This window comes from Argopecten irradians, chromosome 6, assembly GCF_041381155.1.
Source record: "Argopecten irradians isolate NY chromosome 6, Ai_NY, whole genome shotgun sequence".
Taxonomy (NCBI): Eukaryota; Metazoa; Mollusca; class Bivalvia; order Pectinida; family Pectinidae; genus Argopecten; species Argopecten irradians.
In genome coordinates this window covers 34021122-34255711 of record NC_091139.1, presented here as the reverse complement: position 1 = coordinate 34255711, position 234590 = coordinate 34021122, and the positions used below count along the sequence as shown (strand labels likewise).

The 234590-nt window shown below is 34.9% G+C and overlaps 10 protein-coding genes and 1 long non-coding RNA gene across 14 annotated transcripts; 7 read left to right on the top strand and 4 right to left on the bottom strand.

Moving 5' to 3' along the window:
• Positions 1-2471: 2471 nt before the first annotated feature.
• LOC138325703 (integrin beta-1-binding protein 1-like) lies at positions 2472-10090 on the top strand. The gene is made up of 5 exons (XM_069271534.1): positions 2472-2685; positions 7389-7535; positions 8237-8332; positions 8582-8734; positions 9303-10090. The coding sequence occupies exons 1-5, from the start codon at positions 2617-2619 to the stop codon at positions 9363-9365; spliced, it is 528 nt and encodes a 175-aa protein (XP_069127635.1). The 5' UTR covers positions 2472-2616; the 3' UTR covers positions 9366-10090.
• A 2365-nt stretch (positions 10091-12455) lies between these two features.
• LOC138325702 (cerebral cavernous malformations protein 2 homolog) lies at positions 12456-26341 on the bottom strand. Of its 2 annotated transcripts, XM_069271532.1 has the most exons (13): positions 26200-26341; positions 24911-25077; positions 24423-24506; positions 23665-23763; positions 22321-22405; positions 21115-21161; positions 20594-20714; positions 20300-20339; positions 19849-19872; positions 17936-18065; positions 17386-17533; positions 16749-16872; positions 12456-16126 (listed from the first exon to the last, which is right to left on the bottom strand). In XM_069271532.1, the coding sequence occupies exons 2-13, from the start codon at positions 25073-25075 to the stop codon at positions 16003-16005; spliced, it is 1191 nt and encodes a 396-aa protein (XP_069127633.1). In that variant the 5' UTR covers positions 25076-25077; positions 26200-26341; the 3' UTR covers positions 12456-16002. The 2 variants fall into 2 exon arrangements, with proteins under 2 accessions (XP_069127633.1, XP_069127634.1); XM_069271533.1 differs by lacking the exon at positions 19849-19872.
• Positions 26342-33864: 7523 nt separating this feature from the next.
• On the bottom strand, positions 33865-40689 carry LOC138325701 (SPRY domain-containing SOCS box protein 3-like). The gene has a single exon (XM_069271531.1). It carries the CDS (start codon positions 40256-40258, stop codon positions 39563-39565), a length of 696 nt encoding a protein of 231 aa, XP_069127632.1. The 5' UTR covers positions 40259-40689; the 3' UTR covers positions 33865-39562.
• A 12323-nt stretch (positions 40690-53012) lies between these two features.
• On the bottom strand, positions 53013-64603 carry LOC138325700 (U2 small nuclear ribonucleoprotein A'-like). Its single transcript, XM_069271530.1, has 9 exons — positions 64345-64603; positions 62192-62232; positions 61329-61435; positions 60752-60877; positions 60153-60255; positions 55635-55790; positions 55177-55276; positions 54446-54520; positions 53013-53565 (listed from the first exon to the last, which is right to left on the bottom strand). Exons 1-8 carry the CDS (start codon positions 64424-64426, stop codon positions 54468-54470), a joined length of 768 nt encoding a protein of 255 aa, XP_069127631.1. The 5' UTR covers positions 64427-64603; the 3' UTR covers positions 53013-53565; positions 54446-54467.
• Positions 57305-59243, top strand: LOC138326118 (E3 SUMO-protein ligase ZBED1-like). The gene is made up of 2 exons (XM_069272251.1): positions 57305-58350; positions 58460-59243. The coding sequence occupies exons 1-2, from the start codon at positions 57305-57307 to the stop codon at positions 59241-59243; spliced, it is 1830 nt and encodes a 609-aa protein (XP_069128352.1).
• A 1970-nt stretch (positions 64604-66573) lies between the features above and the next one.
• LOC138325699 (AP-3 complex subunit delta-1-like) lies at positions 66574-122090 on the top strand. The gene is made up of 34 exons (XM_069271529.1): positions 66574-66776; positions 74844-74939; positions 78157-78237; positions 80943-81023; positions 82808-82915; positions 83610-83739; positions 84397-84539; positions 86225-86282; positions 91837-91905; positions 94045-94094; positions 97362-97410; positions 98047-98192; positions 99189-99337; positions 100011-100137; positions 100605-100708; positions 101044-101275; positions 101720-101865; positions 102200-102298; positions 102971-103034; positions 103423-103494; positions 103805-103886; positions 104936-105102; positions 105297-105373; positions 105721-105889; positions 108266-108427; positions 108908-109027; positions 109381-109545; positions 110434-110481; positions 110969-111106; positions 111506-111646; positions 116532-116617; positions 116992-117116; positions 117342-117421; positions 117896-122090. Exons 1-34 carry the CDS (start codon positions 66681-66683, stop codon positions 117983-117985), a joined length of 3750 nt encoding a protein of 1249 aa, XP_069127630.1. The 5' UTR covers positions 66574-66680; the 3' UTR covers positions 117986-122090.
• An 898-nt stretch (positions 122091-122988) lies between these two features.
• On the top strand, positions 122989-128502 carry LOC138325698 (acyl-coenzyme A thioesterase 13-like). Its single transcript, XM_069271527.1, has 4 exons — positions 122989-123244; positions 123721-125016; positions 127006-127190; positions 128204-128502. The coding sequence occupies exons 2-4, from the start codon at positions 124933-124935 to the stop codon at positions 128358-128360; spliced, it is 426 nt and encodes a 141-aa protein (XP_069127628.1). The 5' UTR covers positions 122989-123244; positions 123721-124932; the 3' UTR covers positions 128361-128502.
• On the bottom strand, positions 126207-145973 carry LOC138325696 (uncharacterized). The gene is made up of 9 exons (XM_069271525.1): positions 145745-145973; positions 144427-144655; positions 143942-144234; positions 141799-141939; positions 139898-139996; positions 138710-138942; positions 136923-138104; positions 132773-132998; positions 126207-132462 (listed from the first exon to the last, which is right to left on the bottom strand). The coding sequence occupies exons 1-9, from the start codon at positions 145922-145924 to the stop codon at positions 131983-131985; spliced, it is 3063 nt and encodes a 1020-aa protein (XP_069127626.1). The 5' UTR covers positions 145925-145973; the 3' UTR covers positions 126207-131982.
• Positions 145974-145995: 22 nt separating this feature from the next.
• Positions 145996-152217, top strand: LOC138325697 (general transcription factor IIE subunit 2-like). Its single transcript, XM_069271526.1, has 2 exons — positions 145996-146065; positions 151148-152217. The coding sequence occupies exon 2, from the start codon at positions 151154-151156 to the stop codon at positions 152036-152038; it is 885 nt and encodes a 294-aa protein (XP_069127627.1). The 5' UTR covers positions 145996-146065; positions 151148-151153; the 3' UTR covers positions 152039-152217.
• Positions 152218-154081: 1864 nt separating this feature from the next.
• On the top strand, positions 154082-220946 carry LOC138325694 (serine-rich adhesin for platelets-like). Of its 3 annotated transcripts, none has more exons than XM_069271522.1 (18): positions 154082-154329; positions 168553-168697; positions 169282-169557; positions 171455-171572; positions 172036-172208; positions 173009-173166; positions 173844-173991; positions 176207-176298; positions 177428-177650; positions 182366-182505; positions 182695-182845; positions 183331-183489; positions 184153-184311; positions 186605-186692; positions 186957-187026; positions 194702-194782; positions 195843-195923; positions 218734-220946. In XM_069271522.1, exons 2-18 carry the CDS (start codon positions 168598-168600, stop codon positions 220699-220701), a joined length of 4185 nt encoding a protein of 1394 aa, XP_069127623.1. In that variant the 5' UTR covers positions 154082-154329; positions 168553-168597; the 3' UTR covers positions 220702-220946. The 3 variants fall into 3 exon arrangements, with proteins under 3 accessions (XP_069127623.1, XP_069127625.1, XP_069127624.1); XM_069271523.1 differs by lacking the exon at positions 154082-154329 and adding an exon at positions 157036-157126; XM_069271524.1 differs by lacking the exon at positions 195843-195923.
• Positions 220947-222338: 1392 nt separating this feature from the next.
• On the top strand, positions 222339-226245 carry LOC138325695 (uncharacterized). The gene is made up of 2 exons (XR_011208818.1): positions 222339-222617; positions 222926-226245. It is a non-coding gene; the product is annotated as an uncharacterized lncRNA (long non-coding RNA).
• The last annotated feature ends 8345 nt before the right edge of the window (positions 226246-234590 follow it).

The following is a 234590-nucleotide window of genomic DNA, read 5'->3' as shown; positions in this document are numbered from 1 at the left end:
GCGACTCCGCAATTTTAGACTGTGCCCCAGTACATTGTATGTGCATCTGTATTATTTGTGCAAGTACATGTAGTAAGCCAAAATATTCCTACACAAAATTTGAAAATGTCTATAAACCTGAAGCTTATCTGTAGTCAGTGCAGCTTACTTCAATAAATGATCAAGTTGCCTATTCATGCGTATCTATGTATGAACAAGGATCTCATATACGTCCTTGGTATGAAGGAAGAAAAAAAATGTTACCAGAAAAATGCTTTATAAATTAATGGATATTAGGCCTAGTTATCAACTTATAAACTAAGAACGCTAATTAATATCTACATTAATGCATACAAGGATTTATAAGTGATCTACGTCCTTGATGCATATAGTAAAGACGGCAAAAGTCTTCAGATCTACAATTAATGAGGAAAGGGGTAAAATTTTAAAAAGTAAGCTCTCAGAATGAGACTCGATAGTTTCTGAATGTGACCATTACAGGGCAAAAACGCGCCTTTCAAAACTTGTTTCAAAAGTTTCAAAACTATAAACATTCAAAATTATAACAACAACATAAACCATGGTTTCAAAAGTTTATTTTGAAGAGTTTTGAAGAGATTAATTCTAATTTAACTTGGCCATGTCTGATTTTGCTATAAAACAAAGTTCACGTATTTTAGTATATTCTGTAAACATTTTTAACGCTTCGATGTTTGTTTATAAACCTTAAATAAAAATGCAATAATATTTATAAACATATGGTATCTTTTCGACCCGCCATATCCGCCATGTTAAACATTGACAAATAATATTGAAATTATGATATTTTTTTTAATAAGCGTTAATACTTTGTAAAATACCTTAAGATTGTGATATCTGTAACCCCCAATTAACAGTACTGCCGAATCTCGAAAAAATGTATTAATTTTTCGTCAAATTATTTTAGCTCAAATAAATAACTTTTTATCGTATTTTTAAACAAAACTTTTAGATTTTAGGATTTTCGAAGCCGTGCGCGGGGGGGGTTCTAATGTGTCCTGGACTCGGCATTTACAGTATTACTTTGTCTGATATCATTGTTTGTTTGTATCTGTTTCATCGTGGATGGCATAAAATAGATTTATTGCGACAATATCTGTAGTCATGGGCCTGATATGAGGTCTTTATGCCCTGAGGTGACTTAATTTGGCTTTAGTCTGACGTAATTTGTGTGAACATGCAAATCGGGTTATTTGATGACCCGACGGGTCAAATTCATTTTAAAGTAATAAAAGAGTGCCTGATGACACTACATCATTATGACATGGGGCTGGGAACACAGTCGCTTCGATGTTTGTTTTTACATTTTTATTGTAATAAATAGTACGACTTGCTGCCCAAAAGGTGTGTAATAAAAGCGCCTGACTGCAAAAATAAACGTTCTGTGTGAATATCACAAATTAAAGTTTGCTTTCGGAGATCACCCACAAGCGCCACGGCAGCCATTACGTTACAGTTGCCGAGATGTCTCGAAACTGTTGATTATTCTCATAATTTATTCGTCCAGAAAATTTTGACCTAAAAATGAGTCAGTTTATTTAGTTAGAATCAAACTTTTTATTCAGTAATTTTAATTTTCATGTGCGCAATATTGTCCTTTTTATAAGTGAGGAAGTTCGTGACTGTCATTTACATACAAACACCACGCAGACCCTAGTGAACCGGGAAATCACAAGTGCTTATTGAGATATGTGTTGGTAGTTACGTATTTATATTATTAAATTCCCAGCTATGGGCTGTGGCCTGAGGTGATCTACCAGCGAAGGCTCAATGCACGAGCGGCCGTGGTCTGGCAATATGTGGTTCACATTTCCTTATATTTAATAGTATTGTGAACAAGTTTTTCATTTATAACAGAAACGTTACACAATAAAATCAATTATCTATTCATAACTTTTTCACAACAAGGATTTCTACCTGTGAAGAAAAAACGGGTACTGTGACGGCCCGACACCGCTTGGCAAGCTGGCTTCAACACTCTATCTACACAAATATATTCAGCAATAAACAATTGTAAATACAAAAATATAAATGTCTGTAACATCTGAAACAATAAGAAACAATTTTAAAATCGGAATTTGCAAGTATGAATGTGTATACTTTTGTCAAAGTATCGATTGCGGATGTAAACTTTCTGTGACGTCACGCCATCTTTTCTGAAATCTCCTATACTGCTAATTTTATAAGGGCAGTATTCTTATAAATTGCATGAATGCATTATTAATATTTAGTGAGTGCTGGAAAAGTTAGCTCTGAACGACGGACGAAAGATTTCTGACAGATTGTCGTCGTCAGAATGGAGAGGAGACATGGTATGGTTATTCGTTCCATGTAAAAGTATGTCCATTCCCCTTCCGGTCCTACCACTGTAGTTGTCGTTGTTAAAATTCGAATGGACCGAAATGTCCTAGCTTGTGTGAGTTTGGGTCGAAGTTTCCTGATATCCGACACGAAAATTAGACAGTTAACAAAGAGATCCGGTTTACTTTCCCTTTGTAAACAGGCTTGAACGTCACCTATTTAAACTCACCTATTTATCGAAGCGCACACAGAACAGTGTACGATCGGTATTGGAAAACAATGTAGAACTCATCCAATATGTTCAGGGGAAAAGGAAAGTCGAAAAGTTCACAGCACAATGAAGGTGGTCGTGAATCCGGGAAAATGGTAACAGTTAGGCTAAGTTGGCAGGTGATCTATCACAGGGGTTTGTAATAATAACTTAATGAAAACAAATTACTCCAGAGTCTGGATCAATATAAATTATGTATTTAATGTAATAATATAAATGATATTTATTTTTAATCAGGATTATTTTCATGTTCATTTAGGTTATCCTCCAAGGATTTACTGTGTAACGTTAAGTCTCACTTATAGATCCTTGGATTATCATTACAAACCCCTGTGGTAATTTATAAGAATACGCCTTCAGAGTAATTTAAAAGTAGGTTTCGCCCAATGATATATAAAGACTACGAAATTGACATAGATAATATGACTGAAGACAAGGCCTTAAAGGGCACAGTCAGATGTTTCAGTAACCATTAATTATGCACTGTTAAAAAGTTCAATTTATGGAAATAACGGTGAAAAATTTTCTGTTTATTTTTCCTATTCATATATATTCACACTCTATCCTTTTACCAAAACTCCCATTTAAGAAGGAAATCCACATTAAGAGAAGGAAGAAATTTTATTTCCGTAATAGATATTCCGCCCTTGGTCAGCTGATCATATTGGAAGATGGTCTATCACTTGAACGCTTGCAAATATAGAGCAATAGCACTGAGCTTCTGTCAGATGAAGATTACGTTCGTCGGATCATAAAAGCGTTTGAAACGCTTTATTATATAATGAGCTCACTTTAAAGCATTGCATTCACGCTGATGGGGATTTACAGTGGATAAAATCATGGCAGCTGCAAACTGAAGCTGTCAGTGTGTAGTATTAATTTTTGAAAATTGAGTTTTTGGCGAGGTAATCACCTCGCCTTTGTGATCGTGGTTGCAAAATTATCTTTCGGTCAGTTTCCTCAATATGATTGGCTAAAAACTTGCTCGCAGATACTAGCGCTCCTAACGGCAGTGTATTCAACAACTTTGATTTTACCGGGAATTTTAAATAGCAAATTTTGAATATGAAAGTTACTGAAATAAGCGTATCTGTAATGTTGAAATAGGAATAGTAGATTACTGCTTTCATATCCTTACATATACATTATCCAAATGATCTTAGGTTGGAAAATTTTCTCTTGAATTGTTTACTATGTATCTAGACTTTTCGTCCCGACAATGTTGTTTACAATGAATGAAGACGTTTCGTCCCGAAAATGCTTCGCTTCGCCCCACGCGTTTAATCCCTACTAGTGACAATTATTCCGCAACGGAAAAATGAAATCAATATTTCACCTCAAACATCAAAATTGTTACAATAATGATTTTTGTACTTTGAATCATATTAGTTCGGGAGCAAATAAGTTTCATGACGAAATAGAGATTTGTTTATCACGGCTGCGTTATGCCACATGTACGTGTAAATCCACAATGGAAGAAAGACAACTCTAACAAAATATAGGATAAACTTTGTCTACTGATCAAATAGCGCGTGACAGACGACGAACATTTTCTAAATGTACAATGTGGCGTAATCTTCCAACTTACGGCAGTTAATAAGGTATGAATATTTACTACATCCATAATTATCGATAATTTTATAAGCACATGTATACATTATCAGATTTTATATTATATGTACATGTTAAAGCACGTTTAGAGGTTGCCACTAAACCATACTTTTAAAAAACATTTTAGCCTCTTTCATCACATGTAGGCCTTCAGAAGCTTGACGTTCTGATAATATATATAGCGTATTCAGTAAACTACGTAATTAACAAAGTAAATTTTTGGTCCGAATGACAAAAATCATACATAAAATATTCGTATAACTCGAAGTAAGATTTTTTTGGACTACTACATTTGTAGATCGATGAAAATACTGATTTCTTTTTCATAACTCTACCATAGAACGGCACTGAAAAAGCTGTTTCAATCTACTACAAACATGGAGAAAACTGTTAAATGTTTAGAAATTATCCTGAGTTGTATTTTATCAACAATCGTCAGAGATTAGCAATTAAAACTTACATAAACATATACCCGACTCTCACTTGCGTTGTACATGTGTGATCACTCGAGCGGGACTATTCTCTACCACCTGGCACAGTCTTACAAACGCATTTACACAAAAGCCTACACAATCACTGTTTTTATTGCGATTACATCTTTGAGTATGAACAATATTAGTTCTTTGAATTTTTTACTCGGCAAAATAGACTTTACGCCTTTCATATTCAGCAACCGCCAGTTTTTTAATAATTTATCACCGTGCCCATGCACACATCGGCGTATACTTATACTTCTTTGTGCACATTATCAGATACATTATATGACAACTGCTATATTACAATCTATTTATGAAGGACAAAACTCTAAAGAACAGGAGTATTAAAGAACAACAGGACATAAATTTCAATAAAATTAACTCTAAACTGGTATTGCTATTTATAAAAAAAAATGTTTAATTATATGATATTAGCCTTTTCAGTAATTACTCTGTTAATACATTTATTGTTTCCTTATGTTATACAGAATGTCTACATGCAAGTATCATTTCAATTGGAACCATTCCAGGAGAAAAAATGTGTGAACAAAATGAAAGAAATAATTTTCAACTGTGGTAGCTTAATACTGTAATAGTTTTTGATCTGAAAATAATTACTATCATCATATTCAAATTCCATATATATAATACATTTAATGTTGTAAACATTTTTGATCCAAATAATTACCATTACTATTATAACACAATGTGACATTAGTTGTTAATATTTTTAGAAAACATATTTAGAATATCGTTAATAATACACTAATCATCATCTTCGGCACAATTTATTCAAAATAAATTAAATATTAATTTGCATAACACAGGTTGCCTTATGTTTTCCCTCCTTGACTATCAATCTTCTATGATCACTCTGAAAGTGGTGATTTTACCCTTTTTCAATTACATCCAATGCAATAAGACATACTAAATTTATTTTAACGCTGTAAGGCAATTCTGCAAGATCAGCTTACATTGTTTATTTACCTTGAACATATACATGCACAGCATGGTACCTTATTTATATCTCCTTTCCTATTTTCAATCTTCCTTGGTGACTTGGAATCTTATCTGGCGGAAAAAGAATGTTAATTGTCTGACAACTATTGACAAATTACTTATAGATAATATTGAAAAGTATCCTAAACTTTTTATCATTATATGCCGATAACACTGTTCTACAACAAATGTTTAAACGGATTTGAACAATATTGCATTACATAGAAATTATAATCTAAAGTCAGAAAGACAAAAGTTGTAGTATTCTCGAAACGTAAATTGGCCAAACAACACCAGTTCACGTTATGGGACATACAATTATTTTGATAAGAAGGGTATACATATCTAGGTATATTTTTTAACATCAATGGTAGCGTTTTTAAAGAAAAGGAAAAAACTGCTGAACAAACAATTAAATCCGTGTTTGCTATTTTTAAGAAACAAAGGAATGTATCTCTTCTTGTTGATTTTAATCTGAAAATATTTTAGTCACTTGTAGTGCCAGATTTGTTATACTCATCAGAAGTATGGGGATTTGAAAATATAAATATTGTAGAAAAATTCTTTTGTAATTTCCTCAAGTTAAGAAAATGTATAAAACAATTCATGGTCTATGGCGAGCTAACAAGATACCCAAATGATATTGAAATTAAATGTAGAATGATTACTTTTTGGCATAACTACATAACATCAAATAAATTATCAAGTAATATTTATAAATTAATGTATACTTAACATGAAAATGGACCAGACGGTTTTTTTTAAATAGCTGTTAGATATTTTATCCAGAGCTAGTTTAAATCATGTTGGGATATCAATCAACTTGCTGTTTTACAAAAGAATAATTACAAAAACTTGTTAAAAGTAGACCAATTGACCAATTTATTCAGAAATGGTATGACTGTATTGATAAGTCTTCTAGAGGATTGACATATTCTGTATTTAAGACATTTTGGCATAGAAAAATATGCCTCTTGTCTGTCTCTGCTGCAAAACAATACATGTTAACTGATACTGTGGTCCTAGGAACTTGATGAGAATAGCAATTCAGAATGGATATTTTAATTGACATCAAATTAACAAGGAAAAGGTTAAAGATGCTATAAAATCATTTGGCATATCTAACATCATAGGAAATATTAGATTGGGCTCCCAAGAGTTTAGTATGTGTTTCTTATTTAACACCTTGGTGTCCAAGGAATCCTCCAAAGTCCAAACTGGAAGGAACACTAGCAAAATTTATTTCTTATTGTCCAAAAAACAGTGTTGACTTTATAAATATATTCCTCCAATCATCGAGACCGAGCCATTTAGTACTTTCAGTACTTTGATCTCTTATATTTTCATGTATGTGTTACCTTAGAAGTGCTTCGCACTTTAATCTTCAGACCATTTCCAATGCATACAGCGAACAATACGGGTGGTCAGTTGCCTAGCTCGACCAGGAAAATACTAAGTCAAGCTTTACATAGAACATGACATATTTTTGACCGCATTAACAAATAGCAGTGATAGTTTGCCACTTCATGTTTAATTTAATCCACTAGCCGAATGCCCTATCTGGTCACCGATGATCAAGTCTGTTCAATACCAGTTACAAATTAAAATTCTACTACCCTGACACTAGTGACTAGAAATCAAAAATAGCAAAATATGTTTTTAGGTGAAAACAAAATAAATATGATATGTTATACAATTTCTATTTGTTTTAGCCAAATTCAGAAATTGTCATTGATGGATTGAATCAAGAGGCCCATTTTGAGGTATGCTTCCTTGGTGTTGTTCAAGACATCAATATGGGAACATCTCGAAAACGAGACAAAGAGGCCCAGTTGGTCGATCAGGTGGAAGAAGCTCAGGTATATTGTTATTATAATTTGTTAATCTCAATTTACAGCTCGTACATTGAACGACATATATAAACATAAAATCAAAAATAAAATTAATTTACATGTACATCTACTGTAGATACTCCAGGGGTTCCGATCACTTACAATCTCTACACTCCTGGACTATCTCATTGTAAAACTGAGGGCAATAGAACAAAACAGGTAATATTGTCATTTGATGGACAACAATTGAGCCATATAAAATACACTTTGGTTGACAGTGTGGCTTTGAAGCAGGGCATCACTCTCTCTCTCTGTAGTCTTCAAAGAAAATTTTTGCAGGCCTGTGATTGGTTCAGATTTGTTCCCCTGAGCTGCCTTCAGTTTTGCTATGGTATAGTCAAGGGGTGTAGAGATTGAAATCGATCGGAACCCCTGGAGTATCGATGATGCTGTACATTATGATTACAGTAATTTAATTATAAGCGTCTCATTCGTCTCATAAGCCAATATCGACAGAGCATCTTTTATCATTTCAGTATACTTTTATTATTATATCAGAGTCCCTTCAAATTTGTATTAACAAGTTTTTCAATAATTTTTTAAATTACAATTTTAAAATCATGAAGGTGAGTTTGTTTAAAATGATAAGAACCACACTATAAAGGAATCAAATGAATGGATCCCTAGCTGTCAAATTTTATTTTCACATTGAACCTCCTTTTTTTAAGATTGTCGGTAAACTGCCTTTATCACCAAGAGATGAAGATAAAGTTAGTATCAGCATATCCAGACATGGTCTTAAAGTTTTGGATTCTACAAAGAAGGTAAGGCAGTCCATGAATATTTATAACATTGAGTTATTCAATTTAGTTCAGCTATTAAGTTTTAATGCATTAAAATTTTTGTTTTTTGTTTAAAGTGAAAACTAGTAAATGTTCTACTGTCAAAAATAAACAATATTGTGATACCTGAAATAACAAGAATTAAATTATAATTAAGAGCTTGATAAGATTTTAAATTAACTTACATTTACTTCTCCTTTATATATTTCACACTATCTGTTGTATCGCCAGGTTCTCCAGCGACACCCTCTGCACATTATCGCCCAGGTAGTACATTATGAGGATGGCTTTGGTAAACCTAACGTGGCCTTTAAGATAGGCCAGCTACAGCACTCTAAGGATACCTGTGTGTACCAGTGTTATGTCTTCCAGTGTCCAAACGAGGTCAGTAGAAAGACACTCGCCATCAAAACTTTTCATATATAACTTGTATCAGCATTAACACTGGCTGAATTGAAAATGATAACGGTATACAGCAAACCAACTTAATTTTGTGTGTTTTTCTGTATGATCCACAAAAATGACAATTCCGTTCTTTGTGTTCTGAGTATTAATATTTGTATTTACATTCCATTTCCCTAAAATAAATTGACAACTTGCACATTGTAGGTTGGTGTCCTGTAAATATTAGTTACACGCATTTAACTTATTTTTAGTGAAATATCCTGCAATATCACTACATTGTAAAAATCTCTATGCAATTACTACGTACACCCATAACATGAGAGTCGACTGGTCAGCGGTTATTTTAATCGACACAACGTAACATTTCTCGTCGTGCTATACCTCTGACATTGCTGGAGTTTGCAATCACATGCTAGCCATTCACAGCTTGTCCTCGGTGTGGTGAACAGCTGCAATTTTAATGCCAACAGCAGACAAATTATGCATCTTGTCCCAGATTAAACAAAATATGGTAATACTAAATATTGATTTGTTTTGTCTTTTCTAGGATCAAGCGCAAGCAGTGTGTCAAAGTCTACAGAATATTTTTAATGCAATAACTGTCCATTGAGTCTATTGTCGGGATAGTGTATGATTGTAATGATCCAAGAATTCTCATAAAGAATGGTTTGATGGCATAAGTGATCTAAAATTGGTGCGACAGTTGGACAACACTTTCTTACAGAAACAAACTTATTACAATCAATGAATTATGTCCATAAAGATCATCAAAGAGGCAAAGAAAACATTTATTGTGGAGATATCCTTATACATGGGCGAAGTTGTGTTGAAACCCCTGAAAGTGATCTTATTATTAAGTAGTTGGTCATTATACAGATTTGATCGTTAAAACATGACTTTAAATGTAGTATGTTAATTTCTGTGTGATGTGATATAGGTTCTATCTACAAATGACTCTGTTGATGACTTACAGAAACTTCACTCATTATTTATAGATATATTCTACATATCAGTGAATCAACAGAATCAATAATAACTAAGGCAATCCTATGTGCCCTATACCTGCTGTGGATTGTTACTAGCCATTAATGGTTTTGTGTGCTGTCTTGAGGAAATCTTGAAGTGGGAGAAGTAAGTCTTTCATGAGACCTAGAAGACCTTGTCAAGAATCCTTTTTAAAAGATCTTAGGATCCTGTGTGTCATTGTAGAAAATTGTATGTAAAATATTATCATTATCTGAAAAAGATATTTTGTACACAAACTACTGCTGGACAGTAGATCATCATTGGTTGTGATATGATGTAAATATATAAAATAAAATCCTATTAACAGTTTTACAAGTATTTCTTTGATATATTGACAATACCAGGTTCTTATATACTTCAGAACTTCTTTCTCTATTTCTGTGTATCTGAATGTGACTTTCACAAATACAAAGACCAATTTCTTTCAAAGTATAAACATTCATGGCCATGGAATGTATACCTGTAGTCCATGGATGAAATTAAATTTGTGGAGTAGGTTTCTGATTGTGACAGAATCAAAGTTTCATCAATCTTGTTAGTAAAATCCAGTGCCATATTCTCAATCCGATTCATAGAGGATCTGACAACATCCCACCAGGGGTCATGTTTTAGTGACCTTTATACTCACTGTCACTTTTGATTATCAGTTTAGATGTCATTTCGTCACAGCATGCATATACATGTAGCTATGTTGTGGTGTACTCTTGGGCGAAATGAATACACAGAGTAAAAGGATTTTGACAGTACATGCTTACTATTCTGTCCCCATCAAGAATTTGGAAGAAACAATTTGATTGGTTAATTTGAAAGGTCATAACAATGTGACTTTTAGGGATATGTTGTCAGATCCTTTATAATAATTGAGTAAGAATAAGGATCTGAATTTTAATCTAGAGAAATGATAGTTGACCAGACACTGGAAACCACTCAAGATAGCTGACCAGACACTGGAAACCTCTAAAGATAGCTGACCAGACACTGGAAACCACTCAAGATAGCTGACCAGACACTGGAAACCACTCAAGATAGCTGACCAGACACTGGAAACCACTCAAGATAGCTGACCAGACATTGGAAACCATTCGAGATAGCTGACCAGACACTGAAAACCACTCAAGATAGCTGACCAGACACTGGAAACCACTAAAGATAGCTGACCAGACACTGGAAACCACTCAGGATAGCTGACCAGACACTGGAAACCACTCAAGATAGCTGACCAGACAATGGAAACCAATTAACAAGAGATCCCAGAGGGATCTTGGCGCCCACCAAAGAATGATCTATATCTGACAATGGAAAGATGGATTTTTTCTCTACTTTTTAAACTTTTCAAACATACTACATATAGAATTTGAGACAGATCGCTTCAGTACCTTTTGAGAAATAGCGGTAACAAACTTCAACTATCAAAATCCAAGATGACTCCTTGGCGGCCATCTTGTTGATCAATCGATCCCAAATCACAATATGCACAACTAGGGCTCTAGGGGAACCTACATGTGAAATCTGAGAAAGATCTATTCAATACTTTCTGAGAAATAGTGATAACAAACTTTGAATATCAAAATCCAAGATGACTCCTTGGCGGCCATCTTGTTGAACGATCGGTCTCAAATCACAATATGCACAACTAGGGCCCTAAGGGAACCTACATATGAATTTTGAGACAGATCCATTCAGTACTTTCTGAGAAATAGCGATAACAAACTCAAAGATGGCTGCCTGGTGGCCATCTTGTTGACCGATCGGTCCCAAAATGCAATATGCACAACAAAGTCCCTAGGGGAACCTACATATGAAATTTGAGAAAGATCCCTTCAGTACTATCTGAGAATTAGCGATAACAAACTTTAACTATCAAAATCCAAGATGGCGGCCTGGCGGACATCTTGTTCACCAATTGGTCCAAAAATGCAATATGCACAACTAGGGCCCTAGGGGAACCTACATATTATATTTGAGAAAGATCCCTTCAGCACTTTTTGAGAAATAGGGATATCAAACCTTAACTATCAAAAGCCAAGATGGCTGCCTGGCGCCATCTTGTTTTTCCTATCAGCCTCAAAATCTGTATGGCACACCAAGGGACCAAGGGTACCCCCCATGTGAAGATTGAACAAAATCCCTTCAGTAGTTCTCAAGAAATATCGATAACAAACTTCAACTGCCAAAATCAAAGATGGCTGCCTGGCGGCCATCTTGTTTTTCCGATCAGCCTCAAAATCTGTATGGCACAACTAGGGACCAAGGGTAACATCCATGTGAAGTTGGAACAAAATCCCTTCAGTAGTTCTCAAGAAATATCGATAACAAACTTCAACTGCCAATATCAAAGATGGCTGCCTGGCGGCCATCTTGTTTTTCCGATCAGCCACAAAATCTGTATGGCACAAATATGGATCAAGGGGACCCTCCATGTGAAGTTTGAACAAAATCCCTGCGGTAGTTTTTAAGAAATAGTGATAAAAAGCATTGTTTACGGACGGACCACGGACCACGGACCACAGACGCAGGGCGATTTGAATAGCCCACCATCTGATGATGGTGGGCTAAAAATAGCTAACCAGACAATGGAAACCACTCAAAATCTGGATACACAATGGATAATAATTTGGATATTTAACCCAAATTAAAAGTGACATTCATTTGAAGGAATAATACAAAAAGGAAAATGTGTGTATGAAGTGTTTATTTTGACACTATAGTGTAATACATGTACATATTTTACATTATATACTGTATCTATAATGCCATCGTGATTTCTGGTTTCTTTATCATTGAGGTTTGAGATCAGTTTTATGCTACATGAGAAAAGTATACCAGGGTACATCATAAACTATTATGTACAAATAATGAAGTGTAGAAAGATAAATATATATAATGGTACATGTACTGAGATGTTTGTCAAAACTACAACAGGTATACTCTCTTTAAGTTATACAATATTGCTATATGTTTACATCAGATAAATATTATTAAGATACAATTGTACATACACAAGTTGGATTCTGCCAAGGAATGCACTTTTTTTTAATTTAGTAAAATTTACACTCACCTGGTTTGAAATATTGAGCTAAAAGCTAATTAAAATTATTTACAACAAATGACGTTTGCCAAGTAAAAGTCTTGAGCACTAATTAAAAATTGCTTAATTGAAAATAAGAAGGCACCTAAGTTTTAGCTCATTGTATTCCAGGTAGTGAAAATATAACTATATATAGTACTACATTTACATGCATAAGCCTTAGAATAAGATTTGATTTCTTCAAGTATGCAAGACAATTGCATTGAATTATGGCCATGAATAACATCAACACTTGATTTGTACAAAGTAAATCATTGAATGTTGTATACCAAGCGTTCAAAGCAATGCTTATTTGTATAAAAATATGAAGGTTAATTTTACATCAACAAGCCACGCATCCTTGATATTCAGTAGAATCACAAATCTGATAATCCTTAAAGTATCAAGGACGCTTAAACAAGATCTATTTATAAATGTATACAATGTATAATAACACTTAACAAAAACATGACAAGCAAGTTAACATCAAGACAAGTTGGCCTAAGGAAGCCTGAAAACTTTCATTATTCAAAGTACATGTATGTAAATGATGGGCTGAATCTTCATGTAATTTCTTGTCAGATATATACGACAGTAAATGTATCCATAGTTATCAATTTTAAAAAATATTTGGAAGATGCCGCAATACATTCTGTTGCTATGCACATATTTGCTGATGTTGCTTCATCCTCGATACTCCAGGGGTTCTGACCACATACATCTCTACACCCCTGGAATACCTCAAAGTAAAATTGAAGGCAGCTCAGGGGAATAAATCTGAACCAATCACAGGCCTACAAAATCTTCTTTGAAGACTACAGAGAGAGCGACGCCCAACTTTAAAGCTCAGGGTACCATTTTACAACTCTTTTGATGTACATCAAAGTAATGAATTACCTGTTCTGTTGCCTCCAGTTTATCTATGAGATAGTCCAGTGGTGTAGAGAATGTAAGTGATCGGAACCCCTGGGGTATAGAGGATGGTGTTACAGTTGTTTGATGAATGAGAAAGTACTGTATGTCTTACATTATCAATTCATATATGAAGTATGTTCTATGTTCTGTAAAACCTATAAAATGCACCAGAGGTTTTTTATTGTCATTCATAGATAAGCAGCCATAAATCAAAATGCATTTTAGAAATATAACTTGATAACATACGATTATTTTACAATACTGTTACTATTACCACAAAAGTAGAGAACAAAATCATAATTGTATTTACAGCCGTTAATTTGTTAGCTTTACATTGTCACATATACACAACCATAAGCTAATTTTATCCTTAGCTATTGACTAAGTCAATAAGTTAATACAAAACAATTCACAGCTATCTGGGACACAACAAAATTCAGCTTTATCTTTATCAAAGCTACGATCATAATCCATTACAAATTTCATTTAATTTAAGAATGTTTAAACATTAGCAGTAAACGAAAAAGATAAATATACATGTATTACTACGGAATATGGTAAAGTTTCTCCACTTAGCATAACATGAAAGAAATCATGATCCAAAGAAAGTATCACACAGGTGTTTTAAAAAATTGTAGCATTTTAAATTACAATTTTTTCTCTCAAGGCTGCAACCATCTTGTTTTCATATTGAGTCACAACCAGGAACCATTTTGAATCTTCTTCAAAAATTAGATAATGAATTAAAAGAACTTCAGTCTTATCTTTAAAGGGACAATTCAGTCTAAGAGAACATTAAAATTTGTATATATATCAAATAAAACCAGTTCTAATGGAAGTTAGATCAGTCGGTTTTACTGTGATATGCCTGAAAAGCCCATGGTGGTGACATGCGTGTGAAATGTTCAAACTTGCTCGCTGTCCGCCATTACACACTGTGGTCGGGCTTCTTGTATGCCGAACCCTGTCCCTTGCTCGTAAAGTAATGCAACTTTTGGCTAGAACTGCTCAAATCGCTCTGACAGTAGTGTGTTTACCTTATTAGGTGAATTGTCTTGCCTAAAAATCATTTTTTATCACCTTCTCAGTGGTTATGTAGGTCATTTGTTTAACGTGTGTTACTTTGGCTCGGGTATGGATACAGCGTACATATTGTACCTGCTTAATCGTATTGATCAACGATTTGATATTTCAACGATATTAAGTAAAATACTTAACGATGTCACGGAATTTGTCAATGTTTTATGTTATATGTTTCATAAGAAATGTAGAGCAATACATTTATGCTATATTTTGCTTCTTGGTTATGTAAAAGAATTTGCCTGAGTGAATTGTCTCTTTGAAGATGTGCCAGAGCATACAGAGCTGACAGAGCATATAGGATACCAATCATTTAATCAATGACTGATGTTTGTGTATATATGTGTCTAATTAGCAAAAAAAAATCAAAAATATTTATTTTGCTTTTGGTACTTCAGAACTTCATTCCATATCGGGCAAAGTGATATTTGCTCCGAAATGGAATAGGTACATGTGTGTTTGCGAGTACGAGGCGTGGCTATATCACACCTGGCAATCGGTCAAACTTTTCATTGATGGTAATGGTGTAAAGTAGGTAACTTTTGTAACTGAGAAAAACACTAATTTGTCTGCTCCTGTTTTTAATAGAAAAAATAAGAAATGCACCAGGCATGTTAATATATTACAGTTCAGCCTAAAATGACACCAGTGTATGTGATTATTTACACACTTGGCAATGTGTAATAAAAAAAAATACATAAACCATTTTTAAACTGGGGAAAATGTTTAAAAAATGACTGATAATGAAAAGTAGACATTGTTAATAATTTTTTTTTCAAATTTGATTAGCCAACATAAGATACAAATACACAGTTCAATGTCCTAAGTCACATCACATCCATCCACCCATAATATTAACGAAACTTCCAACAAGTCACACAATTCCAGATCAGATGTCGCACAAAGATTAAATGAATATGAAGCAGGATCACAGATTTTTGTTCTTGATATGATAAAATTGTGTAGCAGCATTCCTCTTTGTATGCACCATATAGACCATCTGCTATTTTAGAGCCCCTCACAGGTCCATAACATCTCCCATTCCCATTGGTCAACAGTGACAAGTTGATCCACACTGTTCTGAAGACATTGAAATGATCTCCTGGACTTAGGAAAACAACAGCTCTCACAGCTACCTCCCTCTTGTATTTATAGTTCTCTAGTTCAGGTAACTATTGCTCACATTACCCATACTAGCATCTATTTGTTGGAATTGCGTCGAAATTTTGTCTAAAATGTCATCAATTTGACTTCCATCAGAGGACACATCACTCACTGATCTCCTGAAGAAAAGAAAAAAGCTTTTTTGATTAAACTAGAAAAAGAAGATAACAAACAAAGGTACAAAGTCCTAAGTTTAAAGTCAATTCTGTCAATAAAGGACACCAACGGGACATAGCCAACATGTCCTTTATACAAAGATATTTACATGTCACTTCTACTATATAAACTAACCAAGGCAAAGTGAAGTATATGACGGCAAAACTGACACCCAAAACGTGACCATTATTTCGTCACTAATGTTGACGTGGTGACGTCAACTGATCACTGTCAAAATGGCTGTTCCATCGCTGGCACGCATTATGAAGAATGTCTGCAAAACTCTGGCATTTATATAGACTATAGATGCCATAAAAAGATAGTTTAATGCTTAAGTGTTCATTATACAAAGGTAAATTACGTTGTATATTACACCAAATAGGGTTGATGTGTCTGTCCTGTATAGACAAGTGTTCTTTATATAGAGGTGTCCTTTATAGCAGGTTTGACTGCATCATTCCAAATGGTCCAGATAATGAGCTATATGCATATATTGCACACTACTCTACCAATAGATTCAAGATTTTTATTGAATTGGTAGTAAGTAAATGAAGCCATAAAATTTAGAAGATATCAGAAACAAACCTGTAGTTTCCAGGGAAACTGTTCCGACTGGACAAGGTGCCGTCTTCAGGTTCCTTAACATCATGTTTTTTAAGGAAGTCAGCAAAATAACGATAGTCCTTCTCAGGAATGAAAGGGCAGAGTCCTATGGAAAATTAAAGAGATTATTAAGTTAAGCATGAGTTGTAATTAAGCTGGTCATTAAGTCATGCCACCCGATTTTCCCTGTTACCAATCATTTACGTTACACTGGATTAAACAAACTTAGAACATGTAGAAGGAAATCAAAAGATGCACATATTAAATATTATTTAAATTTTGCATTACCAGGGAAAGATTTTGGGATTCATGTAATTTATTATTTTTAAAAGCTTCGGTTTGAAAGTCTAAGGTGAACATGCTGTCCTGGCATATTAATGCATAAAATTGTGCTCATTTATCATGGCCTGGTTAAAATAGCTATCAAATTTTCTATCAGATAGAAAAAAATTATAAATTTTGTATTATTCAATGATTCCTTTAATGTAACTTGCAATACCTCTTGAAATAGATATTAAAGTGGAGAAACAAATTTTAAAATTTCATCCAACACTTAGTCTAACACAATGGTACCTGGTACATGATGATTTTGATAACAAGAATTCCACAGAAAGGTTACCTCCGAGTAAATTTTTCCGTTGAGGACCATACAATTTGAAAACTCTGTCACAAAAATCTGGAAATGGCATTTGGGAATTGGGGTCGTGAAGTGTTTTGAGCAAGTCTGCAAATGTTGTCAATTCTGTATAGTTGAATTGATGTGGCAGCTACAAACAAATTTTTGTTTATTACAATCTCAAAACATTTTAAATCAACAGCTTAATATTCATCATAACACAATTTCAACACAATTTCAATTAAACTATCAATGACCAACAGTTGAATAATCAATTGCCATTTTGTACTGATTCTCAGCTCTGTAAACTAACTTACTTTTGCATCTGAATAAATTTCACTTAAAAGGTGCTGGTGGCTAGAATTCAAGAAAACTCATCTCAACAGTTTATCAACTACAAGTCAAATAACAGCTTTTAATGTAAATCATGAAAATAAATGGCAGTAAAAAACTTGTTAACAGGAAAACGCAAAATTAAGATGCCACAAAAAATAGTGGTAAGCTGGTTTACAGTACCATCTGAACTGCTTAACTATGTAAAGTAAACACTCACCTCCTCCAGGTAAACATTCACTAACTTAGTGCCACTGATGCTAGTATCACTCTTGCCAGATGTGCTAGGTGTCCGGATCTTAGGGTCGTTTATACTCGGAGGGTAAATGCGTTCTTGTGATCTTGAAAAACTGTAACCATATCAACAGATAACATAAACTCCATTTGATATTCAATGTAATTATTTATAAGGCTATTCAAAATATTCATTAAGATTTTTTTCAAGATAAGGGAGAGATTGTAAATTCTCATAACATGTAAAGTCTTATTTTCTTATGTGAGCTTCTATATAACCATTTATTTTCATGGGTCAAAACTTTCGCAATTTTGACTAAATGAGAAGAAACATGCAAAATTTTAATAAATCAAAAATACCTATACACTTACCAGGTAACTTAATATTTCACAGATAAATTTTTTGCAGCCATATGTATTATACATTTTTTTACAGACTGTTCAGTATTTATAAAGATACAACGTACAACAATCAGTTCGTCGCTAAGTTTGTTATTTACTGTCAGACAGAAATAGGATTCCAGCAAAAATTAAAACACAATTAATCTTTATCATTAATTTCAATCTGATGCATCGAATGCTTGCGATTCAAATTCACTGGATAGAATATGTACACGAACATGTAAAAAAAAAAAAAAAAAAAGAAGAAGAAAAAAGAGTTTAAGAATTAAATTCAATGTAAAAACTATTGCTGCATAATCAATTATTGTGCAAATAGTGCATATCAGTTTATATATTTTCTTCTATTTATGATAATGTTATAATCTGTTATTAGGCTTATATATAGCTACAAAACTGTTACATGTAAATTACATATATAATATGGGAGTGCAAATTGTATAGAAAACAATAAAATTGTTTCTATATACATATCTCACTTGTTTGCAAAAGTGTCATTATATATAAATTGTGATTAAAACAGCAAAATTTACCCATAAACCATTTGTTTAACAATCAAATACTACTCATAATAGATTAGCCTACATGATGAAAAGGGGAGATGTGCCTTATTTTTTGTATACTAAATACACAATGTAGTAGACTAGTACAAGATACAACTGTATCTAATATACGTATATATAGAATCTAATCAAAAGGTTTTTCATAGGGACTTGAAATTCTGTATAGCTGGTTATTTTCATGTGTCAAGACTTTCACAATTTGGTTTAAAGTGTTTATATGATTCATCCATATCTTGATAGCCATAATTCACGGATCAAATCTTCACTTCCATAGCGATGACCTGTGAAATTATGAAATTCTCCTCCCCACAAAAATAACCAGCTACCGGTACACTGTATTCCCAAATGGAATAGACAAAGATACTCCAAACAACTGGGCAATGAAAACCTGTCATGTCTCTGTGAGTTATTTCATCTATAATATGCAGAAATATTATCATAATGTTTTTTAGTAATGTTTAATTGACCCATTACCATGGTAATTTTCTTTGCCAAGTGCATTTGTGCATTAGACTAATTGTGCTATCAGACATATGAATCCACTTTTGAAGTTGATACTGAAGTTAAATCCCACCAATTATACGATTCAGCTCATACTGTACGCCTTTTGACTTTATTTGAATCAAAATCATTGTTTGTCCATAATATACAAACCTTTTACAATATTGTTCAATGATAGGGGTGGGATAAAATGATTCAGGATTGTAAGTCCGATAAAAGGACGTTATTGTAAAAATTTGTATCACCACCATATAAAGCAAATCAAACCCTACTTACAACATACATGAACAATATTCATTGCTTGCTTCAAAGAGGAAGACATTTACAGCAATGCAGCCAAATTGAATGAATTTTTTATGTAATGATGTTTACAATTGACAAAAGGCGACTACAATATGTCTCTATGGACCATGGTGACCTAACCAAACGTACAAACCTTTGTTCCCAGGGTAAGTTTGGGCTGTAAAGGCAAATTTGTATTGTTATCCTATCGGAAAAAAGTACATTTATATAAGAAACATGAAATACAGTAAGCACCTGACAGGTTGCATCACCTGGGTTTTGAACTTGATAATATGTTGGAACACCTTAATCACCCGACAATCGCAGCGCTGCTCTTTATCTACTTGCTACCTGTTATTACTCTACATGAGAGAAAGGTTTCAGGAAGTGTTATACCACATATAAGAATGAGACTAATATACCCTGTATACGTGTACAATGATATCCATATCATGTGGTACCTTGCCCTCCACTTTGAGACATTGTATTACACTGTATTTATACTCTAAAGACCGTAGAGAGGCTGAGCCCCTCGCTCCTGTCCATTATTGACCGGGAAAGAATTTCAAGCTTTTGACCTTTAGTAGATAATTGTGTATACTTACAATGAAGGTCCTTCTTGAGTTGAGGATGTAATTGTGGAACCTGCAAGTTGATAATTTAAAAGTTCAGTATCAAAAAAGGTTTCATCTGTCTTTGGATTGATTTCTTTTGATAAATGAATTTGCTAGTATATCTGATGAAATAGTCAAATTGTTTATTGTTTTGCTGTCACACCCGACGAATTGACAGTAATTCAAGTTTTGTTAGCACATGTATAGAGATCAATTTTTACAATACAATGTAAATTTGCTTGTATTACTGTGGCTTTGACATGTTTGCTTCTTTTGCTCACATACCTGAAGAGTGGACAGAATTTCCATCATTCGCAATAGCATCTTCTAACAAACGTATCGTAAAGTCTGTGTATACCACTTGGAAACATTTCTCAACCACCGCACAAATAACCTGGGCTTGACCCTGATAAAGACAAATACAAAACCATGGATGGGATAGGGCTAAATAATTATTATGATCGATGTTTAAGTTCCTACCAAATATAGAAGAGATACATGCTATAGACATTGTTTTCAGACTACTAATTCATTAATTATGCTTCAATTTTCTCCTTAATCATAATATCATATTCGACCCAATAAGCATCCCTGTCCCTATACTGATAAGTATCCTTCCCCTTTTTGATGGTTCAATTTCACTCATATAATTACCCATAACTCGAATTAAATGCAGACTGAAACGAAGAAAACTGTGTTGGTTTCTCTAATATCATTTTTTTTTTTTTGCATGTAACACTCCATCTATTTTTAAGTGTCCTGGATGCTTATTGGGTTGAATTTAACAGTGATTCCACCAGTCTCACCTGATTACTACAGTACATCACACCAAGATCACAATTCTCTGGATTTCCTAAAATATAAAGACAAATCACAATGATAAGTGAAAATAATAACAGTCATCAAGATTACTTTATTATCTTATTATATATCTTAAAATAAACTATAAGCTTAACACGACCAAACAATTTGTTTTAGTTTCTGCAATATTTTAATCAAAATCAAATGAACCCTATACTTGATTTACACTTTACATATATCTCACTTGTTATACAGTGCTGTGGTTTCAATATCAGGCGGTACCCGTTACTTTTTGCTGGTTAAACCTGGCTGTGGTACTGCCTGATAGTGATTTGGGCTAAATTACATAAGATAACATACACATACTTGCCAACCTTTCAAAATTCTCATGGGGGATAAAGTGTGTGACCGACATTTTCCAGCTGAAACACATGTCGCACGCTGTACAAATTTATCATTAAATCAAGGGGAGATCATCCTGACTTTTGAACACAACTGATTCACATCACAGAAAATGATGGAACAACTCAAGAGTAAAAACTGCAAAATACTGGTAATCATTTTGCTTTAATTCAAAATCAAATTTGTTTCTGTTAAACCATGCATTTACTATCTATAAGCAACCCATGGTCCCCATTAGGTAATCAGCAAGTCGGTATTGGAGAATTCAGTTGTAATCGCCATTGTTTATGAAAATTCCTCCATCTTAATCACTGTTTGTGCGGTTATCTTCAAAGTACTTGAATAGGAAGCCATAAACATAACCATGCCTGACCTTCCCCTCAACAGCTGACAACTTTGCCTTACTGATATCCAAGTCTTGTTGGATTAAAAGTAATGTGTTTATTAGCAGGGGTAGTGTCATACCTACAGTCAATGAAGGGTCAAGTATCGTTAGGGTCCAGTGAACAGGTCATTAGCAGACAACTAACTGTACAAGTGCTTAGCGGACAAGTATTATCTCCAACTCTGCCGGGATAAAATTTAAGGGTTTCCATACAGGGTTTTGATAATTGGTCTTTCAAAATCGGAAAATAACTGTCTTTTTTGAACAATACATGATTTATACTGAATCAGGAAAGTTGGCAAGTATATGCATACAGATAGTATAGAAAAGTACCCCTTTAAAATGTAATGGCACTGCCTCCCCTGAAAGATATGAAACCCCTGAACAGTGTATATTTGCTATGTACAGCAATGATTTTACTTACCATGTTTGATAGACAATATGTGAACACGATCATCCTGTATGTAACAGATTGCTGCTATTTCATGAATCGGAATCCGAAGAATCACCTACAAATTTTTGAAAATTTCAGTGTAATGTTTTATTCTCTAGAACAAAATGCAGTAATTTCAACTTATCTTACAATGTTTGTTTTCTTACAATTGCGTTTAAGGATGTACTCCTCTGAGAAGTCAAAATTTTCTTGTATTAAACTTTTTTTCTTATATAGATTTTTGGAAAGAGGAGTTCATACCATGAAAGAAAATGAAAGAAAAAACATATGTCCCTGTGCTTGTTTTTGAGCTACTGTCACTCAAAGATACCAAGTTGACAAAATATTGGATTTTATGGGAATTTTGCTGTTTTGACCATATACAAAAGATATTAAAGCCATAATTTCCTAATGAGGTGTTTGATATGTATTTATGTTTGTAGAATTTATTTTCCAGTAGTCTTCTTTAAAAATATACCAGTTTTGTTCAAAAAGACTAATATTTTTTCTCAGAATAACAAGATATGCTACCCCTACCCCTTAATTTTGAGCTACAAAATGCACCATTTTCAGCCATTTTTGCCAAATCTAACCCTTAATAGGAAAAGGTCTGGTATCAAACTTTTGTTAATATTTTGCATATCAATTGAAAAAAGGTTGTTCTTTCAGAATCAGGCAGAAAAATGGGGGGTCCGTGTGCTTACTTTTTTGCCCCACTTGAATATTTTTTATTTTTTTTAGTATTTTAGATTAAAAATTAAAAATGCTCAAAGTACCATTAAATGTAAAAATAAAGTGAAAAAAGTGAATCATTTCATACATTAATGCTCAAAATTTTAATTATCACGAACCAAGTAAAGATTTACAGCAAAAATTAGCTCAATACAGCTAAAAATGCTGGTGCAGTGATGATTTAAGTAAAAACATTTTCAGTAAAAAATGGTAAAACTGTGGCTCTACTTTATGCGAAAAAAGACACAATTTCAAAATGGCAGCCAAATGGGCCATTTCTTAAAATCTCCGTATAAAAAAATCTGCTAAAGTTAGAACTGTAATTTTTTGACAAAATTTGCAACTGCCAACTTGCTACAGATATTGATAAATTGCATTTGAAAATCTCGTAACTTCTTTGATCTTTGTCGAAACGAGACTTCAATGGGACTGAAACCTCAGAAGAATACATCCTTAAACATGCCTGAGCACATATTTAAAATGCCATAAAAAGCTAATGCATCTGTGGTCCTTGTCCTAATTTTGTGTTTGGGGGTGTTAACTTGCTTCACAAAACCATCTTGGAATTTCTTACAATAATATGCTTGGAAAAGAACAAAATACCTCCTCATCAGCTTTCTTCACCAGTTTGATGTTGCTTTTACTGAGACTGAGGATAACTTCAACCTCAAACTTGGGCTGCAGAGGGATCCTGCCTTGTTTCTACAACAGAATTGTCATGACATCAGGACAACTATTCTCAGTTATGATATTAGAATAATTACTGGGATAAATGTTTCAGAATTGTGAATCATTTTTAGATGAAGACCTACTTGTATTTCCAGAATATTTTATTTTCTTATTTTTTCATAACATTCTGATGATTTAGATTTCTTTTAAGAGTACAAAACACATTGTTGATCTAATGTTACCTTTTACATATCTATTTGTTCACTTTTTGACAACTTAAAATTTTTTGGGGAATGATCTTATTTTTTATCAACTGTTATGAAAAAAACAATTTGAAAAGTACAGAATTTTGCTTGCCAAACTTGTGTTAATATGATACTCTCTTTTACACCGAGAGAAAAGGGAAAGTACTGAAACTGTAGATTTTAGTAGGATGGAAAAAGAACTTCCAAAACAATAAATGTAAGATTTATGTAATGATATTGTTATAACACTACAACCAGTGAAAATTGTATGTTCAGCCTGAAGAAAATGTTTAGAAATAAATGTAAGCCAAGCACATTTTCTTCATGTGTCCTGACTAATTATATCTGTAATGGAATAATTGAGATTCTTGTTAAATATCTCATTATTCCCATATGGATAAAGAAACAAAGCTGTGATAACTGAATAAAGACTGTATATTGTGTCACCTTTCCGGCATCAATAATCCTCAACACTTCTGTCCTGTTTGTGATATCTACCTCCACCGGAACCCCTGGTATCACTCCAGCAAACTGTAACAAATGCCTCAATCATGTTAACACAGGTTTTAAATTGTTCCTAAACTAGAAAAACTGACGTCTATCAGTAAACTGAATGATACAACCCGTATGCAGCAGATGATGATCCCTTCAAAATTTGATCAGTGCGCTGTGTTTATGTCGTTTTTATTTGATTTGAAAAGGACCCCATTAAGGAGCACCCTACATAAATCCTGCATGATAACCAGATATTAAAAGTTCCAAATTTCAAAGAATCTTTGGGTATCAATTTTCATTGAAACATGAGGATTTTAAAATTTTGTCACCTTCATGGCGTCCACTGTAGTAATTTTTTTATTAATATATCAGGAAATTCAATTTCCTACAGTAAATGGCAGGTTTTGTGTATTTTAGATTGATACTCATCATCATCTTACCCGCACATTAAATTCCATATAGTCGTTCTGTGTGAAATCTGATAAAAATGATGATGGGTAGTCTGGTGGATTCATTGGCTGACTCACTCCTCGTCGTCCAGGATCCTGTCGAGGTAATCGATTGTCTCGAGGTCTGGCTCCAAACTTATCACTTCTCTGAAACATTACTAAAGTCATCAATTCCGTATTAATAACATGCTTGTTTTATTTGTTTATAACAAGGTTTTAAGTATACATTGTAGTGACTATATCACTCAACACTGTTAGATCATTTTTTCTCAAATATCCTTTCACAATTCTGTACATTCAATTAAATCATTTTGAGTGCATTTTGAATATTTGAATAACGTAAAGTTGTACAATTTACTATGAAATAATAAAAACCTAATCCTTGCCTTGTAAATAAATAATCACTTATTTTAACAGTATTAGTTATATGCAGGACAGTCCTGCATTGAGGGATTATTTTGTTATGCAAATACAGGATTCTGTGAAATGAAAATACATGTAGATAAAGTTGTTTTAAAAATTTGTATAAATAAATAGATAGCTATATAACTGGTTTAAAAAAAAGTGCATGAACTTTTGAATTCTAATGTCTCACTTTGTCATAAAATGACAAATGGTACACTGTAAAGCCTTCACATAAATTAGTGTAAAAGTCATGGTTAATTAAGTTTTACCCATGTTCTATTTTAGCCCCTTAATAAGCAAAAGAGGTGATTTTGTTTGTGACGTTTACAAACATTTAAATAATGAAACTTGTTTCCATTTCAGTAATTATGTGGAAAGTTGTATTAGTGAAGTTGCCATGTATTTCAGTAATTATGTGGAAAGTTGTATTAGGGAAGTTGCCATGTAAAAATTATGAAGCCCTTTTTTTATAAAAATGTTTAAAACAACTTATGTGTTTTCATTTCACAGAATCCTGCATTTGCGTAATAAAATTATCCCTCAAATACAGGACTGTTACTGAAATGCTGGACTATCCTGCATATACAGGTTTCCCTAACCTGTTAAAAAGCGCAAATCGAGTTGAGCTAAGGACTGTTACTCAAATTTATATACAGGAGCGTCCCAACTCTGTTTAAATTGAAAAGAAGACCACAAACCAACGATCCCAGCTTATTTCAAAAGATGATTAACGTAATAACTTGACAAGTGATATCTTTTGTTTACTATCTGCAGCGAAACTTGTCAAAACCTTCAAAAATAAAGTTAGACCAGAAACACAGTTGACAGGAATCGGACCCATTAATCATATAGTGAATTCTGCGTATAGATCTAACCTTTCTCTTTTTCGTTAATTCATCTAATGGAAACCAATCGTTGTTGTCCATCTGCATGTCGTTAAATGGTCCTAATCAAACCAATTGCTAACAACAGTTTCTACCGCATCCCGTTTGTCAACATTCCGCAGCCATTTTTCTTTTTCCTAAAACTGACTCCGTGTCACTTAGACGCTTTACTTTTTCCAGCAGTTACCTCCCCTTTAACGTGAAGTAATCACTTTGCCGTTTTCGATTAGGTTGGACCTAGTTCAGCTATACAATCAATAGTTGTTCGTTTATGGACCTGGTTATTTTATATTGGGTTCAGACGAGCCTTGACAAAGCCCTCACAGGCCTGTATCAAAAACTCCACCGCTGACAAATGGTATTTTTTCACTATAAAAAACAGGAGCAGACGATTTAGTATTTTTCTTCAGTTACAAAAGTTACTTTTTTACACCATTACCACCATTGAAAAGTTTGAGCTTCTAATTTTACTTCAAGTTAAAAATATGAAAAATAATTAATTGCATCCCGACAAAATTCCGTGACACTATATCCTATATCATCCTCGATACTCCAGGGGTTCCGATCACTTACGATCTCTACACCCCTGGACTATCTCATAGTGAAATTGAAGGCAGCTCAGCTGAAAATATTTGACCAATCACAGACCAGCAAAGATTTCCTTTGAAGACTACAGAGAGAGCGACGCCCAACTTCAAAGCCACATAGTCAACCACAGTGTACCGTTATACGGTTCTTTTGATGTACATCAAAGGACTAAATTACCTGTTCTGTTCTGTTGCCTCCAGTTTTACGATGAGATAGTCCAGGGGTGTAGAGATCGTAAGTGAGCGGAACCCCTGGAGTATCGAGGATGATCCTATATGGAATGAAGTACTGATTGCGCATGCACCAAAGGCGAAATGAATTATTTCATATTATTTTTTTGGTGTTAATTAGGCATATATATACACGATTAAACACCAATTATTGTTCAAATGATTAATATCATTTATGCTCTGTCGGCGGTGGAGCATCTTTAACAAAATATTGTTTAAATACAGAATAAAAAAAAAATTGTTTAAATTTGTTGATTATTTAAATATCTACATTTATTTACACTTTTCAATAACTGTCTAACCAGCAGATCGTAATTCAGTTTCGTTTCTTATACATATACTAGAAGTTGACTCCACGGATCCCATTTTAATTTTATCATACTTGAACTACATTGTAAAGCTACGATACGGAACCTTATTAAAAATGTCATGATTTATAGCAGCCAATTTGTTTGAGGGTCCAACAAATCATCTGTTGCCCGAAAACCGAGTCGGTAACTGTTTTGTTCTTTGAGCCGCTCGACGGAACAGTTCGTTTATTGGCATTTTTTGTCAATAAAGTTTATATGGAAACGATTGTATAGGGGTGTAACAATATAAAATAATCTACATTTAATTGAAATCTAATTTTGAAAAAAAAATCTTTGAGTTCAGGTTGAATGGTTTGATGAGGTTCCCATCAGAATCGAACTTGCGACCATGAAATGACCTGTGGTAACATTCCAGGACGTACATGTATATGTAGCGACCTTAAAAACAATACTTAAAGATGCTCCACCGCCAACAAAGCATAAACGATATTCATTAATTGAACAATAATTGTGTTTAATCTTGTATAAATATGTTTAATTAACACATTAAAAATAATATGAAAGAATTAATTTTGCTTTTGGTGCATGCACAATCAGTATTTTATCCCATATAGGACATATTGTCACAGAATTTTTTTCGGGATGCAAATAGTTATTTTCAATATTTTTATCTTGGAATAAAATCAGAAGCTCAAACTTTTCAATGGTGGTAATGAGGTAAAGTAAGTAACTTTTGTAACTGATGAAAATTACAAAGTCGTCTGTTACTGTTTTTGTTAGCGAAAAATTGACGTTTGTCAGCGGTGGAGCATCTTTAAAGGGACGATTCACTCAGGAAAATTCTTTTACATAACCAAGAAGCAAAATATGGCATAAATGTATTGTTCTACATTTCTTATGAAGCATATAGCATAAAATATTTAAAAATTCCACTTCATTGTATAGTATTTTAATTGATACTGTTGTAATTACAAATCATTGATCAATACGATTAGGCAGGCACAATATGTACGCTGTACCCATATCCGAGCCAAAGTCACGCCCGTTAAACAAATGAACTACATAACCACTGTGAAGGTGATAAAATGATTTTTTAGTCAAGACATTTCACCTAATAAGGTAAACACACTACTGTCAGGGCGATTTGAGCAGTTTTAAACAAAAGTAGCATTACTCTAAGAGCAAGGGACAGGGTTCGGCATACAAGATGTTCGACCACAATGTGTAATGGCGGCCAGCGAGCGAGTTTGAACATTTAATACGCATTTCACCACCATGGGCTTTTCTGGCATATCACAGTAAAATTGACTGATCTAATTTCCATTAGAAATGTGTATTTTCCGATATACATACAAATTTTAATGTTCTCTTAGACTGAATTGTCTCTTTAATGAAGCTGATACCCCAGAAGAATACATGATATCCTTTATGCAATATAACCTAAAGTTTTCTTTATTTCAGCAGAACATTCCATTGTATATTATGCTATTTAAGTCCCTGGTTTCAGGTACCAGTTTGTAAAATTTTTATTATGTTTAAAGTGAATATATGTAATCCGTTCAAATGTCTTTGAACAAAAAAAGTACATGTTTGAACGAACGTTCTCTTGCGTGTGTCATTGTTTGATATGATATTGATTTCACCCCTCCAGTCACCATTTTTGGAGAGTTGGCGAACGGCTGCCGTGTTTTGATAACAAAGAACCCCACCACGTGCCGGAAAGTGCTATCGTACCGGAACCACTTGAGTCACGTGTCTGGGTAGTTAAGAATAGCTTCTGTCCTTTTGTCTCCGGTGTTTTAAATAAGCTGGGAGTTTCGGTTGATATATTATCACGGTAAAAAGAATATGTTTTTAATTTGAAAACAGGGTCGGGGAACACTGCAACAGGCTGTCAATTGTATAGAGTTTAATTCATCAAATATTGTAACGAACAAAGATATTAATTCACCAGAATTTGCATAGATCAACTGAATGGACTTTTCACGGAAAATCAATACTGGCTTTCCCGATATAAAGAGACGTCCGGTAAACCAGAACCAAATTAAAATGGAAATGGAATCTTAAGTTTTAAGAAATATCACATACTTTGTGAAACACCAGATATGTATAATGAGTAAAGCATCTAATGCAACTTAATATTTATCAATTATGGGCCTATTCTTTGGTTGATATATATGATGTTGATCCGCCCTGGTTGAATCGGCAAATAAAAATCCGTGGGCGATGGGCGATATAACACCATGCAACTCGAATCACAGGTCTTCAATTTTACATTATAATTATGATGTCGATTTTCAAAATATCCATAGCATGATTTTATACACATTCTTATCTAAAGAAGAGCGAAGGCCTTATGACACCACCCTGAAGAACTCGACATTTGGGCGATGCGAAATTATAATGGAAACTTTAGATAGTGATTCAACAAAAATAGTAAACGATAGACTTTTGAATAATATATATCTATCTCTATCTGTGTTTGTGCAATACTGTGACAGTGTATCACATTTATAGAGAAATATATATACAATGTATAGTCAAAAGCTTTGTATATTTCTTTGGTTTTTTTCCCCACATTATCTTTAATAACTTTACATCGAGTTAATGTATTTCATATAGTCTCAACATTTTTATATTCTTTCACTCCTTTATCTAAATCATTTTAGAACAAACAAAAAGTGGGAAAGGAAGGCGCTTGACAGAAAACGTTTCTTGGTTAGGTATGAATCGAACCAGTCGTCCCACTCCCATAATGTTGAGCGCTAAGCAGAAATAGAAACAACAACTTTTAAAGACTGGTGTCTCGCCCAGGGGATCCATTTGATCTGAAAATAAGTCTATAATCATAATATAAGAGAAAGTTTTTAACTCTGTTATACTTGTATTATTTTCTTAAAATGAAAACTTTTCCAGCATAATTAGCATCTGTATGATAGATGCAGATAACAGTTAAAATGCTCCGACAATAATCTCCTTTTCTGTCTCTGTAAGGGGGACATTATAATTAAACAAGAATATTTTCAATTCCATTTGATTTTAAGATATGAATAGTCGAAATTGTCCTTAAGTGTCCGCGTGTCCTGAACTGACCGCTGGTCACCTGTTCCAAAAATCACATTTCATTTCTATTTGTATATGGATTTTGACTTCTATATTAAAATCAATACAATAATAATAACACGTGCCCATATCCATTGTGTCTCAGGTCCGACATTTGTCTTCCATTGTCTTTCTGGCCCATCATTTTCCGGCTGTATTCGTATATCTTTAACTGTTCCTATTGTTGTATAAATGTTTCTGTTGTGTCTATAACAATTCTATTGAATACCACACAATAGGCGACTGTCTTGTCATCTGTATCTGTTAGTGATTAATGTCCATTTGATCGACTTGGAGGAGGATCTACACCTGCCCAACGTCTTACAAATGTATACATTCTCTACCAGCCAACAATGCGTCAGATGTCCATTGTGGCCCTATTATTTTGTAATACATTTAACGGACTTTTTGAATGTCGTTTTTATGTCAAACAACGTTAAATCGATAAATATACACTTTAAATGTATATGTAAGCATTCATATAAATAAACACTATTTCAGCTACAATTGCATGCATACCTGCACGAGTATTGGATACAGTACATGTATACCTGCACGAGTATTGGATACAGTTAATAATATTATATAAAATCTCAATCTGTAAATCGTAGTTTTTTCCTTAATATATTTATTGTAACTCATTTTTTAATTGTGCATGTATACCATTAAAATTATACGATATAACTCTTTTAAAGGCCCTTTACATTTCCGAAACGGATTTTAATTTTTAAAATGGAAATGTAAAACGAGATCGATAATTTGTAGAGTCGCAAAAGTTATTAATTAACTTACCATTAATACTTCACGAATCATCACCATCTGAACAAATTGATTCAAATAAATAACATGTTAATTTTCATAACGCGGGTCCCCTTATGTTTCCCGTCGTCGTTCAAAATACCGCGCGGTATGTAATTGATTATCACTGCGCCAGACGGCAAAACAGCGAAATGACTCTCCACTGTTATATATTACGCAGGAAATCTTGCCTATTTTTCGTGTTGTAACCTCATCCTAGACCATCAATATATATTTTCTGGTGTTATCTATGTTTGTTTGAAACCTTTATGTTTTGCTCCGGAAAGGTAGTGAACCTTAAATGGTGAAGTGTTGAAATCACAGAATTCAAATATCTTGTCTTCTTTAAGTATATAGGGATTGGATTTCGTTTTTATCTAAGAATATATTCTATGGGGCGCGTTAACATATTGAATATATTCTTAGAGGAATTGCTCCATACAAGCATGGTTAACATAAAAACGAAATCCAATCCCTATATTTACACTCACTCGACTTTTTATTAATATTTTATGCAATAAAATTGTCATTTGAAAGTGACGTAATTATTCAATAAAAGTCGGTCAAAAGTGGGAGGAGCTTACTCAATTGAACAGCGAATGATGACGCTTCACGAAGGTAGAATTATTCATCCGCGACGACAAAAAAGTTCAATATTTTAGTGTAAAATAAACATGACAAACAAAGTAAATTTCAGAGATGATTTTATTTAATCAGGTCCGAACTTTAAATCGGTATTCAATTTTGCTTAAAGTTCATATATAGCGTAATAACATAAAGTATTTGTTCACGGCCACATGTGTGAACTCGGTGACCGTTATTGTGCAGCGAGGCGAGGCTGACGCACGCTTACACACTGGAGTTTTCCGAAGTTGTCAAAACACCAGTGTTCAAGTAGCTAAATTTGTTTGAGATTGTCGTCTGACTTGACGATATTACATCCTTCGGAGCCATGTGATTATATAATCTACGTTTAGATCCATCGCCATCTATGGAACAACTTCACTTGTATGTATTTGTGGTGACGCGTAACTGTCAACACGTGGATTACTAGCGGTGCATGTTTTATAATACACATGATTAAATTCTCAAAGAACAAAGACAAGAGGATATGTTTATAACTGACCTCAGCTCTATCAGAGGGTCTCACGCCCGTCCACCCCAAAGACTCGATCGTAGGACGAACATAGGCACATAGCACAGGGACCTGGCACGAAAATTTTTAACCAATAGTATACATATATATATTATAGTATCAAGGGTATGAACTTGGCGGTCGAGAAAAACGGACCTATTTTTTTAAAACCGTGATTATTTTAATAAATGGGTTCTATACAACTTGACGGATATCTTACCTTAAAGAGAAATAATTTATCTTTCCATTGAGTGCTTGATGAACAAAATTGGCCAAGTATTGACGAAGTTATGGTTTGATGAATCGGGAAATTTACGAAAAATATGTTAGGTAGACATTTCCCTGTCCGGTCAAAATGTCGTCTCGGCTCTAATGGGTACCTCAAAAACCAAGCCAAAATCACAAAATCTACGCTTGTGGTGGTAAACAGAACCCATAACTGTGTTCATCCACAATCTCCTTTGAAGGTGTCATGACCCGTACTTTGTAGAAACTCCATTTAAACATCATGTAGCTCACTTACTTTAACCGTCACCGCCATGTTCATTTTTCTCTCGGAACGCTTTTTATTAAAATAATCACGGTTTTAAAAAAATAGGTATGTTTTTCTCGACCGCCGAGTTCATACCCTTGATACTATAATATATATATATGTATACTGTTAGTTTAAAAAAATCGTGCCAGGTCCCTGTGGCACATAGGTAATGTTTACATTTGACACCCATCATTTTTAACAAAAATGAAAGCACGTCGGCCCGGTCGGGATATTTTTCCGTTTCTTTATACAATTGTTAATTTAAAAATTGTTTGAATCATATATAAATATAAAACATAGAATTTTGGAAAAATCTAAACAATATATACATGAAAAACAACAATATACACGTAATGTTGCGTCAAAATGTAAACAAAGCCATGTGTTTCTTTTTTTAAAATTAGTCCTTTTACGTTGCACAGAACATTTTCATATGCAAGTTCAAAGTTCATGTTACCATGCAGTTATGGTAAACAAAATCGGCTAGTATTAGAGTATAGTGACCAAGCCTAGCAAGTGTAAATATACGCATCTAGAACGTAATAACGTGATGTTACCTTCCTTTATTCTACCAACGTGTGTGCTACTTTAGAAAAGTTTAGAAGTATCCAAATAGACTTCTGTAACTAGTTTCCACGTCCCTGTGTTTGTAAACAGAATAGGAAGTGTTATCATTTGTTCGTACTTACAGGGATCTGAGAATTAATTACAGTGTATATACTATACTTGGACCCACCGAACCATTTTCTTTTAAATAGGAATCCACTTAAATATCGATAAAAAGCATAATTTACACAGTGTATAATTAAAAGCATCAAAATGTCTAAAAATGGTTTATGGACACTTTGGTGGGTCTATAATTATATACAATCTAACTAATTCTCAGATCCCTGTGTTACCGCGATAACTTTGAACATCGGTACTAACACTGTTACAACATAATAAAACACATTTGTTTATTTTAGATTTTATTCATCTTTTTAATTTATATATCGATTGCATTCATAACTACACATGCAAATACAGGTATGCACTATGCACAGCTCACGCCGTATTTAATATTTTATACCTTATATTTCCAATTTACCCAAACACGATTCTTTATTATTCTACCATATACACATATCAAAATGCTTCCACACATACGCTTTTCATAAATTACTACATAGTAATACACATTTCCCAAACGCCCAAATACGTACATTTAATTACATTTATAGAGTTCAAACACACAATTATGCACGTGCACAGAGCATACTATACACGTACTAAGTTTCATAAACACATTTTCTTCATTCTACCCTTCACTAAATATTCATTCAGTTCAAATCACATATATAGTCAATATATTATTAAAGAAAATTTTGCTATAAATAAATTAAACAAACTGAAATATTATTATCAACATTATATATATATTATGTCTTTGTTATTTTGTTCGTATTTGAATGAGATTGCCTCTATTAAAAATCAATAAGTGTGTTCATGAAAAAAATGTAAGACATATGATAATATAATGATTTTGAACTTATATCAATAACTTAGTTTAATGCTTTGATCAAAGAAGAAATATAATTCAGTCTACTTGTAATATTTACAATAAAATAAACAAACAAATAAATACATTATCTTTCACTAAAGAACAAAATATCCTGAAAACATAAATGAACGTCCCAAATAAACATCCTGCCACGCTATAACGATTTCTTACATTGGCAGACATTATTACATGTATCTACATATGTACGAACAGGAAAATATCTTTTGTGCAAACAAAAAATCTGACATCCTGTTGTCCATTTCCCGTATCACTTAAAGGTGTTACATCGACACTTATCTGAGATAAGTAGGAAGTTAAAACGTGTAGCGACACCAACTTTATCCTTAATATCTCTAAGTAAATGTTTACAAGTATAATGGTAAACATCAACCATAAATATACATTCTGATCTATGCAGAAATACCTCTCTTCATTTCACTCCATCAGTACAGACGGACAATCCCAAGTTCTCAAGAGAAAAATTCGGCGATCTTCCGAAATATATATTCGAGGATTGCCGGAAAAGTAAAACGAAGGGACGTAACTCTGGTAGATCAGAATGTCAGTTTTCGGTATACATGTACGTGAAAAATAAATATAGTGCACTAGCTATACAAACATGTGAGTGTTAACAACGTCATGGAAATCACTAATATTTAGAATTATATACAAAGGATTATGAGATCACTTTGAAAACTCGCCGACTGCGACCAAACTAACCACGTGATTGTCACGTTGGGCCAGCCACAGCCATTGGAGGATAGTAACTATTGCACATAGGACCCAGCCTAAAGTTTGTTCTATCCGTATACATTCTATTAGTCACACACGCACGCGCTCACAAAACATTCACTAATGCATAATCTAATCTTCAATATAATACCATCTTAGATATATATTAATTCAGACTTCAAACTTTGCATATTACAGACAAAACACATTACAAAATATTGAGATAATTGAACTGACCAATTTGCTTGTTTACTATAGTTCTCAGGATTGATGTATTTAGAACAATTATCGTTTATTTGTTATTGATGCATCATCAGATATCCTTTCCATACGAATTCAACACAGGGACACGGAACATGAACCTAGGCTAAAAAGCATGCACTATAATAAATATGTGTTAACTTTGCATGCATATAATTTGTCTTCATTCTTAAATTTGTTCTGTGTTCTCGCGTAGTGTTGTACAATATAATATATCTTTGACTACCACTAACGGCTACTGAGGATATAATTCTACACTAACCTATGTGCACTATCTACTAACTATATATCTTTACTAACTCTCTCTATATATATACGTACTATCTACTAATTCCATATATCTTTGCACCTATCTACTAATTCTAAACTACAACACACTGACCTCCACCAAACCATATCTACCGCCACCCAACAAAACCACACTTACCGCCACCCCACAAAACCACACTTATCATCACCTCACAACACCACACTTACCGCCACCTCACAACACCCCATTTACCACCACCCAACAACACCAAATTACCATCACTCCACAACACCACACTTACCGCCACCCCACAACACCACACTTACCACCACCTCACAACACCACACTTACCATCACCCAACAACACCACTCTAACTGCCACCTCACAACACCACACTTACCGCCACCTCACAACACCCCATTTAACACCACCCAACAACACCAAATTACCATCACTCCACAACACCACACTTACCGCCACCCCACAACACCACACTTACCACCACCCCACAACACCACACTTACCACCACCTCACAACACCACACTTAACACCACCTCACAATACCACACTTACCACAACCTCACAACACCACACTTACCACCACCTCACAACACCACACTTAACACCACCTCACAATACCACACTTACCGCCACCCCACAACACCACACTTACCACCACCCCACAACACCACACTTACCACCACCTCACAATACCACAATTACCACCACCTCACAACACCACACTTACCGCCACCTCACAACACCACACTTAACACCACCTCACAATACCACAATTACCGCCACCCCACAACACCACACTTAACACCACCTCACAATACCACACTTAACACCACCTCACAATACCACACTTACCGCCACCTCACAACACCACACTTACCACCACACAACAACACCACTCTAACAGCCACCTCACAACACCACACTTACCGCCACCTCACAACGGCACACCTACCGCCACCCCACAACACCACAATTACCGCCATCTTACAACACCACACTTACCACCACCTCACAACACCATACTTACCGTCACCCCACAACACCACACTGACCGCCATCTTACAACACCACACTTACCACCTCCTCACAACACCACACTTGCCGTCACCCCACAACACCATACTTACCGCCACCCGACAACACCACACTGATCGCCACCCCACAACACACCGCCATTCCACAACACCACACTTACCGCCACCCCACAACTCAACACTTACCGCAACTCCGCATCACCACACTTACCGCCACCCCACAACACTTGCTTTAATACCTCAACCCACAGCATGTGCACAGCACAGAACCTGATTACAACGATCAAATCAGATGGTCTTTAACCGCTTGTAATTTATCTAAAAGTAATTATCATGCCCCTGTGATGCTTTTGCTAAATCTACCACCACCCTTCAGCAAAATGATTATACACAGGGACTAGACACTGTATTTTGTGACTTGTTTTATACCACAATCAAGATGTTAGTGTTCCATTATTTCAGGACTCAAATACAGTGTCTAATTTCTGCAATCTGATTAAAACACAGATCCTTATAACCACTCCGTTCAATAGAGGATCTGACAATATCCCATAAGGGTTCACGTCCAGATGACCTTTATACCACGTGTACTTCAGAGCAAATGCAGTTTCTACACCTTGCAACATTAATTGAAATCGTCTTTTCGCCCCAGTATACATATGCAATTAGCTTTGTTGTGCACTTCGGGCGAGATGACTATTGTCACTACATACACGAAAATAATTTGGACAGCTTTTTCAAACTCTTTCGTCCCCAGTCAAGATTCTGGCAGTGCCAATTGATTGGCTATTTCAAAAGGTCATCTTGACGTGACCCCTAATGGGATGTTCTCAGATCCTCTTATCCAACGTAGTGATAAAAAGGATCTGTATTTTAATCAGATTGTAATTTCTATATCAAAATTCCAAACTCTGCATAAATATACCATCACCATTCTAATATACAGCATGCTAAAGGGGACAAGTCCCTGTGTCACAGATGTAGCAATTAGTATGAGGACAAGTTCCTGTGTAACAGCTTTTAAAGTGACCTTTAATATGTATGAGGTTAATCATACACCTGTTTCCATTCGATTAGATTGAGGAAGGACAATTTTTGATAAATATTCAAATACATTATATCAGGTAGCGAACAGATGGATGTCTCCACAGAAATTAAGCCATAAAATTTGACGGTCATGGTATAAAAAATATATGTGCTCTTTCCATATGGGATATATAAATAAGTATAATGTGTCGAAGTCGACAAAACGCAGTTTTGCTCGTACAGATACTATTATTGTTGTTAAATATGGTCATGAAAACGATCATTGTTCGTTTTCAATGTAAATCTACGAAATATATCAAAGCGGTGATTCCATTAATATTATCGCCCTATTACAGATAAGGGATATCTGATGACGCAGCTTAAAAATTACGAATTATGAAGAATAAAGTTTGTTTTTAAATCAAAATAAAGAAACAAATTGGTCAGTTCAGTGTAATAGATAAATATACTGTGCTATATTCTAATATACATGTTAGGATTTCAACAGATCCGTGCGAGCGAGGCATTCGATCCTTTTACATATAAGTGCTATATATACACGTGAGCTATTCTAAATATGGACATACACGTTCATTGTAAACATATTATATATATACATATATTTACACGTCTTGACTAGTAGACTCATCCATTAACCAGCCTATTGCAGACGGCGTGGTTTGAGATTTTTTTGTTCGTTTGACGACATATATAAAATGCTGCACATATATACTTAATTATAATTTTAGATATTATTATAATTAATAAATAAAATAAATAACATCAAAAACCTTTTGTAAATCGTACATGCGGCTGACATGTTATACTTACACTGATACATAATAGCCGAAACAATGTGTGTAAAATAGTGACATTTAACATAGTGAGTGTAATTATATTGACGTTATGACTAAATTTGTTTAACAAAGGCAGAGCGCACGCTAGTGATTGAGTGTGAAACAGATGTTCCATTGTATCGATAACGGGATCAGAAAATCAGTTCCCCTTCGGGCGCCTCAAATTATTGAATTTTTCGATAATAATGTCTGAATCACACAACGCAAACACCAACTAGGGCTTCGGCTAAAATTAGACCTATACTGTTATAGCAGAGAAATCAATACTACTGCTGCTTTGTACCGTATTATTCAGCGATAATTCCTACATTTACATATTAATGAATCGGGCAAAATACGCTATAAACTTCATAATGAAATATTCAAATTTTTAAAAATGTGTCAATTCATAACGCTAATTTCATTACAGAATTTTGATCAAATAAAAATAAACATTGAATTCAATATTGCATTATTGGTCAAATGAATATTGCTGTTAGGCTTGAATGCATTTTGGTATGCGACAGTTGATAAGATAGTAAATTATGGATGATGTGGACTAGCCTGGTGGCTAAATATGGTCACAGGACCAGTACTGTACAGATTTACATAATTAATATTTCATACACATGTATAGCGGAGACAGCAGCATGCTGACAGGATGAACTGAAGCGTCGCCATATTGGAACGGAAAATTATTCATATAGGATACAGATAACAAAATCGTTAGATAAAAATAATTTATACCTAAATCAGAAAAACACACATCTATTAAAACAATAAAAAAAATAATAATTAATAATACATTTTGACCATAGTGATTTCTTCTAAAAATGGCATTTACGGTACACATAGCACCAATCATGAACTCTCTCACGCATCTCAATTATTATACACATACATACCGTTTTCATACAATATAAAAAGTTTGTTTTCTTTCATCCCTGGCAGTGTTACTTCGCTACATCTTTGAGGAACGACTTGATGCGGCTCGGTAGAGGAAGATTGTCTATATCATTGTTCTGTTTTACTTTCGATAGAATGGCGGCGCGGCATCTATCCTGCAGGCTCACGTACCCCCGCCTCCGGACTCCCAGCGTCATTTCAGTCTTGGCTGCTGTAGAACACACAATCGGGAAAAGTTCTTCTTCAATCTCGTTCAAACCAGAGAAAGCCACTCCGAGATAAGATCCATCTTTAAAGAAACTTAGAGTGCCTTCGTGTCCGTCAAACAGCATTCCGATCACAGTGGCTTCATTCTCCTTGAATGGCGTTGTATATTGTCTCCAGCGTCCATTGTGCCAAAGCAAACCTTTGTGAGACAACCCCCAGCTTTGTCCATCCTCTCCTAGCATATTCACAAAAGCGTCCACATGTAACCTTGCACGTCTTGTCCCCACACCGAACATCATACTGGTTCCAAATATTCTCTGCGATACTTTGATTTCCCAGTAGTGTCTCCCGTAATTGAGGACCTGAGAACCCCGAACTCCTGCGGTTCCATTTGACCAGTTCGGATGGAAATGTGCTGTTTGGAATTTAGTGCCGTATAATCGAACTTCATGTGATTTATCCTTTTTATTCCATGTCCACTGCTCTTCAAATCCATGATGGAGAAGCTGTGTGGTACTGTGAGAGCTGCGAACCATCGTGGTATCGCTAACCACAGGTCGATAGCACCGTTTTGCTGCTTCAGTTTCCCTAGTCTGAGCTAAACAGATCGATAACGTTACGAACTCCTCAAAGGGAAAAATCTGGATGTATGTATGTCAACATAGACGTACGCACTTTTTCCAATATCTCATTTCAGATTTGTGCTTTCTTGTGTTATTCATAAAACCACGAACACATTATCCTAATATGGTCCTTGTTGAATGCGTGTGCACAGCTTGGCAGCTTAGTTATAACTAACTATGTGACCCGATATGGCCTCAAATTTATATCCACCCCGTTACAATAGAAATGGCCGTTATTCCGTTTGGTACTTCTCGTCCGTGAAAACAAAGCCCCGAACTTACACCTTCTTAATCGTTTGTTATCATGTACGGGTTCCATTCGCAAACATTGGTGTCGCGCGACAGCCACGTGCCACCGTTACTGTCAATCATCTCCGCCGATTGGTTTACGGGACAATGTGGGCGTGGCTTAGTTTGGATTTGTACCGTTGACAACAGCTGGTAGTATTCACAGAGGACACAGCTTGTCGTCGTTATCCACACTTACATTGTACGCTCTCACTATTGTGTGTGTAATGTTTATTACACTTCGTGAATATTGTACCACTAGGCCTAAGTGTCATTTAATACCCGTTTAAAATTCTTCAAATACAATTTTCACCGCGTTTTAAGGAACTTTAAAATGTTTAAACTTAATGACTAGTAAAATATTTACACTGTGTCGTAGGCTTTGTCTTTTTAACGAATAGCTTAAGCAGGAACATATATGATATGCCACAAAAACATGAACATATATGTATACTATCATATATTAAGATTATAATATCATGAGTTCTAAGTAAGCTTTGATTATACCATAAGGTTTAAAGCACGAATTCATAGGCTGTCTTATTTATAGGCATCTTGGGATAAAGCTAGGAAGAAGCAAAGATTTATAGATAAAAGTTTGTTTTATGTCAACATAGTAAAATTATTATAAAGGCCATTAACTTCACGTAACGTATCCTTTGTCACTCCCGAGAAATAGATCATGTATTTAGGATCACCACCCGGAAACGGATTAGTTGAGATTATGATCCGGAAATGGATCCAATCATTGTCTAAATCGGGACTGTGATCCGAAAACAAACAAACTGATTATGTTGTACGCACTTCAGGATAATCGCATATTACTAGTAAATAAATAATGACATGCAGAAAATCATGAACTCGTCTTTAATTTTATTATATCTTAAAGATGGACTTTGCAGAGAAATTGCACTACATTTTAATGATCTTGTTCACAGTGGTCTGAGACTTAGTTATAGTTTCTTTAAATTTGGACCCACCGAAGTATTTGTTAATTTTGTTGTATTACATACATGCAGAATATGATTTTTATCATTTTCGATCTTGATCCCTTAGAACTCTAAAAATGGTCTATGGACACTGTGGTGGCTCCAAAATATAACATGTTACTTATTTTCACACCCCCTGTGCTCAAGACCAGGTTACACATTCAGTGTACATAGATTTGAACTTATTATGTAGTACTTGCTGGGTTTTAAAGATGTTCTGCATTTTCGATTTGACTGAGATTCCCTTTGTTCCAGTGGCACAGATGTCAGCGTTACGTTCTCCGCTGTAAGCACCAGTTGACTGTCACAGGCCGGGTCGATATATCGAACAGGCCTATCTCCATCTGTCGCCCTCCCCTCGTATTATATATACCCTCCCGTGCTGCTGCCTCGACATATTTACAATAACCTTATCGGATGCATTATAATCTCATTTAATGGCTTCTACAGTGCACTTTTCACCTTAGAACTTCACCAACAATAGTCTTCAGACAGAGCCAAAGCTCTGTACATTTGATTACCGAACCCTTTACATGTACTTGTATGTATCTGTAGCTATACATAGCGATTTGTATAAGTTAAACATATATACATAAGTACATATTCCAGAGTAATTATATACATTACGTATATAAAGTATAGGACTTTGAATTAGTATTATTCCCAGAGATAGAAAAGAAAACCTGGCTCGTGTAATATTTTGATGTTGCTTCTTAAATATGTATAATATATAACGTATTTCAGTGTGATGAAAGGACCTAATATCGCGGACATATATGTTTATCTAGCAGCTTACTGGTTTCTTCTTCAAAAGCACTGTAAACGTCCTTCAAAACCAGACTTCTATATTATAGTCTTTCAGGAGGACCAAAAATCACTTCAAAATTGTCAGTCGCTATAAAGAGTATTATCGGAGACAAAGAAAAAAAACTTCTTTAGTCTTAGAACATCTATTTGTAATTAATAATTTCTGTAGCACGTGGCGAGGGTGCGTTTGATTAAGAAGCGATTAAGTAGACACATCTAAGGTGTTTCAAAACTTTCGACTGGTTCAATTGATGCGTTTGGCTTCCAAATTTTTGGGAACAAAACACCGATTCCTGATTAAGTTTGGAAAAATCTGCTTCATTGCACAAAGTTGCAGTTATGGCTCGATAACGGGACCACCGATATTAATAAACATCCCTCCATATGCTCGTTTTCTGATGAGATCAACTGTCAAAGTGAATGTCGTTGTGATTCGGCTAAAATCAAAGACAGGCGAACATGTGCTGGAAGACAAAGCGCCAGTAGTTTCCGTCGGCAATCAGCCGGCGTAATGTTTGCTAATTTGGTTGCGGTATCGATCTCATAATTTCGGGGTCTTCGGGCCTTATAATGTTGTCTCGCCTAAAATATCCGGAATGGTGCGATCGGTCGACCGACCTGACTATTAAAGTTGCAGCTGAACGTTTTCTCGGCGTCAGATTCTGTACTCTGGACGGTTCTAACTCGATCGCGATGTTAAACATGATTGTCCTTTGAAAAAAGAAATCATTGATGAAAATGAGATGCAGCTGATGTGATGGTAAATTGAAGAAATAAAATGATATTGAAGAGGTTAATATGATAAGTCTCTTTTCATTCTATGATTTATTCATACCATTATTATAACTAAGACCATACATCAACTGACATTAGAGATGTAGAAGCGAAACCTTTTCACTAATGCCGTGTGATGCCAACATATTTCCAAAGTTGATATTCCTTCAATGTGCAGAGCAGAGAACCGTAATTTAGTAAATTTGAACACCAATTGGTATATGCAGATATTTAGATAGTGAGGCTATGAGGTAACGCTTCTTGTCCCTATGATATCTGTGTCTCTGGTATATGGTACAATCAAGATGTTTGTAAGCAACATTAAAGTAACATTTTATTTTATTATTAATGCGTCTAAACTTTATCAATATATGAATACGCTGTTTATGAAATGAGGCGAGTGCACGCTTGCAAAAGAAAACGCTTGAAACAACAGCTTGCTTTATGACAAGGAAATCCGCCCATTTCTTAAAATTTGAAGGAAAATGACCAAAAATATCTTTAGCCCGAGCATATGAAAGACCCAAGGTTGCCTTTGACACTAATGACCTCTGCAAACAATCTAAAGCATTGGTCATTGTACAGAGTGACCAGCACGCCCCACTCTTTGTAGTGCAAAGAGTCCTCGCGTGGCGACCACGGACAAAAATTAAATTCATGTCCATTTTAGGTAAATTTCACTGGTCATTCTCCGGACAATTGTCAGGTGTCCGAGGTGACCAGTAAGTGTCAGGTGTCCGAGTTGGTCCTAGGTGACCACTAACTGACCACCACACTGCTGCACAGTCGTAGATTCAGACAGCTGTCCTGAGTCGACCGATAGGGTTCACTCCTGTTTACGCTCGAGCCAGGGCATAGATCAGCGTTTTGTTGCGGTGCTGATTCCCACAAAAACAACAATACCGATTTTGAAATCTTCGATTAAGTTTTTTCAACAATGCTATATTTAATGATTTATTGAACTATTTCTCGAGGATGCCAACTACGAATAAGATTTTTTTTCTTTAGCGATAAATCAAGAAAATCAAAATGTACTTGCCAACTCTCAAAATCGCATCATGTCATAAGTCTTCATTCTTTGATTTTCCTGATAGCGGAATTAAACATTACCTCAATTCATAAGAAACATCTACATAAATGGTACTTACGGACAAGTTTGAATCTGTCCGTTATACTTCAGCCGTTTTAGGCGGCGCAAATCGAATCAATTACAACGTAGACTTATTTAGCAAATTCTGCGGAGAAAGCTTTCTGAATATTTAATAATCATAACTGGTTTACCATTATAGTGAATCCCTGCAGATTACGACAGGTGCGCGATAAGAATTCTACTATACTGCTTTTTCTGATCGATCGCCAGAGAAAGTGTTGCATGTTTTATGAAATTTGAACAATAACACTCTATGGAAAGTGAATGGTTAGACTGTGATCTATAGTGACAATCAGAGGACATCCTGAATAATTAAGTAAGTCGACCTTTGTTCTGGGTACGTCGTCAGATGTCATTCTACACAAAAACCAGTCCGTATTGTTACGCCTACTTGGGTATTTTTGAAATCTTGACACCCGATTGGGTTTTAGTCGGTATAATTGAAAAGCCGTTCATACTGGTTGAATCTTAGAATCTTGAAAGTTGTCGATAATGAGTATCAATCGTTAAACATTTTAACGGTTTTATAGTGTCCTATATGAGGAATTTGGGAAATAAAAAAGCTACTTTTAATAATACACCATAATCCTATTTCCATTTCCTATAAGCCTCAAATTCTTGTTGAGAGATTTATATGTAAACCATATTAGCACATTTTAAAGTTATGTGTGCCGTAACTGCGTGAAAATTTTGACGTTATTTTTTGGTGAACAATGTTACCAAGCTAGTAGGTAATGATTTAAGAAAAAATGCTTGTGATATCAGATTGATAACGCTAATGTCCCTGTTCCGTTATAAACAAGCGTAGGGCACTTTATGAAATCTAAGGTCCATCTTCCATGATATAATATTATAGTAACCCATTGAGTATCGAAGTTGTGAAGGCCTTAGCAAACTTGCATTTCATATGTTTCTTATTATAATATATAGCTAAAATATATACGTCATGGAGCATTACATTTAAAATAATTTGTTCATAAATGTAAATATTTGTATAATTTAGCATATTTAGATTGTTTCCAAAGTGCGGATGTTATGTGACTCAATATCTTGAAGCTTACGATATGCAAATATCTACAATAAGTGTTGTAAAGACATTAACATACACTATCCAATATCCTGATGTCCAAGAGTTATATTTACTGTACACATCCTGTGGCGCGCCAGGGTGACCAACAAAACATCCGATATCCCAGTGAGTGTAATTAGTATATCCGTGTCACCAGCCAGAGACCCCCGGGGTTACTATTGTGGACCCCTCCCAGGGGCACCCAGAGACCTCCGGGGTTACTATTGTGGACCCCTCCAAGGGGCACCTGGTCTCTCCCAGTCCCCGTTTCCTGCCCTTGTACATCTGGTTACGTTACCCGGTCAGCATCTGGTCTTCTCTGTGAATGTTAATTATTAACAGATCTTCAGAGGAAATAGCAAGTAGTTCAAGGGTCATCTATATCAGATATCTACGATTTACAGTTCAGAGTTGCAATATAACAATCATTTTTCAAGAGTAGAATATATCACGATGTGAGACTCAAGAAGTGAAATATTTGCCTTCTACGACTTATGTTCGCCTAAAATCTGAACATCGTTGAATAATTTCTATACTAATGTATTGTTCTGACAACAATGTGATTGCTGTAGCATCGTTAATATGCGTCGATCGTTAGTTTTCCTTGAATGTATGTGTAATTATTTTTCAATATTATCAACAAGTTGAAAATGACAAGTGCAGTACATGCGAAACATCGTATACGTCGTTGTATATTAACCATGGTGGTCTTAAGATAGAAACTTGCCAGACATCAGGGCGCCTGAATGCTGCAATGACATTCTCAACAGGAAACGAGCAGATGACACGCGATACACTGCACGTGCTCAATCGTTGGCGACTGATGCGATGTCGTGTCCGCATTGTGTGTACTATGTAGAGATCTGGTTAAGTTTTTTGGATCAATATCGACAAATCAACGATATTATTCAAATCTCCAGACAGTAATGTACGCAATTAAATCTTGAATTAAAAATATTTTAAGCATTTATTTTCGTGTATTTTCATAGAATCTCTAATATAATTACTTTTAAAAATAATAAACGAAACAATTTATTAATTCACCACACCTCAGCGATATATTTAGATCTGTTTTACTCTGTCGTTGACGAGATATACACCTGTGTACCGTACCTGTTCACGGTTGTCGACATAGAGTAGCGCAGGTGTCAACGGAGTCGCGTGCCAAACACAATAGCTGAACAAAGGCCACGCGACCCGCACGCGAATCTGGGGCGGAGCCTAACGATGACAGATGCCGAGTGATCCTGTTATAATGACCGTTACCTGGACTGAACTGACCACATGTGGTATTTAACGGTTATTTCGGCTCCTGTATACACTGTCGGCGTAATGTGCACCTGTTGCGGTTATATATCGCGTACTTTCTTTGTGTGACACAGGTCTCGCTAACTGATCACACAACTGGACAATAACGTTAGCGGACTGATGACAATCCCGTCCCCAAACAGAAAGTAAGCATTCACTCCTAGTGAATACGTGAGAATTTAAAGTGTGTTTGCTATTGTCCCGGTGGTCCAGGTTCACAGCGGCGAATACTCGTAGTGTAGATGATATTGCCTGTGTGATATATAATGAAACGGCAGTTTCAGGAGTTATTCTACTGTTTTATTGTAGAATCCTGGTAAATTATATATTATACATGATCCTGTATTTTACCTAAATGGAATCCATTGTTAATTGTCCCTAAATATTTCAATGTGTTTTATTATGATGTTAATTTGACACTGCGTTATTTAATGTAATAACAGTCTAACTAGATCTCGGGTAGATGTCCGCTGAGTAAACGACAATTAAATAGGTGTCACCCGTAGAGACTGAATTTGGATCCGTAACTCGTGGTATAACCCAATTTTCAACGATCAAAGAAGTCATACTTGAATTAATTGCTTTTCCTAGAAAGCCGAGATATTAATTCTTGCCATGGCCTCGGGACGCGATGTTTCAATGATACTTGCTCTCAGGTATCACGCGAGCACGTGATTTAGCGTGCCACGTGCTTGATTAATGAATTTTACCTGAAACGGACATTTAGCCGTACACTAGACATCAATTACTGCTGTTCAGATATCATTGTGGGACACTTGGATCGTGCTGGATCGATAGTCGCCCGTTATCGATTTGTAAGGAGTTCGTTAATCACTGTACTCCGGGCCACACGCCTGTTCGGGTTAGATAACTGTATTCATTATCCCATATCCTCAAATCTCTAATCACTGCTAATGGGCGCGCGAGCGAGGATCAGCGAAGTGCGACAATTTAGTGACACGTTTTGTCCGTGTGACGTCAGGATGTAGGTATCTAACGGACACCTGTCATCTGATTCATTAGCAGGTATTATAACGGACCCTAGTTCATTATATACACTGGTATAGCGTGATCAGGTAACAGTTTCACCAATAAAGAAATCCATCAATCCCTAATTAGAACAGATGATGAAAACTTTCACGTCGTTAAATAGTAATTGCTGGAGGAAAAGATGATTGAACGACTTCAAAGACTAAATATGTTTCTCTCTACAAGTAAATTACTTTTGCTTTTTAATCTTCGAAGCTCCGGAAAAATCAATATTACCCGCGAGGTATAACAAGTTGTCTCGGCAGTCTCTAGTCTAATGATAGCAAGGATTTTTCACGAATATTGTCCACAAATAATGTCTTGTGTTATCCGCACCAAATTCACTGTCAACAAAGTTTGATGTTATGGTTGACAATAATACACAAACAAGTCGTCGTTAATACCCCAATACTCATTAGACAGAACAGACAGAACTAGACACACCCACACAAATTAAAGATGCATGTGCGTACAAACACAATTACAAAGTGGAATCATTATACTTATCAGTACATTTAACCCTCGAAGGCTCAAAAGGGACACCCTCTATTTCTGAACTAAAAACTCGCATTTTCCGACTCGCAACTTTCGCATATCCGAACTTGCATCTCGAAGAAAAGAAATCCTCCAATGTCTGAACCCTTTTGTCTTTTTTAAAACGGCACCTAAAATCAACGAAAAATCGTCGACCTCGACAGCATGACCAAAAGAACAAGAAGATAACGTATATAGCCTATATGCTTGATTACTGTTCAAAGTGTCGAACAAAGTTTCTCGTGTCTAAACAAAATATCCCAAACGGATTGTTGGCGATCCACAAAAAATGTATCTTGTCTGACAATGGAAAGATGGATCTTTTCAAGCTTTTCAAACATTAATAGATACTTCATATGAATTTGAGTCGATCCTTTCCTGACTTTCTGAGAATGTCGTAGTTACAAACTTCAACTATCAAAATCCAAAATGCTACCTGTCTATCCGTACAATAAAATAAAAGTCGTGACTATGAAGAATTTAGTCTATATCACGTACGTAGACCGAAACATACATTAGAAACATTCAGCAGCTCAACAGTCATACCATTTGATCAACAGACTATTTCACAGATACTTTCCTCGGTTGAAAATCAAATATGGCGGCTCGCTCCACTTCGGACCGCATCACTACCCTGACAACGATACCGGTAGTCGCTCCGATTGCGTTAAAGGTGGTATGAACGCAATGGGATACAGATATATTCAATGTAGCGCGTTATATATGTCTGTATCCCATTGCGTTCATACCACCTTTAACGCAATCAAAACACTATTCCATCTTTATATTTACATAAATAAGTCTACTTTTACGTCAAATTTAAAACGGTGATGGTTGCTAAGTTGGGTAACTACGGTAGTCAGGATGACCGAAGATATAGTTCCGATTGTTGAATGTTATAGCTGCAGTTTGATTTGAAATATAACTATGACACCTTTTATTATTTTTAAATTAAATAAATGGCGACTGGTCGGCCATCTTGTTGACAAATCAGTCCCAAAAATGCAATATGCATAATTAGGGTCATAGCGAAACCTACATTTGAATTTTGAGAAAGATCCCTTCAGGACTTTCTGAGAAATAGCGGTAATAAGCTTCAATTATCAAAATCTAAGATGAATGCCTGTTGGCTATCTTGTTGACTGATTGGTCCTAAAATTCAATAGGACCATAGGGAAACCTACACATGGGCTTTTAAACAGATCCATTGAAGGCTTTGAACAGTGCTTTCCGAGAAACAGCGGTACATGTATCAAACTTCAACTATCAAAATGTAACATGGCTGCCTGGCGGCCATCTTGTTGACCGATCGATCTCAAATTGCAATATGCACAACTGCAGATGTAGAGTCCGAGGCGAACATGCATATGAAAGGCAAAGGTCACTTCAGTTCTTCCTGAGTAATAGCGGTAATAAGAATTGTTAACGGACGGACAGACCACTAACGAAAAGCAATTAAACTACCATTATAGAAATAGTATCCTCAATCACTTTCCAAAACCCGATTGAGGGTATTTAAGCTGACACGGATGTGATAGTAATCCCTGGAATATCGAGGATATCATCCTCGATGCTCCAGGGATTACTATCCCTTGGAGGCAGCTCAGGTGATCGGGCGGTGTAGTGGTTAAGAATGAATGAAGAGTTTTACGTACCGTGACGCTAAATATAACGTTTCAGGGCAGTGGTTAAACCGCTCGCCTTTCACCTATAGCCGGCCGGGCTTCGACCCCCGGCATGGACATGAAAAGGTTAGGGATCACATGTCCGATTTCCTCCCACATTAAGACCCCTCACACGCTTACATCCGGGTTATCGAGAGTGATTTGCATGAGTTATGTAACTTGTTTCGTAATCGATGTAAAATACATAAAGTTTAATTTAATAATAAACGCAGCTCAGGAGAAAAACAAGAGGCCCATGGGCCTTAATGGTCATCTGAATATTGACACAAGTGACAAACAATGAAGGCAATAAAAAATTCTTTACCAGTAAATAGATGAAGTTCAGGTTCTGGTATATTTGATGAACTAGACCATGAATGAAAGTCCCTTCATCCCCACCATGCTACAAGTCCAATTTCAAGTCTCTAAGCCTCTTAGTTATTCACAAGAAGTCGTTTAAAAGATTTCGCCTATTTGACCCTGTGACCTTGAATGAAGGTCATTCGTTTGAACAAACTTGGTAGCCCTTCATCCCAGCATGTCACATGCCCAACATCCGGTCTCTAGGCATCTTTATTAGTTCTTTACAAAATGTTGTTTAAAGATTTTAGTCTACTTGACCTTGAATAAATGTCAAGGTCATTCATTTGAACAAACTCGATAGGCTTTATATTAGCCCTTTATCCGAGCATGTTACAGGCCAAATGTCAGTACCCTTGGCCTTTCGGTTATTGAGAAGTCGTTTGAATGGAAGTTTACGCATGGTGGACGACGGACGAAACACGATGACTAAATTCATCCTGAAGTCATCCTGACCCTTCGTTTCAGACAACCAAAAAACTGACCAATCATAGGCCTGCAGAGACTAAAGAGAGAGAGACCGATCCCAAATTCAATGTAACGCAATCAACCAGTGTATTGTAATTAGATTTTGTTACAAAGAACCTTATTCTGCTGAAATTACCTGTCTTTTTGCCTTCAGTTTTATTATGACATCCAGAGAGGTGGATACGACAGTGATAGTTACCCCTAAAGTATCGAGGATGCGGGTCTTTAGGTCTCTTTAATTATATTATACGAAACCTTTTCACTAGTTTAGCTCATTTTTCCTTCATCGACCATGAACTGATTTAGATCAATGCCATCCACTTGAATTAACTATGCGGCATAATGCCTTTCTCGAAAAACATGCTCTAGGTTCAATATAATGTGTATATAGGCCTATTAACTACTGACAAGAAGCGTATATTTTGAACATTTCAGCTTGTAGAACTCCCGTGACCTAAATGAAGTTTGAGATCTTCCATTTGAACAAACTTCAAGGCCTATTAACTACTGACAAGAAGCGCATATTTTGAACATTTCAGCTTGTAGAACTTCCGTGACCTTAAATGAAGTTTGAGATCTTCCATTTGAACAAACTTGGTAGCATTTCATGCCAGACATATCAGATCTGATGGCATACATGTACATGATCCTCGTCAACCTTGAATGAAAGTAAATGTCATCCATCTAGAAGCACCTTTATCCCAGCATGCCACATGTGTAATAAATGGTTTTCTTGGCTTCATGATGTTCCGACAGGAGCATGAAATTGTCCACAATCGTTAATGTTAATTACTGCCTATAATACATATAATAGTATCTCCAATATCCGATGTTCGTCACACTATTTTATAGAAGTGTCTTGCCGACAATGTGGTGATATTGCCTTAAAGGGCCACTACCTTTCCGAAACGGCTTTTAATTTTTGAAATAGGAATGTAAAACGAGATCAATAATTTGTAGAGTCGCAGGATTTATTAACTATACGTTTACTAGCACACTTATCATCACCTTCAGAACTGTTTGATTAGAATAAATAAAATGTTAATTTTCATAACGTGGGTCCTTTTATGTTTCCCGCCGTCGTCCTAAATGCCGCGCGGTAGTTGACTATCATTGCGCTAGACGGCAAAACAGCGAAATGAATCTCCACTGTTATCGTACATTAGACAGGAAAACTTGCATGTGTTTGGTGTTGTAACCTCACCTTAAGCCATCGATATATATTTTCTTTTGTTATTAATGTTTTTAAGAAACCTTTAAATTTTGCTCCGGAAAGGTAGTGGGCCTTTAAATGACTGATACTTGCGATGATGTTACATAATATTCACTTCCACAATGTATATTGTTAGCAATGTTATACAATGCTTACATTGTTATATGTGTATATATAAATCATTACGCTGTCATCTCAGCCAATCAGAAGCAACGTTACAAACGGCAACGCCATTTTTTCATTTATGGGATGATAAAGTAAATTTTTAAGCCAATGAAAATGCTCGTAACGAGCAAAATTGAATTGTATCTCCATAACATAAAAAATCTATTAAAGTTAATCCTTAAATATATATATATATCGTCAATAATATGATGTGAATGTTTTTTCCTTCCAAAACGTTCCAAAGATGTTCTTTAAAGATGCTCCACCGCTGACAAATGGTATTTTTTCTCTATCAAAAACAGGACCAGACGATTTAGTATTTTTCTTCAGTCACAAAAGTTACTTACTTTACACCATTACCACCATTGAAAAGTCAGAGCTTCTTATTTTACTTCAAGATAAAAATAATTAATTGTATCCCGAAAAAAATCTGTGGCACTATGTCCCATATGGAATGCAGTACTGATTGCGCATGCACCAAAAGCAAAATAACTATTTTACTTATTTTTTGAATTAATTAGACATATATATATATATATATACACACGATTAAACACCAATCATCAAATGATGGGTACCATTTAAGCTCTTTCGGCGGTGGAGCATCTTTAAAAGTCAATTTTACATTTTCTTTCAATTTTTTTCCCTTATTTAAAATGCTATTCTACCTAAGCGTCAAAGTAACTGAAATAAAAGTAAACAATTTGATTTGTTTTACAAAAGCTTCTCAACCTTTATTTCCAATACACAGTATGATGCATAATTTACAAAGAATGATTCTTAAATACAATCTTTCGACAATACGAAGAGAAATAACTCTTAATTCAGATCAGTGTTTTATAAAGGGGAATAACTCTTCTTTACATATATTTATTCCCCACATGATCACTATGATTTTTTAATACCTAATATACAGACAGCTGTACATACTGATACTGTGGTGACCAGTACAAAGTGGTAGTATCTGTAGCAGTACCCTTCAGGCTAGATAGACAACATCCTGTCCATCAGCAGTCCAGGTTACTGCTAAATGTTCTGATCAGTCACAATATCTGACACAAAAATTCTCAGTAGTAGTAATCAGTCCTTATCAGTTTAAACACTGATAAAAATACAATATCTAACAAACACGAATAAATGATCTGTGATATGGGGGGTGATGATTTCTTTAAATGAGTGACGGATGAAAATATTATTAAAAATAACAAATCATGGTAGAAACACCAGTGTCACTAAGTTGGTTAACTGCCAAACATCATAATGACTTTCAATTTCAGTGAAAAATAAATTGATGCCTTATCAGCTAATAGATTTCAATGGTTTCGTAGTCAATGATGATGGATTAAGTAATGAGTTGGCCTTAGTATGCAGTAAATGTAACAGGTAAGTTATTCTTCTTCATCTGAAAATAGAGAAAAGACAGAAATTATTAAGAAATATACTCCAAAAATTACAATAACTGTTTTTGTTGGATAGCCTGTCTATATATAGCCTGTCTATATCTGTGTTTGATTACTGGTCCCATCCCATTTACATTTTCAAGTTCCGGTGATCGATTTGATAAGCCCTCCATCAATAGGTTGAAACCCTTGTGGGGCAGTTGCAAGGTGCGACTTTCCTTCAGCTCCAAAAACTGGCATAACTTTTAAATGACTTTTGCTGTTAATAGGGCAAGACAAATTAAATTGACACAAACCGACTTCCATCCAAATACATATATTTTATGATTTAAAATGTTTAAAATCATTAAATTGCTATGTTGTTTTCTTTTTTCCAAAATGACACAAAATCTAGTTATGTTTGGGGTTTTTCCCTGCAGAAAATTGCTAGGAAAAATAAGAAATTTATTAGTCCAAACAGATTTCTACACCATTTATAAATATGTGTTGGTAGTATTGAGGTGCAGTGTGTGGAGTTAAAAGTGATGTGTGTTAGTCAATAATCCATTGTGGAGTATGTGCACCACAAAAGCTGAAACCAAGAGAAGAGAACAAGGTCATGTGATGGCATCATACTGAGTGGCATATATCCAACTCCGTCTAGGTAATTAATTACTTTGCATTACATGGTAACTGTATTAAACTTTTAAACAGAATTACAGAAAGTATACTTTGATACAGACAATTAACTTTTTATATAACAATTCATCAAGATTTAATAAATCTGATTAAACAAACTTATTCACAGGTTCTTTTTAAGTTTTATATCAAGATATGTTCATGACTTATATGTATAAAATTCTTATTTTGGTGTAATATTCTAAAAATAGATAAAAGAATTACGTTTTATTTTCCGATGTCGATCTCATGTTCCATTTGTCACTTCCATCTCTTCTTCTTCCTCAACCACATTATCTCCTGGGAAAACAAACGATAATACTCAAGGTTTTATTCACAGTAGATTGTTACATTAATCAGGATCCAACCTAAATCTGGAAAACTGAGAGTTCTTACTGGTATATCAATCATACTTCTGATTGCCTTGTACAGATATAGAGATGATATAAGTGTCGCAGATATTTCACTAACATTGTATATGCCTTTGTGCACCATAGTGCATTGTGACGTCATAGCTTTGTGACGTCACTTTTGTAACGTTAATATTGTTAGAATGAATAAATCATGAACTAACAAGGCTTTGTCAAGATCTCTCAGTAAGCACAACAGTAAGCCTACATTGTACTAATACAGACCATGACCACTCTCCTAGACGTGCAAATAACTGATTAACTCCATGTTGTGTCATGTCAGGTAATTGTTGAATCAGTCTACTGTAAACCACTTTATTTTCATATGAATCATCAATGTCAGTAAGAGTCCTTGATTGTGAATTTATGTGTTCACAATTATGTTGAAAATAACAAAGATACAAACAATACCCAAAAGTAATTCACAATATAGGGAATTCTGTGTTCCCTATGCATTTACATAGCAGTAAATGTAATTTCATTAAAACCCTATCGAAGGCACTAGAAAATTCTAGTGATGTTAGAACCAATCCTGGTTGTGCCTACCTCGGAGTCGCTTCAGTTCCCGTCCTGGAATGATACCGGTCTTTAACATCTGGTTGAGTCTCTCCACCTCCTCTAATGTAGCAGCTTGTGTGATGGCAGCCTGTAATATACATCACATTCATCTAGTATACACCAGCAAACAAATTAACAAAATCAAGCTTGCAGAGCTATGCCTATCCACATCTTTTGTCGATTTTATTAAAATCTGTCCAGAAACCAAGATTATGAAACAGTTTTAAATCTCAACTTTTGACTCTGGAACTAAACATAAGGTGTGAAAAGAGTGATTAAATTCTCATTAGTTCAAAACAGATAAAGGCTTCAAATTCAAAATACACAATTTAAAATATGATGGGGTTGAATTGTTAAAATTAAGATGATTTTGAGATGAATCACTTAGTTCACTCTCACCTTTACAATAACAGTGATCATGAGATATGTAGATCAGTCAGACTTACCTTGATCAGCTCAACATCTTCTTTAGAGGGTCCTGTAGGTCCACGCTTTTCTACCAGTTTTTCCCCTGCTGTAAATGTCTTGCTTCGCTTTCCTACCTCCTGAGCCAGTGCCTGTCCTTTCTTTCCCTTAAACATCTTAGCTGCTGCTTCACGCTCCTAGAAAATCAACAGTTATTAATATAAAGCATGAATACTAATTAGCACTTCAAGCACTAATATAAAGATATTCAGCAATCTCTACCCATCATTCTGACAAGATATTCTATATATTACTCATTATCAAAGATTATGAGCTGAGAATTCTATGTAATTTTGAAGTTGTATCTGTCAATACTTTTACAATACTGTAATGCTTTAGTAAATAAAAACAGGTTCATCTATAAATGTAATAATTGGTATGGCCCTTATTACAACTATCAAGGTTATCAAATATGCAAAGCTTCATATCTAATAATAGTGGTCCTTTACCTGCTTAAACAATCACATTCTATTTACGTGTACGTTAATACCAGTTACAATGTTAAACCAACCAAAAACTATCACATTCTATTTACGTGTATGTTATACCAGTTACAATAAAAAACTATCACATTCTATTTACGTCACATTCTATTTACGTGTATGTTAATACCAGTTACAATGTTAAACCAACCAAAAACTATCACATTCTATTTACGTGTACGTTAATACCAGTTACAATGTTAAACCAACCAAAAACTATCACATTCTATTTACGTGTACGTTAATACCAGTTACAATGTTAAACCAACCAAAAACTATCACATTCTATTTACGTGTACGTTAATACCAGTTACAATGTTAAACCAACCAAAAACTATCACATTCTATTTACGTGTACGTTAATACCAGTTACAATGTTAAACCAACCAAAAACTATCACATTCTATTTACTTGTACGTTAATACCAGTTACAATGTTAAACCAACCAAAAACTATCACATTCTATATACTTGTACGATAATACCAGTTACAATGTTAAACTAACCAAAAACCATCACATTCTATTTACGTGTATGTTATACCATGTTAAACCAACCAAAAACTATCACATTCTATTTACGTGTACGTTAATACCAGTTACAATGTTAAACCAACCAAAAACTATCACATTCTATTTACGTGTACGTTAATACCAGTTACAATGTTAAACCAACCAAAAACTATCACATTCTATTTACGTGTACGTTAATACCAGTTACAATGTTAAACCAACCAAAAACTATCACTAGAGCTGTTATCATATATCGGCATCGCGATATATCATGATTGTAGAGAAGAGATGACGATATCGTTAAAAAACTTATATCTACGATATCGTCGTCAGCCGTAACCCATCATGTGTTAGTTGGAAAGGAAACTGATTACAAGTTGACAACTTAGTTAAACAATGTTTGAAAGCATCCCGCCGAATGTTGGTAAATCAGTCAATGTTTACTAAAATAGCAACACAGTTATACATTGTGTAGTGTCACCTTGTGTGAAAAGTCGGTCGGACTAGTCCACTTTAGCCTAAACCTGTCTCCCCTATTTAAATGCCTGCGGTCGCGGGTATCTGTCTATAGCTACTGCATACAATATGGGTCATACCACTTCAGTTAAAGGGGCTTGTCTGCTGCAGCCAGGTCAAAAAAGTGTCATTTTAATCAGAGATGTCTGCCGATAATCTCTTAAATTTCTGGTCAAGGAATACTTCTGATGTTTGGAAGTATTTTGGTTTTGAAAAGGATAATGAAGGAGGTTACAAGGATAAGAAGTCTGCCATTTGTCGTGTGTGTAAATCAGCTGTAAAATATAGCGGCAATACAACAAACTTAAATGGACACTTAAACCGTTATCATTACACCGTTCGATATCCTCAAAATTCAGCTGCAGGGAAAAATACAGGAACTTGTTTTCAACCTACCTTATCTAATGTGTTGGACAGAAAGCAGTGTTTACCAATCGAAAGTCAGCGGGCAGTGTCTATCACAAATGGAATCGTCAATTTTATTGTTGGAGATTTGAAGCCTATCTCTATCATGGAGGGAGCAGGATTTAAATCAATGTTGCATCAAATAGAGCCAAAATATAAAATACCAAGCCGAGGACATATCGTTGATAAATACATCCTTCCGAAGTATGAGAATACAAAGTTGGCTTTGCAACTGAAACTAGCAAGCTCTCCTCGACATGCTGTGACTGGTGATTTTTGGACAAGCAGTGCGAGTGGAGATCCTTATTTGACTATAACTGTACATTTCATAGATGATGATTTTAAGCTCAACTCAAATGTGTTGTTAACAAGAACTGTTCACGAAAGTCACACTGGAGAAAATATTGCTCATGAATTCAGTAAGGATGTTGAGGAATGGGGATTACGTGACCCATTTGCGGTTTCTGATCATGCCGCTAATATGATGAGTGCATTTTCAACGCACTTAGGCTGGCCTCATATGGGATGTTTAGGGCATTGTTTAAATCTAGTGGTGACAAAGGGACTTAAACTTCAAAATATTTCAAAACTGACAGCGAAAGTCAGAAAACTATTTTCCCACTTCCGTAGGAGCCATATATCGGCACAGCAACTACGAGAGAAACAAAAACAGCTCGGAATCCCCCAGCATAAACTCCTGATTGACGTGGAAACTCGATGGAATTCTACGCTCATCATGCTTTCCCGTTTCGTGGAACAAGAACCTGCTGTTTCCGCAGTGTTGTATGTCAGTGGGAAACAGGATGATAGGAGCATGGTGTTCACAGCTACAGAAATGAACATTATCAATCAAGCGATCAAATTGTTGAAACCTTTCGACAGCGTAACGAAGTACGTGTCCGCGGAAAAAAAAAACCACAGCATCAATTATTGTTCCAATGTTGAAAAAAATCGCGGCTATCTTACAACCGTGTGAGGATGATTCTAACATCATCGCAAACATGAAAAATGAAATGTTGAAAGACTTCAATATTCGGTATCAGTCAGATGAAGTCCAATTATTCATCAACACGTGTACATTACTGGATCCGCGATTTCATGACATTTTTATCGACGGCGAAACAATGGAAAGTATCACTCGTGATTTGTGTCAGAAAACCTGTCCCATCAAGGTGAAAGTTGAACCAGTCGACAACACTAGTACTGATAGCCAATCAGGAGCCGAGGCCACGCCCCCACTACCTCAGCTAGACACTGTCAATCACTCGCCTGACCGCGAATCGGAGCCTGAACCAAAACGTGCGAAGATGGATACCACGTCAACTTTGCAAGATTTTCTGGGTGACATATTATTTATCAGACATGAACGTAAATCCCTGACACAACAACAAATAATTCGTCAGGAAATAGAAAGGTACATATCAGAGTGCACTAGATCACCACCCGACACAAACTCCGATCCGTTACAATGGTGGAAAGATCGGGCAATCATCTACCCGAATCTTTCTGTGTTTGTTAAACAATATCTGTGTGTTCCGGCAACAAGTGTGCCGTCAGAGAGGATCTTTAGCTGCGCAGGGAACACCTTAACAAACAAACGGGCTAGTTTGTCCGAAGACAATGTTGACAAATTGATTTTCTTAAACAAAAACATTGCACTGTCTGACAGAATCTGATTGACTTGTAAAAATAAACGTTCGTTTTGATGAATGTTTCACTTTATTTATTTACAAATTACACTCTATATTGTACTTTCATGATTGGTCCCCCAAACATGACATATTTCAATGACTATATTTCCATAAATTCCTTTTATATTTTACACGGCAAAAATCGCGATATTATCGTGACGATATCGTCAAATTTTGACGATATCGCGATGCACATTTTCTCTACGATAACAGCTCTAACTATCACATTCTATTTACGTGTACGTTAATACCAGTTACAATGTTAAACCAACCAAAAACTATCACATTCTATTTACGTGTACGTTAATACCAGTTACAATGTTAAACCAACCAAAAACTATCACATTCTATTTACTTGTACGTTAATACCAGTTACAATGTTAAACCAACCAAAAACTATCACATTCTATTTACTTGTACGTTAATACCAGTAACAATGTTAAACCAACCAAAAACTATCACATTCTATTTACTTGTACGATAATACCAGTTACAATGTTAAACCAACCAAAAACTATCACATTCTATTTACGTGTACGTTAATACCAGTTACAATGTTAAACCAACCAAAAACTATCACATTCTATTTACGTGTACGTTAATACCAGTTACAATGTTAAACCAACCAAAAACTATCACATTCTATTTACTTGTACGTAATACCAGTTACAATGTTAATATCACATTCTATTTACGTTACAACAATGTTAAACCAACCAAAAACTATCACATTCTATTTACGTGTACGTTAATACCAGTTACAATGTTAAACCAACCAAACAAACGTTAATACCAGTTACAATGTTAAACCAACCAAACAAAAGCATAATCTACCAAATGGATTTTAATAACTATAGTATATATTTAGTCATTAATAAAATCTCCTAAACCTACCTTTTGTTTAATTCGTTGAAAGTCTAGCACACGTAACTGTGGGACCTTGTGTATTAGATACAGTCTGTACTGTTTCTTTGTGGTAACTGGGTTCCTTAGTAAACTGAGCAAAAATGTAATAAATCATAACCAATGAGGAAAACAATAGCTTCACGTCCATTTTCTTAATGCTAAATATTAATATTGTGGACATAATGTATACAAAAACACTGTAAACACCTAAAATCAGAAACTCACTTTTTAAAAAGAACTTTATGTTTTCATTTTATCATTATAGTTAAATTTTGTGTCAAACCAATGTTTTACAAAAAAATTTAAATAACATCAATAGATTGATCAATATCTATTACATGTAAACATATGAAGGACTTTATAACTTTGTGGTTAAATCTGAAGACAAAAAACAAGTATAATTTCTTTTGAACCCTGAATTCACCTAACTAATGCTTAAAGATGTGAAGTGTTCAATAAAACACAAAATTGATGCAAACAGTCCTGATAGAAGCAAACATTTTAATGTTCCAGACTTATTGTTATGTACCTGAGAAACTTTACAGTCCTGATAGAAGCAAACATTTTAATGTTCCAGACTTATGTACCTGAGAAACTTTAAAGTCTTTATTGAAGAGAGGGAATCCAGGTCACCAAGCTCTTGCATGTTGTTGTTTGTGAGGATAATAGACTCTAAACTGGGAAGACATTCTTCTATACCTTCCGATATACGCCTGTAATTTAGAGTGTATACTGACCAATTATAGTTAAATTGTTGGTTAGACATACAACATTGAAACTTGAAAGCCATGTAATAACTAATACTGGTAAAGACATTTTATTGAGCACTGAAATGGCTCATCATACATTTCAGCATTATTCTCTGTTTAATTTTATTTGATGGGTGTAATATATGTACCACGTGATACTGGATAAGGTTTGTGTGGGAGTATTCTTTTGTTTCTCATGGTGATGGAATAGCAAAGTGGCAAGATTACAAAGAGTTACATTTCATCAACACTGGAGATATTTGTACTTCACTAAGGTTATGGAGTATCACTTGGTACATGAATTAGAACCAATAAGACTCACAACAATAAATGAAAGATTATAGAAAGATTCTTGCTTAGAACATTGAAATATTCACCATTTGGGTGTATTTTATGTTCCATATTAAATACTCACACAATCCTGTTATTATTGAAGAGTAAACATTTCAGACGACGAAGCAGTGGAAACCCGTCCAACTTTCTTATATCATTATCAGAGAAGTCAATTGTGTCAAACTGATCCTGTAAAGAATGGAACATGCATTTATAGTATTTTCTGACCCTAATCCTTTTCTTTACAGTGCAAAAATTTCCGGCTTTGTCAATAGTTATCAATTATACATTAATGATATCTAATATATAATTGGGTGATATGAAGGTTCATTGTACATCTCAATAGGCAATGACCCAACACATAACCCAAGTGTGTAATCAGAGATTATTCTCAATAGTTATATAATTATTATACACTGTATTTATCTTCCAACAAAACATGATGCAAACAGGCTTAAATAACCTCTTATATCTCACTTATTGTTTTATATTACAGTGTATTCAAAACAATGAAAGGCAGCTAACCTTTGATAAGTCAGTAATTTTTGTAATATTTTAAGAGATGATGCTTGGTCAGTAATTTTTGTAATATTTTAAGAGATGATGCTTGATTAATTTTTTTTTCAATGAAAGTAATTCTTTAACTAAGAAAATTGGCCTATTTCAAGTTCCAGACTCGCTGCTACAAAGTATGATGTTCCGGTATAACATGAGGTGGATCAAAGACAAAGGTCAAACAAAATGTATTACAGTGATAAAAATAATAAAACCATAATTATTTGAAACAAAGATAAAGTTTTGACATGAGAAGTGAACAGGAATGGATAGAGGTTAGGACTGATTGGCATTTTTTTTTTTTTATAAAGAATAATTCCTTTATAGATGTAGGATAATTAATAATTGTCTATTCAATCTTAAATATAAACCACACTTCATTCAACTTACCAATGTTGCTCCGAGATTTTCAATCACAGGTATTTTATAACCTGTAAAGAGAAATATGCGAACGATTAAGAAAGGAATAAATTCATATATACATTAATCTTAATCTTCATATAATGTGCCAAAACTGAAGCCGAAAACCAACAGATTTACACATGCAGCATCAACAAACATCTGCACAGCCAGAAAAGCTAGCTAATGGAATATATATGCAGCTGATTTGCCAATATCCATGTATCGTCACAACTAATTGACAAGACCATATCTTTTCAACACTAGTATAACAGGTCCAATGGCAACACTTTGGAAAGCACAGTCTGGCTGTTTCAGAAAGTTGAGTCCGAGATACTTGGCTTTACAAAGATTAAATATTCTCAGATAAGTGTAAATTTAATTTCTAAATTATACTTAATTTTACAAAAGGAATTTAAATTATTCTCTTTAAATACCAAAAGATTCTGATAAATTAGCTTGGTCTTTCCATATTATAGAATAATGTTTTTTTTAAACAAATTACAAAGTTTGATCCCTTAAAGCGAAATTATGAGACTGTTTTAACTTTAACAGAAGAGGAGAAAATGTAGCAGCCAGACCGGGATTCGAACACGAGACCCTCTGAACACTAGCTGAGTGCTCTACCGACTGAGCTAACTGGTCGTCGATGATAGACCCAGTCCAATCTAGGGCTGCAACGATACACCAGTACTCTGATACAATATGTATCACGATACATGCCTCTCGATTCGATTATTTTCAATACGATACTTCTCTGTTTTGTGCAATCTTGTGTTTTAACAGTTGTTTTTTACATCTGGATTTTAAAATGTACAACTAATGCATTAATAAATCATACCTAAAAGAGAAAAAATAATTGACCTACTAATTAAATTATTACATTTAATTATTTGTTTAGAGAAAAAAAATCTGTGTTCATAAAATTTCTGTACATTTTTTTTTATACTTGTTCAATTTATTGACATTTGCTATCATTAGTATAGGATTAATAGAATTAAATGTAATTAAATCCGGATTTGTTATACCTATTCGACTCCTTTATTATAATTACCAATGCCAAAATAGCGGCCATTACGATTGCAAACTTTATGATTACCTTCAGACAGTGTAGGCCTATTTAACACTGAAAACGTAAGTAAATCGTTAACAATTGTGAAAAGTGTTTGCTTTTGATGTGGTTCTTACTAGCTGTAGTCATAACATTTATATTGTAAAGGCTTTAAAAGTTGGTATCTTGTTTCCATAGTCGGCCTCGACCAACTGGCAAACTTCTGCAACAGACACATATGAATAGTGACACAAGCTCACTACAAGACTTAATAGGCTCAGAATGTTAATAAAAACAGGTAAGGAGATGATCAGAGTGTGTTTACACATCTTTTGGGTGTGATCCCAGTATCTCATTATCTTGATATGGCCAAGATTTATTGCTACAAGTGGTACTCTAAAGACTGCATCATATCAAACTCAAAAGTGAAGGCTGTATCGTAAAATTGTATCGACATAAAAATATCGCGATGAATCGTTTCAGCCCTAGTCCAATCCCACTACACTCCTCCCTCCTTTCTCGAAGTCTTCGCCCCAGAAGACATACCAGACCCTTCCAAACACCACCATCGTGGATTATTCAGTTGGGTGCCAATTTTGTGACAGGAAAGGAGAAAATGTAGCGTCCAGACCGGGATTTGAACCCTGACTCTCTGAACACTAGCCAAGTGCTCTACCGACTGAGCTACCTGGTCACCAATGATTGACCCAGACCAATCCCACTACATAACTGTTCATTGGTGTTTCCATTTCCCAACCTGGTACAAGTCACCAAAACTTGCTCCCTTTTAGCTTTACATTAATATTACATTGCTGACACGCCTTAATTAGAATTGAGAGCCATGCTGTCACACTGTTATGTACAGCTAGCTGTTGTACTCTGTAGCGGAAAAGATATCACCTTGTGACGGACTCTTTTCCGCTAACAACAGGTGTACAGCCAGAGTGCCCCACTACATACAGCTAGCCTACAAGAGAATTTCAACCCTCGGGTTTGACAATTTAAGAACATCAGCCCTCGAGTTGAGGGGGTGAAAGATTCGAACTCATAGGCTATATTCAAAATTAACTCCCGATATTTCGCCGGAAGTTACCTCTCAAATCCAGTTCGCGGTCCCGCACTGGGTTGGTGTATTGAGCGGATTGTTCAATCAACTCTGCTGTTAACTTTACCATTTTGTCAGTTTATGAAATATATTTGAATGCTGGATATTAAGTTATTCCAGTTGTGAGCTATATCTTGTCCATGTTTAGTAGGGAAACAGTTCTAATTCGTCGTTGAGACGTTTCACGGTCCCTCGTTTTGTTTTGTTCGCGTGGTCACACTTCCTGTATTGCGCATGCGTGATCGGAAATTCATTTAACAAACTAAAAGTAAAACTATTTTGTATCCAGAATTCCGTACATTTTTCCATTTTTTTTTCTTCTAAAGTATAAGTCACAATTCAGGGGCCTAGGAGGCGGGGATGGGGGGAAATGTCTTTTTGCCTCCCCCCCCCCCATTTTCGCAGAGTGAAATGTTCTAATAATGCACATTTGAATGAAAAAGGGTCCTCCTGCACATTTTTGTACTTCAATTTAGATTTTTTTCCCGCTGCGCGGCGCGCTTCCGTAAACGTTCAAGCACGTAGTAACCTTAATAATGAAAATTCAATACACACGAAATAGACTAAAAATGTCCATCAAAGGAATAATACTATCTAAAAAAATCCTTCTTAAAAGATTAATTTGTTTATATGTCTTAGCAAGACAATCAATTCATTTTTATTTTGAGTTACACAATAATGTGCCGATTGTGTGAATCAAGTATGGGTTGCATAATGGTATGACGACTCTCACAGTTATCATTTCTAAATGCAGGTGACATTGAATCGAAAAATTACCGTGTTAAGAACGCTTTAAAATCATCAAAATACGTTGTAAAACTCATCTCAGCCATTCCAATTTGTATTTTTTTTTCTCGGGGGAGACCCTCGGATCCCCCAAACAACAAAATCTCGCGCCTTCGGCGCTCACAAATTCATCAAAATACACCGTAAAACTCATATCATCCATTCTACAGTTTTTGATACAGGCTAAAACAATATAAAATCACCAGGTCCGTCTTTAATTAATAAACGAACAACTAGGTCCAACCAGTCAAACCGTATAATCGAAAACGGCCTAGTACTGTTGGCTAGATGATCATGACCTACTTGTAAAAACTGTCCGTACATGGAAGATGCTGAAACAAAGTTAGGCTTTACTTACGGGATATTTCAAATTGTGCAACTGTATGCACTTAAGTAAAGTACAGTTTTAACCGAAATGTTATGCTTGTTTCTAAGCGTACATGTATATGTATTACACCAACTTGTCCTAGTACATGTACATGTATATCAGTAGAGTGTATATATTAGACGGAAAACGTGTTGCTTTAGCATTAGGAAAAGGCCCACTGCACCTTCTGAACAACTTTATTAAAATAATCAAAACGTTCATTTTCATAACGCAGGTCGTGTTATGGTTCCCGACGTCGTCATAATTACAACGCGTTAGTTGACTATTTCTGCGTCAGACGACAAAACTTCAACTTGTTTGATGTTGTAACCTCATCTTTGGACACATGATGTTATAATTGTTTTAAAGAACTTTTATTTTTTTGTTTTGTTTCGGAAAGGTAGCCTAGTGGCCCTTTCATGAATATCATGAAGTTGATTATTTATTACATTGAATGCGAAAGCATCTAAATTATCATTCTTCAAAAATGAATTGTCATAAGATCTATGGCAGCTAACTGTGAAAAGAACAATGCGTCAAGCTTTCCTATAATAGCTTCCTAATAAATAATATAATGGTAGCCTTCTTAGCTTTTTGGGAAGCTAATACTTTTATATATGTTATATTGTATGCACTTTACGTTCAGACCATTAGTCAAAGGTAGGTAATCCATTCAAATGTCTCTATTTTAACAATTTTAAAATCAGAAACATATATTATATTTATATATTTTTGGAATTTTACGTTATATGATTATTCTGTGATATTTACTATATGTATATAGGAAGCGTGGAATTAATTGTGAATTGTGACAATCTCTTTTAGTGAAAATATTGCAAAAAATCATCTTATAAATTCAATTAATTAAAATCATTATACAATTTTGATGTGGAGTTTTTTTCAACTTCATGTATTAAAACACATTTATATATACATATCCATATAAGGCTCATTTTCGGGAAAATATAACTTGTATAAAGTTTAAATCAGGAGCGTGAACGTTCATCGAATTAAATTCCGGAATCTGGATTTTTATTTTAGTGCAGCCTCACACGTCAACATCTCACATGACTTAGATCAGCACCATTTTGGATTTCCTGGTAGGAAAGCGGGGATCTGTCAACACACTTCTAATGGTTTCCGTGTGATTTACGGCTCTGTCACCCTACAGATGGCTTTGAAGAAAGTAAAAGGGACACTCGAAAGAGTTCTCGACAAAAATCTTCAGGATTTGGTGCGCGGAATAAGGAATCATAAGGATACAGAGGTGGGCATAATGACCAAATCAATATCACGATGAAGCTTTGCACAAGTAATATTGTGTACAGTAGCTCTGATAACGATTGTATTTCATTATCTCTCTGCGTTTGAGGGGCGTATTTTGTCGGCGTCCAGATATTTATGTCATTTAGTACATATAGACAGAGTTTTTGTTTATATTCTTATAAAAATATGAATTCCACTTTCCGTAAATAAAACCGGCTCGCGTCTAGATCTCTCCTGATTATGACAGTCACAGAGGCAACAATAAAATGATTACACTGAATTCATATACGTTGCAGGATCAATGTTATTATTTATTAATATCATAACAATAAACAAAAACATCAATGGATTCATACCGTGTTCGTCAACACAACTAGTAACTTCAGCATTTGCTTGCTTAATAATGAATAGTTAAACAATGTATTTAAAGCTAATTCAGCACGCTGTATAAGTGAAACCTCGAAAATCTGTACATTTGCATCCCGAGTTAAAACCATCCCAATTGCAAGATATCCGAAGTTGGGAAATTTGTTTACTTAATTAACAATTAAATTTGTTCCCAACATTTCTATCCTGAAAGCGAGCTTGAGGTTTCCAGACTATTGGCGAGACAATGACGTCTGGATTAATCGAGGGTCCACTGACTATAACCAAAGGCAAACAGCCCACCCTTACCAACCAGCAATATAACCATAATTTCGATATCATTGCTCACTCTATATTATCAAGTCATCATACATTTTGCTACACATAAAATCCAAGATGGTCGCCTGACGGCCATGTTGGTTTTCTGATCGTTTTAAAGATGAAATATGCACAACAATTATATTTTTGTTTCGCTGCTTATAGTTTTTCTAGATCATAGATAATGCTATGGGAGTAATTCAATTCAATCATAAAAAGTAATTAACAGTGACTTCTCAAAAAATCACAAAATTTTGTAAAATTTTTACTTTTAATACTTTGACTTTTGATTTTCATAGTTCCAACTTCTAAACACTATAGTTAGTCATGTTAACATTATATAGATATAAACAATGAAACATTTTTGTGACAAAAGGGCATGTGTCTTTATTATCAGGGTGTACTTTACTATATTGATGTGTAACAGTACTGTATTCATTGTCATTTATGTTTTTCCTTATAAATAATTTATTTATATGCATATATACATACCATTTGTTTCAGCAAGCTCTAGCAATATTACAAGCTTAAGCATGCCTAACAGGGACTCCAATATTTATTATCTCAGTAAAAGTTAAAGACTTGCATGCTGGGAGTGGATAAGTTACATACCTTTGACAAATACTATATAAACCAGTGGTATAGCGTAAAATGTCAACAGACTCACAGAGGAATAGTCACTATTAACTCTTTCTGTACCATTGTTGTAGACAGGTGACAGTAAAATGTGCTGTCTCATCCCCGTTGTCGTATATAGACAACAGAAAAACATGACATATCTCATGACGTATACAGACAACAATAGATACTTGGCATTATCTGATACATGTATATGATTAGTTGTGTCCAGCAGATGACATATGAGTTACACAATAAAATTTTATGCAAAAACAGCATTCTAACTTTGTACCAAACATTTTAATAGGAGAAAAGTACACATTTACTGTCATACATACGACCCAGATTGCTTGAATTTCCAGCAATGGGCTCTATTTGTCATCACCAATGTAAACAATATGGCAACTGTCATAATCATTCTACTGTCAGTAAAATACAAACATCAGAAAATAATGATATTTATGTTATCAAACAAAATTGTGAATGCCCTGAACAGTGGTTCTCGTTTTTCTGCATTATTTCCACATAATTCCAACATCATCATAATCAGAAAACACAAACAACTCCCCGCCATATTGCCTAATAATGACTTCCAGTGCAGAACCTGGTCAGCAATTACAGTATGGCAGTTACAGTTAATGAAGATAGAAGCAGATAGGTACCCATCTATACTACTGAATCTTATTTTCCATGCTTGAAGCTTTCACAGGAGAGATCTACAATTTTTCTAAATGGCTAACCATCTATTAAGCAATACCCCTAAGTCTGGAAATGTATCAAAATAGGTTGGAGGGGTGGTAGTTGGGGGGTTCTTATTTGCAGGAGGGGTCTTATTTGTGGTGAAATGTGATATATCATGTAATGCATATCCTATTCTCAGCAATCTCAAAATGATCCTTAGCTGGCTGTTCATAGGGTGTAAAACTAAAAAAACCAATTGCAAATCATTCAATGAAAATCACTATAACTAGATATTATTTAAGGGAAACAACTCTTTCAAGTTCATTTGTTTGTTTGTATTATTAACGTCCTATTAACAGACAGTGTCATGTAAAGATGGCCTCCCATTTATGCGATGTGCAGGGAGTATGTAGTGTGCAGTGCATAATTTGATATATATCATTATATGTATAACATAGTAGTTGATTTCTGGAACAAATTCTTATCAAGAATGAGGAGACTCGCCTGCTTTCAATACATTCTATGACAATTAATGAATTAATGCATTAAAACATTTTCTTATCTAGGGATAATTTGATATCTTTTAGGAGAATGTCATGAATCATCATCTCAACCTATGCTAATTACATGTTAACAAGTTTTGCCATATCTTATCAATGTCACTACACTACAGCTCAAGCTGTTGAAGAATGTTTAAAAGACAAAGCTCTGTTTCAAGATAGATCACAAGTGATTAAATGCTATGGCTATGATATCAAAATGTCTATGTACTACCGGTAGTTAGCAGTTAGTGAGAATGATTTGTAATTTGAAATAGAAAGATTATAACATGTGATTAGGAAACTGATGGCATTTACCAGTATAATGTTATTAAAATAATGGTTCAATAGTACATTTGTACAAGTATAAATAACTGTAAATTGTAGTCAGTTACACAGAAAATTAATGTGAAATTATAATTAAAGATACCGTAACTGTCACAGGGTTAATTAACATACAGTATTACTCTGAGGAACAGAACTGAAACTAACAATGTATTTACCTTAATTATAAAAACAATCTTTTCTTGATATCAGTTAACGATAATGTCTCTGATCGTGATTGATGAAAAAATGTATATGAAATAGCTATATAGGGTGATTATAACTAAATGGCTTTGTCACTATATATAAGGATACTGATATGTAACAACTATCCAGATCTGTTGTTAATTGATGTATTGCAATTATCTAGATCTGTTGTTAATTTATATATCGCAACTATCTGTTGTTGTAAATAACTGCAAATTGTGAAATTAATTACAATTGGAAATTAATGGAGAATTAAGATCTAACCTAATTTAGAGATCCTAATGAAGTACTGGTAAATGGAATGTCAGATATGACCTTTCTATATATTAGTTTGATATTGATTGTATAGACAACTGAAACTGGAGTGAGGAGAAATATGTGATTGGTGGTTGAGTTTACAGTAGTGTGTATTGATTGTTGTTTTGTGTATGATTGAGTGAAGGTCAACATTGATGGCTATAGCTCTGTTCTCTTAGAGAGCTATAACAGCTGGCCCCATCAACAATTCACAGATTGGTAGGCTCTATAGCTACCATGTATATATAACAGTACATATATGTATATATTAGACATATAAAATTTGTTGATGCACAATACAATAGGATCAACATTCTCTCCTTTATAAGTATACTACATTATAAGTGCACATGTATAAGAAGATTATACTTTGTTACAAAATGTTTCCTCTTTCCTGCATGTTTCGTTAATATTTGGTGATAAAAAAAAGATGAAAATAAAGTTCTTGATCCTTAAGCAATAGTACTAATTTTAATTTTCAGTCATTTTGAATGTAATTTTCAGTCTGTTCTCGGTAAATAATGCAAAGTCATGATCAGCACTTCTCTAACTGCATGTAGATACAATGTATAACTGCAAGTGGGCTTTCTTGAAAAATGGAGTACCGCTCTAGCTAGATCTGTATAATTGGCTTGGACCAAGGATTTATAAGTGAGAAGGATTTGTCACTGTGTCATTGCACTACTAAACACCACGCGTGACACCTATGATCCTGGAATAAAAACTATTTTTCTCAACAAATACGTACTTGTCTTATCGTGTCAAAAGAAGCACCAATATATAAAGTTTATTAAAATTCACAATGTTTAGTACTTGCTTTAAGGACAGAAGATTTAGAAGAAATGTCTTAAATTTTCGTTAAAAAAAATAAAATACGACAACCTATGAAATTGACGGCCCACTCTAGAAAGTAGTAAAGTAACCCTCGCACCCGCAAGCTACATCAAAGGTTGCGCTGGCGGATATCAAAGGAAAATCAGTCTTCACCCAACATCATGGTCAGTGCGCATGCACAAACACAAAACTCCTGCATTGCACTTGCCCAAAACCCAGTTTGACTTATCCTTCTCATATAGGTCCTTGTCTTGGACTTCGAGAAAAAAGTTGCTTTTCTTTTTCAAATTCATCTACTGCGCTTAAAAATGATTAACTGGGATGGCATAAACACACTCTCTGGTACATAAGCACCAATTGAGTGATGTTGATGACGGAACATAATTCTCACTTGAGTGACGTAGATGACAACCTTTCCAATCAAAGCTACTGCTTACCATTTTAACAGCATACCTCATTTAAGATACATGTACCATATGTGCTGAAATATATTCTGAGTCCTTTGCCTGTAAAATGATACTGTTTATAATAAGTTATATGATCATGTCATCTTAAGTTTATCTTTCTTTGACTGATATACCAGTCCAGTAATATTCATTTATCATTGGCTTTTATTGATAGTGAACCTTCCATCTGCTCCATGACATTTAAGGTGGATTTGTATATGTTATATAAGTCCATTTATAAACCATGCACTTCACTGTTACCAGTAGCTTCCATGCAATAATAGCATTTACAAGTATAGACATAAATGTAATATGACTATGTAAAGGCTGTGATATAACAATAAATATAATTCAGCTGGCTGTAATTTGTAAATGTAAATGTATAGTTATATACCGGTAACTTTTAGTGTCACTGTAGTATGCTGCTGTCTGGTTGTGTGGGTTGACTTTATCACTTATCAATGTAATCTCAAAATGACACTGTGTTAAATGTATTTGATGGATGTAAAAATTGTTGTCTTGGTAGCCGTTTTCCTTGAAGAAGTTTGGTGTTCACCCAAAATATAAATATATACATGTAATAGAGTGTTACATGTATTTTCATTTAGTCTCCAAAGGTTTTTCATGGACGACTATTATAATATCATTACCTTCAAAATTAAATCTAAAGGTTTTTGGTGCTTGAATAATGTATAAGATTCATTCAAGACTGAAATCGATAAGCACGATTTTGTTTTATGTAGGTTTTACTAGAGTCGCATTATATTTTGTATCGCATACTTATAAGTATATAATTAGTAGCCTTTTGATTTCATGACCACAACATGGGAAATTATGTAGTTTCAATGTATTCTCCCATAAAGGGTATATATTTGAACAGGGCTACGGTAGGGAAGCTATTCATGGCAAATATGGTAAAAGAACTAACAACAGAGTGTGATGATCATGAGCCAGTGGGAAACAATTGTCTGCACTGCTGTGAATTTGGTAGTACAGTGTACCACTGATTGTTCAATTTTGGAGACAATAGAACCTAGTGGTGGTAGATATAGTGATATAGGGCCCCAGGGAGGAGGATGGGAGCTATCTTAGTAGTCCTGTGCATGTCAGGACAGTATACTGGTGTAATTCAATCAGAGACCCAGTAGGATGATAAACCCAGGGACAAAATTAGTTTGTTGATCAACCGAGTAAGGTGGCACATCAATCCAGTACAGTAGCGCAGTCAATTTGTTAAAGTACTGGCATTTCTGTCTATTTCCGTGGGAGGTGCGGGTGCCAACACGTTTTAAGGCAGTTTTACCTGTCCACCGTGAAGCTACTAAATTGGTTTAGTAGTTGTATTGGAATCATCATTGTTGCTATCGGATCGTTAATTAAATGCACACAGTATTTTAGGTCGGTTAACACTTATCGTGTTTGATCCCTGCCCGATTATTAACCGCCTTTTGTGTTGTTATTACTCCCCAGAGGATTGACTGAGAATTACGTTGTTTCCCATTATTATTTTCTGTCAAATTCCCAGTCAGCTTTATTCTGATGCAGGAAAGTGTTTTACGATTCTCAGAAAATCGTCAGGTTGTCTACCGAAGCATGATTTCCATCACTTAGTGGAATTGAAGCTGAAGATATCTGTAATCTGGCAGAGCAATTCCAGAATTTAGACAAGTTAGAAAATAGATAATGGCATTGGTATGTGGAAGAAATTGTATTGGAAATATTGAGGCCATTTTATCTGCTTTCCATTCAACTGTCTCCAATAGTGACTCATCACACCAGGGTTTTTGCCAGCGATTTTGGGAAAAGGACCCTAAGCAAAAATTGGGAAAATATCATCCATGTTTTTTAAAATTGGAAAAACATAACTTTAATAAATTTTGTTCAATTTTGAAAAGTTCTGAAAAAAATACATGATCTTTGCGAAATGACCATTTTACAAGATATTAATATTATTGTTGTAGCTGTTAACATCATTTGGGGGTTTTAACTTAATTTTACCATAATTGGGAAAATGTTGACTGAATTTGGGAAAATACAGTGCTATTTTTCAATTGAGAATGGGTCCTTTTACCGGACCCTACAAAGGCCTGGCAAAAACCCTGCACACACTTCGTAATTCATATCATGACTATAAACCGTCTTTTGCTATACATGTATTGTAATAGATTAAGCTATATAATTGTGTATTTACTGGTATGTGATCATCACATTTAACGGTCACCATAGCAAAGCCTTAACTTCCTTTTCTACTTCTAACCTGGGTGAAGTCAATATTCATAGTATAACCAACGAAGGTTGATACAATCTTCTATCCACTTAACGAGATAAAGTGACATTTCCTGGAATGTAAATCGTTTGTTGTGGATAAATTATAGTTTCCTTTTGCCTGTTGATTATGTGAGCCATGTATTTGCTGGAGACGATGTTTTATAAACTTAGAATACTAATAAATGATACCTGTTCCTACACACCTTTGATGTTTTTATCAATGATAGCTAGGTTTATGGTACCGGACTACCAGCCTTCCAACTCTGAGTGGCAAGGTTAAATGCATGTGGGACAGTTGCCAGGTGCTGACTGTAGGTTGGTGGGTTTTCTCTGGGTACTCCAGATTTCCTCTAACTCCCTTATATGACATATGCATGGCTCTGGCTGTTAACAGGACATAGAACAAATAAAACCCAATGGAGCGGGTCAGCCTAACCAATAATAGCTAGTAATAGATTGTAATAACGAAGTGATGGTATAAAACAGTTCTTCTATTATACAAACACAAACACATATTTGAGACATCATCTTCTGTTAAAGATATATACACTAAGATATAAATCAATACTGATAAATCTTTTGAGATCAAGTTGAGGTGGCCTAGGAGCTCAGATAATGATACTCCTTATATGATATATGAAACAGCTCTTCACAATAACAAGCATTATTATGTCATGTCTAGTTTAATCATTTAATTGTTTAGCCTTCCTGACATCAAACAAATCAATGATTGGGATTTACTCTCAGGCTGTACATGGAATGATGTCAAGTTACAGAAACCAGCGGCGGTATTACATAAGAATGATGTTATGGGGGATGTTGATTAATGTAACATGCCTCATTGAAACCAGGTTTTAGACATAGGTTTTTCACTGAAAACAGTAGCAGAATATATTAATTCCCAGTGACATGTTTGGACTATGTTGTGGTCATTTACTGTAGTCTTAATTCTGATGTGATGGCATCATATCTAGACTTTGACATGGAAAATGATGTGCAGATCCTTATTGTAAATTAAATTCATACTTGTTGCCATCGTGAACAGAAATGCACGTATAAATCCAGCTTGTATATATATGCAGCTACTGTACACGTTTTGTGAGAATGCTTCTGTTCTGTGATTCTGTGCCATTTTTTTCTGTCTGATGAGAATTCCTTTTATGGTTTCAGAGTAAATACATAGCAGAATGTTTGGACGAGATCAAACAGGAGTTGAGGACGGAGAATATGGCAGTGAAGGCCAACGCTGTCAACAAGCTGACATATGTAAGTATTGTTACCATGGCAATATAAAATAGTGTTAACCTAGCAGCAAAATCTTATGCCATGGTTACCTTGGCAACATGAAATTGGTCTGATGTTAACCTAACCTTGACCCTTATGACCTAGTCCTGACTTTTAGTGTTTTTGTGTTCGAAATTTGGAGGCAGTGTTTAAGCAACCTAAAAAAATGAATAAATTAAAAAATATAATTGCACTTCTAGATCCAATGTATTTTGATGCCTTAATTATGTTAGCTTCCTAAATACACACTAAGTCACACCATTGGTCTTAGTATAATCAAATGTCCCCAAAGCATTGAAGGGTATATATTTATGGGTGATGTACAGACAAACTAATGCCTATAAAATTGCTACCATGTTGCTGTCTACTGGGCATTCATTATTGAGTTTGTGGTTCTGGACTGACTGACTAATTAGCCTAATGTTACTGGGTTGCCATCCAAATTATCGTTCTGTGATAGTAATTTGTAAATTCTAACAATGTTGTCATCCTATAGTCCCAAATCACCAGCAATTGCTTCAACCATCTATACATGAACATTTCTATATGATCTAGATTATTGTTATTCCTTTAGGAGATTTCAATGCTTAATTAAATGATTGATCAGTACATAAAACCATAAAACTATTGTATATGATCTTCCAGTCTAGATGATATGCTGTTCCTAAACTTAACTTGGTGAATAAAACTATAAAGCTACTAACTACAGTCAAACCTTTCTAAAACAAAATGAACCAAGAAAATGATCTTCATAGTCATGTGGTCTTTATATGCACAACTCAAATTGTGTTTAGATTGATGATTTATACCTCGAAAAAAATAATCTTATCAAGCAGGAGTCTTAATACAGAATTGGCATGGTGACTGAATTGGACTAGTACCCCTCCAGTCTAGTTTTAAGTTTCAGGTCCTGAAGCTTCTCTCAGTTGATGTTGCTTGATGTTCCTTTATTGTTAGACAAACCATACACATTTAATATAGTATTGTGTTAAGGAAAATAAGGAAGATATTAATAATATTGATCTGCTTGACATTTCCTTGTGAAACTCACATAATAAGCCAGTGATAAACCTTCTGTTGAGTTGAGTTTCTAATTGTGATGAATCGGGACCATAAACCGTCTCTTATTATGAGGGTAGGCTTAAAACTTTATTTGGAAAAGTAAAAGTTGTCTGTTAATGATTTAATGTTTGTTTTCCCAATCACTCTATTGGCACAGTATCTAAAGGTTAAGAATAATGTAGCAAGTACTTTATGGTATTAATTCTTTATGTAGACATTTGTAGTTATATACTACGCATGAACTATATCATTGTACTATCAGGTATCCATCCTGATCCAATCCCTACTCACCTATCCCATTGTCGAGACTGGATTTATATGGAAGTCTTAAAGACATTTCTAGTTTGTAGACAATCTACTGCACACAAAGTCTGAGTCATCATACACATGATTGTTTTGATGTATTTATCTACATTAAGGGGTTCTGACTGTACTGCAGGAGCTTATCTCATTACCTTAAATTTGATCACCTAACAATTGTTAAAAACAATACATATGTACTTCCAGACAAATAGAGGATGAAATTTTGTTATAAAATGAAATTTAAATGTCATTAATTTTACCTTATAATTGTCTGCCACTAGAAAAGAATTGATAGTGATACTGTTCATGATAAATGTTACGAAATGAAAGTTGTAACATCATCACAAAAAAACGTTGAGAAAAATTGTAAATTGCTTGGTTTATGTGTTCAAAATACATAAAATTCTTCTTGATTAGATTTATAGACGTTCAGAATTACTGTTCCACAGATACTATTTTAGAAATGGATATATATTTAGTATAAATTGTGAATTCTTACACTGAGCTGTAACATATATATGTTAGCTACAGTAACAGTACATTATACGTGGTGTTATTTTGAAGATGCTACACTGCTGACAAATGGTATGTTTTCTCTGACAAAAACAGGAGAAGAAGAATAAGTATTTTTCTATAGTTACAAAAGCTACTTACAAAAAATGTACCTTTCACCATTGAAAAGCTTGAGCTTCTCACTCGGTATTTTACTTCTAGATAAAGATATAAAAAAATATTTAATTGCATCTTGGAAAAAAGTCCATAGCAATAAATATGCCCTATATGAAATGATGCATCGGTACCAATTGTGGATCCTGCAAAAGCAAAACAAGTTACCTTATATTAGGTATTGTTTTACATTATAATTAGACATACATTTACATGAATAAACACCAATTATAATTGTTCAAATGATGAGCATTGTTTACATTCTGTCAGTAATAGAGCATCTTTAACAAGCCATGTAATATATCTCTTCTTGTTAGAAATTTCATCTCCAGATGTGTATAAAAACAATATTGCCAGCAGCAATCAAGTGATGGTTTGAAAATATGCATAAATATTGATTTCACACAGACTACGGCTTGTCTCTGTACTGCTTGCTTCTCATGGGTATTGATTTTAAGAGGCTTTATTTGACCTTTGACCTGTCATTGTTGTTATACATATAGATAATTCTTTGTCACAAAAGATATTTTTAGATTTACAGGACAGAGCACCCTTGTACTTAATAACCTTTCTTTGTATATAACCATGCCTGACTATTTCAAAAGATATTATGTTTCTTGTGAAACATAATCAAAAACCATAAAAATCTATCACAAGCATTGCTTGCCAGCCTCACTTTGTCTCACAAAAACCATTCTCATGTCTTAAGCTTGAGCTCCCTTAATGAAAATAAGCTTTGTGGATTTTTTCTTGTAAATGTAAATGGTTTGAGTTAAAATGAAAAAGTTACTATTAAATTACCCTGAAAATCTGATATCCAAATGATCAACATTCCCCAGGAAAACATTCTGTAAACAAATTTCTTTGTGCATGTATAAGCTTGAACTGAAAAATATCCCATTGATACTAACATAGCAAAGGATAATATGTTGGCTTTAAATAAAGAAATTTCAATTTCCTAAAATGTTGTATAGTTTGGAAATAACTGGTATAGATTATTCATCAATATATTGACACTTGTCTCCTGAACAATAAGTGTTAATAAGTTTCAATATACATACTGTATACTGCTTAGTTATTTGAAGATGTTCAAAACTGTTCTTGGTCTACATGTATAGTCTTTAGCTGAGATGTATAACTCACATTGGTTTTTTTTTACTGTATGTAGCTCCAGATGTGTGGGTACGATATCAGCTGGTCCGCTTTCAACATCATCGAGGTGATGAGCTCTACCAAGTTCACATTCAAGGTAAGATGGAGCCAGTAGTTACCGTATAGCTGTTTATATTCGTGGGAATGATATTTTTGCGTTTTTCCAGGTTATCATCATGTTCATTGAATTTCGATCTGTAAAATATAAAAGAATAAGTTAACTTTTATATACATTTCAAAATTTGGAAAAGTGGGAAATTTCAATTCACTAGTAATTTTTAGGTCACCTGAGACGAAGTCTCAAGTGACCTATTCTAATCGCCTTTTGTCCGTCGTCGTGCGTCGTGCGTCGTGCGTCGTCCGTCGTGCGTCGTCCGTCGTGCGTCGTATGTCCGTAAACAATTTACATTTTCGACTTCTTCTCCAAAACTGCTGAAGCAATTTCAATGAAATTTTGCACAAACCTTCTTAGGCATAAGGCCAATCAAAATTGTGAATTATATGGTCCCCACCCCCCAGGGGGCTGTGGGAGGGGCCAAAAGGGGTAAAATTGAGTAAAATTTCAAAAATCTTCTTCTCTACTCACAGATGTGGTAGAATCAAATACTCTTCATAGATAGAAAGGTCTTAAGGTCCTTTACAAAAATTGTGAATTATATGACCCTGGGGTCTCTAGTTTCCCCCTGGGGAGGGGGTTAAGTTTACTATACTTTATATTGAGAAACCACATTTTTGCGCATTATTTGGTCATTTGTAATAGGAAATGAGTCAAATGTTGTCAGAATTATCAGTATGAGATGGCCATTTAATCCTATTAACAAATTTTCTATGACTGACCCCCAGGGGCCTTAGGGGCGGGGTCAAAAGGGGTCAAATAGGCCAAAACTTCAAAAATCTTCTTCTGAAATTCTGGAAATGGTAGAATCAAATACTTTTCATAAATAGAAAGGTCTTAAGGTCCTTTACAAAAAATTTTGAATTATATGACCCTGGGGTCTCACGTTTCCCCCCGGGGAGGGGGTCAAGTTTTCTATAGTTTATATAGGGAAAACACATTTATGAGCATTTTTTGCTCAATTTTCATTGGAAACGAGTCAAACTTGGTTAGAATTATTAGCCTGAGATAGCATTTTAATATCATATCCACATTGGTTCTGGCCGACCCCCTGGGGGCAGAGGGTGGGGCTAAAAAAGGGTCAAATAGGCTAAAACTTCAAAAATCTTCTTCTGAAATTCTGGAAACGGTAGAAACAAATACTTTTCATAAATAGAAAGGTCTTAAGGTCCTTTACAAAAATTGTGAATTATATGACCCTGGGGTTTCACATTTCCCCCTGGGGAGGGGGTCAAGTTTACTACGGTATAGTTTAATATAGGGAAAACACATTTATGAGCATTTTTTGCTCAATTTTCATTGGAAACGAGTCAAACTTGGTTAGAATTATTAGCCTGAGATAGCATTTTAATATCATATCCATATTGGTCCAGGCCGACCCCCTGGGGGCAGAGGGGCGGGGCCAAAAAAGGTCAAATAGGCTAAAACTTCAAAAATATTCTTTTAAAATTCTGGAAATGGTATAATCAAATACACTTTATAGATGAAAAGGTCTTAAAGTTTGTTTATAAAAATTGTAAATTATATGACCCTGGGATCTCCTGTTTCCCCTTGGGGAGGGGGTCAAGTTTACTATAGTTTATATAGGAAAAACACATTAATGAGCATTTTTTGCTCAATTTTCATAGGAAATGAGTCAAACTTGGTTAGAATTATTAGCCTGAGATAGCATTTTAATATCATATCCACATTGGTCCTGGCCGACCCCCTGGGGGCAGAGGGGCGGGGCTAAAAAAGGGTCAAATAGGCTAAAAATCTTCTAAAATTCTGGATATAAAATCAAATAATTATAGATGGAAAGGTCTTCAGGTGAATTGAATTATATGACCCTGGGGTCTCACGTTACCCCCTGGGGAGGGGTCAAGTTTACTTTAGTTTATATTAGGAAAAACATATTTGTGAACATTATTTGCCCAATTTTCGTAGGAAATTAGTCAAACTTGATTAGAATTATTAGCCTAAGATATAGCATTTTAACATCCATATCGGTCCTCGATGACCCCCTGGGGGACCACAGGGGCAGGACCAAACAGGGTCAAATTGATTAAAATTTCAAAAAATACCTCTAAGTTCACAGGTTTGATGGAAGCAAATACCGGTACTCTTCATAGTCTAAAAAAGGTCAAATTTATAAATCACTGACCAACTTCAAGGCCCAGCAATAGAGCATATAGTGTTTTTATGTCTTTAATTTGTTTTATTATTTGTTTCATTATATATTCTAACTCAGGTGACCGTTAAGGCCCATGGGCCTCTTGTTTTACTTTTATACCCCAATTGCATAAATTTTGACTCAAGAAAGTATCTGTCTGCACCATTTTTACCCACCTACCTGTAAGTAACTCGTACATATTGATTGTTGTTCATACAAGTTACATACATGTATGAATATTTCAGAAAGCAAAAAGGTAGACTTTTATAAGAGTCACAATATTTCACTCAGACTCTTAATACAAACGATTAAAAAAAAATGAAAATAATTTGGAGGCCCAAAGGTCCAAAATCCTCAAAGTACTAGTTGGTGAACCTGCAGTGGAGGAAACCGAGATGGGTACAAAAAGTTAAACATTGCTGTCAGTGCCCCACAGACATTAGTGACAAGTGTATGATGGAACATTTACTTGTAGTAGACTGTTAATACATTACACAGTCTTATTACTTTAATGCCATACTTTGATGTGTTACAGAGGATAGGCTACCTGGCGGCAGGACAGAGTTTCCATGAGGGTACAGATGTACTGATGTTGACTACTAACATGATCAGAAAGGTAAGAATCTTTATAATTCAGTTTGTCATGATCAGAAAGGTAAGAATCTTTATAATTCAGTTTGTCATGATCAGAAAGGTAAGAATCTTTATAATTCAGTTTGTCATGATCAGAAAGGTAAGAATCTTTATAATTCAGTTTGTCATGATCAGAAAGGTAAGAATCTTTATAATTCAGTTTGTCATGATCAGAAAGGTAAGAATCTTTATAATTCAGTTTGTTCAGAACGGTAAGAATCTTTATAATTCAGTTTGTCATGATCAGAAAGGTAAGAATCTTTATAATTCAGTTTGTTCAGAAAGGTAAGAATCTTTATAATTCAGTTTGTCATGATCAGAAAGGTAAGAATCTTTATAATTCAGTTTGTCATGATCAGAAAGGTAAGAATCTTTATAATTCAGTTTGTTCAGAACGGTAAGAATCTTTATAATTCAGTTTGTCATGATCAGAAAGGTAAGAATCTTTATAATTTAGTTTGTTCAGAAAGGTAAGAATCTTTATAATTCAGTTTGTTCAGAACGGTAAGAATCTTTATAATTCAGTTTGTCATGATCAGAAAGGTAAGAATCTTTATAATTCAGTTTGTTCAGAACGGTAAGAATCTTTATAATTCAGTTTGTCATGATCAGAAAGGTAAGAATCTTTATAATTCAGTTTGTCAAGATCAGAAAGGTAAGAATCTTTATAATTCAGTTTGTCATGATCAGAACGGTAAGAATCTTTATAATTCAGTTTGTCATGATCAGAAAGGTAAGAATCTTTATAATTCAGTTTGTCATGATCAGAAAGGTAAGAATCTTTATAAATCAGTTTGTCATGATCAGAAAGGTAAGAATCTTTATAATTCAGTTTGTCATGATCAGAAAGGTAAGAATCTTTATAATTCAGTTTGTCATGATCAGAAAGGTAAGAATCTTTATAATTCAGTTTGTCATGATCAGAAAGGTAAGAATCTTTATAATTCAGTTTGTTCAGAACGGTAAGAATCTTTATAATTCAGTTTGTTATGATTAGAAAGTCAAGAATCTTTATAATTCAGTTTGTCATGATCAGAAAGGTAAGAATCTTTATAATTCAGTTTGTCATGATCAGAAAGGTAAGAATCTTTATAATTCAGTTTGTCATTGAGTTCAATAATAATTGGTACAATTACAGTGGTTTTTGAAGTAAGTGTCATATTTTTCAGATTCACGAATCAACTAGAGTTTTTGATATTTCTATAATTCATATGTTTTAATTTTGCAAGTACAGATAAGAGCTGAAAATATTTTTGGCAGAACCTACTGCCAAAATTTATGATATTTGCATGCATCTACAGTGAAATGATATGCATACATATGGTCAGAACATGAAGCCAATTTGTGATCTATAATTTCATTTCACATTTTTGCACTGTTATTAGTAATTGTTAAATGATTTATGCAGGTGTATTACCAGCTACACATACATAAGGCATAAAAAACAAGTATTGTACCGTGAATAAATTCTGTGTTGTATTTAACATTTATAAGGCATCATACATTTCTGTCTGTCAATTTGAATGATTTTCGCTGTTAATTCATCAAACGTTATAGTTGTCTGTAGATTATGGAAGAAAAAAATAACATGTCAAAATTGTCGCCCCATTATATAACTTTTAACAACATTGCATCTGCATAAGTCACATTCCCAATGCATGTGATAATGATGTTTAACACAGGTAGACGTAGTATCTCTATGAAAATGTAAATATTTACCTGTGATAATATGATAAGATATGTATATCTATATGCTGACTCTTACAGGACCTCATCAGCTCTAATATGTATGACGCTGGAGTAGCACTTAACGGCCTGGCATGCTTTGTATCTGCTGACCTGGCCCGTGACCTCGCCAATGACCTTATGACCTTGGTATGTAAACACAATCGTCAAGCATTTGGAACATCCAGGCTACATTTATGCAGGCTTGCACATATAGAAAAAATGTCTGCTTACCCTAGTTAATGATCTTAAGAGTGATAGACAGAAACATTCAAATTTCTAAATTTGTAGTTTCTACCCTTTCTTAGTGATAATTAGTGCTTAAAACGTGCAATATCAGTATTTGACAGTTGGTGTGTTTTATTGCATGTTTATTGTCTCCAGCAGTACGCTTCAGTGAGATTGCACTATAAAGTCTAAATGAGTTTCGGCTATCACAAAGAGACACAATTGTACAACTTTCCAGAAATGACATCACAAATTTATAATGCACATAAGGGATGCTGCTACATCAATCAACACATTGAAATAAATATCATCAATCAACACATTAAAGATAAGTGTAGATTCTTACAATTCACATTAAACAAACTTAAAAAAGAGGGATAGTGAAGTTCCATGGGGATAAAATATAAACCTTTTTCCTAATTTTGTGTCAGAGTCATGTATTTTTCCATGGTAATCTGAGAGTACCGTAGTCAACAAAGGAGCTGCTCTCGAAAGTTATAGTAACCTTCACACTTATGGAGCTTGAGAAAGCTAATTTAGGATTGATAACGTAACGCAATGTAAGTCCCTGTCTAGGATATGTACCATCAGTAATAGACCACATGCCTCGCTACAGATGACGTCTACCAAGCCGTACCTGAGAAAGAAGGCGGTACTGATAATGTACAAAGTGTTTCTCCAGTTCCCAGAGGCCCTCAGACCCGCCTTCCCTCGTCTCAAGGAGAAACTCGAGGATCCTGATCCAGGTCAGTCTAACTCTTGTAAAATACATTCCTTAACTCATGTCTTTGATTGGCTGGTTTTCATCAGTTTCGCGAATAACAATTTCTCTTAAGACAAAAATCCATTTGATTTAGAATCGATATTGATAAAAAATAGAGCAAGTTGAGCTAGCACCTGTGATTGAATGAGACTTTTACCTCATCTGGATACCTGAAGGTATACAGTGTGATTGGGTAATTAACTGTAGTAAACTAAGGTTTATCAATGTAAACTGTTTATTTTTTCTCTTTGTAGGTTGTCTTATAAATATTTTTAAGGGAAATTGTTTAAAAAAGATTTTTTTTTTAAATTTAATCCTAATATTGTTAAGATATTTGATAGTGTAAGCAAACTTAATTTTTGCAAGCGATTAAATTTCGTATACCAGGAGTATTTTACGTGTGATTAAAATTCATGGAAATAAATCGCTGCTAAAATATTTGAAATACAAGACGTAGTGCAATTAAGCTTTCAAACTCTAAATTGCAATATTAATTTGTTGAAATAATTTTTGGCATGATAACTGTAAATTAACTTCTATGATAAAAGTTTGTTTACATTGCTGCAAACATTTAAGTGATATATTGATGATCTACTGTCAGCAGTCATTACGTAATACAGGGATAACTTTATTGTTACAGGTGTTCAATCAGCAGCAGTCAACGTGATCTGTGAACTGGCACGGAAAAATCCTAAGAACTACTTATCCTTGGCGCCATTGTTCTTCAAGCTAATGACCAGCTCTACAAACAACTGGGTTCTCATCAAAATCATGATCAAATTGGTATGAACTCATGGGTCAGGGGTCAGAGAGATTTCAGGGTCACAATTAGTGATATCTATTGACATTGAGAAAATTCAGGGTTTCAGTTGTGAAAGGATTAAGCAAAATTGAATGAGGGGAAAATAAATCACTTTAAATTGTTGTTTACCGTATAAAACAATTTAAAGTTAATAAATTATAAGACCTTGCTATCAGATTGAAGATCATTCTGTGGTGGGGCGCCAAGAATTATTTCTATAATTCATTATGTTTTTAATTTTGCAAGTACAGGTAAGAGCTGAAAATATTTTTGGCAAGAACCTACTGCCAAAATTTATGATATTTGCATGCATCTACAGTGAAATGATATGCATACATATGGTCAGAACATGAAGCCAATTTGTGATCTATAATTTCATTTCACATTTTTGCACTGTTATTAGTAATTGTTAAATGATTTATGCAGGTGTATTACCAGCTAACACATACATAAGGCATAAAAAACAAGTATTGTACCGTGAATAAATTCTGTGTTGTATTTAACATTTATAAGGCATCATACATTCTGTCTGTCAATTTGAATGATTTTCGCTGTTAATTCATCAAAACGTTATAGTTGTCTGTAGATTATGGAAGAAAAAAAATAACATGTCAAAATTGTCGCCCCCATTATATAACTTTTAACACACATTGCATCTGCATAAGTCACATTCCCAATGCATGTGATAATGATGTTTAACACAGGTAGACGTAGTATCTCTATGATAAATGTAAATATTTACCTGTGATAATATGATAAGATATGTATATCTATATGCTGACTCTTACAGGACCTCATCAGCTCTAATATGTATGACGCTGGAGTAGCACTTAACGGCCTGGCATGCTTTGTATCTGCTGACCTGGCCCGTGACCTCGCCAATGACCTTATGACCTTGGTATGTAAACACAATCGTCAAGCATTTGGAACATCCAGGCTACATTTATGCAGGCTTGCACATATAGAAAAAATGTCTGCTTACCCTAGTTAATGATCTTAAGAGTGATAGACAGAAACATTCAAATTTCTAAATTTGTAGTTTCTACCCTTTCTTAGTGATAATTAGTGCTTAAAACGTGCAATATCAGTATTTGACAGTTGGTGTGTTTTATTGCATGTTTGTTTATTGTCTCCAGCAGTACGCTTCAGTGAGATTGCACTATAAAGTCTAAATGAGTTTCGGCTATCACAAAGAGACACAATTGTACAACTTTCCAGAAATGACATCACAAATTTATAATGCACACAAGGGATGCTGCTACATCATCAATCAACACATTAAAATAAATATCATCAATCAACACATTAAAGATAAGTGTAGATTCTTACAATTCACATTAAACAAAGTTAAAAAAGAGGGATAGTGAAGTTCCATGGGGATAAAATATAAACCTTTTTCCTAATTTTGTGTCAGAGTCATGTATTTTTCCATGGTAATCTGAGAGTACCGTAGTCAACAAAGGAGCTGCTCTCGAAAGTTATAGTAACCTTCACACTTATGGAGCTTGAGAAAGCTAATTTAGGATTGATAACGTAACGCAATATAAGTCCCTGTCTAGGATATGTACCATCAGTAATAGACCACATGCCTCGCTACAGATGACGTCTACCAAGCCGTACCTGAGAAAGAAGGCAGGTACTGATAATGTACAAAGTGTTTCTCCAGTTCCCAGAGGCCCTCAGACCCGCCTTCCCTCGTCTCAAGGAGAAACTCGAGGATCCTGATCCAGGTCAGTCTAACTCTTGTAAAATACATTCCTTAACTCATGTTCTTGATTGGCTGGTTTTCATCAGTTTCGCGAATAACAATTTCTCTTAAGACAAAAATCCATTTGATTTTAGAATCGATATTGATAAAAAATAGAGCAAGTTGAGCTAGCACCTGTGATTGAATGAGACTTTTACCTCATCTGGATACCTGAAGGTATACAGTGTGATTGGGTAATTAACTGTAGTAAACTAAGGTTTATCAATGTAAACTGTTTATTTTTTCTCTTTGTAGGTTGTCTTATAAATATTTTAAGGGAAATTGTTTAAAAAAGATTTTTTTTTTAAATTTAATCCTAATATTGTTAAGATATTTGATAGTGTAAGCAAACTTAATTTTTGCAAGCGATTAAATTTCGTATACCAGGAGTATTTTACGTGTGATTAGAATTCATGGAAATAAATCGCTGCTAAAATATTTGAAATACAAGACGTAGTGCAATTAAGCTTTCAAACTCTAAATTGCAATATTAATTTGTTGAAACAATTTTTGGCATGATAACTGTAAATTAACTTCTATGATAAAAGTTTGTTTACATTGCTGCAAACATTTAAGTGATATATTGATGATCTACTGTCAGCAGTCATTACGTAATACAGGGATAACTTTATTGTTACAGGTGTTCAGTCAGCAGCAGTCAACGTGATCTGTGAACTGGCACGGAAAAATCCTAAGAACTACTTATCCTTGGCGCCATTGTTCTTCAAGCTAATGACCAGCTCTACAAACAACTGGGTTCTCATCAAAATCATCAAATTGGTATGAACTCATGGGTCAGGGGTCAGAGAGATTTCAGGGTCAAATTAGTGATATCTATTGACATTGAGAAAAATTCAGGGTTTCAGTTGTGAAAGGATTAAGCAAAATTGAATGAGGGGGAAAATAAATCACTTTAAATTGTTGTTTCCGTATAAAACTTTTTCACACATGAATCTAGTTAATAAATATAAGACCTTGCTATCAGATTGACATTCTTAGTAGTAATGCACATTCTGTCTGTCATGCAATCTAAATTAAAAAAAAATGTATTGTAATGTTGGGAGGATATAAAGGGTACATGTATTGTAATGTTGGGAGGATATAAAGGGTACATGTATTGTAATGTTGGGAGGATATAAAGGGTACATGTATTGTAATGTTGGGAGGATATAAAGGGTACATGTATTGTAATGTTGGGAGGATATAAAGGGTACATGTATTGTAATGTTGGGAGGATATAAAGGGTACATGTATTGTAATGTTGGGAGGATATAAAGGGTACATGTATTGTAATGTTGGGAGGATATAAAGGGTACATGTATTGTAATGTTGGGAGGATATAAAGGGTACATGTATTGTAATGTTGGATTGGGTAATGTATTGTAATGTTGGGAGGATATAAAGGATACATGTATTGTAAGTTGGGGATATAAAGGGTACATGTATTGTAATGTTGGGAGGATATAAAGGGTACATGTATTGTAATGTTGGGAGGATATAAAGGGTACATGTATTGTAATGTTGGGAGGATATAAAGGATACATGTATTGTAAATGTTGGGAGGATATAAAGGGTACATGTATTGTAATGTTGGGAGGATATAAAGGGTACATGTATTGTAATGTTGGGAGGATATAAAGGGTACATGTATTGTAATGTTGGGAGGATATAAAGGATACATGTATTGTAATGTTGGGAGGATATAAAGGGTACATGTATTGTAATGTTGGGAGGATATAAAGGGTACATGTATTGTAATGTTGGGAGGATATAAAGGGTACATGTATTGTAATGTTGGGAGGATATAAAGGGTACATGTATTGTAATGTTGGGAGGATATAAAGGGTACATGTATTGTAATGTTGGGAGGATATAAAGGGTACATGTATTGTAATGTTGGGAGGATATAAAGGGTACATGTATTGTAATGTTGGGAGGATATAAAGGGTACATGTATTGTAATGTTGGGAGGATATAAAGGGTACATGTATTGTAATGTTGGGAGGATATAAAGGGTACATGTATTGTAATGTTGGGAGGATATAAAGGATACATGTATTGTAATGTTGGGAGGATATAAAGGGTACATGTATTGTAATGTTGGGAGGATTTAAAAGGGTACATGTATTGTAAATGTTGGGAGGATATAAAGGGTACATGTATTGTATATGTTGGTTGGGAGGATATAAAGGGTACATGTATTGTAATGTTGGGAGGATATAAAGGTACATGTATTGTAATGTTGGGAGGATATAAAGGGTACATGTATTGTAATGTTGGGAGGATATAAAGGGTACATGTATTGTAATGTTGGGAGGATATAAAGGGTACATGTATTGTAATGTTGGGAGGATATAAAGGGTACATGTATTGTAATGTTGGGAGGATATAAAGGGTACATGTATTGTAATGTTGGGAGGATATAAAGGGTACATGTATTGAAATGTTGGGTGGATATAAAGGATACATGTATTGTAATGTTGGGAGGATATAAAGGGTACATGTATTGTAATGTTGGGAGGATATAAAGGGTACATGTATTGTAATGTTGGGAGGATATAAAGGGTACATGTATTGTAATGTTGGGAGGATATAAAGGGTACATGTATTGTAATGTTGGGAGGATATAAAGGATACATGTATTGTAATGTTGGGAGATATAAAGGGTACATGTATTGTAATGTTGGGAGGATAAATAAGGGTACATGTATTGTAATGTTGGGTGGATATAAAGGATACATGTATTGTAATGTTGGGAGGATATAAAGGGTACATGTATTGTAATGTTGGGAGGATATAAAGGGTACATGTATTGTAATGTTGGGAGGATATAAAGGGTACATGTATTGTAATGTTGGGAGGATATAAAGGATACATGTATTGTATATGTTGGGAGGATATAAAAGGGTACATGTATTGTAATGTTGGGAGGATATAAAGGGTACATGTATTGTAATGTTGGGAGGATATAAAGGGTACATGTATTGAAATGTTGGGAGGATATAAAGGGTACATGTATTGTAATGTTGGGAGGATATAAAGGGTACATGTATTGTAATGTTGGGAGGATATAAAGGGTACATGTATTGTAATGTTGGGAGGATATAAAGGGTACATGTATTGTAATGTTGGGAGGATATAAAGGGTACATGTATTGTAATGTTGGGAGGATATAAAGGGTACATGTATTGTAATGTTGGGAGGATATAAAGGGTACATGTATTGTAATGTTGGGAGGATATAAAGGGTACATGTATTGTAATGTTGGGAGGATATAAAGGGTACATGTATTGTAATGTTGGGAGGATATAAAGGGTACATGTATTGTAATGTTGGGAGGATATAAAGGGTACATGTATTGTAATGTTGGGAGGATATAAAGGGTACATGTATTGTAATGTTGGGAGGATATAAAGGGTACATGTATTGTAATGTTGGGAGGATATAAAGGGTACATGTATTGTAATGTTGGGAGGATATAAAGGGTACATGTATTGTAATGTTGGGAGGAGGATATAAAGGGTACATGTATTGTAATGTTGGGAGGATATAAAGGGTACATGTATTGTAATGTTGGGAGGATATAAAGGGTACATGTATTGTAATGTTGGGAGGATATAAAGGGTACATGTATTGTAATGTTGGGAGGATATAAAGGGTACATGTATTGTAATGTTGGGAGGATATAAAGGGTACATGTATTGTTGTGTACATGTATTGAAATGTTGGGAGGATATAAAGGGTACATGTATTGTAATGTTGGGAGGATATAAAGGGTACATGTATTGTAATGTTGGGAGGATATAAAGGGTACATGTATTGTAATGTTGGGAGGATATAAAGGGTACATGTATTGAATGTTGGGGATATAAAGGGTACATGTATTGTAATGTTGGGAGGATATAAAGGGTACATGTATTGTAATGTTGGGAGGATATAAAGGGTACATGTATTGTAATGTTGGGAGGATATAAAGGGTACATGTATTGTAATGTTGGGAGGATATAAAGGGTACATGTATTGTAATGTTGGGAGGATATAAAGGGTACATGTATTGTAATGTTGGGAGGATATAAAGGGTACATGTATTGTAATGTTGGGAGGATATAAAGGGTACATGTATTGTAATGTTGGGAGGATATAAAGGGTACATGTATTGTAATGTTGGGAGGATATAAAGGGTACATGTATTGTAATGTTGGGAGGATATAAAGGGTACATGTATTGTAATGTTGGGAGGATATAAAGGGTACATGTATTGTAATGTTGGGAGGATATAAAGGGTACATGTATTGTAATGTTGGGAGGATATAAAGGGTACATGTATTGTAATGTTGGGAGGATATAAAGGGTACATGTATTGTAATGTTGGGAGGATATAAAGGGTACATGTATTGTAATGTTGGGAGGATATAAAGGGTACATGTATTGTAATGTTGGGAGGATATAAAGGGTACATGTATTGTAATGTTGGGAGGATATAAAGGGTACATGTATTGTAATGTTGGGAGGATATAAAGGGTACATGTATTGTAATGTTGGGAGGATATAAAGGGTACATGTATTGTAATGTTGGGAGGATATAAAGGGTACATGTATTGTAATGTTGGGAGGATATAAAGGGTACATGTATTGTAATGTTGTTGGGAGGATATAAAGGGTACATGTATTGTAATGTTGGGAGGATATAAAGGGTACATGTATTGTAATGTTGGGAGGATATAAAGGGTACATGTATTGTAATGTTGGGAGGATATAAAGGATACATGTATTGTAATGTTGGGAGGATATAAAGGATACATGTATTGTAATGTTGGGAGGATATAAAGGGTACATGTGTATTGTAATGTTGGGAGGATATAAAGGGTACATGTATTGTAATGTTGGGAGGATATAAAGGTACATGTATTGTAATGTTGGGAGGATATAAAGTTATATGTTTAAGTAACATGTGTCCAATAGTATAACAAAGGATTGAATAATTCCTTTAGTACTCCTCTAGTTATATGTTTTAGTAACATGTGTCCAATAGTATAACTAGGGATTGAATGTTTTTAGTAACATGTGTCCAATAGTAGTATAACTAGGGATTGAATGTTTAAGTAACATGTGTCCAATAGTATAACTAGGGATTGAATGTTTAAATAACATGTGTCCAATAATATAACTAAGGATTGAATAATTCCTTTAGTACCAAGTTACTCCTCTAGATATATGTTTTAGTAACATGTGTCCAATAGTATAACTAGGGATTGAATGTTTTAGTAACATGTGTCCAATAGTATAACTAAGGATTGAATAATTCCTTTAGTACCAAGTTACTCCTCTAGTTATATGTTTTAGTAACATGTGTCCAATAGTATAACTAAGGATTGAATAATTCCTTTAGTACCAAGTTACTCCTCTAGTTATATGTTTTAGTAACATGTGTCCAACAGTTTTACTCAACAAATATATTTTAGTCTTAATCAGTGAAGTGGAAGGTATATTATTTTGTTGTGCTTGCTGTTAAAAGAAAGAGTTGAAGAAACAGTACTTTTTGTGTTTCAGTACATCGGCCATGTCTCTTCTGTATGAGTGTATTAACACTGTAATAGCGGGTATGTATGGCGTCCCCTCACTGGTCAAACTGACCAGTCACTTAGTCTAGTCTCTAATCTATGTAACACCTCTGTACTCTGACTCTGAATGTGTTTGCTATCATTTTATGTTTCCTTTTATTTACACTATGTTTATTAATAAACAACCCAGAGGAATTATGATTTAAAATGTTGATACCACATTCATTTGACATTTTTGGTCTTGACCAATGCTAATTATTTGACAGTTCAATGCTCATTAGCAATGATATAAGCAGGGATTCATGCACAGTGCTATTCAATTTGGGTTTTTTGTTAATGCTCATTTTCATCAGAAGTAAAAGCTATTGTCCTCATTTCATATTTATTGATCATTTTGTCATGAAAATTAAAAGAATTTTAAAGATTTCTGTTAAGAAACTTCTATATCAACAACACGTAGATATTGTCCACTATTTTATTTTGAAACACAGTGTACCTCTCGAGTTATGATATGTTCACGTTAACCTAAGATTTGATGGATTCACACAAAAAAACTGCATAATGTTGCTGTAAATATATTTGCTAAATGCAAATACATTCCTGATGCTTTGTGATATTTATGATTAATTGAAAATTAATAGGTTTGCATAAGGCACTAAGAAGTCATGCTCTGGTTTTGATTTATCCATCAGATCTTCAAGATTTTATTTGACCTTTTTTCATCTTTGGGATTATCTGACACCAGTCAGTCCTTATTTAGTTTAGAGAATATGATGTAAGATTTTATTTGGTTTTAGTTGCAAATACTAGAGGTAGGTTCCAAACTTGCTTTAGATGTATGACTTTGTTTCCGATCTAAAATAAATTTTCTGATTTTCGATTCACATTGGGTGACATAATAGTGGGTTAACATTTTGCTGAAAGTTTTCAGTTTGCACTCTTTGAATTTTTTGCTTCTTTTCAAATTGCTGCTCAACTGTCACTTCACATTCAAGGAAATTCTGCAAATTTAATTTTCAAGAACTTCCTTGAAATTCAATAATTTTTCAACTGTACGTGTATAAATATATGTATTTCTATTAATATTACATTTTCAATATTTTAAATATCCTGGGGGCAAAAGGAATTACCTTGTATTTTCTCTTTAACCAAGTTTTAATCATATTAGAAAAGATCTCGAATTCATATACTTTCTGAATTTAGTTGAAACACACTTATTGGTAGGTCTTAAAGTCTGACTGGAGAATAAATTTGATTTAGTATAAAGTTATGGTAAAGTAATGATTTAGTGTACCAGTAAAGTAATAAATGACTTGTATCAGTATACTTGATAGTTAATTCAAAATTTAGAATATGTATTTATTAATTTGCATAAACATAGTAACATATTTGAGTTCATAATTATGTTAATGAAGACTTGAGATGTAATTGTCTTGATTAACTCATTCACACCTTAAGACACGTTTAGGCCATTATAGATCAAAGACTTGACCAGTCCATTATGAAATTTCAGGGGTGAATGAGTTGAAAGCTGTATCATTATAGTCTGATGGTTTTTATGCTGTGATACGATTTACCATGTTTGGAATATCATCTGTTGATTGCACATATTGTGATATATTTTGATATATTTTCAATATTTTATGCCATTTTAATGATATTTAATAGATATACAATACTTGATGTGATTTTGATATATTGATAGACATATGTCTGCAGTGATCTAATTAATTAATATCTTATAATCTGGACTATGAACTCAAATCTAGATTTAATAAAATAACTAATTATATTACATACTGTGTGCTAACACACATGATTTGAAATCCTTTTATTGCACATTTTTACAAACCACTTATAAGTATGTCTTTTCTTCAGAAATTTCAATATTGTAAATACTTTTTCTCATTCAAATATTAATTATGATTTGTATTTTTCATTGTTTTAATCATAAAATATTTTAATATTTTGAAAATTGTACAAAAATCTAATAAACAATCTGTAAATTCAATTTTGGAAACATAATGAAGACAAATTTTATCGAAAAACAACAACAAAAAACAAAAAGGAAATTTGATAATTTGTAACTGTAATATTTGATAATGATTGGAATGCTGATTTTGTATGCCCGCGGGATCACTGCTGACATGTTAATGACTTTCTCTCCTCTGCTTACAGTACTCATTTCTATATCTTCAGGCATCCCGAACCACACCGCCTCAATTCAGGTACATTTTATTGTCATATCGTCTGAACAGCCAAGGTGTCTGCTTCATCTCAGTGCTTTACTTGGCTCTTACAACACTGTGCATGGGTGAAAGATCCAAGCCTCTCTTTAACAACAATCAAAATATGCATATTCAGAGTTATCTGCTCTTGATTCTAGATATTGGTTGACATGTCGTTAGTTTGTAATGTTGATGCTGTTGCACTCAAAATTACATGACGCCAGAAACAATATCTATTTACAAGAGGAGATAACTCTAATATGTAAATACAAAATACTTACAACGTCTTTGTATGATAGGGTATTATCAAATTAGTCAATCAGGTCTTTTTGACTTTCATACCAAAAATAAATGAAAAATTGAAATAAAAATAAATTAAGTACTGACTGAAATCTTTAATTCTGACTTTTATAATTGATAAATATTTCAATATTTAATAGAAACATCAATAGTTCAGATATATTTAAAAAAAAAAATAGTTAGAAAGCTAGACTATTATGTTAATGTAAAAGTATAAGCTATGTGATGCCTGTTGGTGGATGCAGACAGCTTGCTGTTCCGGTACACATTAAACCTTTACACGTTACATCTGGCTGGAGGGAACATGGCATGGTTTACTATGATACAACCTTCCCGCGATCATGGTTGAGGAGTTCGTTCCTTGTATGACCTTTCACATCATATTGACCTGTTTTGCTTTGTACAGATTTTTATTTCCCCTTTGATTTTTTGTCTTGAGATGCAGAGAATGTTTATCGAAGGTTTATAGGTACTTGTGATTTTCCTTTTCTTAAACTCCTTTTTTCTTGTCTTTTACTGCATACAAAGTTTTTGGCACAATTTATTTATGAAGTGATTGTTGATTTGTCTTATACATTGTATTAGCTCCGTCTAATTGATGGGTTGGTTACTGGTATTGAAATAGACATGGATGTCCCATCATTTGTTTGTCAAAACAACATGAAGAAGTGCATTATGTCCAGTCTGTTTTGTTTTTTTTGTTGAATTCCTCTTAAAGTCACAACTATACACATTGTCGATTGTGTACTAAAGGCAATTTATTTTAGAATTTTCTTTTTGATTTGACTTCACTTCAGAAATTGTAGCCTTCATTAAATTTGATTTCTTCAGGATTTGCTGGCAGATATCATTTCTTAATAAAATGTACATTGAGATGTTTATGAGTAGATAAACATGTAAAGGCTCATGTAGACCACCCTGTCTGTACAACAGACCTGGTAATATTGTGGGGAAAAAAATCCTAAGTAGCATAATTTTCTTTAATTTGCATTTATCTACTGCCAATATCACAAAACCCTAATTTTCAGTTCATCTATAAGTTTGTTCAACATATATCTCTGAGAAAAAAACAATGGCAGGACATTTCAGCTAAGAATTATCTTTGCTGGTCAGCTTTTAAAACAAGCAATGCTTGCAGACTCAATGTATAATGATCTTATTTAATGGCAAGTTGATAATCGAGTTCAATTGATGCAAGAAAAAAGCGCATATTCCGTCTTTGCTCATTATATATAATCTGCCCTTGCAGGCAGGTATCAAAGAGATTAATTCATGTACCATGTGATACCCCATAATGTTTGTGTAATCCTAGTATCTCCAGCGGCAACAGAAAGTATCTTTTTGTAATCTTCTTGCTGAAATGATGTTAGGGTGGAATATCATCTTTAAGCGTTATTTTATCACCTATAGAAACAATAATCCTACACAAACCTTATCATGAATCTTGCTGTATGTGAATTAGTCCCATTGTGATATCAGGACTTGAGTGAAATTTATGTTGATTTCACGGAATATTGTGTCATTCTGTTCACAAAAATATGAGGTAACAGTTAATAGCCCTTTCAAGGGCAGTTAACTCTGTAATACGCAAATGCAGAATACTATATACATATAGCTCTTGATAGTGGTTAATCTTGGTATCCTGAATCTTTGGAGAATGAATTAAGTGCTTATAGACTTTTATAGGGATACGTTGTAGGTTGTTTTTTTTAACAGAACTTCATGCCCTCCAGCTGCTTGTGTGATATTTTATGTAATTATCTGACACCTTTGTGATACAAGGACAGCCTCATTGACCATGGTCGACTCTTTGTGCCATCTTCCCTCCAGTTTGGTGACCGGAATTTAGATAAACAACTACAAGTTACTGTATAGCCGTTCTACCACTATATAGAAGTTATAGTGTAGGTGGACGGCATTGGGTCAAAATACTACAATCACTGTAGCCCACATATATCTACCACTTCGCCTTTACTAATGGCCTGCCTTATCCAATACACATATAGTAATATCAAAATAAAGGTGATCAACAGTCTTATGTATACATTTAATATGTAGTATGCATGTCAAAACATACGTTGCTTTATTATATCACTGTGTAAAATTGCTTATTCTTTTCTTAAAAAAGAATCTTTGAAATACGATACATTGTATTTTATTTGCTAAATTTTATTTGAATATTTGAAGAAGCAATTAAAAAACTTCCTTCAGTATATTAATTATTTTGATAAATTTATAGTCTAGGAAGATCAATTTAAAAGAAGAAAAAAAGATAATTCTATTGACTGTAGTAATTTCTACACCTTCCCAGTCCATGCTTGCTATCACACCCAGTCGTCTGATGCCATTACCTAGTACACTTGCCAGATAAAACATGAAAAAAAGCCTTTCCCCAACAGCCACTGTTAGATGTATCATTATGTGGATCCGTTTATTATTATTATTTTGAAACTATGATAAACCAAAGAAGTTCTGTGAATGTATTTTTTTGTTTGTAAAGAATACAATGGGATGTGTATGAGTATATATAAAAGGCTGTTTAAACCAAGATCCTAGGCTGAACTTGATTTGCGCTCTTCTTAGGAGAGAATTCTTCTCAGTAGATCTTCCACCTCATAGACGGAAGAACTTCCAGAAACAGAAGAGCTACAAATTGATCGAGTGTCCAGAAGTTATATTCTAGAAGTAGAAGAGGGCAAATCGAGTTAGGCTCTGGGCTCAAAGAAAGTAATGAATGAAAGGGAGATAATGAGGCTATGGTATAAGGGGGAGACAACTTCACTATGGTATGAAAGGGGAGATAACAAGGCCATTACATGACAAGGGAGATAACTGGTCATCAAATCACAAGGGAGATAATTACATTTTGTTATAAGTGATAGGTGTTGGTGGTGTCACAGGTGCCTCATAGCTTTGATGTACAAAATATTATGTAAAACATTTTATCAAGGTCTGCTTTTATTCCAGCTTTGTGTTCAGAAACTTAGAATATTGATTGAAGACTCCGACCAGAACTGTGAGTATCTCATCATCATTTTGTGTGTATACTTATCACGTTATTAATGTAGTAGAGCATTGGTCTTGTTCAGCTGTCCGGCTGAATTCCAGTCTACAAAAACGTTATGAGCTACAGTACATTTCAGGTTTTAATAAATACATCTATTTAATAACAATTAAATGTTAAGGGCTAAGGGATTATGTTGTCTATAAGTAATTTATAATTTTTTTACAGCTGCTCTCCTGGAGTTGTAATTGGAGCAAAAAGGAGCAAAACTTCTGTATAAAGAAATCTATCATACAAAATAATTGTATTTGCTTTTGATTTCAAAATTTCACATTAAATTTTAGATGAAGATTTACTATATATATTTAAACCATAAATAAATTTTCTTTCGTATGCAATTTCCTTTGGTGATTTTTCGTGATTAGAATCAATTCACAAAAGTTTACATGAATATATATTTACTTTGATAATACTGAAAGAGATTTCAATTTAGGTTTGAATCCATAAAAATTAATCTTAGTAACATTAATTTGAAAGTGAAATGGCAATTGTAGTTAATTGATATTTTCCCATAACAGGAAAGTTCCTTGGTTTACCTTAGGAAATGTTATGTGTGTTATAACTTACTGAAGTATTTATACTTTACAGTGAAGTACCTCGGTTTACTAGCTATGTCGCGGATTTTAGCGAGTCACCCTAAGAGTGTCCAGTCCCACAAAGACCTTGTGTTACAGTGTCTAGACGATAAAGACGAGTCCATCAGACTGAGGGCCTTAGACTTACTTTATGGCATGGTGACTACATTTAACTTAAAATTGTTATTTATATAAACAAAAGTCTTTGTTCTGTACTGACATATAACTCGCTCTTGTTAGTAGGTACTGATTTCTTTGCCTTGTGTTTGAATGTGTAACATTATATTTTCAAGAGAAAAACTATGTCATTTTTGCACACAATCTCATGGCATAAAATTAATACCTATCATTATGGGAATTCAAATGTCGTAACATGTGAAGAAGGAATGTACAAGCTCATCCTGTATTGTGGCTTAGAAAGAGAAAAATAGACTCCTTTAACTTCAGTATTTACAATTAGGAAAAGTATTTATTCAGAGATGGTACATGATATTATGGATGATTTTCAGGTGTCAAAGAAGAATTTGATGGAGATAGCTAAGAAAACTAATGATCTGCACATGGACAAGGCTGAGGGATACACACTATCGTGATGAAAGGTCTGTAGCTATAGAGACAAAAATTGTGAATAATATTACCCTTGGGTCTCATGTTTCCCTTCTGGGAAGGGGGTCAAGTTTACTATAGTTTATATAGGAAAAACACATTTAAAATTATTTGCTTAGTTTTCATAGGAAATTAGTCAATCTGGGTTAGAATTATTAGCCTGAGATAGCATTTTAACATGGCTGACCCCCAGGGGCCAGAGGGGTGGGGCCAAAAGGGGTCAAAATGGATAACATTTCAAAAGTCTTTGATGTAACCAAATAATCTTCATAGATTAAAAAGTCAAATTTTATAAAATCACTGACTTCAAGGGCCTGATGGGCAAATATATAGTGTTTATATGCATGTCTTTGTTTCATTCTGTATCTGATATCAGGTGACCGCTAAGGCCCATGGGTCTCTTGTATAAATTTAAAATTATGGTATGCTAACTGCATGATTACCCGTTGTCTCTATGATTTATGATAAAGAACCCTAGATTACTTCAGATTACAAATTAGGAAAAGTATTTATTCAGAGATGGTACATGATATTATGGATGATTTTCAGGTGTCCAAGAAGAATTTGATGGAGATAGCTAAGAAACTAATGATCCACATGGACAAGGCTGAGGGAACACACTATCGTGATGAACTGCTAGCTAAGATCATTGAGATTTCTAGCCAATCAAATTACCAGTATATCACCAACTTTGAATGGTAAGCTACTAATAGACCATTTAAACCTAAAGATAGGACATACAGATTTAAGCTACGAATAGACCATTTAAACCTAAAGATAGGACATACAGATTTATGTTTTGTATGATTTGAAGGAATTTTAACATGTAATCTGTTGGGAATTTGCTTTCTGTGTTATGGTACTCATTTACATGGGCAGTGTGTCATATACCAAAAAATATTTTACTGTGACCTATATTTTGAACTTTGACCTATATTTGAAATTTGACCTTGCAGTATCATTATCTCTTTCACTACGGGACAAGGAAGTAATTCCAACCGTGTGGACAAAAAACTTTTCGAGGCGATTTGCCTCTTTATCAAGACGTACAAAACGAACACGATTACATGATAGGATACGAACAGTGATATCTCTTTTACTACTACATGTACTTGTAGATAAATGGAATTTGCTGATCTGTTTATATGAAATATTACTAAATTCCTTTAAATCAAAGATTTATAGCATAGGTGTGTCGCAGCTGTCATTGAATATTGAACATAATGAACTGTGATCTATACTTAGTGTCAGACAATTTATTTGTTTAAGAAAATCATGATGAAGAATTAATACATGTTTATTTATAAAAGTGATTGTGCGCTATAACTGTAGTCCAATTGTTTAATGATGTGATTTATACTTGCTGTGTAGGTACGTAAGCGTACTGGTTGAGCTGACTCGTATGGAGGGCACCCGTCACGGCCGACTGATCGCGTCACAGATGTTAGATGTAGCTATACGTGTGCAAGCCATTCGTCCATTTGCAGTGTCACAGATGGTAAGATTGAATTAAATGTGATAGCTAATCTTTCATGTATTTGTATTTTGAATAACGGTATCAAGTAAATAAAACATCCATGTTAAAGACACAATACTGAGTTTGTATATAGGACTAAATTATCTACTATAAAGTTGATAACACAAGCTATTACAATGCCTATCAGTAATATGATCATTACTGGATGGCCCTAGAAATGGATGTAGCATCAACAAATGGCCATGAATATTTAAGGAGTTTTCTAATTCAGGAACAGTTGGGTAAACCTGAGTATGTCAATGTAGTATTGGAATTTCAAAATATATTTTTAGCAATGCAGGTTACTCTTTGTTCTGAAGTTTCTTATGTAAGCATTCAGAAATGTTCTCTATTTTGAAATTTTAATGATTAATTGTATTGAAAGTTGTTATGTTTGACTCAAAGGTAATGTAACTAATTATAGATTTGATGATGTTTGTGTGTTTTAGGCTGTGTTACTAGAGAATTCCCATTTATTGGCCAACAACTCCCAAAGAAACGGTATCTGTGAAGTGTTGTATGCTGCAGCATGGATTTGTGGGGAATTCTCCAGGTTTGTAAACTACAGTTCATTTATATCAAATGTATGCCTCTATTTCTAACAACAAGTATTTTAACATTATGTAACTCCCATGTAATGAAATCATATTGAAGGTAGAACAGATTTGAAGCTTCTCGATGAAACTTAACTCACTTTATTAAGATCAACGATTTTTCCTTCCATGACCATAGTATCCAACTATGGGCTACATCCTGTTTTGACCTTCTCCATTTAGTTCTGTGACTTTTTGAAAGTTTAAAACTTGACCAGTGCACACTCTGTAAGTTTCCATGTTGTTACTGTAAGTTTCCCTGTTGTTACTGTAAGTTTCCCTGTTGTTACGACAGCCACCTAAAGGACCCGCGAGTAACATTGGAGGCGATGCTGAAGCCAAAGATCACCGCCTTACCAGGTCACATACAGAGTGTGTATGTACAGAACATCATTAAGTTGTTTGCCAATGTGTTACTGTCGGCGGAGCAAGACGACGACCAGGACCTGATGAGGGAGATGGGACAACTGATGGTAGAAAAACTTCCCATGTTTGTGCAGAGTTCAGACCTGGAGGTCCAAGAAAGGGTGAGATCAAATTTCAAATATTAGTAATAAACCATTGATTTAAATAGTATAAGGGGCGGCTGTATATCTTATGGTTGAGTGGTTAAAATGTTCCGATACATTACCACAAGCCCTTCGCCTCTGGGCCTCAAGTTTAAATCCCATGTTGAGCAGTCAGTTGGCACTGATCGCTGGCCAGTTTTTCCCCAGGTACTCCGTCTTTCCTGCATCATCTAAACCCGGCATGTCCTTAAATGACCCAGTTGTTAAGATGACATAAAACTAAGCAAACAATCAAAAGCATATTTCAAGGAAAGAGTGATATCAAAATCCACATTATTTTACTAATAATAATAAATCCTGACAATAGATTTTGATTATATATTCAGTAATCAGCAAAGATGTTTCCTGGGTTGGTATAAGTTTGTTCTTACATCTACTACAACTATGTTTCTTTGTCTCCAGGCGTGCTGTGTTCTACAGTTAGTGAAGTATGTACTGAAGTTAATGGATAAGGGAGTTAAGGTTGGAGAAGAGGTGGCTGCTCTGTTCGCTGGAGACCTCAACCCTGTAGCACCCAAGGCCCAGCGCAAGGTGCCTGTTCCTGAGGGGTGAGTTCATTCTTATATTTACCAAATGAACTTAGTTATCCAAAAGTTGAATTAGTTTGAATGCTGAGGTAAATATGATCCTGCTGACTTCAAAAGACATGATCATAAACACATGACAGTCTTGAAATGTCCAAGCATAGCATTATCCACTTCAGTCACCATAGAAATTAAATAATTAATAAATAAACAAATTAAAAATCTCTTGCTACAAAGCGATGTGATATTTAGGTGAAAATTTTTGTTATAAGGTCATAGTAAGATATTACTAAATCTATTCAAGTAAAGTAATCTATAAAGATTTATTAATGATTTGAACTTTTCTTAATTCTTTCAGACTCGACCTTGAGAAATGGATTAATGATCCTCCATCAGACAGTTCAGACGAGGAAATTGGAGGCGTGTCCATTTTCAGTCTCGGCCGAGATGAACATAAGTAGGTGTTAAAGTTCACTTTGTGACATTTAATACATTGTCAGGTGCATGTGAATTGTAAATCATAAAAAATCTATTGCTGTGAAAATGTTTCAAATGCCATTAAAATAGGGGCATTCAAGTCTAAATTGTGAAATTAAATTGCCATGATATAGCTATTAGGCATGAAAACACAAAATTAAGTCACTATAAATTAAAAGTTGGTTTACAAAAGCAACTAAAGAAGTTTACAAATTTTCACTTAGCTGGTACCTGTAGATATCTGATTTGAATGTTCGTGTTGTAGAACATTCTACCTGTAGATAGTTGATGTTTGTGTTGTAGACCCTTCTACCTGTAGATAACTGATTTGTGTTTGTGTTGTAGACCCTTCTACCTGTAGATAACTGATTTGAATGTTTGTGTTGTAGACCCTTCTACCTGTAGATAGTTGATTTGTGTTGTAGACCCTTCTACCTGTAGATAACTGATTTGTATGTTTGTGTTGTAGACCCTTCTACCTGTAGATAACTGATTTGTATGTTTGTGTTGATTTGATTTGTGTTGTAGACCCTTCTACCTGTAGATAACTGATTTGTATGTTTGTGTTGTAGACCCTTCTACCTGTAGATAACTGATTTGTGTTGTAGACCCTTTTATCTGTAGATAACTGATTTGAATGTTTGTGTTGTAGACCCTTCTACCAGACAGATGAGGCTAAGCCTGTGTATGAACCAACAGAAGAAGAGATGGAGAAGGTAAAGATCTTAACTTCTCAGCTGAAATTAAAATTAAATGTTAAAATTCTTCCTTTATTGATGCGGAAATCTTTATAGTAAATAGAACTATGATTTTATCAGTGTATCAATTAGTTATGCTTTTTCTAATAACTATGGTTGACAGTTTGTTTTAGTCATAATTTGTTTGTCATCATGGCAAACTACAATTAATATTGATTACAACATCCACACTATGTGCTCTTAGGGTGACTGGCTAAAAACTAGGTGTAAAATTATGTTGTTTTCAACTATTAATTCTGCCAGTGTGTGTGATGGTGATTTCCATGTACAAATATTTTTTCAACGATATAGTATATTTTTGTCTGTATGATTAGCTAGTAATCTCCCATTTCTGTACTTACTTAAGCGACGCTCACAACGTAAGATGGACCAGATGCACAACCCACATTATCTCAAGGCTGACGAGAAATCAGCGATGGTAAGGAAATAGAACTATTTTGATTTTGGGTCTGGTAGATGAAGGGGATCTGTTGAATCAATGAAATTTATATCCTGCCTTCATATATTTATAGCAAATATGTCCTTACTAGATCTAGACTATCAGAGTAACAATACCATCTAGCACAACATCTACTCATTTAAAGGTACAACGATACAGATTGATTATGATATTATTTTCATTTAGTTAAAAATCATCAGAGTTTCTAGGTTTATATACTAACATGCAAAAAATTGTTGTAATTTTGCTGATAGTGATAATCTGTGATGATGAGTTTTGCCTGTTATAGCGAAAGCGAAGTGATGATCTCACGAAGGTGGATGACATTCCTGTAGCCCATATAGACATATCTGTTCCTCTCCATGTACCAGGTAAACGCCTTACATAACGGTAATATAGATATTAGTATAGCTTCACAAGTGAGTATAGATACAGCATATGAGGGAAGTAACATATTACTTGGTATATAATGGTAGGTATGTTATTTTGAGAATGTGTGTTGTCTGTTATAGAGACACTCCTTCATTTGTACAGAGTTAAAAATTTTTACTATAAAATGAATATTAGAAAATTAACTGAATATTACATAACACCTATCAGTAATAGAACCAGTACTGCATTGTGAGAGAAATAGATTAAAGCTCCACTGCTGACAAATGTTTATATTAGATCCAGTACTGCATTGTGAGAGAAATAGATTAATGCTCCACTGCTGACAAATGTTTATATTTCTCGATCAAAAACAGAAGCAGAAGATTTAATGATTTTCTTCGGTTATAAATTAAAAATTATTTTACATCATTACCATCATTGAAAAGTTTAAGCTTCCTGAAAAAATCCCATGGCACTATGTCCTATATGGTATGAAGTACTGATCGCACCTGCGCAAAAAGCAATATGAATTATTTTATATTATTTTTTGTGTTGATAAGCTAGACATATATGATACATGATTAAAGACTAATTATTGTTCAAATGATAAGCATCATTTATGCTCTGTCAGTGATGGAGTATCTTTAAGCATAAGCACTGGTTTCAATTTTCACATGCGTATTGCATTAATTTGTTATGTGATATTTGAGGTTGATCGATAAATTTTTAGGATACTTCGGAAAACTTTTAGTTTGTTTGGTCTGAGTGTATAGTAATATGGTATTGAAGTAAAGATTATACTTTTCATATATCATATACTTTATATACATATATTATACCTTTTCACTGTTTGTAGAATTCAGTTTCATGTCAGATTTCTTACTAAAACCATTTCAAACAAAGGAATGCTGTGTTAAGAAAAATATCTTAAGTGTGCATGATTGCTGTTCAGAATATAATCTTTTTATATTTTGAGTTAGTATGTGTGTTGTCATAAGGTGGTTGGGCTTGAACCTCTTGTTTGATGAACAATCCTCTTATTTAATAGGCTTGTCTTCCTCAGACCAATACATGAACTTGTCCAAAAAGGAGAAAGACAGAAGGAAGAAGGGTAGAAAGGGCAAGCACAAACGTAAGAAGGGACACGAAGAGGAAGAATCGGACGATGATATGCCTACCACCCATCAAGTTAGCACTGTAGTGGATCTTCCTGAGGTATGAATTCAATTTGATTTGTGCTCTTCTAAGAAGAGAAGTCGTCTCAGAAGATCTTTCACCTTACCTTATTTTTTTACCGGAAGTCATTCTGTCTTACCCCTTCATATTGAACCATAGGCCAGTTGATCATTGAATGGTAAATGAAAAACCCAGGAATTATCTAATATGAAGAATAATACTTTTTTTCTCAGGGTGCCAGTGTGTCCGACAATGAAGATAACAAGAACTCGGATGAATTGTACAGAAAACTGGACATCAACTTGGATGAGTGAGTTCAAGGATTTGAAAATAGTACATAATATAGAGTTAGCAATTTCAAAATGAATGTTGTAGAGGCTGATGTTATAAATCTAGGATAATTTTGTTGTGTGCCTTTTTGTCATCAATATTTCTGATTTGTTGCCATGATCTTGACAGATGATGACCTCGCTGCTGTGTATCAAAATATTTCTATTCTCTTCTACACTTGTTTCTTTACAAAGTTTGAACAATAATTATTCACATGTTGTACTCTAGTGTCTGTCGAATCTGATATTCATATCTTTCTTTAAGCCTTACACGGTGTTCATATATTCTATCATTACTGACTTTGTTATGATTCCTGTATATTTTCAGGCCCTTACGAGATGATGAGGTGATACCAGTAAGACAACACCATATTGTGCTAGGCTCACCCAACAATGTAAAGGAAAATGTGGAAGAACAGCCACGGCGCAAACACAAAAAAGCCAAAGACAAAGACAAGGAAGACAAGAAAAAACACAGGAAAGACGGCAAGGAGAAGGTAACTCTTACACAGCTTCACAGTCATTTTAGTCATACAGCTGGTGACGGCAAGGAGAAGGTTACTCTTACACAGCTTCACAGTCTTTTAGTCATACAGCTGGTGACGGCAAGGAGAAGGTAACTCTTACACAGCTTCACAGTCATTTTAGTCATACAGCTGGTGACGGCAAGGAGAAGGTAACTCTTACACAGCTTCACAGTCATTTTAGTCATACAGCTGGTGACGGCAAGGAGAAGGTAACTCTTACACAGCTTCACAGTCATTTTAGTCATACAGCTGGTGACGGCAAGGAGAAGGTAACTCTTACACAGCTTCACATTCATTTTAGTCATACAGCTGGTGACGGCAAGGAGAAGGTAACTCTTACACAGCTTCACAGTCATTTTAGTCATACAGCTGGTGACGGCAAGGAGAAGGTAACTCTTACACAGCTTCACAGTCATTTTAGATACAGGGTGACGGCAAGGAGAAGGTAACTCTTACACAGCTTCACAGTCATTTTAGTCATACAGCTGGTGACGGCAAGGAGAAGGTTACTCTTACACAGCTTCACAGTCATTTTAGTCATACAGCTGGTGACGGCAAGGAGAAGGTAACTCTTACACAGCTTCACAGTCATTTTAGTCATACAGCTGGTGACGGCAAGGAGAAGGTAACTCTTACACAGCTTCACAGTCATTTAGGCTGGTGACGGCAAGGAGAAGGTAACTCTTACACAGCTTCACAGTCATTTTAGTCATACAGCTGGTGACGGCAAGGAGAAGGTAACTCTTACACAGCTTCACAGTCATTTTAGTCATACAGCTGGTGACGGCAAGGAGAAGTTAACTCTTACACAGCTTCACAGTCATTTTAGTCATACAGTGGTGACGGCAAGGAGAAGTTAACTCTTACACAGCTTCACAGTCATTTTAGTCATACAGCTGGTGACGGCAAGGAGAAGGTTAACTCTTACACAGCTTCACAGTCATTTTAGTCATACAGCTGGTGACGGCAAGGAGAAGGTAACTCTTACACAGCTTCACAGTCATTTTAGTCATACAGCTGGTGACGGCAAGGAGAAGGTAACTCTTACACAGCTTCACAGTCGTTTTTAGTTATACAGCTGGTGACGGCAGGAGGTACTCTTACACAGGCGGCAAGGAGAAGGTAACTCTTACACAGCTTCACACAGTCATTTTAGTCATACAGCTGGTGACGGCAAGGAGAAGGTAACTCTTACACAGCTTCACAGTCATTTTAGTCATACAGCTGGTGACGGCAAGGAGAAGGTAACTCTTACACAGCTTCACAGTCATTTTAGTCATACAGCTGGTGACGGCAAGGAGAAGGTAACTCTTACACAGCTTCACAGTCATTTTAGTCATACAGCTGGTGACGGCAAGGAGAAGGTAACTCTTACACAGCTTCACAGTCATTTTAGTCATACAGCTGGTGACGGCAAGGAGAAGGTAACTCTTACACAGCTTCACAGTCATTTTAGTCATACAGCTGGTGACGGCAAGGAGAAGGTAACTTTACACAGCTTCACAGTCATTTTAGTCATACAGCTGGTGACGGCAAGGAGAAGGTAACTCTTACACAGCTTCACAGTCATTTTAGTCATACAGCTGGTGACGGCAAGGAGAAGGTAACTCTTACACAGCTTCACAGTCGTTTTAGTCATACAGCTGGTGACGGCAAGGAGAAGGTAACTCTTACACAGCTTCACAGTCATTTTAGACATACAACTCGTGACATATGTTAGCAGTGGAAGTGTACAATAACTTTCCCTTTAAACTTAAATCACACCTTTTTGTTATACTTTATGTAAACTCAAGTCGTTGTTATGACAAAGGATGCAGGTAAATAGTAGTTTAAAAAATTGCATATGATCCCAAAAAAAGAAAGAGAGTCGCCAAAATTTGTTGATAACAATAAAAGATGGACCATTTGAGGTATTGATGTTATTTTAACTAATTTACGTTTTTCTGTGTTTCTCCTTTTCATCATTTCATTCAGATTATTATTTGATTATAACATTTATTTTGAGTGAATCTCCCTTTTACAGCATATCCTTCCATTGCCTAGTATATATAAAGTGTAGTTCTTTAACTTTGTGTGGTCAATATTTCAGGGCATATTTTGAGAGGTTATGTTTCGGTTTATGTAATTTGTGATTAATATGACACTATTTTTATTATATATGTCAATGAATAAGAGATATGATTACATTCATAATATCCTTTTTGCGTGAAGTTCAAAATTTACAATATCCTTATATTGAATATGTTTACAAAAAAAATCATGTGGGTACAATTACTTTAAATATATGCTTGCGACCCATTTTCATTTGTGAAACAGAACGCAATGTCATATTGATTGTTTTAACAGAAAAGTAAGAAGCGTGATAAGAAGAGGTCCGAGGCGACAGACTCTGTATCCAATTTGTTACTGGAGACAGACACACAGAGTGGACCTGAGGTAGAAGTGGTCACCAACGGTCCGACAACAGTGGACACTACTCCACAGGAAAACAACGTCCAGCCAGCAAAGGTAGGTTAAGGAATGGTCACTATGGTCAACACCAAAGGCCGGTAATTGTTTACAATCGGGACATTTTCATTCATATGGTTGAACTGCTCGGATCATTTGTGAATCTAATTATTTCAAGTATAAATCCTGATGGACCTGTAGATTTTGATATGGGCCTTTGAGGGCTTTTGGCAAGGCTCATCTGAAAACAATATAAAATCACAAGATCTGTCATAAATTGACAAACAAACAACTAGGGTCAGCTATCAAACCGTGTAAATAAAAACAACCTTATGAAGAAAGATCAGAGTTGGTTTACTATGCTGGTAATGATTATGATAGATTACAAAAAATAATGTAGTTAATGGTTGAAATTAGCATATGTATGTGATGTGCAGTTATCTGTGAGAAAACACATTGTTGTTGTGTCTCCCTTCAGAGATGTTTACACTTTGTAATACTTTAATGTGTGATTTATATTGTTCTATTTGTGACTGACAGGAAGATGACCTTGACTTTTGGTTGTCCAGTAACGGAGCCACTCCCTCACCTACGACCCCTACCGTGGTGGTGGAGGAAGTGGAGGTAGCGGGCTCCAGCGACGACGACGAGGACAAGAAGGTGAGATTATTAATACATCTATAACTGAATTCTTGGAATCTATATATATATCTGTACCAATCTATTTCTATGTGCTATGATATTTCATGTATCTTGAGGACAAAAAAAACATTGCTTAATAGTGTCAAACATAGGTACATTAATTAAATTCCAATGAAAAAGTAGTTGGGTGTCTAAATGAGAAAATTCAGATGCCCCTCAAAAGAAGTTGCTTTACAGTTGTATTATTGATACTTGTTTACTAGTGCTGAAATTTAGAAACAGTATGATAAACAGTTGATAAGTTTTTAACATAAATATAAGGCACAAAGGTTATATTGTTTTAGTACAATGAAGCATCTTTACTTGTCTAGAAAAAGAAAAAGAAAGAAAAGAAAGCCAAAAAAGAGAAGAAAGGTAAAAAGGACAAAAAGAAGAGATTGCGTGCTGAGTACGAAGAAGCAGATGGAATAACAACGCCATCAAAAGAACAGCTCCCCCCTGGCGAGACAGAAACACCTCTTAACAACAAACTGCCGGTATATTGAATTTTATCAGTATTAGGCTATAGTTGTGTTTTTTTTCTGTTTTACGTCCGCGTGCTGGTAAGTTCTAGTTCTCTTGAGTGAAAAAACAAACACAAATATTTTTCTCCGAACTAGTCAATAAAAGAGGTGTGTAACAGGGTAAGTAATGTTTACAACAATTTCCGTAGATATAAAATTTATAAAATGATAACTCTTTTCTAAATTTGATGATTTGAAATGAATTAACTTATTTTTGTATAAAAATGTACAAAACCAGTATCAATTTGAACCCTCAAAAACTTTAATTCCATAGCAAAACAGTGTGTTCATTTTCTTGTGTGTGTTTTTTTGCCTTGCTGGCTGGTAGGTTTAAGAAAATCAAAATAGCGCAAAACAGAAAAAAATACAACTATGGCCTTAGTTGTAGTGTATAACATCTTAATATATATCATAAGTATGTTTTATTGAATCCACTAGGTATCTTTAGATATTAAGTCATTTGTTTTCCTATTCAGGTTGTTGTTTAATGATTTTGATTCTTTGCATTTCCTTGAATATCATCAAAGTTTCAATTTCAATTTCGACAAGTATAAATTGAGTTATGTCTTATTTGTAAGAAATGCTGATAATGGGACTAATAGACGTACCTTGTGATACCCGATAACGTTTGTGCGGGACTAATATCTCCAGCGGTGATCGAACGTATTTTTTTGTTATCTTCCCGCTGAAATGATGTTATCCCGCGATAACATCATTTGAGGTCATTCCATCACCAATAGAAACAATAGTCCTGCACAAACATTATCGGGTATCACGTGGTACTTGAATGATTCCCATTCTCTCATCCCCATTTTGATTTAGTTATACAAATTGTGATTGAAATGTATTTGTTACTTACAGCCAATGTCCGGTTACAAACAGCTAGCTGAAAATGGTACTGTAAAAATGGTAAGTTTTATAAGATGGCATGGATTACTTTATATAATAAACTATTTGTAATGAAATGACAACAAATGAAAATAAATCCATGGCAGGATTGTTTTCGGCAACCCTGCAATTGGTTTCTTTAATCATTACTGACTATGATAAGCAAGGGGCTAAAGATTAATCTGATGGAGTGAGGATCAGTAAGATTAGCTAGAGGCCAACTTGATTTGTTGTTTTTGCAAAGGAGCTATCATCCCAATGACAGAAGAGGCTTACAGAAGTAGAAGAGCTACAAATCGAGTAGGTCTCTCAGCAAATGTCAGGGAAAGATAATTTTAGGATCAAATGGTTCATTGGTTTCTTGCTTCTAATTTGCCTCTAGTGACTGGGCTTTAATTCTTAGAATTGCCTTGATGAAATTATTTCTTGATTTATAAATAGTTATACAATAAGAGTGAATAAGGAACGAAACACTAAAATGATACTTTAATATTGCCTTTTTCCCCAGACGTACGAGACGAGGGTAAATCCTACACGGACGGACCAAGTAGTTGTGTCTGTAGTGTTCATCAATCTTACAGACAACCAGCTAAAAGACCTTGAGTTCAATGTAATGGACACACTTAACACTAAATTAATTAGAGCAGTAAGTGTTCTTCTGGGCTTCAGCAACATGTTGTTTTGTTCATTTATTTCTATATAGATTTTATACATTATTATTGCTGTTGATTTGGTTCTCTTATCTTGTCTCGTAACAACTGTATCAATGGTTAGAATTGTTAATTTTTATGTACAATGAGAATTCCATATTGGTTACTATAACCCCTTTATTTTTGCTGAATAAAATTTGCATGTAAGTTTGTGAAATGGTTTATGGTTTTAACACTTTCAAAAATAAACTGTGTCAACTAACAATGAAAAATTTGGAAGTTCCTACTGAATAACATATTCTACATGTTTTATTCGATATATGTCATATACATATACACAACATGTGTATTAGGTAATAGAAAAAAAATGAAGTTAATGATGTTTCTCTGTTTAGATGGGTAGCAGTCATCACGATGCTGTCAAAGTCCCGTTTGTTCTTCTGCCGAATTCCCAGAATGAGGGCCAGTTTGCCTTCACAGTTCAAAGCATCAACATGCCACAGAAACTGAAGGGAACACTTACTTATATACTTAAGGTAAATAGATGGGAATGCTTCAATATATTCATCTCTAAATGAACACTTACCTAGATACTTAAGGTAAATAGAATTGAACACTGTAATGTTAGTGTACTTAAGGTAAGGCATGGTATTCATCTCTAAATGAACACTTACCTAGATACTTAAGGTACATAGAATTGAACACTGTAATGTTAGTGTACTTAAGGTAGGGCATGGTATTCATCTCTAAATGAACACTTACCTAGATACTTAAGGTAAATAGAATTGAACACTGTAATGTTAGTGTACTTAAGGTAAGGCATGGTATTCATCTCTAAATGAACACTTACCTAGATACTTAAGGTAAATAGAGGATTGAACACTGTAATGTAAGTGTACTTAAGGTAAGGCATGGTATTCATCTCTAAATGAACACTTACCTAGATACTTAAGGTAAATAGAGGATTGAACACTGTAATGTTAGTGTACTTAAGGTAAGGCATGGTATTCATCTCTAAATGAACACTTACCCAGATACTTAAGGTAAATAGAATTGAACACTGTAATGTTAGTGTACTTAGGGTACAACATGGTATTCATCTCTAAATGAACACTTACCTAGATACTTAAGGTAAATAGAATTGAACACTGTAATGTTAGTGTATTTAAGGTACAACATGGTATTCATCTCTAAATGAACACTTACCCAGATACTTAAGGTAAATAGAGGATTGAACACTGTAATGTTAGTGTACTTAAGGTAAGGCATGGTATTCATCTCTAAATGAACACTTACCCAGATACTTAAGGTAAATAGAATTGAATACTGTAATGTTAGTGTACTTAAGGTAGGGCATGGTATTCATCTCTAAATGAACACTTACCTAGATACTTAAGGTAAATAGAATTGAACACTGTAATGTTAGTGTACTTAAGGTAAGGCATGGTATTCATCTCTAAATGAACACTTACCTAGATACTTAAGGTAAATAGAATTGAACACTGTAATGTTAGTGTACTTAAAACAGCTGATTTCCATTCTCTCATCCCTATCTTTGATTTAGTCTATAGCAAATTGTCGAATTCGAAAATTGTGATTTGATAACTTACAGCCAATGTCGGGCTTACAAACAGCTGCTGATAATGGTACTGTTAAAATGGTAAGCTTTTATAAGATGGCCCCTATGGATTACTTTATATAATAAAATATTTGTAATGAAATGACAACAAATGAAAATAAATCCATGGCAGGATTGTTTTCGGCAACCCTGCAATTGGTTTCTTTATCATTACTGACTATGATAAGCAAGGGGCTAAAGATTAATCTGATGGAGTGAGGATCAGTAAGATTAGCTAGAGGCCAACTTGATTTGTTGTTTTTTTTGCAAAGGAGCTATCATCCCAATGACAGAAGAGGGCCCTCTTACTGAAGTAACGGAAGAGCTACACCCTATCGAGGTACGGGTCTCTCTGCAAATGTCAGGGACAAGATAAACCTTTTAGTATCAAATGGTTCATTGAATGGTTTCATTGCTTTCTAATTTGACCTAGGCGACCGGGCCATCGTTAATTCTTGGCATTGCCATGATGAAAATAACTTTCTTATCATAATTTGAATAGACTCATACAATTAGAGTGATATGGAAACGAAACCACCTAAATTGATACTTGAATATTGACTTTTTACCCAGCGTACGTGAACCCTTCAGAGAGTGAAATCTACACGGACGGCCGACCACAAGTAAGGTTGTGTCTGTAGTGTTCTTCAATCTTACAGACAACCAGCTAAAAAGTCCCTTGAGTTCAATGTAATGAGGACTCACTTAACAATGAATTAAGCTAGTCGCAGTAAGTGTTATTCCTGGGCTTCCAGCAAAATCCGTTGTTTTGTTCATTATTTCTATAGATTTTATACAGGTTCTTTACATTCCGCGGTGAATTGGCCTTCTCTTTTATCTGTCTCGTTTTTTAAAAACAAAATAAAAAAAAACTGTATTCAATGGTTAGACCCTTTGTTACTTATCTAGGTCACCCATTCCTGACGCACACCCTCTCTACACTCCCTACTATATGATCTCTTTCCTAGTTACTTTTCACCTCTGCCCTGCCGTTTAGAATTGAACCATGCCCTCTCAAGTTCCTGTGACTAAGGTGTATAGGGCATGGTGATTCAACTCTCGAAAATGATCACTTACTACTAGATACTGAAGGTAAATTAGAAGGTGAATACTCTGTAAATATAATTGTACTTGCCTCTCCTTGAAAGGCATGGTATCATCTACTAATTACAATTCACATGTTGTATTAGATACTTCACGGAAAAATAGGAATTGAACACTTTTCTCTGCTCCCCCCTTCCTAGAATGGGTAAGGTAAATAGAATTGAACACTGTAATGTTAGTGTACTTAAGGTAAGGGCATGGTATTCATCTCTAAATGAACACTTACCTAGATACTTAAGGTAAATAGAATTGAACACTGTAATGTTAGTGTACTTAAGGTAAGGTAAGGGCATGGTATTCATCTCTAAATGAACACTTACCTAGATACTTAAGGTAAATAGAATTGAACAACTGTAATGTTAGTGTACTTAAGGTAAGGCATGGTATTCATCTCTAAATGAACACTTACCTAGATACTTAAGGTAAATAGAGGATTGAACACTGTAATGTTAGTGTACTTAAGGTAGGGCATGGTATTCATCTCTAAATGAACACTTACCTAGATACTTAAGGTAAATAGAATTGAACACTGTAATGTTAGTGTACTTAAGGTAAGGCATGGTATTCATCTCTAAATGAACACTTACCTAGATACTTAAGGTAAATAGAGGATTGAACACTGTAATGTTAGTGTACTTAAGGTAAGGCATGGTATTCATCTCTAAATGAACACTTACCTAGATACTTAAGGTAAATAGAATTGAACACTGTAATGTTAGTGTACTTAAGGTAAGGCATGGTATTCATCTCTAAATGAACACTTACCTAGATACTTAAGGTAAATAGAATTGAACACTGTAATGTTAGTGTACTTAAGGTAAGGCATGGTATTCATCTCTAAATGAACACTTACCTAGATACTTAAGGTAAATAGAATTGAACACTGTAATGTTAGTGTACTTAAGGTAAGGCATGGTATTCATCTCTAAATGAACACTTACCTAGATACTTAAGGTAAATAGAGGATTGAACACTGTAATGTTAGTGTACTTAAGGTAAGGCATGGTATTCATCTCTAAATGAACACTTACCTAGATACTTAAGGTAAATAGAATTGAACACTGTAATGTTAGTGTACTTAAGGTAAGGCATGGTATTCATCTCTAAATGAACACTTACCTAGATACTTAAGGTAAATAGAATTGAACACTGTAATGTTAGTGTACTTAAGGTAAGGCATGGTATTCATCTCTAAATGAACACTTACCTAGATACTTAAGGTAAATAGAATTGAACACTGTAATGTTAGTGTACTTAAGGTAAGGCATGGTATTCATCTCTAAATGAACACACTTACCTAGATACTTAAGGTAAATAGAATTGAACACTGTAATGTTAGTGTACTTAAGGTAAGGCATGGTATTCATCTCTAAATGAACACTTACCTAGATACTTAAGGTAAATAGAATTGAACACTGTAATGTTAGTGTACTTAAGGTAAGGCATGGTATTCATCTCTAAATGAACACTTACCTAGATACTTAAGGTAAATAGAATTGAACACTGTAATGTTAGTGTACTTAAGGTAAGGGCATGGTATTCATCTCTAAATGAACACTTACCTAGATACTTAAGGTAAATGAATTGAACACTGTAATGTTAGTGTACTTAAGGTAGGGCATGGTATTCATCTCTAAATGAACACTTACCTAGATACTTAAGGTAAATAGAATTGAACACTGTAATGTTAGTGTACTTAAGGTAAATGGTATTCATCTCTAAATGAACACTTACCTAGATACTTAAGGTAAATAGAATTGAACACTGTAATGTTAGTGTACTTAAGGTAAGCATGGTATTCATCTCTAAATGAACACTTACCTAGATACTTAAGGTAAATAGAATTGAACACTGTAATGTTAGTGTACTTAAGGTAAGGCATGGTATTCATCTCTAAATGAACACTTACCTAGATACTTAAGGTAAATAGAATTGAACACTGTAATGTTAGTGTACTTAAGGTAGGGCATGGTATTCATCTCTAAATGAACACTTACCTAGATACTTAAGGTAAATAGAGGATTGAACACTGTAATGTTAGTGTACTTAAGGTAGGGCATGGTATTCATCTCTAAATGAACACTTACCTAGATACTTAAGGTAAATAGAATTGAACACTGTAATGTTAGTGTACTTAAGGTACAACATGGTATTCATCTCTAAATGAACACTTACCTAGATACTTAAGGTAAATAGAATTGAACACTGTAATGTTAGTGTACTTAAGGTAAGGCATGGTATTCATCTCTAAATGAACACTTACCTAGATACTTAAGGTAAATAGAATTGAACACTGTAATGTTAGTGTACTTAAGGTAAGGCATGGTATTCATCTCTAAATGAACACTTACCTAGATACTTAAGGTAAATAGAATTGAACACTGTAATGTTTTAGACGGATTCTTTCTAATACCAAAACAATATTTTAAACAATTACAATTTTAAACAATTACAATGCAGAACTTTGGTTGATGTCACATACTCCTTCCATATAGGCTATCAATGTGTTTCCTGATGAAGATTTTAAGGAGTTTGTTATGAACATCTCCTAACAGTTTTTGTTCGAATGTTTTCCTGTGGGTGGTGAGGGCTCAAATCATTTTGGTAGATTGATGTCTGGAAATTTTGTATATCAAATACAATGTATGGTGTCACTAATTATTGATTGGTGTGTGATAACCTCTGACCTTTTTTTTTAGACTGATGATGGTTCTACTCATGATAAAGTGGACTTTAAAGTAGAGTTACCGTGTTGTGCTTTCCTGACCAATGTACCTTGTAGTGGGTAAGTTCAGGAATAGGTGGTATAGCTTTCAGAATTTAATGAAAATTTGTATTTTAAAGTAAAAAATTTAATGTTCTGTTGATAAAGATAAATATTAAAGAAATAAAATGATTGAATTTCAGAAGTCCTATGGATAAATTCTTTTTCTATCAAATGATCGACAACTTGAGCCATTAACAACAGGCAGTACCACCCCCGTCGTTAATCATAACTGTAACCAGCATTGGGTTCTTACGATGGATACAGATACAGATACTATCGGACACTAAACATAGTAATAGTTACATATAGTTATAGTTATAGTTATATAACTAACTGACCATTGCTCACTATAGTATATTTGAATAATAATTGAATGGGTTTTTTTTCTACAGGGAAGATTTTGCTTCACTATTATCAAGTGGAGATTTAAATTCCAAATCTTCCATCTCTATCACACCGTCAGACACTGAGTTCCATCATATACTAGCCAAAATCTGCTTTTATCAACATTTTACAGGTATGTATCAAAACTTATATAACAGATGTCAGGGAATGTGCTTTGATTAAACTACTGGAGTTAGTAAAATAGTAAAATGCATCTTAAGTCTAACTTCAAGTAGAAAGAAGATGAAACATTTGTGAAAATAAATTTGATTGGTTTACTTCTTAGGTAAATATAATTTTGACAAAACCTTCAATTTATCTTACTTTCTTTACCCAACAATAATTTTTTTTATTCCAGTTGTAGAACAAGTATCCAATAGTGCTTCTCTATACAGTCGATCAATACAAGGCCACCACGTTTGTCTTCTAGTCAAAAAGGTAAGTACACAGGTTGTATAACAATCATAATAGATATACAGCTATGCTTGCTAATTTAGAGAAATACTTAAACACTTTAACACAAAAGACATTATATCACAAAAGGTGATAATATTAGAATATTACTTATATGAGTATGTGTACAATATGTGTGTTAAAGAGAAAAGATTAACTTTCATGCAAGTTGTAGTAAAAATAGGGAATATTTTTTTGTAAATTGTCAAAATACCTGTCTGTGTTAGCGCAGTGATTAACTGTTACATCTTATAGTAAAAGTAAGTAAAAGCTATTCTGTTAAGATATCAATCTGACCTCAAATAAATGCCTTCTAACCGTGGTTGAGCAAAAAATGTCTTCTCTCCATGGTTGAGCCAAAAATTAAGCCTTTTTTCTCTGGCTCTACAGTAGATATTTTAAAAGCCTTGATAAAACAACTTATACACTTTACTTAATAAATTTCTTCTTGCTTTTCAGAATAATGAAGAACTGAAAGTAGACGGCAAGTGTTCGGATAACAGTTTAATTTCTAGTATTGTACAAGATATCAAGTCAACACTAGTCTAGCGGAGGAGTCTGCCACACTTCACACGCACCGATTGGACTTAGAGATTATGATCATTGACAATATTCTGTTTCAAGTTCATCCTTCCATCACCGAGTCAAGACAGATTTATCCCTCCTAACTTCTTGTTTCCATGTCTGTGGTGTAACCACCCAGACAAGACAGATTTATCCCTCCTAACTTCTTGTTTCCATGTCAGTGGTGTTACCACCCAGACAAGACAGATTTATCCCTCCTAACTTCTTGTTTCCATGTCAGTGGTGTTACCACCCAGACAAGACAGATTTATCCCTCCTAACTTCTTGTTTCCATGTCAGTGGTGTAACCACCCAGACAAGACAGATTTATCCCTCCTAACTTCTTGTTTCCATGTCAGTGGTGTTACCACCCAGACAAGACAGATTTATCCCTCCTAACTTCTTGTTTCTATGTCTGTGGTGTTACCACCCAGACAAGACAGATTTATCCCTCCTAACTTCTTGTTTCCATGTCAGTGGTGTTACCACCCAGACAAGACAGATTTATCCCTCCTAACTTCTTGTTTCTATGTCTGTGGTGTTACCACCCAGACAAGACAGATTTATCCCTCCTAACTTCTTGTTTCCATGTCAGTGGTGTTACCACCCAGACAAGACAGATTTATCCCTCCTAACTTCTTGTTTCTATGTCAGTGGTGTTACCACCCAGACAAGACAGATTTATCCCTCCTAACTTCTTGTTTCCATGTCTGTGGTGTTACCACCCAGACAAGACAGATTTATCCCTCCTAACTTCTTGTTTCCATGTCAGTGGTGTTACCACCCAGACAAGACAGATTTATCCCTCCTAACTTTTTGTTTCCATGTCTGTGGTGTTACCACCCAGACAGACTTATCCCCCTTACTTTGTATTCTAGTCTGTACTGTTACTTATCAAGTAATTGTTTTCCCTTTACTTTGTATTCACAGTCTATGATGTCACTCACTAGACAGATTTATCTCCCTTAGTTTGAGATGTTACTCGCCCTAAGATTTGCCTGCCTCCTCTTTTACACAGGTTTGCCCTCTCCTTCCCTCTTTTTTTGTCAGTGATGTCACTCACTAGACAGATTTTTCTCCCTTAGTTCGAGATGTTACCTGCCCTGAGATTTGCCTGCCTCCTCTTTTACACAGATTTGCCCTCTCCCTCCCTCTTTTTTGTCAGTTATGTCACACATTTGACAGACTTACCTCCCTTAGTTTCTAATGTTTATCACCATAAGATTTGTCTGCCTTACCTTTAGACAGAATTACTTCCCATTCCTCTTCTTTTGAACTCCCCAGTCTACAACACCACTTACTGGACATATTTATCTCCCTTACTGTGTATTCTCCTGTCTGTGACTTTATGTACAGGGAAAAAGTACTGGTATCGTATACAGAAAACACTATTTCACTGAAAATCATCCTCTGTCATAGAATAATATTATTGAGACCTGTTTACCAGATTTGGGTTTGTCAATGTGATGAAAAAGGAAATCTTTAAATGTTATTTTTGAATTTATGGTTTATTGAAACATTAATATTTATGTAACAAAGACTTAATCAGACTCTTTTTGTAAGTAGGCGCAGATGTCTTAACCTGATAATGATACAGCAGTTTCTTATTGTAGCACCTTGGCTGAGGCAGACTTTGAGATAGAAAGTTAATTTCACACTTTTCTGTTGAGTTTATGATTTTAAGCCTTTGCTTTATTTACAGATAAATTGTAGCCTTTGTTGCTGTATTTATGTGGCTATCACACAATAATGTAATGTGTTGGCCATATACTAGCCTGCCAATATTGAATTTAATGGTTTTAATGTTTTTGAAATCAATTTCTTTGAAGTTCATTTTCAAAACTTGTAACATATATAATTATATTTATAAGACTGATAGAGTATTTAACTTGGTGCAGTTGTGATGTTCTGTTTGATATTATGTACGTGGGAGCAATAAGACTGTAACTCTATCCTGACACCAAATTTTGGTACAAACTCTCCGACTTAAGTTTCAGTATTACACACCTTCTATATAGATATGTATGTTATCAGAACAATGCTGACATAGAAATGCAAGTTTGAGAGAGAATATGAGAGGTGGAAAATTGATGCAATATTTCAGTGCTTACATCAAAATAATAGATAAGAAAAATTAGTTTGGTGAAAGATATTTGGCTTTCTTTATTGTATACATGCTGTACATAGTATTGTCTTTATATACTGCAGTATAGTGTTTAATATGGATTCCCTGTTATCTATGAGCTATTCTCACTATATTAATGTTTCACAGTTACTTTAGATTTTGTTTAAAACCATCATGTAAATCTCTCTTACGTCGGGCAATTGTCTGATTTTGGCTGAAACTTTTCCATCCATTATCTACTACATTCTCCTACCCATTGTTTGGCCTGGATTTTTGGGTACGTTTCATCCTGAGTTCTTTACATTGTCAAAAACGTTTTTGACGTTCACCTGTTGCTTTTAACTTGCTGGATTGGAGATTAGTTTTTGTGTCTTTTTGTTGAGATATATATAAAGCTGATTTAATATTGTACAACTGTATGTGATTTGCTCGACTTTGTCAAATCTACATGAACTATGTAGGTTCACTGCTGCTCATATCCATAACACCTTAAGGTATCGCTTCTGTTCCATTACAAAATAACTGTGATATGCATAAATACCATTCAACACACATTTGTTTATTTCATTTTAACTTCTCTCACAGTGTTAAGTTATTCTTCGTTTTCATGATACAGAGTTATCCGCCCTGTTCCTTGGAGATAATGTTTTAATATTATGTCATGTTTTTGCGAGTACATGTGCATAACATCACATTTTTTAGGGAAAATATTGTGATTTTCGCTCACAAAATGATGACATCACAATCGATAACTATCCGCAAGGGCAGATAAATCTGTATTATGTAAAAATGGATTAGATGTAGGATATTTTAGAAATGAATTATTTGATTATGGAACTGCTTGTAGTGTCTTTGTGAGGATAAACGTGTGTTTTGGCTCCTGGTTTCCCAAGTACTGGGTTCTTTTAAAGAAGGACATTGACTTTGCAAATCATTTCCCTTTAACATTCTAAATTCCTATGAAATAAGAGCTTTTGAAATTTGAAAGGTATTAATTGTTAAGCTATCAATATGAAAATTTGTATGAGAAGAAAATTAATGTGAATTTGTATTCAAATGTTGTATGATCAAAATCGCTTAGAATTAATTTTGTTCTGAAGTCTTTGGTACTTGGATCAAATGCAACGATAAACTGTGTTCATTCACTATGATTGTGAACTAACCCCCGAACATAAGGTTTACCTGTGGGAAAAAGTGAAATTAACACTAGGCTAAAATAAGCTTGTTCACCGTGTGTTTTGGGCAATTAATTTTCTGAACACTGCCTGTCATCCTTTTGGGCATCAATAAGTGTTTTGAAATTATATGTGGTATCTGTTAGCATAAAAGTTTACTTATTATGTTATTTATATAGTATTATGTTTGTATTTCACTTCTCGTCCATAAGTTTTAAATAGTGCTCAGAATGTCCCTTATATGCAAAGTGTGGTTTGAATGTTTGGATGTGAAATGAAGGCAAATTAAATTATTTATCTTTATTGTATTGGAATTTGGAAAGCACTGTTTTGGTAGCGAATTTGTGATATGGAAAAATAACATAAAGAATTTAAATTTCATAGTAGATGTCAAGGAAAAAATATCAGGAAATTTAGTATCACTTATTTAAACATTGATCAAATACATGACCACTAAAGACAAAGGGTTTACTCATCAATCCCTGTAGACACAGTGAACTCTTCCAGTTCAAAGATGGAACAGTTCATTATATGATTTTTTGAGGGTTTAATTAATTTTCAGGTTGGTGTAAAACGCTTGGAATTTTTGTTACATCTTAATTCAGACAATGTTTTATGTTTGTATTCAACTATTTTATTTGTATTACTTTCTTTGAACTGATTTTGAATTTATTTTTGGGCAATCCTAAGGCAACATCTGTAAATTCAGTTTTTTCATTATTTGGGAAAATAATGAAAATTCGAAGATTACTTAAACTTCAATTGCTTTGGATGAAAAAAAAAACGAAAATAGATACCATAAATATTTGTGTGATGGAAGAATGTTTTTGGTTTTATGTATATTATGGCTTTGTACATATTTGGGATGTACAAATTGATACTACCAGTTATGTGTAGTAATGAACCTTTCTTGTAGTGTATATGTATACAGAAAGTTTAAATGGATGTAAAGTTTTATTTTTCTGTAGTATACAGGTCTGTGATCGCTGGCCAATCAGGTTGTACAAATTGTTTGTTGCCAGGATAATAGTAAATTATGGCGAGAGATTGTGTCCGAGTAGGTAGATTTACAGGAAACTTGTACTATATAAATCATCATGTCATCTGTTAATATACAGCAAAAAACATTTAAATAAATGCTGTGTACATGAATACAATCAAATTTTTCTTGTTGTTTGTTCTCATAATAAATAGCCACAAGAAAAAGAATTAATGAGAATTAATCAAAAGAGAGAATTAATGTAGGCCAATTACTTTTTTACAACATAATATTATGTTGAACATCAGAGTGCATAATAAACATCTACTGTAAACCAACTTATTTTTATGTGAAGTTTATTTCATGGGCAATTAAAAATCGTAAAATATTTCAAACAAAGGTATACCAAGTAGTTGAGTTGAATTATGGCTATATGCCAGGTATACATCACTGAAACAAATTGCAGTGAAAAACTTGTAATGAATGAAAGTGCCAAACATTAGTATGTAATGTATGTAATGGATAATTTCCGAAAACCTGTCCATTATTAGAGAGAATGGATAGTACCGAGCCCGCAGGGCGAGGTACAATCCATTCTCTCTAATAATGGACAGTTTGAGGAATTTATCCTACTTAAAACCCATCATACCACTACTCACTACCTTGCGTACCCTGTTTGAGAAATGGGACATCCCATTTCAGGATTGCACAGGTGTTCACTCACCTGTGACAAATAATGGACTAACAATGTTGAGATGCATGCACAGTCATTTAGTTTTACACCTTTGGAGGTACAACAGTGTTTTTGAACATGTCGGATAGTGATATTTTCCTTACTCGGCCATCATTTACATGTAGGGATGTACGCAGCTGTGATTCAGATTGTTTGCCTGTTTGAAGTGACCTATTTATTCGCACAAGGACAGGTGCATTGTCTAACTTTACATCAAATACATACAAGCAAGGTGAGTTTTCGCTACAATTTAAACATAACTGTTTTTCCTAAAAAAAATCTACCATACGCATGTTATAGATATGATAAAAAAAACCCATATCTGATTGCTATGATAGCATTGCACTGGAATACAATGAAACCTGTCTAATCCGACACCACGTGGGTGTTTGGTCAGATTATTCAGGGTGTAGGAAAGTCAGATACTGTTGTATACTATTGTTGCTATTGTTGAATACGGAACAGTTACAGATAGGATAGGGAAAGCAGGTGTCAGATTAGACAGGTTTCGCTCTTAAGTATATTATGTTTAACCATAATCATCAGATTATATGTTATAAGGGTTGTGAGATATCTGATCTAAAAGACTGCATATTATCCCACCTCAGTCAAGAATCTAGAGTTCCTATTCCTCGTCAATTACAAGTTTTAAAAAGATGTAACAAATAATAATACAAGAATCTAATTATGTTTTTTTTTTATTTTCAGAACAGTAACAGCTAGGAAGGGGAAGTAATAATTTCGATGGAGGAGTGAACTTAAATGTAAAATTTTGGATAGTCAAATAAACATGTTTAGTTTTCCATACAGCAGCGTTTTTTTTCCTTTGTTCAAAATAGACTGTCCATTATTTTGGGGAATAATGGACAGGGGCCCTATAATAATGGACAGTGAGTTACATAATGGACTCCTAGGTGTCCATTATGTAATATAATGGTCATATACAACAAAGGAAACTTTACTAGCTGGGTTTTAATTTGAAATAAACTATTGTTTTATATAGGCGTTTATGGAAACATATTTCAAATTTTGGACCTCCAAACACAAAGAGCTCAGCTGTTGGTCTACTCCGTCCTCAGTAATCTTGGGGTTACTTTCACTGTCATTATATCCATGCTTTGACTATCTCATAGTACAACTGAAGGTAGTTCAGGAAAATAAACCTGACCAATCACGGGCCTGAAGAGATTTTCTTTGAAGATTACAAGGAGAGCGACAGTGTACCGTTATTCAATTCTTTTGATGTACACTAAAGGACCAGCCTACCTGCTTATTTGCTGTTAAAACAGATCGAGCCTTCAGATTTGCTATGACATAGTCATGGAGTGGATATAACGGCAATTATAGTAACCCCTGTCATATCGAGGATGGGTCTACTCAAGGTCATCAATGACTACTATCTATTCACCTATTTGATTTCCACCATATTGAAACTTACCCTACATGCAAATGTCAGGTATGCTACACAGTTTGTTAGTGAAATACTGGGTCTAAAAGAAATATTGTATAGGGCAAGGTTAAAAGCTGAAACACAACATACAAAATCAATTTCAAATAGATCTTATATTCTCGAGTATATGTGATAGGTGAGCTTAAATATAGGCTTCTTGACAAAAACAGATACATGGCCTTTTGACCTCTTATTTTCTCGAAGTGTTATGTCATTACATGATGAACTTCTAGTCTTATAATTGCTGTGAAGAATATTAGTCTATCAGTTTTCAGACAAGATACACAGGGTACACAACTAGTTAAGTAATTAACAACCGGTAGGGATACTTTATCAATTCATCAATCACTGAAGAATGAGTATCTAGACTAAAGTTGTCCAACAATTGATACGGGACCATTGGGCCCCTTCTTTTAACAGCAATCAAACATTTGTCGCGGTTGTCTCCCCTAGCCCAGTTGTTTGCAATCATGAGTGGGAATGGACTTCGTTTCCTGAAGCAAGTCGTTGAAGCCGGGACAAAATGTAGAGGATTTGAGTCTATATTAGACAAGGTATTAACTTATAATGATATAATCTTGTTCTACATCATATCATGACATTAACACTCTTGACGTTGGAGTTTAGAGCTAACTGTAATATTATAGCTAACTCATGTTCCAGATAATCTACTGTACTGTACTCATTACAGCAAGAAAACAAGGTGTACAACACTCATTAGAATAAAATTATAACAACAGAGTATTGCAAATAAAAATATGGTCACAGTGATACTTCTGGACTAGCACATAAAGCCATAGATCAAGGTCTAATATTTTGTCTAGCTAGGTAAACGGAGTTATTCCCCTTGACACATGAAGTTTGCCTTTTAATTTTGTTCAACTACACTGAGTAATAACCAGTGTGTTATCCAAAAAGAGAAATTGTATTAACATCAGCATTTTATTTCAATGAACTATTTACTAGTGCTGTATTCGACCCAATACTCGATACAATGGAAAAAAATAAGATATAATAAAATGAAATGGTCTACAGTAGCCTAGCTTTCATAAAACTGCACAAAGTATAACCCATAAATAAAAGTTTATGAAAAAAATAAAGTTGAAAAAGAAATTAAGAAACCTATGCAGTTTTCATATTTTCAGTTAGCAGTTAGATAAATGAAACTGCAACTGTGCTAGCCAAGTGTATTCCATCCTTGATATTCGAGGGATTACTCAAATCACTAAAGTCCCACCCGCAGTCTCATTGAGTAAACCTGGAGACAGTTCAGGAGAAAAAACCTGACCAATCACAGACCTGCAGAGGCTTCCTTTGACAATTACAGAGAGAGCATGTGACGCTCAACTTCAAAGCAACACAGTCAACTGGTAGTGCATCTGGCTAGTGTTCAGAGGATTCACAGTCATTGGTTATAGATAGAGCATCCTCAACACTCCAACGGTTCTGATCCCTTATCATCTGTAGAGATGGTAAGTGATCAGAACCACTTGAGTATCGAGGCTGTAGCTACTGGTATGTGTGGTCATGTGAGCCTCATAATATTGATTAAGCTCCCAAGATTGTTCAGGTGCATGGTTAATGCATTGAATTTTGAATATGATATGAATAATATATTCCCAGGACTACGGTATTGTGGTATTAAATTGGGATCTAGCAATCCCATTCAGCAGGTTCAATATGTACACTGTACTCATTCCCGAGCCAACATCACGTAAGTTGAATAAATGCAATACGTAACCACTGAGGAGTTGATAACTTTATTTTTTAGACAGGAGCATACACATAATACAGTATAACACACTACTGTAAAAGCGATTTGAGTAGTTCTAGACAACGTTCCTTTAATCCACAAGCAAAAGTTAGAGTTCAGCATACAAGTCACATCCGACATTTATGGGGGACAGTGAGCAAGTTTGAACACTTCAGTCACACACATTCACTTCAGCAAAGTGGGCTTTCCTTTCATATCACTGTAAAACCACTAATCTTACTTTCATTACAACTGGTTTGTTTCCGATATATTTGCAAATTTTAATGTACTCTTAAACTGATTTGTCACTTTCAAGGCCCACTACCTTTCCGGAAACGGCTTTTAATTTTTGATATTGGAATGTTAAACGAGATTATAATTTTGTAGAGTCACAAAAGTTATTAGCTTACCGTTAATACTACACCTGTCATCACCTTCTGAACAATTAAATTTAAATAAATTAAATGTTTATTTTCATAACGAGGGTCGGGTCGTATTATGTTTCTCGCCGTCGTCCTAATTACTGAGTGTTAGTTGACTATCACTGTGCCAATCGGCAAAACAGCGAATTGAATCTTCACTGTTAAATAGTTTATGCAAAAAATCTTGCATTTGTTTGGTATTTTAACCTCATCTTAGGCCACCGATATATATTTTCTTATGTTATTAATGTTTTTAAGAAACCTTTTTTTTTTGTTTCAGAGAGATAGTGGGCCTTTCAGGTCTGAAAAAATCATAATGTAGATTGTATTTTCTCAAAACATCATGTATACAATGACATTTTTTTAAGGTCAAAGTTGTTTCCGGAGGCAATGGAAAAATGGTGTGCGAGATGACCATTACAGAGGACCATCAGAATCGACTTGGCACGCTGCATGGAGGGATGACCGCAGCATTAGTGGACTCTGTGTCCACCTGGGCCCTACTGACCACGGAGAGACAGGTGGCTGGCGTCAGTGTTGATATGAGCATATCGTAAGTAATCATCATCATCTAAAACACACTTTAAAACTGTCTTATAATAATACAAACAAGATTGAAATTGCTAAGTATCTTTTGTCATTCAAAGAAAAAAAAATTTGAAAATATAAATAAGAGTAACAGAAATGGCTTACAAATTTGCTTATGCAATAATAAGATATGCCAGTCACCCATTATTTGTGGAGATATATCTTCTACAAGGAACATAAAGTACATGCTGGTGAATAGCAGATGCCCGAGTTATTAAATTACTCATTTTGATATGGAAAATGTAGTTAAACCTGATCGATATGCAAAAATCAACATTCCACAAGTAATAGAGAGAAGTAAGGCCTAGGCCCATCAGATTAAGTTTTCTGTTATTAAGCCTATGGGATACTACTATACAGATATCAAACATGTGTGATACCCTAGTTCAATTGTACATCATGGTTAAATGCCCACTACCTTTTCAAACCACAAATTAAAAGTTTCTTAAAAGATAACTAAATAAAAGGTATATCAATGGTCTAAGATGAGGTTATAACCTCTAACAAATACAAGCTTTCTTATGTAATCTATGTTAACAGTGTAGATACATTTCACTGTTTTGACATATGGCACAATGTTAGTCAACTAATGCTCAGTGATTTGGACAATGGCTGGAAACATTACAAAATTACAATCTAGTTTCCCATTTTAAAAACTAAAAGCTGTTTCTGAGAGGTAGTGGGCCTTTAAATATATTGTATACCAACTTACTTTGCGTGAGTAATTTACGCGTGTTTTGCGAGCCATTAGAAATCATGCAAATAAATTGCTGCCGAATTATTTCAAACACAAATATAGTAGAATCATGAGAATGTAGATCACAAAACTAAGTTGTTACTTATAAGCAGTACATGAAACAGAAAAAAACAAACTTAAGTATAGTCGCAAAAATAAGTTGGTGGGCAATATATGTATGCCTACACGTCTAAAATCATATCCATTTCATAAAATCATTTCCATTTTGTTATATTTTCCAGATACATGAAGGCAGCAAAAGTTGGAGAAGACATTTTGATTGAGGCTAATTCTGTTAAAGTTGGTAAAACTTTAGCCTTTCTGAGCGTGGATATAAGGAAAAAAAGTGATGGAGCTTTATTAGCTCAAGGCAAACATACCAAGTTTGTGGGGAGCTAACATCACACATGCCCTACTGTGATAGCAATGGCAATTTAATTAAATGATATTTTAACATCAACATCATTTTTTTAAATACACATGTTCTTATGTTGTGTTTTTGACTAGTTATTTGATCATCATTAAAGTATTTTTGATTTGATATATTTTATTGTTATTCAAATCTACCATTTTCTTTTTGGTTACCTGGTATACACCAAAACTCTGTTTTAAAATCAAAATTTGCAAAAGGATTCAATACAGAAACCATTGGTTTTCATATTTTCAGTCTGCATTTAATTCAAGGTCTGTCAAAATGAGGCCACAAAATGGCCGAGGGGCGCTTATAGAGATGGGGGACTTATTGGGTCGAATACGGTAATTTGCTATATGCAGAATAAAAAATATTGAAACGAAAATAACATTCAATTTGATTTCTTTCAAAATTACTTATATACCCATAAAACATGGAGCATTGATATTGCTTATTCGAGAGTAATATTTATAACTAGCATGCAATATGAAATGTGGCACCCCTACCATAGCCATTCTCAAATAAAACTCCCCTGGTAAATAAGACCCCTCCACGACTTTTAATCTGTAACTCTCCTATGGAGGGGGTCTTATTTGAGAATAGATATGGTTTATAGTTTGAAACTGTTTAGCTAGTAGATAAATGCAGTAGCATAACACCAACAAAACAGTAAAATACTTTTATTTTTGTCTTCGTCCTTGGTTTCAATTTAGACAATTGAACACACAATATAAAAATTGAAATCAAATGGTCTCTGCATGAATTCTTCTTTGATAATATCAAAGCCTAAAATTGATATTGCCTCAGAGTATGAATCTGTCATAATAGATATTAATAATTTTCTTTGAAACAAAAATGGGAAAAAGCAGTACATATGTTGATGTAATACACATATTGTGATACTTATAATGGCAGCTAATACACAATCTCGTACTAACAACAGATTATCATATAATTTCACATAATTATATCATTATTTCTAGTAATTCGTAGCTATGTTGACAATGGACAAAAGCCCAACTAGTCAGTCACTTAATCTATTAACATCAGAATATTATTTGTTTCATTTTCAATAAATGATATGGATACAAATTAATATTTAATATCTCATTAAATTAGTAAACAATCAGATGAAAAAAAAAGTTTATTTTACAGTATATACATGGTGATCAATGTCTGCCAGAACGGTATCACAGTTTCAGATAAATGGACAATTACACATATATCGTTAACGTTTTGACTGTTTTGTCTTTTCATGTAAAGGAGTTATCTGCCCTTGCAGGTATGTATTGATTGTGATGTCAAGAATTTCGTTCGCAAAAAATAAGCTGTTTTCCAAAAAAACAAAAGAGGTATGACATTACACTCTTAAAAAAGAGGTAGCAATTCAAATCAATCGATATCTACCTGTTGAGGCCAGATGATATACTAATGTAAAATGAAGTACCACAAAAATAAAAAGTTAAAGGGTTAAGACTTTGCATAAACATTTCACTAGTCTGCTAAAAGAGCAGAGACAGACAAAATCTGATCAATGAATATCATCACAGCAGGACCTATTATTTAAACTGTAATATATAACAATGATAATCTACACCCAGAACAATCATGGGACCAAGAAAGATTTTCGGGATTCAAGATCCAGGATAAATTGGCTGAAACACTTTTGGGACCAACACAATCTTGGGATTGATCCCCAAAATCTTTTGTTGTGAAAATTTTTTGAGATGCATCAAAAATTTTGCTGGATTTCAAAGCATTAGTTCAAAAAGCATTATCTCATACATTACGAAATATAAAGCAATTAATGAAAATTTGTGTTTGCTTTTTACACAAACATAAGTCATTTCTTGCATATGTTATACCGATAATCCTTAAAATACAAAAGGAAAAGAGGAACGCCATAATAATTCCCTTTTCTGAAATAATGTTGGTTGTATTATGATGTGCAGACTTCATATTGTATAGTGTCACCACGGACTGCCAGTTTTTCTGCACCCCCTCATACACTTTTATCTGGGCCTACAAGGCTGACTAGAATATGATACACAGAGTTCTTTTATCTGGGCCTACAAGGCTGACTAGAATATGATACACAGAGTTGTTGCCTCTTAAACGAAATAATTTAAAACTCCATTTCCTCAAATCACACATTCAGGCATGGTTACACAAAGGATGTACATGATAAACACTTAAATGCATTGCAATGGACCACAGTATGGTAATATGATAGTCAAGCTTTGCCGACATAGATGATACCAGACATCGAGTGTCATGACAGCATCTATGTTACAACACAAAATTGTATGGGTTATCAGCATTTTAACTATCACAGTTACTTCCCTTTGTTTCTCTCTGTCCAATAGGAACTCCTAAGATGTAACTGTCATACATTATGTTTTACATCCGAGGAGTTCTGATTGCACTCTGTCAGTGAAGGAGCGAACCGAAGGGAAGTAACTCTGATAGATCAGCATGGCTTATCAGTCTCATCATTATACACAATGTAAAGTGTTAAAAAGGGCACTTAATGATTAATACACATTCATTTAGTGAAATAAACCTAGAATGATTTGAGCATTATGTAATATTGCAGTCTGTAAACACAGATAAATATAGATGTAGGTATTGAAGTAAATTATTAATACAAAAGGCTGTAAATATGTTATACATAAATGATATATCAAAACCATGGCTGCTCTCTCTCCGAGTAAATTCAACGATTACGCATGAACATGTTTTATGTTGGAACATAAAGTCATATGGCATGCAGCCTTCAAGTCAAAACATTTAAACATCATGGTATATGTAAACCTCATAAAAAGATAATCAAAGGCTTCAAAGACAGAAGTCATCAATACCAGAAAATATTTTTGGGGTTTCCTGGAATATTTGTTTAATTGCGAAAATTTGATCTACTTAAAATTGAGCAATAAATCAATCACCTTACTCTTATAGCCAAAATGTGAAATTTTAAAACCGTTTAAATTATTTTTTCTCTCTATTACCTAAATAATACAGCTGTTTGTGTTGCTGCTCAACCGTCGTCATCATCAGCCAGGTCCATCCATCTTAGAGGATTTCAACCCTTATCCTGGAACTCTCTCTGGATGGTGGGTCAGTAGGGGTGATCAGTCCCTACTCTAAAGTTTTGTCCTGTATATTTGTAAATTTATCCATTGCTAACAGTAATAAGCTACATACAATCTTACTTGTGATTTTTTCCATTTTACTCATGGGGACATAAGTTCAAAATTACTTTCACTGCAAATGTAGCAAAATCCATCATGAAAAAATCAACTTTGGTTTGGTTTGATTAGTTTAACGTCCTATTAACAGCCAGTGTCATGTAAGGACGTGCCAGGTTTGTTGGTGGAGGAAAGGCGGAGTACCCGGAGAAAAACCACCGACCAGCGGCACAGTACCTGGCAACTGCCCCACATGGGATTCGAACTCGCGACCCAGAGGTGGAGGGCATGTGGTATTATGTTGGTACATCTTAACCACTCGGCCACCACGGCCCCCTAAAAAAAAAAGCAACTATATATGGACCTATTTAGTATCTATCCTTACAATCCTGAAGACTTAATATGTCCAAGAGCGCCGTAGTTAACGTATGTATGTAACTGCCATGGTGCTGTTACATGGATACCCTCCAACATTTAAAGCCATACTACCATCATTGGCCATGATTCGAAACCAGTCATCTGGGGTTTTCACTTTTTCATAAAGACAACTTTCAATTGTGTCAATCCAAACCTGTTCATTTTTCAGACTCTTCTCTTTCTTCAGCAGGGGGAAAGCCAGAAAGTCGTTTTCTTCCAAAATATCAATGAACTGGCTGAGATGTTTCATGCCACATTCCATGCGGTCTTGGAATGCATGATGACCGGTCCACATCTCGTACATCATGATCCCCACGGAGTATATGTCGTGTTGGATGGTGTACACATACTTGTTTGGTTTACACATCAGCCGTCCCTCAAAATGAACATATCTGATCGCGGCGCCATCTAATGGGAATAAAGAGGCTGGCAGTTTCCTTGGTGACGACAAGTTAACTAACTTCACCTTCCCAGCTAAATCAACCTATAAGACGATGATAAGCAATGACAGTTTATTATGTGATAAAGTAGTTTTCCTAAAGATAAACACTAAATAATTAGATAAGAGATTCCCATGGGACTCAATTATTTGCATGTGTTAATCAAAACTGATGATTTAAATATGATTTTTTGAATGGATGAAAGAATTAAAGTACCATGCAGGTAGAGCCACCAGACAAACGTATGTATGCAGTCCTAATTTAAATAATGGACTGGTCCAGTCTTTGCTTTAGAAGAGTCTAAAAATCTTTTTAGGGGTCAATGAGTGTTTGTTCCAATACAACACTAATTACCATTATTGTATCCAGGGATAAGTCCATATGTACTAGGTTTCTGTGATGAAGATACTGTAGTCCGTTTACGACCGATTCTGCCAATCGTTGTAGATATCTTGGTCTCTCTAGAGAAGACACAGTCCGTGAAAGGTGTTTACGTAAACAGCCAGACAGGGGCTCCATAACTTGTGCAATTTCTGTTGAAGTCTTCATACAGCCAATTGTCTGTACTAGAGTGCTATACCTGCCAATAAAGAATCAGCCAATAAATATATAACATGTAACTTGCAAATATTGACGGATGTTGACCATTATTGAACTTATCCGATATCTCATTGATATATAACAATTTATGAAATTTGGTTTAAATTGGACGTTAAATATTGAAGTTATTGAGCGGAAACCAAGGATTTATCTACTTTGATGATTTCAAAGTCCCGTAACTCTTGCAAATGTTGACGGATTTTGACCATTATTGAACTTATCTGAGATCTCATTGATATAAAGTAATGTAATGAGCGCTAACGTATGTATGTTTAAATGTGTTTGTATTAAGCTCATGTTATCAGTGTCGTTACCTGTAGGGATTATGGCGTATTGTGTAGGCTCACTCAGGTGTATTTAAGCCGTTACAGGTTAGTGCTCTGGTTCTCTTTCTCTTATAGTACCTGACCAGCGGACAGGTGAGACAGAGCAGCACCTCGGAGAGGACACCCAATGGAGTGAGGTCTGTAGGGCGGCGCTTGGTAGATAAGCTGGCGTGCACGGGTTGTTGCCAGGATTAGCGCCAGAGAGTTGCGCTGGGCAGCAGCACGGCTAGCGACAGAGCCTCATGACACTGAGTGTCAGTATAATCCTCCAATTCGGAAATGGCCTATGCCGGCGTTTTACATACGAGTGTCCACACAATACGCCGTACGACCTTTTGATGTACATGTGACCTGTCTTTTGTTATTATCAATACTAATAAACATGACATTGAACCGCAGCAGTTGTTAAATTGTCTATTGTAATCAGAAGATTTCCGGAACTCAAAAAGGACTGTTACAGTAATATACCAAATACCAGTGGAACTCGGTTAATACAAACTCGAAGGGACCGAGATAAAACTTCGAGTTATCCGAGTGTTCGAATTAAGCGAGTTCTCATGTCTACTGACGATATCTTTGCTTGGTATATCTAGACTAGTTCCATGTCGTAAAATGATAAATATAATGGCAGTTGCAAAATTATAAAAATAAAACCGAGATATATATTTTGAAATGCTGTTCTACAGCACATTTATGAAAAAGAAAATCTGCATTTTCGGCGAACTCGTTGTCCAAAAAATCTCATTTCGAGTTATAAGAACATTTTATGTATGATTTTTTGTCATTCGGACCAAAAATTTACTTCGTATTATCCGAGTTCTTCGAGTTTTCCGAATTCGAATTATCCGAGTTCTTTAAACAAAGATAAAGAGGGAATTCGGCCGGGACCAGCAAATTACTTCATATTAAGCCGGTGTAGCATGGTATTTTGAATCATGGTATATTGACCCCGGGGTCCATATACCATTATGGTGAAATGACCCCGGGGTCAAAATACCATTATGGTGAAATGAACCCCCCCCCCCATGGTAAAATGACCCCCCCTTCTAAAAGTTACTATAACACTTGAAGACATAATATTTTCTTCTCATTTATGATAAACTCTAAATTGGGATTAAGTTAGACCTATGGCTAGCAGTAGAAGGTTTGGGGTTTTTTTTTTGGGGGGGGGGGTCAAAATACCATGGCATAGTGAAATGACTCCCCCTCTTCCCAGTCCAATAAAAAATTTTCAACTGACATTTAACTGTCATAAGATACAATAAAATCATAAATATCATGAATTCTATTAATATTTAGTGTTATTTACAGAAACTGTGAATATAAGGACATCATATTATGGGGGGGGGGCAAAATACCATGGCCATGGTGAAATGATCCCCCTACCTCTTTGCAATTCCTTTTTTTAGGGATAGTTGAAATTTGGGGGGAGGGGTGTTCAAATAACCATGGCTATGGCTATGATTTTCAAATTGATTTGGCCTATTCATCCAACTGATTACAATAATGTGCTATAGAAATTTTGTGATTATTTGATATCAATAGTTTTGAAGTTTGTTGGAAACGATGGAAACCAATTAAAACAAAAACCTCATTTCAAATCTAAAATATTTACACATGATTTTCATATTTAAAGATTGAAATACATGTTTGCATTAAATTTGCATTTTGTTCAGGAAATATGACCATCATACATACTACCTTATTATTTAAGGTACTGTAAATGTTGATGTCACATAAAAATTATGACCGCATGCAACCATACACCAAATTAACTCAAAACATGATATCATGATATGTATTTTCAGTTGAAAAATTTAAAGCCATATCATATAGGGGGTATGGACAAAAGCCCCTCCAGACAAATATAGATGCATGGTCATTTGCCCTCTACATGTATATTGTTGTTGGAAGTAATTTGGACGAAGATTTTAAGCATAAACCATATAGTTTAAGATGATATTTTCAGTTCTCATAGTCATAGTTTTTGCAAATAACATTTAATATTCATTAAAATCATGATATATATGATTTTATTGACTCTTTAGGCAATTAAATGTAAATTAAAAAGATATAATTGACGTGGGGATGGGGGATTCATATCACCATGGCCATGGTATTTTGACCCCCCCCCCTCCACCTTCCCCTTCTAAGTTGAAGTTGTCATAATGACAGTTTTTTGCAAATGACATTTGATATTCATTTGATATTCATTAAAATCATGAAATATATGATTTTATTGAATCTTTAGGCAATTAGATGTAAATTAAAAAGATATAATTGACGTGGGGATGAGGGATTCATTTCACCATGGCCATGGTATTTTGGGTATTTTGACCCCCCCCCCCTCCCCCTTCCTCTTCTAAGGGGAAGTTCTCATAGTCATAGTTTTTACAAATAACATGTAAAATTCATTAAAATCATAATATATATGATTTTATTGAATCTTTAGGCAATTAAATGTAAATTAAAAAGATATAATTGACGTGGGGATGAGGGATTCATTTCACCATGGCCATGGTATTTTGAACCCCCCCCCCCCCCTTCTCCCAAAAAAAATGCCTTCCACATGCTAGCCATAGGTCTAACTTAATCCCAATTTGAAGTTCATCATAAATGAGAAGAAAATATCATGTTTTCAAGAGTTATACATGTAGTAACTTTAAGAAGGGGGAGTCATTTTACCATGAGGGGGGGGGGAGGGTCATTTCACCATAATGGTATTTTGACCCCGGGGTCATTCTACCATGGGGGTCAAAATACCATACTACACCGGGTTGTCGAATTATCTGAGTTCGTATCATTCAAGTTCCACTGTACCAGGTTGAAATCGGACAATAAATACTTAAGTTATCACAGTTGAGGCCGACGCCAACATAGTGATACCTAATTGTCGCCCTTGCGTTGCAGGTGACACAAAAATTGGTTTCTCAGTAGTGAAAGATGCTATAGACCAAATAATACAAAAGACCCATAGATTACATAAAATAAGTTCCTCTTTTCCAATGGATTCTAATGTCCAATTTTGTAATAATCCACTTAGATCCAGAAAATGTTGATTGACAATGGATGGATGGAAAGACAGACAGGTGAAAATAGACATCAGAGGCCAAACTATGACATAAGCTCATCTTTAAATTGCCTTGTTTTGGTAAGTTTCTCTGGCCCCGATACCAGCCGTAGATATTTTGACATGTAGGCCACAGTGGCTGAGTGGTTAAGATGTCTTGACATATTACCACAAGCCCTCCACCTCTGGATCGCGAGTTCAAATCCCATGTGGGGCAGTTGCCAGGTACTGACTGCTAGTCGGTGGTTTTCTATGGGTTCTCCGGCTTTCCTTCACCAACAAACCTGGCACATGCTTAAATGACCCTGGCTGTTAATAGGATGTTAAACTAATAAAACAAAACATTTTGACAATTACCTGGTAGATTAATATTATACCGTACTGTACCTACTGTACTGTAAAAGTGCCTGGTGTCTGAGACAGAATATTTTAGGTTATATCAAGCTATTGATCAGAATTACAGTGTAACACTTACTAGTAAAATATAAAATTCTGTGTAAAAAGTTACCTGTAATGTTTGTCATCCTCCAGAACCTGCATTATGTTGCTGGCATCTGTAGGTATTTTACAGTGACGTACAGCCACTGTCTGATAGCCCTGTATACTCTTCTTATCAGCCTCCATGATGTAACTCATACAGCCGTCTGATATCCTGCCAGATTCCACCAGACTTGACTCAGGAATACAGTCCTTGGCATGAGGCTTATGCATGTGCATGTGTAAAAAGAAAAGAGTTCTTCCCTGGAATTTACGGAATTTTTCACGGACAGGTGCAAATTTAATCTTGAATGCATCAGCGCCCATCATATCTTCTTCCGCTTCCTCCATCACTTTTAGTCGAGCATCCACCTCATTTGTTAGGTTGATACACTGCTTCTTAAGATATCCAAAAAGAGGCTTAACCTCTTTTATCATCAGAGGACCAAGATTAAGCGGATCAACAACGGACCTGAGAACACTTTCTGCATATTTCCTCACAGCGTTCCCTTGCTGTTTCTTGTCGTTACTGTGAAATGTAGCCTCTAAGGTCACTTGTGTGATCTTGCGCTTCAATTCGACAAAGGCATATACTGGAAGACGCAGAATTACGCCAAGAAGAAGTACAGGCGCCATTCCCACACCTACCAGTACCTTCAACCCCATGTCCAAGGTTTCAAATCGGCGAGCAACAGACAGCGGAATGAATGGCTCGTCCTCTTGAGCAACCACTGTCCTGTTTCCACCATCCTGAAATTTCTTCTCTGTGTTAGATATCTGAGCACCAAAGGTTGGGAATTTTTCGCGGAATTCCTTTCCAATTTGCTTACTGGCTTTATCAAGTAAACCCGTCGTCTTTTCCCACTTCTGAATGTGTGTGGTGATTTGAGTGTACAGTTCTGACCTTGTACAAACCATTGCATCAGCCCACAAACCAGCTCTAACAGCTTTTTCATACTTCTTGATGTCACAGATTTCTTCAATAACATCTTTCTGCATCAAATATTTGCTTAAGTCCTCAGAAATGCTAATAATTCTTCGTTTGAGAGTTTTCTTCTGGTCTTTGAAAAAAATTTCAATACCATCTTTGATTTCATATAATTTTTTTTTGTGTTCTTCAATATCCCTTTTACGATCAGCTTCTGTCATTCCATCTTTTGGGAGTCTTGCATCAATGCAAAATATGCAATTTTCTAGAAATCTTGCTAGAAATCTGAAATAGAAATGCCATTTGATATTATTGATGTATATTGGAAATAAAACTAGTTTTATTTTAGAGTGTCATTTTTGTAGTGCATTTATATAGTTAGAAGCCTACGATATTGTCTCTCATGGGTTTTAAACATGCAACTATGATAAGGGCAAGATTCAACGTGATCATTGCCCTATTCTGTGATTACGGTGTTCAGTATAACTTGTGAAAATCAGCCCTTCTCTAATCTGGATCCTGGGGTATTTCCGTATAATTGTATGTAATTTTCAATCTTAAATATTTGTATTTAACCCTTTCACCACTGAAGGCCATAATGGACTCTTCCATATCAATGCATGGAAGATATACTAAAGTTACTACCACCCTGTTAATCTTTCCCAATGTCCTGGTCTCTGTGACATCCAGTCTAGTTTAGTTACACTGTACATCATATAATATCTACATTTTCACTGCAACTATACTATGTAACCTTACCAAACACATTTTGCCGTTGTCCAGTTGGCATTCATATCCCATAATTGCCAATTGAATGCAGTTCAATGCTTAAATAATTAGTTAAATTATTATTGTGTAGTTACTTTAAAGGTACACTCTAGCAGTCTCACCTTGTTGAATTCACCAGCAAAACCTCTCTACTTTTCGGAATGAGGCGGAGAACTTCCTCGATGAGGCAGGAGAACTGGCCATAGACATAGTGAGGTTCTTCCTTTTGAACATAGCTCGCCTCCATTGTAGAAATACAGAATATCTGGGAGGTCTTGCAGTCTGGCCAACCATTATTACTTTGAAGCTTTCTAACAGTGTCTTCCCAAATCTCTTTCCTTTCCAACAAAGGCACCTACAAAATTTACAAAGTTGGCATTATACATTTTTATGTACTCTTGTACACATTGGTTAATTCACCCCTGAAGATGCATCTAGATTCTTCCAGATCAAAGGCTGGTATAGTCCATTTTGAAATGTAAGGGGTGAATAATAATACCTAGTTTTTGGCATTGGTATCTCTGTTTTAATTACAGCTACAGTTCAAATTTGTTACCTTATAGTAATCTTAATCTAATTAAATCAAAATTTGGTTTAGTTTTGTCTTGGTTCCTGTAAACTCTGCATGGGTTACCTACGATCAAATTGAACAAACTTGATTAAATGTTACCATCATCTTTCAGATTTTGATATAAAAGGTCAAATAAATGTACTATCAGTTGCCAAATAATATTAACATTGAAAACAACAGGGTTTTTTCTGTTTGTATACAACATAAATACAGTTTTGAATAAACTATTTCATCTAAAATGTTTATCATAAATTTGTATAATCAAAATATCAATAACATATCCATGTATTACACATTGGGAGAGCCAGGCCTACATGTATAGATGTGGAATAAGTTAAATGTTATGTATGTACATTGTATTATATAATATTATTGTTATTGTTTTATTAGTCTGGTGAAGAGACTATCTGTTCAGGTCCTGTATTAGTAAACAATCTTAACTAACCAAGAATCTTAAAACAAAAGAAGCAGGAATAGACTGGGCCAATTATCGGTGACCAGAGGGCTCCATGTAACGGAATTGTACCCAACAGCGGGTGCAAAGTTCGTAACAGTAGAGGGGAATATGTTCTGCCAAACAAGAGCGAAACCAAAGACTCCCAAACACTAACTAATTGCTCTACCGATGGCGCCAGATGATCAAATCAGTCTAGTTTGGCTACACAAACGGATAGAACTTGATCATGACACATTTTTTTTGTAATCTGATTGTACCATGAATCTAATAGTGTTTACTTACCCTGTCCCACTTGTTACACACAAACAGGGCACACTCGGGGCGGTAGTCGAACTGGTCCGTGAAAGCTTTCTTTACTACCTGAGACACAAGCTCTACAACCTACAACAACACATTACAGGAATGTAAAATCTATTTATAGCATTTTTAAGCATTCAGAACTAAATGGATGTGGATAAATATCAAACACCTTATGTGTTAGCCATCTTGTCCTAATGACGATGTGCAATAACAACACTGAGATTATGATACCACACATTACATTCTAGTGAAATATATATTCTAATCAAAGTATTGTATGATAAAATTGTTTTCATTTACTAACTAGAAAGCTTAAATAGCCATAAAATTGTACTCAATTTAATGAACATGTATGTATGTATGTTATCAAATTGTGTTTCTTTGATATTTTATGTTATCAAATTTAAATACATTCATGATCAGCTGCATTTAGTTGCAAATATATGCACATAGACTTTCAAGTCTGTTAAATAACAAGAGGTCCATGGGCCTTAAAGGTCACCTGATATTTGATACAAATTATTTATATCATTTCCAACTGATGTCTTTTGTTCACGAAATAGGAACATAATTCTAATACCGTAAAAACTTGTGTAATTTGCGCATTTTTTCTATGCAAAAATAAAATATGAAGTTGGGGGTGCGCAAAATACATTGATAGGGGCAATTTAAAAAATTTACGGGGAAAAAATCTGTCCATCCTGAGGGGCTGACATAGGTCTACATACAAAGTTTCAGTATACTTGGTGCATATTTACTCACATTGCCGTGTTCACAAGCTTCAATGATTTAAATTGCAAAGGGCAATAACTCCGTAAATAAGATAGTCGAATCAAGCTGATTTTCGACCTCGTTCGAGATCTTTCAAATGTTAGTCTACATACAAAGTTTAAATTAAGATTCGTTTACTCAAGTATTCATGTTCACAAGGTCCAGTCATAATTATTAGTTCAAAGGGCAATAATTCCGTCAATTACAGTCGAATCAAGCTTGATTATTTTCAAATATATTCGAGTTAGTCTACATACAAAGTTTCATTAAGCTTGGTTCATATTTACTCGAGTTATCGTGTTCACAAGGCTCAATAATTATTATTGCAAAGGGTAATAACTCCGTAAGTAGCTATCAAATCAGGCAGACTCGTCCAATATCTTTCCAATGTTAGTCTACATACAAAGTTTCATTACACTTGGTGCATGTTTACTCAGGTTACCATGTTCACAAGGTCCAATAATAATGATAGTGATAATAGTGATATCATCCCATAAGGGAGATAACTTGGTAATATTAGATGGATTACATGTATTTGTTATCTGCTCTTGATGACATATATTGCTTCAGTCTGCATTAGTTTGACTGTTTTTCACTGAAAAGTATGATGCATGTTACACTCACAAAAACCAACAGGTACCTGATATTTTGAAAAAATAGCTACCGTAAAAACTCGTGTAACTTGCGCACTAGTGTACTTTGCATTTTGAGACCCTAACAAAATTGTCTTAATAAGCAGGTGGTCTTTATACAGAGGTGGCTACTAAGGCAAGTTTCACTGTATATTGGATAAAAGAATGTCTTAGTTCTAGATCTTAACATGTGTACACTATGATTAATTCAGTTTTTTTTTCAGTATTATTTTGCATACATTTGTATTACAGAGTTAGCTCCCTTGCGGGTAGGTATCAATTGTTACGTCATTATTTTGTGAGCGCAATTCACATTGCTTTCTCTGAAAAGTATCACACATTACCCTCGCAAACACATGATCTCACAATCAATACCTACCTGCAAGGATGATATCACAATTAATAACGACTCACAAGGGCAGATAACTCTGTAATATGCAAATACAAAATTGAATATACAAAAGTGAAATATTAAATTACTCTCTCTTCCTGCACTCCGCCAGCGTTGGCACTGTTGATGATGTAGATGAAGGAACAAGCTTCAAGGATGTAATCCAGAACCATATCTGTCATCTCCTTTGTGTCTCCAATGCCTGGACTGTCCACAATTACGAGTCCTGACTGTGATAACAAAAAGTCACACACATAACTGCCAATACACTAAACCAACTTTCTTTTGCATGTGTTTATGTAGGTGAATTTCATGATCGTAGTAAATTCCCGAATTACCATCTACATCATATAACTTTATAGAAATTTCCATTTAATTTCTCACTCTGCAATCTTTGCAAATTTGTTTTGAAATGAAAAAAAGAAAGCTAATTCATAACACCTAGCCATAGGTTATACATAATCTAGGCCAAGATACTCTGGCCCTGACACCTGAGACATAACACCTAGCCATAGGCTGTACATAAACACCAATCAGCATAATCCATCTAGGCCAAGATACTCTGGCCCTGACACCTGAGACATAACACCTAGCTACAGACTGTACATAATCTAGGCCAAGATACTCTGGCCCTGACACCTGAGACATAACACCTAGCCATAGGCTGTACATAATCTAGGCCAAGATACTCTGGCCCTGACACCTGAGACATAACACCTAGCCATAGGCTGTACATAATCTAGGCCAAGATACTCTGGCCCTGACACCTGAGACATAACACCTAGCCATAGGCTGTACATAATCTAGGCCAAGATACTCTGGCCCTGACACCTGAGACATAACACCTAGCCATAGGCTGTACATAATCTAGGCCAAGATACTCTGGCCCTGACACCTGAGACATAACACCTAGCCATAGGCTGTACATCATCTATCTAGGCCAAGATACTCTGGCCCTGACACCTGAGACATAACACCTAGCCATAGGCTGTACATACTCTAGGCCAAGATACTCTGGCCCTGACACCTGAGACATAACACCTAGCCATAGGCTGTACATAATCTAGGCCAAGATACTCTGGCCCTGACACCTGAGACATAACACCTAGCCATAGGCTGTACATAATCTAGGCCAAGATACTCTGGCCCTGACACCTGAGACATAACACCTAGCCATAGGCTGTATATATCTAGGCCAAGATACTCTGGCCTGACACCTGAGACATAACACCTAGCCATAGGCTGTACATACGTGTACATATCTAGGCCAAGATACTCTGGCCCTGACACCTGAGACATAACACCTAGCCGATACTCAGCCGATACTCTGGCCCTGACACCTGAGACATAACACCTAGCCATAGGCGGCCAAGATACTCTGGCCCTGACACCTGAGACATAATACCTAGCCATAGGCTGTACATAATCTAGGCCAAGATTCTCTTGCCTGACATCTGAGACTTAGACATTATGACAGATAGATGTCTGATGTGAGGCCAGAGCGCACTAGAACATGTAAGTGTTGAACTCGCCAACACCATCATCTCATACCGGTAATCATATGAGCCACGATCGTATTTATAAAATGCATGGAGTTCAAACCCTAGCTATGATGTCCAACCACTAGCTGAATTATATTATACCACAGTTACAGTCAAACCTGCCTTAATTAGCGCCCAACACTGTATACAGACTATCTGTTTAATTTGACCACTTTTTCTGGGTCCCAAATGGTCTATTTAAATACAACTTGTCCTGTGTATGAAGAACACTTGGCTATAAACACCATTTTCTCTTGGTCTCTTGGATGGTCTTTATAGACAGGTTTGACAGTCTCTTTGATTGCCTTTATAGACAGGTTTGACAGTCTCTTTGATTGCCTTTATAGACAGGTTTGACAGTCTCTTTGATTGCCTTTATAGACAGGTTTGACAGAATCAAACCTGTCTACAATACCACCTAAGAGATAGAAGAAAATGGTCTTTATAGCCAAGTTGATTTGCATTGAAAATGGTCATTTGGGACCCTAAGAAAGTGGTCTTATTAAGGAGATGGTCTTTATACAGAGACAATTACTGTATATATATAGTCACCAATGATTGTGACCAAGTCCAGCCTGTTACACAGTAATCTTCCAATGTACTTGTATAAATTGTATTCAGGTATGTACAATAAGTATTCTCTCACACATAAATAGCCTGTAATAAACTTAATACATTTTCAAACTTTCACCTTCAGTATATCGCAAGGAAGATATATCTTAGCCTTTCGATACTTGGTGGTTGTATCATCCTCCGATTTCTGTATGTGCTCCCCCAGGCACTTGAAGAATTCGGACTTGTCGTCCTTTTTTATTTTCTTGATGCTCTCACTGTCATCATCTAGAGAGCAATACAGAATGGCCCAATAATTATCAGCATATTGAATCTCACAGATGACATTTGTGTTACTAAGCAGTTGTGTTGGTAACGCCTCTTCTCCTAGTAACAGGTTGATAAAGGAACTCTTCCCTGCTCCAGTCTCACCTTCAAATACATAACAATAAAAATATTAAAAAATAGTGATAAAATAGCAAAAATTGTTGGATATTCATGAATTACCTCTTGGGTTGTGATTTTATCTTCTGAAATTCTCAATATGTTTGGAAAGATTCTGTCAGCCAAAAGGGCTTAATGTTAACAGTTACACCCAAAATAATTGAAAGAGTATGTATCTACCTAAAACTAGGATTGGACATCTTGAAGTATTTCCAGAAAGTTTGCCCTTTTCTTTCTGGAGTTGGTCAAGAATGTTGTTGTAATGTCTCTGGAGTAGGTCTATTAGTGGATTATTTTTATCTTCCTGCTCCACATTTTTCAACAAATTGATGACTTCCTCGTATATACTATGTAGTTCATTTCTCAAGTCATGATTTTCAGCTGCTTCTGATTCCAAGGACTTAATAATCTGAAATATTTGTACAAGATACAAAACTGATTAAAGTATTTATTGTCAAATATTGTTAACATGCAGTATTTGGTAATTTACTAATGTCAAATTGGCTGACAAATGTAAAACCAGATAAAAGAATCCAAAAACGACTGTTAAATACAATTCAAAAAGTAATTAATTAATTCACAATTACTATTTGGATTTTTAATTCATTTTTTAATTGCAAAAGAAATATACAATGTATACACTGTATATTTCATGATCAATTTAAAGATGCTCTACTGCTGGCAAACAGTATTTTTGCTCTATCAAAAACATTAGCAGACAAAATAGTATTTTTCTTCAGTTACAAATGTAACTTACTTTACACCATTACCACCATTGAAAAGTATGAACTTCTAATTTTACTTCAACATAGAAATATTAAAAATAATTAATTGCTTCCCAAAAAATATTCTTTGGCACTATATGCCATATATGGAATGAAGAACTGAATGCGCATGGAAGCAAAACAAAATATTTAGACATATATATATATATATACTGTACAATTTAAGACCGGCCAATTATAGTTCAAATATTGTTTATGCTGTTGGAAGCATCTTAACTTCTATGTTTAATATTATTAATTTATTTCAGATTGAACCCACCCCCCGGTATAAAAAAAATCTAGCTTAAAAAAAATTATAAAAAATTACATTTCAATTATATATAGATATAGTCAACTTACATTATTATTACCTAGCTAACTAGGGTTATTTTTAACAGTATTTATTTATTATAATAACGTGTTTAGTTTTATTTTTTATTTTTCGCTTTCTTTATTTAAAAAAATGTGTTTGAATACTAAAATTATTTCAGGTTTAAACCAATTTAGAGTGAATCTTAAAGATCTTATACTTTTATTTTACAACATAAAAAGTAGTTATATTATTATTTTTTAAATTATTTAAATTAAATTCAAACTCGCATGTTGTATTATTTTTCATTATTTTCTAATTGATATTTCAATATAAAACAATATAACATTAACAATTAAAAGAAAGAAAAAAACATATCAATGCTTCCTGCTTTCAGTTTAAAAGTGAAAGTAACCGACCTTACCTCGCGTCGCTGTCGTTTATCTTGAATTAACTTTGATTTGAGTTTACAATGTATTTCTTTAAGTTTTTTTAATCCATCTGTTGATATGTTGTTATCCCTTGCTATCTTTACTGCATTAATCACTGTCAATCTGTCGATCTCATCCTCAGTTAAATAAGTTGTTTCCGTTGAACCCGCCATCCTCCCCCTTTGTACCGTTTTGTTCCGGAAATATTTTCGGCCTTCTGATTAATTTATTAGTTTTCAAAAACAAATCATAGTCATTCTCGCGCTTGTAATTTGGTTTGAGGCTACCGGCGATTCGGTGATCGTAAAAAGAGGGTACGTATTCGCCCGATATCGTTACTTTTTAGTTGTATATGTGATATAGAAACCTCTAAGTATTTCAACTTCATTTTCGCCAACTATCATAACCATGCGGTCCGGGGATATTCGTCTATCAAATGATAATCTCAGTTGTCTCGCGGATTTTTTGTCGTCTGTCAACTGGGAATAGAGTTATCTCAACTCGACAGATACATTTTGGCTGGTCAACCCGAGGCTTTTAGAGTTTTCTTTTGACATCCTTTTATCACAGACCCTAGAAATATAACTATACACTGCCTCTAACTTAATCCGGACAATAATATTAGACGTCGGTATTTAGCGGTCACACTTAAAACGACAAGAAACGACAACAAACGGCAACACGTTAAATACAAGGAAATGTTAGTGACAACACAAGATATGTTATTCAGTACATTAAAATGAATATTTCTACCAAGTTTTAGGAAGATTGGTGCAAAAATGAAGGAATTACAGCGATTTGAATATTCTAAAATCGGCCGCTGGTCAACGATAGATCGAGTGACAAAAGGTTTGCCGTGACGGTATACAGACAACACATTGTAACATAGAAAATGTTTTAAAAACCTAACGACAACACAAGATATATTATTTGTCATACTATAATGCATCTATGTACAAAATTTCATTAAGATTGGAATAAAAATGAAGACTTTATACATGTTTTGTTACGAGATCGGCGACTGGTCAGGTTTACTACCGACAACAGATCATATTAAACATAGTAAAACATATTAAACGAAAAAAATTGTAATATCAAACTATGATATAATGTTTAAACTTTATATTGATGCAAACATATCATATTTAGACGATTACACTTAAAAATAGTTAGTCAAGGGGAAATGTCTATAAAGCGGAAGTCTCCGGGCCCCTGCCTGTCGACAAAGAAGGAGTTTCCAATCTCTATATGTATGTTTTTGATTATGGCGTTGGCAGTCAGCAAAATAATGTCTGCACTTCAATAAGAAATGGACTGACCAGCCAACTTTCATGTTTACATGTATATACAAAATGTAGGAGTAAATCCCTCTGTGAAATATTCTTAAGCAATGACATGACAATGACATGACAAAGATTTTATTCTCGTAAACATACAAACAGTAGTGTAGAGAATATATAAACAGGACATATACATGTAAACAGCATTAACAATGAAATAGTGCAGTACATATTACACATCTACTAGAATATACATATATAATATACTGGTTATATTAATGAACTGAATTAAGTCTGTCTTGTATAATAATTATAAATTTTGTAAGTGAAATAAGTTCATTGTTAACTACATAATTAAATAGAGTTTCAAATTTAAAAGTATTTGGTCTTTCATAATAATATCTAGACATAAATTTCTTTCTATTGGATACTAAGTGATCATCAGTACAGTTAAATAAATAATGGAACTCATCTCCAATTTCGTTTAAGTTACACATGTTACAAAATCGTTGTTGTCTTGGTATATTAATCCATCTGCCACATTCAACCGCTAGTTTTACATTACATGTTCTAAATTTACAATAAGCCTTCGCCAGACGTGGAGGAAGAACAATCAAATAGTTTTCAAAAATCAGATAAGCAATAAAACATTCTGCAAGACTTGTGTTTGAACAGCTTTAGAATCTTACCCCTTGGGTTGAGATTTATTGTTCTCACCCTCAAGAAGGAGAAAGATTCTATTAATCCAGTGAAGGTATTTAAATTAAGATATCTCTAAATAACCCAGGGGAAACAGCCTGTACCCACAGTACAAATGTACAACATATCATATATGTCGCACCACAACAATAACATCATGACAATACTCGGTTGACATTATGTCAATTATCATTCCAATGCATTAGTTTATACAATGTCAACAGTAATTTCATCAAAAAATGAAGAGGTTAACAGAAAAATAATCATTCACCCCTCAGGGATCAATCTAGCTCTGATTTGATTTATTACCGTTTATGGGTGAATTTCCCCTCAAGGAATAAATTCCCCTCTGGCCTAAAATTCCCCTGAAGATTTAAAAATTCCCCATTTGAAGCTAAAAAAATGACCGTTTTTATAACACAATTTCCCCTGTGACTTATTTTTCTTTAATTTTTTTAGACTTTTGTTTGCCAATTTATTCATATTCATCATACAGCTATACTGCATAGTTTAAGATAAACTCAAATTTTTCATCATTGAGATTAAAATCTTGCTTAACTAAATCTAAAAATAAAATAAGTTGTTTTACAGTACTTTTTTGTCAAAATGAATATAATTTTGACCAAAATAAGAAGATTCAAATTCCCCTATATTTCACCAAACTTTTCCCCTATTTTGAAAAGAGTAGTTTCCCCCAAAACCTAGATTGATCCCTGCCCCTTTGAGAAAGGGACGAGGTAAATCTGAACCCTCTGAGTAAGATTAAAATTGTATAGTCTGTGGCTTAAATTGTTGTATTTTGGCATAGGAAAAGTATTTAAAGTCTTCTACATATTTTTCTCCGCCTTTCTAAGTTTTAAACTTTCGATATTTACCAATTTTTAGCTCACCTGGTCCAAAGGACCAAGGTGAGCTTATGCCATACTGTGGCGTCTGGTGTCTGTCGTCCGTCGTCCGTCCGTCTATCAACAATAGACTTAATTCTTCTCCATAACCACTTGTTTGATTTCAACAAAATTTCGCTGGTAGCATCCTTATGGGCTATTAAGTGAAAATTGTACAAATGATGGGGCTGACCCCCCAGGGGCCTGAAGGGCGGGGTCAAAAGGGGTCAATTTGGGTATTTCAATATAAACAACTTCTTCTCTGAAACTAAGCATGGGATACCACCCATAATGCAATAGTAGCATACTTATAGGGTAGGGATTCAAATTTGTACAAATGGTGGGGCGGACCCCCTTTGGGCCTGAGGGGCAGGGTCAAAAGCAGTCAATTTGGCTATTTCCATATAAATGACTTCTTCTCTGAAACTAAGCATGGGATAGCACCCATAACGCAATAGTAGCACCCTTATAGGATGGGGATTCAAAATTGTACAAATGATGGGGCTGACCCCCCGGGGGCCTGAGGGGTGGGGTCAAAAAAGGTCAATTTGGCTATTTCCATGTAAACGACTTCTTCTCTGAAACTAAGCATGGGATACCACTCATAATGCAATGGTAGTATCGTTATAGGGTGGGGATTCAAAATTGTACAAATGATGGGGTTGATCTCCTGGGGGCCTGAAGGCGGCGTCAAAAGGGCTCAATTGGGCTATTTCCATATAAACAACTTCTTCTCTGCAACTAAGCATGGAATTACGCTCATAATGCAATGGTAGCATCCTTATAGGGTAGGGATTCAAAATTGTGCAAATGATGGGGCTGACACCCAGGGGGCCTGAGTGGTGGGGTCAAAAGGGGTCAATTTGGCTATTTCCATATTAACGACTCCTTTTTGCAACTAAGCATACATTAGAAGCGGGGCCAAACTAGCTGCAATATTGTAGCTCAAAAGACTTTTTGACAGAAAATGGTGTCGTCTTTAGAGCTACAATTGGTCCGTATTACTGCTAATGGTGCAAAGTAATGATTATGCCAACCATTATAAAACGTTCGTTTGCATTTTTATTGTACTTGTTTGATATCGCTTACCTTCTAGGCAATAAAACTGCACCACATAAAATATCAAATTCTCATTGAGGCATCATTTTTTTCACATTATACATATGAAGGTCTTTCTGAAGGGATTTATACAGCAAGTCCACAAATTGTGAATTTGACGTCTTGTGAGCGGTACGATAGATATTAAGAATGGTAGTTATGTTTATTTTGGACAAAAATCATATGTAAATGAAATAATTGGAAACCTACAAAAAAAGTAAAGAAAACGATGCTCGAGTGATTTTCGGAGGCAGTGCTCCACTACGACACATAGTGGCCAATTCGTACCCGGCCGAAAGGTATAGTAGGCTGGGTACGTCTATTCGCTCTAGGGCCAAACATGTCAATTAGGCTACTATTTTCATATAAATTACTTTCTCTCTGACCCTATGTATTGGATAGCATATTTGCATGGTTTCTATAGCATCATTATATGGTTGTGATTCAAAATAAAACAAATTTGGAGTCAATTTTGCTAATTTTTCTAATTGAAAGAGTCTTTGTGATAATTATAAAAAAAACAGGTGAGCAATACAGGCCCTCTAGGCCTCTTGTTGTAAAGTTTGTATTAGCAAAGTTATTAAACAATTAAATTAAGATATTGATTTTTAACATGTACACGTTCAAAATAGCTCGGAAGTATCCAAACTGGTCCAATCTATTCCGATCTGTACAGGTAATGCCGATATGGACCACCTGACACGGCTCGGGAGGTTCTGATCTATAACGGGTATCGCCGATGTCGGTCACGTGATGTAACTTGATTTTCCAATATTACCCAAAAGTTTGAAACATGGCATTGACTGTGGCAGTTCTTTCAAAATGTGTGACATTTCATGCGATATTTACCACTACGTCAATTGCATATTGGTGTATTTATGGATCTGAACCATCATAAATAACCATCCATATTCAAACATTGTATGTTTTACAACAGTTTGTGATGGTGAAATTACAAGAAATACAACTTTAAGCTATCAAATATTTGACAAACCTCATGTTTGACAACTTAAGAATCGTACACAGAGTTGCGATTTCCCATAGCAACCACAGGATAACCATGTTCAGTATAAGAGAAATAACTATCGCAGTAAGATTGTAGAAACCTTTTTAGATGGAATCTTAATTATATATATAATAGCATCTTGTTTTCTAAATGGTGTAAATTAAACAAACCCTAGGCCAATCTTTTCACCCTAGATGTTATGCCCCTTTTGCACCCTAGTTTGAATTATAATCATGTTTTTTTAATTAATCATTTGGTCTACCAGTAGACTTTGGTTTGTTTGTTTTAGACCTTCACATCTCTTGACCACATTTAACTTAGTTATTAAGCCCATATCATATAGCTATGGGACAAAATTTATCATAATATTATAGTAGTAGACATATTTTGACAAATCTCCTCCTTTAATCTGACTTAATATGCTTTCAGATAATAATGGATCCAGCACTCTTGAAGGAAAGGAAGGCTTTCCTCGAAAGGGCAAAAGCACAACCTACAGTAGAGAAAAGAAAAAAGCCAAAACAAGAAAATGACGACAGATCTTCTAAAAAGCCAAAATCTTCACATTTTTCTAGACCAAAGCCTGCAGAAAGTAGTAGTGCTCCAAGAAGTAGCAACTTTGACTACAAGAAAATGCAAGGGAGTTCTCAGTATAAATTCAGTATACTAGCAAAAATAGTGAAATACATGCGAGAAAGACATCAAAATGGTGACCGACATTCTCTCACAATAGATGAGATTTTGGATGAAACAAATCAACTTGATGTCGGCTCAAAAATGAGGCACTGGCTGATCACAGAAGCCTTATTGAGTAATCCCAAAATAAAAGTGGTAGAGAGTGGACAAAAATATTTGTTTAGGCCTACGTATGAAATCAAGGACAGAAAAGGTTTCCTCAACCTGCTGAAACGACATGACCTCCATGGAATGGGTGGAATTCTCAAGGAGGATATAGACGAGTCTTTTGGTACTACAAACACAGAGAAGGCTTTGAAAGCTCTGGGTGAAAATGTAGTAATTGTGACACGTCCCACTGACAAAAAACAGGTTCTGTATTACAATGATAAGTACTGTCGGTACACGGTGGACGAAGAGTTTCGGAAACTTTGGCGAGGTGTATCTGTGGACGGGTTAGACGAGAAAAAGATTGAGGAATACTTGGAGAAACAAGGCATTACATCAATGCAGGACACTGGTTTACGTAAAGCTGCTCCTGTACAGAAGAGGAAGAAAGGTGGAGGAAGAAAAACATTCAAGAAACTGAATGAACATTTGGAAGGTGTTCTAGAGGATTATTCGGAAAATCCTAAAGTTTCTTAAAAATATGTGTCCTTAAGTTCAAATGATGGTGACAAAAAAAATGACTCTCTAGTTAGTTAACATAAAGATCACAGAAAAGTCTTTGACATTATAGGAATGTCTTTTGTAATTAATTAGAAGCATCCTGATTTGTTTTAATAAATTTGTAGAGAGGATCGAGCTAAAAGTGTTTTTTTAATGAATCATGGATTATAGCATGTAGTCTGTTTTAAAGGCCCTATATATGTAACTTTTCATTCTTTTTTGTAATCACAAACATTTTACAAAATTCTATCTCAGTAAAATGGGAGGCATCTCAGCGGAAAACATTTGAACCAATCACAGACCAGCAAATATTTCCTTTGAAGACTACAGAGAGAGCGACACCTAACATCAAAGCCACACAGTCAACCACAGTGTACCGTTATACAGCTCTTTTGATGTACATCAAGCGACTAAATTACCTGTTCTGTTCTGTTGCCTCCAATTTTACTATGAGATAGTCCATGGGTGTAGTGATCATAAGTGATCTGAACCCCTGGATTATCGAGGATGGACCCAGTCCAGTCATCCTTTTTGTTTTCCGATTGTCTTTCAGCACTTACCGGTATGTACTCCCACAAGGTTATATTATTTTAACAATGTTCTAACATAGTTGCAGCAATTTATGTAGGAATGACCCAGAGAGAAGATAGGTGACCAATACATGAATGAATATATCAAATTCACCAACATACAATATGTAGGTACAATGAAACACAATGCCAAAGATAAAAAATAATTTATTTTATTACATTTTTTGTTGTGAAATATAAGGTTTTACTCGCTTTTGACTTATCAGAATGCTGCATTGACAGTGAAAATATCATTTTGATAATGTTACGTCATTATATAAATATATAGTTTGTGCATAAAAATGACATCATAAAATGACATTATATTTTTGTGTAGAAATATGTGACGTTATGCTCACATAAATACCACATGATAATCACAAGGGTATATAACTAATAATAAAATACAATTGACTCTTGAAAAATATCAAAGTTTCCACCACACAAGATGAAATATAACAGGTATATTCATCAAGAAACAAGGCATATCCTCTATTAACACTAACAATATCACATGTCAAAAAAAAAATTATAAAAAGAAAAAAAAAACCCACAAAAAAACCCACTATATACCGGGACATCAAACTCTTATCAAGTGAATAGTTGGCCAAAGGAATTAAGGCTCGAACAAGTCGTTATTTTATTAAAAATGGTGTGAATATAGTATCCACTATAATTTCTCTGACTTTAATTACTTTTTAACACATCAGAATTTAGATATTATTAAATCTAGTGATCTGCATAACACACCTGATATTCACAATAGTCGTAGTAAACTGTCCTTCACTAACACAACTATAGAAATTAAACTCACACCAACAAAAGGCGGTAATGGGACACAAGATCACCCTCTGCTTGCATTTGGAAGAGGCCTGTAATCTCACTGCATTCTGCAGGTCATGTGAACACTGGTTTTGACTGTTTCTGCCTGTGAGTCTCCTTTGGTAATCCATGATGGAAACCATTCTGGATATTCCAGGGGTTACTATCACTCCTGTTACATCCATCCCTGGACTACATATATTGTATTATAGAATACTTTTTTATCACATACAGTTACTATAATAACTACCTTTCAAAGAATTTGAGTGCCAAAATGTGCTGCAACAAACAAGTATTTAAATGTTGAAAATGAATCACATAACTACAATAGATCTACATATGTAGCCGTTATATATAATATACATGTATAATGATAATGTCATGGAAATGTAACGCTATACAGGTACAAAACTTCCAGATAGAGTAATATTTCATTGGTGTAACGAAAAAAAATATACACAAATTTTGAAGAAGAAAAATTTCAGCAGATTGTAAAATTAAAATTTCCCGCGCTTTTTAACGTATCCTTGTCAAGCAATCTATTTTTAGTATCGGGGTATTTCCTTGTGACGTAATTATGAAAAGCCTTTCGACGACCGAGATTTCTCAGTTATTTTTAGAATTCCAAGAAAAACAGAGGGCTTGTTCATGCAGGAAGTGTTTTGTCGCTAAGAGCAAACGCGTTCACATTGTTAAATTTTACTTTAGATCTACACAACATGGAGTAAAGATAACATTCAACAAAATATCATACAGTTTGAAAGTTGTCACCATCGAAGACTCGATGACTTGACCTAGTTCGTGACGCAGTGTAAAACCCACACAGAACGACTTGAGGGAAAGTTGTCGACGCAATAAACACCTTGCCGGAAAGATGTAAGTCAAATTTCCGATCTCATTTATTAATGAATTCTAAACTGATTTCGAAAATGGTACTTTATATCAGTGTACATTTATATGCCTTTTCTAATTTATGTAACTCATATTTTATATTGTACATTGTACATTTATGTTTTGTGTACTGTGACCCAATGACATGGTTTTTGTATTTCACTTTTTGTGTTACTGACAATATACTATCAGTTAATAGGTATTATATATATATATATGATATCCACCGAACAAACATATACAAATTAGTTTTTTTTTAATTCACAATTTAGTTAGATTTACTATATCAGACTACTAATAAACTTTAGTGATTTACACAAAAATATCTTTTCCAAATGATGTTAAACTCTGAGTTATTATAGGATCTTAAATAAGTGTTCATTTCATATGAGATTTTATGAAACAAGTCTAAGAAGCTTTTATTTTTGCAAGCCTTTGCGAGCAAAAATTAAACTTCGAGACAAGTTTCATAAAACCTCATACAAAATGAACACAAATAAAGATTGATACACACATGTACACTTAAAGATGCTCCACCGCTGACAAATGATATTTTTTCACTATCACAAAAAGGAGCAGATGATCAAGTATTTTTCTTCAGTTACAAAAGTTACTTACTTTACACCATTACCACCATTGAAAAATTTGAAGGAAGTTCGAATTCCTTCCATCCTTTTATACATTCATAAGTTAATTGTTATCAAACCGAGTCAAAAGAACATCATTTGAAATCAAAGGCCCACTATGTTTCCAAAACAAAAAATAAAAGTTTCTTTAAAGTGATGATAATTTCAGATGATCTTTTACCTAGTATATTGACGGCCTAAGATTGACAACCAAAGGGATCTAAGACAATTTTTAGACATTTTAAAGGTCTAGATAAAAAATCAAACTACTACATAGTATGACTGTATACGTAAAGGGTAGAAAGTTCCCCGACTCAAAACTTCTACACCACCTTCATGTTGCTTTAGTGGCTATAAAACACATTTGTAGCACGTTAATCTTCATAAAAACGGTTACTACTATTGGAAAGAGCAATAATTTTCCTTTCAAAATTATCCTACACAACTACATGAAATGCTGTCACTAAGACGATAGCTGACAAAGTCCATGGTAAGTTCTTTTAAAAGTGTTGTTTGAAAGTGAAGAGCAAGTGACAACTTTCTGGTGTTCAACTATTGAGCTGTGGGAAGAGTTATCTCCCTGGAGGGGGATAAATGCCCTTGGATTATCTATTACCAATGGCCAAGTGGGTTACTAAATGGTAATTCATCCGCAAAGACAATAGTGTGTGTGTTTGGGGGGGGGGGGGGGGGGGTAATAAAGGATATTTTAATGGGCATCTTATTACAGAATGTAAAGCTGTTGCCTGTAGATTTTAAATTATGGCTTAAATCTATGATAGGAAGCTTAGTATAATTAAGCCATATTTATGTTATTGGTGAAATGTTCAGTTGAAATATAGATTTGATTACCGGTATATATGATTGATTTTGTATTGTCTGGGATGTTTGAAATTATGACACTTTCAATTTAAGTCAAGTATTTCCGTTTGTGTTTAAATCATATTATTGGAATATCTAGGAAAAAGTGGTATGTGAACCATGAGGATTTATATAAGCTTTAATCTTCATACAGACCAGAATCTTAATATCAATATGTGTGCGCAGCCCTATATCTTTCACTTACATGTATATACATGTATAGGAAAAAAGTGTGTACTATACGCTGTCACAAAAATACAGTACATGTATACATTTGCTAGACCTCTTGTCATCCTTTATCTTGACTGGAACTACCTTTTAAAAAAATGCTTTTATGACAGTATACTTGTATTTTGTTTGTGTATATGTATTTTTATAAGCTGATCAAACTCCACAACAAGTGCAGATAAATAGCAAAATGACTTCCACATAAGAAGAGTAAACCGACTTGATTTCACTGCAACTTGATTTTGCAATTTCCATTTCAAAACATCTTTGCAAAAATTAACATTCGCGGGTTAAAAAAAATGACTGGAAAGTCTTATCAGTATCAATGATGTAGATGCTAATTTGCAGAGATAAACTTTCAGGTTAAAAAAAATGACTGGAAAGTCTTATCAGTATCAATGATGTAGATGCTAATTTGCAGAGATAAACTTTCGGGAATTTATTGATGGATCGCAAAATTTGTGAAAGTTAGTTTGCAGTAAATTGTCTGTAACTGTTGATCGGAAGCCGAGTGGTAGTTGTCCCAACATCTTACCAACAGTGAGCCATAGGCCACCTCTGGATCATGATTTTACACCCCATGGGAGCAGTTACCAAGTGCTGACCACTGGTCAGTGGTTTTTTTCTCTGGGTACTCCAGCTTTCTTTCACTTCCTTAACCTGGCAAATTCTTAGATGACCATGACTGTTAATACCGTATGATGTTAAAGCAGCCAAAGCAATTGATGATCACTTATGAATTGATAATAAGATCAGTATGAATACATGATATTGATAGGCGTTGTTAATTCCATTAGATTTTGTTCTCCAGCACTTTACTGTGCATATGACAAGATCTGAATTTGGAGAACAATGCTTTTGAAGTGTAGGTGCTTGAAACCACTAGTTATAGGGAAACAAATCTGACCTAGAAACCTTTGTTGTTTGTACTGTAAGGTTAATAAATGTAACTTTACATATCCACGAATGGGTTCTACAGCTGTAAATTTGGTAAAAACAAAGTGTGATGATGAAGCTAGATTTTAAAGAAAACATTGAGAAGTTGGAATTTTATCAGCATCGCTAAGGTAAATTAATTTTCACCAATGTAGGCTAGCTGAATTGCTGAAGTAAACATATCTGAAATCTTATACATTATAATCTGTAGATGTCTTTCAGCAAGTTATATATATAATGATATGAAATGCTTTAGCTCAGTTCTTTTAGGAAATTGTAGCATTTTTTTTTTTAAATTTTGGCTTTTCAATTGGAAAATTAGGAGTGTTGCTGTTGGGAATGAGGCCAAGTTTTAGCCCAAAGGCTTAGCTTGTTAAGATGTTTTAAAATGTGTGAAAATTATGTGTACTTAACTACAGTGTCATATATTATTGTAAAATGAAACCAGGCACTTGCAGTCCAAAGTCATGCGGATAAAACAAATCCTTGTGAACATGATATACATCCTCCTTGTTTATGATTTTGCCTGTCTGTGTGCATTGATTTTGTGGTATTAGTTATGATATCTGATGTAGCTGTAATATCAATACTATATAATCCTCTACATGTTCAACATTCTGACATAAGCTTAAAATATTTCAATAGTACCAGCACCTGGTTTTTATGCCTATTGGCTCAAATATGGCTTCTTATGGTATGGTAGTAGGAGCGGTAAAATGCACGGCCTGACTGGTTCTAACCCTGTATCCTCCAACCCCTCAAGGTTGCGGGTTCGATCCCAGTATACAGCACACTATACTCTCACCCTGTTACATTTGGTTAATACACCACTTCAAGTACTAATAGGAGATTGAGAGACTTCCTTGGAGATAAAACCTGGATTGCCATGTATTTGAGGGTGAACCTATTTGAAAGATGAGTGGGAGGAGTAGTGTAGTAGGTTCAAGTTGTGTTAAAGTGTAAATTGGGATACGGTCACCTTTTGGCTTTGCACTGGGTGAATTTCCTTTTAGCTCAGTTTTTACAACAGATGACCAATACATCCAGGGCGCAGGTTTGGTTGCCTCTGGTAGCACAGTACTCTTACCCTGTGACATGCTATGTAGCTTTACCTGCTGATTGGAACCTTGATTGGTTTTTCTTAAATGGTTTATTATGAGTTATTCGTTACATTGGTTTTCCTTTAATGGTTTATTGTGGGTAATTTGTTACATTGGTTTTCCTTTAATGGGTTGTTATGAGTTGTTCGTTACATTCGTTTTTCCTTTAATGGTTTATTATGGGTTATTTGTTACATTAGTTTTCCTTTAATGATTTATTGTGGGTAATTCATTACAGTGGTTTTCCTTTAATGGTTTATAAGTTATTCGTTACATTGGTTTTCCTTTAATGGTTTATTATGAGTTGTTCGTTACATTGGTTTTCCTTTAATGGTTTATTATGAGTTGTTCGTTACATTGGTTTTCCTTTAATGGTTTATTATGAGTTGTTCGTTACATTGGTTTTCCTTTAATGGTTTATTATGAGTTATTCGTTACATTGGTTTTTCCTTTAATGGTTTATTTTGAGTTATTCGTTACATTAGTTTTCCTTTAATGATTTGTTATGGGTTATTTGTTACATTAGTTTTCCTTAATGATTTATTGTGGGTAATTCATTACATTGGTTTTCCTTTAATGGTTTATTATGGGTTATTCAATACATTAGTTTACCTTTAATGGTTTATTATGCGAGTTATTCGTTACATTGGTTTTCCTTTAATGATTTGTTATGGGTAATTCATTACATTAGTTTACCTTTAATGGTTTATTGTGGGTAATTCATTACATTGGTTTTCCTTTAATGGTTTATTGTGGGTAATTCATTACATTGGTTTTCCTTTAATGGTTTATTATGGGTTATTCATTACATTAGTTTACCTTTAATTGTTTATTATGCGAGTTATTCATTACACTGGTTCTCCTTTAATGGTTTATTGTGGGTTATTTGTTACATTGGTTTTCCTTTAATGATTTATTGTAGGTAATTTGTTACATTGGTTTTCCTTTAATGATTTATTGTAGGTAATTTGTTATATTGGTTTTCCTTTAATGATTTATTGTAGGTAATTTGTTACATTGGTTTTCCTTTAATGGTTTATTATGAGTTATTTGTTACATTGGTTTTCCTTTAAAGGTTTATTATGGGTTATTTGTTACATTTGTTTTCCTTTAATGGTTTATTGTAGGTAATTTGTTACATTGGTTTTCCTTTAAAGATTTATTGTAGGTAATTTGTTACATTGGTTTTCCTTTAAAGGTTTATTATGGGTTATTTGTTACATTGGTTTTCCTTTAATGATTTATTGTAGGTAATTTGTTACATCAGTTTTCCTTTAATGATTTATTGTAGGTAATTTGTTACATTGGTTTTCCTTTAATGATTTATTGTAGATAATTTGTTACATTGGTTTTCCTTTAATGATTTATTGTAGGTAATTTGTTACATTGGTTTTCCTTAATGGTTTATTATGAGTTATTTGTTACATTGGTTTTCCTTTAAAGGTTTATTATGGGTTATTTGTTACATTTGTTTTCCTTTAATGGTTTATTGTGGGTTATTCGTTACATTGATTTTCCTTTAATGGTTTATTATGGGTTATTTATTACATCAGTTTTCCTTTAATGGTTTATTGTGGGTTATTCATTACATTGGTTTTCCTTTAATGGTATATTGTGGGTTATTCATTACATTGGTTTTCCTTTAATGGTTTATTATGGGTTATTCGTTACATTGGTTTTCCTTTAATGGTTTATTATGAGTTGTTCGTTACATTGGTTTTCCTTTAATGGATTATTATGAGTTGTTCGTTACATTGGTTTTCCTTTAATGGTTTATTATGGGTTATTCGTTACATTGGTTTTCCTTTAATGGTTTATTATGAGTTGTTCGTTACATTGGTTTTCCTTTAATGGTTTATTATGAGTTATTCGTTACATTGGTTTTCCTTTAATGGTTTATTATGGGTTATTCGTTACATTGGTTTTCCTTTAATGGTTTATTATGGGTTATTCGTTACATTGGTTTTCCTTTAATGGTTTATTATGAGTTGTTCGTTACATTGGTTTTCCTTTAATGGTTTATTATGAGTTATTCGTTACATTGGTTTTCCTTTTATGGTTTATTATGGGTTATTCGTTACATTGGTTTTCCTTTAATGGTTTATTATGAGTTGTTTGTTACATTGGTTTTCCTTTAATGGTTTATTATGAGTTGTTCGTTACATTGGTTTTCCTTTAATGGTTTATTATGGGTTATTCATTACATTGGTTTTCCTTTAATGGTTTATTATGAGTTGTTCGTTACATTGGTTTTTCCTTTAATGGTTTATTATGAGTTATTCGTTACATTGGTTTTCCTTTAATGATTTGTTATGGGTTATTTGTTACATTAGTTTTCCTTAATGATTTATTGTGGGTAATTCATTACATTGGTTTTCCTTTAATGGTTTATTATGGGTTATTCAATACATTAGTTTACCTTTAATGGTTTATTATGCGAGTTATTCGTAACATTGGTTTTCCTTTAATGATTTGTTATGGGTAATTCATTACATTAGTTTTCCTTTAATGGTTTATTGTGGGTAATTCATTACATTGGTTTTCCTTTAATGGTTTATTATGGGTTATTCATTACATTAGTTTACCTTTAATGGTTTATTATGCGAGTTATTCGTTACATTGGTTTTCCTTTAATGATTTGTTATGGGTAATTCATTACATTAGTTTACCTTTAATGGTTTATTGTGGGTAATTCATTACATTGGTTTTCCTTTAATGGTTTATTATGGGTTATTCATTACATTAGTTTACCTTTAATTGTTTATTATGCGAGTTATTCATTACACTGGTTTTCCTTTAATGGTTTATTGTGGGTTATTTGTTACACTGGTTTTCCTTTAATGATTTATTGTAGGTAATTTGTTACATTGGTTTTCCTTTAATGATTTATTGTAGGTAATTTGTTACATTGGTTTTCCTTAATGGTTTATTATGGGTTATTTGTTACATTGGTTTTCCTTTAAGGATTTATTGTAGGTAATTTGTTACATTGGTTTTCCTTTAATGATTTATTGTAGGTAATTTGTTACATTGGTTTTCCTTAATGGTTTATTATGAGTTATTTGTTACATTGGTTTTCCTTTAAAGGTTTATTATGGGTTATTTGTTACATTTGTTTTCCTTTAATGGTTTATTGTGGGTTATTCGTTACATTGGTTTTCCTTTAATGGTTTATTATGGGTTATTTATTACATCAGTTTTCCTTTAATGGTTTATTGTGGGTTATTCATTACATTGGTTTTCCTTTAATGGTTTATTGTGGGTTATTCATTACATTGGTTTTCCTTTAATGGTTTATTGTGGGTTATTCGTTACATTGGTTTTCCTTTAATGGTTTATTGTGGGTTATTCGTTACATTGGTTTTCCTTTAATGGTTTATTATGAGTTGTTCGTTACATTGGTTTTCCTTTAATGGTTTATTATGAGTTGTTTGTTACATTGGTTTTCCTTTAATGGTTTATTATGAGTTGTTCGTTACATTGGTTTTCCTTTAATGGTTTATTATGAGTTATTCGTTACATTGGTTTTCCTTTAATGGTTTATTGTGGGTTATTTGTTACATTGGTTTTCCTTTAATGGTTTATTATGGGTTATTTATTATATCAGTTTTCCTTTAATGGTTTATTGTGGGTTATTCGTTACATTGGTTTTCCTTTAATGGTTTGTTGTGGGTTATTTGTTACATTGGTTTTCCTTTAATGGTTTATTATGGGTTATTTGTTACATCAGTTTTCCTTTAAAGGTTTACTATGGGTAATTTGTTACATCAGTTTTCCTTTAATGGTTTATTGTGGGTTATTCGTTACATTGGTTTTCCTTTAATGGTTTATTATGAGTTATTTGTTCCATTGGTTTTCCTTTAATGGTTTATTATGAGTTATTCGTTACATTGGTATTCCTTAATGGTTTATTATGAGTTATTTGTTACATTAGTTTTCCTTTCATGGTTTATTATGGGTTATTCGTTACATTGGTTTTCATTTAATGGTTTATTGTGAGTTATTCGTTACAGTGGTTTTCCTTTAATGGTTTATAAGTTATTCGTTACACTGGTTTTCCTTTAATGGTTTATTATGGGTTATTTATTACATCAGTTTTCCTTTAATGGTTTATTGTGGGTTATTCATTACATTGGTTTTCCTTTAAAGGTTTACTATGGGTAATTTTTTACATTGGTTTTCCTTTAATGGTTTATTGTTGGTTATTCATTACATTGGTTTTCCTTTAATGGTTTATTATGAGTTATTCGTTACACTGGTTTTCCTTTAATGGTTTATAATGAGTTATTTGTTACATTGGTTTTCCTTTAATGGTTTATTATGGGTTATTTATTACATCAGTTTTCCTTTAATGGTTTATTGTGGGTTATTCATTACATTGGTTTTCCTTTAAAGTTATATGTGCCGTAACTGGGCGTTAATTTTGACATGCTATTTTTTCATCATGAATTTATTAAAAGACATAAGGTTAGATGAATAAAGCTGTAAAAACCATTCAAATGGCTTCAGATGACTTATAAGCGTTAGTTATAACACAGAAATTTTGTACTGAAAATTTGTTGTTTTTATGCCTTAAATATGTTTAAATGAAAACATACCTGCAGAAGTCACTTTATAATTACTAAAAACATTGTAAAAATGTGTAATGAAGTTGTAGACCTCAATTTGGCTTCATGTTCTCACCGTATGTCTCATTTCACTTCACTATTGATGTAAATAAATGATTTTTGGCAGTACTGCCAAAAATCATTTTAAGCTCTTATTTGTACATGTAAAATTAAAACCTATGCATTGAAAGCACTGTCATTTTCAAAAAGTTGGTAATTTTTGGTGATGAATAACATATTAAAAGCTCATCTTGATTCGTGACTATGAAAAATACGGCACATATAACTTTAATGGTTTATTGTGGGTTATTTGTTACATTGGTTTTCCTTTAATGGTTTATTATGGGTTATTTGTTACATCAGTTTTCCTTTAAAGGTTTACTATGGGTAATTTGTTACATTGGTTTTCCTTTAATGGTTTATTATGGGTTATTTGTTACATCGTTTTTCCTTTAATGGTTTATTATGGGTTATTCGATAGATCCTGTTTTAATCCTAGATTTCAATGCTATACATATATAGGTATTTTTATCACAGCTGAATCATACACACCAAATATTTACATGAGGAAAGACATGTAAAGACATGTAAGAAAAGATAAGAAGAAAATCAATCAAACTTTTGTATGGTGCTGATATTGTTTAGTATTTAAAATGTCTTCCAAAAGAGTTTATGAATTGTTTGTGTCAGTAATATACGTAATTTATGTCAACTACAATGATAAAAATCTTGAAATAGAAGATGCCCTTGGTCTCTTGTCACCTCTGCATTCTACTGCAATCTGTGTATAGGTGTGTGCTGTCTTCTTGATAGTGGTAATTGTCTGATATATGGGGTGTTGTAATTATACCAGCACAATATCCGATGTTTGGAAAGGATATCATGTTTTAAATTTTCTATATTTAGCTCACCTGCCCGAAGGTGCTATGGTGCAGCGTCTGTCGTCCATCCGCCATCCAGCCATTCGGCGTCAACTTTTCAATTTGTACAACTTCTTCTCCAAAACTTGGAGACCTAAAGTCCTGAAATTTGACTTATAGCATGCTGGGATGAAGGGCTACCAAGTTTGTTCAAATGAATGGCCTTGACCTTCATTTAAGGTCACAGGGGTCAAATAGGCTTAAAATCTCTAAGTAACTTCTTCTCAAGAACCAGAAGGCCCAGGGTACTGATATTTGGCTTGTGGTATGCTGGGATGAAGGGCTACCTAGTCCATTCAAATACATGACCTTGACCTTCATTCAAAGTCACAGGGTTCAAAATGGCTAAAATCTTTAAATGACTATGTTGTATAGTGCCAATAGTCAGATGACATGCAGGGATACCAAGTTTGTTCAAATGAATGACCTTGACCTTGATTCAATGTTACAGGGGTCAAATAGGCTTAAATTTATAAATGACTTCTTCTTGATAACCAAAAGGCATAGGGACCTGATATTGGCCCTGTGGCAAGATGGGATCAAGGGCTACCAAGTTTGTTCAAACAGGGGTTAAATAGGCTAAAAATCTTTAAACAACTTCTTTTTAATAACCAAGAGGCAAATGGGCCTCTAATGTGCATAGGGATGATATAAATTCTTATTTACTTTATTTGTTAAGTATGAACCATGCATGATTACCAGACTGCAGGAGAGTGATTCGGGCCCATTGGGCCCTTGTTTATTTTATTTGTGACATGTACCATATTCGCTGTAATTAGCAGACTTCCACTCATGAGTGCCCCTCCCCTTTTCTGGAGAAGAGATGAAGTTGTATAAGAACCCCCATCCCATCGATTTAACAATGTTTTACAACGTGTGATGTGTGTAACCTCAGCATTGTATCCGATATAACATGAACTTGGGAGTCTTTTACATGTGAATCACAACATGATAAAAGGGTAAAAGACTGTTAACTGTAACAGATTAATTTACCATGAGTCTACAAATCACTTGCATTTTCGTTCTTTAATAAGCACCCCGTTTGTTACAATTATTTAAGCGCCCTGGGTGCTAATTACGGCGAACACGGTATGTCGTTCCTTCCTTGATCATCTTAATTTGATTTCTTTTTCAAATTGATTTATTGCTTACTTTGTAAAATGCCCGAAGGGTCAGGATGGCCTTTTGTCATCATGCACCGTTCATCTTCATGCACCGTCCACCGTCAGCTGTGCGCCCTGTGCTTTCTGCTGTGCGTAAACTTTTCATTCATACGACTTCTTCTCAATAACCGAAAGGCCCAAGGTACTGATATTTGGCCTGTAGCATTCTGGATTGAAGGGCTACCAAGTTTGTTTGTTTAGTTCAAGACTGAATGACCTTTATCTTCATTCAAGGTCACAGGGGTCAAAAAGGCTAAAATCTTTAATTCTGATCTTCTTTGGTTTGTCACCAGCCGTCAATAGTGACGATTTTAGGTGAGTGATCGGCTCAGTGGCGTGGGGGGGAAGGGGTTATATACAGTGCTTTTTTTTTTTTTTTTTTTTTTTTTTTTTGGTGCTGGAATAGATAAAAGTAGATAGGTTAAAATCATGATAAAAAATGAGGTGTTTATTTGTGAGTGGGGGCTTCAAGGGCTACGTTGTTTATGTTTGCCTTGAAGCCCTCCAGTGTAGTGTTTTGTACTGTTGCCACAGGGAGGAGATTCCAGTATGTGAAGGTGTGTGGGAAAAAGGAGTACTTAAATGTATCCTTTGTGGGGGCGATGTGTCTGTATGCATAGGGATGTGTGTGTCTAGTGCGGGTGTGTCTACAGGTGTTAGGTATTGTTCTGGGTTGATGGCAACGAGATGGTGTGTGATTTTATATAGGAGGATGAGTCGTGATTGTAGACGGCGTGTTTGTAGTGTTGGCCATTGGAGTGTGTATAACATGTCGGAGACTGAAGAAGTGTTATGATATCTGTTTTGTACATATCTTGCTGCTCTGCGTTGAGTTTTTTCTATTTGTTGTATTTGGCCAGTATTGTGTGGGTCCCAGATAGAGGAGCAGTACTCAAGTTTGGGTCTAACAAGTGCTTTATATGCGTGTTCTTTAATGTGTGGTGAATTGATTGTGAGGTTTCGTTTTAGGAAACCTAGTGTTCTGTTTGCATTTGCGGTGATGTTGTTTATGTGTTTGTCCCATTGGAGGTTGTTTTGTAGTGTGAGGCCTAAGTATTTACTGTGTTTGACGTGTTCAAGTGAGTGGTTATGGAGAGTGTAGTTGTGGTGGATTTTGTTGCGTTTGGTGGTAGTGGAGATGACGTTGCACTTGTCGGGGTGAAATTGCATTAGCCAGTCGTGTTCCCATTGTCCTGCATTGTCAAGGTTGTGTTGTAGTTTCTGTGTGTCTTCTTGTTTGTGTATGGTCTTGTAAATGATACTATCGTCTGCGAAAAGTCTAAGAGTGCTGTGTTTCATGTATTCATGTAGGTCGTTGATATATATTAAGAAAAGTATGGGGCCCAGACAGGTTCCTTGAGGGACTCCGGATGTGACTGGTATTTTGTGTGAGTGTTTGCCCTAAGTATTACTGTCTGGGTGCGATGTGAAAGAAAATCTGTTATCCATTGACTTATTCTCAATAAGCAGATGGCCCAAGGTACTGATATTGAACATGTAGCATGCTTGGATGAAGGGCTACCAAATTTGTTCAAATGAATGACCTTGAACTTCATTCAAGGTCACAGAGGTCAAATAGGCTAAAATAGTGCCACGGAATTTTTTCAGGATGCAATTAATTATTTTTCATATTTTTAACTTGAAGTAAAATTAGAAGCTCAAACTTTTCAATGGTGGTAACGGTGTAAAGTAAGTAACTTTTGTAACTTAAGAAAAATACTAAATCTTCTGCTCCTGTTTTTGATAGTGAAAAAATACCATTTGTCAGTTGTGGAGCATCTTTACACGATTTCTTTTTAAGGACTGAAAGGCTAAGGATACTCATATTGGGCCTGCAGCATGCTGGGATGAAGGGCTATCAAGTTTGTTCAAATGAATAACTTTGACCTTCATTCAAGGTCACAGGGTCAAATAGGCTAAAATCTTGAAACAACTTTTTTTGTGAATAACTAAGAGCTCTAGAGACCTGATATTGGGCCTGTGACATGCTGGGATGAAGGGCTAACATATTTGTTTTAAAATAAATGACCTTGTTCTTAATTCAAGATCACAGGGGTCAAGATGGCTAAAATATTTAAATGACTATATTGTATTGTGCCAATAGTCAGATGACTGTTAAGGCCCATGGGCCTCTTGTTGATATTTTGAATAATGGGGGTTCAAAATTGGGAGTATCCCTCCAAAATAGGGAGGGTTGGCAAGTATTGAGTTTATATAGAAACTATTTTACGGGTGTGGGGCGGGGGGTATCACAATCCAAACTGTTTTCCCATAGGTTTTAATTGGTACAGACCAGGTGTACAGTTCATATCATCTATAAACTCAACTTGTTTAAAATGTCCATGATATTTCTAAATATTCTTTAAACTGTCAGTTCCTTTTCTGTTATTATAATTCTTCTAAGAACTGGAAACCTGATGATTTGAGGGGGATAAAAGTAAGATCATTCTGTTCCGATAATAAGATCATATAAATCCTTTCAAATGCATGTAAATGTTGTTATTCAGTTTGCAACCCCAAATATTTGATTTTCAATTTAACATTGTGCATGTGTTTAGTTGTCCCTGCCATAAAATGAGAATGCAAATATTGTACCACTTTGTCACATCCTATCCGGTTTCAAATTCATGTTTTGGAATTTATCACTGACACATTCTTAGCTTACTTTAATAACAATAGTCAAGACTTGAACTTCAGTAGATTTAAATGACCTCTGCAAGTGCAATCTACTTGAACATGCATGTTTATGCATGTTGACCTCCAGTTTGAATCATAATTTATTTTCTATTGACTGTAGTGAATTGATTAAGTGGCAATATGTATAGGATTCAGTAATTCTTATACATGTAGAGGATATATGATTTTACACCGAAATTTTAGCCTTGCAACCACTTTGACCATATATTAATTACCAGGTTATTCTGTCTTTAAACCAAAATAGGGATATAAGTATATAGGATTGAGCTGCATTTTGTATGTTGTAGTATCAACTCAGTTGACAACAAACATATTCAATTATGGAGCGCATATACGCTTCACTGTTCATGTTTAGGTTTAAGATGAATAAATTGATCATGATGCAAAACTTTCAGTTGTCAATGTAATATATTTAGAATCTTAAACTAATTCTAAAAACACAGGGTTATACTTAATTTTGAAGTGACAATTACCATATCTTCAACCCATTAAGTGCCCTGAGGATGCTTAAAAAATGGGGGGGAGAGGAGCTTACTTATTACTTAAAGAGAATTTTAAACAAAAATTGTTTCACACAAAATTAAAGCCAAAAAGTTTACAAAGGAAATAAAATAAAGAAACTTTCTTTTAGTCATATTTATAGTCAGCTATTTTACTAGTAATGATTAAATAATAGCATTAAGCAACTTGAAGCCTCAAAATGGGATATGGGTGCTTTAAAATTTTGGTTGAATGCAATATATTATTTGGGCAGTAACTCATAACTGTTTTAAATAAAGACGTTATAACACTTACGATTCCTTAGCATTGAGTACCATATGCATGACAAATATAATAAATCTGGCCATTTTGGATCCGGTTGAAAGATAAGAGGCAAACATTTCATTTCAAACATTCAAAGGGATACTGCAAGGTGCTGTCATTAAGGCATCATTTTATCAGACCATTTTGGAGCAGGTTGAAAGATAAGAGGCAAAAACTAATTTCAAATATTCAGAGGGATACTACAAGGTGATGTCATATTGGGACATTATTTTACTATGTTTTGAAACCCTTTATTTTCATTACAGGTACAGGTATATAAAATCACCCAACTTATAGTCAGTGGAGGTTGTATGGACAGTATGGACGTAACAAGGATGTCTTTTCATTGTCTGTTGATAGGATGTGTTCTTGGCTTCTCATCAGCCTGTATCATTTGCTGTAAATGTGGAAGTAAGTTATTGGATTCTCTAACCAAAATTTGAATTTCTCTAAAACTTACTGTTGTTCAAATACCAGTAGATACATTTACAGTGGACCTGAGATAATCCGACACCCACAATAGTCTAGAAAACTCATCATTTGGATTGACTAAAAAGTAAAAAGAATACATCAGGCCAAAACATTTGTAATCTGGATGGTTTGAGCTGGTGCCGCTGTTTGGATTATCAAGGGTCCTTTTTACAGTACTTCAGCCTACCAAATGACAAACATTTATAATTAAACACATTGTGTTTAATCTATCCTTAATTGTCTTGAATAATTACCTAGGAAATTGAAAATTGAAAAATACAATATGAACAAATGAAAGATGTTGAATATAGCCTCTACTTATAGGCATTGCTTGTTGTTTAATCCTTTATCAATTCATTAAAAGAAGATTTTGTTGAAATAGATATTAAAATGTTGGGGAAAAGCGTATGGTAAGATAGACTAACAGTTATATTTGTGCTTTATTTGGTGCATATTTAAGCTTTTCTTGTAGATGAAATGTAAATGTAGAACAGGGATGTTTATGGCTTATGATACAATTTCAGCTTTTCTTCCAAATGATCCGTATTACTATGTAAACGAAACCAGCAACTTCAGTTGTTCACTAGACAAGGTTACAGAATCAGAGAATGCCTCCGTTTTGTACATCACAAGGAGCGGTAAAGAAATGGACCAATCGTATATCACTATCATCAACGAAACAACGGTTGCCTTCAACAAACCCATGGGGATGGAGGATAATGCCAACTTCATGTGTTTAAGAAGGGGTAACTACAGCACAAAAGATGAAATCATCGGAGGCCAGGTTGTACAAGTTGATTGTAAGTATAACCGTGTAGGAAAGTCAGATTATTTTGTAAAGGTCTGTGGCAAGTAAATCAGCTACAGAGGACTCCACATAATCAAATAACGATTATTTGAATATTTCGGTTATTTGCATAAAATTCTGCGGTCCCGATTTTTTCCTTAATTGTCTTTGTTTTTCAACTCAGTGTATTTGCATAGACCATTACATGACCTCCGGTTATTTGAATAAAATATTTGGGAAATTCTAGAAATAAAATCGAAGATTTTTCAATTTTGCAATTTAATTTTAGTGAAATTCGCCGATATATGTTTCAAGATACTTCGCTTTTACTAGAAATCATCATGGTGACAGATAAACGTTATCGTATGGCTTGTTATTTTATGCATTAATCTGCAAAGGTATTCGACGCTGTTACGATTTACATCAGCAGCGGTTGATCATACCTTAAGTATAATCACTGACTCAAACATCTAATTTAAGCATTTGCACTTTCAAATATGTTTATTAACGTAAAGTACCTTAGTTCGCGATCGGTTGGAGAAACCATGCTTCCTTACAACAATCACCATTCACGAGTAGTCTCGTTGACTATGACAGACATGTGCGAATCAAGCCTCTCGTTGAACGAGATATAAAGAGACATAAAAGCATGCAAAGTCGGCGTTCAATGACTACCACAAGTTTCGTACAGTATGTAGGATACAAAAGATACTTGCTACGTTGTTTCATTGCTAATTGAATATCCATTAATTTCTGAAATGTTATCAAGCTATTCGCCATATAGATCAACAATACAGAGAGAATTCTCAAAACAATTTACGTCCATTGAACGCATGGCTTCATCACCTGCCGTCATTTTCGAATTCATACACATGTGTAAAAACAACACTACTAGTTGATTGGCACTTTGAAGTTTAATCACGATCGTATGTTCATTTTGCTAGGCAAATGTACGTAAATTTGTTTATTAGACCATTTAGGTTCAGAATTGTAGACACAAAATCAATCCTGTTTAGTTATTGTATTTGATATCGATCGTTTAGCTGTTTTACAAATATTCACGTGTCGATCTAATGTAAACATGAATTTAATATTGGAATATTTTTTGTTATTAAACAATTAAAATCCATTTACAACTTCGAAAATAATTACTTGTTGTTCGTTTAAGTGTAAATAATTTACGTATTTATCAAGTAAACGAAACGATATCTATTTGCCTGTTCACATACATATGTGTGAGGACAAACGAAGGTGCAAAATGTCATCTCCGCCTTTTCGAATACTCTGGTTATTTGCATATTTTCTTCTGGAAAATGACTTATTCAAATAAGCGGAATCCTCTGTACTACTTTCTCTTACTATTAATTTGGGTCTATAATGAATTGATTTGAAGTTTAAATAATGTCAAATATGCCTGGAGTCAAAGATAACAACCTGATACACAGTTTAGAAATCAATAACTGACAGGTTTATATTTAAAGTCTTTAAAGGGCTGTCAAATCCAACACCAGATATTAAAATATTAAATTTACAGGCATAACCGGTGCAATTTTTGGGAAAAACCCGGTCGTTTTGCACCTGTATGTATCTGCCAGGACCTGTGACACCACCATAATGTTTTTACGTGTGCCTTGAATATTTATGGCATGGCCAGCTGAACACGCCATTGATGTGATAAAGTGTATTTTGTGTTACAAACTACATAACGTGGGGGACGTGGATGTGGCGCAGTGGTAGAAGGCGCAGCTATGTTTGACTAGGCAACTGGGTGCCGTAGATCGTGAGTTCGAGGCCCGGATAGCTAGGGCACAAGTCAATAAATTGTCATGCTTTGTTAAATTGTGTTTCTTTGATATTTAAACTACATAACTGGTATTTTCATTTCTTCATCATTTTATTGTATAACTCAGATCCCTTGGAAGCAATCAATGAAATTGATTGTGTCTGGCATAATTGGAATGTTCAGCTTGTGTGTAAGTGGGACCTTCCTTACCGTCACACTCTTGACATTGAGGTTAACATTATCTTGTAAGTACTGCAAATATAACCTAGTTATACATCTAAGGTATTTTCATTGCCACAAATTTTGTTATCAATATGTGGTGAACAAATGGAATGAGTAAAAGTCTATGTAAATTCAATAAAAGTCTATATAAATTCAACTTAAGTCTAAATAAATTCTTCTAAAGTCTATATAAATTCAACTAAAGTCTATATAAATTCAACTGAAGTCTAAATAAATTCAATAAAAGTCTATATAGATTAAATAAAAGGCTATGTATTTTTTTAATTGATAGATTTTTTTCAATATCAAAGTTATGATACACTATACAATTTCCATTGAAGCAAATTTATAATTTGATATTAATGTATGAATTTAAGCTAATATATTAGAGATCATTTGAAGATAACATTAAGTTTCTGAAGGTATTTCAAATGAATGAAAATGAACTGAAATACTTAAAAAAAAAATCTTTTTTTTTTTCTGAAGATATAATGGTGCTTACATCTCCTGTCCAAATATGGTAAACAAGAGACAATGTACATGGACCACTGGCATTGATGTGCCGATAGTTGGTTTCCGACTGAATGTTACCAACACAAACCAACACAAATCACACTCAATGACAGGAAATTGGATTACTAAAAATAGCTCAGAAAATGGTAAGTGTTTATTGCATATGAGATAATATGAAACAAGTCTATGATGTTTTTACCCTGCATTCAAGTTAAGGAGAGAGAGAGGGGAGGGGGAGGGGTTTGAGGGGAGGGGGGGGGGTTGTATACTGGAACTGGGTTGTCAATCTGTCTGACTGTGGACACAACTTTGTCTGGCGAACTCCTCCTGATCAAAATTGGTACACAGAACCCTGACATAGAGGAGAGTTGAGTAACCTACTGGTATATAGGGTTCTGCAATGTCCCCTATTCTAAGAGATATTACTAATTAAAAGTCTTATTTTGCCTGAGTGGGGGAGGGGGATATTAGTCTGCCACTCTGGCAACAGTTCCAGTTATTTTTGTGAGCCTTGGCGAGCAAAATCTAAAACTTTGAGACCATAAAACCTCATATGAAATATACACAAAGTTAAAATACTTTTTATCACATAACCTACAACAACCTACATTTCGAAGAATCTTAGTGAAAGTGAATTGCAAAAATATTACACCGGCGAAATCACTAGATATCGGGCGGATTACGGTATGGATAAATTGCAATATTCAGGTTGTAATAATTACACCTCCAAATTCATTGAATGGAGAACAATGTAATGGAATTTAAGTGTGGTTAGCATGTGGGAAAACTATCACATTTACATAATAACACATTTATACTTATGTTATTGTTTTCATATTGTTGGTGTTATATTCTCTACAAAAATAACAATTTTTTTTACTTTACCTTTTTGTGTTATGCTATTGGAACAGTTAAAAAAAATGTATCAATTTTTGTATTTCTACAGTTAAACCCAATCCAGTACAGTCTTTTCACCAAGCCTTCACGAACCAGAGCACTTGTGTTTTTCTAACCTGGGAGTATGACCCAAATATTGGATCATTTAGAGAGAAGTACTTCAGGATACAGTACTCACCTGTCACAGATCTCTCACAAAATCAAACGGTATAGTGATTCTTATTAGTTCTCCACTAGGAACTAGTGGGGGGGAGGATTATAGGTTTGTGTTGTATCTTTCCATATACTCAACCTTGCTTGGATCTATCTCCTGTAATGTAAGGCAATAGAACCATAATATAAAAAATATTCTGTCGATAAAGTGTTAGAAAGTTTAGTTGTCAAATAACAGCATTTAATGCTTTGTATGTAGGTACAATCACAACAGCAAATGAGACCTCATTGGTTCATTTTTATTGTCGATCGGTTTCACCTTTACTGAGGTTTCATCAGGACAACAAAGTGTCCTCATGTTGGTGTCCTGCTGAATCCTCAGTAAAAATGCTCCACAATAAAAGTTGAAACAACGAGGTTTCCTTTGACTGTTGTGATTGTACATACCTGCTTTACTCTTTACTCCAATCACCCTGCATATATCCGGATATCCAGCCTAGGGACCCAGGAACTCATCACCCCACCAGCCAATAAAACTAACGGCTTTGGCATTGCCCATCTTTTTTACAACATTTAATACTTGTTACCTTATTCAGTAATGAGTGCTGCTTACTCTTTGATGAGCTAGGTGATTACTAAAATATGTGTATAAAAACTAGAGAAAGTATAAGAGAAAATACCTCAGAAAATAACAAGGTTAAGTTTTAAACAGCAGTGATTGTCGTTTACAGGTGTGGAGTGATGGATACAATGTGACCGTCTGCCAACTGACACCTCACTCCCAGTACCAGTTTACCATCGCCGTCCATCCAGACAGAAACGCAGTAAAGGGGTACTGGAGTGACTCTGTCAGCCAACAATTCACTACTGACCAAGATGGTTTGTTCTCCTTTTTTGTAACATAGAAATATGATTATTATTCCTGACATGATCTTCTTTCATGAAATGAGGGTGTTGGGTAATATAACATTATCATGTCTTGTCCTAACTGTTCCATTTTGTCTCGTTTTTACACAGAGCTTTAAGCTCACCATCATCAGATGGTGGGCTATTCAAATCACATTTCATCGGTGGTCAGCTGTCCTTTTGTCCAATAACAATGCTTGTTACCACTTTTTCTCAGAAAGTACTGAAGGGATCTATCTTAAATTAAAAACTAATTAAAACTAGTGTGCATATTGTATTTTGGGACCAATCGATGAACAAGATGGCCAACAGGAAGCCATCTTAGATTTTAATTGTTGAAGTTTAAACCGCTATTTCTCAGAAAGTACTGAATCGATCTGTCTCAAATTGAATATCACAGGTTCTTCCCCTAGGGCCCTAGATGTGCATATTGCATTTTGGGACCAATCAGTGAACAAGATGGCTGACAGGCTGCTATCTTGGATAATGATATTTGAAGTTTGTTACTGCTTTATATATCTCAGAAAGTTTTGAAGGAAACTTTCTCAAATATTCATATGTAGTCAAAGTTTGAAAAGTAGAGAAAAGATCTCCATTGTCAGATGTAGATCATTTTTTGGTGGGCGCCAAGATCCCTCTGGGATCTCTTGTTCAGACAGTGAACACAATTTTGTTTGGGTATGATTAGCCAGTTTTATGATATGTCACAGTTAATTCCCCTTGTTTATCTTTATCCGTACTGATGAAGAAGGAAAGTACAAAGGGAAGTAACTCTTAAATAGATCAGAATTAATGATTGTTTCATTGGGACTCTATGATGATTCAGTAACTCGATGGTGGGGCTAATCCTAGTCCATTGACGTTATTTTGCTATCTTGAAACTGTGGTATTAGACATATCCAGCTATCTCAATAGACTTATTATTACCAGCTCGTTTCAAACATGTTTTAAGTTTTCAAACATGATCAGTTTTTGAAACTGTAACCAGTAATTAAATGACCACGATGGATCTTCACAAGCTAGAACTAGCTTACAGTGATCCGACCACAGCGATTCAGCGATTCAGTACCTAATAGGGATGACAAAGCAAAAACACTTTGAAAAATGTAAAATGGCCGAAAAAATGTAAAATGGATGAAAAAAAAAGAAATCAAAGTACTCAAAGTACTGCAAATACAACGCAGCAGAAACAGAAAAATAAAATGAAATCAAACTAATTTCCAAAATCTAAATATATAAACCATATTATAAAGACTTTGATATCAATTATTTCAAGAACATTCAACTGATCACAGAAAATACATATTTTTTGTTTGACATTTTTCTTAATTAAAGTTCCTACATAAAATTTACAAAGAAAACAAGTCTTCATTAAAATGAGTTTTTATCCTTAATATACTCCTGTTTCTTATGTTGCACATACACTTGTTTTGGTAAAACCATGCACATATGAGGGCAGCCTTATAAGTTATTTTGCCTTTACCTCAGATCTGCGTTTAACATTCATTTAAAAACATTATTTTAAAGTACACAAAAAGGGCATATGATTAGTCAACTTAAAAACTCTTATGTCTATAAGCCTTAAATAGTAAGTCCAATTTGAATTATCATTAACAGAGATTATGTAAGTTGGACAGAGGAGTCACCAGCAGGCAACAGTTGACCTAGATGGGCTGTGTATTATATAACACTCTGTGTATTCTATACACACTCTGTGTATTCTACCAATCAGAAGGCAGTCTTCCCATGACTACTGATTGGTCCAAAGGAATATTATTCAATAAATAGGGAATTTATGAATGGCAGTTTATGAATGAAATGGTTCAAGAGGTCACCACTAGATGTCATTGTAGGGCAAGTCCTACTCGGTCCTACACATCAATAGTAAACCGGATAGCATTAATACAATCGCTAGTCGCGTTGTATTAAAAAAAGAAAGATCAGAATTCAAATATTTTCAGATTTTATTGAAAATTAAACAAATTGTTGGATTTTGATGAAACTTGATACATGCAATTGTAACAAATATGGCAATATAAAGATCACAGCAAGATTCCTTTAAGTTGTTTGTAATGTGTACAACAAACGAAGCTGATTAAAAAGTAATTTCCTTGCTCTCCCAAGATTTGTTATAACAATAATTTAATGAAGTCTGTTTAATTAATTGATTTATTAATTCTATTGATAGTTCCTCGAGCAGCCCCTAAGATGGTTGGACATCGTCAGCCGACAGAATTTTGTTTGGACAATCACAATATCAACACAACAATTTATTGGAAGGTACAAGGTCAATCTAATTATAAATTCTACACCAGAAAGTAAGAGTTGTAAATGTAAATGACACAATTAATGTTCATGCAACAATCATCAATATTTGGTACTTATTAGAATGAAAGACAATATATATATATAAATTGTAGCAACTGCTATGCAAAGCCACAATGAAATTGATAAAATTCAATCTATTCAGTCTGTATAGAAAATTGTTATCTTTTTTTATCCCATAACTATGCATGTTTCACAATGGAAAAACCATGTGATAATTCCATAGCAGTTGGTTATCATTTATGTTTACACACTCCAGTGTGCAAACACCTTCGGCGCCTCTGATTGGTCAACTCCAAGATCTCTTTATTTTGATTGGCTCTCAACTTCGGGCTACTTATAGTGCATTTTCTTTTAAATAACATTGTATTTACTGTTTAATGGGAAGTTGCTTATTCAAAGTATTAAAAAATAAAATATTGGCTCTCTATATAGGTACTATATTTTATTGCGGAAAGATATCACTACACATTGTATGGTGGTAAGTTTCCCTGAATAAAGACTAGAAAATGGTCACCACATTATAAATATAGAGTTAAAGTAATGGGATAAATAAGTTCCCCAACGTGTCACTGTTGTTTATCTAAACTCTCGTTAGTTAATTTTCAAATTTTTAAAAGACACTCGCTAAAGCTTGTGTCCTTTCAAAATTTGAAAATTAACTAACTAGAGTTTGATAAACATGATAAACAACAGTCACTTGTTAGGGAACCTCTGTTTACAAACTTACAGTAATTGATTATCAGTCTTTCAGACAGCCATAACTTTTACCTCTTTTCCAACTTAAATCTAACACCTTTTCAAAGAAGTGTAACCTTGATTTCTATAATTTACCTGTATTTAAAAGATTTTTGCAGCAATTTATTTTTGTAATTGATACCTGTAAAATGTAAAATAAAAAGGAATTACAGTAAACAAGATTGTGTCTAATAGTTGAAGCATAGTTATTGTATATCTACATTGTAGCTTTAAAAAATCATAATTTTGATGTATTTTTAAACATTCCTTAAAAAAACTAAAGTCTGGCTAAGTCTTTTAGAACTTCTGAAATTCTCAGTCTGAAAAGTTAAATTTGTTGTTCCAGTCAATACCAGAGGAAGATAGGAACGGTGTGATCACCAGCTATCGTGTAAAAGTCCATGACATGTCACCTGGAGGTTTAGCCACGGAGATCACACTCTACAACACTCAACACACAGACACAAATCTTAAACTGGGCTGTAACAAACTCTACAACATCTCTATTATGGCTGCAACCATCAAAGGGTACTCTCAACACAACTCCGGTCTCATCATCAATACTACAGGTAAGTTATACATGTATACACCACCCAGTCTCATCATCAACACCACAGGTAAGTCATACAGGTATACACCACTCCAGTCTCATCATCAACACCACAGGTAAGTCATACAGGCATATACCACTCCAGTCTCATCATCAACACCACAGGTATAAGTCATACAGGTATACACCACTCCAGTCTCATCATCAACACCACAGGTAGGTCATTCAGGTACACACCACTCCAGTCTCATCATCAACACCACAGGTAAGTCATAAATGTACACACCACTCCAGTCTCATCATCAACACCACAGGTAGGTCATACAGGTACACACCACTCAAGTCTCAAATTCAACACCACAGGTAGGTCATACAAGTACACACCATTCCAGTCTCATCATCAACATCACAGGTAAGTCAAACAGGTACACACCACTCCAGTCTCATCATCAACATCACAGGTAAGTCATTCAGGTACACACTACTCCAGTCTCATCATCAACACCACAGGTAGGTCATACAGGTACACTCCACTCCAGTCTCATCATCAACACCACATGTAATACACATAGGTACACACCACTCAAGTCTCATCATCAACATCACATGTAATTCATACAGGTATACACCACTCCAGTCTCATCATCAACACCACAGGTAAGTCATACAGGTATACACCACTCCAGTCTCATCATCAACACCACAGGTAAGTCATACAGGCATATACCACTCCAGTCTCATCATCAACACCACAGGTATAAGTCATACAGGTATACACCACTCCAGTCTCATCATCAACACCACAGGTAGGTCATTCAGGTACACACCACTCCAGTCTCATCATCAACACCACAGGTAAGTCATAAATGTACACACCACTCCAGTCTCATCATCAACACCACAGGTAGGTCATACAGGTACACACCACTCAAGTCTCAAATTCAACACCACAGGTAGGTCATACAAGTACACACCATTCCAGTCTCATCATCAACATCACAGGTAAGTCAAACAGGTACACACCACTCCAGTCTCATCATCAACATCACAGGTACACGTGCAGGTACACACCACTCCAGTCTCATCATCAACATCACAGGTACACGTGCAGGTACACACCACTCCAGTCTCATCATCAACACCACATGTAATTCATTTAGGTACACACCACTCAAGTCTCATCATCAACATCACATGTAATTCATACAGGTATACACCACTCCAGTCTCATTATCAACACCACAGGTAGGTCATACAGGTACACACCACTCAAGTCTCATCATCAACACCACAGGTAATTCATATAGGTACACACCACGCAAGTCTCATCATCAACACCACAGGTAATTCATATAGGTACACACCACGCAAGTCTCATCATCAACACCACAGGTAAGTTATACATGTATACACCACCCAGTCTCATCATCAACACCACAGGTAAGTCATACAGGTATACACCACTCCAGTCTCATCATCAACACCACAGGTAAGTCATACAGGCATATACCACTCCAGTCTCATCATCAACACCACAGGTATAAGTCATACAGGTATACACCACTCCAGTCTCATCATCAACACCACAGGTAGGTCATTCAGGTACACACCACTCCAGTCTCATCATCAACACCACAGGTAAGTCATAAATGTACACACCACTCCAGTCTCATCATCAACACCACAGGTAGGTCATACAGGTACACACCACTCAAGTCTCAAATTCAACACCACAGGTAGGTCATACAAGTACACACCATTCCAGTCTCATCATCAACATCACAGGTAAGTCAAACAGGTACACACCACTCCAGTCTCATCATCAACATCACAGGTAAGTCATTCAGGTACACACTACTCCAGTCTCATCATCAACACCACAGGTAGGTCATACAGGTACACTCCACTCCAGTCTCATCATCAACACCACATGTAATACACATAGGTACACACCACTCAAGTCTCATCATCAACATCACATGTAATTCATACAGGTATACACCACTCCAGTCTCATCATCAACACCACAGGTAAGTCATACAGGTATACACCACTCCAGTCTCATCATCAACACCACAGGTAAGTCATACAGGCATATACCACTCCAGTCTCATCATCAACACCACAGGTATAAGTCATACAGGTATACACCACTCCAGTCTCATCATCAACACCACAGGTAGGTCATTCAGGTACACACCACTCCAGTCTCATCATCAACACCACAGGTAAGTCATAAATGTACACACCACTCCAGTCTCATCATCAACACCACAGGTAGGTCATACAGGTACACACCACTCAAGTCTCAAATTCAACACCACAGGTAGGTCATACAAGTACACACCATTCCAGTCTCATCATCAACATCACAGGTAAGTCAAACAGGTACACACCACTCCAGTCTCATCATCAACATCACAGGTACACGTGCAGGTACACACCACTCCAGTCTCATCATCAACATCACAGGTACACGTGCAGGTACACACCACTCCAGTCTCATCATCAACACCACATGTAATTCATTTAGGTACACACCACTCAAGTCTCATCATCAACATCACATGTAATTCATACAGGTATACACCACTCCAGTCTCATTATCAACACCACAGGTAGGTCATACAGGTACACACCACTCAAGTCTCATCATCAACACCACAGGTAATTCATATAGGTACACACCACGCAAGTCTCATCATCAACACCACAGGTAATTCATATAGGTACACACCACGCAAGTCTCATCATCAACACCACAGGTTAGTCATACAGGTATACACCACTCCAGTCTCATTATCAACACCACAGGTTGGTCATACAGGTACACACCACTCCAGTCTCATCAACAACACCACAGGTAATTCATACAGGTACACACCACTCCAGTCTCATCATCAACACCACTGGTAAGTCATACAGGTACACACTACTCCAGTCTCATCATCAACACCAGTCCAGGGTTGGGGTAATTAAAAATGTAATTGTAATTAATTGCAATTAATTACATTTTTTCAAGTAATTGAAAGTAATTTGTAATTAAGAAATATTTCAATTACATGTAATTGTAATTGTAATTAATTACATTATAAAAATGTGTAATTAACAATTACATTTCAATTACTTTTCAATTACATTTATATATTTACTAATGTCTAAATAATTATCAAGATTAATGAATGTATGACATTTATTTGGCTATGTAGAAATTTAAACAGGTAACATATGTGAGACAGTAACCATAGTATACAGTATAGTATAGGTACCTGTTTTACCTGTAGTTTACCCCTCAAGCAATATACATGCTAGGTGTGAGGTGTGAAGTTGTGAACACAAAGCCTGTGATTACAACTCACAAAGGTCTTGCTTATATAACACCTGTTGATCACCTAATTAGCAAATCTAATGAAGGCAAAAATATAGATGATAGCTCAGATTTGTCTACACTGCCCCTGCCAAGAAAATTATAAATAACAGAAGACTTTTTTTTTCTTCCCACTATATAAATAACACTGTTACGAAAGAGACACAACTGAGGTCTTAAATCCAATGAATTGTAGGCATCTACATTAGTGAAGATTGCACAGAGAATTATTTTGACCCATTAAAGTTCTGGAAAGATTATTCTTGCAGATTTCTAAATTCGTCTTTTTTAAGCTAGCAAGTACTTAGCTATACCAGCCACTTCAGCTCCAGTAGAGAGATTGTTTAGTGATAATTGCTGGCAAAGTATATTCCGACCAGACAGATACAGACTGTCTGATGATGATTTTGAGATGCTAATGATGATAAAATGCAATAAAAAATATGAATACCTGGTACATAAAGCTGACGCATTTGACAATATTACTGCTAGGTCCAATAAAATGTACATGTAAAACAAATACACCCTACCAATACTCAATTGTAACTAGCGGTTTATGTGAAGTGAACATGTGTTCTATCAGAATTTACTGATATTGACTTATTATATCTGTATAACTGCTACAATGTATGAGTATACAAATGTGTATATGCAAGGATGTATATCTCACTTATAAATCCTTGGTATAAACATATAAAAAAAAATATTAAGAAAATGTAATGTGTAATTGTAATTAATTACTTTTTGAATGTAATTGTAATTGTAATTAATTACATTTACAAAACTGAGTAATTGTAATTGTAATTGTAATTGAGTTTTGACCAAGTAATTGTAATTGTAATTAATTACATTGCAATGTAATTGACCCCAACCCTGAACACCACATGTAATTCATATAGGTACTCACCACTCCAGTCTCATCATTAACACCACAGGTAATTCATACAGGTATAAACCACTCCAGTCTCATCATCAACACCACAGGTATAAGTCATTCAGGTACACACAACTCCAGTCTCATCATCAAAACCACAGGTAGGTCATACAGGTACACACAACTCCAGTTTCACCATCAAAACCACAGGTAGGGCAAGGCCAGGGTCATTATTTTATTTCTATAGCTGTATATATAATGACTGCAGAATACCGTAAATTGTGATATTTTGAATGTAGTCATATCTTGGCTTATTTGGCATTTGGTAAAATTTAACCCACCAAAAATTGGTAATGGTAGGCCGACAGGACGCCATCTTGGATTTTGACAATTGCTGAATTTTGTGGTTTACTACAATTCGTGAAACTACGTATATACTACTGTTGTTTTTCATGGAATTTAACCTTTATACAATATGCTGTTGTTGTTCTAGGTTTTTCACCGCCAGTGGTTATGGTGGAGCGTAATACCTCCCTCTACAATATATCATGGACTTTACCTGAACCTGCTAATTCTCTTACAAACTTCACTGTGGTGTACTGTGAGCAGCTTGGCTCACAACAAGATTGTTTCGTAAGTTCTTGGGAGAGGTTAAATCTTGACCAATTCTGAAAGTAAGAACTTTTCAAGTTGGATGTTATATCGCTAATTAGAAAAAAAAAGTCTGATTTGCTAATTAGAACAAAAAGTCTGATTTCTTTGGAAAGTGCGCTCACAAATTGCAGATTAATGTATCATAACATCATAACATTTTGTTGACAGGGTGAACTAGAGAAAGTGGATGTGTCTAATGTCCATCACCACACGTTGTCACTGAAGTTAGAAACATCATACTTGTTTGGTGTATCGGAGGTCAGGGCTGGAGTTAACAGTGCGATTACATTTCAGAGCTGTGTTTATGTTTCCACTGCAAGTAAGTGAACCATTTAAATAAAACATATTTTTCCATACTTCACAGGGATATCCTGTGGTTACTAGGATGGGGGGGGGGGATAAGATAGCTCACATGGGCTAGACAATTACGTGGCGTCATCAATATATGGGGTGTAACCACGATGTGCATTGTTGATGACGTTGTCAATTTTGATGCTTAACGATATTCCTGTAATAATGGCTTAATAAAAGCCTGGAAAGCAACTGAAATTTCATAGTTGTTTCTACTAAGTATGGGAGAAAAATTATCAAACATGGATCTGTCAAGTAGACAGGGATATCTCAATTCTCATAAAAGATTTCGGCCTTCAACCCTGGACAAGCCTCTGGTTAGCAAGCGAAAATCTTTGACTCTGTGAGATATCACTGTCGACATGACCGACCTACTTAAGATTCTATTAATCTGTAATCTACTCTTCTGAATGCCAGAACTGTAAATCATGTTATGTATTGATATCCCTACAGCACCTAATCCACCTGAGTTCTCAGTGGATGACAGCATTAAAGACGACAGTGTACGGGTGGTGTGGGACCCTATAACGTGTAACAACCAACAGCCCTATGTGAGAAGTTTTACTATCATGTGGTGTCCAACCGACAGGAAACAGGAAAACCAGTGTAGTGGTAAGTGTACTCCAGTCTGTTTGTGGAGAATGAGTGTAGTGTGAGTATAATCCATCTGTTTGTGGAGAATGAGTGTAGTGGTAAGTGTACTCCAGTCTGTTTGTGGAGAATGAGTGTAGTAATAAGTGTACTCCATTTGTTTGTGGAGAATGAGTGTAGTGATAAGTATACTCCATTTGTTTGTGGAGAATGAGTGGTAGTGGCAAGTATACTCCAATTGTTTGTGGAGAATGAGTGTAGTGGTAAGTATATTCCAATAATCTGTTTGTGGAGAATGGTCACAAAATTCAAAATGCAAAACAAATATTTTGTTACAAAAGTTTTCAAAGTGCTGACCTGATCATCTTTTGATATCAGATGACCAACTTCATCCAAACAAGTATACCTACAGTAAACTACTTTCTTTTCACGAGATTCAAATTTTTGCGTAATGTTACTAGAGAGATGCAGAAGCTAATTCAAATATTTTGTGAATTATAATTATAAAATGCAAATATGCTGAATAGCTCTTAACCGCAAATTTATGTATTCTGAATATCTTGAAATTAATGAAGATGTGAATTATAGTACATCTACATAAAAATGAAGTTGTTTACGTTACAGTATATCAAAGGTACGACTTCTAAATATCATGCATTTAAAACAAATTTGTTAAATTTGAAGGTCCACAGTCTAAGGTACTAATTCCATCAACATCCAAGAATGAATACATCATAAGGAATCTACAGAAAGGTGTTCGCTACGGTGTGACCATGTTGAGCTCTTCCTCAGCACAGACAAGTCGCAGCAGTGACATGAAGTATGGTACAGCAACAAACAATGGTAGGCATTAGGTTATAGCGACCTTAACCTTGCCCTTTGACCTTCTTGTGTTAGCATTTACCGGCTTGTAATGTTTTGTCATATTATGAATTCCAATCTGATGAAAATTATTTCTTCTTGGCTTGTACATTGAATGAATATCTGAATGTATTACAACCAGAGTCGCTTTCAAATACCTGAAACAATCTTTGACAGTGACCAATGAACAGGGACTGTTATTAAAATTTTGCCATGGAAATAAATAGATAGCAAATCAAAGTAAACTTACAAAGCATTAGAGATGTTCTCGTTGGCAATTAAACCAATGTCTAAATTTCACTTTTGTGTCTCGAGATACCTCGATAGTGTTACATCACGGTATTGTGTATGTACCAGATAAGTAAGTACAGATATACCGAATGATACTTATGCCAATTGCTCAATTGAAATGTAGCCATTAATGAATATACAAAACTTTTATATCCTTTTCCTGACCATACATTATCATTTGTCAATTGTATCATATATTTGAATTATAATTAAATTAATGAACATAATTAAACTTGTTGATCATTCATGATTGCTAAAGCTATAGCATTGGTGTTTTGTAAAGAAAATTCAGAATCTTATTTCGGTTAAAATTCCTAGCAGATCAATTTCTGTTGTTCTACTATATATTGTTTAATACTTTATGGTCGATCTATTTCAGACCTCTCGGTTGTTCTACTCTATATATTGTCTATTTCAGACCTTTCAAGGAACTATGTATAATGATTTACGGTTGATCTACTTCAGACCTCTCAGAAGGAACTATGTATAATACTTTACGGTTGATCTATTTCAGACCTCTCAGAAGGAACTATGTATAATACTTTACGGTTGATCTATTTCAGACCTCTCAGAAGGAACTATGTATAATACTTTACGGTTGATCTATTTCAGACCTCTCAGAAGGAACTATGTATAATGATTTACGGTTGATCTATTGCAGACCTCTCAGAAGGAACTATGTATAATACTTTACGGTTGATCTATTTCAGACCTCTCAGAAGGAACTATGTATAATGATTTACGGTTGATCTATTGCAGACCTCTCAGAAGGAACTATGTATAATACTTTACGGTTGATCTATTTCAGACCTCTCAGAAGGAACTATGTATAATGATTTACGGTTGATCTATTGCAGACCTCTCAGAAGGAACTATGTATAATACTTAATGGTTGATCTATTTCAGACCTCTCAGAAGGAACTATGTATAATACTTTACGGTTGATCTATTTCAGACCTCTCAGAAGGAACTATGTATAATGATTTACGGTTGATCTATTTCAGACCTCTCAGAAGGAACTATGTATAATACTTTACGGTTGATCTATTTCAGACCTCTCAGAAGGAACTATGTATAATGATTTACGGTTGATCTATTTCAGACCTCTCAGAAGGAACTATGTATAATACTTTACGGTTGATCTATTTCAGACCTCTCAGAAGGAACTATGTATAATACTTTACGGTTGATCTATTTCAGACCTCTCAGAAGGAACTATGTATAATACTTTACGGTTGATCTATTTCAGACCTCTCAGAAGGAACTATGTATAATACTTTACGGTTGATCTATTTCAGACCTCTCAGAAGGAACTATGTATAATGATTTACGGTTGATCTACTTCAGACCTCTCAGAAGGAACTATGTATAATACTTTACGGTTGATCTATTTCAAACCTCTCAGAAGGAACTATGTATAATGATTTACGGTTGATCTACTTCAGACCTCTCAGAAGGAACTATGTATAATACTTTACGGTTGATCTATTTCAGACCTCTCAGAAGGAACTATGTATAATGATTTACGGTTGATCTATTGCAGACCTCTCAGAAGGAACTATGTATAATACTTTACGGTTGATCTATTGCAGACCTCTCAGAAGGAACTATGTATAATGATTTACGGTTGATCTACTTCAGACCTCTCAGAAGGAACTATGTATAATACTTTACGGTTGATCTATTGCAGACCTCTCAGAAGGAACTATGTATAATACTTAATGGTTGATCTATTTCAGACCTCTCAGAAGGAACTATGTATAATACTTTACGGTTGATCTATTTCAGACCTCTCAGAAGGAACTATGTATAATGATTTACGGTTGATCTATTTCAGACCTCTCAGAAGGAACTATGTATAATACTTTACGGTTGATCTATTTCAGACCTCTCAGAAGGAACTATGTATAATGATTTACGGTTGATCTATTGCAGACCTCTCAGAAGGAACTATGTATAATACTTAATGGTTGATCTATTTCAGACCTCTCAGAAGGAACTATTGCTGGGATTTCTATTGCCTCTCTTTTCATCCTGATCCTTTTCATTGCTGGTGCAATATTTGTGTGCAAGTAAGTGATAAAAAAAAAACACAGGTCACTAATGTCTGTAACCATGGTAACAGTGTTTTACTACCAACTTGAACACATCACTATAGTAACATAATATGGTCACACCTCCATGAATTAAATGACATATGATCATTTTGCTATGGTTACTTTGAGAACTGGCATATTAATATGATTGATTTATAGTCACAATAATATTACAAATGTTATAACATTGCTGTAAGTATTTTGACGGTGTTTTGAATACAGTATACTCTGTTCTTGTAGACTGGCAAGGAAGGGTTGCAGAATATGCAGAAAACCATATGAGATTGAAATTCCTGATATGAAAACTGAGGTAAGGAGTGACACTTATAAAGGGTTGTATGTTCTGGTTTTAATAGCCATCAGGAGTTTTAATAAATTAGAATGACTTGACACTGTTACAATAGCAAAGTTTGGGCTCCATGGTGACATTGCTGAATCTCAACATATATTGACATAATGAGGATACTTAGCACAACACATTGACACTGGGTGGGGTGTGTTGCTTGGTGTCTTCGGTGGCATGCTTCAGTGAGATAGCACTATAAAAAGGGCAAGAATTCCTCTATAACAAGAAGACACACCACAAATATACTTCACAGCCTATCAAAACACGCACCATGCACTCCACACACGCAACACACCACATACATGGGAGGCTGTCCTTACATGACTCTGACTGTTGGTGGGACTTTGATTTGATTAAAAAAACCGATAAGGACACCGAGTTTGACAGATTGACATAATGACAACTCTAAGCACAATTCAATGACGACTCGAAGCACAATACAATGAGGACTCGAAGCACAATACAATGTGGACTGGAAGCACAATACAATGTGGACTGGAAGCACAATACAATGACGACTCGAAGCACAATACAATGAGGACTGGAAGCACAATACAATGAGGACTGGAAGCACAATTCAATGAGGACTGGAAGCACAATACAATGACGACTCTAAGCACAATACAATGAGGACTCGAAGCACAATACAATGTGGACTGGAAGCACAATACAATGACGACTCGAAGCACAATACAATGACAACTCGAAGCACAATACATGACACTCGAAGCACAATACAATGACGACTCGAAGCACAATACAATATGGACTGGAAGCACAATACAATGTGGACTGGAAGCACAATACAATGACGACTCGAAGCACAATACAATGAGGACTGGAAGCACAATACAATGAGGACTGGAAGCACAATTCAATGAGGACTGGAAGCACAATACAATGACGACTCTACGCACAATACAATGACCACTCTAAGCACAATACAATGACCACTCTAAGCACAATTCAATGACGACTCTAAGCACAATTCAATGAGGACTGGAAGCATAATTCAATGAGGACTCGAAGCACAATACAATGGGGACTGGAAGCACAATTCAATGATGACTGGAAGCACAATTCAATGAGGACTGGAAGCACAATACAATGACGACTCTAAGCACAATTCAATGACGACTCTAAGCACAATCAATGACGACTCTAAGCACAATTCAATGAGGACTGGAAGCACAATACAATGAGGACTGGAAGCACAATACAATGAGGACTGGAAGCACAATACAATGACGACTCTAAGCACAATACAATGACGACTCTAAGCACAATACAATGACGACTCTAAGCACAATACAATGACGACTCTAAGCACAATACAATGACGACTCTAAGCACAATACAATGAGGACTGGAAGCACAATACAATGAGGACTGGAAGCACAATACAATGAGGACTCTAAGCACAATACAATGAGGACTCTAAGCACAATACAATGACGACTCTAAGCACAATACAATGACGACTCTAAGCACAATTCAATGACGACTCTAAGCACAATTCAATGACGACTGGAAGCACAATACAATGAGGACTGGAAGCACAATACAATGAGGACTCTAAGCACAATACAATGAGGACTCTAAGCACAATACAATGAGGACTCTAAGCACAATACAATGACGACGCTAAGCACAATACAATGAGGACTCGAAGCACAATACAATGACGACTCTAAGCACAATACAATGAGGACTCGAAGCACAATACAATGAGGACTCTAAGCACAATACAATGAGGACTCGAAGCACAATACAATGACGACGCTAAGCACAATGCAATGACGACACTAAGCACAATGCAATGACGACTGGAAGCACAATACAATGAGGACTGGAAGCACAATACAATGAGGACTGGAAGCACAATACATATAGGACTCTAAGCACAATACAATGACGACTCTAAGCACAATACAATGACGACTCTAAGCACAATACAATGACGACTCTAAGCACAATTCAATGAAGGCAATACGACTCTAAGCACAATACAATGAGGACTGGAAGCACAATACAATGACGACTCTAAGCACAATACAATGAGGACTGGAAGCACAATACAATGAGGACTGGAAGCACAATACAATGAGGACTGGAAGCACAATACAATGACGACTCTAAGCACAATACAATGACGACTCTAAGCACAATACAATGACGACTCTAAGCACAATTCAATGACGACTCTAAGCACAATACAATGACGACTCAAGCACAATACAATGACGACTCTTAGCACAATACAATGACGACTCTAAGCACAATACAATGACGACTTAAGCACAATGACGACTCTAAGCACAATATAATGACGACTAAGCACAATTCAATGACGACTCTAAGCACAATACAATGACGACTCTAAGCACAATACAATGACGACTCTAAGCACAATTCAATGACGACTCTAAGCACAATACAATGACGACTCTAAGCACAATTCAATGACGACTCTAAGCACAATACAATGACGACTCTAAGCACAATACAATGACGACTCTAAGCACAATTCAATGACGACTCTAAGCACAATACAATGACGACTCTAAGCACAATTCAATGACGACTCTAAGCACAATACAATGACGACTCTAAGCACAATACAATGACGACTCTAAGCACAATACAATGACGACTCTAAGCACAATTCAATGAGGACTCTAAGCACAATACAATGAGGACTCGAAGCACAATTCAATGACGACTCTAAGCACAATACAATGAGGACTGGAAGCACAATACAATGACGACTCTAAGCACAATACAATGACGACTGAAGCACAATACAATGACGACTGAAGCACAATACAATGACGACTCGAAGCACAATCAATACAATGACGACTCGAAGCACAATACAATGATGACGACTAAGCACAATTCAATGACGACTCTAAGCACAATACAATGACGACTAGCAAATCAAGGAACAATACAATGACGACTTAAGCACAATACAATGACGACTCTAAGCACAATACAATACAATGAAGCACAATCAATGACGACTCTAAGCACAATACAATGACGACTCTAAGCACAATACAATGACGACTCAAGCACAATACAATGACGACTCTAAGCACAATACAATGACGACTAAGCACAATACAATGACGACTCTAAGCACAATTCAATGACGACTCTAAGCACAATACAATGACGACTAAGCACAATTCAATGACGACTAAGCACAATTCAATGACGACTCTAAGCACAATTCAATGACGACTAAGCACAATACAATGACGACTCTAAGCACAATTCAATGACGACTCTAAGCACAATACAATGACGACTCTAAGCACAATACAATGACGACTCTAAGCACAATACAATGACGACTCTAAGCACAATACAATGACGACTAAGCACAATACAATGACGACTCTAAGCACAATACAATGACGACTCTAAGCACAATACAATGAGGACTGGAAGCACAATACAATGACGACTCTAAGCACAATACAATGAGGACTCTAAGCACAATACAATGACGACTCTAAGCACAATACAATGACGACTCTAAGCACAATTCAATGACGACTCTAAGCACAATTCAATGACGACTCTAAGCACAATACAATGACGACTCTAAGCACAATACAATGACGACTCTAAGCACAATACAATGACGACTCTAAGCACAATACAATGAGGACTCTAAGCACAATACAATGACGACTAAGCACAATTCAATGACGACTAAGCACAATACAATGACGACTCTAAGCACAATTCAATGACGACTCTAAGCACAATACAATGAGGACTCTAAGCACAATACAATGAGGACTCTAAGCACAATGCAATGACGACACTAAGCACAATGCAATGACGACACTAAGCACAATACAATGAGGACTGGAAGCACAATACAATGAGGACTGGAAGCACAATACAATGAGGACTGGAAGCACAATATAATGAGGACTGGAAGCACAATACAATGAGGACTGGAAGCACAATACAATGAGGACTCTAAGCACAATACAATGAGGACTCTAAGCACAATACAATGACGACTCTAAGCACAATACAATGACGACTCTAAGCACAATACAATGACGACTCTAAGCACAATACAATGACGACTCTAAGCACAATTCAATGAGGACTCTAAGCACAATACAATGAGGACTCGAAGCACAATACAATGAGGACTCTAAGCACAATACAATGACGACTCTAAGCACAATACAATGACGACTCTAAGCACAATACAATGAGGACTGAAGCACAATACAATGAGACTAGCACATACATGAGACAAGCACAATACAATGACGACTCTAAGCACAATACAATGACGACTCTAAGCACAATACAATGACGACTCTAAGCACAATACAATGACGACTCTAAGCACAATACAATGACGACTCTAAGCACAATTCAATGACGACTCTAAGCACAATACAATGAGGACTCTAAGCACAATACAATGAGGACTCTAAGCACAATACAATGACACTCTAAGCACAATTCAATGACGACTCTAAGCACAATACAATGACGACTCTAAGCACAATACAATGACGACTAAGCACAATTCAATGACGACTCTAAGCACAATACAATGACGACTAAGCACAATACAATGACGACTCTAAGCACAATACAATGACGACTCTAAGCACAATTCAATGACGACTCTAAGCACAATACAATGACGACTCTAAGCACAATTCAATGACGACTCTAAGCACAATACAATGACGACTCTAAGCACAATACAATGACGACTCTAAGCACAATACAATGACGACTCTAAGCACAATACAATGACGACTCTAAGCACAATACAATGACGACTCTAAGCACAATACAATGACGACTCTAAGCACAATTCAATGACGACTCTAAGCACAATTCAATGACGACTCTAAGCACAATACAATGACGACTCTAAGCACAATACAATGACGACTAAGCACAATTCAATGACGACTCTAAGCACAATACAATGACGACTAAGCACAATTCAATGACGACTCTAAGCACAATTCAATGACGACTGGCTAAGCACAATTCAATGACGACTCTAAAGCACAATACAATGACGACTCTAAGCACAATACAATGACGACTCTAAGCACAATACAATGACGACTCTAAGCACAATTCAATGACGACTCTAAGCACAATTCAATGACGACTCTAAGCACAATACAATGACGACTCTAAGCACAATACAATGACGACTCTAAGCACAATACAATGACGACTCTAAGCACAATACAATGACGACTCTAAGCACAATACAATGACGACTCTAAGCACAATTCAATGAGGACTCTAAGCACAATACAATGACGACTCTAAGCACAATACAATGACGACTCTAAGCACAATTCAATGACGACTCTAAGCACAATTCAATGACGACTCTAAGCACAATACAATGAGGACTCTATGCACAATACAATGAGGACTAAGCACAATACAATGACAACTCTAAGCACAATATAATGACGACTCTAAGCACAATTCAATGAGGACTGGAAGCACAATACAATGACGACTCTAAGCACAATACAATGACGACTCTAAGCACAATACAATGACGACTCTAAGCACAATACAATGACGACTCTAAGCACAATACAATGACGACTCTAAGCACAATACAATGACGACTCTAAGCACAATTCAATGACGACTCTAAGCACAATTCAATGACGACTCTAAGCACAATACAATGACGACTAAGCACAATTCAATGACGACTCTAAGCACAATACAATGACGACTCTAAGCACAATTCAATGACGACTCTAAGCACAATACAATGACGACTCTAAGCACAATACAATGACGACTCTAAGCACAATACAATGACAACTCTAAGCACAATATAATGACGACTGGAAGCACAATTCAATGAGGACTCTAAGCACAATTCAATGACGACTCTAAGCACAATACAATGACGACTCTAAGCACAATACAATGACGACTCTAAGCACAATTCAATGACGACTCTAAGCACAATTCAATGACGACTCTAAGCACAATACAATGAGGACTCTAAGCACAATACAATGAGACTCTAAGCACAATACAATGAGACTCTAAGCACAATAAATGAGACTGAAGCACAATTCAATGACTGGAAGCACAATACAATGACGACTCTAAGCACAATACAATGACGACTCGAAGCACAATACAATGATGACGCTAAGCACAAATTCAATGACGACTCTAAGCACAATACAATGACGATTCTAAGCACAATACAATGACGACTAAGCACAATTCAATGAGGACTCTAAGCACAATTCAATGAGGACTCTAAGCACAATTCAATGACGACACTAAGCACAATATAATGACGACTCTACGCACAATACAATGACGACTCTAAGCACAATACAATGACGACTCGAAGCACAATACATGAGGACTGGAAGCACAATACAATGAGGACTCGAAGCACAATACAATGACGACTCTAAGCACAATGCAATGATGACGCTAAGCACAATACAATGACGACTCTAAGCACAATACAATGAGGACTGGAAGCACAATTCAATGACGACTCTAAGCACAATACAATGACGACTCTAAGCACAATACAATGACGACTCTAAGCACAATACAATGAGGACTGAAGCACAATACAATGACGACTCTAAGCACAATACAATGACGACTCTAAGCACAATACAATGACGACTCTAAGCACAATACAATGACGACTCTAAGCACAATACAATGAGGACTGGAAGCACAATACAATGACGACTCTAAGCACAATACAATGAGGACTGGAAGCACAATACAATGACGACTTAAGCACAATACAATGACGACTCTAAGCACAATACAATGACGACTCTAAGCACAATACAATGACGACTCTAAGCACAATACAATGACGACTCTAAGCACAATACAATGACGACTCTAAGCACAATACAATGACGACTCTAAGCACAATGCAATGACGACTCTAAGCACAATACAATGACGACTCTAAGCACAATTCAATGACGACTCTAAGCACAATACAATGACGACTCTAAGCACAATACAATGAGGACTCTAAGCACAATACAATGAGGACTCTAAGCACAATACAATGACGACTCTAAGCACAATACAATGACGACTCTAAGCACAATGCAATGACGACTCTAAGCACAATGCAATGACGACGCTAAGCACAATGCAATGACGACACTAAGCACAATGCAATGACGACGCTAAGCACAATTCAATGAGGACTCTAAGCACAATACAATGACGACTCTAAGCACAATACAATGAAGACTCTAAGCACAATTCAATGAGGACTGGAAGCACAATACAATGACAACTCTAAGCATGACAAATTGACATAATTATGACAAATTGACACTATAAGAAGACATTCAGGGCACATTGACACTAGGAAGACACTCATGACATAGGACATATTGACACAATGAGGACAATATGCTAGATGAAATGGACACAAATATTTTTATATAAGTGGATAGATTTTCCCAATCTTTTTTCTATTTTTCTAGCTATTAAATGTATAATAGTCATTACTTAAAATCTTTCATGATTATATATTTCCATGTTTCCAATGAACATTAATAATTTGTATCTCTACTGTATTCAGGGCCAATCTCCATATTCCACCGATTCAGAGGGCTCAAACAATTCTGAGACTCAACTACTATCAGGGAAAGAAACCAAATTGGTAAGTACATTCTGACTTGGGAACGCCAAAGAAAGCACAAGGGACACTTCCAAATGCTTGCTAGATATGAAATGAGCATCTTAGCTTATAAATTCCTTTCCTATTTACATATGCCAAACGCAAGAATATTGATATGTGCTGGAGTTATAGAAGATAATTTGATTGTTTAAAGGATGGAATTACACCTGACAAATATCAGTAGCTGTTTTATGATGTAATGCTGTATGCAAAATTTAGAATAGCTACGTTATAAATTAAGTTAAACCATTACAAAGGATTCTCTTTTCACTTTCCAATATAAACACATTGTCACTTCCTTTAGATTATCCAGTAGACGGCTATATGTGTACTGATTTTGTATATGTTTTATTTAATGATAATCTTGTGCTTTTGTGCATCAAATATTACCCTGAAATATGATTTTCCTAGGAAATTTAACTTTGGTTAAGGTCTCCTATTAATGATTTATCCAATTAAGTTTTGATGGATATTTAGACACTGGAGTCTATCATTTGGATATGTGTGAACATCCTAACTAATGTACAAATGAGTTAAGGCTGAGGATTGTAACAGACATATGGATAAAATTGTTTGTGGTTCTTAAGCTGTAGTGTCTAAATTCCAAAATATCATATGCTGATATTTAAGCATTAAACTACCGTCCTATGGAATTTATGGTTTGCTTTGCAGACAATCTTCATAGAGATATTGTCTGCAAATCTCTGGCATCTTTATAGACCATAATTACATAGGAAGATAGTTTAATACTTATATTTACATTATTAATTTATGTTGAGGGTCTCTGCATTAATAATTGTCCAAGTTAGCCAGGAAAATTGTTTATCAAGACGATATACTCCACAAGATTGAACAGCCATTTTGACAGTGATCAGTTGACATAACCATGTCAGCATTATTCACATCAAAATGAGGTGTCAGTTATACCCTCATAGACTTCACTTTGGCTTGGTCAGTTTATATAGCAGAAGTGGCAAGTGAATGTAAAGATTTGGTTATATCTTATAGTATTGTAAATTACTGTTGGTATTTCTATAACCAGAATCTACTGCCCATACCTACTGAATGTCAACATTTGGTGGAATCTGATCCTACAAACTTTTATACACATTGTTATATTGAGGTATGAATTCTGAACTAGAGGTCTTTTTAACACTTTTTTGTATCCTTTCAGCTTTTTACTCTTTGTGAAATTACATCAATATTTTCAACTTAACACTTTATACTATAATACCGTTGATTGGTTGTTTTCTTCCATCCTTCTCCTTCCTTTTATTATACACCCTGAAAATAAATACCTACACAGAGGGCTTATAGAGCTTATGAGGCACAAGTGCTTAACAGAGCTTTCTTTGATTAGAAAAAACAGACAAGTTTAATTTTTAGTCTATTATATGGCTTATGAATCATCTCCAATTTTCTATCAATAATCATCTCCCATTTTCTCATTAATCATCTCCCATTTCCTCTCATTAATCATCCCCCGTTTCCTTTCTTTAATCATCTCCCATTTCCTCTCATTAATTATCTCTTATTTCCTCTTATTAATCATCTTTCCATTTCTTAATTTTCATCTCTCCTTTCCTCTCATTAATCATCTCTCCTTTCCTCTCATTAATCATCTCTCATTTCCTCTCATTAATCATATCCCATTTTCATTAATCATCTCCCATTTCCTCTCATTAATCATCTCCCAAAATTTATTGATCATCTCCCATTTGCTCTCATTAATCAGCTCCCATTTCCTCTCATTAATAATCTCCCATTTCCTCTCATTAACTATCTGCCATTTCCTCTCATTAATCATCTCCCATTTCCTCTCATTAAACATCTCCCATTTGCTCTCCTAAATCAGCTCCCATTTCCTCTCATTAATCATCTCCCATTTTCTGTCATAAATCATCTCCTATTTCCTCTCATTGATTATCTCCCATTTCCTCTCATTAATCATCTCCCATTTCCTCTCATTAATCATCTCCCATTTCTTATTAATCATCTCCCATTTCCTGTCATTAATCATCTCCCATTTCCTCTCATTGATTATCTCTCATTTCCTCTCATTAATCATCTCCCATTTCCTCTCATTGATTATCTCTCATTTCCTCTCATTAATCATCTCCCATTTCCTGTCATTAATCATCTCCCATTTCCTCTTATTAACCATCTCCCATTTCCTTATCGTGTTCTTGCTCTTTTCCTTACATTTTATAGTCCCCTGCTGGTGAAACTTTCACCCCCTTTTGGTGAGACATTCAAATCTCATCCTGAGGGGTTAAATTTTAGTAGTTAAACACAAGGCTTGCCATCCAAGAGTTTGACAGCTTAAGAATCTTAACCCGGGGGTTGAGAATCTTGTCTCATTTCAGGAAGGAGGCATATTTGTTTTTCTCTTATCCTGTTATAGTGTGTATGTATACTAAGTCTATAGTAATATGAATGTGTCAGTACTAAATCTATGATAATATGAATGTGTCAGTTCTACTACTGTAAACATAGTTTAAAACAAGATACAAATGCGAAAAACTATAAATATTGATTAATTTGTACTAGTGGAGCAACACTTTAAGGGGTGTTGCGGATGAAATGAGAGACGTAAAGGACCATGATAACTCATGATAATTCTCCAAAGTATGCGCCATGCATATAAATGTACATGACTTAATGTATACGGTGCATTCATGTATGGAAATTAAATGAAGAATAACGCACAAGGGATCATGTTACATATCTCTGATATATTTTGTCTGTATGAAGGAATATAGCGAACGGAATATAACTCTTGCTTTTACTCTTAAAAGAGAGCGTTCATAAGCTTAGGAAACAATATCCAACAATTTAAAGTCATTTTACAATTTTAGTTTATTTGACTTTGTGACTGTGACTTTAAATGAAGGTCAAGGTCATTCATTTGATCAAAATCATAATTAGTAGCCCTTCAGCCCAGCATGCTGCAAACATAATGTAATACATATACCATGCATATGACTACAGGTCAGTCAATTATTGATAGAGGAGTCATTTAAAAATTTAAGCTCATTTGACACTGTGACCTTAAATTAAGGTAAAGTCTATTTATTTGAACAAACTCTGTAGCCTTCCAATTCAGCATGTTACAGGCACTTCCAATTCAAAACTGATAGTTTGGTTCTTTTACGACTTAACCTAATCTTCGGAAGATAGTCCGGTTCTATTACAACTTACTGTACACATTCACATACCTTTTAGGTGAATAATGTATTTACCTATTAAGATAACTTAAGATGCATTATTTTGTCTTTAGGTTACTTTCCCTAATAAAAATAGCACCAAAATGGCTATTTAATGTTTTGTATTCCTATGAAAATCTGCCTTGGGTATGGGTCTACCAAATAATTTTTCATCAATTCTATATATACATTTATGGACCCTTTGACAGTGTGATATGAAGGTTTATTTATCTGACTATGAAATATTTCCTGAGGAATTTTACATCTTAGGGTAAATTATTACCTTCATATTACACTGTCTCCGGGGACAAACATTTTATTATATAACTCTGTGAAAGAGGAGCGGTTATACTAGAATCAAATATTTAGCATTATGCTTGGAAGTTTTGTGTTCTTACATGTACCCTGAAAAAATGCATGTTCATGAATAATCACGAAAAAACTCCCCTATACCCATTTTGTTGGTAATAATAAATAATATCGTCCTCGTCGAACACTCAATCAAATTGGTAATAATAAATAATATCGTCCCCGTCGAACACTCAATCTCTTACAAATACATACATTTTAGAGAACAAGATTAAACTGTTTAACATTGTTTTTATATCATATAATAGAGAATCACATAATTACACTGTAATGCTACACATTAAATTAATATCCAGAATTCATGTAGTATGACACCCAACAAGTTATTAAGAGGTACCGGGAAGTTTTGCAATGAATGTTAGCTGAATGCATGAAAGTGAGCAATCAGCCAATTACCTCCCCTTTCCTATTCCAGATGAAAATCTTATTTTATACCTGCAATTTTAACCACTCACCACCCACAGCTCCTGACAAGCTACTCCATCTTTTTCACCTTCTGAATAATTTAAAACAGTGCGTTCTCTCCGGGTACTCCAGCGTTCCTCCACCAACAAACACGGCACGTCCTTACATGGCCGTGGCTGTTAATAGGACGTTAAAACAAATAAACCAATCTTGAATATAATAACCATGTAAAAGTCTGGGCCACGGTGGCCAAGTGGTTAAGATGTAAAGACATAATTATTACCACAAGCCTATAGCTAGCTCCACCTCTGGGTAGCGAGTTCAAATCCCATTTGGGGCAGTCGCCAGGTACTGACCACTGGTCGGTGGTTTTTCTCCCGAGTATTTTGGCTTTCCTCCGCCAACAAACCTCACATCCTTACATGACCCTGGCAGTTAATAGGACTTTAAACTAATATTCATGTAAAAGTCTCCGCTATCCCTATTTCATCAAAAAGAAACTTTTCTTTCTCATATGAATAAGAGGATGGTAATAAAAGACAATATAGGTCTGGCTAAACAAGAAATATGTTACCAATTACATACATTTCCATATTTTGGCTATTCTTTTATTTGTATTTTTGCGCATATAGTGCGCAACCGCGTATAGTGCGCAGGTATGTTTTTGAATTTATTTTGAAAAAAAAAAAAATACAAAAATATTTTGCATCTTCATTCAAAAGGTTTTGCATAGGCTCCAAACACTCTTATACAACAAAATCAAACTCTTCCTATTGTTCATCAGTGCCTAAAACAACCTTCTGTTTATTAAAATTAAGTGGCGAGAGGAGTTTGACACGATGATTGACACTTTGTTTACACAGCACTAGCGACAGGCCTAGTTAGCTTGTAAATTGTCGGTGACACTATAATGAGGTCTCAACAACGATGTTTTTACAATAAAATAATTAATAATCCTTGTGTAATTCCAATTGGTATCAATCAAGTCTATTGTATATCTGATGGGCATTTAGATTTAATTATGTCCAAGATATTAGCTGGAAAGCTGACAGAGCTAGGCTAATCAACCACAGCTGGCCGCCATATTTGAGTACTGACTGCACACATCCGTATTTTCAATTATTTCAATAAGTATTGAAATCAAGATGAGATTTAACAGAACCATTTCAAAAGATGGTAATAAGAGTGTATTTGGCAGCCACACCATCATTTATAGAGCCGATTGGTCAGTTTTAATGTAAGAAGGTTTTAGTTTCGTATTTGATTTGCTGACTCTGCATGAAGTCATTACCACAGTGTATGAACGGAAGTGTATAGTATAATCATTAGTTGCTTTTTGTATGGTCACTTGTGAGTATCGAAGCGGGATGAATGAAAACAGGCATGGTATACAGGTCGGTAAAACACCAAATATCGGCATTATTCGTAACTACAAATCTTTTTAACATTATAGACGTTCTCCTAACATATATTAACAAATTCATGAACATGATTTTGAAAAGAATGTTAGCAATAGATAAGAACCGAAGTGTAATCACTGAATTACGATCAAAACTGCTATATGTTTTCGGAGGAAATTGCGTTTTCCCCCGTTTTTCCTGAAATATATGTTATAATTGTAACTTATATGAGTAATTTAATTATTTATTTACAGTTTCTTTATTCTTCATCATTCGTAATTAGAAAGCGGCTAAAACATATTTTAAAATATGCATACACGAAATAGTTTTGTATAGTTGCTTGTTACTTTACTGTATAGTCGCTTGTTTTAATTTAAAAAAATACTGTATGGTCACTTGCGCAAAAATCTCATTGCAAATCGCTCATATTTCTAATTTTCAAGCAAAATGAACTTACATATGATATCGTTTAGGCCACAGGATGTGTTCAGCATTGGGAAACATAAAAACAAAAAGTGGAAAGTTGCATAAATCTTATTTTTTATGATTTGATTCATGAAAAGCTCACTTTTTTATCACGTGATTCCCGGGCGACAACGATATTAAATATGTACATACCAATCGATACAGACGCACAAGGGTAGATTAGATGCTCATCACTATCATCACTAATGTTAATCAGACTATATGCATTATTACTTAAAAAAAGATATGTGAGTAAGTGTGTATTTTGACCACGACGTCATTAACAGGAAATTTTGTTTGTTCTTTTTGTGTCTTGATAACGTTCTCATTTAAACATATTTCATTGACAAAAATGACAAAAGGATATGTCATTAAGTTTTTCCAACTTATATGTGACTTCTCCTGAAATATAGAAAATATAAACATACATAAGTGAATAGTCACGTGATTACATGGAACAAAATAGTATGAATTCACATAAAACACCAAGAACATCAAACTAGTAAGAGAGAGGGAGAAAGACAGAGATTATTCCCATTCATTGGGTTATGAAATTGATTTGTACTCTTAGTATTCGTGTGATACCATTATAATATATAAAACAAGCGATGAAAAATGGAAAAAAAAATTCTTGACAACTTGTAATGATATAGGAAATATGTAAGAGAGCAAAAGAGAGAGGGGAGAGAGAGGGAGAGAGAGAGTCGATCAATCGAATCTACCCATTCTTGCCAGGAATTGCTGTACAGCTTTTGCAATTTTCATGTTATTGGTGATTGAAATGTTAAGATCACCTTTGCATAGAATATCAACGGTAATGGCGCCTTCGTACCATGATAACTCAGTGTTGAGAATTGCTCGATGATTGGCATACAGAGGGCAAACAATAAAGAAGTGATAGCTATCCTCACAGGGATGTCCACACTGGCAATATGCAGAATCGGTAAGATTTGCTCTAAAAAGGTTATAATTTAGGGAACTTACTCGGTTTCTTAGACGACAATGGAGGATATTAAGTTTTCTTGGTCCATATGTTGCAAAAGGAAAATTAAAGTTTGTATTTGTTTTCATGGATTTCATTATATTGAGTTTAAAAGAATTTATGGAAGGAGAATTTCTAATGTTATGGTCTAAAACATTCCAAAGATGTATAATAGAAGGAAACAATGAACTTTTAGATAATTGTAAATGATAGTAGTGTTCTCTTAATTGATATGCATTGCGTAAGTTATAAGGTGTTAAATTACCAATATCATCAGACTATATCTATGAGGAAACTTGCTGCCATACCATGGACTATTGAATATAACATCGAAAGTTTACGAGCTTCTCGTCTCTTAGAAAGTGGCAGCCAACCGGTTTCACGGTATAAAAACTCAGTTTTAGTAAAAATTGAAGCCCTGTAACAATCCTTGCCGCTTCTAACTGAATATTTAACTGAATATTTTCAAGTCTTGATAATGGGACAGATAGCCTTGAAAATTTTACAGTACTTTTGTCCATACTAATGGAATTATTTTTCCCTATAAGATATATTTGAACCCAATACCGTATTTTTGCGCGTATAATGCACACTTTTTTTCATAAATTATCAAGTGAAAAGTTGGGGTGCGCACTATACGCAAGCACAGGCATTGGGTCATAATAACCGACCGGCAGGTCCAAGCTAAAGTGTGCAGTAGCCTAACATTTTGTACATGTTGAGAGTTATGATCAAATACTTGGATCTTAAAGTCAATATTCAATGCATACATTAAATATAAAATGAAAAGCTCACTTCCAATCTATATCTTTAATTTCTTAAACGTCCGTTTTAGGAGCACATGTGTTCATGACCGGACACATGTTACGATCGTGAATCTTCAGTAAGGTATCTCCAAATCTAAATGGCTAAATGAATCCAGTCTGGAGTTTGAAACGATGTATAAGTGTGGAATTGATTCGTCACATTAAACTGATTACCTTATAAATATGTTTCGCCAGCATGTGAAAACTTTTGAACTTGCAAATGTTTACGGAAGTGAGTGTAATAGCCTCATGCAGAGTCAGCAAATTAAATACGAAACTAAAACCTTACATTAAAACTGACCAATCGGTACAGTACCTGAACCGTTTAATGTTCCCAACCTAACGCAAACGCAACGCAAAAAAATCGTCCGTTAGCTAACGCTAACGATTAACGATTAACGATAAACGATTAACGCAATACCGGGTAACGATTAACGATTAACGCAAAACGCAAAACGATCGGCTATGATAAACCGGAAATACCATTGTTATAATCACGGACACGGCTTGAAGGTAAATGAATTACGGATCTTGATGTTTTGAAATACAAACGAAAGTACAAGAAAAACTGGAGTATGTTCGGGATTAGAGTTTCTGTATATCATATAAACATTTGCCTATGAAAACTATATGGACACGATGAAGTCAAAGACGACAGTGCTCGATGCAAAGTTTCCATGCACAAAATGTAGGTTTACAAAATGAATTACATAAGCAACTGTATGTATGGTGAAAGAATGGTATTATTCTAAAGTGTCATATTTACCCGATATTTTAAGAAATAATAAATTGTTACAACATCTCTTAACTGATAATCACACAATGAGGTCAAACACGACTGTACTCGATACGGAGTTTCCACTTCACACGTACGTTTACAAATTACTTGTACAACCGTATGTATCAAGAGAGAATTGTATTATTCTAAGTGTCATATTTGTCCGACGTTTTAAGAAATAACAAACAAATTGTTACAACAACACTTTATTGATAATATTACCGTCACAATGTCATAACTTTAGTGAAGCGATCAGGCATATACTGGTACATGTACTTTAAATGGAAACATTTTCACACAAACACATTTAAAATGCTGTAAATCAAATTTCCATCTATGTGTTTGATTTCTATTATCGATGTTTCATAACTCAACAATGGTAATAATTAACATCTTATACATGTAGTGTTTCTCGCATCAATCGCAAGTTTCAGGGTTTTTTCAGATTGTTGAAAGGCTCTTTCGCTTATCATGGAAAATTATATTCTCGGAATATTTGTTTCATAACGGATTACACGCTGTATATTACTAGGGTGTGCATTCATAAAAGCTCATTACTTACAATTGACTAGGCATCGATTTTAAGGTCGTACATATGCATGTACATTTACAAATGCACGTACATACGCCACGTACAGCTCCTGTAATTAAGATTGAACATTTGATTTCGTGTTTCGCCATGTGCAGTTGTAACTGGTGTAAGAAATATAGTTATTTGATCACATTTCACACCAAGCATCTCTTCAATTTACAGTTTAAACAAATTAATTATTCATACAATGTATAAGTGTAAACTAATTCATTCCAACGTAATATATAGGAAAGCATATTGCACACATCAAAACTTTGAAATACGACAGTACATATATGTCCGTGAAATGTACTGTCACAGTGTACATTTTTGTAAGGGGCACAGGTAAGTTGGGTATAAAGTTAATCTCCCTCCCAAGAAGGTGTTAATTACAGGTGAACTCTGCCCGTGGCCAGCTACAGGGGGTCGACACGAGGTAACACCAGTCGTGACCTATATACCTGTACAGGTAAAACACCCGTGCGCGTCATGCTGGGAATGGAAGATATTCCAGGTACAAATAACAACGAACATATATGTGAAGGTACCCGTGACTGTCCAGTTTTTATTGATATGAGCTTAAACGTATATCCGTGTCTGATTTGACACGCGTACAGTACGTGTGAAGGCTTACAATTTAACGTACCCCTTCTCTACACGTGTTCTACATATATGTAGTTGTAGGTATACTCGTACATTGCAAACATTTACATGATTTTATTCCATTTTTAAATCTCACCTATTCCCCGTGTTCAAACTCGTCATATTAATGATTTTTAAATTTCACGAATTTATTTACAAATCTCCCGAGTCTTTTTTTGCGTTCTTCGTACATTGATAATATTTAACTTAACAAGAAGAATATTATGCAGCGTGTCTGTAATAGCATTTTTATATTTTAATTATCTGTTTTTTAGCTATTTTCTTATGTAATCTTTCAGTTGTCGTGGATTCTTTCTAAAATAATGCTTTTGACATAATATTCTGTAAGACAGTTTCATTAATATTTGAATTGCTTTCGCAGAAATCATAGTAACTACAAACATATGTTTCTGATAATAATAATAAAAAAGTGATAATCACATTAAGTTTTGAAATGTCATTTAAATACGAGTATTTCAGAACGTTTTCACGGATATGAGCGTACGTCATGTATGCGATCTTGTTACTGTACATATTTTTATTTCAACCACATCTAACAAACATACATACATTCAAAAGAGATATAAAATGCAATACAATACACTTTATTCATATTTTTTTTATTTCATAGATGTTATGATAATCGCTTCTACACGAAGCGGTAAACGTAATATCATATCCGGATGGTCAAAGCATCTCAGCGACATTTTGTTCTATTTTTAGTGGCTAACGTTAGCGGAAGTGGGTCCTGCTAACGATTAACGCAAACGATTTCTAACGCAAACGATTGTAAACGCAACTAACGATTAACGATTGCTAACGCAAACGATAACGATTAACGATAAACGATTGCTAACGCTATCGATTGCTAACGGAAATAACGCAAACGCAAACGAAACGCAAATTTGGGAACGTTAAACGGTTCAGGTACTGTACTATAAATGACGGTATGGCTGTAAAATACACTCTTATTACCATCCTTTGAAATAGTTCTGTGAAATCACATCTTCATATCAAAACTAATTGAAATAATTGAGAATACGGAAGTGTGCAGTCAGTACTCAAATATGGCAGCCAGCTGTGGTTGATTAGCCTAGCTCGGTCGGCTTTCCAGCTAATATCTTGGACATAATTAAATCTAAATGCCCATCAGATACACAATAGACTTGATTGATACCACTTGGAATTACACAAGGTATTATTAATTATTTGATTGTAAAAACATCGTTGTTGATACCTCATTATAGTGTCACCGGCAATTTGCAAGCTTACTAGGCCTGTCGCTAGTGCTGTGTAAACAAAGTGTCAATCATCCTGTCAAACTCAGCTCGCCAGTTAATTTTAATGAACAGAAGGTTGTTTTAGGCACTGATAAACAATAGGAAGAGTTTGATTTTGTTCTTGAAGAGTGTTGGGAGCCTTTGCAAAACGTTTGAATGAAGATGTAAAGATTCGATTTTTTTGGTATTTTTTTTCAAAAATAAAACTCAAAAACGTACCTGCGCACTATACGCGGGTGCACACTGTACGCGCAAAAATACGGTATATATTTACACGTGCGATTATATTTTACTTATTTCGCTGGTGATAAGAAATTGTGAAAATCAATCGCCACAACAATGGCATTACAGTAAAAAAAAAAGTGTTTAAAAATCTTGAAATTGAATCCCCGTGGAATAACGTAAGCCACGAAAATATGAAAATAATTTTGTAAGAGAACAGTAATTTCCAGCGTAAGAAATGCGGAAATGGCTAAAGTAATTTTTGTTTATGATTCTAGCTGGATTTTTTTTCTACGTAATTCCGTCATTTTTAGCTCGCCTATTCGAAGAATAGGGGGAGCTAATGTTGTCACCCAGGCGTCGGCGTCAGCGTTGGCGTCCCATTTCACGTTAAAGTTTTTGAGCAAGTTTCTGTTTCGTCAATTGTTTAAGCTTAAGTCATCATAAATGTTTATGATTTCATTTTCCTTATGTGTATGGATGCTGAACGTGATAATACAACCAATTTGGGGCCCTTTAGGTTTTTTTTGAGTCTATTAATTTGTCATATTTCCATGTTAAAGTTTTTGAGCAAGTTTCTATTTTGTCTATTGTTTAAGCTTAAGTCATCATAAATGTTTATGATTTTATTTTCCTAATGTGTATGGATGCAGAACGTGATAATACAACCAATTTGGGGCCCTTTAGGTTTTTTTTGAGTCTGTTAATTTGTCCTATTTCCATGTTAAAGTTTTTGAGCAAGTTTCTATTTTGTCAATTGTTTAAGCATAAGTCATCATAAATGTTTATGATTTTATTTTCTTAATGTGTATGGATGCTGAACGTGATAATACAACCAATATGGGGCCCTTTAGGGGTTTTTTGAGTCTGTTAACTTGTCATATTTCCATGTTTAAATAATAAATACTTGAACATCAACTTCTTCTGAATAGGCGCGCTTTGTTGTTCTTCAACAGCTCTTGTTTAAGTATTGACTGGTACATGGAAATCCAAGTTATACCTCAAGTATCAACGTGGTGCATTCTATTGAATATTTGTCGCATTTACTCCATCTAAATTGTTAATGACTATATATGATCTGTGCAACAAAGTTGACTAAATGTTTAAATTGATAGTGTATTTGATAACTCTGTTAGACTTATTTGCTTAATTTGTTAGCTTCAGAGCCTTTTATCACTGAATATATTTCCTCTTATAGCAAGCGACTATACAGTGTCCTCGCAAGCAACTAACGTCATTGTACCCAAATTGATACTGTACCCAAATTGATACCCTAATTGAAAAAATACCTAAAACATTTGTGTTGTTAAAGTTTACCTCATTTCTCAGTGGTGATACCAAAGATGCATCATTTATTGATAATTACGCTTCGTTTTATGTAACTATTTCTGTTATTTTCTCTTAAAGATAACTTTGAAATTGATAACTCTGTCTGAAACGTGTTAATCCCTAGAAATGTGGCCGTGCGACAATTACTATTTGTACTATAATCGTGTTTTTTTCAAAGCGTAAGGCCTCCTCAAAGAAAATATTCTTAAATTATGAAATTTAAGATATAAACACTAAACAGAAATAGAAAAAATATAGTTGCCACACATTATTTTTTTTATTTAGTCACGTTCAAATTGCTCTTTATATAGCGTTATTTCTCCATCTTAATTTTTACTAAAACTATTACTAGATTCAATTATTTTGTAACTTGATTGATTCAGAATTATGTTTGTAGTTTTTTTACATTGAATTTTTTTTACAATCATTAAAAATAATTGATAGTGGTCCTTTGACATATACACCACATTGGAACTATATAAGCTTAGGTGAATGCCACAGAAAACTGATTTTAAATCATTGAAATATCACACAAGTCATTATGTGGTGTTACGGGGAACCAAATTAGCACAGGTACCGTTGTGAAAACACTTGTACAATTTTTAAAGTAAAATGTATAACTGTATTCAGTATAACTTGTTATAATAAACGCAAATACGTCCCCTTTATAAAGTAAAATGACAAAAATCTATATAAATTGATTTTTCTTAATTGTATACATTTTTTCTTGCTGGGTATCAATTTGGGTACACATCATGTGACAAAACTAGAAATTTCGAGACATGATATAAATCATTCTAACAATAAAAATAAGCACTGTAATAAGAAAAACAAAGCATCAAAATAAAGTTAGTATGCTCTTTTTGAAAACAAAACAGAAAAAAGTGAAGCATACCAAACAACAAATGTCATATAAGAGAAATATACGTGTATTGGTATCAATTTGGGTACAGTGACGTTATACTATACATCGCCAGTTTCAAAACAATGCATGCAAGTGACTATACAATTTTAACTGATCATTCTACAACTTCAAAATACGATTAAGTAAAAGATATTGTGTCCATTAATATGTATTTATGTGTTTTATATTATTGGATTAATTCATAAACCTGTGATGGTGCTTGAAATAATGAAAGCCAGGCAGAATACCTTAAAATAGCGCAAAATATTAGGCGGGTGTCTCAATTCTTCGATGATGAACAGCAGATCAACGCACGAAAAGTGTCTGAAATGTTAATGCCGATTAACCCTCAACATTTCATTAGTCACTGGAAGTTAAAGTTGCTATCCATGACGCCGTTTATAACTAAAGATTACAACAAAAACGTATATAATAAATAAGATTGACAAAAAACATCAACTATCCATTGTTTCATTTGTCATAGCAAGTGATCGAGTACCGCTATACAGACTCGCAACTACGAAATTTAAAAAATACTATACACTGCCGTTCATACACTGTGATTACACTCACTTCCGTAAACATTTGCAAGTGTAAAAGTTTTCACATGCTGGCGAAATATACTTATAAGGTAATCAGTTTAATGTGACGATCAATATATACTTATACATCGTTTCAAGCTCCAGACTACATTTATTAAGCCATTTAGATTTGGAGATATACTTTACTGAAGATTCACGATCGTAACATGTGTCCGGTCATGAACACATGTGCTCCCAAAACAGACTTTCAAGAAATTAAAGATATAAATTTCAAGTGAGCTTTTCATTTTAAATTGAATATATGCATTGAATATTGACTTAAAGATCCAAGTATTTAATCATAACTCTCAACATGTACAAAATGTTAGGCTACTGCACACTTTAGCTTGGACCTGCCGGTCGATGATCATGACTCAGAGCCTGTAGTACTTGCGTTTAATGCGCACCGCAACTTTTCACTTGATAATTTATCAAAAAAAGTGTGCACTATACGCGCAAAAAATACGGTAAGCATTATGCTAGAAAATGAACAAATAGACAAATTACCTCCCTTTATTCAATCCCAGTATTAAAAGACTTTTTAAGTGAACATGTAAAGAATGAAGTATTTAATTATTAGCAAACCCTTTCAAAGTCAGCTGTCATTTTTCATACCTTGAATGTATACATGCATCAGATTACAGCAGATATTGTCAGAATACACTTGTAATTGATAAGATGTATAATTATAATGCTACTGAAAAAATTCTGAGGTGGGCATGGCTAGGTGTCCATCTTTCTAATTTTGTTCTTTCCCCTCTGAAACATGATATTTACGAGATCGCATTTCCAAGCGCTGACTGTTGGTTAGTGGGTTTTTTCTGTAGGACCCCTTTTGTACATCCGAATTCGAAACACATACATATTATTGTCAATCCTTGGATTACATACTAGCTGTAGGATATGAAAATCAATTAACTAAATTCTTGGTACATAAGACACAGAAATGAACTATTTAGATACTTTTTTTTACTATTATTCAGCCTTATTATTGTAGCCTTTACATGTTCAGGGGTCGATACTAACAGTACCCTGGCAGCCCAGGGCTGATGAAAAAAAATCAGGCTGCCAGAATGTCAAAGTACAGTTTTATTTCAGACATGTACTACATATTTAATTGAGGAAGATAAAATGGATGCTTTTAGATCTGCAAATTCAGTACCAAAATTCACTAGAATGCCGGAAATTGAATATAGAAATTGTTCCCCGTCTCGGAGGAGAATCACCCCAACCTACATGTACTCCATTATATACCTACTGCTCGCGCCTTTTTACACAAATTAGAGAACATTTTTTATAATTAATCTTTAATATAAAAAAAATCAATTAACCTAAAAATTTAGTTGGTTTCTGAAATGCTCGAAACTGAAGAGGCTGTTGTGTGTGTGACATTCAGTACAATTAATTTTAAAAAAACACTGTTGTTAACTATGCCCCCACCCCCTCCCTCTATTCTAAGTGAACAGTAACTTACAAGGCAATGTACAAACATGTATTGTAGGGTACGTGTCATACTGAAGTGCAAATATGTGACGGCGACTGACAAAATGGGCCCAGATGAGGAAAAATCACATTTTCATTTTTTCACATTTTTATTTACTTTATGGTGTGTAGATCAGGTTCACAAAATATTAAAGCCGAAGGATAAGGCATTTAAGAGATATCCGACTTTGAATGAGGCAACATTTACATTCTTTTCTGACAAAATTAGCGACGTCAAATCATCAGGTCATGAACATTGACGTCATGTTACAAGGCTGTCAAAGATGTTACATAAAACATACACGTTTGCACATATCTATGCTTTGGACTGGTCTTTAATACTTGTAATATATTAACAAAGTTAGGCTTTAGCTCGATCAGTGGTACATGTAGCTACGTTATTGTCCATTTTATCAAAATACAAGTTAATCTGTGACACGTTTATGTAACAATATAATTCGACGATTTGACGGGGTGACACACTGCGTGTTGTGTGTAACAAAAAATATTCGTGTGTACTTTACGTTCGTGGTTGGAACTTTCAAATGTTTTCATGTGTAGAGATATTTATGGTTGGTCAATGATACAATGTACTACCCTACCATTAATACATCAAATATGATAAATTGTTTTTTTATATTCATGGTCCACAGCAACCGCCAAAAGAACAACTTCATGAGGAAACTTCATGCAATGATATTCATTTGTATTTTCGTATTCAAAATTTCACGAAAAGCGAAGATCTGTGCATTGGATTAAAGTGTATATGCTTTCAGATTCTTTTAACTAGAATGTTGGTATACGAGTAATGGTGCGACCGACGAGATATACATGTATATGTAACGAAGAAGTCAAATACTATCCTATACATGAACAGATTTTAGATAATTGTTGTGTCAACATTTAAAACTAAAACGATGTATGTCTTTTACTATTTTTTTTTCTGTTGAACGTGTTTTTTGAGTCGAATATTAACAAAGTTCTTAAAGGGCCACTACATTTCCGAAACATCTTTTATTGGGAATGCAAAACGAAATTGATAATTTTATAGTGTCACAAAAGTTATTAACTTACCGTTAATAATACACTTACTATCACATTCTTAACAATTTATTAAAATAAATTAAATGCTAATTTTCATAACGTGGGTCGTTTGATGTTTCCCGCTGTCGTCCTAATTACCCCGCGTCGGTTGATTATCACTGCGCCAGACGACAAAACAGCGAAATGAATCTTCACTGTTAATGTAGTTTATGCAGGGAATATCGCATTTGATCGGTGTTATAACATCCTCTTAGACCATTTATATACCTTTTCGAATAGTATTATTGTTTTTAAGAAACTTTTATTTTTGTTTCACAAAGGTAGTGGGCCTTAAAATTGTAAACCAGAAAATTTTTGTTTTATATCATGTAGATAGACAGACACATCTATTCATATATACATGCTACTGAATTTAGTAATACTGACCCAATATGGCACATAAAACAAAAACCTGTGGATGGAGTGATCGAATTTCAAAAACTAGTGATCGCATTTACATTTCAGACCGTTTCCTTTCTATATATCTGCTGGACAACTCAAGAAGGAAACCTAGTTATTAGAGTTCTACTTTATGTTTATTTTATATATATGTAAAAAGCAAATAAGATGTAGGCAGGGTCTCTAGATATTGCAATAAACACGATTGAAAAGAAAAAGACGCAAAACATGTTTCAAACAGAGGGGTCTGAGAATTAAAAACAGTTTATATCAATTTAAATACACCACAGTTTCCAATAAATCACTATAGAGGTCTATTGGTCTAGATCAAGTTTCGCTGTTTTTTATCTTGATTATAAGACCCCTAAAATCAATCTATGGACACTCTCGTACACAGATACAAATTGATATAAATTGTAACTAATTATCAGACCCCTGAAGTTTCTTAATTAGTCTTTTTCTACATAAAGCTCCTAAGACTTTCAGTAAAATTTAAATTTCTAGATGGTGTAGATGAACTGAGAAATAATGTTTCACCCTAAGATTTCAGCATTGACTGCGAATTAACTAGACCAGATGGGGTTGGTGTGTGGGATCCTCACAAAACTCTACAAATGTATATAATCATGTTCGTCCTTCACAACTCCCTGCACCATGTACTGTATAAAAATCATCGAAATTAATGATTTGGTCATACTGATCAGGTCGGTATCCGTAGATAGGGTGTAACGCTGGTTTTTGGCCATTTTCCTACATCGGACAACACCGTTTAATTTTCCAGACATAATTTACATAAAAAGGAGGCCGTGCGGCAATCATACGGCGTCCTTTCCCAAGAGAATTTTAGGAGGAGAGACGGGAGAAGGGTTGGGTGGTGATGGTGGGGGGGGGGGGGGGGGGGGGGGGGGGAGGCAGGCGAGGCAGTGAATATCAACCTAACATTCACTTCATTTTTAAGTGTTCCGTTAACTCTACAATGAGAACAATTTTCTTTAATAGTCATAAAGATATAATTAACCACCATCTAACAGATTTTGAAAATTTTATACGACTCTTGTCTTCTAATGATCTAAAGATTTAGGCCTCTTTCTTTAAAAGTCATTTGAACTGAGGAAAGCTGGCTTGATAAGTTGTTGCTTTGATTTACTGTGTGTTATATACATGTATGTTTTGCTATTGATCCATTTTATATGGATGTAAGAAGCAATAAAGTTGAATTGAATTGAATTGAAATATATACTGCTAATGGGCCAATTATCATTACCCGATTATCTTGCGGACAACAAAGGATAGTTGTACCAGGCCCGGCCGGATATCGGACGATGCTTAAACGAATATGTGAAGGATATGTGGCCGATTATGAAATTCTACGGGACACCAGAGAGATTTTAACTTCGACTCTCTTCGGGTACGTCTGTGATGCTGTGTGTCTGAGAGCCCCGACCACCGGCCCGGCCATGTCTGGTGCCCGGCCGGAGGCCAAGCAAAAATGGCTAAAATCCATGCTGGGAGTACATCTTAAGTTTTATCGGAAGGGGTTATGACCAAAGTATAAGTACTGAACTATACGGACGTCCACTATAAATACTGTATTACTGTCACATGAATCGTTTCTAGATGTTAACCAGATCCTTATTGTCAACGTCACAAAGTTCTACAAGAAAATAGACATCTTCTTTCTACACTGATCAGAAACTTAACTTATAGAATCTCTCTCTCTCTTTCTCTCTCTCTCTCTCCCCCCTCTCTCTCTCTCTCTCTCTCTCTCTCTCTCTCTCTCTCCCTCTCTACTAGAATTACATATGTATACATGCAAGGAAAACAATATTTATAGAGCTAAACACCTGTATTATCGGATGATGAAATCTGCATCCTTGTCCTCTGAAGGAATATGTCTAACACAATTTTCTTGCCTTTATTCTGCTTTTAAACAACATCCTGTTGTTTGCATTTTAAGTTTTCGCACTCGTGATATTTTTGCTACATGTATATCAATGTATTCGGTATAATTTCAGTGACTTTTTCGGCTTTTATTTACGATCTTTTATTTTAAATATATTACGAAATATTGCAAAATATTATTAACTTATGAAAGAGCAAAGCCTGTGAAATTTTCAGAATATCCGTGGAGAAACAATATTGCTAGATACCATCAAAAAATGTTGAACTGTCTTAAATTTATCTATAAATATTGTGTCTGGATCCCATAATTTGTTGCATATTACAGTTTCAGTCGAATAACAGCATTAACTACTGATTGAGATATATCAGGTTTTTTCCACTCTTATCTTTGTTCTTTGATTGTCATCTCTACTAAAGAAGAGAAAAACAATCTCAATATTTTTTTACTAATGTCTCTTCACAGCTATATTTATTCATTTTATTTATATTTTGCTAGAAAGTACCTACATGTATATACTGATCACCTGATACTCACCAGTCTACTCTTCATCTTATGTATTGATATGGTACAGGTAGTTAAATTTACACATAAAATGCGGGCTTAATGAATCGACGTTTATTGAGAGTTTCCGCAAATACACGCGGTGACGTCGGTAAAAAATGTGCGTAACTTTATAACGTCATTTATTCCGACGTCATAATCGCCGCATCTGGGCCCATTTTGTCAGTCGCCGTCACATATAGAGAATACACGGTTAGTATCTTACAATACAAGGTTTATTTTGGTGCGAGACTTAGGAAAGCCGAGATGACGAGGCTTTGCCGAGTCATCTCGGCTTTCCGTGTCGAGCACCAAAATTAAACTTGTATTGTAAGATACTAACCATGTATTCTGTTTATCCTGCAACCATTATGGCATTCAAAACGAAAGCAAATTGACCGTTCCTTACTTTGTTTCGCTCGAAGCGAGATGCTTCTTTGATGCAGAGGTAAAGATTCATTCACTTAACCGAATGAGAGTGTACTCCTTTTTACTGCCGTGGGAAATAAATAAGCGCATTCACAAACAGTAGTCGTAATTCTATTCAGTGTGATATATCACTGAAAGGAAATGAAAATACTCACATAACAATAAATATTCATTAAATAATTACTTAACAATACATACCTTTGTCATGAGCCAAGAAAAAACAACACCGCTAAACGAGATTTTCGATATCGTAAAAATGACGTCATTTCGGTGATTGTGACGTCACGTTTTAGTGGAGCTGAATGACGTTTCATTCACCGGAAGGTTCAAGTTCTGGGTCAAGTTAGAAAAAGTTCCGTCAGATTTGGAACAAATTCACGTGATCGTATTGACGGATAAAGCACAAGTTTATCCGGCGGTAGTTATCGGTCAGTATGTGGGACAGTTGTAGGATAAAATGTTAATCATATCCATTGTCAAACTACCAGATTTTTCAGGTTTGTCTTCTTTAGTTGTCACTTTATAGGCCTGTATTCATGATATTTGGTTTACCAATGCTTGCCTGACATTGTTGCATGGACGTGTCATATGCTTGATCGCGCGATCGGTAAGTCTATTTTTAGACTGCAGACGAAAATAGCTATATTAGCAGTAGGTAGCAATTAAAACATTTATAATCAAGCAATATATTAGGAGAAACATATTCAAACGGCATCTGTCTCAGAGTCTACACAATAAACTGTCAATTTACGAGTTATTTTTAATTCATATCTAACAGTTACACGTATGATTCAGTCACTGTCATGATCAGACTCGGTACTGCAGTAGGCCTACGCCAAAAACAATTATTACGGACAACAGCAACCTCAAATATAATATAAAGATACTAACATCCGCCGATCGTGATATAGCCTAACAAGTAAAATACACAACTAGGCCTACTTACCTGATATTGACGATTGTAACTTGAAAAGCGAGGCGGCTTTCAACATCAACACAAACCGGTTCAAACCAGATACACAAGTGACACAACACATTCCTCCTACCAGATGGCGCTTGCCGTTGGATTTCTTTGTGCGGTTGAATGCCCAAAACAACACACACTTTCCAAGTTCCTGCAATCCCCAATAAATACTTGGATATCATTGCAAGACTTGTAAAACGTTTTATAAATTTAAGTAATTATTTCATAAAATAAACAGAATTTTTCATTAATATGACCCATTTGTGAATGGTTCACTTGTCGATTCAATCGGTCAGAATAGCTTCGAAGGAAGGCAGCCCAAGTCCCAAAATATTTGGTCTACCGTGGAAATTTACTGAGAACCTGTGAAATACCACCAATTTCAAAGACCGTCTTGTGGTCGTTTTTTATAATATTTTCAAAAACCAAAAATACTGTTTTGCTCAGAATTACTTATACTATTAATGTGTTAAATCTCAATTTGTCAACTATGAGCGTTTGTTTGCTAGGACGAACTTAACAGAAACTAGAGATGAAAATGTCAATTTTTTCCTGTTTGACCCTAAATTTCTCTCTCAAATGAATTTTCGCAGAGTCAACAACTATCTCAGAAGATAGATCATGCCTGGATCTAATTAACTGTAAAATATCATTAAAAACTTTCTGTCAATTTCCTTATTACCCAACTTGTGGTTATAAGCGTGTTTGTAGGTTAAAATTGTCATGATTAACATTCGTTCCGAAGGAACGATAACTCTGTTATCGCACCTTACGTCTCTCATTTCATACAGATATAAATTTGGTGGTTCATTAGTTCTGTACATAAATTAGGGCTTCAAATACAGCACCAAAAGCATAATTAAAACTACTGCTAAAATAAGTAGATTTACAGTACAGTATATAGCAATGATAACCTGACACAATTGAAATGTCATCACTCATGGAGTTAAGCTATTGTAATGTTATTGAAATGTCATCTTATTGTCTCTATGACATCAACTTTAACCATGTTAAAATCATGTTAAACCGGTGTATTGGCCGGGATATGTATTACTTCACCAATACTCAGAATGTTGTTTATAATGAAGTGTGTGTGTGGGGGAGGGGGTGTGTGTCATTTTCACTTGTGATCAGCTGACCTTTCCACAACAGTATCATAATAGTGACATCATAAAATGGTCACACCTCAAATGTCATTTACAGACTGATAAACATCACTTTGGCTTAGTTTCACAGTGATAGTAACATACAGTGATAGTAACATACAGTGTTAGTAGCATATAGGGATTGGATTTCGTTTTTCTGTCAACCATGCTTGTATGGAGCTATTCCTCTAAGAATATATTCTATGGGGCGTGTTAGCGCCCCATATTGAATATATTCTTAGAGGAATTGCTCCATATAAGCATGGTTAACATAAAAACGAAATCCAATCCCTATATTTACACTCACACGAATTTTTATTTATATTTTGTGCAATAAAATCGTCATTTGAAAGTGACGTAATTATTCAATAAAAGTCGGTCAAAAGTGGGAGGAGCTTACTCAATTGAACAGTGAATGATGACTCTTCACGTAAGATAGAATTATTCATCCGCGACGAAAAAAAGTTCAATATTTTAGTGTAAAATAAACATGACAAACAAAGTAAATTTCAGAGATAATTTTATTTAAACATATCAGAACTTTTAATAGGTATTCAATTTTGCTAAAAGTTAATATATACTAATATAGCGAAATAACATAAAGTAATTGTACTCGGCCACACGTGTGAACTCGGTGACCGTTATTGTGCAGCGAGGCGAGGCTGACGCACGCTTACACACTGGAGTTTTCCGAAGTTGTCAAAACACCGATGTTCAAGTAGCTAAATTTGTTTGAGATTGTTGTCTGACTTGACGATATTACATCCTTCGGAGCCATGTGATTATATAATCTACGCTTATATCCATTGCCATCTATAGATGGAACAACTTCACTTGTGTTCGATAGATACAATGTATTTGTGGTGACGTGTGACTGTCATCACGTGGATTACTAGCGGTGCATGTTTTATAATACACATGATTAAATTCTCAAAGAACAAGGACAAGAGAATATGTTTATAACTGACCTAGCTCTGTCAGAGGGTCTCACGCCCGTCAACCCCAAAGACTCGATCATAGGACACAGACACAGAAGTAATGTTTACATTTGACATCCATCATTTTTAACAAAAATGAAAGCGCTGCACGTCACCCCAGTCGGGATATTTTTTCCCGTTTCTTTACACAATTGTTAATCTTAAAAAAATTTGTATCATATATAAAAATAAAACATATATGTATTGCTTACATTTTCCCAAATTCTATGAAAAACAGCACTATACACGTAATGTTACGTCAAAATGTAAACAAAGCCATGTGTTTCTTTTTAAAAAAAAGTAGCCCCTTTTAGGTTGCATAGAATATTTTCATACGCAAGTTCAAAGTTCAATGTTACCAAGCAGTTGTAAACAAAATCGGCTAGTACTTAGGTATAGTGATCAAGCCTAGCAAGTGTAAATATACAGTGATAGTAACAAGTGAAGGAGGCCATATGATAAATTCCAGTTTTTGTGGTATTTTTTGCTATGTACAATTAAATGATTGCTAGGTGATGGATTCTATGATAAATTGCCTTCCATCCACAAACCTAAGCTTGTTTTGGGACGTCTATCAATTGTACCTCTGTTGTATTGACTATTGCTATAGCTACATGGACAGCCATCTACCTGTCAATTTGCTATTATTTTTTTTAACTTTTTTTGCCTGCAGAACTCCTTTGGTAAAAAGGATAAATAAACTTAATAAATAAAAATATTTATCAGGTAAACATAAAACGATTGTATTGCAACAATATCACACATAATTTGTATTTACACAATAGTGAGATTCATTGCCTTTTAAATTTTTTTTTTACTCTAATTGTCTCAATTACGTCTTTTCCAATAAGTAAATTTAAAGATTGATTTGACCTTATTTGAGTAAAATTCTGATATTTTACATTTAAATTCAATCTAAAGTTAACAAAAAAAAAAAATCATGATGTTGTATAATTCTTGTTCAGCAATGCAACCTTTTAAGTAAGAGAACTGTTTATGGTTTGGTAAGCATCACTATATTATAAATTAAGTTGTTGTATGCTGAATATTATCTATATTGTATGATTCCAGGAAATTGATGGCCAGACTAACACCACCGTGATTCCGAAGTTAGTAAACAGACAGATCAGTAGAGATAGTGGTAAAGGTGAGAGTGAAGGCACAGAGCCAGAGTCTCCCAGTAGACTCGACCCCGTCCTAGAGGATGAACCAAGTCCATACCTCAAAGAATCTGAAATGCTGAGACCAGCTGGCAGTAGCCAGACTGAAGGCTCATACTCAAAGTGCGACATTGTAGCATCAGATTCACCTAGAGAAGAACCTGTAGTTATGTTTGTTCATAGACGAGAGATTTCTTCAAGGCGTGATACAACTCCTGATAATTTTCATATTAACACTGACAAGAGGAAGACTAATGATCTGGACAGTAATGCTGTGGATTCTCCCTATGTAACCGATACACATCTTTTATCGTCTAACACAACAAACAAAAATCTTTCAGCAGTTCCACCAAACGAAACCTCTGTAGGAATGTACGTTTCAGAATCTCAAGATTACTCAAAGGTATGCACCAGTAATACTGAGCAAAGTCAGGTAAACTCAGACTCTCCATCAATCCAAACAAATACTACTGGTTTATCAAACTCCACAAATTCAACTTTAGAAACATTTTATGGAAATGCAGATGTTTCTGAATTAGCAGTGAATCCATCAACATTTCAATATGTCAAAACAACAAATGTGGCTAGTTCAGCAACTCCAACTCCAACTGCCCCATATGTTAAAACAGCAAATGTGACTAGTTCAGCAAATCAAACTCCAAATGCCCCATATAATGACGCAACAAATGAGGCTAGTTCAACAAATTCAACTACCCCATATGTTGGCTCAACAAATGTGGCTAACTCAAAAAATTCAACTACCCCATATGTTGACTCAACAAATGTGGTTAGTTCAACAAATTCAACTACCTCATATGTTGACCCAGCAAATGTAGCTAGTTCAACAAAGTCAAATACCCCATATGTTGGCTCAACAATTGTAGCTAGTTCAGCAACTTCAACTCCAACTACCCCATATGTTGACTCTACAATTGTGGCTAGATCAATGACTACAATTTCAACTACCCCATATGTTGACTCAACAAAAGTGACTAGTTCAACAAATTCAACTACTCCATATGTTGACTCAACAAATATGGTTAGTTCAACGAATTCAACTACCCCATATGTTGAATCGACAAAAGTCGCTAGTTCAGCAAATTCAACTACCCCATATGTTGACTCTACAAATGTAGCTAGTTCAACTAATTCAACTATTCCATATGTTAACTCTACAAATGTGGCTAGTTCAACGAATTCAACTACTCCATATGTCGACTCAACAAATATGTCTAGTTCAACGACTTCAACTGCCCCATATGTTGACACAACAAATGTGGCTACTTCAATAAATCTGAATTCAATTGTCCCATATGTTGATTCAACAATTGTGGCTAATTCAATGTCTCCAAATTCATTTTCATCAAATGTTGATTCAACAAATATGGCCAGTTTAATGACTCCAAATTCAACTTCCCCATATGTTAGCTCAACAAATGTGGCTAGTCCGTCATATGTTGACTCAACAAATGTGGTTAGTTCAACAAATTCAACTTCCCCATATGTTGACTCAACAAATTTGACTAGTTCAACAAATTCATCTATCCCATATGTTGACTCAACAAATGTGAGTAGTTCAACAAATTCATCTATCCCATATGTTGACTCAACAAATATGGCTGGTTCAACAAATTCAACTTCTGCATATGTTGACTCTACAAATGTGACTAGTTCAACAAATTCAGCTTCCCCATCTGTTGACTCAACAAATGTGGCTAGTTCAATGAATTCAACTGCCCCATATGTTGATTCAACAAATGTGGCTAGTTCAGCAACTTCCCCGTATGTGCACTCTGCTGATCCCTCTCATTTGAATGTTTTACCTGAAATTCCATATCGTGATGCTTTAAGTCAGTGTCTCCTTAAATTTGACCCATAGATTTATGCAAGTGATTAAAACTTGTTAAAAATTTTAATTAAATGTGCTGGAGTTTTACATTACATGCAAGTCAAAACAGTAACTATTTGTACATAATTCGGTGCTAGATAAGAAAACCTGATGCAAAAGGTTTCAGTAAGCTATTCCAATACTATGCTGTCTTTTTTTGACGAATTGTATCTATAGATACATATATATCAATGCTGTAAGCTCTGATCTGCCAGAGTCGTGTGATTCAATTATAACTAACAGCCAAATGGGGGCCAAATATAATGGGCGTGTCAATTTAACTACATGTAATTTTTAAGAGGACTATATATTACCTTATTAACATTATGAGAAAATAATGCGACCAATTCAACGTTGTTTAGGTTTTTAATTTCGGTTGATTAGCTAAAAATCTCTTGAAAAAGTTGTAGAATTTGTTTAAATATGGTTTTTTTATGAAAACATTAATGTTATTACGTGAAAGCGTCCTTATTAATTTTGATTATAGACTCCTTAAGTTTTGTTAATAAATATCAATGACTTGTTCATCTTTTTCACTTTAGTATATTTTTTTTTTTCACTTTATAATTATTTTTTTTTTTCAATTTTTAGGTCACCTGACCATAGGTCATGGTGACCTATTGCGATAGCCTTTTGTCCGTCGTCGTGCGTGTGAACACGATAACTTGAGTAAATGTGAACCGAGATTGATGAAACTTTGTATGTACATTTATAGCTTAATATTAACAAGATCTCGGACGAGTTTGAGTTTCAGGGTTGCTAGGTCAAGTTCAATGTCACTGCTACTATTTTTAGAAAATCCCTATCAGCACTCTAGCTGCTTCATTCCTTGAGTGATTTTGATCACACTTCACACAAAGACAAAGGATCATAATATCTCGGACAAGTTTGAGTGTGAAGATTGCCAGACTAAGGTCAAGGTTACTGTTACTATTTTTAGATAATTTCTTTGTCAGCACTCTAGCGGCTTCATTCCTTGAGTGATTTTGATCAAACTGCACACAAATACAAAGGACTGAAAAAGTTTTGAGTTTCAAGGTTGCAGGGTCAAGGTCAAGGTCACCGTTACTATTTTTAGAAAATCTTTTCAGTGCTCTAGCGGCTTCATTCCTCGAGTGATTTTGATCAAACTTCACACAAATTTAAAGGACCATAATATTTTCGACAAGATACAGTTTCAGGATTGCCATGTCAAGGTCAAGGTCACTGTTACTATTTTTAGGTCACCTGACCATACGTCATAGTGACCTACTGCAATAGCCTATTGTCCCGTTCATATTTACTTCAGCTTCTGTGTTGAATACAGAAGGGAAAAAAATTAACACACCATGTGTTAAAGCCCCTCATAGCTATTATGTTGGCCCTTAAATGACAAATTACTATTGGATGTCAGGTGACCGTTAAGGTCCATGGGCCTCATGTTGATATTATAATGAAATTATGTGAAATTTTGTAAACACTGATGAGGAAAGTTTCCATTATCTTTAGATCTGATAATATTTAAATGCAATTAATTAATAATTATTATGCATTATTATTCATATAAGTATTTAGGAAAGGAATTGATATAAGCAATGTATAAATCTTTATATTTAGTAATTGCTTATTTTGTATATTATATATTTTTTGTATATTATATATTTTGTGAATTATCTCATCATCAAGTCAGAGTGCAACATCTTTATTGGTTATTTCAAATCCACATCATTTATTTTAGAGTGTCCATTAGAGTGTCCATTTTGTCCATATGTGCCATAACCGAGAGAAAATTTTGATATGCTATTTTCAGTCCACGGGCTATTCAAATCGCTTTTCGTCAGTCGTCCGTCCTTCAACCCGTTAACATTTTTTATTACCGCTATTTCTCTGAAAAGGCTGAAGGGATCTTTCTCAAATTTCATGTGCAGGTTCCCCTAGGGCCCTAGTTGTGCATATTGCATTTTGGGACCGATCAGTCAACAAGATGGCCAACAGGACGCCATCTTTTATTTTGACAATTGAAGTTTGTTACCGCTATTTCTCATAAAGCAGTGAAGGGATATGTCTCAAATTTCATGTGCAGGTTCCCCTAGAGGTCTTGTTGTGCATACAGCATTTTTGGACTGATCGGTGAACAAGAGGGCTGACAGGCCGCCATCTTGGATTTTGAAAGTTGAAATTTGTTAAACTATTTCTCATAAAGCACGAAGGGATCTGTCTCAAATTATATATGTAGGTTCCCCTAGGTCCCTAGTTGTGCATATTGCATTTTTGGACCAATCAGTCAACAAGATGGCCCCCAGGCCGCCATTGGATTTTGACAATTGAAGTTTGTTACCGCTATTTCATGAAGGGATCTGTCTCAAATTTCATGTGCAGGTTCCCCTAGGTCCTTAGTTGTGCATATTGCATTTTGGGACCGATCAGTCAACAAGATGGCCGACAGGACGCCATCTTTTATTTTGACAATTGAAGTTTGTTACCGCTATTTCTCATAAAGCAGTGAAGGGATATGTCTCAAATTTCATGTGAAGGTTCCCCTAGAGGTCTTGTTGTGCATACAGCATTTTTGGACTGATCGGTGAACAAGAGGGCTGACAGGCCGCCATCTTGGATTTTGAAAGTTGAAATTTGTTAAACTATTTCTCATAAAGCACGAAGGGATCTGTCTCAAATTATATATGTAGGTTCCTCTAGGTCCCTAGTTGTGCATATTGCATTTTGGGACCGATCAGTGAACTAGATGGTCGACAGACGCCATCTTGGATGTTGACAATTGAAGATTTGTTACCACTATTTCTCAGAAAGTACCAAAATAATCTGTCTCAAATTTCATGTGCAGATTCCCCTAGGTCCCTAGGTGTACATATTGCATTTCCAGATCATTCGGTGAAAAAGATGGCCGACAGGCTGTCATCTTGGATTTTGATTATTGAAGTTTGTTACTGCTATTTCTCAGAAAGTACTGAAACGATCTGTCTCAAATTTCATATTTAGGTTCCCCTAGGACCTTAGTTGTGCATATTGCATTTTGGGACCAATTGATGAACAAGATGGCCAACAGGTAGCTATCTTGGATTTTGATAATTGAAGTTTGTTACTGCGATATATCTCAGTAAGTAATGAAAGGATCTTTCTCAAATCTTATATGAAGTTTGTAGTAAAAGTTCGAAAAGCAGAGATAAGATCCATCTTCCCATTGTCAGACATAGATCATTCTTTGGTGGGCGCCAAGATCCTTCTGGGATCTCTTGTCTCATATGTGATGATTGTAACTAGAATGTTAACTAGAAACGTGTCCTCATTTTTATGTTATTTGTCAAAAATATCATACTTTGATTTTATTTGTATGTTTTGAGTTGTACATCAAGTATAGATACATAATATCATTTACAGTATCTGTCATTTTATACTACATTTGTATTAGATTCTTTCGTATATAGATAGAAAGGATGGGGATATTTTACCCGAGGGTCCCAAAATGTAGTAATACTCCAGACTTGCTGAGGGTTTTACAACATTTTGTGATCCCGAGAATAGAATATCCCTATTCCTTCCTATCCACATATGAAAAGATATTTTTCTCTCATATCTCATTGTTATTATTAGCTCACCTGGACCCAAGTGCCAGTGATCTTATGTCATGGCGCGACGTCTGTTAACTTTTCACAAAAATTCCTACTAGTCATCAATGCCAAATGGCTGAATGGATTTTGACCGAATTTGGTCTTAAGTTTCCTTTGGTAAAGGAGAACCAATCTTGTATAAACGGTGGGCCTGGCTCCCCAGGGGCCTGAGGGGCAGGACCTAGTAGGGGAAATATAGCAAATTCTTTAAAATCCTTCTTCTGTAGGAATGACGGGATTTTCTTATTTGGTCTTAAGTTTTCTTCAAGGGTGAAAGGGAACCAATTTTGAATGAATGGTTGGTCTGGTCTGCTAGGGGCCCAGGGGTGGGGCCAAATTTAGAAAATATTATAGCAAGTTCTTTAAAATCCTTCTGTAGAAATAAATAGATTTAAGATCAAATCTAAGGCCTTAAAGTTGGTATCTTGTGTTCTTAGCCTGGAATAGATGAGCTGTACAGGCCCAATGGGCCTCTTGTTACAGATATCCTAGATTTTTTAGATTTAGATTTTTGTGAGCATATATGTTGACACTAAAGTCACAAGGTTGTATATATTACATGGGTAGCCATGAAATACAGCCTCAGGCGAAATGAGTGTAATTACACGTACAGGTATGAAAGAAAAATTTCTCTGTTCCATTCTGTCATATTTTATATGTAACCTAACATTTCTTTTTAAAACTTTAGTAGTTCAAATTTTGTTTGTAAAGTGCTATGTACTACTGAACTGCCAAAAGAATGAGAGGCAGTGATAAATATAGCACATGATGGTAATCTCACATTAAACTGATTACAGCTGTACTAGCATATTTTTTTGATGTGATATAAATGTTTCCTTGTTAAAAATGCTAACCGACCTTGTCAGCATTATAGAAGTACCAATATATAACTTTTGCATGTAATAGAAATGCTTGTTACAACCAAAATATAACATAAAAGTTTAAGCCAATAGACATGCTTGTTACAACCACAATATAATATACAGTGTAGTCGATATAACTGAACGATCGTTGGACAATCTGATGTGAGCCTTGTATATTATTGTTAACGTTGTAGACAGCTATTATTGGCTAAAGTAGGTGCTTGTTCTCAGTACTTCACTGTTATGACATATAAACCATTATGAATGCACATTATTATTTTAAAAGTGTTATGTATGCAACATCTATATCTTTAGTATAATATTCTATTCAAATTGCTTTTTGTCCGTGGTCCATCCATCTGTCCGTTCACAATTCTTGTTATCGCTGTTTCTCAGAAAGTGCAGAAGAAAACTTTCTCAAATTTCATATGTATGTTCCCTTAGGACCCTTTTTACGCATATTGCATTTTCGGACCGATTGGTTAACAAGATGGCCGACAGGGCGCCATCTTGGAATTTGGTAATTGAAATAATTTACCGCTTATATTTCTCCAAAAGTTATGAAGGGATCTGTTTCAAATTGGATGTACAGGTTTCCCTAGGTCCTTAGATGTGCAAATTGCATTTTGGAACCGATCAGTCAACAAGATGGCGGACAGGCTGCCATCTTGGATTTTGATAATCAAAGATCGTTACTGCCATTTCTCAGAAAGTGCTGAAGCGATCTCTCTCAAATTTCATGTGCATGTTCCCCTAGGTCCTTAGATGTGCATATTCATTATTGTATTTTGGAACAGATTGGTCTACAAGATGGCCGAAAGGTAGCCATCTTCGGTTTTGATAAATGTTTGTTTCTTCTATATATATCAGAAAGTACTGAAAGGGTCTTTCTCAAATTTCACATGTAGTATGTAGTAAAAGTTTGAAAAGCAGAGAAATGATTCCTCTTTCCATTGTCAGACAAAGATAAGTCTTTGATGGACGCCAAGATCCCTCTGGAATCTCTTGTTGTTAAATGATTTTACATGATTTAATATTGAAAATAAAACATGCATTTAGTGATAATACTGGAAATGTGTTACTTTTATTTTGAAAACGAATCATATCATCTCTGTGAAGTCTTCAAGTATCTATCATCAGGACTAATTAGGGCCAACAAGTATATATAATCAGGACTAATTAGGGCCAACAAGTATATATCATCAGGACTAATTAGGGCCAACAAGTATATATAATCAGGACTAATTAGGGCCAACAAGTATCTATCATCAGGACTAATTAGGGCCAACAAGTATCTATCATCAGGACTAATTAGGGCCAACAAGTATCTATCATCAGGACTAATTAGGGCCAACAAGTATATATCATCAGGACTAATTAGGGCCAACAAGTATATATAATCTGGACCAATTAGGGCCAACAAGTATATATAATCAGGACTAATTAGGGCCAACAAGTATATATAATCAGGACTAATTAGGGCCAACAAGTATATATAATCAGGACTAATTAGGGCCAACAAGTATATATAATCAGGACTAATTAGGGCCAACAAGTATATATAATCAGGACTAATTAGGGCCAACAAGTATATATAATCAGGACTAATTAGGGCCAACAAGTATATATCATCAGGACTAATTAGGGCCATCAAGTATCTATCATCAGGACTAATTAGGGCCAACAAGTATCTATCATCAGGACTAATTAGGGCCAACAAGTATATATAATCAGGACTAATTAGGGCCAACAAGTATATATCATCAGGACTAATTAGGGCCAACAAGTATATATCATCAGGACTAATTAGGGCCAACAAGTATCTATCATCAGGACTAATTAGGGCCAACAAGTATATATAATCAGGACTAATTAGGGCCAACAAGTATATATAATCAGGACTAATTAGGGCCAACAAGTATATATAATCAGGACTAATTAGGGCCAACAAGTATCTATCATCAGGACTAATTAGGGCCAACAAGTATATATAATCAGGACTAATTAGGGCCAACAAGTATCTATCATCAGGACCAATTAGGGCCAACAAGTATCTATCATCAGGACTAATTAGGGCCAACAAGTATCTATCATCAGGACTAATTAGGGCCAACAAGTATATATAACCAGGACTAATTAGGGCCAACAAGTATCTATCATCAGGACTAATTAGGGCCAACAAGTATCTATCATCAGGACTAATTAGGGCCAACAAGTATATATAATCCGGACTAATTAGGGCCAACAAGTATCTATCATCAGGACTAATTAGGGCCAACAAGTATATATAATCAGGACCAATTAGGGCCAACAAGTATATATAATCAGGACTAATTAGGGCCAACAAGTATATATAATCAGGACTAATTAGGGCCAACAAGTATATATCATCAGGACTAATTAGGGCCAACAAGTATCTATCATCAGGACTAATTAGGGCCAACAAGTATCTATCATCAGGACTAATTAGGGCCAACAAGTATATATCATCAGGACTAATTAGGGCCAACAAGTATATATAATCTGGACCAATTAGGGCCAACAAATATATATAATCAGGACTAATTAGGGCCAACAAGTATATATAATCAGGACTAATAAGGGCCAACAAGTATATATAATCAGAACTAATTAGGGCCAACAAGTATATATCATCAGGACTAATTAGGGCCAACAAGTATATATCATCAGGACTAATTAGGGCCAACAAGTATATATAAGCAGGACTAATTAGGGCCAACAAGTATATATAATAAGGACCAATTAGGGCCAACAAGTATCCATCATCAGGACTAATTAGGGCCAACAAGTATATATAATCAGGACTAATTAGGGCCAACAAGTATATATCATCAGGACTAATTAGGGCCAACAAGTATATATCAACAGGACTAATTAGGGCCAACAAGTATATATAATCAGGACTAATTAGGGCCAACAAGTATATCTAATCAGGACTAATTAGGGCCAACAAGTATATCTAATTAGGGCCAACAAGTATATATAATCAGGACTAATTAGGGCCAACAAGTATATATCATCAGGACTAATTAGGGCCAACAAGTATATATCAACAGGACTAATTAGGGCCAACAAGTATATATAATCAGGACTAATTAGGGCCAACAAGTATCTGTCATCAGGACTTATTAGGGCCATCAAGTATCTATAATCAGGACCAATTAGGGCCAACAAGTATCTCATTCGTGCCAATTAGGGCCAACAAGTATATATAATCAGGACTAATTAGGGCCAACAAGTATATATAATCAGGACTAATTAGGGCCAACAAGTATATATAATCAGGACTAATTAGGGCCAACAAGTATATATCATCAGGACTAATTAGGGCCAACAAGTATATATAATCAGGACTAATTAGGGCCAACAAGTATATATAATCAGGACTAATTAGGGCCAACAAGTATATATCATCAGGACTAATTAGGGCCAACAAGTATATATAATCAGGACTAATTAGGGCCAACAAGTATATATCATCAGGACTAATTAGGGCCAACAAGTATATATAAGCAGGACTAATTAGGGCCAACAAGTATATCTAATTAGGGCCAACAAGTATATATAATCAGGACTAATTAGGGCCAACAAGTATATATAATCAGGACTAATTAGGGCCAACAAGTATCTATCATCAGGACTAATTAGGGCCAACAAGTATATATAATCAGGACTAATTAGGGCCAACAAGTATCTATCATCAGGACCAATTAGGGCCACCAAGTATCTATCATCAGGACTAATTAGGGCCAACAAGTATCTATCATCAGGACTAATTAGGGCCAACAAGTATATATAACCAGGACTAATTAGGGCCAACAAGTATATATAATCAGGACTAATTAGGGCCAACAAGTATATATCATCAGGACTAATTAGGGCCAACAAGTATACATAATCAGGACTAATTAGGGCCAACAAGTATCTATCATCAGGACTTATTAGGGCCAACAAGTATCTATCATCAGGACTTAATTAGGGCCAACAAGTATATATAATCAGGACCAATTAGGGCCAACAAGTATCTATATCAGGGCCAATTAGGGCCAACAAGTATCTATCATCAGGACTAATTAGGGCCAACAAGTATCTATCATCAGGACATAATTAGGGCCAACAAGTATCTATCATCAGGACCAATTAGGGCCAACAAGTATCTATCATCATAGGCAACAATATCTAATTAGGGCCAACAAGTATCTATCATCAGGGCCAACAAGTATCTATCATCAGGACCAATTAGGGCCAACAAGTATCTATCATCAGGACCAATTAGGGCCAACAAGTATCTATATCAGGACCAGTTAGGGCCAACAAGTATCTATATCAGGACCAATTAGGGCCAACAAGTATCTATCATCAGGACCAATTAGGGCCAACAAGTATCTATCATCAGGACCAATTAGGGCCAACAAGTATCTATCATCAGGACCAATTAGGGCCAACAAGTATCTATCATCAGGACCAATTAGGGCCAACAAGTATCTATCATCAGGACTAATTAGGGCCAACAAGTATCTATCATCAGGGACTAATTAGGGCCAACAAGTATCTATCATCAGGACTAATTAGGGCCAACAAGTATCTATCATCAGGACTAATTAGGGCCAACAAGTATCTATCATCAGGACCAATTAGGGCCAACAAGTATCTATCATCAGGACTAATTAGGGCCAACAAGTATCTATCATCAGGACCAATTAGGGCCAACAAGTATCTATCATCAGGACCAATTAGGGCCAACAAGTATCTATATCAGGACTAATTAGGGCCAACAAGTATCTATCATCAGGACAATTAGGGCCAACAAGTATCTATTCAGGACCAATTAGGGCCAACAAGTATCTATCATCAGGACCAATTAGGGCCAACAAGTATCTATCATCAGGACCAATTAGGGCCAACAAGTATCTATCATCAGGACAATTAGGGCCAACAAGTATCTATCATCAGGACCAATTAGGGCCAACAAGTATCTATCATCAGGACCAATTAGGGCCAACAAGTATCTATATCAGGACTAATTAGGGCCAACAAGTATCTATCACAGGACCAATTAGGGCCAACAAGTATATATCATCAGGACTAATTAGGGCCAACAAGTATAATAGATATATAAGGACAGACTAATTAGGGCCAACAAGTATCTATCATCAGGACTAATTAGGGCCAACAAGTATATATAATCAGGACCAATTAGGGCCAACAAGTATATATAATCAGGACTAATTAGGGCCAACAAGTATATATCATCAGGACTAATTAGGGCCAACAAGTATATATAATCAGGACTAATTAGGGCCAACAAGTATATATAATCAGGACTAATTAGGGCCAACAAGTATATATCATCAGGACTAATTAGGGCCAACAAGTATATATAATCAGGACTAATTAGGGCCAACAAGTATATCTATCATCAGGACTAATTAGGGCCAACAAGTATATATAATCAGGACTAATTAGGGCCAACAAGTATATATCATCAGGACTAATTAGGGCCAACAAGTATATATCATCAGGACTAATTAGGGCCAACAAGTATATATAATCAGGACTAATTAGGGCCAACAAGTATATATCATCAGGACAAATTAGGGCCAACAAGTATATATATATCAGGACTAATTAGGGCCAACAAGTATCTATCATCAGGACTAATTAGGGCCAACAAGTATATATCAATCAGGACTAATTAGGGCCAACAAGTATCTATCATCAGACCAATTAGGGCCAACAAGTATCTATCATCAGGACAATAGGGCCAACAAGTATCTATATCAGGACCAATTAGGGCCAACAAGTATCTATCATCAGGACCAATTAGGGCCAACAAGTATCTATCATCAGGACCAATTAGGGCCAACAAGTATCTATAATCAGGGCCAATTAGGGCCAACAAGTATCTATCATCAGGACCAATTAGGGCCAACAAGTATCTATCATCAGGACCAATTAGGGCCAACAAGTATCTATCATCAGGACTAATTAGGGCCAACAAGTATCTATCATCAGGACTAATTAGGGCCAACAAGTATCTATCATCAGGACCAATTAGGGCCAACAAGTATCTATCATTCAGGACCAATTAGGGCCAACAAGTATCTATCATCAATTGGGCCAACAAGTATCATCACGGACCAATTAGGGCCAACAAGTATCTATCATCAGGACCAATTAGGGCCAACAAGTATCTATCATCAGGACCAGTTAGGGCCAACAAGTATCTATCATCAGGACCAATTAGGGCCAACAAGTATCTATCATCAGGACCAATTAGGGCCAACAAGTATCTATTATCAGGACCAATTAGGGCCAACAAGTATCTATCATCAGGACCAGTTAGGGCCAACAAGTATCATATCATCAGGACCAATTAGGGCCAACAAGTATCTATCATCAGGACCAATTAGGGCAACACGCGTAGCTATCATCAGACAAATTAGGGCCAACAAGTATCTATCATCAGGACCAATTAGGGCCAACAAGTATCTATCATCAGGACCAATTAGGGCCAACAAGTATCTATCATCAGGACTAATTAGGGCCAACAAGTATCTATCATCAGGACCAGTTAGGGCCAACAAGTATCTATATCAGGACTAATTAGGGCCAACAAGTATCTATCATCAGGACTAATTAGGGCCAACAAGTATCTATCAGGATAATTAGGGCCAACAAGTATCTATCATCAGGACTAAAGGGCCAACAAGTATATATCATCAGGACTAATTAGGGCCAACAAGTATATATAATCAGGGCCAACAAGTATTATCATCAGGGCCAACAAGTATCTATCATCAGGACTAATTAGGGCCAACAAGTATATATATCAGGACTAATTAGGGCCAACAAGTATATATAATCAGGACTAATTAGGGCCAACAAGTATATATATCAGGACTAATTAGGGCCAACAAGTATATATAATCAGGACTAATTAGGGCCAACAAGTATATATAATCAGGACTAATTAGGGCCAACAAGTATATATAATCAGGACTAATTAGGGCCAACAAGTATATATAATCAGGACTAATTAGGGCCAACAAGTATATATAATCAGGACTAATTAGGGCCAACAAGTATCTATCATCAGGACTAATTAGGGCCAACAAGTATATATAATCAGGACTAATTAGGGCCAACAAGTATCTATCATCAGGACTAATTAGGGCCAACAAGTATCTATCATCAGGACCAATTAGGGCCAACAAGTATATATAATCAGGACTAATTAGGGCCAACAAGTATATATCATCAGGACTAATTAGGGCCAACAAGTATATATAATCAGGACTAATTAGGGCCAACAAGTACATATCATCAGGACTAATAAGGGCCAACAAGTATACATAATCAGGACCAATTAGGGCCAACAAGTATCTATCATCAGGACTTATTAGGGCCAACAAGTATCTGTCATCAGGACTTATTAGGGCCATCAAGTATCTATAATCAGGACCAATTAGGGCCAACAAGTATCTCATTCGTGCCAATTAGGGCCAACAAGTATCTATCATCAGGGCCGACAATTATCTATCATCAGGAATAATTAGGGCCAACAAGTATCTATCTATCATCAGGAATAATTAGGGCCAACAAGTATCTATCATCAGGACCAGTTAGGGCCAACAAGTATCTATCATCAGGACCAGTTAGGGCCAACAAGTATCTATCATCAGGGCCAACAAGTATCTATCATCAGGGCCAACAAGTATCTATCATCATGACCAATTAGGGCCAACAAGTATCTATTACCAGGACCAATTAGAGCCAACAAGTATCTTATATCAGGACCAGTTAGGGCCAACAAGTATCCATGATCTGGACCAATTAGGGCCAACAAGTATCTATCATCAGGACCAATTAGGGCAAACGCGTAGCTATCATGAAGACAAATTAGGGCCAACAAGTAGCTATCATCAGGACCAATTAGGGCCAATAAGTATCTATCATCAGGACCAATTAGGGCCATCAAGTATCTATCATCAGGACTAATTAGGGCCAACAAGTATCTATCATCAGGACCAGTTAGGGCCAACAAGTATATATAATCAGGACTAATTAGGGCCAACAAGTATCTATCATCAGGACTAATTAGGGCCAACAAGTAGCTATCATCAGGACTAATTAGGGCCAACAAGTATCTATCATCAGGACCAGTTAGGGCCAACAAGTATCTATCATCAGGACCAGTTAGGGCCAACAAGTATCTATCATCAGGGCCAACAAGTATCTATCATCAGGGCCAACAAGTATCTATCATCATGACCAATTAGGGCCAACAAGTATCTATTACCAGGACCAATTAGAGCCAACAAGTATCTTATGTTAGGGCCAACAAGTATCCATGATCTGGACCAATTAGGGCCAACAAGTATCTATCATCAGGACCAATTAGGGCAAACGCGTAGCTATCATGAAGACAAATTAGGGCCAACAAGTAGCTATCATCAGGACCAATTAGGGCCAATAAGTATCTATCATCAGGACCAATTAGGGCCATCAAGTATCTATCATCAGGACCAATTAGGGCCAACAAGTATCTATCATCAGGACTAATTAGGGCCAACAAGTATCTATCATCAGGACCAGTTAGGGCCAACAAGTATATATAATCAGGACTAATTAGGGCCAACAAGTATCTATCATCAGGACTAATTAGGGCCAACAAGTAGCTATCATCAGGACTAATTAGGGCCAACAAGTATCTATCATCAGAACCAATTAGGGCCAACAAGTATCTATCATCAGGACCATTTAGGACCAACAAGTAGCTTTCATCAAAGCCAATCAGGGCCAACAAGTAGCTTTCATCAAAGCCAATCAGGGCCAACAAATATTTCTCATAGGACCAACTAGTATCTATCATGAATATAATAAGCGCAAACAATTATCTATCATCAACAGAATCGCGGCCAGCAAGTACTGAAATGAATAACAAAATTGATGCCAACCAGACCTAAATCGCTCGAACCTGCTTCCCGAAGATCCCTGGTCATGCTATAGACACAGTGCAAGATCCAAAGGTCTTTCGTTCAATACATAAAACCCGCTCTTCAATTGAATATAATCATACTCTGACGTTTTATGAATAGAATTCAAAATGATTCATTTTGGTGAAAATGGCAGCACTTAAAGTTAGTACCATACAGGCCTAATCCATTATTTCATTAAAATTGTATTCTGTGACCTCGAATGAAGTTCAAAGTCATTCTTTTGAGGGAACATGGTTGTCATTCAACCAGGCATGTTACGAACCTTACAATAGGTTTCAATAGGAATCTATAGAAATTGAAGTTGTTGACAAATGACCTTTGCATTTGCATATGGCGGGCACCAGTTGAATTAGCCATAATTTGTTAAGGTCCACGGTATTTTCTAAAAC

Excerpts from the sequence above, each read along its gene's own strand:
- LOC138325698 (XM_069271527.1), top strand. The coding sequence starts at position 124,933 with ATGAGTGGGAATGGACTTCGTTTCCTGAAGCAAGTCGTTGAAGCCGGG. Across the intron at positions 125,017-127,005 it reads TTGAGTCTATATTAGACAAG|GTCAAAGTTGTTTCCGGAGG; the intron begins GTATTAACTTAT and ends CATTTTTTTAAG. Across the intron at positions 127,191-128,203 it reads AGTGTTGATATGAGCATATC|ATACATGAAGGCAGCAAAAG; the intron begins GTAAGTAATCAT and ends TATATTTTCCAG.
- LOC138325702 (XM_069271532.1), bottom strand. The coding sequence starts at position 25,075 with ATGTTTCAGAGAAGTGATAAGTTTGGAGCCAGACCTCGAGACAATCGA. Across the intron at positions 24,507-24,910 it reads ATATGGAATTTAATGTGCGG|TTTGCTGGAGTGATACCAGG; the intron begins GTAAGATGATGA and ends CATTTGTTACAG. Across the intron at positions 16,127-16,748 it reads AGTTTCCCTGGAAACTACAG|GAGATCAGTGAGTGATGTGT; the intron begins GTTTGTTTCTGA and ends TCTTTTCTTCAG.
- LOC138325699 (XM_069271529.1), top strand. The coding sequence starts at position 66,681 with ATGGCTTTGAAGAAAGTAAAAGGGACACTCGAAAGAGTTCTCGACAAA. Across the intron at positions 101,276-101,719 it reads ACCTGGAGGTCCAAGAAAGG|GCGTGCTGTGTTCTACAGTT; the intron begins GTGAGATCAAAT and ends CTTTGTCTCCAG. Across the intron at positions 103,495-103,804 it reads CTGACGAGAAATCAGCGATG|CGAAAGCGAAGTGATGATCT; the intron begins GTAAGGAAATAG and ends TGCCTGTTATAG.
- LOC138325694 (XM_069271522.1), top strand. The coding sequence starts at position 168,598 with ATGGACAGTATGGACGTAACAAGGATGTCTTTTCATTGTCTGTTGATA. Across the intron at positions 172,209-173,008 it reads TAAAAATAGCTCAGAAAATG|TTAAACCCAATCCAGTACAG; the intron begins GTAAGTGTTTAT and ends GTATTTCTACAG. Across the intron at positions 176,299-177,427 it reads ACACAACAATTTATTGGAAG|TCAATACCAGAGGAAGATAG; the intron begins GTACAAGGTCAA and ends TTGTTGTTCCAG.
- LOC138325701 (XM_069271531.1), bottom strand. The coding sequence starts at position 40,258 with ATGGTTCGCAGCTCTCACAGTACCACACAGCTTCTCCATCATGGATTT.
- LOC138326118 (XM_069272251.1), top strand. The coding sequence starts at position 57,305 with ATGTCTGCCGATAATCTCTTAAATTTCTGGTCAAGGAATACTTCTGAT. Across the intron at positions 58,351-58,459 it reads CCTGCTGTTTCCGCAGTGTT|TACGTGTCCGCGGAAAAAAA; the intron begins GTATGTCAGTGG and ends AGCGTAACGAAG.
- LOC138325703 (XM_069271534.1), top strand. The coding sequence starts at position 2,617 with ATGTTCAGGGGAAAAGGAAAGTCGAAAAGTTCACAGCACAATGAAGGT. Across the intron at positions 7,536-8,236 it reads ATCAGGTGGAAGAAGCTCAG|ATTGTCGGTAAACTGCCTTT; the intron begins GTATATTGTTAT and ends CCTTTTTTTAAG. Across the intron at positions 8,735-9,302 it reads TCTTCCAGTGTCCAAACGAG|GATCAAGCGCAAGCAGTGTG; the intron begins GTCAGTAGAAAG and ends TGTCTTTTCTAG.
- LOC138325696 (XM_069271525.1), bottom strand. The coding sequence starts at position 145,924 with ATGGCGGGTTCAACGGAAACAACTTATTTAACTGAGGATGAGATCGAC. Across the intron at positions 139,997-141,798 it reads GCGGAGTGCAGGAAGAGAGA|GTTGTAGAGCTTGTGTCTCA; the intron begins GTAATTTAATAT and ends GTGTTGTTGTAG. Across the intron at positions 138,105-138,709 it reads TTGCTGGTGAATTCAACAAG|ATTTCTAGCAAGATTTCTAG; the intron begins GTGAGACTGCTA and ends TTTCTATTTCAG.
- LOC138325697 (XM_069271526.1), top strand. The coding sequence starts at position 151,154 with ATGGATCCAGCACTCTTGAAGGAAAGGAAGGCTTTCCTCGAAAGGGCA.
- LOC138325700 (XM_069271530.1), bottom strand. The coding sequence starts at position 64,426 with ATGGTAAAGTTAACAGCAGAGTTGATTGAACAATCCGCTCAATACACC. Across the intron at positions 61,436-62,191 it reads AAAATCTCGGAGCAACATTG|GATCAGTTTGACACAATTGA; the intron begins GTAAGTTGAATG and ends CATTCTTTACAG. Across the intron at positions 60,256-60,751 it reads AAGACTTTAAAGTTTCTCAG|TTTACTAAGGAACCCAGTTA; the intron begins GTACATAAGTCT and ends ATTTTTGCTCAG.